The 223,289-nt window shown below is 40.0% G+C and overlaps 6 protein-coding genes and 1 long non-coding RNA gene across 19 annotated transcripts; 5 read left to right on the top strand and 2 right to left on the bottom strand.

Moving 5' to 3' along the window:
• The first annotated feature begins 17,994 nt into the window (after window positions 1–17,994).
• Window positions 17,995–61,028, top strand: TTC39C (tetratricopeptide repeat domain 39C). Of its 4 annotated transcripts, none has more exons than XM_074820641.1 (14): window positions 17,995–18,334; window positions 28,776–28,824; window positions 30,327–30,455; window positions 31,973–32,087; window positions 35,495–35,849; window positions 37,180–37,348; window positions 44,629–44,722; window positions 45,567–45,674; window positions 46,169–46,278; window positions 46,968–47,091; window positions 49,499–49,596; window positions 50,508–50,612; window positions 57,284–57,322; window positions 57,983–61,028. In XM_074820641.1, the coding sequence occupies exons 1-14, from the start codon at window positions 18,189–18,191 to the stop codon at window positions 58,070–58,072; spliced, it is 1,731 nt and encodes a 576-aa protein (XP_074676742.1). In that variant the 5' UTR covers window positions 17,995–18,188; the 3' UTR covers window positions 58,073–61,028. The 4 variants fall into 4 exon arrangements, with proteins under 4 accessions (XP_074676742.1, XP_074676758.1, XP_074676747.1 ...); XM_074820646.1 differs by lacking the exon at window positions 17,995–18,334 and adding an exon at window positions 27,238–27,411; XM_074820652.1 differs by lacking the exons at window positions 17,995–18,334; window positions 28,776–28,824 and adding an exon at window positions 29,477–29,494.
• Window positions 61,029–61,170: 142 nt separating this feature from the next.
• On the top strand, window positions 61,171–72,967 carry CABYR (calcium binding tyrosine phosphorylation regulated). Of its 3 annotated transcripts, none has more exons than XM_074820677.1 (5): window positions 61,171–65,976; window positions 66,064–66,117; window positions 69,444–70,358; window positions 71,429–71,956; window positions 72,379–72,967. In XM_074820677.1, exons 1-5 carry the CDS (start codon window positions 65,829–65,831, stop codon window positions 72,381–72,383), a joined length of 1,650 nt encoding a protein of 549 aa, XP_074676778.1. In that variant the 5' UTR covers window positions 61,171–65,828; the 3' UTR covers window positions 72,384–72,967. The 3 variants fall into 3 exon arrangements, with proteins under 3 accessions (XP_074676778.1, XP_074676768.1, XP_074676785.1); XM_074820667.1 differs by lacking the exon at window positions 72,379–72,967 and having other exon boundaries at window positions 61,171–63,870; window positions 65,795–65,976; window positions 71,429–72,372; XM_074820684.1 differs by lacking the exons at window positions 66,064–66,117; window positions 72,379–72,967 and having other exon boundaries at window positions 65,960–66,007; window positions 71,429–72,372.
• A 675-nt stretch (window positions 72,968–73,642) lies between these two features.
• OSBPL1A (oxysterol binding protein like 1A) lies at window positions 73,643–150,298 on the bottom strand. 4 transcript variants are annotated; one of them, XM_074820618.1, is made up of 30 exons: window positions 150,215–150,298; window positions 149,330–149,507; window positions 144,648–144,770; window positions 139,962–140,047; window positions 137,740–137,814; window positions 136,491–136,602; window positions 135,263–135,348; window positions 131,542–131,686; window positions 130,753–130,820; window positions 130,628–130,672; window positions 129,540–129,613; window positions 129,395–129,458; window positions 128,362–128,463; window positions 126,768–126,893; window positions 125,518–125,599; window positions 122,645–122,751; window positions 101,692–101,854; window positions 94,386–94,542; window positions 89,357–89,432; window positions 87,688–87,822; window positions 87,265–87,362; window positions 86,376–86,558; window positions 85,756–85,863; window positions 85,575–85,664; window positions 85,197–85,323; window positions 81,987–82,103; window positions 81,073–81,196; window positions 78,513–78,603; window positions 77,580–77,603; window positions 73,643–74,830 (listed from the first exon to the last, which is right to left on the bottom strand). In XM_074820618.1, exons 3-30 carry the CDS (start codon window positions 144,766–144,768, stop codon window positions 74,728–74,730), a joined length of 2,889 nt encoding a protein of 962 aa, XP_074676719.1. In that variant the 5' UTR covers window positions 144,769–144,770; window positions 149,330–149,507; window positions 150,215–150,298; the 3' UTR covers window positions 73,643–74,727. The 4 variants fall into 4 exon arrangements, with proteins under 4 accessions (XP_074676719.1, XP_074676725.1, XP_074676729.1 ...); XM_074820624.1 differs by lacking the exon at window positions 149,330–149,507 and having other exon boundaries at window positions 150,215–150,233; XM_074820628.1 differs by lacking the exons at window positions 77,580–77,603; window positions 150,215–150,298 and having other exon boundaries at window positions 149,330–149,830.
• Window positions 150,299–153,472: 3,174 nt separating this feature from the next.
• LOC141921772 (uncharacterized) lies at window positions 153,473–160,004 on the bottom strand. The gene is made up of 2 exons (XR_012622773.1): window positions 159,758–160,004; window positions 153,473–158,593 (listed from the first exon to the last, which is right to left on the bottom strand). It is a non-coding gene; the product is annotated as an uncharacterized LOC141921772 (long non-coding RNA).
• Window positions 160,005–160,102: 98 nt separating this feature from the next.
• Window positions 160,103–179,671, top strand: IMPACT (impact RWD domain protein). Of its 3 annotated transcripts, none has more exons than XM_074820591.1 (11): window positions 160,103–160,214; window positions 160,925–161,053; window positions 161,812–161,864; window positions 162,837–162,899; window positions 166,007–166,092; window positions 167,741–167,869; window positions 168,170–168,267; window positions 172,621–172,694; window positions 174,231–174,321; window positions 177,478–177,612; window positions 179,472–179,671. In XM_074820591.1, exons 1-11 carry the CDS (start codon window positions 160,119–160,121, stop codon window positions 179,541–179,543), a joined length of 1,026 nt encoding a protein of 341 aa, XP_074676692.1. In that variant the 5' UTR covers window positions 160,103–160,118; the 3' UTR covers window positions 179,544–179,671. The 3 variants fall into 3 exon arrangements, with proteins under 3 accessions (XP_074676692.1, XP_074676699.1, XP_074676706.1); XM_074820605.1 differs by having other exon boundaries at window positions 160,145–160,230; XM_074820598.1 differs by lacking the exon at window positions 162,837–162,899.
• Window positions 179,672–179,742: 71 nt separating this feature from the next.
• Window positions 179,743–195,895, top strand: LOC141921641 (histamine H3 receptor-like). 2 transcript variants are annotated; one of them, XM_074820573.1, is made up of 4 exons: window positions 179,743–182,835; window positions 186,980–187,268; window positions 189,846–190,012; window positions 192,375–195,895. In XM_074820573.1, the coding sequence occupies exons 2-4, from the start codon at window positions 186,980–186,982 to the stop codon at window positions 193,167–193,169; spliced, it is 1,251 nt and encodes a 416-aa protein (XP_074676674.1). In that variant the 5' UTR covers window positions 179,743–182,835; the 3' UTR covers window positions 193,170–195,895. The 2 variants fall into 2 exon arrangements, with proteins under 2 accessions (XP_074676674.1, XP_074676667.1); XM_074820566.1 differs by having other exon boundaries at window positions 179,743–184,379.
• A 2,058-nt stretch (window positions 195,896–197,953) lies between these two features.
• LOC141921656 (histamine H3 receptor-like) lies at window positions 197,954–204,439 on the top strand. Of its 2 annotated transcripts, XM_074820582.1 has the most exons (4): window positions 197,954–198,038; window positions 198,604–198,892; window positions 201,638–201,804; window positions 203,552–204,439. In XM_074820582.1, the coding sequence occupies exons 2-4, from the start codon at window positions 198,604–198,606 to the stop codon at window positions 204,335–204,337; spliced, it is 1,242 nt and encodes a 413-aa protein (XP_074676683.1). In that variant the 5' UTR covers window positions 197,954–198,038; the 3' UTR covers window positions 204,338–204,439. The 2 variants fall into 2 exon arrangements, with proteins under 2 accessions (XP_074676683.1, XP_074676685.1); XM_074820584.1 differs by lacking the exon at window positions 197,954–198,038 and having other exon boundaries at window positions 198,585–198,892.
• Window positions 204,440–223,289: the final 18,850 nt, after the last annotated feature.

Below are 223,289 nucleotides of genomic sequence, written 5' to 3'. Positions count from 1 at the left end.
GAATAAAAGTAAATAACTCCCACAGGAGATGCTTTCCCTGTAATTTTTTATTCTCAGGTCATCTTTACTATTTGCTCTTCAAGCCTTTAAGTAATACTAATGTTTTCAATGGTAAAAACCTCTCAACTCCAGTCATCCTTTCTGAGCCTCCATTATTATGTGTTGCTTGCATTCAAGGGTGCAAAGCTTGCATTTTGCTTCATTCACCTTAAAATTAGAAGTAATAAGCAAAGAAATGTGTATGTTAATGTCTGCTGGCAAAATTTTGCTATATGGTTTGTACCTCTTGAAATTCAAGCTTCTGAGGAAAGTTTTGAAAAGTTTAATGAAACAGGATCAAATATAGTGTTCAATACACTGAGAGTGTATGGCTTAAAACCCACACTCTTTAACAGTGTGCTTAGATTGTCATAATGGCTCATTGAATCCCAGATCAATTACATAAGGAGAGCAGAAGATTTCCTCTCTAGACTAAACCACACTGATATTGCTAGCGCCAAATCTCTCTCTTGTCTATATAAGTTACAAGGGCAAAGAGTTCTTTTCCAGTTAATTTGGATTAGATTTAATAGGATTGTGTTATCTGAGGTGGATGACACCAAGGTCTGTGAGTTCCCCTTTGTTATAACTACAGAACACAGCCAGATTAATGGGAGTTGAAAGACAATTAGAAAGCCTAACACTGAGAACTGCAGGCAAATAAAATGAAATAGATCACAGGGCACTGTAGAAGGAAATATACATTCACTGTAGAAAAAAGCATACATATACAAGGAAAACATTTTTCCTTTTCACTGCTTATAAATGATACTGTAACTTAAGTTTCTAATAACAAAAGCTTCCAAGTAAAACTTCTTTCGTGTATGAGCTTGAAGGTCTGTGCTTTTGTTACTGTGGAGCTTTCATGTAAAACACAGCCATCAACCTTTCACTCTGTCAGCAGCAAAATTAATTGGGTGAGTTAACTTTCTCTGGTTTTGTAACCACTTCTTTAGAGTCACCTGTGAGGCATTTCATTTTAGCTCTCCCTTCTGCTAGTAGCTTTGCTTGTTTTGGAGTCCTCTGTGAATTATTTGGGTTTTTTTCTCCCCTCTGCTTCCTTTCTGCCCCTCATAAAATAGCCTGGAAAATGCGGTCTTACTGAAAATGCTATAAATGCATTATGGCTTTATAATGAACTCTTGCCATGCTTTTTGCCTCTTACCATTCTCTTTGTGGTTTCCTCATTTAGAAAAAACTTTTGCATCTTTCTCTAATGATGTAGGGAAATTTAGAGCACAATGGTCCAGTCTTCTGTAAATCTGTCTGTATTTTCTAAAAATACATTAAATGGATGTCCCTGGCAAAAGGAACTACTTTACATTAAAGGGGGTGGTGCCATAATACAATGTTACAGCTTCACTGAAGGCATTAAGACTGCAAGACCATAAACCTCCTTTGTGCAGCTGGCCCAGACATCTCAAAACTGCAAGAGGCTGGACATGGCCAGAGCTTCAGGAAAGCATCATCTGAGTAAAAGAATTGCAAGCAAAATAACCAATGAGCTTTATGTTCTCTCTGTCAATTTTGGGGATCCTCTGTAGGAATAAAACCAAACTATGACCTGTTGTTCATATCATACTCTGTCTCCTGATCTGCAGCTGATAGCATTCAAAATACAAGATTCTTTTTTAAAACACGCTCCTATCATTACTTTGCACCCCAGCCAGTTACTGTGTTTCCTACAGGTTGTTGCAAATGTGAAGCCTATGTGAAATCACAGAATCACAGAATCATCTAGGTTGGAAAAGATCTTGAAGATCATCCAGTCCAACCATTAACCTAGCACTGACAGTTCCCAACTACACCATATCCCTCAGCGCTATGTCAACGTGACTCTTAAACACCTCCAGGGATGGGGACTCCACCACCTCCCTGGGCAGCCCATTCCAATGCCTAACAACCCGTTCTGTAAAGAAATACTTCCTAATATCCAGTCTAAACCTTCCCTGGTGCAACTTGAGGCCATTCCCTCTTGTCCTATCGCTCATTACTTGGTTAAAGAGACTCATCCCCAGCTCTCTGCAACCTCCTTTCAGGTAGCTGTAGAGGGCGATGAGGTCTCCCCTCAGCCTCCTCTTCTCCAGACTAAACAACCCCAGTTCCCTCAGCCGCTCCTCGTACGACATGTGCTCCAGACTCTTCACCAGCTTCATTGCCCTTCTTTGGACACGCTCGAGTAATTCAATGTCCTTTTAGTAGTGAGGGGCCCAAAACTGAACACAGTAATCGAGGTGCGGTCTCACCAGTGCCGAGTACAGGGGTAAGATCACTTCCCTGTCCCTGCTGGCCATGCTATTTCTGATACAAGCCAGGATGCCATTGGCCTTCTTGGCCACCTGGGCACACTGCTGGCTCGTGTTCAGCCGGCTGTCAATCAACACCCCCAGGTCCCTCTCTGACTGGCAGCTCTCCAGCCACTCCTCCCCAAGCCTGTAGCGCTGCTGGGGGTTGTTGTGGCCCAAGTGCAGCACCCGGCATTTGGCCTTATTGAAACTCATCCAGTTGGCCTTAGCCCATCGCTCCAGCCTGTCCAGGTCTCTCTGCAGAGCCTCCCTACCCTCGAGCAGATCAACACTCCCACCCAACTTGGTGTCTGTCATCTGCGAACTTACTGAGGGTGCACTCGATCCCCTCGTCTAGATCATCAATAAAGATGTTAAACAGGAGTGACCCCAAAACCGAGCCCTGGGGGACACCACTCATGACCGGCCACCAACTGGATTTAACTCCATTCACCACCACTCTTTGGGCCCGGCCATCCAGCCAGTTTTTTACCCAGCAGAGCGTGTGCCCATCCAAGCCACGAGCAGCCAGTTTTGCCAGGAGAATGCTGTGGGAAACGGTGTCAAAGGCCTTACTGAAGTCAAGGTAGACAACATCCACAGCCTTTCCCTCATCCAATAAGCAGGTCGCCCTGTCGTAGTAGGAGATCAGGTTTGTGAAGCAGGACCTGCCTTTCATAAACCCATGCTGACTGGGCCTGATCATCTGGTTGTCCCGCACATGTTGTATGATGGTACTCAGGATGAGCTGCTCCATCAGCTTCCCGGGCACTGAAGTCAAGCTGACAGGCCTGTAATTTCCCGGATCATCCTTCTGACCCTTCTTATAGATGGGCATCACATTGGCCAATTTCCAATCTGTCGGGACCTCCCCGGTCAGCCAGGACTGCTGGTAAATGATGGAAAGCAGCTTGGCAAGTACCCCAGCCAGCTCCTTCAGCACCCTCGGGTGTATCCCATCCAGTCCCATAGACTTATGTATGTCTATGTGATGCAGCAGGTCACTGATTATCTCCTCCTGGACTGGGGGGCGGGGGGGGGGGGGGGGGGACGACGGGGCGTCGTTCTCCCAGTCTCTGTCTTCTGGCTGGGGAGGCTGGATTCCCTCGATACAGCTCAATACAAATTCCCTCAATATAAATGTTCCATGAGATGCAGTTTCTTTGTTAAGATGTCACCTGCTCGTTGATAAAGATTGAGCACTGCTACATTATTGCACAGAATAAAAAGACAGATAGTTGGCATCATGATCTTTTGTCTCTGTTCAGTTATATTTAAACTGGGAACAGCAACAGATTTCTCTATTGTGCGGGAGCCTATGTCTAAGATTCCTGTCACAGGAGGACTATGCACTGGTAAGAATGAATAATTACATTCATAGGAATGTCAGTAATTTATAAATCAATATGGAAGAAGACTGTTAGAATTTCAATCCAGAAAGAACTGTTCAGATCTGTTTTTTGAAGCCTGAAAACATAACAAAGGAAATAATTTTAAAGGATACAGAAACAAATGGCTCGTGTGTCCAGCTCTTGGAGACAGAGTTTTAATTAACAATGTGTTAATAACATAATAAGCTGAAATCTATCAGCATGAGATACTACTTAATGGAGGATTTATATTGCTAGGTAATAGCACCTGCCATAAATCTTAATTCTAGATGCTTCTGATTACTTTCTGATCAGAATTACCATCTGGATGCAACAACCTAGAAAGTCAGTAATACACCTGGATACCAATTCCTCTGGCTAAGGCAAGGGTTTCAACTAATAAAATTTACCTGAGAACAAGGTGTCAAATCAGTAATAAAGTTCTAACTTTCCCTTTGCTGTACTCAGTTAAATCAAAGGTAATGACATACCCTTGGGGACAGGAACCTAAATAGTAAAGAAGCTAAAGGCACTCTGGGCAGTTCTCCAAGAAAACATGTAGGCGTGATTCAAAGTTCAGTGGCTTAGTGGAAAGATCTAACCACTGCACAGTACTTTGGCTCACACACCTTATTAAAACATGCAGAAAGTCTTACATACAGTTTATAACAAATGTATTCTAAGATAAGTCAAAGGTTTATAGAGAATTGTTATTGCAGATTAAATCTGTTTGTTATGTAATAAAGAGCAGGACACGGTCTCCAGAAAATCTAAAATAATCCTTTTTATGCAAATATACATAAATGGAAACTTTACACAAATGCAAAGGGTATTTGCATCAGCAATAGGGTTGGAAGCAGGAGACCACGCAGATAAACCATTCTGTTTGGTGTCAGCAGTGAAGGCAGCACTGGGGGGTTGGTCTCAGACCACCATCCGTGAGCCAGCCAGCCTGAACGCCTGAAGAGCCTGCCTGGGCTCAGCGCTTTCCCATGCTGCTCAAAATCAGAAGTAACTGCTGTCATCTCACTATGCCTTTACCAGGCTTAAAGAAAAGAATATCCTTCTGGGAATTTCATTGTCTCTGCATGCAGAAGAGTAGGACCAAATTTTGAACTGATAAGTTGTATTTAGGCAGCTTCTTGAAACTTGATATTGCATGTTAAAGGAAGGAAATGTTCCCACTGCTGAGCCACTTAAGAGGACATGTGATCACCGAATCTATGTATATTGCATTTATCACAAAAGATAAAATGAATCAACATGACGTATATACTCAGAATAAATTTAATTCAAAACAGAAACCCACTAATGATCATCACTGTTATTTAATTAAAATGGAATGAATAGGTTGAATCTTCCAAAGAGACACTAAATGCCATCAAACAGAATGAAGGCCAGGTGCATGATCGTTATAAATCAACATAGCTCTCTTGTTCCTGGATTTGGGCTGATAGGAGAAAAGGATGTAGTTGTGTTTGTGTAGCTTATTGTTTTTAAACGTTGGGAACACAATGTATAGATCTTACGAAAAGCACTTTGCTACAAAGAGTTAAAATGAAGAATGTTTCAATTTACTTTCTGTGAAAAAATACGGTATTTTTTTAGCAGTATAAAAAATGCCTAAAAACCAGATGCAAGCCTAGAGGATGGATAGAAAGAAGACGACTTTCTAGTTGAAGAAGGAAAGATACTTAAGGAAAAGTAAGCCTTAGGGCTGCTCAGAGAGGACTTACCCCTGCCAAGGAAAATGTCTACAGAAGAGAAGCTAGTTCAAAACTGTGATTATTAGCTTTTTGGGACTATTTCAGGGTATGTGGTCACGGCAAGGAGCCCAGTCATTACTCCCTTCCAACGCGAGATTCGGTGCCGTGCTCCTGGGCAGCTCCTGCGCACCTGCATGGCACCCCGGGTGCCCCAACCCCCTGCGGAGCCCGGCCTCTGCCTGCTGCGGGGCTGGGTGCTGCCTGCACCCCTTCCCTGGTATTGCCCTGGGAGGGGAGCTGGGGGGTACAGCTTTTCTCAGGCTTCACCTCCTCTCTGAGCAGATGTTCAACCTATGAACTCACAAACCTCTGTCTGCCACGGGGAGTTCAGGAAAATGGTAGGCCAGGCCAAGCGTATGACAGGAAAGAAAATAGCAAGAAGCTGCCACTCCTGGCCCCTTTTGTTTTGCTCTCTGACCCTTTTCCTTTTGTTTGTTGTACTTAGTATAATGGAATGGAACATCTGGACTCTAGTGACAGCAAACCAAATTTGCATGCATATAGCAGATAATTAGGCACGTGTCTATCTGCAGCTGCAAACAGCAATTAGTCATAAGATAGCTTTCCCCACCCCTTCCTGCCTATTCTTCTGTTCCCCTCAGAGGGCCCTCTCAGGCATGCATCTCTGAGAGGAACCGAGCGCTGCCCTCCTTTTTATTTGTGAAGACAGTTGTACAGCTGAGCGTAAACCCTTCAGTATAGCTTTGACTAGGATGAACTTCCTCGGATATATCAATTTCTAGTAGAAACTGCTTCCTGCATAAGACATGATGCAAGCAGCCCAAATCCAAACTCCTGTGTCTGCATCCCAGCTTAGCCCCAGCTGGGGCTATAAGCAGGTTTCGTTCATAGTTTCTCCTCTCAGATATGAGGAAACTGAGCTCTGGAGAGTCATTTCTGACTGCTGGTGTTTTCTATGGCTGACCTTTGCCTCTCTGCAGTTGCCCAAGGCAAATACTGCCTTCTCTACTCCCTGCAGCTATAGAGAAGTTTATGTTTGCCTTACAGTTTCCATTCCAGGCCTATGAAGGGCATATTATAGAATCTCGTCATGTTACTGTAAATCCAGTCTCAAAAGAACCTTCTAAGACTTAGTTTGAAGTATCAGAAGGCAGGAATTCTTTACTGCAGCGCTGGATGCACGGGGTTCACTCCACCTAACGTGCACACACTAAAACAAAAGTTCATCCTTTATATACCTTAAAGACATGAATATTCATACATTTTCCAATAAATCTCTGCCTTTCCACCTATCTTCTACATTTACATAATGCTGGCATTGCAGAACTACACTACGCATGCGTGGGGGTCTCAGGTGGTCGTCGGTGGTCGTTTGGGGAGTTAGCCCCCTACTCCTTTTTCCCTTTTATGGTCACAAGTCTTTTGAGGACAATTTCTTCTCCTTGGATGTTTCCCTCTGTTGTCCAGCCAAGCTGTTCCTTCTTATGTGCCTTATTTGAGCAATTCTGCCAGGATGTATCTATTCTCCAGGTTAGGATATCTCCTCTGTACACTTTAACCACTCAGGCCTTATTAAATACAAAGTTAAACATTGTTTGGTAAAAGAATTTTTAACATTTATGCCCTTTGAGACTTCCAGGTATACACAATTGGGTACAACATGACCACATAAAGTATAATGGAATGCTTCTCTTATCACTAATTGTTACAGGCCTCAACTTGCAGGCACAACTGCTTGTGGGCATCAGCTAGCAGGCATCAATTATGTCAAGTAAATACATATATCCTATGCCTGTCTTTTCAGTTGTAGAGGGTCCCCTGGCGATGAAGCCACAGGTAGCATTTTGTCACCTAGGATAGGTGTCATCATTTCTCCCATAATAAAGTCAAATTTTCTAGACAGGTAAAACAGAAGTTGCTTAGGGCTGCAACCAAGAGACACAGTTTAGAGTCATCTACAAAGCACAACAAATTTCTAGTTTGGTGAAAACCAAAGACTGCGTTGCATATTCCTAAATTTCAGCCTCTGGCATCCTATCTTTTAATTTATCTGTATGCTAAAATGGAGTGTAGTAATAGGGCTGGCTTCAGCTAGGGCAGGCACAGGTTGGAGAAGAAAGGGCTGGAGTGTGATCAAAGTGACCACTGTGCCTTGAGCAGGGATAAGATTCAATGGAATGGCTTCACAATCTGGACAACAGCGATTATTCCATGTGGCCCTTTGCATTTGCTCATTTATGACCGAACTGCCCGACCAAGGCTTTTGTTGATGTAAGAGTCTCATACCTACATAATCATCTCTGCTGGAGAATTCCTGTGCATGTTTGAAATAATGATCTTAGGTATAATTTGCAACATTTCCATTGGATATCCTTGTGTGTGTTAATAGTATGTAGGCATTCCCAGCTATAACAAATTTACACAAATTGCAGAAAGCATTTGCATCAAGTAGTCATTTGAAAATGTAACTGCAGCTTTCAGAAACTTATTAAGGCCCAGAGACCTGTTTGAAAACAAAAGTTTGCTTTTCATATAGGTAAAATGAAGTCTCCTGTGTTTCAGTAGAGAACAGTAATGTAAGTTTTTTGTGAATGTCCTGTAACAGAAATGCACAAAACAACCCCAGCTGGCACCAACAAGCGCTGTAACACCATCACATGCATCTGCATTTCAGGCATAGCTGTACTTATGGGAGCACATTCCACCACCAAATCCAGACAAAAATGTTAAGGCTTTTACTACTAGGTGAACTCATTATTTTTCATTTGGGACTAACAGAAAGTTAAAAAAATATGTGGACCTACTTGATTTTAAGCAAACAAATGGCTATGCAGACCTGTGTGCATATGAAACTGCCCAGTAGCGCTGGTACTTGCTATATTACACCTGCCTGACTTCAGTAAGATCCATAGCATTCGTGGAGTAGTATTGTTACTCATCTCATACCTTCAGTTGTGTAAAAATTGGCTATCTACCCTAGGCTCTCCTATAATCAGTGGAGGGGGGGGTTAGCTATCCCCAAATAAAACCACACCCGCACACTATCTTAAACATATGTCATAAGAGGACATGGCAGTGGCTAACCTAACTCCAGGTTCCGAGCAAGAAACCCACTGAACTAATTTCCTGAAGATGGATGCAGCACTTGATTACACTTTAGACCTCAGGAATAATTAGACCACCTTACAACCTAGCTATAGAAATACCACTGTGCAGTGTTGTCAGCAGGCCTCAGTGAAGAAAGGAACAAGTCACAGCAAATTATCTCCTGCTTCCAATTACAGGGAAAATTTGTCATTATAAATGCTCTTGTCACTCATCCTTTTCAGTAGTGAGTTACCCAAACATAGTGTGGTTGGCTCCTGGCATCTCCGTATTATGATGCTGTGACTCATCGTGATGATAAGACAGTGCTTGGATCTATGACACTAGACTTGTCAGCACTTCTTCACTTCTTGTTTTTCAGTGTCTTGGTGCTACCACTGAAAGAAATCTCTGTTGAACTCACTGCTTTTGTGATGAGATGGACACATTGGTGAGCTCATATATTCCTTCTTCGTTTCTAACTTACACCAAGGAAACTAACATATATGAACTATTTTTTTTCTGTGCTTTGTATGATTTAAAGCTTGAGCACCTAAGAAGAAAATTTAGGCTGAACCCCAAGTGAAAGGCATATAAAATAAAGAGATGTGAGACAGAATGTGTATTTATGTGTGCTTGTGTACTTACAACCCCTCTAAAAATAGGTAAGTGCAAGGGCTATTAAAATGAAAGGAATGGAAGGAAAAGGAGAGGAATGCTTGCTGGATGAATTGCAGTAGAAAAAAGCATTTGAGGAAAATGCTAATGGATTGAAAAATGGGAAAGCGCAGTGAGAAAATAAAAGATGATTTCTCCTTGTGCTATGTCTGGAAGAGGAACTCCGAAAAAATGGCCTGCAGTAAAAGCATAGCTTTTCTTACTGTATTATCCTGGTTATTGCTGTGTGTAACTCATAATGGCTAAAATTACGCAACTCAATTTAAGATGCTTGCCTGGTGCATAGCTCTCAGCCTCACAAAACACTGTTGGTAGAACAATAAATAGTGAGTCAGTACAGAATAACTCACCCAATATGTGGTTTTCAAAGGCACTGTGCTGTTTAAGGGCAGGAGTGCTTTCAAAATCCAAATACACTTTAAAAGAGAGGAGAATTATTAAGTTTGTTATTCTGCTGTTACTTTAATAAAAATCTTGTTGCATGTTAAGATTTGTAAGTCACTCCTGTGGTTACCATTACATGCACACAGAATCTTGACTTTGCTGCCTCCCTTTATCTGCAATGCAGCGTTTCACTTGCAGAGCTGCCGCTTCCCGTAGTGGGAACTGATTCTGGTAGTCACTGCTTGGAGGAATCTTTAATTCTCAAGAGCGTTTCCCAGTTCACATGCCTTGATTAACAAGTCCCCAGATAGGAACATTTTATAAACCAATTTGGACAGAGCACATATTCCAAATAAATGGTCTTAAGTTTCCAGAAGTAAGCGGAGGAATGGGAAAATCTAATGGTAAGCAAAAAGAGAAATCACTTACTGTATCAGCAGATAGGAACCTCGGTCAACTGCATGCTGATAATTTCATTAAGTACCAGGAGATGACACATACATTCCTGGTTTTGCTTAATTTCATTATGTAACTGCCAACACAAAATCTAGCTGGTCAAGCATCAGCTTCCAGTCTCTTGTCAGATACAGAAAATAATCTCACCAGATGACAATTTTTTAACATTTTTTTTATATTTTTTACGTCCTTTATAGTTTTACACATCAAAAAGTGAAGAATCTTCCATTCATGTAAACTGACAGTCCATTGACATAAATGTTATGACTATAAAACAACAAATTAAGTCAAAGAAGACCAGAATTAAGATTATTTAAGCATGTGGCTCTATTTAGCTGTTGCTTCTAGACAATTCTGTAACCTGAGTGTATATAAATATACATATTGTCTGAATACACCCTAATAGAAGATGGTCCCTTCTCTTTAGGTTTATACAAATAGACACGATGACTTTTCTCACAAATTAAATGGTTCTCTAAATTAAATGGTACAACTAGTTATTTTCTTGAGTGAGCAGCAAAAGTGTTAAGACCAAAGCACAAGTTTCACAGATGAAAAGCTACTATCCAGAAATATAAACTTTGATATCTGGAGTAGCATCTGTCTCTCAAGACATTTTTTAGGCTTTTTTATGTCTTATGATATCTGCTGCAGATCATACTGCTTCTTTTAAAAGCCAGTTGCCATGTCTATGTGTGCAAGCCTCTGAGAGAGTTTTGTGAAAAACAGAGCACTGTGTTCCAGAAGACATGATTAAACACCCCAAACATAAGGAGCTGAAATAATCAGGGACAAAGATATCAGTAGCTAAGTTGGGAACTGTTAATGTTGGGTTGATGGTTGGACTGGATGATCTTCAAGGTCTTTTTCAACCTAGACAATTCTGTGATTCTGTATATGCAAGGGAAGAAGCTCACTGTCTTTGTAGGCATATACACTGCTGACAGAGCTGCTCAAATGAACATACTCTGTGTGGTCTACTCCATTTACAGAAAGTCAAGATGCCTTAGTTTGAGGCAGTCGTAGACTACTGAATGCCTTGATGTAGCATAGCCACCAATGTTAATGCACAAAATTATGGCACATTTCAATCCCATCAATAGATAGGAGAACCAATGCATGGACAATCTAAGTGGCTTGCTGAAAGACACAGGTGAGCCAAGGTTTTCTCATATGTGAGTGACATATAATTATCAGGTGGAGGTGGTGATGGTTTCTTAGACCTTGAAGTGTCACTCCCATCTACAAGCCTATAGCAACAAGAAAACATGACAACAGGACAAACTGCACAAGAATCCACTGTTTGCAGCTCTTACTAATGCCAGGAGAGGGAGAGTCACAGCTCTGCCACGGCTGCTTCATAACCTCCCTCTGCCTCTCAAGCTGAGCTCTCTGCCTTCTGTACCCAACCACCAGCCCACCGGCTCTTTCTTTCATGTGTTCTTCTCCGTTTACCTCAACTACTGCTCATTGCAGTTGTGATTATCCTTCAAAGCAGAGAGTAAAGCTAGGTCACATAGCTTTGCCTAGTCTCCTCTGGATGATCACCTGGACAACCTGGCCACATAAGCTTGTGTTTTGTGTCACAAAACCCTTGTTGTCAGTGGGGTCTGCTGACTTTTTTGCCACTAGATTTTTAAACAAAATATTGCCTGCTCTCAGGCTAGGAAAAAGAAGAGGGGCAAGAAGTGCAGATCTCAAAACTGAAAAACAAACATGACATCTAACATGGCCAAAATAAAACCCCTGTAGCTCAATAGAGGCCATTCCATTTTTGTAGTGAAGGACTGAGGAATAAGCTAGTGAAAAATGTTAAGATGCTAAATATAAAACACATACAATGCCAAAAGTCCCAAATGGAAGGAGAAAAGTACAAATGTTGCTGACAAGTAATCTTTAAATAATCTCATTTCAAATCGCATTATGCATCAAGCTGCTTGACACCTGTGAGAAAATATTTACTGCTAAACTAGTAAAAGAAAAATAAGCCTTAGCAAGATATTATGTTTATTACGTTCCAAACATTTCAAAATACGTCCTACAAGGATTTTTTATTATTTTAAATTACAAGGATTGGGGGGAAGCGCTAACACAAAGGGTGTTTACTGAGGTTGTATGTTTGCCACAGGTTATCTATGGCCTTGCTGACTACTCATTTCTCATCATAAGCTTAAAAGTACAAAGTGCCTCCGTAACTGGGCAAATGATTTGCTGGTGAATGCTATACATATAGTTAGATACATGTGCATGTATATAGAGGAATATATAGAGAAAAATCCCTCACAAATGCATCTGGCCTGTGAAATGGCTTCATGCACAAATGAAAAATGCAGGAAAACTGGACGGACCCTCTAAAGCAGATCAGCAAAAATGATTAGAGGTTTAAAATTTATGGTCTGCTTGTGAAAGGTCAAAGTGTATGGGTTGTTGTTTGTTCTAAAAAGTGAAAGACTAATAGGGCCCCAATCAACATCCCATAATGTAGAAGAAACAAGGGTATTGTGAGGGACAAATAATGTTTATATTTTCCAGTTTGGGCAAGACAGCTTACCTCACTCTCTATACACAAAGCCATTAAGCTCACCTGTTTTAATTTGCTATTACCCCCCTGCTTCCATAACAAAGATGCAATCGTTTTCATTGCTCCCTGGAACAAGAACAAGAGGGAAAAATAATTTGCTGACTCTCCATACTGAAAAGATTTTGAGGACATTTAGACAAAGAGTTGTCTTTTATGATCTAGATGAATTTGTTCTGACTCCCCAGGAAGGACTGGGCTAGAACTGGCAATTTTCTGGCAATCACTTTGGGCTTTACATTTCACGCTCTTCGACAATACAGAGCAGGTATTTCTACAACCAAATGTAGATCTGAACTCTGTAGGAAGTCATTCCTCTGAAAGTAAAACATTTTAAATTGGCTCTTAAAAATTCAAGTAGGATGATTATTTTGTGTGGAAGTTTTTCCAATTAATTTTCATAAAACAGGCCAGCATGTGGCTGCTGCCTGAACATAGCAGCTGTTAGTATTTAATACTTGTGTATTCCTTTGTTTTCTCTGGAACTGTGTGCATATGTTTGGCCATTAGCACATTCTGGCAAAAAAAAAAAAAACAAAAAACAACAACACTAAAAAGCTCTGTCATTTAGCATCCTTTATATAGCAGAAATTATACACCTTCATATGCTTCAGTAAAAATAACTCTGACTGCACACGAATTTATCGTATTATATGACTGATTATATATTGGGTCCAGAGCAACTATAATTCTGGATAAAAATGAACATTAACAATTATAATCAAAATATGCAAAACTGTGAAATTGCTCTTACTTGCTCTGTCTCATCTTTCGCTTTCCTTTTTGAATTTCCAAGAACTTTACCTGCTCTGACCCAGCCATCTCTGTGATTTCACTGTGCGGAAATGCCACAGCGCAGCCCTTGTTACAGAGTAGATGAAAGCAGCCACGAAGGAGTGCTCAAGAGACCAGGATTGAGAGATCAGTCACCTTCCATCTGATATCTCTCCATACATGAAAGGCTTCCTGTGAAAAATAGGCAGGGAAACCAGAAAGCTCATGAGAGGAAGGAGTGGTTGATCTGGACTAAAGTCCACTGCAACAAACAGCAGTTATTCTAATCGTTATTACTGTAACGCTCTTTAATCAGAGGAAAGGGTCAAAAGACTCAATTTCAGTGTCCTTGGAATACTTTGGACGAAGAGGCTCATTGAGCCTGTTTTGTTTTACCAGGATATGTATGCATGCTCCTTGTCTATTGACAGAATGGACAAGTCGTTTCAATAGTCATTTCATGTGTGTCCTTAGGCAGGGTTTAGCCCTTAAAATGACAATGCATATTAATAGGAAAATGTGGAGAGCCAGCTCTGAAGATTAGCTTGGCTTTGTAGTATTGCTTAGTCGCTGCACTGTATGGAAAATGTATGATGATAACAGATGTAGAGCTCACCGCTCATAAATATTTAAGTGTTAAGACACAAAAGGCAAGCACCTTCATTGTTGCAAAACTCAGAGGTACAGCATGAGACACAAAGCCCAAGAACAAGTGGCTTTAGCTACTTAAAAAGTATATTTCCTTAGAAATGTACTTGTGAACTTACTAATATTTTTTTTAACCAAATACAATATATTCAAAAAGGAAAGATACTCACATTTAGGTATTCACTGGCTGTTATTGGCAGTCACTGACATGAATAAGACCCCTCTGACAGCTGGTGTGAAAAAGATGTCTATACCCTGGATTGTAACACCCCTTCATAACCAACAGTGGGATCACACCTGGTATTTAACTAGAACAGCAAATCCTCAAAAGGAATTCAGAATTACAGGAGCAGGTTCTGCAGATTTGTGTCTGAGATTGAAAAAGTGTGGGAGATGTCTTTATGATTTTAACTAGTATTTTCAACACTTTATATACATACAGTCACGCTTTCTGCAACACAGAGGAAAAAAGTTAATTCCACTCTGAAGGATTTTACTTCTCTCTACTTGAATGAGCAGTGACTAACTTAACTGCTGATGATCAAATATTCTAAATCCACTGCTGAAATTTCATCTCCATCTTAAAAAGTATAAATTGTACCAGGCTTACTGAGGTGTTCCAGGACAGAGATAGAGTTTTGGAACAAGATAGGTAAAAAGAAACCCAGCAAAATCAGATTTAGGGCACTGAGACAGAAGCAAGGGGTTAGATTGCCTCATCCAGACACAGTGGAGAAGGGCCTTGGGACAAGTGGGACCTAATTTACAGAGTATGAAAATGATAATAAAGAAAATATGAATATAGGCCTGTTCTTGTTTTTAACTCTTTTCTCTCTGATGCTTTAGATAAATCAGTATGCTTTTCTGTAATATTTTATTCCCTGCTACTTCAGCTTTTGCCATTCTCTGTAATTCATGGAGTTTATAGTAGGGCTAAATTCCAGTTAGACTTACAGAGGAAAAACAGCAATGAAAACCAATTTTTAACTCAGGGACCCGTATTTGAAGGCGATGACTTGCAGGACTTCTCCCTGTCAGAGGCACAAAGACAGGGCAGAAACTTGGAAAGCTTGTTAAAGGGAAGAGCAATTGAGTATTCAAAGGTACAGGCTACCTTGAACTACGACAGCAGTGTCCTGCAAAGGGGCTATAGAGCCACCACAATTCTGTATCTCTTACAGGACGTGAATATTGTAGTCACTTTTGCCTTTTATCTAAACACTTCTGGGAAACCGGAGTAAAAGTCTTGGAAATTTTAGGCCAGTTAATTTATTAAATTCTTGCTCACCATCAGTAACTTTATTGTCCTTGAGTAATTACAAACCAGTCGCCTCTGTTTTCATAAGGGAGGTAACATAGGCCACAGTAACATGGGTTATTCAATACTGCACTGCAGCAAGCTGTGGGGGCAAGGGGAAACCTGGCCACTGACTGGCCCCTCTGCTGAAATTATTGTCTGATGACTGCTTGTCATGCTAGTATGCTAGCAAGAATTAAAGCAAAACAAGAAAGACATTTAGAGTGTTGGTAGACTGGGAAGAAAACACAAGCTTTGATCAGCAAGTACCAGTCCTCCATGTAGTTCTGTTCGCTGTGGTTTCCTCACTGCCCTGGCCATTTTTAGCAGGCTGAAAAAGCGGTACCACATCCTCCGTGTGAATCAAACTAACCCATCACAAGACCTCATCAGCCGTTACAGGGCAGGCGGGGAGACTTACAGCCCTGCTGATTTCAAATCCAGTTCTGCAGGAAAATGTGGTTTCAGTGCAGTTCACAACACCATGGGCACTATAAAACTGCTGCTGCTCAGCTGCTGAAGTCAAACTGCAGATGTCATACTGCTTCACTACTGGTGTTTAAATGCATCACTTCTCTACCTGAACAGTTGAAATGCAGTTTCATTCTGCCAGTTTTTTCTGTAGATTTATAGCTGTATTTTTGGAGAGCTGATTTAGCTATCCACATCTTGAGTTTCAAAATTAATAGCTAGCTACCAGATAGTTATAAAAGCATTTATTACAGAAAATAGATTATCAGTGCCAGACCTAAGCAAGATCTGGAGCAACTGAGTGCTAGGAAGAAGATCTCGGAATTCTAGCTCCTTGTGTGTGGGGCCAAAAAGCTGCAGAAAGCACACAGCCCTGCTACACTGTTATTCAAGCACAGGGGCTAGGAAATAGGAGTCTAGCTTTGGAGAAACGGAGTAGGTTTTCTTCTCCTCAGAAATGGTACTTGGAGGTAGGAGTTAGCCTCCTCTATGCTGAGTTCTCAGGGAATCCATAACAAGATTTATTGCTTCTTGATTGAATCGATTACATATGACTAAGGGAAAGGGTATTATAAACCACTCCACCATGAATCCCTGCCCACAGAATCCTGCATGGGAGATAACCTTACAGAAGTAATTTCTTTCATCTGGAATGCAGTGCCTTGAGCACATCTGAAACAAAGGTGGTGAAACTGCAACCTGCAACTTCCTTTTAGCAAGGCTGCTTGAATTTCTGGAGTCCAAATTTCACAAATAACCTGTAAATACATGGGAGAACTCATCATTCCCCATTCATGCTGTGCTGCCTTCCTAGAAGCCCTTGAAGATTTCTAGGCTGTGTAGATCATGCTGTTTTGGAGACATGCATTGTAACAGAAGGCATGTTCTCTTTAAACACCCCTCTGAGTATCCAGCTCTGCTCAGTAAGACAGAGGGGCTGGCAATCAGCCAAAGGGCCCAATTCACACCTGACAGATTTCAAAAGCCTCCCAGCATTAGACAATCCTCACCTTTCAAAAAGTAGAGATTTTTGGTACAGAGTATCTCCTGAGGCAGCGGTAGTAATTCCTGTAAGACATGTACAGAAATATTGCTACTTGATTCACAGAAAGACAGATGTTTTTCTCGACAGGGAAGAGGTGTTGCTACTAAAAGTAGAGCATGGTCCTATTCATTTGTATGTGAGCAAAGGGGGAGAAAGTCCAATTCTTAAATTTTGATGAGAGCAGCTGTATCACCATCCTAGCTGACAAGAAGCAAGACCAGGCTGTAGGTAATAGCCTTTGTCTTCACCTAAATTTAAGTGCAGCAAAGAAAACCTCTTCCTGCAAAGGAGGGTGAAAGCAATGTGGGTGTATTTTCAGTGTCCAGGTACTTGGCCATTTTGGGTTGGAAAGGATACATTTATGTAAGTATACTTACTCACCCATCCTGCATTTGGTAACATCTGCCACAGTAGCCTGTGTCTGAACCAAACTTGCAAAATACTGATTTTTGCTGTCAGCATCACGGGCAAGTTCACATTGTTGCTAATGGCAGTAGGTGTTCAGAGTTACAGAGTAAATTCTAAGAAACCCGACAGCTTCCCAGACTGGGGAGGTCACAAAGTCACCCTTGTACAAATGAAGAGCTTCAGTCTCTGTGCTAGCGACCTCAGTCACTGACTAAAATCACTTAAAAAAACCCCCCAAAATACCCCTTCCCTGAAAAGGAAAAGCTGCGTTGTCAGAGGAGGACTTCCCTACTCCACATGCAAAGCCCGGCTGCGGCCCCAGCTCCCGCATCCCACGCGTGAAAAGGAGAGGCGTGTGGGGGAAGGAAAACACACAGAGTGGGGAAAAACAACAACTGACGGAGGACAAACCAAACAAGCTCCCCACACAAATTCCCTCCACGCCGGGCATCAGCGCCTGCCTGTCCGCCTCCCGCCGAGGCTTGCCGTGCCTTTCCCGGTGCCAGCGGGACGGCGTTCCCGGGCAGAGGACGCACAAGAGCAGCTTAGAGCTCCTCAGGGAAGCAAACCACCGCCATGTCCCCCCGCAGCACCACCAGAGGAGCCGCCCCGCGGCCCTGACACCCCCAGCTCCTCACCCGGCGGCCCCCGCCGCCCTCCCTCCCCCGCGCATGCGCGGCCCCCTCAGCGCCTGCGCCGCTGCTTTTGGAGGGCTTGCGGGCGCGAGGCGGCTGCCGTGTCGCCGCAGCGCGGGCGGAGCACGGCCCGGCGGCGGGCACCGCGTTCGCGCCTCCCTCCGCGGGCACCCGGCGCCCCCGGCCCCCTCCTCCGGGCACGGCGGGGCAGCACCGAGCCGCCCGGTAAGGGGCGGCGAGTCAATAGGTTAGGTAGGTGAGTGGGTAGGTAGGGGAGAGCCGGCTGGGTCCCGCTGCCTCCTCATCGTCATGGCCGGCTCGGAGCAGCCGCCGCCGCGGCGGGAGGACGGGGAAGCGCCGCTGCCCATCGAGGACGCGGAGCTGGCGCTGGCCGGCATCAACATGCTGCTGAACAACGGCTTCCGCGAGTCCGACCAGCTCTTCAAGAAATACAGGTAGCCCCTCCGCCCGCGGCCTCCGCGCACCTGTCCCCGTTCCCCACCTGCGCGGCCGCGCCGGCCCCGCTCTCCCCTCAGGCGGCTTCCCCAGGGTGGCGGCGTCTGCCCCTCCGCCGCCGGCGGGCCCCTGAGGCGCGCAGAGACAACTCTTCCCCCTCCCCTGACCCCGGGCAGAGGGGCTTGGCGCCGGCTGCCTGGCCCGGCCCGGCTCCTCGGAGCGGGGAGGGCTTGGCGCCGGCGGTTGCCGCCTCGGCCTGCGCTCCGGCGGGGAGGGGACACGCGTGATTTGCCGCCGTGGCCCTGGGTGAGCGGCCGCAGATCCGCTCCGCGGGGTCCCGGCGGGGGCAGCGCTGCGGAAGGTGCCCGAGGGCCCGTTGAAGGGGTGGGGAAGGGCTGGGCGGGGGGCAGCGGGTCCCTCGGTCGCACCGGCTGCGTTTCGCTAACGTGAGTGAGGCATAAACACACACGTGCGCCTGAAGACGTTTCCGGGAGGGGTTCGCCCCGTGTGTGATCCGGTGTCGGTTCCAGCCTACAAAACGGATAGCGACAAAAGGTCTTCGAGTGCTACAGTGATTATCTTCAGGCTGTAAGATTATGTTCATAATCCCCACATACATCATGTCTAGGTTCGTGCGTTAAGTAGTCATCCGGTAGGAACCGCATTAACACAGCTGTGTACGTCAGTTAAAGAAACGATTGCCCGGACCTGTCCTTGCTTTTTGTCCGAGGACTAATGCGTTCCACCCGAGCTTGAGCTGCTGTAATTGTGCATACGTTCTAAATAATTAATATGCACTATACTGCTGTTGTCTGTATGATTAAAAAAGGCTTTGACTTAAAATAGCACTTTGTAGTGATGGTGTACTTATGTACTTAAATTTTATTTCACAAAAAACGTGTGTGGGAAGTGAGACAAATTAAGAAAACTTCCCATAATACCGGCCACAGTCTAATATTAAACAAGTCATTCTGTCTTTAGTATATACTGCTAACTAGACAAGTAAGGTCCTGATTCTGCATTCCTCACCTACATAACATGCAGCTCACCTTCATATGAAGTTGTAGCCTATGAGTTACTTATTTCTTGAGACTGTCGGAGTTGTCAGTTGTTACAGGTACAAGGAGCCTGTTGGTTTTGGTGGTTTGCTGTTGTGTATTTTTTTTTTAAGGTGCCAGTTAAGGAACACTTGATGAGGTTTCCTCTCCTGCACTTCTGGTTGTGTTGTGTCATTGCTTTCTCTCAGTAGTATGAATCTGGCAGTAGTGTAGGAATTCGAAATATGTGATGCTTCTTACATTGTATAGTAATGCTATGGAGTAAAATTAAGATTCCTACTTTCAAAATGCAGTTTAATCTTCCCTTGAAAGGGTGAATGATGATCTCTTCTGCAAATTGTTCTCTTGGTTATCTAGCAGCTTTATTACTAAGAATTTCTTAAATGCAGTAACATAACCTTTTTTTTTTTCCCCAGGTGGGGGCTTTTCTTTGTTTGATTTTTATCAAGAACTGCCGTTAAGTTCAGTGTACTGTTTGATCTTGGCCTTTAAACACTACCTGCAACGAGTAAATAGTTTTTAAATGGCTGTGAAAATCTCCAGCCCTTTCTATCTCATCTCAAAACTCATAGCAGGTTTCTTCTTGTTGTGAACTAGTAGACCTTTATTGAATTGCAGATTAGCTGTATCTTGAAACTTTGCACTGGTTGTAGGAGAGAAGATACAGCAAAGTATCTTCAATTTGCTATAAATTTGGGTTTTGGGGACGCATGCAGTGAGGTTCACTTCTTTTTTCCAACTGTTCTTGGTGTTCTGTACTTGTCTTGGATGCATTTTTCCTACAAGGACTTAAGTAACACTGTTACATGTTTCTCTGTATACAGTCTTAAATGAGTATATTTTTGTTGGTGTATGCTTGAAATTATGAACTAGACCCATCCTAAATGGGACTAGTAAAACAATGAGCAGTTTTTGGGAGCTCTCCATAATTTAATATGGCTGTTTGTAATTTGCAGCACTAGAGCTCAAAGATGTCTGATGAAATGCAGCTTTTTGAACTTGATGTCAGAGTGTGTTGTCTGTGTTTCGAGTGACCTTTCTTACAGAAAGTGATAATTCTAGACTACTTGCCTGTGCAGGTAGCTTAGCTCTGTTTCAGAAGCTTAACAGTTGTCAGATGAATCCTAGAACTGAAGGGAGGAATGGAAATTTTTTTTCTTATGGAAACTGTTTAAGAACCTGCAGGACTATTTGGAAACTTGATTATTCAGCAGAACTTCAGTTACATTAGGCAGATCATTTCAACTAGTTAAAACTGCCTCTTAGGAACTACTGGTTTTGTTTCTGCTTTTTATTACTTTAATTTTTTCTTCATTAGCCACTTGAAGGATCTTGTGAAAAATTAATTGAAAGCAATGCTGCTATCTTTATGAGACAGTAGATAGACTTGATGAGCCTAAGGACAGCTGTCATTCGCAAGCAGGCAGGAACTGTTTCTTTCTTTCCTATTCTGCATTTTTACATCTTCCAGAAAGCTGGCTGATAAGCCCAAAATCAGTTTTTGAAAGCTGATCATAATGCAGTCCTTGAGGAAACCAGGGTAGAAATTGCAGCTGTGTTTCATATGTATAGCCACACCGGTAAAGTCTTGCCTTTGAAGAGTAGCGGTAGTTATGGGCTATAGAACCATTGTTTCTATGTTGGGCATGGGAGAATATGGCATTTAGAGCTCATATATGTGTTTAAACCTGAAGAAGTTGGCTGAACGTGTCTGTTGTGTGTCAGATACAACATGTGATTGTAACTGCATTGACTATCACTGTAAAGCAGTTAATGATTTGTCAGGTGTAGTTTGTGACTTGTTTTGTTTTAAATTAAACTCAAGGGAAGATAACAGGGTTTGAAAAATCATCTGTGAGTAGTATCAACATCTGCATATGCTTTTTTGTGAATTTATTTTTTTTTAAAGAAGTCCAGATCTTCCACCTGCTAGTGGTGACAACATTCTGAACATGAATCAAATACCAATGGATGTAACATTTTCACAAATCTGCAACAGACAGCACCACTGTCTTTTAATGCTTGTAGCTGTGTCAGGTCCCTACAGTGCTAACTCACGTCTGAAACAGTCTTTCTATTCAGCTTGAACAATGCTGACACCATCCCAGTTCTCATGGGTTTAAACTCTGGGTACCTGTGAAAGCTGCGAGACCTGGAGGTTAACCAAGGACACAGGCATTGGAGATGGAGCCCACAGTCAGCTCGTGGAATGGTATTGTTTTGATGGACCACCCTGACACTAGCAAGAAAGCTGGAGTTGGAGTGTTCTTTTTCCTCTTGTAGCTTTGTGGATTCCTAAACATGTAAGAAAACAAGAAGTTGTCAAAAAACCTTTTTTTTTGTCGATTCTTCACTTAAGAGCATTTACAATTCAAATATGGTTTAAAAACTTCCTCCAGCTAAGGGGAGAGAAGACAGTGTCAAATAAAATCAGGAGCTTTTTAGCTGAATTGTAAGATCAGGGATATTATTTTACAAGAAGTCCAACAATCTTCTGTCTCCTACCAGAGAAATGTTTGACTCTTTGCATGAATGACTCTTAACTTCTGAGAAGGCTTGATGAAGTTTTCAACTTGCATCTGAATGAAAAGAGAATGCAACAAGATGGATAAGTAAAATGTATATATAGTCATCTCCAAAGAAGAAAATGAAGATGGCGTAGGTGAAATGTGATTCTAAGACAAAATGTGTAAAGATTTAAAGAATGGGGTCAGTGTAGGAAAACATGCTATACAGCCTGCTAGGGTAAAGCAGAACATAGAGAAGAATGGAAAGTTGGAGCCAATGGGAAAGTGAGAAAAAAGCTTAGTATGGTAAGTTAGTTAGTATGGTTAGTATGAAATACCTGAAATTTTTAAAGTTGTGACATGTATATGTACTGACAGACATACAAACTTCAGTAATAGACCAGAAATTCCATTGTGGGTAGGTATTTGAACCTAATAGTACCATTTTAAAATGGTGTCTGTGGCTCAAAATACTTTTGACCTAAACATAAGTTGAGTCAAGGTGACATTAAGCCAGCGTTGATCAGCAGGTAGATTGTGGCCCGTGTAAGGACAGTCTAATCACTGTTGAAATTCTTGTTTATGGAGCTCAGCAAAGGAACCTTAAGAACAAAAATTAAGTGATTTAGTAGATGGTTTGGTAGCTTCTGTAAAGATAAGGACAGCAGGGTGGGAACTGACGTAAGTCTCTTGGGAGAAGGATGATGGCATCTTGATTGGCAGCGTGAGAATAAGTCATGAGTGCCCTGGTAGCAATTCTGTGTGCTTTTGTTTATTGCAGCGATAGGCAGATGAGCAGCTGCTAGACGGATGTATAGAAAGGAGAGTTATGTATGAGGGAAGTGATTTTTAGCAGCAGTATTCTAAATGTGTAATAAATGCATACTTTCGTGAGGTAAGATTCCATTGCTCAAGGCTAGGCAGAGCATGTTATGCTAATAGTGATGTACATAAAACCAGCATCAGTTTTCCAGTTATATGGATAGATTAGAAAAATTTTAAGTGTTCTAGAGTTTGAATCTTCAAGACCTGGGTACATAGAGATCACCTTGAATGTGACACATAGTTTTGTGGCCTTCGTGACAGAGACAGGTGTTGTTGCCAAAAGAAGTGGTAAAAAGGGTAGAGGGAGGTTATGAGACCTGTTTAGCATATGGAGCAAAATCTAGTGGCTAGAAGTCCAAGGGAAGATGACAGAAAGCTAAACAAAAATCTGAGTTTGTAGATCAGAAGTCAGATTTGATGGAGAAGGCAGAAGAGAGGTGTGATAGTTAAGCAGATCTTATTTTAACACTGAAGAAATGAATTCTGTGAAAGGTACAGATATTGTAAAGACTTCACTCCAGCTAGTGCACCCATTCTTTCATCTGCTATTTGTAGTAAATTGTTTCAGGCTGTTGTAATGGGATGGATATGGTTTTGTTCTAATATACTTCAGGAGCCCAGATATGTTAAGAGGTTATATGATGTCAGTTAAGCTGCTAGAGTTTGTCCTAGAAGGTAATTTTGGTCAGGTTACTTGAATCTACAGTGGTAGTGGAAAAAGATTTTGCAAAAGTCCATAATTCTTGTGGATTAAGAGTGTACAATTGGACAGTTGCTACAAATCAGTTGATATGTTATAACTAGCTTGTCTCTCAGCTTTGTAACTAATTTTCAAAGTAAAGGTGCATTTTAAAATGCTTCTCATAATTCTGAATGTTTTGATATTCTTGTGCATCTAAGCGAAAGAGCCTGGAGTTAGAGCAAAACAATCCCCCGCTAATTTGTGGCAGAACAAAACAAATCAGGTAAAAACTGGATGGGACCGGGCCACAGAATTATTCTCTCTATATTCCTGAATTTCTTTTGGTTGGGTATTTCTAGTGAAAATAGAAGTGTATGCTAAGAGCTCATTTAACAGTTAAAACAAACTTGGGCTGATTATGAAATATAAACTAAACCATATCTGACATTTGCAGTTCTCAGTGTGTCTTAATACTGTAATGCTTTCATGACGCTTAATATTGCCTTAACATGTCGTATATCAGTATTGGATGAGATGTGTACTTGTGTAAAGATCTGTCTTGACATTTGTAGGTTCACAAGTAATTTTTAGAATATGTTCTAGAATAATCTGTGGTGGAACAATGACCAAAGGATTTATATGTTGCAGTAAATTCCTTACCTTTATATATAGGTTATACATTTTTCTGCTTGTTTTCAAATATTCAGTAGCTGCTTCTATATTTATCTGTGAACTTACATGAATTCTTCATTTTCATTATGCTTTACTCTCCCACTTTGGAGGAAAATAATCTGTTTTGTTTCAGTTTGAGCATGGCTGTGAGTATGATGACTAGAATTCTTACTGGACTGTGGTTAAAGTAGCAGTGCTTGGAAAAGTGGGGAGGAAGTGTTGGCGGGTTAATTACATAAAGTTAAACCTGAGCTGGGCTGTAATAGCTTTAGAAGCTGATGTATTTGGAAGTGAAATACTATTGTGGAAATGGCTGTAGAAAAAAGAAAATACTGAGAAGTAATTGATTTTTTTTTTCTTTTGATGTGCTTTGGTTCTGATTTATTTCTTTATGGTAAAATTGGGCTGCGTTATCTCAGCCTTGTTAAACTCCTGAAGGTTACCATCATGTGTGAAAATGGGGCATGGCAAACACCATTCTTATGGAAGTGAATTAACATTTTAAGGATATGCCATGAAATGAGGTGAATTAGGGTTTATTGGGAGAAGCAGTGTCCAGTTTATGTACCTTGAGGAAAGGTCTACTTCAGTGCTCTTAAGCTTATGACTTAAGTTTAGTTACACATACCAACTTTATTGGTACGTACAAACTTTTACTGTGGTATCTTGTAGAAATGGTGTCAATAGCACAGTTTCTTATAATAAAGTTATCTTCTGAGTCCTAGTTTGATAGGTGAGGTGCAAACGCTTTTACAAAGTATGGCTGGAGACTGAATTTTTCTTCATCTTTGAGCTAATTAAGTCTTGAGATTTTTTTCTTTACTTAATGGAGGTTACTGCTTCAAAGTAGTGAGGATAACTTGGGTAGTGCAGTGTCCCAGTGTTCATTTGCATTCAGTTCTGTAACTGTGTCAACATCAATATGGCCATTGGTTTGCTGTTAGTATTTTCTCAAGTGCTGCCTCATTTTTTTTGTATCTTAAAAACTTTTCGGAATCTGTCAAAAGATGTAAAATCATGTCTGATACTGAAGGTCACTTATAAGGAGTTTGAGCTGAGGGTTATTTTCATGGAATTGTGATTTTTCTCTGGAACTTACTATCATTAGTCATGCCTTAGTGTTTGCTGGGACGTACTGTGCCATTGCAAACTTTTCCTAGCTCTCGAGGAAAAGATAACCCTGCGCTGTTGAAGAATTTCAGTCAACATAGAATTTGCAAAGATTGAGCACTAAACGCAGTTGTTTAAAATGGATGTTAAACACTGAAACTACCTTAACAAAAGATCCTCCATAAAGTTGCAACTATATTTTCTACACAGTGACCACACAGGAATGTGGTAGGAGTGTTTGTTGTTTCATTCAGTGATGCCACAAACCCTGTGTGAGAAGCTCCCGCAAAGTTTTCATGTTTTGCTTGCCAGACTCCATGGTCTCAACAGAAGCATCTCCCAGACGTAATATAATATTATGCATCATGTTTTCTTGCTTCAGGGTCCTTATGTGCTGCAGCCCATATGTGCTGTAATGACAACACTTTTTATAGATTAGTTATTTTTGATTTTCAGTCACTCAATCTGCAACATTTTACCTCGTGTATTACAGCTAGTGATAATTTCAGAATAGAGTGATGTGGCTCTTGAGTTTTTTGTTATCTTTGATCATGGGGGATGAATTGTAAACATACTGAGCAGTGAGTGTCAGAGTGCAAGTGGAGAAGCAGTTTTGAAAGATCCATTGAAAAGATAAATATTCAGGGGAAAAAAAACTTCCCAGTTTTACTTGGACAAATATATGTAAAAATACTTGGACAAATTTTCATTGCTTGCAGTAAGTGCTTCGATATCTTTCGTAACCTTGGAAGAGCAGTTGGTTATCAACTGTAACTAGCTGCCTATTTTTAGCATTATATTGAAGTTTATCAAAAAGAAATATAAAGGCTTTCAAACTGTATATTTAAATGTTGATACCTTCACACATATATATGTGCACACTTCAGGTACTTAAAATGCTGAATAGAAAAGAAAACCAAATTTTTAAAAATGTTTGAATAGTGTGCCTGAATTAGCGTATATGTGGAGCTGCTGAAGCAGTATATATATGCGGTTTGTTTCTGAACTGTATTCCTGTTTATTCAGGTTTTAGTGATTTCACTCTCAAACATGGCCATTATTCAAGTTGCTCTACTTGAAAATACTGTTCCCATAGACAGGGAATCAGTTTACCTCAAGCTGATGTATTTTTTTTTTTTTAAAGCTTCAGTAACTATTTCTACAGCAGGAGGATCTTTTTTTATAAATTCATAGAAAATGAAAAGTACTCTAGAACTTAAAATGTTTTCATATGCAACACTTCTACTATTTATTCTATAATTCCACAATATTTGATTTGTATTTATGCTTTGCTGATAAAACTCGCATCTTTCTTGCCAAGTCTTAAGGAATGCCTGGATGCTACTTTCTTCTGAGAGCCAAATGCATATGTTGCTAAGCTTATTTGATTCCCTTATGCATGTTTCAGAGGGGGAAAAAAACCCACTTCAGAATCTTGGTCCTGTTGTGCCAAGCTTTAGTAAGAGTGTCATACTTACCCAATTTACAAGTAAATTTTTTACAGGTGTTCAGATGCTCAAATTTTAGTTTTTGCATTAAAATAATTTCTTTGGATCCATGTGTGGTAGTGAAGCAGCACTTTCAGTGTGAATGGAAACAATATTCAAGAAGTGTGTTCTAAGGCTCTTACTGAGAAGTGCAGATCTAATTAACTATTTCTTATGTCATGTATTGTTATATTCAAAGACTGTTGTGGTTGAGTACTTCTTACTCTGATACAAACAATTTTTCTCTGACAATTTTCTGTTCTGAATGGCCTTCAGTATGAAAGATTGGTTATTTAGAGATGCCTACCTGCTTGCTTCCCCAGAACTGCTTTCTCTCTGTGTATGTAGATCTAAGGAAGCTCAAAAATGAAACATTTAGGTTATTTTTGAGCTTCCTTGAAAATATGATGTAAGTGCAATTTTGTATATAAGGACATAAATGTAAAGATTTCTTGTGCTGATCTGTTCTGCAGTTTTAGATCTGCTGGGTGTTGATAATGCAGTAGGTGTGACCTTGAAATGTATGGTGAAGGTTATGTGCTGTGGAGTGTGGTGATAAGACTGGCTGCTGAATGGGTCCCACACACCTCATGAGTTGAAAAGTGGGATTAGGAGATAAGAATGTGCCCTCTGCAGCGAGAGTTCGTGCTGAAAGTGCCAGCTGCAGCAAGTGTAACTTGTGTAGCTGATTTCTACTGCTCCGTGTAATGCAGCTGTTGGTAGAAAACAGTCCAGGTACTGAATAGCAGAGGCATGTACTGGCAGCTGTTATTGCTGGTCTGCCTGCAAAGGGGGGAAAATACCTAACCTATTTTTCTTTTGAAAAAATAACAAAAAATGTGGCAGGTTATGTTTATCTTATGTTTATATGTATATCCAGAATTGAGCAATGTACATAAAAAGGGAAGGTTTTTCTGTTCTAACTTGCTTTATCTTCCCTGTTTTTCCTTCTTTTTCTTCTTGTTCATGTTCTTGCTTTTAGATATTTATGCTAAATCAAAGTGAGAAAAGGTGGGGGATGAAATATTGATGACTACCTTTTTCCTTTTTTTTTTCTTATTTAAAACAAACTCTTGTGTTATGGGTTTAATTCTGGAAATTTGTATTGTAATAACAATATAATACTTTCTCTATGTTTTTCAAGAGCCTGTCCTATTTTATAACTGCTCTAATCTGATGCTTGCAGAATTAAGTTGGAAACGTATAAGTACTGTACTATACCAATATATATATACACCTGTAGCATAAATATTACTACTCAAATCCTGGAAGTTAGTGTTTTTATATAACCTGGTAGCCCACCACTCAACAGTGTGAATCAGTGGTACTGCTGAGATCCTGAAATTATTATTTTTAACTGCGTTCTATGTGATATTACTGGAACCTCATGGTCTGTGTGACTACAGTAGTCTTGAAGCTTGAAACCTCCCCCATATGTTACCAAGATTTTGCTTGTCTGCATTTTTTGATCTAGCAGTTGATTTCACCCTTTTGGAATACCCCTTCAAACAGAACAGGTGAAGCACCTTAGAACTATTCCACATAGTGTAGTAAGATACGCATTCTGGACTCGAAACCAAGCAGCTATAAAATCATAAGCCTTGTAAGAACTTTGTATTTCCAACAATTTATGTTATGTGGTACATGCATTTTTTAAAAATCTGGGTAGATTAACTTAAATTCATGGCGACAGGGAGAAGTGGGAAGCTCTTAACAGAACCAGTTCACATTTGTCTGCTAGGTCAAAAATTGTAGTGATGGATCAAAAGAGAAGAGTAGAGTTAGCAGATTTTTAGTTTCCTGGAGCTCCAAAATTTTTTTTTGACCAGCACTGAATGTATTTTGATGACAGTGTTATTTTAAAAAGATATTTAATGCTTGAATATTTTTTTAAGATATATTCAGTTTAGTAAAATTGATGAAGCTTTTGGCTTTCCATTTTCATTATATCTTGCAGAATGACACGTTTGTTTGTAACTTGATATAACAAACCCAAGATCTATTTCCAGATGTATAAGTTAAAATCAAGAAATGCAATATTGATCTTTGCGGTAGGAAATATGTGCAACTATAGTAACTACATTTTGTTTTCTTTACAGAAACCATAGCCCATTAATGAGTTTTGGAGCCAGTTTTGTCAGTTTTTTGGTGAGTAGATGAGAGCAGAGTATATATCTCTTGTGGTTAATATTTGTATGTGCATGCGTCTGTTCATAATGGTGCATACTCTTAATTTGTTTCTTTTTATGAGACTTAATTTTTTCAAAGTTTTAGATGAAATGTAGCTAGAAAACAAGTCATTATGTTATATAAAACTTGTTTACTCATGTGGTTTAAATAGAAAGTAAAGGTTCTGTGATTCAGCTTCATAAATTCATGAAATATTTATGTGTTCCATTAAAAGAGCCATAATAAAACCCTCTCTTAAATGAGCAGTAGAGGTATTAATAAAATAATACTCATAAATGCCATTTTCCTGACAGCTTTTGCTATTGAAAATTTCTCCATCCATACTGCCAGGTGAAAGATGTTAATTCAATCCATTCACATTGCTTCCTTTTTGAATATATGAGAAATGAGAATATTGACTGGCTAAAGAGTCATAATGAGCAAGTTAGGTCTGTTAAATACTTGTTTTAATGTATTAAAAATGAGAATATTTGAACTAAAAACTGAGCAGGTATATTAGAAAGTATTTGGATCTTGTTTTTTAGACTGTCCCTGTTCTAACTTTGCTGCTTAATCTTAGATCATACCAGAAATTATCTATGGTAATACTTTTCTAAAGACAGAATTTATTATAATATGCCAGAAATGGGTAAGTTGTAAATGAAATTAGTTTGAATTCTCTCTAGTGTCTGTAGACTATGCAATATGGATAAATATACTGGTTAGGAAGCCTCCTGGGGCATATGCTTGCTCTTAAGTCAGTGGAGAGGAGAAAGGAAAGAGGGAGAATCTCTTGGGCTTGCTTATTTGAATTGATGTGCTGAACCAGTGTAACATCACAGTGCAGCATCAGTGGATCTTGAAAATATCTTGCTTAGCTACTGTTCTAAACATAGCAGCAGCACTTTGTGTGCCTGTGTCATTCAGAGCTTTCATTTAATAAAGCATCAAGAAAAGATGTTACTTGTCCTGAAATTCTTTCTAAATTGGTTCAGCAGTAGTTGGAGTCCGATGCGTTTTTTCTTCTTCCTACATATGTAGGAATTGTGGTTATTCTTTTGAAAAATGCAAAAACTGTTGCTTGTTACTGTCTTTGGAGGCCCGTTATTTGTATAGATGAATTACAAAAGCAGTACCTGCACAGATGCAAATCATGCCTTACGTAACAATAATTGAAAATTAATTTAAATGAATTTTTCTTCTGCTTAATGTAATGTGGCAGTGCATTCAGTTTGACTGTATAGAGCTTTAAGACAATGGGGTTAGGACTTAGTATGTTCTGATTTCACTTGAAATTTTGGTAGAGCACTCTCAAAGATCTAGTTTGATGTTACTGTGTATGTGTACTGATGTGTGTGTGTATAAATACTTTTTTAAAAGTAAGTTTTATTGTCAAATTTTTACAAAAACTTTTACTATCCTGTAGCTTTTGTAGAAACAAAAATATTTGTGTTTTTTATCATTTAAATCTTTTTTGGTAGAATGCCATGATGACATTCGAAGAAGAGAAAATGCAGCTGGCCTGTGATGACTTAAAGGCTACAGAGAAACTTTGTGAAAGTGAAGAAGCTGGAGTTATAGAAACAATCAAGAATAAAATTAAAAAGAATGTAAGAACATTATTTGTAAAATACGGAATTGTGTATTGGATAAGTATTTCTGGAAACTTCCTTTCTGCCCTCTTTGTATTTTTAATAGATAATTTTTGATATGAGGTATTGTCCTGGTTTAGATAGAGTTAATTTTCTTCCTGGTAGCTGGTACAGTGCTGTCTTTTAGATTTAGTGTGAGAATAATGCTGATAACACACTGATGTTATAGTTGTTGCTAAGTAGTGCTTATTCTAAGTTAAGGATTTTTCAGTTTCCTGTGCTCTGCCAGCGAGCAGGTGCACAAGCAGCTAGGAGGAAGCGTGGCCAGGACAGCTGACCTGGACTAGCCAAAGGGCTATTCCGTACCATAGGATGCCGTGTTCAGTCTATAAACTGAGGGGGCTGGCTGGGAGGGGCAGGTCGCTGCTCGGGAATCAGTCGGCGGGTGGTGAGTAATTGCACTGTGCATCACTTGTCTTTTCTTGGGTTGTATTTCTCTCTCTCGGTACGTTACTTTTCATCATTATTATCGTTGTTATTATTTTATTTTCATTATTAAGTTGTTCTTCACTCAGGAGTTTTACTTTTTTTTGATTCTCCTCCCTGTCTCGCTGGGAGGGAGGAGGAGTGAGTGAGCAGCTGTGTGCTGTTTAGTTGCTGGGTTAAATTAACCATGACAAGATGAATAATAAATCTAGAAATCAAGTCAAATATTTTGCTTGGATTTCCTGATTATCATAAAATACTCAGTCAGGCAATTCCTCTTCTAAAGCAGCAGGTTGTGTTGATGTTGGTAATTATTTTTTTAACACCTCAAATTAGTGACCTATTATTTTAGGAAGATTGTACCATGTCTAATTCAAGCTAACTTTAATTCATACATGCTCTAGTAATGTTCAAAAGTTGTGGCACTTAAACTGCATAGTGCTGTGTGCCAGGCATATTCCTAGGGAATTTTCCTTCCTTGATTAGATTTTTCATTCTAAATAATGAAGGAAGAATAAAGCACGCAAATTAAGAACTAGTTAATGTAGTAATATAGAAACATCCACTGAGTGGCCTGCCTAGTGTGATATAGCAGAGCTACAGCAGAAGCAGCCATTTCTCTTCGATATTTAGTTTACTTGGTAAAAAGTATTGAACTTGACATACTTAACTCTCCGCTCTTAAGACACTGTATTTTCCCTGCCACTTGTCGTGTACTGCTTTCTGTGCTCTTTCTATCTAACATCTTAGTTGCATGTCTGCATTTGGTGATAATTAAATGAAATTTAAATGAGTATTTGTAGAATTTTAAGAAAAAATAGTTGATAGTATATATGTAGAATTTCCCTGTTTATTAAGTAGGATTGTGCTTGATGATCCATCAAAGAAATTTTAGCATAGTTCTGCACTTCAAAATGCTGAGCTAATTTAGTAGCAATATTACCACTTGCAGTTAATTTTGGATTATTTAATTTGTCAGATTTAGACTAGCATTCTGTACTATCTTTGTTAACATTTTTGTGTGCTCTGTGTTTGTATATTCCAAACAGGTTGATGGACGAAAATCTACTCTATCCATGATAGACCGTCTACAAAGACAAATAATTGTAGCAGACTGTCAAGTCTACTTGGCTGTGCTCTCATTTGTAAAACAAGAGTTATCAGGTGTGCTGTGGCTTTAATGTTTAGATACATTTTTTGCATGATATCTTTTAAATAAAGCTTGGTCATAAAGTGGCAATATGACTATCAGTAAAGATGATTGTAAGAAAGAGACAGTTCCATTTGAAACATTCCAAGATGGTATGTGCAGAGGTATTGTTCTACCTTTGTCTAGGTAGTTGTATCATAAAATGAGTTGGATTGCTACAGATTACAGCTTTCTGCTTTCTTCATACCAATAATCATATTCAACTGATTCTCCTTAGATAGGTTGGAATACGCTGCATGTTCCCATAGAGGCATTTGAGGAGTTGGTATGAAGATGGGTAGCATCGGTGTGCTTCATGTGGCCTGCAAGATAAAAGAGGGCATAGGTCCAAGCCACTGCGAAAATCCTAATGTCCCATATGCATTATGTTCATGACATCTCACGGAGGTGACAAACTGCCAGTGAAAGTAATTTTAAATGAAGTGTGTTGAAGATGGAACTGCTGAATCAGTTCTTATTGTCTGGTCACCAAAGTGTGTCCTTGCATGCCAGAGAGGTTAATCCTGTTGTGTTGAATACAGACCTCCTCATCTCAGCTGCAAAGCTGTTTCTAATCTTCTCTTCACATTCCTGGATCTCTTGCATAATCTTAAAGCATGTCTTCCTCCGTCAGTTTATAGAAGATGTGGTTAGGGTCATACACAAAGTGATCACGTTCCCAGGTTCTTCCTAGATCTGTGAAGACAAAAAGATGGCAGCCAGACCAGATTGTCAGTGAAAAACCTGCTGATCAGCTGAAAGGAATTGGAGAAATAATGTTTAGATTATTTAAAATACCACAAAGATCTTCGGTCAAAGACACAATGCTTTCTGCCATGGGCAGGACCATGTGCTTGGTTTCTTCCAAGCCATGACATCAAGAATATGTTTAGTTCTAGCTAGCAGAAATGCAGAGGGTATTTCTATCTACTGTGTGTGTAGTGCTACAGAAAGACTTTCTTACTATTTTTGATGCAGTTCTGGATTTTCATTTGTGGGTTGTTTTTTTCCCCCCCCTCTTGAAGCTTTTTTCTTATTTCAGTATATATTCTGCAGCTGCATAAGTGAGTTGGAAGCTGTAGCTGAGGGTGATGTCTGTTCCCTTTCTCTCTTGTCTGCTGCTGAGAGAACTGAAGTGGGTAGCAGAGTACTGCAAAACATGCAGTATATTTGGGTTACTCTGAGTAAAAAATATTCCTGAAATTTTTAGTTAAAATTCCAAGTGGTTAAATGCCACCTCAGTGACTGCTAGTTACTGCCATTGCTGAACTGTTGGATCCGTTATTTCAGGTTTTTTGAGTCTATTATCTTTCTGATTATGTATAAACATCTTTTGTTTTTATCATGTTTCTGTACAGAAATAGCTACCAGATTACTGAAATGAGTGTGACTTATAAAAAAACCATTTTTTCAGAGGCAGACAAACATTTCTGATTAGTGGATGGGTGAAGAATCCTTGTGTTTTTCTTCCTGAACAGATTGACAAGAAGCATATGATGACACACAAGCTGCTTTCTCATATGCCTAACACATTTTAGATTTTCTTTTCCACCCTCATGGGTGTATTACAAATAGTTTCATCATAAAGCAACTTACATTAGCTTCCCACAGCAATATTGGACTACCTTTTCTTGATATTTACCACTGCTGTCATGGATCTGACTACTTTCAGAACGTTGTGCTGGGAAATCAGCTCAGTGATTGGGCTTGATGTAATTTTCACGTTTAAGAAGTCAGAAAAACATTATTTTAATGTGTTAGACTGCTTTCTCTTAGTATATCAAATCTATTAGGGTTATGCTGTGTTAATGACAGCACACTGATGGAAGCAAAGCCTAAAACTACTTTTTTCCACATCATATCCTTTCCATTTGATGCATGCATCAAAACATAGTTAACTATTAGCAGAAACACTATCTGTAGGATGAGTAAAATGTGGGGTTTTCTTATTTGTCTGCTCATTGCTATGCATAGTTGTATGACCACTCATCTTGTGGTGAACCACGTAACTTTTAAAATATTCTGTGCAGCCAAAAAGTGACCTAATTGCTTAAAATTGAAGTAACATTAGTCTTGTAATGCAGCTGAATCATGGCAGGGCTTTACATTTTTTTTATTGTAACACTTTAATATGGAATTCAAGATGGAAGATTTTTTTTAATATTTTATGTTGACAGAACCCTTCTGTCACAACTGAGAATACAAATTTTGCAGTCTTTCTCAGTGTGATTTCTTAAGACTATCAAACTAGTTTCATACAACAAGAATCAAAAAAGAGGTAGTCTAGTCTGTGATGATGCTTTAGAAATGGTTTATTTGTGATTGAAAGGATTTTGTCAAAGATGTCAAAGGCTTATAAAGAGTGGTTTGTATTAATAGCGTTTTCCTTTTCTTTGATACACCCCACCTGTTGTGATCTAATTCTGGCATCAATTATAACACTGATCTCTGCAAACTTGTGTTTAGAACACTGCTGCTATAACCATGCTCTTATTTGCTCTCATTTTTAGTTAACTCCTTTGTCCCTGCAGTTCCTAACTCAGGGCTCTTATCACAGACAAAATGTTGGTGCCTGCTTTATAATTAACATGTACAAGTATATTCTGTGTTTGTTTTCTGTTACCACAAGGATGTGCTATCGCCAAGATGAATGCTTTGTAAATAGACAGGTTGGACATCTTCATCTTTTGGTGTCATGCCTTTCTTTACCCTCCTTTAAAGAGGGTAATGAGGCTGAGAATTCTCTCATTCTGAACTGAGAATTCTCAAGACCAGATTTTTAAGGGAAGTTTAGGTACCCAGCTTGCATCTGAAATTGAGGAAGTTAGGCAACTGTTTTAAAACCATAAAATTCATGCATTTTTTTTCTATGATTTTCCCCTTAATTATAAGGCGCTGTGTTCATATGAGGGGCAGAGAATTGGTGGTGTTAAATCTTTTTATCTAACCCAAAGGAAGGGGTTTTCTTAGTATTTTCCTATCAACTGTCATTCAACGTCATTTGAACTTAAGAGGTGTCATCTCTTTGAGTTTTGCTTCTCTGTTTGCCTGGGAGCCGTTTCATCTCCTCTCTAGTGGAGCTGAATCCAGCATTAAGTTCTTGATTTCTCTTATTTCTTTCTGACAGTTGTTTTGCTACATGGCTGAAGAAAAGTCCTTTTGCGCTGCATGCTGTTTTAAAGTGTCTGGTTGAAAAGCGCTTAAGTTTCTAGTGCCCAGTATGAAAGACCTCTTCGAGAGGACAGTAGTTATGACAAAATCCTTCATACAATAAGTTAATGCAAATAGAGAGCATCCTGGGATTTGTGAAATAACATTTACTACTTGCTATGTTCTGCTTCTGAAATATATCTTTGAAATATTTTTTTCCCTTGATTTTTAGCATACATAAAAGGTGGGTGGATACTCCGAAAAGCCTGGAAAATTTACAATAAGTGCTATACGGACATTAATACACTTCAGGAAATATATCAGAAGAAAACAACTCAGGAATCCTTGACTTCTGATGCTGCAAATGATAATCATATTGCTGCAGAAGGTGTAACGGAGGATTCGCTAAACAGACTGAAAGGTGCTGTTAGCTTTGGATATGGACTTTTTCATCTTTGCATATCCATGGTGCCCCCAAACCTGCTCAAAATCATCAACCTGCTGGGTTTTCCTGGAGACCGCCTACAGGGGCTTTCTTCACTGATGTATGCAAGTGAAAGTAAGGACATGAAGGCCCCTTTAGCTACGTGAGTAGCTATATTGAAATGCTTTGGTAGATAACTTAGTACTAAAAGTAAGTAACTGGAAAAAAGTCAAAACCAAAAAGTCATGTTGTTTCAAAGGAAACAACAGCAGGTAAAATAAACTTGTAGTTTGTTGTTTAACATGCCATGGTTTAGTAAATTCATCACTTTAATAGTGTATAAGATCTCTCTGCTGTTAGTTACTTACATGTATTTGGGGTTTGTGTCAGTATTTTGCTGTATTCTTGAGTACCTGCTATTCTAATGTCTAGTAATTTATATGCCAGCAGAGTAAATAAAAGCATCCCCTGAAGGCTGAGTGAACTTACCTGAGTTATATTCTCTGCTGTGGAGAGCATACTATTTTGTATGAGTCATTGATGTCACTTAGCTGTTTATCCTTACTATTAGCCAAAGATCTCTTCCAGTTTTCTTTTGGTTTTAGCATCTGAGTAAAATGGGATGTTCCTTTATAGTCTTTTTAGAGGATTATTTTTTGTGTACTCCTTTTCCCAAGCCTTCATACTGCATTCAGGTCTATTTATGAGGTGAAAGGTTAGCCAGACCTAATTTAAACTGCCCTCATAAATGAGTTTATTATTCCATTATCTCCAAATTAATGCTTTTATTACTGGACCTACTGCAGGTACCATCAAATGTCACTTTTGAAACATTGACAGCAGAGCTAAAGTCTCTTATGCTTGAGGAGCAGAGTTGGATATCTGATTGATTAAGAAACCTTAAGATTAAATGTTCCTGTAGATTTGTTCTTTCTCCTTTCTGGGGAAGAAAAATGGTATTTTTGCAGGTGTTTCCTCCTTCAGATGGTCCTGGAAATCTTTGTGCTCTACCCTTGTTTCCAGGAGCAATGTAGGTCATGTAGATATCTGCCCTTCTGAACACCGGATGCATTTCTTTGACATTGATTTCAAGTGTGTCTGCTGATGTGTGTTTAGTTCTGTTGTTTGTTTTGTTTGTTTGGGCGGGGGGGGGGGGTTTGCCTCTAATGAGCAATTATCTTTCAAAGTTTTCCTGTGGGTTTTTCTTTTTTTAAAATCTACAGACTTCTGAAGGCTCAACTGCTTTGATGCTGTGAGCTTGATTGTTACTTTACCTTTGGGTACTGTGCACTGAATTGTATGTTCAGGTGCAGTTTAGGAGTACATTGATGTGTGGCAATAGTATTGTGTCTGTTTTAAAGCCAGGTTGTATAAGGAAGGATTCATATCTTTCTTTGTCTTTCAGAATCATTTAAAAATACGCCTGTGTAGAACGTTATCGTTAAATTTCTGTTTACAAGCTGTAATCCTTTTTATTCTTATGTTTCTTTCAGATTAGCTCTGTTGTGGTACCACACAGTTGTTCGTCCCTTTTTTGCCCTTGATGGCAGCGATAACAAGGCAGGATTGAAAGAGGCAAAAGAAATTCTTGCAAAAAAAGAGTCTGCTTATCCAAATTCTTCTCTGTTCATGTTCTTCAAGGGAAGGATACAGCGATTAGAGGTATTGCATGTTTTTCCTTTTGACAGATTTCTCCTCCCCATCCTTTGTTATTTTATGTTTTTCTGATGTGATCGAACTGGGCAAGCTTCAGCAAATTGTGACTAAAGATATAGATACATGGAGTGATAAGAAGATGGGATTAGCTCCTTCCTAGTTTCATATGCTAAACCTGCTCTTCCACTCTTTCTATCTGAATTAATGTCACTTTGAAATTCTTTTTCAGCTACTTGATACGTTTGTAGGAAGCTCAAAGGAAGTGCTTTTGGTCACTCATGAGTTTCTTGTGGTATAAATAGCTATTTCAGTTTTGCTTGTCAAGCTAAAATCTGGGTATTATCTGCTGAGTACATAGCATTTATCTTCCCCTTTTCATTTTATGCAGTGTTCATATACAGCTAATTCTCTCCAATAATTTCCCTCAAATAACTGCTTTGGCTTTTAAGAGGTCAAACCAGGATATTTTCTGTTGCTAAGGGTAGGCTCTGACCCAAGCACAAATGTATTCACTGAAAATGTGTTTGTGAATGCTATTGCAGAGTGTTACTCAAACACTGCAGTAGCCTCATGGTTTTTGGCTGAGTTATTCTTTAAGAATCTGTGATAATACAAAATGGTGGTGAGTACTTTAAACTACTCATCTCCTAGCTGCTGCTTTTATCAGACCAGAATATTTCCAGAGCAATTACATTAGCAAGAAAACTCAACACAAAAGCACAAACCCTGAATGTACAAACCCTTCATCTCAACATGGTAATTACAAGAGCTAATCCAGATCTTGATGGTCGTTCTTTGCTAGGGTTTGCAGTTAACTTTCTCAAATACAGCTTAATATTTTGAGGGAAGTAGCAACAGTAACAGACAGAGGGGCAGGCTTCAGTGGCCTATCAGATTTTGCAGGCATATTCTTGCATGGGATTTGGATGTTGGTTTTTTTGCTGTCTCTCTGAAAGCAACAGTGCATTTGGGGAATTGCACTGTTACAGGCAAGCTGTCAGTGTTTGGGAAGTATTTCTGTTTTCCAAGCAGGAAAGATTTTAATGGTCTTTGGTCAATTTTATGCATATTCCATTCTTATGTTAAAAATCAAATTTGTTAGGAATAGCTACACAATGAATGCAAGTGCAGTTAAAAATGTAAATATGTTGATTGCCAGAGTATGACTTGGCATTGGGAACTCTTCCCCCCCCTCCCCATTTAGCATAATGAGGAATAAAATTCAACTGATTCTTCTGACTTTCAGGGCAAGCTAGAGCAAAAGTGTAAACATAAGTTGTCAGTAAACAGTATGTTTCTATGTGTAAATACAGAGGATAGGTTTGGGATGAGTTGCCAGTTCTGTGTAGTCAGTCCTCTTCTGGAGTACTGTTATGTTTCAAAGGAGAGTTCTTAACATGTTACCTTTAAGTATTTGTGCATTAAACGGTGCAGTATATAGATACCAAAGTTTAGCTCCAAGTGAAATAATTTTTGCCAGAAACAGCGTGGCCATGTTAACCAAGTTAGTTAGCTTAGGCAGGCAGAATACTGTGCATTATGCTATGTAGCCATACCCTTAAGTCAGCAGAAAACTTACTGGTTGCTAACAGGAATTAAAATGTTGCTTTGCTATTCATGTATTTGTTTGCATGAGAGCTCCTCCATTCAGCAGCCTCTTCCCCCTGCCCCTCTGTCATTCCTTTGTTGTAAGTGGTACTGTATCACTGAGGCTTTTCTGTGTCTAAACGTTTTAGTTAAATGTCTAGGGCTCTTCTGTAGGCTCTGTTCAGAATTTACAAGCTTAATTGGCTCAAATGTTGTTGACATAATAATGAAGGCAGATGTGTGACTGGTGGCAGTGGCATGGGGAGCTGCACTGGATTTCTGCACAATACACTTGTGGTTACACGTCTCGAATCTGGGCATTGGTCTTACAGCATCCATTGTACACTCTGAATCAGAAGTGCACATATATTCTTAGATTACAAACTAATATGCTGAGTCGTAATTTCTGCATCATGTCCCAGGACAGGTGAGGAAAGCTCCTGCAAAGCCTGGGAAGTGCTTATATGGCCTTCCTTGAAATTGTTAAAACACAGGTAGGTTTCGGTTCTTTCCGCCAGGCGTGGGAATGTTATTTTCAGATGATTTACTGAAATTGGGAAGTCTGTGCTTCGACCTATATGCACTTAAAAGTATACCTTGAGCTGAAGCTTATATATTTTGTAGTGTATCGTGTATCATCTATCATCTTTTAAAAGTTCTGTGATAAAATTTAAATATATGTAGATGATAGGCAGCTTAGATGTCATCAGAAGACCTTGTGTGTTCTGAAAGTACATATCAGTAATTGTAGGCTTTGTATTAGAGCCTACTAGCACTCAGCCCATCAGATTATTTTTTTTATACCCTTTGATCCCGCATACCTTTCGTGTAACTTTCAGCTGATGGTATATTCAGCTTCTATTCTCAAGTCTGCATACACCTATGTATCTGTATGTGTGTATTTTTTCTTTTCTATGGAGAAAGAAACAGTAAGGAGCATAGTTCAGCCATGAACACCTGGAGGCAGAAGCAGTAATGGAAGACTGGACAGTGAGACACAAATCTGACAAAGGAGAAAATTGCAAAGGCAGACAGTTGAGAAAGGAAGATTTCCTGGTAACAGTGCTATGAAAGACAAGTGAAGAGCATGTGACCTTATAATGTTTTGTGCACTAAAAAGCACGTATGAATATTAGTCAATAAAAGCCTTAACAGACTTAGGTTTTCTAAGAAGTAGCCTTACAGGTACTATAAACATGGACCAAGTTATCTTTCAGATTTTTTCCCAGATTCACATTTTTGAGAAGTCTGAAAGCATTTGGAGACTATTGAAAATAATGAGTTAAGGGAAAGGAGGATGATCTGGGAAAGCTGGAATGAAAGTGCACCATGAAGTTAAAGGTTGCAGTGGTAGGCTGATCAAATCTATCTTGGTTTTTTAAGAGTAGGTTAAGAGACTGTGTATTAAAAGTAGCGTTTTTCCTGACTCTTACATAACTCAGGCTGTTTTTATGGATGTAACTATTGCTGTGCTTGACTCATGATTGTATGGTATGTATTCCAGACTCACAGGTATTTCTTTGTGAATGTCTGACTGTTTCTATCTTTGAAATACTTTGAAACTAAAGCTGATAATGATGTTTCATGTAAGGTTAACCTACTAAAAACAAATGAGAGTAACATTTTTGTACTTGTGCCTAAAGGGTACTTAAAAATGTAATTAGTGTAATAGCTGCAGAAACTCACTGGTCTGAAATCCAGTTTCCGGCTGTGCCCTTGGGCCTTTCTTGTTACTGTGAAAATAAAAATATTGCCATCCATTTGCTAAATACGTATTGTCTAATATTATAATTGTGTTAATGAATACCAATTTACTTTTGAAACTGTGACTTAGACTATTCAAGTGTGATATTGTGGCCAGTAGTGAGATTGACATGGTGGTAGCATGGGAGAGGGCAGAGTAAAAAAGGTGGTGTTCTGAATCTTATGTATTTCTGCTTTTCAGCTTGCAAGTTTGATTTCTTTTTTTTTTCTTTTTTTCCTGATCAACAGCACTTTTTAAAAAATCTCCATCTGCTTTTTTAGGTAGTACAAATCACCCCACTCAGAAATAGTTAAACAGATTGATAGCTTCATGTGCAGAGTGGTAAGGGTATAAAGCAAAAACAAAGTGTGTGACAAAATCGTGAACTAAGCAAGATTGCTTCTCTTTGATTAGGCACAGACTCTGGGTGTGTATATATAAACAACAAGGAATCTTGGGCTGGGACAAAGAACTCCAGTTCTGAGGCTTGATCTGTAGAGTTCAGTTCTAGGTGCACGTTAAGAGTGAAGTACCAAATACTGCAGCTGACAGGCAGAACACCAGTGGTACATTCAGGTGTGCTGCAGGGTGTTTGATGCCCAGTCTGGTGGAAATGTGCAGTGGTATTGTGGGCTTAAATGTAATGCTGACAAGTACTCTTGCTTTTTTGGTTACCTTTGGTAGACATATTGGTATCAGTGGTATCATTCTTAGAGGTGGGAGGGTGTGGCATGGACAGTAGACTGAGGGCAAGAGTAATACTAAGAATTGAGAAGTCTTAAATGCATTTTCTGAAATAAAGTCATAATGATGTCTTAAAGAAATTTTCAGAGCTTGTGTAATGTCAAGGTTTATTTTCAGGAATTGTGCTGGCCTCTCTAGTTACTTGTTCTAGGCTATAAAATACGGAATACTAATTTTACTCTGTTTTGATTTTTGTGTTTAGGGAAAAATGGGTGTGTGTGTGTTAAGGAATAGAAAATACGGGCTTTGAAATTTCCATATAGTGTCCTCCAGTGTAAATGGTCCCCTTTTTAGATGTTGTTTGCTGGTTTCCCCTTAATCATGAGCGTGACTTCTTAAAAGCTTCATAGATTCATAGTGCTGACTGAGAATAGAGAGGTCCTGGAAGAGGGAAAGTGTCCTGACATTTCAGAACAACTCTGTGGGGAAACATGTCAGCTCAGGAAGCCGCCTTGGCTCGGGAAGCTCTGTAGGTGCTTAGTTGGCGGGTTGGGGTGTTTTTGGTTTTAATTTGAAGGTAGGAAATGCACTACTATGGTTCTCACGTTAGCTTCACTAATCCTCTTTATGGTTATGTAGTTCTGTATATTACACATTTTATGGATTAATATTTTTTTGTCTTTGTATTATGTCTGAGAGGCATGAATGATGCCTGTTGAAGGAATTACAAGTGTGTGTGTGTGTGTATATTTTTAAATCTCAAGAATACCAATTTCAAGTGTCAGCCAAGATGTTATCTTGCAGACTCTTGGGACTTTACAATTTTTTGTTTATTCTCTGAAACAGTAAATGGATAGTAATCAATTTTAAGAGTTAACACTAAGAGTAGAAATTCATATTCCAGTATGTTGTCACAATCCCTGGAGATGACTGAAACTTTAATTATTAAGGAATGTCTCTGAAACATATTTACTGAGCTTGATGCTTAGGGAAAACTTATGCAGATGTCAAAACACTTGAGAGATCTAGATAGCTAGAGAAGTGGATTATAGAAGATTGAATATTCAACTAACTGGACTTGTGTATTGCTGTGTGTACTTCATGTGCTGCCCCAGACTGGTGTATGGCGTTGCAGGCAATGATGTAATTGCCACTAGTCATTGTGTGGAATAACATGTCCTACAAATAACTGATTTATATTTTCAAATGTTTGTAAGGTTTTTTAGGTTTTTAGAAAGCAAAGTATCTTCACAGAGGACTAAATATTTTTTTTTTTGCATTTTCCTCAGAAGCATTCAAAACATAGATTTACTGAACTTCTAAACTTCTTAGCGCAAAAATAAAGTTTTAAGCCAACATTATTTTTTCTGTAAGACTGGACTCCTAACACTTACTTTCCAGGAAGTTGTGTTGGGACAATGCAGCATTAGTGGAGTATTGCGTGGTGGAGAGAATGTGTTGCTACAAAAGTAAACAAAGAGTACATTACTCAGGCTCCCTGGTAACTTTGAGGGCAAATGTAACTCACCTGTTTTTCTGTGCAGTGTATTCTTTTGTCATGCCAGCAAGCATCTTAGTCAAATCACCATTCTATTTTCTAAGTGTACAGTGTTTATATTGGTACAGCTGTGGATCCTTTTGCTGGCAGTTGTGCTGTCTTGATGCAATATATATGATTTAAATTGTTCCTTAGCAACTAAAACAGTTTTCCCTGATGAGACAAAGAAAATCTAATAAAATCACTTCAGAGCTCTGTGTGTGTGTGGTCTTTAGATACAACGCTGCAGATTTTTGCAGGAACTTTTGAATTCAATTATGCTTGCATAAGTGACAGGTTTGCTTTTTCAAGGGTTTCTTTCATGTACATGCTTAGCCAGGAGAGTGGCTTAAAGATTCTTCTGGTTTATAAATTATTATACTTTTATGTGAGAATAAATATAGGAACACTATTAAGTGGGTATAGGCCACATTGGCATGTGTAGTGTGTCTGTGTATAATACTAATTAAGGGGGAGGAGTGCAAATCAACATTTGTGATGTGATGATTGTTATGGAGAAGTCCCATCCTAGACTGGGAAAACTAGAAATTAAGGTAGTTAAATTACCATTCTAGTTCTTGCAAAACTGTCAGCCTCTTTTTGCTAAGCTGTTGGTAACTAATCATTTTATCACAATGTTTTTTTATCTCATGCCTTTTTGTCTTCTTACGTGTCATGCAGCATTTACAAATTCTCTATTAACTGTTGCTTAAAGTGATTACTGAGGGATGTGGAAAAAGGTGAAATAGTTCAAAATAAATAAACATTAAAGATTACCTTATTGTGCAGAAAGCTTAAACTTTATTGGCAGATGCTAAAATATATGACTTTTAAAGGTGGAATGACTAATAAGAGTAGAAATGAGATTACTCAAAAGCTTCTTGCACAAAACTAATGAATTTCAAACTTAGTGGCAAATAGAAGGAAGCCACTTGATTTTTAAGGTTGAGAGATGATCTGAACTGGCTGCAAGTTCTCAGTGATAGTTATTATATTATTAAACTCCTATACTGTCCCCCTCCCCCCTTTTTAAACTCTAGTGTTCTACATTTCTTTTTTCGTATGAAGACTTGTAGAGTGCAAATTCCTTACTGTATGTTTTAATTTTTACTGTTGCACGTGGTGGAACAGATTGTTAGTACCTTGCAAGCAAATGCTTTGCATTCTTGTCTAAAGTTTAATTTAAATCTAAATCTGAGTTTCTTCATATTACTGATTCTTACTTCCCTTGTCTCTTATAATTTGGCTTTTGTGTAATGTTTCATATCATGAATACAAAATATATGGAGCAATCTGTTCACTACAAGACCTCTTTAAGATGCTTGTTTATCATTGTAAATAAAGGCTTTGTCATAATTTGCCCATACTTCCATTCAGAAGTGATTCAGGTTGAAAGAGTTGGGGGGCGGGAAGCTGGCCAAAGGAATTGCAGTGTGGAGCTGATGTATTGAATTAGTATTTACCCTTCTTCAAACTGTTAACTCTGTGGTGGATTTTAGCTCATTTAAAATAATCTGGAGTCTGAAATGAATTTTGAGGTTTTCCTCTCAATGGGATGTTGTGCTTCTTTCATCTAATCAAACCAAAGGCTGAAATCTGTAAGACACTTCCATATAGTTATTTTTAAATACCTTTTAACAGAAATCTGAATGTTTTCTTTATCAGAATCAAATTATCCCACAAATTTTAAATTTTGGACATCTGAATTTTTTTTTCTTCTTTCACTTCTATTAGTGTCAAATCAATAGTGCCTTGACCTCATTTCATACCGCTTTGGAACTTGCAACAGACCAAAGGGAGATTCAGCATGTCTGCTTGTATGAAATAGGTGAGTTGGATATGTTTATAGTATAAATAGCTCACTTCTAAGTTTAGACTAACAACTTCAATAAACAAGCTGGATTATTTTTATTAGGATTTAAAAAAAGGTTTTAGAATACTGGCCTTTGTCTTGGATGGATTATGGTAATAATCCTGTCTTCTTGTTTGGACAAGTAGAATTCAACAGTTTACCATAATTTTAAAGTTTTCTGCAAATACAAGGTGATGTGAAATCAGAGAGTAGGCTATAGAATCAAGGTACACTGTTCACCTACTATTTAAAATGAGAAACTAATTAATCTGATTTGTCTGTGGAATCACTACTTCTGTGCCAAAAACTAATCGGTCTAGTGAAGCTTCACAGTTTGCAGGACCTATATTTCATGTTCATTTCCTTCTATCAACATATGCTATGTGTTCTTAGTTTGCATACAAGTCCTTAGAGTGGAGAAGATGTGTTGTTGCTCCAGGCTTTAAATGTGTCTTGTTAAGGGAACTTGTCACAGTGGGGAAGAATAAGGGAGCAAGTAGTAGCTCTGTAAGTTTCAGCATCCTACAAAATACGGTATTTACATTAAAAAAAAAAAAAGCTTTTGGTGTCTGTATAAATTTTTTTGTTGCTCTGAAGTGAGTTCATTGTTTCGTATGAAATCTTACAATTCAACGTTTCCCAGTAAATTTAAACTGGTCTTTAAATGTGTGTCATTGATTTGATTTGGTTTTAACTTTTCTGATTATTGTTATAATTGTTAAGCTAGCTCCAGCTCTCATAACAGACTCTGTTTCAGTAATGTTGACACCAAATTTGAATTACTGTGCTTTCTCTGAAGTTAAATTACTCTTGCTTTTAGGTTGGTGCAGCATGATAGAGATGAATTTCAAAGATGCATTTGAATCCTTTGAAAGGCTTAAAAATGAATCCAGGTGGTCCCAGTGCTACTATGCTTATTTAACAGCAGGTGTGTATATTCAATGTGTCGGATAAGTCATAAATCAGTTTGGAGGGAAACTTACTAGTGCACATAGTGCCTTCCACACTGCCTGCTGCTTATGCAGCTTTATGCCAGACTTGACTTAGATAATTTTGTTTGTTTATATAATGTACACTTGTGTGCAGGCACATGTGTGTGCCCAAGTACTTTCTCTCTCCTTCTGTCTCTCCTTCTAGATGTAGATACAGTTATGATTGTCAGTGGAGTGACAGGTCATATAACAATGTATTGCAAAGACTTAATAAATAAATCCTTAGAGGTTGAGTGATATTAGAAAAAGAAGTACTGTCTGGTTAATGATCACAGAGTTGGGGAGTTGGGATTTGCATGTCTGTCAAATCCCCAGTCTAGATCCTTTCTGGAAGTGAGTGTGTCTTTTTTTCCTGTGACCATATGATATCTAATCTTAATCTTTCCAGTTTCCTATCCCGGTAGTGTTAACGCATTTTTGTTTCTTACAGTGTGTCAAGGAGCCACTGGTGATGTCAATGGTGCTCAGAATGTGTTCAAGGAAGTTCAGAAGCTTTTCAAAAGAAAAAACAATCAGATTGAACAATTTTCAGTGAAAAAGGTTTGGTTTAGCATAGGCTGACTTGTTTCAGTACAGTAATTACACTTCGTAATTTTGTTGGAATCTTTACCAGTATTTAATTTTGGAGGATATATCTGTTTTCTGCTGTGTTGCTTCTGTAGAATTAGTGGGAAGGAATCAGGTGGAAAAACAATAGTGTCATGTATTTTAAGGACCTAGCAAAGGAAATGTGAACTAGCTATTCACTTTACAACTAAAGTAATTATTAAAGATAAAAATACATGATACTGTAGTTGCTTTGGTAATTTTCCTTCTAGCTTTGCTTTTCTTACTCCTTTTTATCTTGTCTTGTTTGTCAAAGCTTTAGTTCTTTTTGAAAGCTAGGAGTTGTATAGAAAGTATCTCCCAACTGATGATCTTGCAGATGTTACCGTTTCAGCATCCAGTCAGTGTCTACTTGGGATTGTGAAATACAATAAAACCCGATCAGGCTACATACAAGGAAGCTTTAATTTTGATCAATATGTAATCCCTTAAATTAATTGAAATATTTTGCTTTTTAGTCTTAAAAGTTTTTAAGTTACCACTGACTTTATTCTCATAAAATTGTTGGATGCTTTCATGAAAGAGTTAGAATTACTGTTTATGATACATTGTTTGTGAATATTATGTTCCCTCTAAAAGGTCAGATGACAGATCTCCCTTTCTTCTTTCTCCTTACTTTGCAGGCAGATAGATTTAGAAAACAAATGCCGACCAAAGAGCTCTGTGTCCTGGCATCCATTGAAGTATTGTACTTATGGAAAGCCCTTCCAAACTGTTCTCTCTCAAACTTACAGCATATGAGCCAAGGTATAATCTGGTTCCTTGACTTGACTTATTTACTTTTTAAAATCAGGTGTATAATTTTCTTCTGTTATGTGGAGTAGCTGATTGTTGTAGCATGAAAATTTAAACCTGTGTCCATGTGTCATAGCAAAACAGTTTGAGTAACAAAAGAATAGTGACCCATTAAGATTCAGTTTAATGCTTCATTTTTACCGTTTTTATAGGTTTTTGGGAAAAGTTTAACTGCCTGCTACATATAGTTGGTTTTTAATCAGTTACATTTGCCCATTGTTTCAAATGAAACAATAGCTTGATAGTTATTGTTCAGAGTCACTAAGCAAAATTTAACTTACTTAAACCTAGCTACAAAATGAAAAAACACAAATAACGAACCAATTCATTTCTGCATGTCAATTTTCATCTAAGAAGGAATATGTAGCTTGTGAGGACATGTATGACGTAAGGGTTCTGTTTATCGTTGGCGCGGGGATCATCTTAGTGGTGAAAGGAGCATTTTATGGTTGCTTCTTTCTTAGTCTGCAGATATCTTTGGATGTCTGTCACACGAAGCTTATGGTAGCAGTGTTTATCATGAAGTTTTCAGTACTCCTTTCTCCATCCGCTAATCAGTCTTGTTTGCGTTCTGCAAACAGTTTCAAGTTACTGCCTGCTCATTTAAAAAAATTGAAAAAAATGTCTGCCAGTGAGATACTTCCTTTTTTCTGTAATTGTGAAATTTGGATTTGTACGTGACTTATGTTAAACTAGAAAACTACCAGTCTTTGAGTTAAGAGTCAGGACTAGTTGTGGGGTTTTGTTCTGGTTTTAATTTAAGATAATTTGTCCATTTAAATTGCGTGATGGCAGTAGGTTACATTCAGATCCCTGGTTTTCTAGTCCCAAAGATAATGGTGAACGCTTTAAAATTAGATTTTCTTATGTAAAATTAGATTTCAGGATTTTTTTTCTGTCATTTGCTTTCAGAACAACCAGCTTTAGAGGTTGTAAAGAGTATGTATTTCTCTCCGGCACACTCAGAAGCAGCATAGATCTTCCATGTATAAACTTCTAGCCAGTGGTTCACATTTTAACGTGAGATAGCAGTATAGATTAAATTTCAGAGATACACCTCTTGCAGGTAGGACACTGACAGATGTGTCTGCATCAGCGATCCCTGGTTGAAGATTTTCAAGTGTTATTGCTATGTCTTATGTGTATCTCAAGAATGATGAAATGATAGGGGATTTATTTTTTATTTTAATTTTCCTCCTCTTCTCTTGAACAATTGGAGTATAATTTGCTGGGGTTAGTTTCCAGGCTTTTCCTCAGGGCAAGAAGTTGACTTAAAAATGAAGAAATTAATTTGTATCTATATGTATCTCTGTAAGTAAAATGCCAAATAACTTGAGACTTGGAATACAAGTGAGAGTTGACAGCCTTTGTGTATTGTGTAATGTCCAAATACTTCATGCAGCCAACTCTTAGTTATTCATAGGTGGCTTATTTGGGTTGTGGCTTAACTGTTGTGACTGCAGAGCTAGTTAAGATCAGGCAGGGTTTATGAGATGAGGTAGAATGTGAAGTTAATGGAGCTCTACTGCTCCAGGCACAGCAGTTCAGCTCCTTTTGAAGGGATTAAAAGCCCTGCAGGCCTCCCTGTGCCCCAGCCTTTCTGGAGGTGATGGTACAGACAAGTGCAAATAGCTCCTCATGGAACTGGCCTTGATTTAACAGAGCTGGCGCTAATAAGCTTGATCACAACGGAGCCTGATTCATCTGGAGATGGTTACATGCATCATGATTCAGTTCTTCCTGGAAACAGAGCTCTACTCAGCTGAGGTACAGGCTGTCCCTGGGTTGTGGACCAGCTAAGGTCTGGCAGATAAGCCTTATCCTCTCATCAGCACTCCGAATTGTGATGCCAAAATATCCTAGTCTGGGTTTTTAAGTCCGGTACAGATTTTTGTGCGTCTGTCACTTGGCTTCAGTTCAAAACAAATTGGCTTTGTCTGACCTGCTTGCCCTGTGCTCCTTGTAACTTGAACTATGTGTTTTTCTGTCAATATCTGGGGCAAACCAGTTTCCCATAATACCAGAAGGAGTTTTTTAACTTTAACCTTTTAGTGGATGTTTCATAGACCAGTAGAGAAATGGATTCTCTTCTAGTGAGAAGAACACACCAACTGCCTTTGACTTCAGCCCATTCATTCCTGTCAAGAATTGTTCTCACGAGTGTCAGGTTGCTTGATGAGGTTCATACAAAATGGATTGTATTTAAAAGAAGCCAAAGTACTTCGATTTATATTAATGTTAGTAGCATCTTTTTCTGATTAAGTTTAATCATCAGTCTAAAAGTCACCATAGACCACAACTCTTGTCTAAGGAAGGATTTCAATCCATCTTATTTGTTTACTGGAATCTTTTCATTAAGCTTGTCAGGATGTTGATGATTCATCAGCTGTTGGCTTGAGGAATTTGCTTCTTGGTGCCATACACAAATGCTTAGGAAATTCTGAAGATGCTGTTCAGGTAAGTTGTTAAATGATAATTTACACCATTAATCCTATTTTATGAGCTATTCTGCTAAACAGTAAATATTGTTGAGTGAGAGTGTTAAGCAAGCCGTTAGTTTTCAGTGCTATTGATCGTTCTGTTTTGTGAATTCCAACAGAGTATGTCAGGTTCTCTTTAAATCTTCTGGTTTAGTATGTCTTTGTTATATTCTGTGTTGTAAAAGTAATTGGCCATGTTGAATGAACATGGCAACTAAAGCAGCTTGTAGGAGCAAGAGTTAAGGAGAAGCTGGGAAGAAGAATGGAAACGTTCTTGCTTTGCTGGAATTACTTTGTCCAACAATGAAAATTCAACTTTAAAAAAAAAACCAGCTTGGAGATTGACCTTTTGAAACTGTAGGTTTGCTGCTTCTCCTCTAGACCTATTAGACACTGAGAGGTTTGATTATTAGCATATACCAAAGAAAAATTTTGCCACTGCTCCAGGCTTTGATCTGTAGGCGCAACTTTTATTTTCCTCCTTGAAATAGAATCCAATTCACATAATCAACAAGGGAGCTGATGCTAGCTCTAAATCTTTTTTCTTTTTTTTTCCTCTCAAGCATACCTTAAATAATCCAGGTACTTCATTTCTGATGTAAAGTTCCTTGTTAGATCTAATATTTTTTCAATAGGAAGTTGGAACACTCCTGAAACAATCAATATATTACTTGGTAAAAATCCAAACAAATAATTTGGCCTTGATACAGTAGTGTTGGTAAAAACATCTGGGTCCTTGCTTAAAAATCTCTACCACTGGAAATTTTTAATGTATTCTCATTTTAGCTTTGGGCTGATTTGGGCTTAAAGTTGAACTTCTAGGGTTTTTAAGTATCAAACAGTCAATTTTAATGAATTACTGCAGTCTTTTTTCTTTAATTTTTATAGTTCTTTCAGCGAGCTGCTAAAGATGAACTGTGCCGTCAGAACAACTTGTACGTCCAGCCATATGCTTGCTATGAACTTGGCTGTCTTCTATTAGACAATCCAGAGGTAATAGCATAACCTATTTTTAAACTCTTAAAATTAGGGTGGGGAGTCAACATACCACTATACAAACAATGAAACAAAGTTTATAGGTGATAATGTGTGTTAAGTTTAAAAAATTTGTTTTATACCTATCGTAAAGAAACTTACTACTTTTTGCAAACCAAGCAATGCAGTGCGATTTAGGTAACATCTTAATTTTTCAATATCAAGAGCTATAAGGACATTCTGAGGATCTTAGTGTATCTGTCAATAACACTGCAATGACTTGTTTTGTTGTTACTGGGTTTTGTCTTTACACAAAAAATAGAGCCTGAGACTCTCTAGGATTCTTCAGGGCAGTTGTTACATTCCTGACCATTAGTGGTGTCTTTCTCTAGCAGTAAAATGAACATCTCTGCAAACCTACAGCAAGCAGTAAAGCAAGAATTTTGAGTGTAGCACCACATTGTTTTGATTATTTTTTAGTACTTCACCCCAAAAAAGCACCAAAAAGACTTCACTTTTCACCTCTCTGATTATGCCATGATGCCCATTTTTTTCGTATGTGGCTTACAGAAACAGTATACTATAAATACTGGGGTATGGAAGTGCTTCTGTCACCCCTTAAGATGCAAAGACCTCTCCCCCCCCTTCGCTTGTCCTAGTGTTCCTGCTGCTGGTGGCAGCAGAGGCCTGGCAAGAATGCCTTGGGTAGACAGGGCTTTGTCTGCAGGTGGTACTTAGTGTGGTGAATGCCTGGAATCCTTTTCTTACATATTTAATTTCCTGTTGGATGCTGTTCAGACTCAAAGATCACCTGTAGTTATCCTCTCCAAATAGAATTTGATGACTTCCTAAAATAGCTCCATGTTTTTGGAATCAAAACTTATATTGGGAACAATATAGGATGTGTCAAAAGTCTTTTTACTTTGATATACTTTTTACCCTGGCACCCATGAAGCAACAGGAGCAAATGGAGGCTCCAAACAAGGCAGACAATCCCTCATCTGCTTGCTACCAGGTAGAAGGAGGGGACCTAAGAGATGGGGGAGGCTGGAATCAGGTCCCTGCTCACGGAGGCAGGAAAATCCTCTCCCGACCTCCCTCACCCTCCATGGTGTCCCTTCACAATAGATCTGGGGCCCTGGAACTTTTGAATGAAGAAGAGGAGGAGGAAGAAAATGAGACAAACAAGGAGGAAGACCAAGGTCCACCAAGGCCAGGTCGTTCTGGACCAGATATTAAAATCAGTTCTAAAAAGAACCCCAGAAGAGTCATTGTAGTGGGTGATTCCATTCTGAGGGGTGTCGAAGGCCCAATATGCAGACCGGACCCGATTCATAGGGAAGTCTGCTGCCTCCCTGGGGCCCGGATCAAGGACCTCACAACAAAACTCCCCGCTCTAGTGAGACCCAAGGACCACTACCCTCTCTTAGTTTTTCAGGTAGGTAGCGACAACATTACAAGGAGAAGTCCTAAAGCAATGAAGAGAGATTTCAGGGCCTTGGGGAAACTGGTTAAGGGGTCAGGGGCACAAATTGTGTTCTCCTCCATCCCTTCAGTTGTGGGGATGGATGAAGAAGAATACAGGAGAACTCAACAGATGAACTTGCGGCTCCAAGACTGGTGTTACCGACAGGGCTTTGGATTTTTCAATCATGGGTTGGTATACAGGATGGCAGACCTTTTGGCATTAGATGGGATGCACCTGTCCCAGAGGGGGAAAAAGATCTTGGGGCAGGAGTTAACTGGGCTCATTGACAGAGCTTTAAACTAGATTTGAAGGGGGAAGGGGGCAAAACACCAGCCCATCTGATGTGCATGTATACCAGTGCACACAGCATGAGTTACAAACAGGAGGAACTTGAAGCCATGATGAAACAGGAAAATTATGATGTTGTGGCTATCACAGAAACATGGTGGGATGTCTCCCATGACTGGAGTGCGCCAATTGATGGCTACAAGCTCTTTAGGAGGGATAGACAAGGAAGGAGAGGTGGTGGGGTGGCACTGTATGTTAAGGACTGTTATGATTGCTTTGCGTACAAGTGTAGTGAAGACAGGGTGGAGTGTCTTTGCGTTAGAATCGGGGGGAAGGCCAACAGGGCAGATGTTGTAGTAGGAGTCTACTATAGGCCACCCACCCAGGACAGAGAGGTGGATGAAATATTCTATAGGCATTTAGGAGAAATCTCACGATCGCTTGCCCTTGTTTTTGTGGGAGACTTTAACTTCCCAGACATCTGCTGGAAATACAACACAGCAGAGCAGGACCAGTCCCGGAGATTCCTGGAATGCGTGGCAGATAACTTCCTGATGCAGCTGGTGAGTGAACTGACCAGAGAAGGTGCCCTGCTGGATCTCCTCTTTGTGAACAGAGAAGGACTGGTGGATGATGTGGCAGTTGGAGGATGACTAGGGCACAGTGATCACAAAATAGTAGAGTTCTCTATTCTTAGAGAGGCCAGGAGAGGGGCAAGAACAACTGACATCCTGACCCCTTCCAGAGGGCTGACTTTGTCTTGTTTGGACACCTGCTTGACAGGATCCCTTGGGAGACGGTCCTGAAGGGTATAGGGGTGCAGGAAGGCTGGGCGCTCTTCAAGAAGGAAGTGTTAATGGCTCAGGAGCAGGCGGTCCCCAGGTGCTGTAAGAGAAGCTGGCGGCAGAGGAGACCATCCTGGCTAAACAGGGAGCTTTGGCTGCAACTCAGGGAGAAAAGGAGAGTTTACAGCTTTTGGAAGAAGGGGCTAGCCACTCACAGTGATTACAAAGAGGCTGTGAGGCTATGCAGGGTGGAAATCAGGAGGTCTAAAGCCCAGCTGGAAATTACTCTGGCTTCAGCAATCAAGGACAACAAGAAGTGTTTCTATAAGTATGTGAGCAGCAAACGAAAGACCAGAGAGAGCCTCCGTCCCCTGCTAGACGCAGGAGGAAATGTGGTAATAAGTGACATGGAAACGGCTGAGGTGCTTAATGCCTTCTTTGCCTCAGTCTTTAATAACAAGACCAGTTGTACTGAGGGAATCCAGCCTCCTCAGCCAGAAGACAGAGACTGGGAGAACGACGCCCCTGCATTCCGGGAGGAGATAGTCAGTGATCTACTGCATCACATAGAGACACACAAGTGTATGGGACCGGATGAGATACACCCGAGGGTGCTGAAGGAGCTGGCTGGGTTACTTGCCAAGCCGCTTTCCATCATTTACCAGCAGTCCTGGCTGACCAGGGGGGTCCCGACAGATTGGAAATTGGCCAATGTGATGCCCATCTATAAGAAGGGTCAGAAGGATGATCCGGGAAATTACAGGCCTGTCAGCTTGACTTCAGTGCCCGGGAAGCTGATGGAGCAGCTCATCCTGAGTACCATCATACAACACATGCGGGACAACCAGATGATCAGGCCCAGTCAGCATGGGTTTATGAAAGGCAGGTCCTGCTTCACAAACCTGATCTCCTACTACGACAGGGCGACCTGCTTATTGGATGAGGGAAAGGCTGTGGATGTTGTCTACCTTGACTTCAGTAAGGCCTTTGACACCGTTTCCCACAGCATTCTCCTGGCAAAACTGGCTGCTCGAGGCTTGGATGGGCACACGCTCTGCTGGGTAAAAAACTGGCTGGATGGCCGGGCCCAAAGAGTTGTGGTGAACAGAGTTAAATCCAGTTGGCGGCCGGTCACGAGTGGTGTCCCCCAGGGCTCGGTTTTGGGGTCACTCCTGTTTAACATCTTTATTGATGATCTAGACGAGGGGATCGAGTGCACCCTCAGTAAGTTTGCAGATGACACCAGGTTGGGTGGGAGTGTTGATCTGCTCGAGGGTAGGGAGGCTCTGCAGAGAGACCTGGACAGGCTGGAGCGATGGGCTAAGGCCAACTGGATGAGTTTCAATAAGGCCAAATGCCGGGTGCTGCACTTGGGCCACAACAACCCCCAGCAGCGCTACAGGCTTGGGGAGGAGTGGCTGGAGAGCTGCCAGTCAGAGAGGGACCTGGGGGTGTTGATTGACAGCCGGCTGAACATGAGCCAGCAGTGTGCCCAGGTGGCCAAGAAGGCCAGTGGCATCCTGGCTTGTATCAGAAATAGTGTGGCCAGCAGGGACAGGGAAGTGATCTTACCCCTGTACTCGGCACTGGTGAGGCCGCACCTCGGTTACTGTGTTCAGTTTTGGGCCCCTCACTACAAAAAGGACATTGAATTACTCGAGCGTGTCCAGAGAAGGGCAACGAAGCTGGTGAAGGGTCTGGAGCACATGTCGTACGAGGAGCGGCTGAGGGAACTGGGGTTGTTTAGTCTGGAGAAGAGGAGGCTGAGGGGAGACCTCATCGCCCTCTACAACTACCTGAAAGGAGGTTGCAGAGAGCTGGGGATGAGTCTCTTTAACCAAGTAATGAGCGATAGGACAAGAGGGAATGGCCTCAAGTTGCACCAGGGAAGGTTTAGACTGGATATTAGGAAGCATTTCTTTACAGAACGGGTTGTTAGGCATTGGAATGGGCTGCCCAGGGAGGTGGTGGAGTCCCCATCCCTGGAGGTGTTTCAGAGTTGTGTTGACATAGCGCTGAGGGATATGGTGTAGTTGGGAACTGCCAGTGGTAGGTCAATAGTTGGACTGGATGATCTTCAAGGTCTTTGTCCAACCTAGACGATTCTGTGATTCCATGATTCTGTGATATTATTGCCATTCTTGGGACAGATATATTCCTAATCTTGCACATCAGTGCGTCTTGGAAACCTAGATGCATACCATTGTACTATTTAATTGCAGGGGATATATAAGTAAAGTGATTTCAGTCATTTCAATTTCTGTAAAGCTTGTATGTGTTGACATTTTAGCTTTCACTCTGCTATGTAGTGAGGTTTCTGTTGTTCAGGATGAAGAGGATAATAATTGACCTGGCTTTCAGACTGTCCAAATGGCTTGGTGGTCAATACATTTGATCATTCAGGTCTTTGCACGTACCCTGCCTCCTAGGGACCCCAGAGTATCTTAAAGTAGGGCAACTTTTGCATCACTCTTGGTACTGTTTCCCTCCTCAGACATGTAACACTGCTCACTATTTGGAGTTTGTGCTGGTTATGTAGTACTTCCTGAATCAGATTGCAAGTTAGGGGAAGCGGTTACAGGGTAATGGCTTGAACTCCCACATCATTGTATGTAGTGTATAAAGTTGTTGGGCTAATAGTATCTCATATTCTTAAGATTCTGTTTTCACTTGGTTATAATCTTGTCAGATTTAATAGTCTGAGCTGAACCTTCCTGTTAAAGAGGGAAGGGAAGGAAAGGAAAATCTTTCAATAAAAATTATTATCACGACAAAGGACAAAACTAGAGAAAATGCTTTTAAAAATAATAGTTCTTTTTTGAAAACCCTACTGCCCTATGACTTAGAACTGGACCTTGATGCCTGGTAGGGATGTCTGAGTACAGTAATGTTCCTGCTGGCTTTTTTTGCATGTTCATATTTAAATTTGATCCTGTCGAGTGCCTTTTAAAAAAAAAAAATGAATGTTTTGAGAATGTGGAAGCACTCCTACCTGCTTTACATGTAGTGTTTGCACACAGTAACCAAACATGCTTCATGCTGGGTGTTTGAGGACTGGACAAGCCTTGGCTTGTAGCTGTACTGAGAAGCTATGGAAGTGCTTAGTATATGAAGGACAAGCAGGAAACTCCCTCTTGTGGCACTCAGACTGTTAGGAGGTAAATGATGTGTGACTTCAGTAAAGTGGGATGGGGAAAAGCAAGAGCTAGAATTAGAGGTGAGCGGATGCTGTTTATAGAAAATTCCATTTACTAGCTGAGGTGTCATGAGAGAGCTCTGTGATGATTAAGAAAGAGAAGAGAATGGGATTTTATAAATCGCACTTACCTGAGAAGTAAAGACCTGAGCAACAGATATAGATATGAATATGCATGTTAGTATAAAAAGCATGCTGTTATTAAATTTACTTTACTTTGAAATTGTTCATAAGTACATGTTTGACTTATCACGTCATCTGAATAATCTTTGTTATTTTAAACTTGGTTCTAATCAAGTTCTTTTAGATTTTAATATGGTTACATCAAGAAGTTTACAGAATTTTTTGTAGATGTTTTAGACACTGAATGTAATTTAACCAATATAAATACATATGTTCTTACTCATATATTTGAATAAGAAAACATTTTTTCTGTCTACTTAGCAGGTAGTTGATTATTTATTTGTAAGGCTTAAAATAAAAATGGACTATAGGATAAGAAATAAAACATGAGCTTTTCAGTAGCAAATATTAATCTGAAAATATGTGTATTTTTCCTTAAGGGTTTGAGATTTCTGAAACTTTCAATGCTTAAATCCCAGTAACTTGTCCTGACTTAAACTTGGTTAAAAAACAAAAATTACTCTATTGATCAATTAGTCATTTATCCGTACCTTCATTTGTTTCCCTGCACATTGTAGCTCACCATCATCATCAGCAACTTGCATTTAAAGCTGTAATTTCTCCTTTTCTGTAGAAGACTAGAAATATGTACTGCATTTCTTGGATGCCTCATTTGTATTTCTAGTTTCCTAATCTGAGAGGTTTTTGTCTGCTTGGTACTTTGTTTTTCAAGAGAGAGACTCCCTTCTGGACTGACCAGGCCATATACTTAAGATATTTTCTGTAACATTTGCAATGTATTTCTAATACAATGTTTGTCTTTTTGTAGACTGTACCGAGAGGCAAAACCTTACTTCTCCAAGCCAAGGTAAAAACTTGGTAAAACACTTTCAAATTTATCTTTCTGAGATGAAGTAATTTGAGAAGTGGTGTTTTGGGGGGTTTGGGGCCAGGAGGGTGTCAGTGTCCCTTACCTATGATCTGTATATTACCTATAATCTACAACATTATCATGTAGATCTACGTTAATGTATATGACACACATTTATGTATGTTATGTAGGTGTGTATTTCTAGGTCAGTCATAGGTCAGAGCCCACGTTAGTGACCTCTTCTGGAGTGCTAGAACCTTGCCAAGTTTTTCAACTAAGATTTGGCTACAGAAAGTTTGAAAATGACAACTCTCCACTCCTTTGTTCCAACTGGTTCCTGCCTTGAGCAGGTTGGGATATTCTAGAGCTGTTGGACTTACAGAAATTCCTAGGTGCTGTTCCAACTACATGGGATCCAAACAGCATGTTGGAAACGGAAGCTTTCTGCTCTCTTCACCAACTTGGAATTTCTGTAATAATTCTGTTACTTTGGGTAATGAGGGGATATTGCAACATGCAGCCTCCAGTTTGTCTCTTTTCTCTGGTCTGTTTTGTAACATGACTTCTTAAGTGTTGGTAGTAAAATTATCTTCATGTCATAAAGTGGAGGAGGCTAATAGTTTTATGCTTTTTTTTTTTTTTCCCTCTTCTCTCCAGGAGGAATTTACTGGCTATGACTTTGAGAACAGATTGCACGTCCGCATACACGCAGCCTTAGCCTCTCTAAGGGAAGTAGTTCCACAGTGACGGACAGGAAGTCTTGTTATCCTTTCCCACAGTTTCTGCACTTTAAGATGAAGCAGAAGAAAAAGCTGTTGGGAAGACCAGCTTTTCTTCTGAAAACCACGTGTGCCAGAGACACTTTCCTAGTATGGTCAGAGTTGGCATGGCTTAGGAAAACATTACAATTTTAACTAAAAGTAAATCAACCAGGAAGAAGGTTAAGTGACCTTGTGTTTTTAACTCTTCGGTTTTTATTTTGTTTAAACCAAGCTGAACACAATTGCTTGTAACTCTGTGGGTGAGCTTAAACAAGCACACGTGATTTACTTCAACAATATTGGCAGGTGTGATTTTTACCTTTTAAAATAGATCTAGATCTAAAATATGCCAAGAGGAGCACTTCTGTCTTGATTAGAATAATACAATAAGAGTAATTGGTGTAAATGTTGAAGTTCGGAACGGTTAGAACACTTTTTTTTTTTTCTTCAAGCACTAGCCAATACACAGGAGGAGGAAAACTGTTCAGCCACAAAAAGAAGATCTTACTAAATTTTAATGACTTATGTCAGTGACTTCATGATGACTAACGTGTGAATTTTAAACTTCACATTCCCTTTCATTCTTCATTCCTCCCCTTCCAACCCACCTCATACTTGTGATATAAATTATGTCAATATTTAGAATCTCTGCTTCTGGTACATTCCAGCCAAACACTTACTTTGTTTGACATGCAGTTCCAGTGTGGGCAGTTCTTATTTCTGCTCTTAATATTCTGAATATTATGCTAAAATACATAGCCAGATACAGTAATTTTATGTATTTTTCATTCATGCTGCTGAATCTTTATAGCAGTGACCTTTAAAGGTATTGAAAAAAACAACCAAACAAGATAAAACCAAAAATCTAACTTTGGTAGTTATACCAATACTACGATACCCTAAGTCTCTATATGGTATTCCAAACCTGTGGTGTTAAGATACTGAAATACCTCAGAGAGCTTAAAACTTTTATCATGACCGTATAATTTTTAGTACTTGGCCATCTGTGTGCTCATCTGTAGCTTTTTACTTTTGTCTTGTACTATGTAGTATCTCCTCATGTCTTATATTCAGTTAATACCTTATTCTAGGAAGGTACATATTTTTTTAAAGAATCTTATGAATGGAAATCTGACCAGAAAGTTAGTAGAATTGTGTTACTTTGCAAAGCTAAGAAAACTGGATATCCTTGGAAATCGTTATCCAAAAGCCTTATCTTTACTTTGGTCAGGTTGCCTTAAACAGTTCCTTAGCTTAAACTTTTTTTTCCCTTACCTTTTTGTAGAGTATGTTGCCAAAGTTTTAGATGTTGCCCACACCTAACCTTCATTGATTTGCTTTTGAGGTTGCATCTAAAGCAAGACTGATATGGAGGAGAAAAGTAATATCGTATTTGGTAGGACAAATGAAACAGTTGAGACACTTTTATTTCTCTCTAGAAATACACAGTTCCTGCAATGAAGGGCATTCCTAGAGCAGTTAAACACTTCTGTTGCAGTCCCTGAAGGAGCGGAGAGGCTCTTAACTCTTAAAGTGGTTTTATTTTTCTATAATCTAGGAGTGTTACAGATAGTATGCTGGGGTTTTTTTTAATTCAGCTTTGACAGTAATATTGAGTCATAAATCAGTGTTCAACCTTATTTGGTCAGTCCAAATAAGTATTGACTAGAAAACGATATATTGTGTATATATAGTGACTACTTAAAATTCAAATAATGTTTTTAAAAATGGGCTTTAACATACTTGAAATCTTATTTTGTCCTATCTGACTTTTAATGTTTTGCAATCGGAGACACAGTCCATTCTGGGTAAATAACTAGAAACAATATGGTTACTGACAAAATTCCTTTTAAATACACTGCTTAAATGCAATGTGAGACTAGGCTGTTCAGAACACAAAAGCACCTGCATGCGATTTGTGTTGGGATATCTAGGGTCTACATACTTGGAGGTAGCCAAGCAAATTGTAGTAAACTTACTAAAAGGCTTGTTGTTCTCATCAGGCAAGGAGTGGGTGTGGAAAGACACTATATATTCATATAACAGTTTAGCTCTGTGCAAATTGCAGCTTTTCTGTGGATTTAGTGATTCATCACTGAAATAGAACTACCTGTTTCTGTATTAATTTTTTTTTCCTCCCCTCATAGGAGAATCTCCTACATTGTAAATGTCAAAATTATTTTTTATGTTAGATTGTGCCTGTGATGAGAAAAATTTCAACGGTATTTTGTGTAAACTGATAAGTTTTTATACTTTGGAACTCGGAGGCATGGTCTAATAGCAATAATGGAATATGCAGCTTGCTAGTTAATATGTTAAGACTATCTTTACTGGGTCAGGTATTTTTGTTGATGTTGATGCAGTTTTTATCTCAGTATGACTCATTTCAAATAACTAGAATTTTTAGATGTCACAAAGTGGCATATTTATTGTGGTGTACTGTAAATGTTGTTAATTTACAGAACTTGCACTTTTCTATTTCTGAGTAAAATTAAAAGAAATGTGGACATGAGTTTTCTTCCCTTGCTCCTCAAATTTGTCTTTTAATTGATGGCCTCCTGAACAAGATGATACCGAGTATTGGCAAAACTTCTGGGATGTCAAGTGACTCTGTAACAAAGTTTTCTAGTCAGCAATTACCTCAGACTTTGTTCTTCCAGTATAATTATAGTCTCCTGGTTTAGAAAGTGAGTTACATGTGTCATGTTGAGATCAACCGTAGAGTGAACAAGGTTTAAGATGCGTTTTTAAGACGTCAAGTTTACTTGTTCTTCATTAAAGAACCACACACAATTGTATTTGTTGTATTCCTACACCTTGGAAAATGTTTCTAATTTACTCTAAAGCAAGCACTTTAATTTCTTCTCTCTGACTTTGAATGCTTGTTTCATATTCTAGTTATGCTTTATTCTTAAATAAAATTCCCCAAATGTCGTATTGAATTGCTTTTCAGTTTGCCACAGTCTGTCTTTCCAACAATTGATCATACTTGTGTTTAAAAATCGCTCTGTAACTGAAGTTTGCACAGACCAAGTGTTAGGGGTTGGTATAGGGCTATACGCAGTGTTAGGAGGGTGCTGATCGAACCTGCCAGGGGAGTGGAAGCAGGGTAGCCTAGGACACTCTAATTCCCTTTCCAGTCATCGTTATGAAGTACTAATGGTGGTAGCAATCACTTTCATGAAAAATGATGCAATCCCAAACAAGTATTTTTAAAGCTGACGTTAAGAAGTAAATTTTTACTTATCTGTCTTCTCAGGCAGTCCGTCAGCCAGTGGCCTCTGCCCAGCACACCCGTCCTTGGCTCAGCAGGGGCTCTGTGGGCAGCCTAGGACACGTGGTAGACTCCGCTCAGATTTCAGAGTAAGAAGTACAGGTATATTGACTCTGATCCTTCATCCTCAAGGAACTGTATGGCAAATTATTTTATATAAATTAGGACTTCAGAAAAAAAGGCAGGGTGGAATTTTTTTCTGCTAGTTACGGTTTGAGCAGAACAATACTGTCTTCTGATGTTTTGAGGTGAGCTAGAAAAAACTGCTTCAGAAACTGCTTTTATCTGGAAAAGCTGATTTACAGAAGATGGGAATATACAGGCACATTCCTGTTCTGGTTTGTTTTGACCAAAGAACAATAAAAATACAGTATATCTATAGAGACACTCTAAGTATGAGAACCTGCTCTTTCTACACCAAGTTATCTGCATATACGTGTATATATATACACACAATACTCTTAATTTCATACAAGAACTTTCATAAATTAGCTGGTGTACGAGATGCACTGGAAAAAAGATTGGGTTCTTTTACAAATCTTCACTTTGTCACAATGTTGCAAATCTGTATTTTCCCTGAACTTCAACACTTGTTCAGTTAAAGAGTTACAAAAGTGTACCAGTGTTAGGTAATGGCAAAAGGTGATATTCCCACTCCCCACACCACCCGTTTCTTCCAAGACAGTAAGAAACTCAAGACAGGCTTTCCAGAGTTAAAAACTGAATTATTTCTATTTTGACCACTTTTTTTATGTATGTTTGGACCCCAAAACTGGGTTCAACATAGGCGACCAGAGTAGGTGCATATTAGAGTTGCATATTGCCTCCCTGCATCTGCTCAGAATCTCTTTGCTTTATTACCCAAGGTTTTCACGACTTATTTAGCCCCTGTGTTACAACCACCAGTGTGTTTTAGCCAGGGGGAGTTCATGGTTGGTTGTGTTACCCGTAATTTCTTCATTGCTGCTTTTTCCAAAATGCTGTTTCTCTTTTGATGTGACTTCTTCCAAGATGGTGTTCTGATCAAGTCATCTGTTAGGACCAGCCACTCCTGCTGAGCTTCGGTGGTGTTCAGGCATTTTTTGGCAAGTTGCGCTTACCTGTAGGAGATGCCCGGAAGGGCTCCCAGGTGAAGAGGTTAAGAGAAAAGAAAAAAAGCTTGTTTGAGCTGAATGTTTGGAAGAGAGGGATTGTCAGACTTCACCAAGCAAACTCATTTATGTAACAATTGCCTCCCAGTCTTTCACTAGATGGGACATAGGCTTCTCCCCACTTGTAGCAAAGGGCCCAATGAAGGAGGTGACAAAAGAGTCAGAGATATGCATAAAAGATACCTTAACACTGGTATTTTGTACCTTTGGTAGGAAGAGCACAAGGGTTTGCATGGAGATCTTTGTACATGAATTCAACCCCCCACTTAGAATTCTACTGAAGTCTCTGGTGGGTAGAAACACAAAGATGGTGCTTGCAAAAAATGCAAGTCCTCTTCAGCCTATTTAGCTGAAGCTTTGAAAGAGATTGCCAGTTAAAAACCACAAAAAACACACCCCATGTGCCCCCAACCAGTGTGATTCATTAACCTGTTGTGAGCTATCTAACGAAGAGTTAATGAATGATGATCCTTCTTTAGTGGAAAAATAAGGTGTATCTGGGACCTTGGTTTGCTGAACTTCTGTCCATCTGTCAAGACTTTAATTGGAAGCTATTACTTCTGCAGGTGGGGCAAAGGATGGTAGGACAAGGTAATTACCTTCAGTTGGGCAAACTGCTGTTAGGCTGGCAGGCTCTTCAGCTTGGGGCCAAAGGGCAACGTGTTTTAGGCGTAGCTGGTACACTTCGTACGATGGATTTACTCTAGATGGCTCCCAGTAACAGCGTTCAAATTCCAGCACAGTGAATTAGTTTCCAGAGATGTTTTTCCTGTAGCTGCCCTTAAGTTTCAGACAGACACACTTTTACGTTAGGGGCTGAAGCCTTTTTTAAGTATTTAAGGAGGTTTATGCTTCTGTTACCTCTGATAATAAATTTTTCTGTGGTTTATGACGTCTGTACTTAAAACATCTTTGAAGCTTTTGCTGTGCAGAACTTTAGAAACCTAGAATTTTGAAACTTTTCAGAAGAAGCAAATTTAGAAGTTATGTTCTGATCCGTATTCACTGAGGATGGTTTCAAAGTAACCACAACTGCCTTTGCACCCAGACACGTTTAACACCTTTCTGAAGTCCTGTTGCTTCCGTATGTTCTCCATACAGAAATCTAGACTTCAGATTACTATCCTGACTCCAGAAATTATAAGTTTTCTAGTTCTCATATATATTCTTGAAGTATATCTTATTCTTTCTGCGGGAAAGCTATTCTTCCTAATTTCATAAGTCATAGCATATTCATATATAACTTTTTTAATATTATGGTCTGTGTTGTCACTCACCAGGACTGATGAGCTATTGTGAAAAGTTTTCTTCATGGGAAATTACTTTCTAAGGAGTCTTTTATGGAAGAAGCATTTTGTGGTGAGTTTACCATTAATATACACTTTCCAGCGACCTAACTTGAAAGTCATATAATATTCTGTTAATTTAGAATGACCTATTATGAATATATTACTCAAAGGAAGCTATTGTAGGTAGTCTAAACGCTTTAGCAGCAGTGACACTTAAGTCTTAAATCTTCAGCGCTGCTGGAATTCCCCTCAGGTTTTTGTGGAGATGCAAATGTCCAGGAATGCAAGAGCAGGTAGGTAGACGATGGTTTGGTGAAGACTGATCTGTAGCATTGTTGGTAGATAAAAGTTTTCATCTCTCAGCAGACTCCTGATCATGGCTTGACTTGATCCTCAGAAACACAGTTAGTGGTACCCTTGAAAATACAGAGCTCTACAGTTACCTTTTTTGGGCTTGTTTTATTGGAACAGAAAATGATCTTGTGTGTCTCCACTGAAAATGTGTACTGGAAAGCAAATGCTATCCCTGGGGCTGTTGAGGTTTGTTTCAGGTTTTGCCCTCACAGTCACAGGTTTCTGCAGTATAAATGGAGCTGTATTAAGGAATAATCTTGTTCCTCTTTGGGAGTGGCTGCCGTGGCTGAGGCAGTTACGGTCCTCAGCCATTTGCTCTGAGCTCCTGCCAGATGTTCACAGAGAACATCGCTTCTCGGGTGCTATATTTTGCCGTCTGTTACATGGGTTTAAATCCCTTGGGTGTTGTATGTCACCTATCTTAAAAAGCCAGGCTGTGAACCGGGGGAGGGGTCTGTGCACCCACCCGCTCTACCACGGCTGGCAGAGGGGTGGGAGGGATGTTGCGGTGTTGGATTGTGTGAAATCATAACCTGAGGCTGAGACCAAAGTTACATTCTTTCTGTGCCGGGAAGAAACGTTTCGGGTTTGACTACCTGCTGCTGCTGGTGAGGAAAATGTTTTTCGGCAAAGACGAAGCACTTCCTCAGAGGGATTCTGCCTGCGCTGTGGGTTCAGCAGGTTACACGCTTGAAGGCAAGTCAGCAGCAGAAAGCAGGAGCGGGTTTCGCAGTAGCGTGGAAAGGGAGAAAAGGCAGCGAATCACCGGGTGTGAGTGTTGCAGGCACTCGTTTCCCCCATGCCCTGTGGCAGGCAGCACCCGTGGGTGCTCAGCCTCACCACCCTTACGCTGCTTGTCCTGAGCAATGGCAGCCACAACACCGTACTTGGGTCTTAAAATATATTATTAAAAGTATTTATAAATAGAGTCATGTCCATTAAATGCACTTGTTCTTGTGCGACAATGGGAATCGAGGTGTTTATTGTGGAAGGAAAGCCCTCACTGATAAGCAGCAGCATCAGCTGGCTGCGGAGTGCTCTGGCTGCTCAAGGGGAAATTTTAATTATGTATTTTGCCTTCCACTCTTTCCCATAATCCTTTTTGACCAACAAACAGTAATGTCGCAGCACTGGAGCTCAGACACCGGTGGCTGTGAACCTCAGCACCACCGCAGATGACGCAAGGGCACTGTGACATCACGGCCTCCTGGCTGGGTGTGGTGGCCCCAGCAGGAGGCCAGGAGCATGAGAGAGCAAGTACTGGAGGGGATGGAGGAGGAGGGGGGAGGAAATGACCTGTAAACTCTTTGCTTGAACATGAATGGCTGTTGTGGCTCATTGCGGGTACTTTAGTAGGCTTTATCTTTAAAAAAGGGAATTCAGGGCATGGGTTTGAATTCACACGTTATGGTTGCCTAGTTGGGTGGCCCCCTGATGTGCCTCCTGCTGCCTAAAGGTGCAGAGGGGGAGTAAAGGATTTGGTCATTGCAAGTGGTAAATACCCCCCCTTTAAGTTAAAGGAGTGTGCAGGAAGGGGTATAGGAGGGTTACTGATGACATGGCAAGGGGTGAGCCATCGGTGTTGGACACATCACACTGGGGTGGGGTAGATGCTCAGCCAAGGCATTCTGTTTGTACAGATGGGAAACCGTAAGCCGACTTGACTGGGTGAAGATGCAGTCTTCAAAGATCAGCCTGATTGTTCCATACGGCCTCCAGACCCTTCTTGAGGGGGTGAGCCGGGCTGTCATAGAAGACAACCCAGACAACATTGCTGAGTTTTTTGCTCTCTATTTCCAAGATCTCGTCACCTTTCAAAAAGGTTTGTTCCTACCAGTGCTTCGTCTGAAGAGGTGAGCTACTTGGGAGTGCTCTCCTACTCCAGCTTAATTTCTATTTCTATTTTCAGGGCATCCAAATCTAGATCTAATAGAACTGGTTGAAAAGTTTGAGCTCATGAGAGGTAAGATTGTTGCTGTTTGTTCTTTTAAGATATTTTGAGACAATGTTCCAACGCAAATGGGTGCAAATAGTTTTCACTTACGGGATGCATCCTGTCCGTATCTAGTCATGTGAAAGAGGCACATAGGCACTGGGCTGTTGAAAAGGCAGGCATGTTCAGAAAGCACTTGCTTCTATTTAATGTGGGAAGAATTAGTCCCCCGGGATGTTGTACTTTCCCCTCGAGTGTAGAGGAGAGCCTGGATGCCTTTGGTTATTTTAATTTTAAGACATTGCAGTGCAATTTATCACCCCTAAGCAGATAGCGACTTTACGCTTACCTATTCTTTGCAAATAGATATTGTATCTCCTTGTTTATAAAAAGATGTTTTAGTTTTCTGGGATGCTGATTCCTTTGGGAAGTGCTGGGAGCTTTCAGCTGCTTCCTGGGTTTGGCTGTAAGGGCTGGAATACATGGTGCCTCCTGAAGGTTATGTGGGAGCACTGATATGGGTGCACTGTCTAGCCCACAGCCTGTTTGTATCTGCCCCACTGGTTTGGGTCTCCATCGTCTGGTTACTGTAAGTGTCAGCAGCTTCCAATATCCCCTTTGTTCAAAAAGGCCACCTAAGTTAGGTTCTAAGTAACCCTGGAACTAGCCAGCACTTTGAGACAGCCTTCATCTATGGATTGAGAGCTATACACTAAGATAATTACAGCAAGGATAGAAGCCCCAGCTATGAATAGAAAGTGCTACTATCTTATTCCTAGCTTATCATCTCCTCTAAAAAAGCTAACCTTCAGCACTTGAAGCAGTTTTCTTCTTGTAAAAATGACTGGTGGATGTTGCATTGCAACTTAAAGTATCACCAAAGGTTGAATTTTGGTGCATTTGCAAATGTTGTGTTAATGATACCACACAGCAATTTTTGCATAATCATAGAATGGTTTGAGTTGGAAAGGACCTTTAAAGATCATCTAGTCTAAGCCCCCTGCCCTGGGCAGGAACATCTTTCACTAGATCAGGTTGTTGAAAGCCCCGTCCAACCTGACCTTGAACACTTCCAGGGAGGTGGCAGCCACAACTTCTCTGGGCAACCTGTTCCCGTGCCTCACCACCCTCATTGTAAAAAAGAAATCCTGATATCTAATCTAAATCTATCCTCTTTCAGTTTAAAACTCTTGCCCTTTGTCCTGTCAGTGCAGGCATTGGTAAAAAGTCTTTATCTTTCTTAAAGCCCCCTTTAAGTATTGAAAGGACACAATAATGTCTCCCTGGAGCCTTCTCTTCATGCTGAACAGCCCCAACTCTCTCAGCCTTTCCTCATAGGAGAGGTGCTCCAGCCCTCTGATCAATTCTGTGGCCTCCTCTGGACCCGCTCGAGTAGGTCCATGTCTTTCCCGTACTGTGGACCCCAGAGCTGGATGCAGTACTCCAGGTGGGGTCTCACAAGAGCAGAGTAGAGGGACAGAATCACCACACTTCATGAGGTTTACATGGGCCCGCTCCTCAAGCCTGTCCAGGTTCCTCTGGATAGCATCAGCTGTACCACTCAGCTTGGTGTCATCCGTAAACTTGCTGAGGGTGCACTCAGTCCAGCTCTGTCGTTGCTGAAGATACTAAACAATATTAGTCCCAGTATGGACCCTTGAGGGGTACCACTCATTGCTGATTTCCACTTGGACATTGAGCCGTTGACTGTAACTCTTTGGATGCAGCCATCCAGCCAATTCCTTATCCAACAATCCATCCATCAAATCCATCTCTCTCCAGTTTAGCTGCCAGAATGTTGTGGGGGACTGTATCGAAGGCCTTACAGAAGTCCAAGTAGATGACATCAGTAACTTCCCTTGTCTGCTGATGCAGTCACTCCATCATAGAAGGCCATTAGATTAGTCAGGCACAATTTGCCCTTGGTGAAGCTGTGCTGGCTGTCTTTAATCACCTCTCTGTCTTCCACATGTTTTGACATATTTTCCAGGAGCATCTGTACCGTGATCTTATGAGGCACAGAGGTGAGACTGAGTGGTCAGTAGTTCCCAGAGTTCTCCTTATTAACTTTTTTAAAAATGGGTGCGATATTCCCTTCTGTCCAGTCACTGGGGACTTTGCTTGACTGCCATGACTTTTCAAGTATGGTGGAGAGCGGCTGCATAATGCAGAAATTTTCTGTCTGAATGCCTGTCAGTGGTTTGCTTATGTGATTGTGAACTGACGCCTGCATGTTCACCGAGCTCCAGTACAGGTCCCCCTCTCTTTCTGTGTGGTCCATCTGCTACTATGTGGTCACATAACTGTGTTATGAAAAGGGATGATCAGAGAGGAATTCCTTAGCAAGCTTGAGCAAGGTTTCCTCTGGAGTCTTCCGCCCACAGGGCCAGCATAGGTTTTGGGACTGGTGGTGCAGCAGCAGGTAGCTCACTGGTTTGCATAGCTGCAAGGGAGCCTTTCTTTTCTGTGGCATTGCGCGATACTGACACTAGATTATAAATTGGGTCTGTGTTGGCTTGGGATGACAGTCAGAATAATGTTTTTTCAGAGAGGATTTAGCTCTGTCATCCTTTGAATTATGTTTCTCTCATAATTTCTGATCTCATCCAGTCATGACTTCAGAAAACAGCTCAGTGCTGAGCAGTGGAGATATATTAGACTCCTCTTCTGCTACTGTGCTGGTTTTACATATTGGCCAACGCTTGCTAATCATGATAGAAACCAGACCTCTTGGCTTGTTGTTTTTTTCCAATGTAGAGGGGTTTTATTAACCATGTGATGGAAGGCTGTTTTGATCCCATGGGTACTTTCTTGTGTTCACCCTTGATAACTAATCTAGGAGCCATTTTTCACTCTGTATCTAAAACTCGTTCATGTCTTACCCTATTCTTCATTTGGATACCTGTCAGTTCAACTAATCAAGATTCTTGAGGAAGCTAAAACGTCACTATCAATGCATCTAAAATAACTTGTATGGATCCAAAGAATTTTGATGTGTTGCAAAGGGGAGCCATGGTCTTCTAACTGCCTTATCTGATGTGCTTAATGTAAAAGGTTTAATTTCTTAACCCATAAGTGTGGGCAGTAGATAAGAATGTAGCCATCACTGCAAGATCAGGAATGCAGTCAAGGCTTCCTGGGTTTTGAAGTGGTACCATTGCTCTCTGAATTTTCTTTCCCCTTATTGATATGCAAGCAGCAAAGCCTCTCCTTACATTACGCCAACTCTGTAACCCAGGAAGTCTCATAAATGTACTTTAGAGCATCTAATTGAGTTGGTGCTGAAATCACTCTTAATTTTATTTAAATGGAAACAGTTCCTCATGTATTGCCATTATGTGCTTTTCACCTTGCAGAAAATAGGAATAAGGGACTGGAAGAGAAGACATCAGAGTACACAGTTACTTTGTTTTCTGGGGAGCCCAGGCGAATGGACAAGTGTACCGACACAGAGGAAGACCAGCTCCTTGAAGAACCTGATGTTCAATATAGCTCCAGAGTAACTCAACACCCATCAACTGCCAGTTCCATTGCAGGAAGCAGTTCCCCTCCTGGATCTGATGGAGCTTCATCCCCTGAGGGACCTGAACTGGTGTACGTCCCTGCTGAGCTTGCTGCCCACGTGCTAGGTAACAGTGATTCTTTATATTCTGTGAGGAATGTGGCAACCAGCGTGCAGACTCTTCACGAAGACTCTCAGACTTCAGAGGATGAATTTACACCAGTAGAAGGTGCTGCTGAAGATGCTTCTGCTGTCCCAGCAGCTGAGGCTTCTGTAGAGGCTGTCAGGTCACAATCAGGAGTGTGGAGTCAGTGCTCCATAGCTGGAGAACTGGGGCCCTCAGACAGCCAAGCTGATGTCTCAACAAATGATGTTAACCAAGCTTTCTCCATCCCCTTGTGGGAAGAACCATCACCATCAGCCCTTTCACCACCACCATCACCTGCTCCTAAAGATCCACTGCAGGCTGTGCCTTCCTGCAAGGAAAGTGAGGTTACCTCAACCACTGAGGCTGTGTCACTGTGGTGGGATGATGAGCTGATTACGGATGCAGAGGTTCCATCTTATGTAGAGCAGTTTCCACAGAAAATAATAATTCCCTTCATAGACCAAACAGCTTATCTGTTAAAGATTGAGCAGCCTTTAAATGCAGTCCAGAGCTCAAGTGATACAATATTATGTCCATCGGCTGATGATTTCGTGTGCCATCTTGAGAGAATGGAATCTACAGCACAAGTGGAATCAGCTGAGCAAGTTTATATCTTGTCAGGTAAGAAAGTTTGGGTCTTTGTGTCATCTTCCTGTTTCAGCTTCAGGCTCTACAGCTTCATCAGTGGTCACTAAATGGAAAAGCACTTATGTCAGTGCAATGCAGGGCAGAGATGACTTCTAAGAAACTACGGTACCGACACTGTCTGCTTGGCCTCAGTGCACAAGTATTAGATCTCCCTGCCACCTGTTCCAAGAGATGGGGCTGGCTCTGGGCAGGACTCCTGCGCTCCTGTGGGCAAATACGCAGATAAGAGTGATGGGAAAGTGCCCACTGATGCCAAATGGTCTTGCTCAAAAACACGCTGTATTTTCTGAATCAGGTGTTGGAGGCCTAAGATGTGCTACATGTGCCCTGTTGCTGAAGAGATGTGACCAGCTGGAGCCCTACTTTTGATTCTCCTCCCCTGAAAGATCTCATATTCCAGCACTGACCTAGGAGGTTTTCCATTTAGGAAAAAAATGGTGGTGGTTGCCTCTGCTGTCTTGAGCTTAGTTTCTGCAGCTGGGCTGAGTGGGCTAAGCACTGGTCATCGGTTTCACAAACAGGGAGAGAGCTCATCTTTCTTGGTGAAGCCCTCACCAGCATCTCTTCCCTGTGGTGACATGCGCCCAGCTCCTCCCTTGCCCAGCTGGAGAAACCCTCCAGGGTGGAGGTCCCCTGCCGAGTCTCCCTGGTACTGCAAATCTGTGCAAGCCCTGTCCCAGGCCCCAGGAGGAGTAGAACAGCTGTGAGGTCTGGGCAGCACATGTTGTAGAGGAGAGCTGAGCTTAGGCAGTTGTTTTAAAAAAAATCTCAAACTTCTAGAGAAGTTTGGCAAATTTCAGTTTCAGAAATAGCAGATAAATGCTTACCCAGAAGAGCCTCTGCTCTGACCATGAACAGTTTTACTTTTTCTAGGCTGCAGGTGTTTGTCAGCCACATACCAAACAGCATTTGCTATCCCAGCTCTCCTCTCTAACACGCTTGCCTTTGCCAAGTGTAGGTGTGTTTGGAGTAGACATAAGGCTTTACAATATGACTGGAATGCAAAACTCCTGATACCAGCACTCTTATTTTTATTTTTGTAGCCATGGCATCGAGTGAAGCGGGACAGCTACAACCACATTCTAATGTGTGGACCCTCTATTGCCTAACTGACTTGAGACAAGGTCAAAAATCACCACCATCCTTTCCTCCTGCTGGAGCTGGTGGTCCTTATTACCAGGCAACCCTCAGTCCTTCCAGGGGGGAAGATCAACAGTGGAGTCAGTTGTCACAAGTATCTGCTCCAATTTATGTGATGCAAGAAGGAAGCAAGAGGGAAAATGCTCCACCTTTCATTTTAGTGGGCTCTAATATTCAGAACACACATGACTGGAAACCTCTTCCTAGCCACACTGTCTTTGCACAGCGAGATGCAGGTGCTAGGCGGAGATTCGTTACAGTCCCAGTTGCCAGGCCAGCTGCTGAGGAAATGGATGTGGCAAGCTGCAATTCTCAGTCTGCAGAGGAAACTGGGGCTAAGCCACGCACAGCCCATGTTCTCTCAGTTGCCATCCCTCTGGATGACGTGATGTCTGCAAAGAAAGGCTCAGCAGCTGGTGATAAGCGCACAGGTATAAATGCTCTTGCAGGACACATCACTGTTACACCAGGCCCCATTCCCAGAGCAGGGTCCTGAAGAAGGAAGCTTGCTTCTTGCACAGGTCTTGCATAGGGAGAGGCTACTAAAAGCTTAATTTAACCCTTTTCAAAATACAATAGGGTTTAAGACCAGTGGTTAAATACTTGTTATAACAACAGACCCAATGCCACCTTCTGCTTGCTCCACTTTGCAATTAGTACTAGTCTTGCTCTGGGTAACCAACTTTTTAATCTCACATTTATACCCACCTTTATGTCTGCAGTCTGAACTTTTAGCATTCGTGTAATGCTCAGAATGTGGCAAAGTACCCTCACCTTAGAGTGCATTTAGGTAGCAATTGAAGTAGTTCTTGCTGCACACTTTCTACTGAGTTAATGTTATTTTTTCAAACAGGTTGAGAAAAGAGGCTGTGTGGACTTCCGAAAAGAGTTCAGGAGAAATGGAATTTACATTGTAATAAATCAAATAATGCAAATGCTTCAAAAAAGCCAACAATTTGAACTGCATTCCCATGCATTCTGTAATTTCCTAAGACAGCACATAATCCTGAATATTAACTTTGTGTGAATTATGACCACTGAGACATCTGCTGCAGCTATTTCACTGAAGATGAAACAGCTTCTTCAGTGTACAAACATGGTGTATGTGTAAGCCCCAGGGATACGAACAGGTGACATACAGAGCCAAAGTTAGGTCAGTGTAACCAGGTGTAGTCTCTGCTGCTGGGGTTATACTCCAGGAAGGAACCGTGTACAAATGCCAGGAGCAAGAGGACAGTCACACTTTCAACTACAGGAAGGAATTATTCTCACACATGGTCGAATTCATTCAAACTACAGCTTTATTGAGGAGGACAGCTGAGGTTATGCTTTAAGGAAGGGGTTAAGAAAAATTACCTTTATTTTGCTTTAGAGGTTTCACAACTACAGGTATGGTCACTTAAATATGCCAGACTCTTGAAGTATGAATAGGTCTAGAAAAATAAATAAATCTGTTCTTAGGAAACAGAAGTTGCTCAAAACAAAAAACGTTGATGTTGTGTAGAGGTTTCCCCCTCTTGGAGCTAGGTGAGCAGGCAGGAACTAAAGGCTTTGTTTTTCCTAGCACTGAGTGTTCAATGCTGTGGGACCTGCTGAAGCACTGACCCAACAGCTAGACTGTTTCTACGCATCTCTGAATCCCACTTGGAGTTGCACAGGAGTTATGACAGACTTCAAGAAACGCTGGCCAGAGTAGAGGCTTGAGGGCAGAGATGAGGCTTTCCAGAGACAGTGCAGGTATTCAATTCCTGCATCTACCAGCCACTGTGAGAACTGGGCCCTCCCATGGAAGGCTGCCAAAGAAAAGGCTCTCCCTCATCTATGCAAATATGTCTCAGGTCACTACCTGGGTAACTGTAGTAGTGCACAGAATAAGAATAGCCATCTCACTGCCTTATTCAGAGTTTCAGTAGTTGCTCTCAAGGTTAGAGCTGCAGCCTCACTGCCTATTCCAGGAGCAAGCTCTCAGTTCCCACCCATCCCCACCCCCATAAGCAGACTGTTCCGCTTTGGGGCAAAGCGGGTCCTGAAGCACAGGGACACGCGTCATGCAAGGTCATTGCAGCAGCTTTGGGAGTAGGGTCAGTGCTGTCAAACACCACTCACTTTAGACTAGATGCAAGAAGTTCTGAAGCCTTTATTTAGTAGCAATTAAATTATTCAATTAACACTAACCTCCAGACAGCAGTTAAAATATTGTACAAAGAGCAGCTTGCCCTCTAGAAGCTCTGTACACAGTTCAATATAAACTTACACTCTAAGATTGAATGCACCCCACTGAAAAGGGGTAAAGCAGCTGTGCACAGGAGGCCTCACTGAGGTGCTATACTACCTTTGAAATGCACAAGACTTCCTCCTCCCAGGCAGTCTGCACAGTGCAGACACGGGTCCTGTCCCCCCTGCCATGTTCCACCGGGTCCTGGACTGATTAGGTTCTTGCCTTTTTGCAGTGGCGCTGGGCACCAGAACTTCTAGTGCATGAAACAGATTCTTTTAAAACCTGTTACTAGTGTGCAGTTCAAATCAAATTTGTAGATATTTAAATGGCTCTTAATTCCTTAAACCGTAAGGTTGGTAGCAAAACAGGAGAGCAAAATTCAAAACACACTGCACAAAACATTGAATAAATACCTCTGAGTAATGTTACCAGCTTTAATAACTGCATTAATGCTCCAGAGACGGGAACACTTCTGGAATATCTGACCAGAGCTCAGGATTCAAGGGAGTTACTTCAGTAAAAGAAAAGTCACTTTATGAAAAATTACATCTTTACAAAAGTGACACACTCTTCTTCATTTAAGAACAGAATATTGCAATTACTGTGTGTGCTTTTAAACATTCCCATGTCACAATAAATAAAACCAGTTTTACTTGTGCCAATGTTATCTATGAAAGAAAGTATTCACAGAACAGCCGAAGGTGTTCTATTCCTCATACACCACAACCTAATATAGGTGTATTCAGCAAACAGGGCAGCTCGAAACCACAGCGTCTTACTTTGTCCACATAGGACCCACCATCAGCCAGAAAAATTATTCCCCTACCTCTGGGACTGCAGATCATGTACCACCAGATTTACTGTGGAGATGCTTAATATTCTGTTTGATAACAGATCAGTTTTTTCAGGAGATAAGTAAAACAAGGAAAAACATTAAAACAGATTAAGACTTATTTGTATCAGTCATAGGCTCCTTATTGCATTTTAATAAATATCAGGCAAGTTAAAGTAGTTTCTGTCCCAGTAGTTGCCAGAATAAAGCCAGTCCTGCGTACCAGTGTAGGGATTGGGGCCTTGGTGGAACCATCTGCAAGGAAACATACAGCATGTTAGTGAAGCTATCAACACACACTTTTATGGAAGTTCAGAACTGCTTTGCTGCATCTTCAGCAGTTTACTGTTCAAAGTAATTATTGTGACTGCAAGAGCCCTCTTGGTTTTAAAGTCGTAAGTGAATTTAAAGTCATCTTCTGTGGCTAGATCTCCCCATTTGCCACACCGCTTAAATGTCTCCTACGTGAAGTTACTGACACTAGTATTTTGTCACATGAAGCAGTTGAGACTATCACATAAAAAAAGGATAGGTAGAGTTTTACTTCAAAGCAGTTGTGAACAATCATTCTGGCATGCATAAGCAGTAACAGTTTTTGCAAGACATGTAAACACCACAAGCACTGCAGTCCTGAAAACAGAAAAACATTATTTCCCAGGATTTAAAATTCTCCCTTTTTAACACTTTGTTTTGCAATGCACTTAACTCAGAACAAGTGTGCCAGCCACCCTCAGTGCAGACAAACGATCACCCACAGGCTGCAGGAAAAGTCCTGGCTTGTTACACCGTAACTGTGTTGCATTACACTGTTGGCACTGGGGGGCTTACCTGAATGGCCAGAAGGCTGACTCCCTCTGCATGAGGATACTTGCAAGCTTTTGCTAAATTGGTTGTTGGTAGGATCACTGAAGTTTAGCCCCATCTTTCTTTCCTTCCCTCTCCCCTCCTACTTAATTTGGAGACACTGTGTATATACACACAGAGATTATATCTGCATGTGTATATAACCTGGGGGGGTGGGCAGTTTCTATCTATAAAACAAGGTGCAGTTACAAGACCATACTACTGGCAAGTATCCCCCAGTGGTGAGAACAACCCTGTCAAATCACCATGGCACAGAAGTTTCTCCTCCTTCCTCCCCTCCCACGCCCATTTCTGGCAATCCTGCCGCCTCTTACTGAACACCACTTTCTGTTTGGGCCCAGTTACGCCACCTCTGCCTCAGCAACATGCACTCCACTGTACCAGACCTCTAGCACTTTAACTTCTTGTATTTTGCCAAGCTGTGTTAGTGGCACAAGCCAGCTTGCTAGAAGCCATTTCTGTGGTTAATAAGCTCCACAGCTTGCTTTCACTGCCTCACTGACCACAAAAGCCAGTTCTTCCTTTATATGCCTCACTGCAGCCAACACACTCACTCAAGTAAATCATGCGTGTGCAAGGCAGCCCGTTTTAACTCTGCTCTTTCCTTCTAGGGTACCATAAGGTTTCAGAACAGAAATGAAAGCACATTTGGATGTGACTTGATGTCTTTAAAAGGCAAAAGCATAAAGGCCACCAGTATTGCAGTGTTACGTTCCAAAGCAGGGCAGCTAAATAGGCAAGTCTTGGTTGGCTCAGAAGACTTGAGATGCATATCAGAAGAAATGCCTTGTACTGTCTTCATGGTGGTAAACTGAACAGTTGAACACTTCAGTGGTTGTCCTGCTGCCCTGGTTAAGTGAACTGAAGTCAACAGCAGTCATTCAACCCCTGCACTGAATGTGGTTCACTACGGCATCACCTGCACACAGGGCGAGTCAGCTATTCCCAAGTAACTGGTGTGTGCTGTGCACAGGCATCTAGTTCACCTCCTAGTTCAGAGGTAACAGCAGCTCACTCGGAGCACAAAGAGTTTGCTGAGAGGCAGGGCTATAAGCAGTCACCTTACCTCTCACATTAAAGAATTCTACCACCCAACACCTCACTAGTGTGTCTTCAACACTTGTACAATGTGCCCCTCCCTCCAGTGACCACCTACTTCAATAGGAAAGGGAATGGTGATGAGAAGAACGTTTGAGAGACACAGGAGACCCAAAGCAGTCAGATAATCCAGTCACGTAAGTGATGGGGGGAGGGGGGGACTGATTTCCATCAAAAGCAACAGACCACTGCTGTGTTTCAGAACTGAACTGGTCAGTCTCTAAAACATTAGGTGTTCAACATGAATCACTTCTTCAGAAACACCAAGACCCCACTTCTAAAGTGGATTCAAAATTTAAAGAAAAAAAAAAATCACTAGGCACTTTGGAGAATTGTCTTACAAGGGAGGAACTCTACTAGACAAAGTAAGAAGTCTGCTTTTCTGTGGCAAGGAAATTGAAGCAGTTTACATCAAAGTTTATTTTACACTGCAGATTAAGACCTACAGTCAAGTTGGGAACAGGTAGAAGTTTCCCTTCACAGCATGTTTTTGTTTTCCATGAAGCACAACACTTTACGTTCATCCTTTGGAGGCAGTCATACTTGGCATTCCTACTAAAGAGATCAGACACTAGGAATTTTCTGCCAAAACTTTAGAAACATCCTGGAAAACTAAAGAGTTCTTGAGGGATATCCCAGGCAAGTGCTGAGCAGGTCTACAGTACGTGCATAACAGCAACTGAAGAACCTGGTGAACGGTGTCTGCACTAATTATACAACCCAAAAAACACTGCTCTGAGTTGCCCCCTGGGACTTCCCCTATTTCCAATACCAAGCTCAGGTGCTTTGAGCTATACCTTAAGCTACTTCTGGCAACTGGAAGAACACAGTATAACTACCCCTTGCTTTGAAAACACTTGGTGAGAGGTAGAACCACGCTGAATTCAGGAAAGGAAGAAGGAGATGCAAGGCTGTCCAGCACTTAACATGTTTACTTGGAAGAATTACAAAGATGTTATTTTCCACCAGTCTCGGGGCAAACCAACCCAAACACTTCAGGAGAGCAGGCACAGGAAAAAGACAAAGGCAGACATGTCCAAACCTGGGACTCTGGAATGATGGGTGACTTCATTTGAAAAAAAGAAAAAAGTGATTTATAGTTACAAAACAGACATTTTAAAGATATTTAATTCACAGTGTCTGGGTGTATTAATAGCTAGTTAATAGGGAAGAGATGAAGCTTGCTTACTTTTAGAGAGTTTAGCCCCACCTTTTTTTTTTTCCTGTGAAGAGACCACCAATTTATTACTACACTTTTAATTAGACCTTATCTGATCAAACTAGATTCATTTGGTCATGTTTTTACAGTTTCTACTTAGCTTGTGCGTAAGAGCTCCCAACTGACCCCTCTCGTCTTATAGTAGAAAAAACCCCAACCACCCCATCCTGTAAGCTAATTTCTCCCTTAGCTCTTCTAACTTCTGTAGTTAGTAACCCTCTCAGAAAGGACACAATGACTTGGATATCTGGGTGATAAAGTAATTTCACCAACTTTGAGAATAACTGTATGCAGCGGGAATACAGTATTACCAGCACACAGCAACTGATCTGAGAAGTCATGGGCAATAAGCTATCAAGTTTACCAGAGGAAGCATCTCCTCCTCTCTTTGGCCAAGTATGCAAATTTGAGGCAATTATAAATTAATCAGCAACAACAGTCCTTACAAGCAGCTATCAGTGGCAAAAATCTTTTTTGTGTCAGAACCAAGAGGTGCTCAGAAAAGACAACACAGTTTGTATTTGGATACGGGTGTTCAAGCAGTGAGACGGAAGGAACTGAAACCAAGCCTGACACTTCTCTCTGGAAGCCTGCAGGGACCGAGTCTGCAAATACAACAGTGGCACCACCAAACCTGATGATGTCGGCTCTTCATGTTGACACAACATGGCACATCACTGGCGTGGACTGGCAGTTAACCTGAATGTTTAAAAGCTTTATATAACTACACACACACACAGAGGCCAGCACACTCACCTCGTCTTCCAGTCTTCCTCTGACTTGGAACGATTTTTGCGGGCAGTCCTTTGTTTTTCTTCTAGCCTCTTCTTTTCTTCACTAGCTAGATCTTGAAGGAATAAAAATAAACAAATAAGAATACAGAAGTCAAAGCGCAATATAAGACACGGACATTACTCCACCTGACCTAGCAAATAAATAAGGGAAGTAGAAGTCGTCCATTTAAAAAGCCTTCTACGTAACACAGAAGAGCTTCTGGTTTAGTCTAAGAGCAAAGCCAGGCCAGCTGTGGCACAAGATCAGCCAATGGAATTCCAGTCTTTAAGACTGCTAAATACATGTTTATCCATGGCTTGAGGACCCTGAAAACGTGTTTATGTGACAGCAAAGATGAGCTAGGGGATGTGGCATACCTAGAATTTATGTCAGTAGGGAAACTGATTAAGATATGCTAGATTTATTTCAGAAGTCTGGCCACCTGCTTCTTAAGGTTTGGGTAAATTGTCACTAGTGCCTAGCTCCTGATCAGCAAGGGTTTGGAATATTCATTTCCAAACCACAAAGAATTGTCTCTGCAGCATCCCTTCATTTTTTTGTTAATGCACTAAGATAGCACTAAGGTCACGGTCCTAAACAAGCAGAACAGTTGTTTTATTTGGCAGAAAGGATGGTTAAAGAAGCAGATTAGGTAGAAGGGTGATCTCTTTCATACCTAAATCTTCAAAAAGCATTTCAGAAACGTCTTTGGAAGAAGTAGCTGAGAGAATAATTTCTGGAAGACTATCACTCACTCACTCTCAGTTACCTTGCCAGCTACTAACACACTGCGTATTACCAGTCTATCTGCTAGACAAACTTTATGCTGTTAGTATAGTTAAGCAATATGATCTGTTGCTAACAGCATAGTTATTTGCACTTCAAGTTTAGACAGACAAATTACTGGGGATGCTCTGAATCAAGTATGTCTATCCTGCTGGCCACAAAAGAATCGTACAGGCAGGAGAGACTGGTTGTGGGAATTCAATGATCCTCTCTCTAAAAGCCTCAAAGAAATGGTTATCAGTTTCAGAGAAAAAAAACCCCACGCACAAGTACAACTGCACTGTATTATGCCTGTGTCACTGTTTTTCATACCTAGATCTCAGACTATTTATCAGAATAGTCCCAGTCATTGCCCTATTACATAGGTGAAACTGAATCAGAGGTTTCATGACTTACCCCAATTACTTAGCAATCCAGAGGAAGCAAGAGCCCCCATGTTTTTAGACCACAAAGCTGGCATCCTGCTTTAATTTCAAAATGCCAAAGAAAAAGGAGCAAAAGAGGGCCAGAAAGGCTGTTTCACACCATATCAAAGTATTTAACACCAAGTCACATGTCAGAAGACCAAAAAAAAGTGTCTTTTGGACACTTTTCACTCTGTGGCATCTACAGTAAACATCTCTGTGAGGTTTCTAAAAAACACACTATATCTACTCACTGAAAGTATCATAATGCATTTCTAATTCACTATTCTAGCACAACAGAAGCATTCAACTCCCAGTGAAGAATAATTTTGCATTAAGTATATTTTTTGGCATTGCAGTTTCACTTAAATAGTTTAGACTGCATTTCTCAGGACTGGCACATCCTTTTGCATCAGGCTGATGGAAACAGAGAACTGAAAAGTTCACAAATACTTTCTTTTGATGGTCAGAGATTGTCTCCTTAGACTAGTTTCCAATTATAGGGCTTGACTAGGAAGCACAGCAGGGGGCCTAAAGCTAAATAAAAAGCACATAGCATTGTGAAGTTTAAGATTCTTGCTTATATGAAAGAACACAAGCAAGAAGGTGGTATGATGGGTTCCTGGCCAGCAACTAACCACCCACAAGCCACCTGTTCACTCCCATTAACCCCAGCGGGTTAAGGGAGAACCAAAGAGCAAAGGCAAAAAAACCTCATGGGTTGAGGTAAAGAAAGTTTAATAAGTGAAGAGAAAGAAAAAAAAGGAGGAAAAAGTGGTGCAAAGGCAATCACTTACTACCTTCCACCAGCAGACCTGTATCCAGCCAGTCTCCAAGCAATGGCTACTTAGTCCCAACACACACAATTTATTGCTGAGCATGATGTTATATGGTATGGAACGTCTCTTTCGTCAGTTTGGGTCAGCTGTCTCCGCTGTGTCCCCTCCCAGCCTCTTGCCAACCCCAGAAACAGAGAAGGCCTCAACACTGTGCAGATATTGCTCAGCAATAGCTAAAACACTGATGTGTTTCCAACACTGCTTTGGTCACCAATCTAAAGCACAGCACCATATATGGGCTGCTATGAAGAAAATTAATTCCGTCCCAACCAGCCCCAGTACAGGTGGGTGACACACCTTTCACTAGAAGCATATACCACAACCTGCAGAAGGCTGTATTAAAGAGTTATTGTCTTGCAGCATGGAGGAATGTATCTTTATGAGTAGCTATTTACTCTAGAAGTTCATCTAACAACTTGTATGTGGAATTTACTTTTTTCCCAGTCCCTCAGTTTTAACAAAAAAAAAAAAAACAAAACCAAAAACCCAAAAATAAAAAACCACTGAAGTTACCTATTTCTCCATTTTCCATGGCTCTGATATCTGGTCGTAGCCGGCAGTCAGTTTTGGGAATGACACTCTCCATTTCTTTGTCCAACTCATTCAAAGCCATAGCAAAGCTAGTAAAATTATACATCTGAAATTCATAGACAAAGATAAAAAGTAACTTTATGATGTGTCTAGCTGCTAGTCTTAATACACAAGAAAGTTGCTGTCTAAAAACAAACATCTAAGTGCTTTTTTATTATTTACCTGCTCAAGATAGAAATACTCATGATACCAGCAAAACTGCACCATGTCAGGCAGAGTGTAGGTGATCCTTGGTGTTTCTATTTAAGCACACCAGCATCCAATTACTCAGTGCACTATTTCTCTCATCTTCTTTTTCCAGTCCTACTGGTACTTCCCCTATCTCTGTAGAGAGATTTCCCCTTCGATTAACCCACTAAGGGCACGTTTTCTTTTTCCAATTCTTTGTCTTTCCCGTTGCACACATACCCCTGTATTCTGGCCACTGGCTCTGCAGCTCCACAGCCCTTCACACACCAACTCATGCTACGCAGGCTTTGCAAGTGTCTCACACAAGTGTCTGTCCTCTAATAAAGCCCTTCAGAAGAGATTTCTCACAAGGTACGTGCCTCAGTGCGGGGAATAGGGTGGAGAGAAGAGGTGGGGAAAGCCCCCATACCACTGGCTACACGAAGCATCCCATTTTACAGAGAAATTCCGGTAACTCTAGAGACATGCCTGTGGCAGGCATCCCCTCTGACCCCACATTATAGCATTACAATTATGTGAAAGTTTATTGCAATAAACAGGCAAATCAAGACTTGTTAATGAAAAAGACAACAGATGGATTTGCTTTGTGTTGAACATACAAAATATTAGGATAGCACACGCTTTCAATAAGTAGAAGCATAGCTGACCTGTGCTGAATTTGGAGGTCTTGGAGTTATCTTCCATAGCAAAATACTCCCAGGAATAACATACACACTCTCAGAATCTGGCAACGGCATTTCATCCGGTTCCTCAGTATTGCCCACCTAAAGGCAGCACACAAAGACAAGAGGAGTTCTTTGGAGTCATAAATCATTTACACCCATTCATTCCAACACGGGAACTCACATAAAATTATTTCCTTGACCAAAAGTAAATAATTTCAGCAACACAGAAACTTTTCTAGATGCTTGTCAAGAAGGGTAACAGCATTAACATAGCATACGTACTTCCAATTCCCTCCCAATGGAAGACTACCAATAGTTTCTTGCATCAACATCTTCGTAGATATAATCTGGATGTTCAAGTGCTAAGAAATCTGTGGTTTCCACCACAGAAATGTCCCCTTTCCTCAGACACAACCATTTCTGTGCATGATATTTAACTCCATTACTGCTTCCTTAAAGTTGAAGAATAGAAGTCACACTCCTCATCCTTCCACATCAAAGAAATGCCAGCACATCATTCAAAAGCTGTCTTCAGTTTGTACACAAAGAAGCCCTATGCTACTGTTCTTTGCTCAGAGGAACCTTCCTTTCCATTGACCACTACACTACTGATGGCAAACTGCAAACATTAATTTAATTACCTTCGATTAGTTAGTTCTTCTGGGAAGGGCATCCTATGAAGGCTGACATATACAGCCTAAGGCAGCTGCAGCCACAACACTCTGAAACCAAGGGTTACTAGGGCAGTAGAGAATAACTGGTGGTCACAGTGTAGATGTGACCTGATCCAGTTCTAAATCATCACCCTTTTTACACACAGCTTTAAAGCAGCTGGGGTCCAATGCTGCTGACATTAATTCTGCTGCACAAGCATATGTTACAATACTGAACTAAAGCCAGCTAGACAATGAATACGGCTCTCCCAAGAAAACTTGGTGTCACTATCACAGCTAAAAACAGCAGCACGTTTCAGAGTCCACTGGCGAGTAAAGCTGAACTTAAAGGCAACTAATGCTTTAAATACTTTGGCTACAGGCCAGCAACTTTAATCCTGCTGCTAATAAGCTTTGCTCTCTGATGGCTGCATCAGATAATATAGACTGATGTTTTAGTGAAAAAAAAAGAAAAAAATCCAGTACCCAAACCGGACTCTATTGTGTTCTGAGATGAGGAAGTATTAAGGATTCTGTTTCACCATGGAGCACTTGGGTACAGTGAGCTTAATAATAAACAGGTTGCAAACTAACCAGAACAACATGCAGACCAGGTTGAGTCCCTCAGCTATTAGGAAAATAAACAGCGCTTTTAGTTGACTACATCTGAACTGTGCTGGCAACCTGTCATTCTGTCCTTTAAAGGATACTAATCAATCTTTCAGAAATCAGGAATTTGAAGCAGAGCAGACCAGAAAGATATCCTTATATCAAAGCACACTTCAATACCAGACTGTCAAACTCCAAACCAGCTTTTATAGAAAGGCTACAATACACACTGCAATTTGTGCCTTGTTGGATACATAACCTTAAAAATGTCATAAGAATTACAAAGAACTAGGTAAAAAGTTGATTTTCATGTGCTCTTGCCACAATGATCCATATTTTATGCTGAGCACTACTCAACCTCTCAGTATATTGCTAGGAGGGCAGTAACAGACTTTCATTCAGAGCAGAATCATCCTGGTCTAATCCCAGGTCTACTATTAACTCTTCTGATGTTGGCAAAATATCACCTTTGCATATATAAAGGCTTGTCTAGCTCCCTGCAGAATTATTTTTCCTTAAGTTTTATTCCTATAAAATCCAGAAGGATTCAGGGGAAAATCTGGGGCAATTTGCAAAAGGACTCGCATCCACACAGGTCCCCTAAAAGGAGACAGAAGCAATCCTTCATTAGTAGCAACGCAGCACAAAGGAATAGCTGGAAAACAACTAAGTAAATCTGAAAATTCTAATTAGGAGAAGATTGAAAGGCCATGTACTTTCATATCTGAATAAAAATCCTTCACCACTACCATGAAGGGACAAACCACATCCAGACATATAAGACTTGGCTCACCTAGATGCTCAAAACCCATAAACAATATCCACTTCTCAAACACAAGGGGGCAGTGGGAATACATACTGAACAAAGACTACCCGATTCATAGCTAGCATTACAAAGCTTTCAGTTTTCTACAGATCTGTTAAACAAGCGTGAAAAGCGTGCTTTTCCAGAGTCAGAGCGACATTGCAGCTTGAGCCTTATGCAATAGGATGCTTCATTTTGAAGTGAAAAGCAAGGAACATCTTAAACATTGTTGGAGAGTGCAAAACGGTAGCTGAACAAAGACACAGAGTATGTTTTCCTTTGCTCCTCCCTAGAGCTCACAGGGTCAGACTTGAAGAGAAGCAGTAATCCCCAGTGCTTTAGCACTCTCCTGATGACAAGCACTGGAACAATCTCTGTTACAGCAACAATCTGAACCTGCACAGGAACAACTGCCTTCAGAGTTCTGTCTCTTTTTTCTTAAGTAGAAAAACTAACAACATCCAAGTCAACAAGAAATCTGGCTTCAGTCACCAAAGGGGAACAGTCCCTGTTTTAAGCTACTATGTGAGTGGTTGTTGTTCATCAAGCTGTATGTTGTCAACATCACCATTCACCTTAAACAAAAAGCATATACTGCTGACCAGAAATCTGGAAGAATTAATGAGTTTTTTTCCCAGAAGAGAAAAATTGCAATTGCGGAGAAAAAAACAAACAAGCATTTCTATGGTTGTGAAAATTTAATAGAAAGCAATACAAAAATTCCTTGTAAAAGCTGGAAAATATGATCTTCTATCAAGAAGAGAAACTAGTCTATTCCGCCTCGAGGAGTCCAAATCCTCCTGTTAGAATATAAATGTTATCATGTATGATCAGAACCACAGTCCAGCTAATGGGGATATGCTACTTCCTCCATGTCACTTGGGAGGAAGAGGTAGGTAATGGACCAGCCAGTATCTAATCACTTCAAGTTTTGGGAAGTTTGAATACAAATCCTTGAGAAAGAAAGCATTTTATCCCTTAATGTTAGTACTCATCCAATCCATTTCGTACCCTACTAGGAAAGGGAGAATAAGTGAAAAGAAATCTTAATGGTCTTAAATGCTACTAAAATATTTAGCTGTCTTAACATGCTTTTGAGATACCACCTCTTTACGTGATTAATACCTGTTTACCACTTTTCTTCTCTTCTGCATTTTTCTTGTCATTTTTTTTGTAAGCTTCGAATGTAGCTGGGTCAACACTGTACAAACACTCAGTCCACTTCCCATACAGTGCACAAAGTTTCTTTTTGCTGTCAGAAAAAGACTAAGTTTACAAAGGAGCTTAAAGAGATTTATTTCATCATTTCAGACAAAAATATTTGAAAGAAGAACTTTTGAGAGCAACTCTTAAAATTGAATTATTGGTCTTGCACAATTCATAACCTTGCTGTTGCAGGTTCATGCCCTTGACAGACTATGTTAGTTAGAGGCATTCAGTTCTACAGCTCCCATCAGAAACATCGGGCACCCATTTGTTTCCTATTAGGAATGAAGCTGTTACCTTTTGTCCTGAATGTAGCCTTCAACTTTGTGTAACTCCTTCCCAAAGAGGCCACAGGGTTTGAAGCTTAGTACACACTTCTCACCTGTTCTAAAGGCAGAACAAAAGGGCACTAATTATTTCCAGATGCTTTTCCTCTTCAAACTTGCAGCAAGTGAAAGCGCTCACACTCTTAACTTACTTATGGTTAGTTATTTCCACATTTCCATACTGCTCAATCCAAAGTTTGCCCACGATAATGTTATGCACACAGCACGTAGGATTTGTCCACGTGTAGGCTTCATTGTGTCTAAGGGAGGGGAATAAATATTAAAATACCGTATCTTTGTACTGGATGTCACTCCTGCAACAAGCCATCACCTATAAATTGCACCAGGTCTTTGAAATGGACACGGCAATAAGGCAGGAAACCCAAGAATTTTATTAACCTATTGCTACTGATTTTATCAATTCTGTAAAACAGCCACTTCTGTGCAGTCACTGTTAGCACTGAATGACATGAGGGAAGCAAACAGGACTCAAGCATGATAGTCTTTGTAGTACTGATGACCAGGCATCTGCAGAACACACAGACACAAGCCCCAAATACTGTTACTATTAGTATGCAGTATATTAGGAAAATTATGGCAGTTCCTTTCATCTTCTCATCCTGTCCCCCCTGCAAAGCTGCAAAGTGATCTGCCATCAAACATCAGGATGTGGGTGTTAGACATGTCCATTCCTAAGCCATGAGACGCTAATGCACACTAATCATCACGGATGTGGCCACTGCGCCTATGCAATTATTGCTTATCAACTTACTCAAGAAGCTCCAAAGTCATTGTGCCTTTTGGTTCTGCTTCCACGCTCTTGCCCCAGAATTTGAGTTTAGGATAAATTGATCCATGAAACACAAAATCATTATTTAAACCTTCAGCATAGAAAGCACTGATTGGTGGATGATGGCTAACTTGCTCTGAGAGAAGTCTAAATCCAAGATCATCTCTGCAAAATAAAGATAACCAAAAACATGTATCTACGTAATAACTGTAGTGAAGTTGCAGCTCTTTTCCCCAGGGTGAGACAGTTGGACTCGTGCATAGTTGCTGTACTTGGTGCAAGAGTTAGTTAAAACAAAAAAAAACACAGATCAACCAATACATAGAACATCCTCATTCTAAATAACTGAGGAGATAATGTAAAAATATAACAAGAACTACCAAATCTGATCAATCAGCATGTTTATTTTTGATAGTGACCTCTTCCTTAATCTTTTGCATAAACATAAGCCAAAACCTTACCCAAGAGAAAAATTTGCCCTAAGTGTAGCTGCACACTAATAGACTAACATGCCTATTTGTATTCTGGACACTCATATAATGAATATTACAATTCTAACACCTCCCCTATGTACCACGCATCTTTTCATTCAGAAGGTTTCAGGGAAAAAAAGAGTCACTTTTGTAAATAAAACTTGCTTTTAAACCTGGCAATTTTCATTTGCCTGCTCCGAGTTGAAAAGTTAAGTAGTTTCCCTTCCCTGGAAGGTGCTGAACACCAACACGCATTGCAAGCGCCTCCACCAGCTGATAGGAAAATGGGTGGAATCTTACAAGCTGAAGAGCAGTCTGCAAGCCACCTGACAAGTCTAACGAAACATCAGTTACACAGAATACTGTCTCTACTCTTCAGTGCATCTTCTGTTCATTACCTGATCAATTCATATGTCTCTCCAAGCAATGGGTTGAATGGCTTCCCTGTACGTTCCCACTGCGAGGCTACAGCAGACACAGCAAATGCAGCAACACACTATTCAAAAGAGTAAGAGTACAGAGTTAATCTCCTGGATTTTAGTCTTTATCAACAGCAGTCATGCTATTACAGAATGATTCTTCTGAACCAGCTTCGCAAAGTTCTGTCTGCAAGGCAGGGGAATAAACAGTTTCCATCAAAAGGCTAAAAAAAGCAAGCCTTAGGAAGAGCAAAACGTTTCCCTAGATAAGCAAAACTGATTAATGAATAAGAGAATCCGACATGTAGCAAATACAGGGAGTTCCTCCTATAATGAAACTATCTATGAAGAAAAAAAATTGCAATGCATTCATCAAGAGCTAGCACAAATTACCCAAAGTACCTGCATTCGCTCAGTTGTACTGGAAAGTGAGCTGGCTTTGTGGATGAGATATGTATGCTCCATGTACTCTGTAAGTCGTTGTAGAAAGCTCAGTGGCTCATTGAATATAACTGGCATTGTGATCTTCGACAACTCCTGATGCACAAATGAAATTTGTGTTAAAAACCAAATGATTAGATACGCTGACCTGCAGTAACCCAAGTGTAATTGGCTTATTACAAAAATAAATGATGCTCTTAGTGCTAATGCAATGTGCTTGACCTGGCTTCACTAATGCTGAAAGGAAAAAACCTTTTACATCCCTTATGAGCTTTATAAGCCTATCTGTGTTGACGTTAAGGCTACTTTTAAAACAAAAAGACGACCAAACATCAAACAAACAAACTTCCTATCAATAAAAGCATTAAGAAGGTGAGATGAAACAATGGAATGAAGTATTAAGGATGCTTTTAAAGACTGAGTTATTTATTTCCCTTAAAATAGATCTAGGCCATCTCACTACTTAAACATCTCTCTTTTGGAGGCAGGTGGGTGGAAGAGGATGAGAAATGACAGGGAAACATGGTGGCACAGGAGTAAAAACAAGGATTCTGTATTTTGAAGAAAAAAGGAATTTTTGTAGCAGGAATAAAAATTTAAAAGAAGTCCTACAGCTTTGACATTGTTTATTCTCTGTCCCACTTTATAAGCATGCCCTCTGAATGCATAACATAGGAATGTTTTAAACTGCCTGCAGTAGCAAATTAAAAGCATATAGAATGACCCCTGGCAATGCATGCAGTGAACAGCACTGTTCTTAACCATAAAAGCAGCATCTGGCAATAACAGCTTTGGCAGACACTTTGGTACAAGCCACTCCAAGTTCCTCCCCCTGCTCCCCGCGCAAACTGCAACTTCTGTGCAGCAATTTCTGCAAAGCAGAATTAAAACCTTTATGGATTTTTTTTATTTCTGCACACACCTTATGCAAGACAGCATTTCAATCTGCTCTTTGTATTTTAAGGTTATAACACTTTTCTGCTAAAGCCACTGTGAGAAGCCTCAGATGCTTCTCAACTCAGAAGACTTGGAGCTGCTTGATACAGGCATTCCCCAGCATTTCCATACCTCATTGCTTTGTGCTGTTTCTAACTACAGCAAGGGGAAGAGAAGAAAACAACAGCGACTAAACACACACACTCCCTTCTGTAGGCTACTGTTACAAGCTGACAGAGGTTTATCAGCCTTAAGTACTTTCAGCCTATTGCAGGATCTAATGGAGAGAAGAACTCTTCTCAATTCACCCTTAGCTGGAAGGAGAGTAGGTGCCAACCAGCTGAACTCTGATCTGGCCACCATCTGGCCACTAACACCATGGTGGGGAAGACTGAGATACTAAGAGGAAGGGAGAAGAGCAAAATTAAAGTAGCTGGTTTTTTAGTTTTGTTTTTTCACAGTCAAAGTGAAAAATTTTTGCTACCACAAAGTACTTTAGGGGTTGGAAAAAAGAGAATGCTTTTACTGAAGGAATATTGCTCTGACCAAGCCTTACCTTCGAGTTGCGAAAGCAACTAAAGCATAAGCATCAAATTTAAGAAAAAAAAAAATCCCTCTCCCCAACAAGTTTTCATTTGGGCCTCAAATGAAACAATCACTTCACATCTTTTATCATAGCCTTCTGATTACCTACCATTCCAATGCATTTTCTTAAGATACTCCAGATACTGAAGTCATTTCTGGAGAACATCGGAGATGGCAAGCTTGTTCTGTGGGAAGGAACAGGGAAGAAAGCAGAAGTAAGAAAAGTTTTCCATTACTAACCATGACTAAGAAACCCAAATATTCATTTTTGAAAGTAACAGTTTTCCAATTTTTAAATTGAAAACCAAGAGGGAATGACAGCACTACTCAAACTGTTTTACCTGCACAGAAACCTGAATTTCTCCAAAACCAGAAACAGAACCATTGCCTTCATTTTGCATAAGAGCACTGGAAGAGAATTTCTACATCAGTTATCAGAACAATGTTTTTACAATGGCACTGCTATGATACTTAGTTGTGTCTTTGTGAGAAAAAATAAGTGCTTTCTGAGTAAGTACATAGGTATGTTTACTCTGCCTGAACAGATTGGAGGGTTTTTTTTTTCTAGTCACCTGTATACTGACAATGAAGGGCCATGACATTTATTGCTTATATTAAAATCAGTCCTCAGGAACAACAGAAAAGACAGCAGCCTGTTCCTCTGGGGGCTGATATATACTGAAGCAACTCCTAAACACACTTTCAAGACCAACATTTAGGCTGTGTAATACAGCCTGTATTCCTCAGCTTTATGAGAAGTCAGGCACAGATTTTATTCAGTTCTCTTACTGCTACTGACCAGCTCAGCTATTAATCCAATTTACCGATAGAAAGGCATAAATATAGGTCAAAGCCTTTTGTCCACCACACTGCTAGAATTTGTGTTTGGATAATGAAGCTATCATCAATGAGAAAAATTCTCAATAAATAAGAACTACCTACAGCTCACTCAAACTGCATGAACTATTTGAGGTTCAAGTTAACTCTGTCTAAATGATTGTGTTGCCCTCCTAACCAAGAAGGTCTTGTCTCCCCTCAAGCAGCTAAAGCAGTATCTTTTTTAGAGAGTGTGAACAGGCTGTAGCTGCCTCCTCCACCTCACTTTTCTGATAAACAGAGACATTGCCAAGAGAAAAAAAGAAAAAAAAATAATCTTGTGAGGCTCCAGTTGGTAGTTTCAGTAGCCCTACTAGCTGTTAACTCCCATAGTTATCTGCTACTGAAACACCTTAAACCAGGGCTGATACTTCAGTTTTCAGAAAGAACAAAACCAAAAAATGCTCCTTTAATATACAAGCCCCATCCAACCAAAAACCTAGTCATATGCCCGAGCTCCTCATGGTACCAAACTATGTTTTGTTAGCAAGTAGTTAACAGCCTAACACTGACTTTTACTCAGCTCCCATGCAGGGGATCAGTGGGTAGGAGGGTTTCTTAATCGACCGACATGGTATCACTCACTCCCTATTCTGATTTTCCACTGATACAAAAATATTTTGTGAAACAGATCATCTGGAATAATACTAAATATAAAATACTTCTGTGGATACTTTGATACAAGTGTCCAGGAGAGGACAGTGACCATTAAGTATTCAGTCTTATCTTCATTTGTAGTGTTTACTTATATTTTCTGTGTATTCTTTAATGAAGGCAGTTAGCAGAGCAGGTATTTGAGTATAAGTAAGCCCTTCTGCATGTAAAACACACTCATGTGTCTCCAGTTTGCTAAAGTATACACAGGGATTGCTTTCCTTACATATTAAAACTTACATTTTCAATAAAGTTGACCTGTCCTTCCATCAATTTGTTTAATTACCTGAAAGTTGGCATTCCGTTTCAGCTATTCATCCATATTTCTCACCTATATCAGCCAAACCTGATATGGGAATCAGTTCTTTTCCCCATATAACACACACATACTGAACAAAGAAAGCAATTATAAGCCACCAAGAAAGATCCCAGGGACAAGTAAGGACATGTGGAAAAATGACAGGCAGCCAAGACTTGAGGCCTACTAACCTTGACACACTCCCTGTGATTAAGGGAAAGGTTTGTGAATGCAAAAATTTCCTTCCAGATGTCAATTTTAGAAACAACTTGGCAAGTTAATTTTAGCTTTAAGTGACAAAAACATCTGCTGGCATTTCTGTGCAGTAGAACAGATAAGAAGTATTTAAGATTGTTCACTTCGACAAAAACACTTGTCCAAAGCATTACCTTTAGTAGATCAACTACTACAGGAGTCTTGTGGGGAAGAGACATATGGTGTGAAAAAGGCATGTTTAGCTTGCTCTTCATGTAACCTGACCGAATAACTTCCTGGCTCTCAAAAAGCTAAACACAAACATGTTTGCATTCTGAAAGGCCCCTAATGGGGAACCAAAGGGAAAGCTGACTACCAAAATTCAGCAATTTGAGGGAAACAGCAGTGACAAGTGGATGTTAAAATGTTTGTAGGTATTACTGAACATTTTTGTGCAGGGTGTTTTGGGATTTGGCTCGGATTTGTTTGAGAATTGGGGGGTTTTTTGGGGTGTGGGGTGGTGGTGGTGTTTGTTGGGTTTGTTTTGGTTTTGTTTTTTTAAAGTTTGGTTCAGATTAAAAAATTCCCTCTTAAAAAGAAGTTATTTGAATGCTTCCAGATTATGTAATGCACTGCTCTCCTATATCTCAAATCCTATCCCAAAAAGTTTTCAAAAATTAACTCCACTCCCAAAACACTATGAACAATCAGTAAGATGAAAACTACATTAAAAAAACCCAAATAAACCAGCAGAATATATGTGGCACAGGCTTCATCTATCTTTATATGTACATCCCACCACTTTAATTCTTTGGAACCAACAGATTTATTCCTACATCTCCAAAACAAAAACACCCCCCTGCCCCATCAAAAACTGACTTTCACCTCTCTGTGCAAAACCCTCACTACTCATAAATGAGAAGCAGGTTAGAGCTCAGGTTTTCTAGATGAAGGTAGGAAATAGTCTGATTTATACTGACTGCTAAACAGTGTTAGGTACTCTCATGTGCAACCCAAATGCAGCTGCAGATCCTCTATTCTTCTGAGGAACTACAGGAAGGTATCAAGATTTTAAGCAAAATAAATTCATCTGGTCTATTCTCCAAGTGAATTGTTTCCACGGGATTAACACAAAGAGAAGTTAAACAAAAAAGTTACAGCAAACCCAAGGGTGTAAGGATGGAATTAAGTGCTGTAAACATTCTAACCCCCTCATTTGCACAGCATCAAGAAGTTAGGGTTCCTGCTCTGAAAAGGACACAGGAGGCATCACAGATGATGCATATTTGACCACATGCCCTCTAACTAGCCCTAAAACCAAACAAGGCACAAACTAGAACCAGCAGCTCCAGGTAGGTAACACAGTTCTGAAGTCATGTCAAACAGATCCCATACCAGGCCAAACAAACATCGCTGCCACCAAGAGTCTCAGAAACAAGGCTAGAAACACCACACAACTCCCATCCCCTGAAAAGGTTCTCTTGGAGGTAAAATTTAAATTGGCTGAGCTCTGGGGAGAAACAGTTTGTATTAATATATTTGTGGACAAATCCCAATGTGTCACTAAGATGCCAGGTAAAAAAACTTAACATTAGATCTCAACCTAGAATGTGCTCTATAGCCATTTAGTCACATAAAATAAGACCATACATTCTTACCTATATGCAAAACAGATGTTTCCACTTTTCTTTAGCAGTAAATTATTAGCCAGCCAATTTATGCACTCATTTTACTCCAACATGCTACAATCTCTTTACTACTAAAAGACACACAACTCAGAAATTACTTATACAGAGGTACTTGTTTATTACTTTTCAGTCCCCTTTTTAAAACCAGCAGATCTTAAATGCTCCTTCAGTCACCTGCTCCCTACAGTTCTGACAGCATAGTGCAGCATTATGGAAACTTGTCAAGTTATTTCTTTTTTATAGTAAACAGAAGATCAACTATTAAAACTCTTCAAGACAATGCATGTCAACATGCATCATCATTTTCATGTTGATCCTGAATTGCCTCCTTTCTCCTCATTGTTTCCAAGGCAATGAATGCAATTCAGATGTCCACCTTCACCTAGTGCTTCCCCCCCACCCTTGAACTTCCTGCTCTAATTAGGAAAGGCACTTGGCCAAGGCCATAAATACCACCTTGCTAACAGCCCAAGAACGCAGAGCAACACGCTTAGTCAGCTGCTTTATGCTACCTTCCCAAACCACCCCGTTACTCCACCCAAGCCCTCATTTGCCTTAGTCTTTGCCTAGTATGGGAGGGATATACATGCAGAGGTTGAACCCTGAAACATCAGGTCTCTGACATTACCACATACTTCAACAGTCACTGCAATTTAACTATTTAAGATACCAAGTAATTAAAGTATGTCTGTTTTACTTCTGTAAAATTAAATATTAATTTCCTGTTTTTACAGAAATCTGGTGTCCCCAGCATCATTCTGCACATCCAACACACTTGCAAAGTAGCCTTTTTGAAACATTCTGAAGTCTGGCTTGATCTTTAGCACAAACATTATATTGCCCTTTCACTGAAACTCAAGAATAGTGGTGTCTATTACATCTCATTAACTCCAGGCCTATTGTCCTCCTTTATCAGCAAGGAAACAAACAAAAATGGATCATCTGACAACACAAAATAAGCACATAAAACATGGATGAGAATTTTAGAATAAGACTCCCTTTGTTCACATTTGAGTTTCTGATGCCAGGCTAGCAATATTTTTCATTCATTCCTGATACCAACAAAAGTATCAAATGACTGGAAATTAAAGAGGCAATAGGAGGCATAGATCATTAAAGATACATGAAGGAATTAAAATCCACATAGATTTCAATAAGATCTATTCAAACACAAGTGTCTCCATTTTTACATAGGACATTATATTTTATTTTTACTTATTCAGATTCGATCATGAAAAAACAAGATGCAAAGGAGCAGATCAGCCTTGGAAAAATATTATTTATAAAATCATAGCACAACCAACTACCTGTCAATCATCCCTAACAAAGTTTTTCAAGTTTTCAGAGTTAGCTTTTCAGAGATTCCTGTGGTCTTTTACTCACCATTAATGCATATTATAATACCTTAAGAACAGGCAACATCCTACCTGTGTTTTTTGATTCCGTTAGACAGAGACTTCCCACTGCCACACACCTTTTCTTCAGACATGCTTGAAGTTATTGTATCTTTTGAATCCATGCTGTCCTCTAACGAGTAAGCTGTTGTTGTCTCAAACCCACTTAATGATTTTTCAGATTCTGAATCTGCAAAAGAGCAGGTGCATGTTAATGAATCTACCGCCTGTGCGAGACTTCAGTCACTAACAGATCTTCCCTCTTTGTACAAAACTGAAACCTAAGTAGGCTACTGTGTCCTGATGACAGCATCCATTTGGTAAGTAACTAGTACTGCCACAGAGCGCTCCAGCTCTGTATCTAGATATAAAGAGATTGTATGATAAGCAAGAACACAGTACATTAAAAATCCTCTATCAAACAGAGCCAAAATCTGTCATTTTTATTAAATTGAAGCTACTACAAATTGCTCAGGACAAGTGACGGTGTCACACGGACATGAGTACTTAACTGTTACCTCAACATTCAAGTATTGACGACTCCTGTACAAGATTTCAGTTTGGTCTAAATTCTTAGACACTCAGTGCTATCCAGCAACCTTCACTTCACAGCTTACTGAACAAGTATCAAAGAACAGAAGGAGGTAAGTCCCAGCAAAGTCTAAACAATAAGCTCACCAATCAGTAAGATAAACTTTGTCCTTTGGAAGGTAGGTTAATAGTACAATCCACATCACAACTAAAACTAAACCCATCAATGACACCATGCTATTTCCAACCAGTGTTCTGGTCAGGTAGTGCCTGACCAGCTCTGGAGAAGAGACAGTCTTGCCCCAAATCAGAAAGTAAAAGTTTCCTGACAAAAGGCTGTATTTTTGTTTCACGTTTTTCTTTCAAACCTGACAAGATTATCAAAGGATTATCCAATTCCAAGTCCCAGAGAGCAAGGGAACAGCTCAAGACAAGTAAAGATGCACCAATTTCTATCCCATTTGGGAAATACTTTAGCAGAAACCAGGTACAACACTGAACGGTAAACAGCTTAACGCAAGCCTCACTGCTTCTGAAAAAAGTGAACCCAAATGGTAGTAGACACCCTTCCTGCTATGAACTTCTTTCAGCATATGCCACTGCTCTTTGCTGCAAATACTCAGAGAAATAATTGCAAGATTAGTCATTCTCTCACACGTTGGTTCTAATTCAAAACTAGTAATGAAAACTTGCTGAAGTAGTAGTCCATCCAAAAGAATATCTCAGTCACAGCTGTACATTGCCAGGTGCTTTCTTGTTTTCTCTTGAAAGACTATGCCAGTAGCCTCTCCTGAACATGTAAATTATATGTTGCTTTGGTGAAGGGGACAGCAACAAGAGGACTCTCTACTACATCCAGATTATAGAAGGGTCACGAACAGAACAAAATCCTGATGAATGGATGGGCTGTGCCGTAATGTCTCCCATCCTCTCTAGAGAGAGTGATATCTAGAAGCATAAAGGAGATCTTTCCTTTCATTAAAAATACCCATCCCTGTCCTCGTCAAGACAGTACTGAAATTAAGCCAGTTGCTAGGGAATGGAAAGAACTGCCAGCTGGTGCTGCGGATATGTTAAAAAAGTGGACTGGCACTCCAGAAAATCTTCTCACAAGTTTCCCCAAATTTGTCAGTCTAGTTCTGAGCCAAATTATGATATAATGTATCAAAGCATTAGTTTGGTGGGTACTATATATAACAAGGAGGATAAGGAGAATCATTTTTACTTGTGGACAACTCTGTTACATAAAATACAAATTTCTCCAGAGATCCTAAGTCCAGGTAGTCAGGAAAACACTGTTCCATACCCAAACACCACAGAGGAAGAGACACTCTAGCACTGTAACACAACTTGGGCCTCAGTATCCTGACCACAAGTTATAAATCCCTTCAAGGTAAGTATTCCACCTCTCCACTGAAAGAGCTGCTGAACTGTGACAAGAGGTATTGTGACAAGAAAAGCATGAAGCAAACCTGGTAACATAAAGCAAAGAGTCTGCCTCCTATAAGGCTCCTTTCTTCTCCCATACCATCAGGACTACCTTGTTTTCAGACAAGAGTCACGACACACAAATTCCCTCAATGTGAGTTTCTGCAACAGACCCAGGACTCCAGAGGCAGAAAAGGAAGAATAGGTAAGCTTCGCCAGAACTGCTGACCACTCTCTGATATGCTTCTCAGTATAACAAGGATTTTAAACAATACACATGGATCAGGTCTCCTAATGCTGGCCTTACAGTGCCAAGAGACAATCATGCTGGACTGAGCTCTGCACCTGCAAGCCTCTCCAGAGCTGTAGACGCTGACCAGTCAGCCCTCTCCAGGACATGTGCCTTACTTAATATGAGAGCATGCTATACAATGAAGAACAGCAGAAGAACAAAACCAGGCCCTGTTAGAAGAAACTGCTCTCTAGAGACATCCTCCCATTTTCTTGAGAAATGGCTCTCATTGAGACATTATGTCTACAACAGCTCCTGCCATCAAAGAGCTCAATCTCCAATACCTAAACCTCAGCTACCTCCTTTGACCCAACGAACTTAGCAAGTCTTGAGAGTTTGTTTAGGTGTCAGAATGAACAAGCCTAGTATTGTATTGTGAGCACAGATCAACAGGCAACTCAAACTGAGCTTTTCCCTGTGTACTTGCAGCTAACTCTTTTCTGAATTAAGATTTGCATACTCCCCCGTCACTGCAAAAAAAGATTTATATTCACAAGTTGCTACAGAGCAGCTGTCAAACAGATGACTAGGAGAAAATGAGGGTTTTTTTCCTATTGAACTTCAGGGGGTGTGAGCTGAGGAGGGGGGAGAAGGAATAAGAGTCCCTGCTCAGAAGCCAAAATTTTTAAGTGATCTTTGAGACAAGACCAGGCTGACTAGGAAGCTCTCCAGCTCATGAAACCTGAAGTGTCAGAGTAACAGTAAAAACACCAGCTACATTTTGCAAGAGTGGGAGAGCAAGGGGAAACAGCAGAAGCAATGACAGAAACTTAACTCAAGGCAAGTTCATCTCCTGTTGCAACAACTGGTAAGTCTTCAGTTCCAGATAGAAAAGTTTGGCCAATGTAGTTGATTATTAAATACCCCTGAAAACAGTAGTGTTTAACCACTGGCAAGGTTGGGTTTGAATTCTGACCAGGTGTTACCCATCCCTGAGATACCTCAATTCATTCTTTTAAGTATATGCAAGGCATAAAGTCCACAAGCAGGGGTGTTCTCACAGAGGTTGTGGGGTATTTTTAGTACACATTCCAAAAAAAAAAAAAAAACCAAAAACAAAACAACCAACCAACCACTTGACAAACGACCCTAAACATAGAAGGAAGGGCAGTAACTTTCTATGCTTTTTGTACGATTTTTACTTTAAGCAAGCTGATAACTGAGACAAGCTAGGAAGTGAACAAAAGCAACAGAACTCTACTACTTCTTGTACCATTTAGGAGCATTACTTATAAACACAGCACCCATTAGTGGTACATAACAGTGGAAGCTGTACTATGACAGGTTAGCTTTAGTATAATCTAAATATTCCTGTAGCTAAATAACTGCTTTTATAGTAAGATTGCATCTATGTAAAACCATCAGTACACCCCTCAACACACACAAAAGCTATGTTTGCAGAAAAAACATTAAAGAGATAAATTAGGACAGTTTAAGCTCTTTCCAAATTGGGTGTGAAATTTGCACATAATCAGGGCATTTCATCTGCAAGGCAAAAATCAAGTACCTTCACTCTTTAATTCTTGACCTGCTTAGCTATTTTTCAGCATTATGGATGAACTCTGCATTTGTATTCTATCTTCATATGCTTCCTGAGGTCTGTATACTTAATCAAAGCTAATAACTTCTCCAGCTCTCTAGAAGATGCCATTGGTCTTACTAAATTTTGCTACTTGTTTAGTGCTTCTTCCCTTCCCTAGTGCCTCCCCCTCTGCCCCACCCTGCTTTAAACATAGAAGAGCTTGACACATGTTAAGCATTCAGTCCTGAAACTGAGAGCTCCAGCACTCCATGTCCTATCAAGTTTAGTTACACATTTCCACCACCCCCATGACAAGAGAGGGTCAGCACACCGGGAACCACTGTTAACCGCCTATTGCTATTAGAGTTCAGACTAGTAACACCCTTAACTTTGCTGCTGTTAACGCTGCCTACCATGCTTTGGTAACACAAATAACTCCCATTTCCTGTAGGTTCTTCCTTTTGTGTTCAGTGTCTCCTGCTCTCCCATTGCAGGGATTCAGGAGTTGCAACAGTCAAAAAGCACTGATATCACTTCAAAATAGAAGAGACTTCAGCCAATATATTACTACTTCAGTAAGCAATTTTACCACATTACAAACATTTTCCTCACCCCAGTGCTGGAAAAGAAAGAGGATATTTCTGTAATCGTGCCCCTAATTTCTACAAACAGAACTACACAACACAGACTTATCAGTGCCCAGTTTAGCCAACGTTAGCAGGTAGGATGGCTCAGTTGGAGCTGATCTGCAAGCCAAACAGATGGTGCTGAGGACTTGGCACTTGAACTAGCTACACGTCTGGTGGTGGTCTCCTCAGATTAGCTCTACTCTCCTACAATGGCCTGAGCGTTCACAATAGCAACTGGGCTGTACCTTCTGATTCAGCTTCATTCAGGAGTCTGGTTCATGCAGTCAGATTGCTCTACAATGTGAATCAGAGCATGGTAAATGGGGACAAGTAGCTGCTGCTGTGAACATATCTTTTCTAATACACTTCTTGTTCAAAAACCTGTTTGAAAAGTCTTGCATTGCTCTGAATTGTCACAGCTAGTGATGCTTTTGTTGAGAGTAAACAAGCAGAACTGTCTAATAGGCAGACAACATTCTTTAAAAAAAAAAACAAAACAAAACAAAAAGCAGCAGTGGCTTCTTCTTTCAACCTGTCAAGTCAAAGCTAACGATTCTTCACCTCAAAGTGCAAGCCTAGTTATGCAATACTCTCACTTCTAAACTCACTCCTACGGTGGATATTTAAAAATTCAGATAACTGTAACTAGAAAAAGATGGTATCCTAATAGAAAAAAAATACTCTTGCAGTAGTGGCATTTTTCCACTGACAGAGATTTTAATTTATCATATCACCCTGTTAAAATACATAGGTGTTTGCTCAATCTCCTATACAACCTAATATGATAATTCATGAATATGTCTATTTATCCAAAGCAAATATAATTTAACTTGGTAAAATACTATCAGATTGCAAATCAGGTTTAGCAAAAGCTTTGAAGACAAAGTCCTAGTAGTTTAGATTTCTCGAGATATAAATTTTTAGCTTCTGACAATTAGGCCTAGTCATTGCTCTCTGTTACGAAAATATTTGTGATCATATCCCCTGTCTCATTAGCCCAAGAAAGAAGACCCACATTCCCAAACTCTGAGCCAGTGTCATATATCCCCAACTCCTCTGTTCTCACTGTATTCTTGTCAGAGACAAGAAGCCTTCTAGCTGAGACTCCACAGACACAGCAGAAAAGCAAGAGGGTTAGAAAGTATTACCAGGATCACAGAGATTAACAAAAAACCACACCCACAAAAAAAATGATTCCTTTTGTGCTTATGGTGACAGTCATGACATGCACCCAGCAGCCAAGAAAATATGTCACATTTCCCTTTCTCTAGTCCAGAAAAAAAACCCATAAAAATATCAGAGTGCCCCTCCCCCAAACATGTGCCTTCAGAGACAGAGAGGACCCTAATGACTGCAAAGCACTTGCATGTGAACAACCTAGAGAAGAGACTCTAAGACAAGTCTGATGAAGTCAACAGACAGTCAAGAAAGTGAGTCTCTCCTGGAAAATTATTTAAATTGCAATCAAGATGAATTATGTGAAGTAACTTCTCCAGAAGGAGAGAGAATTGACATATATGTTTTTTTATATGTGTATATATATATATACACACACACATACTCAACAAGTTTCACAGTTACACAAATCCACTTGATGGGATTCATTTGCAGCTTCAAGTGACACAAACGACACCTTTCCCAGCTAAAGAGGAGAGGCTTCGGACACTTTCATTCAAGAAGACTTAGAGACTAGGTCAGTTATGGGATATATGGCTGTATAGACTAACAGCTCTTTAAAGCCAGGTATTCTCTCATATACAGGAAGCAAGCCTGGCTGGAGAGACTACATTCCATCAGCACCAGATAAATAACTATCCTCTGCTTTGTTGCGACAAGCAACAGAGCCTGAGGCCTCTCAGCAGAATTGTTCTTTTGGTTTGGGTTGAAGAACCTGTTTCTAGTGTTCCTCAATCTCTTCTCTGCCTTGAAGGCTTGATAAATTTGTTACAGTGCCAAGAAGCAAAGACTGCTGTTGATGTACTGTGTTCCTGTGCTAGTGCTATGCTTCAGCATAGACCCCACTTTGCCTGTTTTTATTCTCTGCTTAAGTTGTGCACTGCAGAACACCTATCAGGGAGTCTGGGAACACCGCTCTTCTCATCTCTCAGAAGCATCAGACAGTTCAGCTCGCAGAAAAAGTAACCCCATACTTGCTTGTGAAGTATGCCATCACAACCTAATTACCTACTACAGTTAAGACTACGTTCACCCTCAAGCTCTTCCAGACCCTTCATAGTTGTAGACAGCCATGTGTTGTGGGATCATCCAGTGAGTGCTATGTACAGCCTCTCTATACAAATGCACATTGTAATCATCTTATGCAGTTCAGAGTTTTCCAAAATCACTATGTGCATGTTCTGTCCATGAAAATACGGAAGATACTAAACTGAAGAGCAGACAGGGAAAGAAAAGATATTTCAGAAACCCACACAGGATTTTGATTCCTCTTGTTCTTCCACCTGTGACACTTAATGTATACAAAATGGAAACAGAACAAGCCTTTCTTAACCTCACTGTCTCTCAAAACTAAGGATTTTTATGGACCAATCTTAAGAACAAAAAGAAAAAACATACACCACCATGGAGAAAGCAAGTCAGAAGGCTACCAGATACAGTTACATCTAAAATAGGAACTTTAAGTTTTGCTATTTAAAAAGAGGGCATAGACACTCAAGCAATCAGACCTCTCATGACTGCCCTGTGGTTTTGTAACTTTTTCTCATGCTAAGGTGAAACAATGCAATTCTACAGGTGAACTCGGGCAAATTTTTACAGGCCCGCTCATAAAGCACATGCAGCATTCTCCTAAAATTAGTTCCATGTTAGAAAGGCAGAGATTTCACTTAAAATGAGACTGTTCCTACCCCCTCACTCCCCTCAACGCATTCACCACACACGTGCTGGCTACACACTCACGTTCTGGACATCATTACTTACCTGAAACAGCATCATAGAACTGCTCTTCACTGATGATGCTGAGAGGCGGAGATCCCTTAACCAGAGACTGCTCTAGTTCATGGTGTTCGGTAGCTAGTGTCTCTAATGCTTCTGACAAGATCTTGTTTTTCTCTTGCTCATGCTCCAGTTTCAAATTCCTCACCTATAAGTAGATACATGTATGAATAAAATCTCATCTCTCTGAAGAATGTGTAGCTGGAAGCTATTCAGAAAATAGACTCTAATAAATAAGTAACTGGCAAACAGCTGGAACTGAAACCATGTGGATTAATGAGAATATTACAGTATTTTTGTGATGACAGTAAGGTTGTTACTCAGCATTTTCAGTAGTTGAGAAATCTGACAAATAAGATCTGACAGTTGAAATCACAATTCCACATGTGAATTCAAGCCAGATAACTGTACCTTAAAACTGAGGGGAAATATTTACAACTCTACTTGGATGACCTTAACTATGGAGTTAGTGATCGGTTTCTACATGCACCAAGCTCCTTGTACTAGTCTGCTCTAATTTGGGCCAAGATGCATCATCTAAATTGAATTACAGAGCAAATGTGAATGCCAGCTACAAGTTAACTGCAACTGAACTATGAGCTGAAAACATTTAACCCTGAGGATTACAGGAGGAGGTTAAAAAAGAGATTCCTCTACTAACTGATTTAACATCGATATAAACAGCCCTCCCTCCCCACTCCCAAAACAGTTTATGGAGGAGCCAGAAGCTGACAAAAAAAAAAAAAAAAAAAAAAGAAGTCCAGCCACCAGATGGTGGACTTTTTTTTTTTTTTAAGCCCACACATGCAATTGGCTCCAGAGATGATGATGTTATCCATGTTTTGAGTCCAGGACTAGTAATGGGAGAGCAACATGTCCTTCCTATTTCTTCCTCATTTTTTTTTTTGCTGGTGCTTTCCCACCTCCTCTTTCTGCCAGGGGAGGGGAGACAGTTGTAGCTGAAGGCTCAGGAAGGGCCTCTTCTGCCAGCCCACCATGGCTTCAATGTGCTACTTCTCTTTCAGTCCCTAAACCACTGACTCTCTCCCTTTCTCCCTTCCAGTCCCCAACCTCTGCCTTGTCCTCTAGTTTACTCTCAAAGGTCAGTTTACATCACTAATTCCCCCTCCACTAACAACATGCAAGAATACGACCATTAATCTCTTGGGAACAGTTACAGGGACAACTTACACCCTTTCCTAAGCAACTTATACATATACCAACATTACCTTTTTGAATCTAATTTAAGAACTGCTCATATGGTGTATCTGGTTACATTTTACATTAAAGCTTTACTTTGGAGGCTTCAGCTCCCTCAGTTATAACCACCACTCAAATAGTGGATTCAGTCAGGCACAAATGAAGGGGTGCATATTTAGAGGCTAGAAAGGAGATATTAAAGCAGATTTGCCACTTCCAGAGAAAGAGTTTCCATGATGGTGGTAACATACCCTCTGGAGAAAGACTTATGGAAGAAATTTTCACCCCCTCAGTTGTGCCAAAATACTAAATCAGCTGGTTTAGGTGCCAGGCTCTGAGTGTAAAGGGACAGTCAAATTATAATTAGAAGAGTGTAAAGGGGCAGTCAAATTATAATTAGAAGAGTGTAAAATTGTGTTGCTAACTGAAAGCAACAAAATCAGTAAGTCACTTACTGTCTAACAGTTTTACCCTGAACAAAATGAAGATGGTCTGCACTAGTTACTGTCACTTTCATTTGAAGTTCACCCCGACAGTACCAACAAAGCCAATTACTGCAATGTTTCATACAAATCAGACATGCCACTGCAAAAGATCTGTTCTTAAGCAGTTTCTGCAGGGGTTACATTTTGTATGCTATCAAATAGTTAAGGAACTGCCCATTTAGAGAAACAACATCAGTATTGCACTCTTCTGAGAGAGGGAGGGTGGAGGACTGAAAATAAAGTGGTACTTTTCATTCTTATTAAAAGCAAAGTAAAACCAGTTATTAAAAACGGCATTTGCAAATTTTTTTGCAGTAATGAATTAGGCGCCTTTATTGTCTGATGCTTTGCTTTTATAAATTGAGTGATTTAAATCTTTACCTAAAATTTAAGTTTCAATGTTATTTAACAGCAAATTGAAAGAAAATTGAAATATATCTAACAAAACACAGATGAACCTTTTTTTGCATCCTCTAAAAGCACAGTAGTCTGACTAAACAAGCAACAACAGATACAGGCTTAAGACACCACACCTCCCCCAAAAAAGTCTTTTACTGACTTTAAGGTTCCCCTACCCTATCATAATGTGGAGCTATTCGGAACTGCAGAAGGTGTACTAGAAATAAATTCCCTTTTTGGAAAATAAATAGCCACAGCTTTACAGCAAGGTTCTCTTTTCTGTGTACTTCCAGGCTTCCCAGCTACCAAACACTTACTAGTACAGCAATTACACACTACTACTAGGTAACAAAAAAACCCTTTCCATCTGTTACATAAGCCAGAAGCTAAGGAAAAAAGAAAACATGTTTGTTGCTTGTAACCTTTTAAATGTTCATTCATATCTGGGTGAACTGGTTTTACAGCAACCTTAATTCAATACTTGGGGATTGGAGATGAAAGTCCAATATAGAAATTTGTTAACAGTACTGAGCTTGTTGGTTGGACACACACATTCCGAGAGCCAAGAGGTGGCTCTACAAACCTCTACAGCCTAGTACTCTGTGAAGGGTAAGAATTTACACTAGCAGCTCCCTGAAGGTAGTGGTCTGGAAATACTGTCTCTAACTATACTATTTTCTTAAGCACCAAAACAGTTCTACAGTGTCAATGGGAGGACTGAAAAAAAAGATGGTTCTACTACCATTATTTGACTCATTTCACCTGCAGAAAAGCAATGCTTGCAGAGATAGAGCTAGTACAACCTTTGTGTACTCCACTTAAAAATACAGGTATCGCAGGAGAAATAACCTTGTTTGAAATAAACATACTGTTTTGTTTTCTTTTTAAACACAAAGCAGCTTTAAGTGATACCACCATTTTGTCACCTTGCTTTTTCTTATTGACAAGATACATGGCCTAAAACCTTCTTGCAGTAATTTGTCTGTAAAGGCAGAATGTTTTTTTCCAGAACCACACACTCCATTCTTCCAAGCTTAACAAGGAATATGTAGGCAAATTGGCACTATTTTCAAAGCATAAGTTTATTGAACAACATCATTGACCAATGGAGTGATAGGTTTTCCCAAAATGTAAGTAGTAGACTGCTGTTATGCATAATTTTGCCACACTCTATTTTTCATTCACATTCCTGACTACTCTAGCCATTTCATTCACATTTCTGGTTACTTCATCACCATTTTTGAAGATGACACTTCAGTTTTATCCCTCTTCCCAGTTCTTTCTTCTTCATCCTGTCTTTCTTCAGTGTTCCAACACAAAAACATCTGCAAGATTACAGAAGAAACCTCCAGACTAGTTTTAAAAATGCTTATTAACACAAAATCTTTAGGATCTATGTATAAAGCAGGAAGACAAGCATAAAATGATGAAGAAAACACCTGCTTTCAGAAGCATATGCATTTCAGACTATTAAACGGGATGCAGATAGAACAACATTTCTCAGTGGAATATCATCTGATTTCGTGAAGTTGCATTAGCCAAGTACCACACTATTTTACACAGTGACACAAGTATTTATATAAGGTAGTAAATATCACACCAAAACGATGCAGGTATCAGTGTATACACAGCTCTGGAAATCTAGTCTAAACATACCCAGGAAACTATCAGAAGAGACGTTTTATTGACAGCCTGTGTAAGGCACAGCTTGCGATGCAGCCATGGTTTCTGTACCTTTAGTAGTGGTGCCTGAGCTGAGAAAGAGACAGATGGCAATTCACATTGTATTGGGTTTTGCTCCTCATCCTCCAGCTATGGAACGGCTGTCATCTTTTTGATCCCTGTTGCTGGTCCCCGCAATGCCAGTGCCACTATCAGCATTATAAGCTTTCCACTGAGCTTCACAGGGACAGTGGCGCAGAGCGCTCTACCGAGCCCGGCATGAGGCTAGCTGAGTTCCCAGTGTTCAACTGGTCAGGCTTCCTACTTTCCCCTTGTCAGAAGCTATTCTGCACAAAAGCAATTACAGTTATCAGTACAGTTGGGCTTGTGCTTGCACTATCAGACAATGACAGTTAAGATCAGTCTTGTTTTCATCTCTAAAGAGAATATTATTATAGTGAAACTTCAGATTTGTAATTGTTAATGGAAACTATCTAGCTTTGTCTCAAAGAAGTAAACAATCACTCAATCATTAACCTTACAGCTATAGACACAGCTATAACCTGATACACTGACATAGAACCCCCAAGACTTCAGCATCTAGGTCAGTGCAACAATTTATTTTTTTTTAAAAATACTTCTCCAGCTGAAGAGGTTTGATATCCAAGTTCTGGTAACTGGTTTTGATTCTGGTTTAACTGAATGTGAATCTGCTTCCAACAGCTTCCCATAAATATTTGAGTCCTTCAGGCTGCAAGCACTGAATTGTGAGTTTAAATAGTAGAGTTATTTTAGCAGTCAGACCTCTATTTTTTTTTTTAAAAGGAAAGCAACAAGCTATTTACAGATACTTCTATTGTCTTTCCATGCTATTAGAAATCTTGCTAAGCATAAGAGCATATGGTTTAAAGGTTAACTCCTTCACTGCGTATTACTAACAGAAAGTTCACATGCCTATTCCAAAATATCAAAAAGTTTATCTGTGTGTAACAAACACCAGCCCCATTCATTTCTGTACCCTCAGCTTCCATGAGGTAGGTGGGAGACTAGTAACATGCAGTAAAACACTTTTTCTTTTTTTTTTTTTTTTCTTTTTTAAAGCCTGAAGTCTTGAACTATATTGGCACAGACTGTAACCAAGGCTTCTCTGTCCATCCTGAAGACATCTCAGTACAATACACAAAATACTTGCTTTGTTTGGTGCTGGATGCTTTTAATTTAAATTAATGCCCAACAACAGTGGCACTTTTGTGGGGTAGGAAAGGGTCATACCACTGTACGCCCAGCTAATAAATGATCATCTCAGCAACGTTCCATTGCAGCTGCAAGTAAATCCTAAAAACACCACACAGCAAGCAAGGCATAGAACAAATACAGACACCTCAACAATATGTACGGCTACCTGCCTTTAACATTAGAATAGTAAATTAGAAGACAGCGTACCTTAGCTCTAGGTTCTCCTGGACTGAGAAAGAGAGAAGACAGACTTCACAATACTGCAGTATGATTTAGTTGAATTTTACTTTCAAAAGCACTCAACTTCAGGGTTAGGAATAAAAATGCCCAAAATATGCAGACTTTCGAGTTGTGTAGGAAGGAAGAACCACCTCTTTCACATAGCAACCACCAGGGGATCTGAAGCCAGGCTCTGCCGGAGTGTCAGTACGCCGTGTACCAAGGCTGCTCTGCATTAAGCTGAGTGCAGGAAAGCAGCCTGTGACACTGCCTCACCAATGCCTCCCACTACTGAGAAGTGGGGTTTTGGTTTTCAAAATGAACGGCTTTGTCCAACCGCCACAGAAATTCCATCCTCCTAAAAACGTCACCGCTTATGGGACATTTGCCATGAAGCACGGAAGACACAAGGTGCCAGTTTTCAGCAGCAAGCTAAGGGCTAGTCTAACACCTGCCTGGATATTAACATACAACCAAGGAATTAGAAAAACGCTGCGATAATAGAACTGACAGTTCTGTGGACATCTCCTGACATTAAGAAATGTAATCCTGCTTTCTGTAATGAATTAAATGCCAATCAAACCTGCCACCTGTTTCACACTACATCTGTTTATATGAAACTTAGTTTCCAGGGTCAGCTACTCCAACAGGACATGCTATCCTGAAAGATGTAACCTACAAAGCCGTGTGTTGTAACACATTACACTATGGAAAACTACTCCCAGGAAACACTGGAAATCCAAAACAAGGATTCTTTCCTTTCTTCTGCGATCTTCATACCAAACAAAAGCCCTTACCAAAAAATCTGAGGCTAACTGCAAATCACAACCTCAATGCAAACAGTTTGATATGTACACTGTTTGTCTATTCTAACAGACAAGCTCACATAGTTGCAATTTTGCTGTTAGTACAATACAGTCCCTATTGCTAGCGCCTTCCTGCATAAGCCAGTTCTTTGTGATGACCAGTTTAAACTAGTGCTGAGTAAATCTGTTATTCTTTTACATTTAATGTAGAATGAGAACTACATAGTTTCAAGAAGAGTCAGGTCTGCCTCCATGTCTTGAACAAGATCTGCCTTTTCATTTCATCATGCAAGAAATGTAAAGACTTTTGAGTCTTTACATATGCCCTGAAGCATATCTGTTTAGAAATGGAACAGTTCTATATATTTTGTTAGCTAACTTTGAAGCATGCTACTGCAGCACTCATTCTACAGGATATGCTTCTTTCAAAATGTGCTTTTAGATTTTCTGCTACCTAGAGCAGGACTAAGTTGCTGCTTACGCTGCTACCGAAGTAAAAACTGAAACCAGTTCCTCTCACGTGGAGTTCTTATAGTTTTAACCACACTTGAGCTTCAACAGAAGAAGTTTTCCAGAAGGAAAGTAAATTTTAAAAAAGGCTTGATTTTTACCTCTACACATGGGACTTAACTCCCACTAAGCACACATTAGTATACAATATGAATATGTATAATCCTGCTTTTCTCCTAACCCTCCCCCCCTCCACCCCCAAAAACCAAGAACAGTTTTAGTTTCAGTATGTTTCTTCGCAAGTAGGCCTCAGGTATCTGAGGTACTAGAGAAAGAAATGAGTGCTTTATGAATACTCCTATGACACATCATAAAACTGCAAGTGTGACAGCTCACATTAAAGCAAAAACAAAGTGTTCCCAAACAGTTGCAATCAGTTTCATGAACACATCAGTAGATTCCTAAAGCATGTAAATATTTTATACAAAACTTTTGGAGTTCTTATCTGTTTACATGTAGGCCTTTCCACAGAGTCCCCCTGCTGACTCACCACTCCCCATCACCATCAACCACAAAGAACTTGGGACAAACATCTACTATGTTAACATATGTTAAGGCCTTGTATCATAACTCTTCATTTGTTGGAGTAAACTAGCTCTTGTAAACTTCATCATAGCTTTGGTTCACCCCAGGGTACAGAGGACTGATCCAAAAAAATTGTGCTTTACTTCAACCATTGTTTCTTGCTTAGGTTTTCTCTCTCTGTATGCTATAAGCTTACCATTTACCCAGCTTCAGAGATCTATCAGATCTCTAGTTAAAAAGAGAATAGTTAGCACTTGCCAGTGACTTGAACTACTGCTAGTGCAACTGCTGAAATGCAAAACAAGATGTGATCAGTTAATCAAGGAGGTAAGCTGAGCTCACTGATGATAGGTAAAGGGTTACTTACTGTATCACAAGACAGCATCAGTCTTCATCTCAGAAGCCTGGCCAGCTGACTACAGCTACAGCATCAGAGTACCACATCTTATTGAGATCATCAAATTCAAGAGAAAAAAAACCCTCAGAAGGCTAACATAACATTTAGCTTTCTTTCAGGCTCATACATAGGAAATGTCACACTTGTAAAAAGCTGGAAGACACCCATACACACAAGCAAACCCCATATGCACCAATTTGAAGTCCTGGTTATCTACTCACATCCCAACTCAAAGCCTGCAGAAGAAACCACAGACTTCGTAAAGCAACTCATAAGACTCTGCCTCAATCATTCCCCAGACGAGCACAAGGATTCATTGTTAGTCAACTACGAACGTTCATCTCAAAAGTTCAAGGGGAGGAGTTTAGCAAGGGCTGATTTGGGAAGGCTACATTTCATTCTTCTGAGTACAGAGTTGTAATATTTTCCTATATTTGACTTATTAAAATATTAAAATTCTGCTAATGAAGGAGAGGACCAGATATGATCACAAAACTTAGAAAGAGATAGTGTAACCACTGCTAGAAGCAAGAGCAAAGCTATCGTCCACACAGAAAAAACTCAGATTTTGGCAGGATCATGTCAACACAGGCAAGCATCAAGGCAGTAAGACAACTGTTATTCAAAAGAAGAGCTGGAGATGCTGAGAGCAGTCAGCATCCTTCTCCCAACATACAAGTCTATTATAAAAATTTGTAATTCAAGACTGCCTAGATTACCAGTTTCTGAACTATCCACATGCTAGGGACAAAGAATGTTTGCCTCCTACCTTTCCCTCCTAAGACACTGAAACGTCCTCCTCAACATGGACCTTGCTGCCTTCCTTCCCCTCTTCTGTTTCCACATTTGGCTATGTCAAAGTTTGTTTATTCAGAGGCTGATGAAGCACCGCAGTTTTAACCAGCAGAGAATGTTGCAGTTTGTGCCAAGAACCCATCTAGGAGTGCAAGAACAAACTGCAAAGACTTCATTTCTGATTGCAGATTAGAATGCAGGTTTTGGCTTAAAAACTTGGGTTTAAGCTTTTCTATCAGAGAAACTGCTTTCTTCAAAGTGAACCTGCATTGGTCAAGACTTAACAGAGCTTTTTCTGGTTTGTTTCTAAAGTGGGACTTAATGGCAATTCCAAGTCTTCCTCTCAAAAGTATTTGTTTTTCACATTTTACTTCAACAATTTAACTGTAAACTGATAAATCTCGTGAAGTCTACCTTAGGTTTGAAAGCTGTAGGAGTTGCCAGTTTCCAGAGTGCATTCTGTCCCTACCTGCATTCCAGTATTATAATAATGATTAGTCAAATATCAGGAGTTCAAACAAAAAGCCTTCTGATTTTGTCATTTTCTGTTAAGTATTGTTTCTATTCTGAGCAAAGCTGAAATTAAATATGGCTGCTATTCATGTTTGCCAACAGTTTATGCCAAAACAAGCCGGGACTGAATGACATCAGCAGTGATGTACGTGTTTGGGAAGATTGTTTCAAGTTGCAGAGCTACAAGATTACCAGAAGAAAAAAAAATAAAAAAAAAAAATAAAATCACACCCCAAAGATACTTTGTAGCCCTAGCGAGATTCAGCATCTATTTCCCCAGAGGCATATGCCACAAGTAACCTTACCCAAACTAAGGGTCTCATTCAAGCTGATATATTATACTGATGCCAACAGGACTAGAACAGCATATTACTGCAGGTTTTCAGATCTGGTAGGAACTTTTTTTGCATCTTTTTCCTTTGAGAGACTCTGGACATCTTTGAAGTTTGCTAGTCTCACAAACAGAGAGTCCAGACTTTAAGATGTAAGGGTTCTTAAGAAAGCACACAGGAAACATTTCCTTTTTATTCTAAAGGACTGTTTTGAAAATAGATCTTAAGGCAGTTTTGATCTAACTACTTCCCTTAAGTATTTTTCGGTATACACCACTGATTACTTTGATCAACCCCTTTGTATCCTCTCCCCCACACTTCTTCCCAGTTGGATCACAGCGAATGCGTATATTAATGTTTTATCTTTTGAAGTAACTGTCATGTTTTTGCTATGTTTTTGTTGGCTCGTACTGGCTTACTAGTGCTGCTACACAACTGGACATGTTGTTGACTCAGAGTGAAACCAACTTCCTATTAAAAAATTAACACTTCTGAAGCTGGTTGTCTGTTCTACAAGCTCTGCATTGGGAATCTTGTTAATTATTCATGAAGAATAACTGACAGGTTTTTTAAAAAGCAATTCCAAAACAAACATGCATGCTGTACAGTTGTTCTGCATTTATGAAAAACTCAGGTTTTTATTTCACTTTGGATGGTAACCAAACCAGTTGAAAATTTAAAAAGTTGAACTCCTAAACAGGCCAGAAGTCCATGGTGAGTTTCACAACACAGTGCTGGAATTCTGATCTACAAGCAAAATCCATCTTGGAAAGCATTCTCATTTGCTATAGTCCAGAACAGGCTCTTCTCAGCTTTCCAGTACTGAAGAATCAGACTTCAAAGACAGACACAAATGCAGAAATCCCACTTCTACTTCAGGTTTTAGAACGACTTGCAGCATTAAGAAGTTGATCTCTTCTTAGGGATGAATTTCCTCAGAGAGACTGTTTTGTTCTTACCCCTAAGCAGGCAATGGCCATCAGCTAGGCACTGGGTGGGCTGATAAAACATTTCCTGACATAAGAATATGTGGTACAGCAGTTCACCCGGCAGTTAGAACAAACAGATAACTATGCTTTGGGCTACAGAAATCCAAACGGAAAGTTCACAGCCTCAGATCAAATTAGCAAAAAAATATTTGCATATTGAGAACAAAATGTGCAATACTGCCTCCCAGTTCTTATTTTTGTTAGAAATAATTGCTACAGTCTAAAGCCACTAAAATTATCCCAAAATATGATCCTACTGATATATTACAAGGAAACATTACAGAACACCACCACTGCCATGCAGAACAGCTAGATAATCCAAGTAGTCTCATTCCGTGGAACAGATCTTCTCTGCTTATGAATGATCTCAAACACTTTTGCCCTTTTATCTGGTGGGGTTTTTTTTGTTGTTAGTGTTAGGTTTTTTTTTTCTTTGTTGCAAGAATTCAGTGTGTTACTCATTGCTACTCAGGTCCTTCTTGTGCAAAAAGTAACCAAAGATGAATTGAGTAGGTAAAACAAGCCTGCTTCTCCCCCAGATACATACTTAACACTGTAGCAAAGCTATTTACTGATAAATCTTCTATTACTCCCCAATATGCAATCCAGTAGCATCAGTTCAGAGGCAGAAGCGGCCCCAGCTTAAACTTCTAGTAAACTCTTATGAGCTTCTCCAACAAAAACCACTGGCTGCTAGAATAAAACTAGAAGATAGGTTTGATGAAAGTAAGTCTAAGGAACGCAAGAGTTCTCCCATCCCAAGCTGAAACAGGGTCCGACAGTCTAGAGTGACACATCACTTTTTATATTCAATAAATTCTATGTGGGAGCAAAGACAATAGTAAAAAAACACTGATCATATGTCATCAGCTGGTCTGTGACACATAGTTCCTTGAAATTGTCTAGAACTACTGCACTGGACTGCCTCTTAAGTACTGTGTGGATGTCAAAGGACTGCTCAGGCTAGAGAAGGTTTAGGGTGGATCTCATCAATCTATATAAATACCTGAAGGCAGGGTGCAAATAAGATGGAGCCAGGCTCTTCGCAGTGGTGCCCACTGACAGGACAAGAGGCAACTGGCACAAGCAGAAACACAGGAGATATCCTCTAAACATCAAAACTTTTTTACTGTGAGGGTGACTGAGCACTGGCGCAAGTTGCTCAGAGAGATTATGGAATCTTGAGTACCTTGGAGGTACTCAAAAGCAATCTGGACATGGTCCTGGACAATCAGCTCTAGGTGGTCCTGCCTGAGCAGAGGGACTGGACCACAAGACCTCCAGGGGTCCTTACCAAACACTTCCATTTTGTTATTCTATGAGATTAAAGTTTAGTCCTTGGCTTGAAATGTGGTCAGACTAAACTAGATTTCTGCTATCCATAGGCAGAGATGCAACTGTCTAAGGTTTCAACCTGTTTTAAAGGCTCAGCCAGCTCATTTTCTCAATTTGATTTGTCTGACCTTGCAGCAAAGTGTTTCACTGGAACAACAGACAATCCAATTTGCATGCACAGCACAGAATATTTCCACAATTAATAGTCTTGTTGGCATTTCCAGAAAGGTATAAACTGCTGACATATATGGATTACCACATTACCTAGAGGAGCTACACCATTATTTTTACAATTTAAGATTATTCCTCACCACAGTGATAAAATCCCTGTGTACAACTGTGCCCCATTAGTTCATGTCTAGCAGTTCAAACCCTCCAAGTTCCTGCAGATGCTTTTCTGCTATGGTAGACCTGCACAAGGCCTAGAGGCCGATGCTCTGATCAATTAAACTGAATGTTTCCAGACAAGGTGAGAGTAGTTTTGTTCTCCTTACCCTTTTCTCCTGCCATAGCTCTTGACTCAAAAAAAGGGACCTGCAATAGCAACACTATTAAATTTCAAGTTTAATAGGAAGCTGTATTTCTATTCAAGGGTCAAACAACATACCTGAACAAGCTTATGTTATGGAAGCAGTGCAGCTTTGGCAGAGGAAAAAGTTTATAGTCTGCTTCTGTGACTAAACTGTTCTAAGCTAAGGAGTACCCCTACATTATGATGTACACAGCAGACTTCCTTCAAATAGGCACGCTTTAAAGCCATTCTCAAAGTCTCCTAGTGTACCTATGGATCCAAGAGTTATTGCACTGATGCCCAAGTTTTAACATTAATAATGCAGCAGTGACAAGTATGAGAGGAGGGAAAACATTCCTATTCAAAACCACTGACTGAATCCACATTTACCTGACAAGTGGCTCCACGTAAAGCTATGCAAGCAAAGTAAGCACATCACAGGTGTCACTCCCAAATGCATTCTACAAAGATGAGATATTCAGATGAGGGCTATGCTTACATCAAAGCTGGACATTCTCTTATACTGGACTCTTCAAGATATTCACAACAAATGGATACACTTTATTCATAAGAGGCCCTCTACCTTACCACTCCTGTGCAGCAACATTCAGCTCAGCTCTTCACTATAAACGGAGCATCATTTGTTTTGTGTGTGCTTATCAACTGTCCTTACAGGATGGCATAGGCCTGCACTTCCCATTTGTACATAACACTGAACACATTTATTTTTAAAGATTATTACAGATGCATTTAAAAGGGGGTGATGTTAAGAACAATACAAGCACTCTGGAGAAAGAGATTACTAACATTCCTTGATGACCTGGCCTGGCATGTACCTTTAAGAAAAGCTATAATACCAGTGATTTATTTTCAGTACATAAACACTTTCTAAACACAGCCCATTTACTAATTTTAGTGATAACCTCAGTGACTCAGCAGTCAGCATCATACTAACGCATTTTTCCACTGGACAGCACAACAAGCAGAGATAACACACTTCTGAATATTAAAACCAAAAAAGCTTTTAAAGTCACTGGCTGTCTGGGGGGGAGAGAGAGGGGCCAACAGGTACAGGTTCGGTTCATGAGATTACAAATCAGACAAGAGGTCAAATTCCACAGCAGCTTACCTCTATTATAAAAATAGTATCAACTCTGAGGAGTCATTGAATAAAAAAGTGAAAAAAGCAGTTTTGGTTGAAAAGCCATGATTGTGACCAAGTGAATTATAAAAAAAAAAAAAAAAAGACAACATACCCTCCCACACACACTACTAGTGTCTAAATGGGAGATTATCCATTTTATTCTTCATGGCTAGAAGACCCCTATATTTCATGGAACCAGAAGAGACTAAAATACACCAACTAAAAACACAGCAAAGAACAGCAGAAAACTAAGTTTAGATTCAGTCAACCTCCCTTATTCAAGAAAAGGCTATACAATTGCACATGGACAGCCTACTAGGCCATAAGGCAAGAGATCTAAAATCACTGACATTTAAGGAGGCCAAATAAAACATACCCCAAATCCACCCAACGGCAAATTTAAGATAATTTGACAAAAGTTACGTGACACTTTAAGTGACCTTAAGTTACTTATGCTACTCAGAGACAACCCTTTAAAACAACCTCACCCAAAACATATGGGTAATAAAAAGTTAAATATCGTATCTCCCTCAAAAGCACGTGTTAATATCCAGTACTGGACAGGCTACATGAAATGTGTTTTCCATGTGTAGAATAACAACTTTAGAAATTACTTCTAAGAAACTAGCTTTTATCAGCTTTACAAGGAAAAAAGGCATTGTAAAAACCCTAAGTGTCAAGAAAGAAACGTCGAGAAGGAGAATATATCTCCAGAGAATTAGTAAATGTGAGTGACCACAGTTACCCAGTTCAGCATTCTGATGTTTTATGCAGCTGAGACAAAGCCAGACCACTCAGCCAGACTGCCACTGCAGTCAAGTATCTCACACACTTGCATGCCAAATCCCAGTAAACAAAGTTAACAAGTATGGTGCTATGCACAGAGGTTCAGCCTGAAATCCTGGTTTTGCCGCTTCTTTTTTTCCTGAAATATTACCACTCCTTAGCTCACAATACACTGGCTGTCTGGGAGCTACCAAGTTCTCAAACTCTGCTGTTCATCTGTTCTTCCAAAACACGTCAGATACACTTTAAGACAGAACACTGAAAACAAGCTGATCAGCTTTACATGCCATTATGAAATCACTATGACACTAGAACAATAAAAGTGTGCACCCTTCTCACTCCAGTTTGTTTTCCAAGCATGAAGGAGAGAAAACCAAACAATATCCTCATAGCAGTAAGTAGTGAGAACACAGAAAGAAAATTTACATGTTATGCATTTTTTTGTTCCTATCAGCTTACACAAAGACAAGAACACCATTCTTCAAATACATTCACAGAAAACCAAATTGCTAATTCCTATCTGAGAAGCTTGCTATATCAAATACTATTCCATTGAACTTGATTGCTGCTTGATCTTTCCCCCCTGCAGCCTCAGCTAAGCCCCTTTTCTCCATGTTTTTGCATTAAGAATAAAAACTCCAAACAAGTCATAGACAAGACCTCAGAAGTAAACCTCAGAGTGGGAGCTGCAGGAGCACAGTGAGAAGGGGTCTCGTTTCAAACCAGTATGTTTTTGCACTGTGTTTCCCCAGAGGCCCATGAATGCCTTCCAAGTTGGTTTACACAAGGCTGCTCAACAACAACTGCCAAGAAAAAAATACCTAAAAGACAAGCTTTGAAAAAGCATTAATCCACTCTGGAAAGTGCAAGAACAGGTTAGCAGTGTGCTTTGAGTTGGGCAATACAGTACCAAGTGGAGAATGCCTTCCGACAGGTTGTGTGACCAGCTTTCACATAGGCTCGTAGAACTACTAGTCAGCAACAGTTTCTCTGTCACTATAAATTAGTACGTCACTTTGCCAGCAGATTATATCCAAACATATTACCAGCTGTAAAGAAAAAGGTTAACTTTCAAAGTGCACACTCTTATGGAAAAAAAAGAAAACAAATTGGGACCCTTCTGTACTACAATGACCAGTAGCATTCATCTTTTGTCCTACAGTAACAGCCAGGTGTCCTTCTGTCAGCCAGGACTGTCTACCACTCAGAAGCCTTTCGTATACATCGCTGGACCAAAGATCTTAACAACTGCTGCAAAATTTAAGCATTCTGTCAACACACATGATAACCTTTTATAAAAGAGAAGCAGTAATATTTACTTATCTTTTCCCTGAATGGAGTCCCAGTATTTGTTATTTTAACAAGCTTCCATCTGGGCTGCTGCTTAGTTTCTCTGCCCACTCTGGTGGCCTATTCAGTCTTGGTTTCTCTAGGAAAGCCTCTGAAAAAAGTTACATTTTTAAACTTCCCTATCTCCTAGATACTTTGGACTCACTAAACTGCTTCCTTTACATAATACTGATAAGGATGTTGTCTTCACAGACCTGTAGTTAGCTTTTTATCTGCAAGGCTGCAGTACCATAGCAGGAAAAAAAAATGCTTCCAGAGGAAGAACACTATGTCATCTGCAAACATTTCACTATCAAGTTCCTCCAATTTGAATATTTTCTCTTTAGAGCTTTAAGCACAGATGAAGAGACACATGCATATACAGCACGCAAAAATTAGTACAGCAAGAATCACCAAGGCATAACTAGAACTGCCGATGTTCTAGCAGGAGAAACAACCTGCCAAATGCCTTTCCTGTCGGTACCTTTGTTCTCTTATATGCCATGCCTATACATCATTCCACAACATGTTATATCCCATGCTCTTCTGCATAAGGGAGAAACATCAGTCTTTATCTAGGCACCTGTTTGAGCACAGAGAAGCTTCCAATGAACTTGTCACTGTCGAACAAGATTCAAGCCGCACTAGGTATTTCAAGTACATTTCTACTCATTTGGAGGAGAGGGGAAGAATCAAGACAGTTAGAGGCTCCTACAGCCAATAAAGGTTTTTTTGATGCAGACGCATCTCAAGTCTCTCAACACCAGACACCTTTTGTTGTGCCCAGTGCAATCATCAACTGTCTGAAAACTGCTCTCCTCCCTTCCCTAAGTTTACAGGCTGAACAGCCTTTCAGTTGTTTGGGGCATTGCCTACAGGCCTTGACGCACTGAGGTCTTCCCTTGATTTCCACTACTTTCAGCAAGAGCCACAGAACAGAACGGACAACAGAATCACTCTGTTGTGCGCCAGTGACTGAAAGGAAGAAAAAAAATCTTGAAGGAAAATAGGGCTGTCATCTGTTTGTAAACACAAGTAGAAAAAAAGCAGAGAAACACAGGCACTGGTTTCATGACGTGAGGGGCTAAGGACTCTATGGTTCTAGGTCTAGTACAACAGCCAGCCAAGACATGATTCCCTCCCCAGACTTAACTCAGAAATCATAAAATCAACTTCTTTCGTAGCTTCCCTGATTTTATTTCACTCCCTCGCCCGCTCTTCATTTCTCCCTCCCTCACACCAAAGGCTCCCAAGACCTTATAGAGATTAATGTAGCTGACTATATTGCTAGGTGGCAGAAAAGGACTATTGACAGACTCCAGGACTTTTCTAGACAGATTTGCTCTGGGTGCCCATATCAACAGTTCTCCCTTGACTGCAGTGTGCCATCACTGCTCCCTTCACCTCCACAAGGAAATGGAAAATAAAAAGTCTTATTAAGGAGTCATCTGGACACACACCTTCTTCATTCACAATCCAGTAAGGTAGTAGGTCCAAGCTGTAACAGCCATGCTCATATACGTCTCCCAGACCACAAACCAGACATGTATTAAGAACTATTGGTATCCTGAACAGCATGCATGCGCTCATTCACAAGAACACATACAGACACATCTAACCCTTGGACATTCCACTATGTTTCCAAGAAATATGAAATAAACTAAGGCAGTACACTGAACTTCTAGAGATTAATATTTGCTAGTTGAACTGCGTGCACATTTTTTATTTACAGTACGTCAGTTATACATACAAGAGATAGCATGTTACGCCATGGTAAAGATAACTAAACCCAAGGACTATGACCTGCAGTATTTTGACCTTAAAGTTTCTGTAAAAATGACGAGCTTAATTTGTTATGACAAATTCTACCTAGCTGAGTATACAACTCATTTAAATCAAGAAATGATGAAACCTTTTCCGAATGCCTTCTCTCATCAGCTAAGGTTTTTTCTTCAGCTTGTAAACAAATTCCCTTTTCAAAAAAACCCAAACCAACCAAACTATAAATAATGACACACCCTCAAAAGAACATCAAAGCCACAGATTACTGAAGTCAGTTTACAACTGCTATTTGTTCTAAACACATGCAATACGAGCTCTTAATTTACCGTTAAATATAACCTTTGATGTTAAAAGTGAAACTTAGGAGAGTCAAGTGACTCATCAGCAGGTTTTATCCAGCACTGGTTAATAAAGCAGTAAGCTGGGAAAAAAAAAAAAAAAAGCTGATTTCTTTAAAGAATACCTTTCTTATCAGTTTCATACAGCTTCAGTGCATGCAGCTCAAGTATTGGGAGATGAATTTTAAACTCACCCAGAAAATCTAGCAGAGATAATAGGTGGCAAAGAACCTTAAGTTAAACTTCTCCCACGACTATATAAAAATACCTTAGAATACAAAAATACTGTACTCAAACCGTTTTTGGAATGCGGGTTCTGGTATCTGCTAGATATAGTACAAGGGAAGTCCTGCTTTGAAACAATACTTACTAACCTTGTGCCAAAGTCACTGCAGAAAACGTTTCAAGTTGCACTAGCTCCGACACAAACGCCTCAATAAACGCTCAGATTAAAGCAGTCAAACGATCTCCGTCCTCCCCTCGCACGCTCCGATGGCTCGGCGAGATGTATCTGTGCTCATCTCTGCCTTCTCCGCTTGACACTGAAGGGTTCATCCCAATGTCAAGAAGGGAAAAAACAACCCACCCAAACCCAACCCATCACGCACGCTACATACCGCGGAACCGACTTGGGGCAGGCGGCCGCTCCCAGGCCCCGCCCCGCGCGGCGGGGAAAGCCGCCCCGCCTGGCAGCGGCGGCGGCAGGAGCAGCGGCGGCAGCAGCGCCCGCCGGGCCGGGCCGGGCCGCGCACCGGGCGGCCCCTTCACCCGCCGCCAGGCCGCGGGCTCGGGCGGCCGCCACGGCGGGGCGCGGCGCGCGCTGCCCCGGGTCCCGCCGAGAAGGAGCGGGGCGGGGGATGGAGACGGGGCGGAGGAAGAACCAACCCGGGATAGCGGGGGGGCAGTCGGCTCCCGGCCCGGCTAAAAATGGCCTGAGGGGCCGAGCGCCCCCCCGCCCCCCGCCCCGCCGCCGGCGCAGGGGCTCCTGCCCGCCGCTCTCGGAGCGGGACCCTCCCGCCGGAGCCGCGGGGTACGCGGGTCCCAGGGCCCGCCCCGCGCGGAGCCCCGCCGCAGCGGATTATTTTTGGAAGCTCCCCCGCCCCGCTCCCCTCCGTGGCGTCACAGCAGCCCCCGCCGTGCGGAGCGGCGAGGTCACGCCTTCGCCGGCACGGTGCTGCGGCCCCCCCTCCCCCGTCCTCCCGGAGCCGCCGCGGGCCGCGCCCCCCCCACCCCCCCCGCCCGAACCCGGGCGCGCGCTCTCCCGCCGCCGCCGGTCGAGGCGCGCGCCCAGCCCTGCGCAGCGGCACCGGGGGCGGCGGGGGGGGTGGGGGGAGAAGCAGCGGACAGATGGAGCGTTTGGATACCACGCTCCTGCACCATTTCTAACGCAAGGGGAAGAGTCGAACCTTTATAGCTTTTTTTTTTTTTTTTTTCTTAGTGCTGTATTAGCAGTTTCATTTGCATATTTCACAATTATGCTACGATTTACCCAGCACGGAGATGGGCAATACTGAACAAAGTCTTCTCTAAAAGGCAAAAAAGCGCATTCACTGTGGGTACCCTTCCTGAAGTTAGCAGCCTCTCCTCATGAGTCAAGCAGTGGCTTCTGGTATGCTGACGATTTAAGTTAGAGGGAAAAGAATTCTCCTTAAGGAGGCAAGATAGAAAGGTACCAAGCCTGAGAAAACGTTCCCTCTAGAGAACCAGACTTCACAGGACATGCGCAACACAGTTGAAGGGCACTGTGGAGCCACTCATTCCTCTCTACTCGGAGGAGTCATACCAGGGAGTCCCAGTCAGACAAGCTGCAGTCAAACAGTCCAGCTGACCACAAAAGAGACTCGGAGACAACAGGACAGGCAGGAAAGAAGCTTTTAACTTATTTTGGTAGAATTATCCTTCCTGAAGGTAAGTTAACAGCAGCCAATTATTACCAGAGCAGAGCATTCATGGCAGTTGTTCCCAAACATTTACAACACCTAAGCCCTAACTTCATTATTGAGATCATAATCAGAAGAGAAACAAACACTAAAAAAAGATATTTTTTTAAAGAGTATTTTAGACAAGTTTTTATATTGGAGCTTGATATTTTAGAGTTACGCTTTACTATTCAATACACTTGGAAGGAATACTAAAGCATTTAATTGGGGTCCTATCATGTCCTAATGCAGAACCCAATGTACTGCTTTTGCAATGCCAACATAACTACAGTCTAGAAATCAACACTGAATAACAGAAGAACAGGGCCCTGTCTCACAAAAGACAAACCCACAGCATTTGGTTTTGTTAAGAACAGTAATGGCTCAAGGATCATAACTTTTTGGAAAGGTTCAAGTCTTATGAAGAGATTGCTGCTGTAATTTCCCTTATGAGCTTATGGTGTCTTTAAAAGCCTGCATTATATTCTGGAATTGCAGTAGTTTGAAGTTTAAAAATACCAAGACACAAAACTCTCCAGGATCACATCATCTCTCTGTCATGACCGATTGATTTCACTAGCTATGATGGAAATTCAAGTTCACACCTCAGCCTATCCCTCTGTGCCCAAATCTATGTGCTTCTACATTAAAATAAGGCCTCTGTAACACCTACTGAGACTGTTCAAGTTCAAGTAAGGTGAAATTACAATTTCACCATATGTTTTGCCATACTCCACTCTGGAAAGCTATTTTAGTCTGGCTTCAAGCAAGATGCCAACACAATTAAGGAATACTAACTAACACTACACACCCACTGTTGTAACAATTTCCCCCTCACCCACAAATGGAACTGGCAACTTTAATATTAGATTAAGAAAAAACTCAATGTAAAAAAGCAATGCTTGTTTCACTCTGCTAGAGCTTGACTCAAGTAAGTCTAGAAGACTCGTGACTAGAGACAAAAAGGCTTGGAAAGGAATAAAAAAAAAAATCTTAAACCAAACCTAGACAATAGAGCCAGTGTTTGCAGCTCACTGTTAGATAACTGGAAGACTAACAGCACCAACACAAACCTCATTTTGAAACACAGCTTACTGATGACAAGAGCCTAACTGAGGGAGTGCTGTTACCACAATACAGGAAGACGAGTTTATTCCATGGCACCAGGGTATCTTCAAGAGGGGAGAAAAATACCAGATCTCCCACCCCAGGAATTAGCAAGTTTGACATATATTCCCAAACTGAAGCATTTGCATTATGTTTAACACCACGCAAGATATTTGTCACTGGGAAAGCCAGAAGTTCAACAGATAGCATTCGCACACCCACTAAGCACATGGTCTGAAAACCAAATTCAGAAGCAGTATTGTTCAACACTTCAGTTAGCCAGTACAAAAAGAGATGAACTTTCTCAATATTTTAACCTTCAAATCAAAGCAACTGCTTTATTGAATTCAAGCATTGTTTGAACACTACAAGCAGTAGTTTGTAAGCAAAATCTGTGTCTCTTCTGAACACTCAAATACTAAAATTTTTTGTAGAGGAACTCAGCTACTCTTTCTCTAGAGGCAGGAGTTTTCATCACATTCAGTATGCAAAAGGATAGCTTACCAACAATATGAAGTTTTATGGGTTTGTGTATTTATTTTTTTAACAGGTAAGCAGGGAATAGCAAAATATACTAAGCTATCCAACCCTCTATAGACCCATGCAGCACAGTACATACCCCTTCTTGCTTTGTGAATAGGTTAAGGCAGTCAGCCAGGGCCTCACATGTTTCCTGGGATACTTCAGAGACCACATCAACTTTTTGCAGGAGGGGAGAAGATATTCCTGAAAGCACAAAAGATTAGTAGCATTAGGGGACACTATAAACTACATGATTCTTTTAGTTATTTTTTTTAAGTAATACAGACATAACATTCATATTCTAAAGGAACACTGGTGATCTGTGTGAGGAAAGTGCAAGCAAAAGTAGCACTGAGGGAACTTATGTTCTTTGTTTTGCATCCTTTCCCTAGTACTGATATAAATGGAACATGAATGGATCAAGTTTCTGTTTCAGCATGGCTTAGAAAGCAGAGGTGGTAAGCTATAGCAGCGAGACACTGGAAAGTGACTAGCAACAACCTTGTTTTAACCACTTTCTACACTTAAAAGCCTCAGAGTTGCCAGGTGACAGAATTCAAATACATGGGATACTGCACTGGTTTAATGTAAATTAAAGTGAGAAATGTAGCTTTTCTTGCCTTCTGCCATGGTATTATACAGAAGAGAAAAAGCTTACCACACTGCAGCTGGAGATTTAGGTTTGAAAAAATAGATGGGGAGTTACAAGGACACTGATCAATAAAAGGGGAAGGAGATCTTATTTTAATGGACTCGTTCCTTAGATAAGTTGTACAGCTTGCAGAGCAATGCCATCTCATATCCTGACTTCTGTGACCACTTATAGAAGGGGCTACATGTCTAGAATCAGCAGGAAACCATGATAAATAATTTCTACCAGCTGATTGTGTTAAGTTCATCTGAAGTTTTGTGATGTGCAGCAATTCCTCAGAAGTCAAGCAAACCATTCTCTCAGGAAGCATACTTGTTGCAATTAAAATAAGCATTCATTTAGTGACCACAGACTCCAGGATCAGTTGACACCATTTAGTAACACGGGTGCTTCAAGTTGATGTCACACCAATAAAGATTAGGAGGTCCAGCAGTGGCAGTTCTTGAATTTATTTTGCAACTTATACTGCTTTGTGCAGGACAAGATATCGTGCATAACCACACATTAATTATTGTCTTGGATACCAAAGCTCACTACTCACTGGAATTAGGAATCTCTACTTAACAGCAGCTATCAAGAACAGCTAGTGCCTCTAGAAGGAGAGGCAGCACACAACTTTATTTGCAATGTATGCAAAAATCTCAGTGCATAAATTGAGATAATAAATCTCAATTTAAGATGCATAAATCTCAACGATACCTGGATTTAGAATAGCATGTTGAAACCGTTAGGGAGAGAATTTTAAATATCAGGTCCCAAGATAGCCATTCTTCTATTACTCAAAAGCTTTTAGGAAAAGTTCCACATGGAGGGATTTTCAACTCAGAAATTTGCATTCTTCTGAGTCAGAGGACTTGAATACTTTAAAGAAACCACGTTAACCCAATGTGAGAACTGGGAGAGCTGCAGCAGTTTTCTGTTGAGACCTACAGAGGTTATACATGAACCCAGGAACAGTTCACTGACCCATCAAGTTACAAACATTCATTGGGAGGAAAATAGGAACTTACTACTGCTATCAGCCAAGACTAGCAGTTTCTACAAAAGAGATAGTATCTGGTTTTGCTTTACTAAGGGTTTTGGTTACTCAAGTTGTGTATTTTTTTAAAAAGTGAATGTCCAAGCTGGTTCTTCAGGTCAGCAATATGGGGTCAGAGAAACTGTCCCTACATCTACCAAAGGGAATTTATCCACCTTATACTAATTTTCAAACTGCTTTTTTGTGAAGAATTCTGTTTTACTGTGTTATTAATTTCAAAGGCTTCCCAATAAAACTCATATGTATTATGAAGCTTTACTCTTCTTTGTGAAATAAAAATTCAGTAAAAATTCAGTTAGTGCAAGATAGGTTAACATCACACAGTAACTTACCCCAGTAGCATATGGAGAAAGAGCTGTATTTTAGACTCCTTTTGGGAAGGCACAGGGATGGAAGAGAAAGAACTTTTTTCCTCCAAAACTGCTGTTCTATTACAGACTACGGATCTGTACAGATAAACAACTTGCTCTCTAGTCTGAGCTTCATAAATTTTAGTCACAATATGTAACTAGGACTCAGGTTCAAAGGAGCAAGTTGGATGTTCTTACAGAACTCTTATGTGTCTAGTATGTGAGCAACTTCTGTACATGGTTAAGGCATTAAATGAAACAAGTTCTAATCTCTAACAGCTGGATGCCTGTGCTATTTTTTGGCAGTTACGCTGCAGAAGTCCAGGTACATGTTAAGAACTATTATTTAAAATGAAGCCTGAGAAGTTCAAATCTAGCATAAAACTCAAGGCAGAAGTCTGTGGAATATATCCCATCACACCATGCCTCCAGTTCCCTGTGTAGTTTGTGATCTCACAAACTTCACATCCTCTTTGTCATGCCTCAGCTTTCATAGTGTTTCTACTCACTACAAGACATTTTTTTTTTAAGGAGAAAGCTACAGTAAGACAACTAGTTCTTTGTACCTGTCAGAGGACACTTATGCTCTGCAACAAGCTATCAACTACAGATCTTTTTTAAAACCTTGAAAGTGAACCCCTGTTATATTCCTACAATACTACTCAGTAAGTGTTATATCTAAAGGCAGTTTCACTACATTTACAGCCACTAATAAAATTTCTTTCAATCAACATAGTTGTTTCTCCAAATCTTAAATCTTAGTAATTACTGTATGCTACTTTGAGTCTTTTTCAACGAGGAGCACAGTCCTGTATTTTCAGGCTCCTGAAAATTTAATTTCAGTGAAATTAAAGCATGTGTCGCTTAAAAGAAAAAAACAAAAATCAGTTGCCTGGTAACAAACTGCATTTTAGAAGAGTAAGTTTTACCTTTTGTAGTGTCCAAAGATTTAACCATTGCAAGAAAGTCTGAAATCTCTTTACTGAGTCTTTGTTGGCATGCTTGTGCTTTCTGAAAGACAGCAAGGATAGCTAGTTCAGAAGTGCCTTGTTCTAAAGGAAGTGTATATTTAGTCTCTTAACTATACTGAAATTTTAAAATTTGCACAGAATTAAATCTTAACAAAGATTCCCAGTGACAGAGACTGATACTTTAAAACTGAAAGAAATTAAGTGAAGTACCTTCAAAGACACACAAACAAACAGAAGATTTATGCACATCATATTGCTGACTGGCTTTTAAATTAGCATAGCAGACCAAACCCCAAAACTATGTTGTATGTACGGCTTTTGCATTTTCCCCCCCTTTTTATTAAAAAGTTTGAAAACCCAGGAAGAGCCATTTTTTGTTCTTTGACAAACCTAAGGCCAAAATAAGCAAACGCATAGGTTAACTGATGTACAGCAAGTACAGTGACATACAGGAATCCACCCCAAGATCATATTCCAAGCCTGCATTTGAACTTTGAGACTGTTATCTATTAGATAATACTATCTTCTTCTGTAGGCTGCTGGGAACTGCCAGCACCAGTTATCCTCCCGTCTCTGTTCCACCATGAGCTACTTTGAGTTCTTGTACCAAAAGGTATGGTGCAAGCCACTTAGAGTTCAGTCGCATGAAGATTTTTGTGTTGCAGTGTCAACTTTCCCTTAAAGTAAAAGATTTTAGAAGCATATGTATGGCAAAAAGCAAGAATCACAGGCTGAATGCTAGATTTGCCAAGGAAGACTCATTTTCATCGCAGGTCTGAGCAATCACTGTACAACGCCTCTAATGTGACCTGAGGCGTTAAAGGATCATTTCTAAGCCATTTCATTGCCTGTTTTGTAGAAGTAAAGCTCGCTGAACTTTAGTTTTGTTATCCCTCAGTCTTGCTGTCACCAACTACAGTACACAAGGCTCCCTCTCCTGGCTGGAAGTCTCAAGCAACTTCCTACCTTGCAGTAGTATTGGTAAAACTGAAAACCACAACCCTGTAGCTATAATAAACGTGCCATTTTATGCATACAGTCCGAATAGGAATACATAACAGTAAGCAATGCAAATACAAGAAGCATTAATGCATCCATGGGATGAAAGAATCATTACTTTTGGCCAAAAGTACACTAAAGTATTTCAGCACAAAACAGTACTAAATCTGCAAGGGCCTACATGCATGAGACAAGTACTCAGTACATACTTTCAGTGTATCCTGTAAGTCTGTAACAGATACTGTATCATCTTCCTCATCATCACTGCTCAACTGTTCCTGTGTGCAGTAATGAGTGCTATATGCAGAGTGGTCTTCTATTGCTTCCAGCCAACTCTGAATGGAAAAAAAAGTAGTTAATACACATTTCAAAGGTCATCCCCAGAAGGCAACAACATACAAGCAAAAGAAAAAATTAAATTTTCTATTGATGCGAATAAGATATTGATTATTAAATGAGACACCTTAATAAGTGGAAAATAGATTGCTAAAAATTTTAACTTACTGAATATGAGATACTCTGTGGTCAGAGACTTAATTGATTAAACTTTAACCCACCCTTTAGTCTATCTGAAGTCACATTAAAAAAATTGCATCGATTAAGAAAAGACTGTAGGGAATATATTTTGCATCTTTGGGTTCCTGTTCAGACAGCAAGGTCCCTGTGACAAAGTCTGCTTTCTTATGCATGGCAAACTCTGTACAAAACCTCAAGTGCTATAATAATTAAGAGGCAGATTCTTTTCCTGTTCATCAAATCACAGAGTGGCTGAGGTTGTCAGGGATCTCTGGAGGTCCCCTGCTCCAACCCCCCCGCCCCCCCCTACCCGCTCAAACAAGGCCACCTAGAGGTGGTTGCCCAGGACCATGCCCAGATGGTTTTTGAATATCTCCAAGGATGGAGACTCTACCACCTCTCTGGGCAACCTGTGCCAGTGCTCAGTCACCCTCATATTTTTTCTTACATTCAGAGGGAACCTCCTTTGTTTCAGTTTGTGCCCATTGCCTCTGGTCCTGTCAGTGGGCACCACTGAGAAAAGCCTGGCACCGTCCCTCTTCACACCCTCCCTTCAGATATTTACATATATTGACCAGATCCCCCTGAGCCTTCTCTTCTCCAGGCTGAGCAGTCCCAGCTCTCTCAGCCTTTCCTAGCATTAGAGATACTCTGGTCCCTTTAATCATCTTAGTGTCCCTTTGTTAGGCTCTCTTCAGTATGTTCGCATCTCTCATAGTGGGGACCCCAGAACTGAACACAATACTCTAGCAGCCTTCACCCCTACTTCATCTCTACTTAGTACACCTATAGAAGTACAATAGGAACTACACTATGAATAGCCCTAAAACAAAAAGGTTTTCCTCTTGTTTCAGACCCACCTTTTAAGAAAATATAATTTGTTAGGTCATCTGGGAGAATGGCTAAGAGTAGAACGTACCATTAAATATTCTTTTGTTTGGAATAATCAACTATGAAAGAAAGTGAAATAGAATAAAGTTGCTATAGAAATTTACCACATGGAGAAGTTAAAGGAAAAGAGGAAGTTACACTATGGGTCATAATACAGGCACAGAACTGGAAAACAAGGTGTCACTAATTTTATAGAACAGAATGACAATCTATCCATTTTTGCTATTTAGCCTATAGTCATGCTAAAAGATTCAATATCTGCACATATATTACCAAGTCCTGATGATCAAGATACTGAACCCACGACTAATGCATCCAAGTATGGATAGCAAGTATGTAAATTATTAATTACAGAAGTTACTACATTTTAAAGTCTTTGATAAAGAGTCATATTACCTCTCTAGTTTGAGAAGGAAGGCTATTTTTAGGAATCTTGAAACGATGAACAGTGTCATCAAAACATCTGACAGAAAAGAAGCAACAGTCTGTAGATTTTACCTAAAGCAATGTGGAGAAAACACCAAATTAGTATGATGAATCAGTAAGGCAGGAAATTACTCTTAACTCAGAAGTTTTTGTCTCTGTTTTGATGCAAAACAACTATAGTTTACAAAAAGCTTGGTCAGAACAGTTTTGCAAAGTGTGCTGTCTCGCACCTTAACATGATGAATGAGAATACAGAGGTTCTTTATGTCAAAATATTGTATTTGCATATTTGCAGCACTTGATTCAGCCAAAATCTCAGCAGTAGTGCAAGATCACCAATATTAAAGAATATGTAGATACAGAAAAGTGAGAATCACTTTTCCTATAGTAAGAAAATATATAGCTGTAGTTTAACTTAACTTGTGGTGCCAATCTATAGAACTAGGAGAGGTTAGTTAAAGAAAGTGTACTGAAATTATCTGAAATGCATTTTTCTTAAACACTTTATCTTCCTGTATATTATAAATGACACTTTGCCTGTTCTTCCTCTGTCTCTTCACCCCTTCCAAAAGGGAATACCACAAGCTTAACAGAATTTAAGAAAGTTTTCCAAAAGTCACCTTCAGAATTGATCCAGTTCTCCAACTGAGATCAGCTTAAGTTACACAATCAGTCACAAGTAGCCAGTGACAGCTAAGGAGGAACTAGAGCTTTGCTATTCCGTATCACATGACCCAAACAGTTGTTTTGCACAACCAAAAAGGCATGCTTTTAGGAAGTCTTGTTTGTTTCAATCTTTAAGACTTTGGAAAGAAGTGAAGGAGCTTTATGGCCACTTTACATATAAGGATAATTTGCTGGACAAGAACCAGCATTTCTTGCAACAGCACAAGGTTTCTCCCTGTTTTATAACAATGGCATGCTTACCAACCCAGCTGAAGTTTTCATTGTCTAGGTATGGAACACCAACACATAAAAAAAAAATAGTCATTTCACTTCCTACCGTGCAGACAGCTTGTGTTAGATGCTTGCATCCCTGACGATGATCATTATTCACTGCATCAGCTCTTTGAAAGAAAAAGAGATTTAATGAAGTGAAGATGGGAATTATTTAAATCGCTTTTCAGAAATTTAAACACAGAACTTACTGTCTCCGATACCAGGAAAGGACTCCATGTTCTAGAACTATCCAGTAGAGTTTCCAACCAAAAAATCGTGAGCTCTAAAAAAAGAATTAAAAGAAAACACAACAATAAAGGCCAGACAAGGTTAACAGCTGAAGAGTACATCTGATAGCTTGAAGGCTATTACATACATTAGGAAAACATTTTAGGTTGTATATATCTTGGTGATCACAGCAACCTGAGAGTACTTTACAATTACAGTGCTATTCTCTTTTTTGGAAATACCTAAAGACAAGTTTTGTTGAGCATGCTATTCAGTTGGAACTGAAATACTAAAATGCTGCATTTTTTAATATTACAGGGGTTGTTATCACCACACAATTCTACTTTATAAAATCAAACAAGAAATAAAACACACAGATATCCAACTACAACATTTTACCTTTTCAAAATATAGTACATAGTTCTGGTTTAAAAACAGCTCCTTATATTACAATCATGAGTGAATACATAGGAAAATATACACTGAAGAAAACTTCAAAGATTTCATTAACAAATATAAAAATTAAGCATTTATGAAGAAGATTCAGAAATATTATTTTTTAACAAGGGAAAAAAGATTCACTTGACTATCAGAGCAAAACAAGCTTTAAACAACCATTTGACTGACATCTTCCCTCTAAGTTTTAAGATTTCCAGAACACGGTGAACTTGTGACAAAATATTAGTCACAGATTATTAAAGATATTGTATTAGTCATAGATTATTAAAGACATCTATTCAGGAAAGAAAAGAAAACCCCACACATTTTGCCCGCCACACAGACCAGGAACAAAGCCTTACCACAGTGAAGCTTTGTCACAAAAATTACCAAGAACTGATGAGAGATTTTAGGGACTAATGTTAAGATCAGAGTGCCATGAATCTAGGAACCGCTCCACCACACAGCCCATCTATAATTTATCCAATATACTTGATTAAAGTCAAATCATTTAATAAATGTATTATTGAAAAGTTCCCTCATTCATCAACTCTTACTTAAGTACAGAAAAGGACATATTGACATACTTTGAGATTTTACAAGCTATTTCAGAAAAGGAAATAAGATATACCTTCCATAGTAGACCTTCGAATCGTTTCAGGGGTTTGTTGATAACCTGCATAGAAATTAAAACTCATGTAGGAAAAACTTCAACTAGACAGCCTTGGCATTTTAAATGGATACAAAAGTTCCTACCTTTCCAGTTTTACCTCCCAGTATCAGTTTCATTTCTGCACCTTGTGCTAGATCAAGGGGTGTCTGATCTGTTTAGTAACCAAGACAAGGCATGAGAATTTGATGCAAATAAACCTAGATGTACTTAACTTAAAAAAATCTGACACTCTGTTTACCCATTAAAGTTTGGTCTCACAAACATCTATGTTTACTTTCAACTGGGGAACATTAGCTCCTTGGGGGCAGAAGACTAAAAAGGCTCTAAACTTTAGTGCACTGAACTGTCCTTCGGAGTTCTACTAGCCACAGAGAGGCCTTTGTTCTTTCTTGTTTTTAGCTCTTCATCTATATAAAACAGAACATTCACAAATATCAAGATAGAGGCATCTTTAATCAGATGACAAGTACACAGTTTGCATAACATCTGCATAAAGTTTTCCTGGATTTGCTTTCATTAAAAGCCTTCTTCTGAAGAGTCACTTTGTCTGGGCCACATCTTCAATCTTATCACTTTTTTTGTTACCTGTGCTCAGTGTTTAGCATCAAGAAAACAAAAGCCAGGCACATTTCATGGTTAAGACAGACAGCAGGAAGATTTTCTATAAATGGGAAAGTTTGGAAGAAGTATTTTGCTACAGTTCCTAAGTCTTCTGCAATTTAGTCAGTGTTGGGATTCCTTTATTATGATACAAAGCTTTTAAAGCACTGTAAGGTTTTCCCTGAACATTGAGTGCTATGTCACATAGCTTATAGAAGCTATTAAATGTCTGTCTCCTCTTAACACGTTATGCACTTTAATTTAGTACTCACCATTTTTGTTTCTTATTTTAGGATCTGCTCCATTTTTTAGAAGTTTCAGCGCACAGTGCTTATGGGCACGGTATGCTGCACAGTGCAATGGTGTGTTCCCCATCTGATCTGTACAGTTGATATCAGGTGGTTTGGGCTTGTTCAACTGGAAAAAACAACGTTTTGCTTACTTATCAGTTTTCATCCCTCTCCAGATGCCATGTTCATTCTTTTGAAAGATAGCTGTTCCTAACTAGGATGCTTCAGTGTAGATCTGGCAACAAAGAGGGCGTATAGCAAGTGTTATGAGAAGGGCAAGGACTACAACAAGCAAGCAAAATGTTCAGCTAGAGTAAGAAACTTCTCAGTGTTTTGCTTGCTATACACCTTCCACCTCTACTACACAATATCAAAACATTTATCTTACTCAGTTGCACAGTGCCAGAGAGAGTTGTCCAGCATTGCAGTTCAGTCATTTATATTGCTAGAATGGCCTTGTGATTCTACTGCCAAAATCTACTGTTCTCTGTAGAAGACTCCCAGGCACAGTCTGAAAGTTAGCACAGGCCAGGGCTAAATCCAGAACAAGTTTGTGTGGCCACCCTGTTTCAGAGAGTAAGAACTTTGTACAGAAGGGTGGCAGGCCTGGCAGTCTCAGTGACAGCCATCCTAGGCCATTTAGAAGTTCCCAGTATAGGCAGTCTGCTACACAAACAGTTTTGCTGCATTCTGAAGTCTATTGTGGGAATTTAAAAAGTTACAACTACTATGTAACTGAGGAAAAAACCCCTGAGTTTTACTTGGACGCAACAGAAATGTATTGAGAAACTGACCCCGTCAAAGAGAAGGGTCATTAGGCATGACACTACTAACCACCCTAAAATACCTCTACACTTCTACTCAAATATGTGGCTACTGGATGGGTACATGGGGGTTGGACTAGATGATCTTTAAAGGTCCCTTCCAACCCAAACTATTCTATGGAATATCAACCATTATAGTTAAGCTTCTAAGCCAAAGGGGACTGCCTTAATAGAAAGGCTAAGTTACTGTTAAGCACTCTTAGGAGACTACAGTTAGAAGTATGACAATTTTGAAGAAACTCAGTTTAAGCCTTCTGCATTAGCCATATGCTATCCTAGAGAAATCACTTCATAATAACAGAATTCCTATGGCAGCAATTTAAATTAGCATCATCAGTGACCACCCTAAATGTGCTTCCGAAATAGTCGTATAAACTGCTACAACTGTTATTTACAGTTCAACTGAAAAGAGAACACAAGTCAAAAAGAGACAGCTTGTGGAAGTACAATCTCATTAATACTGAGGTCAAATACCTGAGGATTCCTAGCTTTTAGCTCTGTTTACATCTGCCTTAACGCTGACTCCTGACTTCTTGCCTCCACACCTTTTAAGCCACATGCCTGTGCTTTCAGCAGCTTATATGCTGTTACAAGGCAATATTTTTAAGAAAGTTTCATGCATCAACTCACTGAGCTAAAACGGTCTCCAGTCATTTCAGTAGATGTACAGTATGTTTTTGAGAACTCACAGGAAGAATACACTGGTTTTGCCTTAAGTAGACTAAAAAGCCTGGGTTAAGACTCAGCTACTGAAGATCTAGCTTTTAGTAGCAAAACATACTCTGATCTAGTGAGAATCTTGACAAAAAAGAAGCACAGAAGCCACCACTACCATTTGAATTCAAGAAACTTCAGTAGAAGGAGCAGTTATAAAGTTAAAGTGCATGCAGGAAAAGAAGAAAAAAATGGTCTGAAGTCCAATTAGAAAGTTTAGAGAAACCGCACTATTAAATTCTCTCTTCCAGAAAATTGTGTTACAATATGTCCTTTTTTTTTTTTGGTAAAAATAATCAAAGTAAAGGAGAATTGACAATAAAATAAGTAACTGTCACTCTGATCCAAAAGCAGGGTAGTAGAGAACAAATTCTGGTGTGTTAGGTCTTCACAATAAAAGTAGATGTAAGCAGCTACAGTTTCATGAGCATTAAAAAAAGATACAATAGGAGCAGAAAGGCCTGAAAATCAGTAGGCAAGGTATGAGGAATTCTCAAGATAAAATGCAGTTCAGAAGAGCTACACAAATTCTCCACAGAGGTATTAACCTAAGGGTAGGAAAGTCAAGGAGGTTTACACCATAGAGCTGTAAGTGGAGAAAGTTCTTTGGACTTCCACATGAGTCAGAGACGTTTTAAGATTGTAATTAAATGGTCACAGATCCAAGTACTCACTGAAGGATTCCGAGAAAAACCTGTTATGAGTTGACTTAAAAACTGCCTTGGAGTCAAAAACGTGGTAAGTACTTTGAAAAGTTTTAGAGGTCAATGTATAGCTGTCCTCACATATAATGGAGCTCAATGATACTAAATATTTTTTAAAAATCACTTAGAAAATGTTTACAGGAGAGTTACAGGCACATGCATGGTTACATGCCACATGAGAAAAACCACAGTTCTTTAATGACAGATTTCTATGAGTCACCTTTTTCTAATTTCTTCCACATCAGTTTAAGGCTTAGTCAGCAACAAATGCAGAAAGTATTACAAATTACAAATTACCAGAATCAAAACCAGATCACTTATGCCAGTGTATTAATTACAATTAATACAATCATGACAGTGTATTAATGCACTATTCTTCCACATCTTAAGTGCTGTGTACAGCTCTGTTTCTCTCTCCATTTCAAAGAGGACAGTTCCAAGAAGTACAAATAAGAATTACAAGGATGACCAAAGATTTAAAAACAGTTTCCACACAAGGACGAGTTAGAAACCCAAAAGCTCTTCAGACTATAAGAGATAAATTTAGAGGATGGAAATAACAAATTTTGAATAGGTGTTCACTCTGGCTTCTAGGCAGAAAAGTAAAGAATGTCAAATTTCTCAAAATACAAATCTCACATTTGTGAATTTTCCATTAGAAGTATTCAGACTGCTTTGATGCCTTAAAAGGTATTACTAAAGGTGCTAACTAGGTAGAAAATGTTCCATACTGCAGGTCTTTCCTCCAAGGAAACTCTTCAGGACTCTCAAAAGCTTGAGTTCAAGCATTGAGACCCTGCTTCAAAACCCATCTGGATATGGTACTGGACAACCTGCTCTAGTTGACTCTGCTCTGCAAACAGGAGTTGGACTTGATCATCTCCAGAGGCACCGTCCAGTCCCAATTCTTGTGATTTGCTTCTCCGACAGCCTTACCATGCCATGGTATTGTTCAGCTTGCATTACTATGAGCATACACGCGCACATATGCACAGTTTTCAATTCCTGCTCAGCTTGAAATTGTGTTGTGCAGATGACTGCAGATGACATTAAAAACTACAGAGACTTCAGCTGCTATGGATGCTAACAACAAAAGCTTACTTTCAAGATTTAAAATAGGCCATACTGTGGTGAAAATGTAAGCACCCATGATATTAAGGTATCCACAAAAACAAACAAGCTTACATCAGTAGATCTAGAACCATTACACTCCTATTTACAACTAGCTGAAGAGTATTCAGAAACATGAAAGGAGATGAAAACCACTGTTTTGCAGCCTCCAACATGGAGGCTGGAAAACCCTTGAGGGTTCAACACCTTATCAACACAATACAGTGCACAGTACTAATATTCTGAAGTCACAGCACTCTGAAATGCAAGGGCTAACGTCTGGTGCTGTTACATTAGCATTATGGCTTGAACCACTTGACACAAAAGTATAAGAAGCACTTGAATTCTTACCAAGGCAGTCAGTTTCCCTGTTTCCCCTTCTCTTGCTGCTCCTAAGAGTTCTTCTTCCAGTTTCCTTTCTTGTGTCCTTTCCACTGCTATTTAAAAACCCCAAAATTTAAGGTCAGTGTCAATAAAGTAGCAAGTATACATAAAGTACAGCATTCAAGAAACTATATCAAAAAACATAGAGAAACAAGAGTTTCTAGTATTATTTATTTGGGACAGGTATAAATGGAATATTTATTCAGAAAAGTCTGTGTCAGAGCAAAAATATGTTCGAAACATGTGATATCTGACAAGATGTCTGAGCATGTATAGACAAGCACATATATATGCTGCTGTTATTATTTTGTAAACACTTACGACCCAACCCCACTCCCTACTAAAAGAGAAAACAGGGGAACTACGTGACACTCCCATCAGATTTTCCCTGTGTTCTTTTCAGTTTCTCTTCTACTCTTCCTATCATCCTACAGGAATTTTATTCTTTAACAATCCAGTAGATGAGCAGCAGAAAGGACTGCTAACTGTGCACTTGCATGTAGAATCAGAAGCAAAATCACTTTTCACGTATACAGTCAGTGGTATTGGACACAGAGCTTCAGCATTATTTAGGGGTATCCCATAATAATACCAGGAAGCACCACAGTTCTTGAACTCTCCAAAACTTATTATAAGCAGTGAGCCTATGTAAGTATTTGGGACCACCATCTCCCTCACTTTCAACACCTGTGAGGCAACAGAGGAAATAAGGGGAAGGGTTTTTACTTTTTTTTCCTTTTGAAATAACCTCTAAGACCACAATAGCAAGTCCTAAACTTGATCTAAAACTGGGTCACCTTTGCAAACTGTTCAGAATTTTGATCTTTAATGATTTTGTTGGCACAAAGTCACTTACTATTGAGTTTTTCCTCTTCCAGTGAGCTAAGGCTTTGACTGCCATGTATCATTGAGAGCTGTAGCAAGGATTATCCCAGCAGGAGTGAATAGTTACTTGGAATAATGCTATTGACATTCATGATACTTAACTCTCCAAGTCACTTCCAGACATATTGGGAAAAAAACCCCAACTGTCAGTACTGCAGACAAGAACCAAAAACTATTAACTTTTTTCTTTCTAATGATCAAATTTAAAAAGAAAATTCAACTGAGCTTCTGTAACTTGCAGGAGAAAGTCAGCTTTAAAATGTACAAGTGTTGAGAAAAAAAAAAAAAGGCTATGACCTATTAAAATTACCTTCCAACATATTCCTTATGTCTTTATCATGAGTAACTTCTTTTGCAGTTTCTCCACTCCCATTAACAATAGAAGTATCAGCATTATGCTGCAAGAGTAACATCACCACCTCCTGGAAAACAATTTGAAAAACACTGCTTATCTATCTCTGTTACAGCAAGGCCACAATCGGGCTTTCCAGCTATTGACATCCTGTAATATGAACTGTATAACAGCTTCTCACCACTGCTGACTTATGAAAACAGGAAGGGATGTTTTAGAGAGATTGAAGAGTGGGACTAACTGCAACCTTCTCTCTCACATGACTCAGACTGACAGAACTAACAGGAGATTAGTTAGAGCTGAACAGACTCTCTCTGATTTAAAAGCTGGTATAACTGGTGTGAATGCTGAATTTGACAAATAAAAATAGTATGGTTGGCTCTTCTGATAAGAGACTAAGTAGTAACTTCTTTGAAAGGGCCAAGAGGTTATCCATAGAGGTAGTACTAGTTTGGGAATGATGGTGGCATGTGGGGAACAATCAAACTAGTCTCAAATTACAGGCCTATAAAAAGCTCTTTAGTTATAGTTTTCTATGAAGAAACAGCACTTCCAGACACCAAATGAACCAGTGTGTCCTAATTTACAGTTTTCTTCCCCTCCAGAAGCCACTAAGATTAAAACAATGTGGTTTTTCTCTATGTAAATATGCAGTTGTTAGGAGGAACAACCCCTACTCCTTTTACTGTGTCAAACACTCCAGGCACAAACACAAAAATTAATCTGTTGTACTTTAGTAGCAGATGAGAGATCTTTACACTGGTTTCCACACGGTAATTAGCACCTGCAGCCAGAGGTAGTGCTGCTTCAGCATTTTCTCTGACACACAGCAGAAGCAGAACAGAAGCAACATCAGTTAGTTATACAACTGATGCACAGTGCTACAGTGGAAGACGACTACTATTTCTCCATCTGCAGGCAAAATCTTTGCCCACAAAAAGCAAAAAAAAACATGACAAAGTATACCAAGGAAAACCATGGACCAAGTCTTCTCCCATCTTCAAGAAAAAATATTTGTACCATGTTTTTTTTTTGGACAGTTATACCAGCTAGGCAGTATGCCTAGCACTTTTGAACACACTGTTAACAAAGCAGATAGTAAGCCATTTTTAGACACTGTAAAAAGCATCTTTAAGTGATCTTATTGTTAATATTTCCTTAATAACTCTATGATTGAGGCTTAAAAAAAAAAGCCAACGTACTTTACCTTACGTCCTGTGAAAGCTGCACGATGGAGTGGAGTGTCCCCCATGTCATTCAGCACATTCACATCTGCACCAGCCTAAACAGGAAGACCAAAAGACATCTGAGTGTCCTTCCAAGAAGAACTACATAGCTATTCCCCCTGACTGGGGGGGGAAAGAGGAGGATAGGACACTAATGTAGGCCTCATGGCAAATCAGATCAGAACTGTAGTACAGTCATCCTGGAAACAAAGATAAAATACATATGGAAGCTTCATAACCAACATTCTATAAACCACTTCAAAGAGGAAAAGCCTCATGCATTTTTTCCAGGCATCTCTGTCACTTTCAAGGCATACGGAAAGTAAGTTTAAGGCAGAGGTGGGGGTGTTTTTGGTTTGGTGATTTTTTGTTTGTTGGTTTTGGTTTTTTGTGTTTGGGGAAAAAAACCCCAAACAACTTAATGAAAGAACTGCAGTGGTACTATATAACAGGCATACATATATTATTACAGATGCACACTCAGTAGCACCAGCCTCCTGGTGCTCCTGATTTAGCAAGTGGTGTTCTCTCTAGGCACCTATTGCTGTTCCTCCCCTTGAAATGAAAACTTCCATGTCAGCATTAAGATGATACCATCTGAAATGTAACTTCTCTTCTCCCTTTTCTCTTCTACAATCTTAGTCTTGAATCTCCCTTCCTCTTATCACACACTTTCTTCATCCCATACCTTTTATCTGAAAGGAAGACCACTTACCACACTGCACAGGCACTGTTCCAGGAAACCAAGGAATCCTATCCTTCCCTCTTTAAGCTTTTCTTCTACACTGCTTTACCTAACCTCTCAAAGGGTCAGAAAGAAGGCAGGACATATTTAGCTGCATCACATACATTTAGATCACATAATTTAGCCAGGTCACTGTTGCCTGCCTAAAGTTAACTGATGAACCCAACTCTAGCTCCAAAGTTGTTTCTCTGCACAAAATCTAGGCACAAGTACACAGACACTTACATATGCTTAGCTTTCAGAGGTGCACAGCCTCCTTTATTATTTGAGTCATTCTAAAAAATCCCCTTTCAAGATCCCTATCAGCAAAGAAGAAAGCACAAAGTAACATACACTCTTCCTACTCTGCAAGTGTTGACAAATGCATTAAGTGACAAAACTTTACCTTTTGCTTTAAGTAGCCCTCTTGGATTGAGGACAGCATTATCTACTGAGCAAGTGTGTAGGCTAGAGAAGAACTTCTCAAAGGAATCTCAACTTTGTTTCCTGCTTTAGAGTCATGATTAGGGCTGGTAGCCTTTATTCCGAATGAAATTCAAGTTTAGATTAGCTACATTTGTATTCGAGGCTGTTCAGCATGTTCCTGTCATCTACAGCAAAATCTTTCAAACATGAATAGGGTATAATACAGTTAGGTTTGGTTCAAGACACCCGAGAGCTGATGGTAAAAAAATAAACTCAGAAACAACTGCAAATGCAGTGCAGATGTGACTATGAAGATACAAACAGGTCAGCTTTGACAACAGAGGTTCATAATTTCGAAGTTCATCACACAGTTCATTATTTCAAACATGTTAAAAAAAATAATGAGTCAAACTATGTTAGCCTGTGCCTGGAAAGAAACACATACAGGTTACTTTGCACAGAATTCTGGACGTAATTCTATGCACAGTATACAATTAGGTAACAGATTTTTTTTTTTTTTTTATTTGAAACATTTTAGCCTTTCCTACAACTCAGTAAGTGAAATTCCCTAAAGCATATACTTTGTGTACTACAGGAAGCTAGATCAGGTCCTTGAAGCTCTTACATTACTAGTATCAGATGCTGGCTTACTATATGCAGATAGCCACTAGGCTTGAAAAAGGCTGAAGCTTTCATGAGTGCATACCTATATACTGCACTTTAATTCCTACATTCAGGTGGTTACACAGACAAACATGCATACTCCATGAGAAAGACAATCTGACAAAGACTGTTCAGAGTATCAGCTGTATAATACTGTATAGACTTCTGGTATTATTTAGGGCCCCTGTAAACTGGGATGATCTGAATACCCCAACTATTCCATTCCTTAGTTTTAACAATCAGTTATCTCTGTGTTACGTGCAGATAAAGTGTGGGAGTGGCTCTGCCTCTCTACAAAGCTACCTTCTATCATAAAAACTTGAATAAATACTAACTGCTTCTATCATCACAAAATTTTCTGCCTTACATACAGAGGCACGTAGAACATACCTTCAGCAAACCCTCTACCACAACAGCATGTCCGAAGTAACAAGCAAGGTGAAGAGGTGTCCAACCCATATTAGATTTACTTCTGCCTAAAAGACAAAACAGGTAAATTAAGTTTTGGTCACACAATACAAAGATGATCTTGTCATGTGCTTGCAGGTTGGCACGGATGATCATTCTCCACAGCAACAGAGGAGAAAGCAGGCTGGAAGCATCAATACTATTTACGTCATCTGAATTACTAAATCAGGATGCAGCTTGAGAATATTAAATTCAAATTTACAAAATCTTTCTGGAAGAAGAAAGTCATGTAGTCTGATGGAGAATAAAACTTTTTTTCATGCAATACCTTGTTCTTCAACAGTAGCAAGAAGCTTCAGTTACTTTCATTCACTATGACAATAGCACGTACAAGTATACATTTTTCTTCTTTATCAAAACACTGTTTGGTTATTTTATTTCCTACACACAAATGAGAGGTAGGACAACCCATCTTCCAAACAGAGGATCCAAAACAAAACAGGTGGGATGACCTAATTTTTTTTGTCGTCTTATGCTAGTATTCATTTTTAATAAAGACAGCCTTACTAAGTATCATGATTTGAAATCTTTGTGCACTGTAGACCTCTTGTACCATCTACAGCTCTAAGCCTCTGCAGGAATGATAAGCATAGGCAGAAAGCAGGCACAGAAGTGACCATGCAAAGGAAACTATGATTTATGCTTTAAAGAGCATTTAAAGCATGCCCTGGAGGACTGGCTGTGTGAATGAAATTTAAAAATGGCCCTACAATCACTTTTTTAAAAGCAAGATATTAAACCATCAGCGATTACTAAGTTAACAACTCATGTTACTTTTCAATTGTAACACTCAATCGTATTAAGCAAAGCAGATTTGTGCCTTGTTTTTACTAAGCAACAGACCCACAGCATTCTAAGTGTCACCTAAAAGCTATCATTTTGTATTTGGAAGCAAAATGAAAATGAGGCATTAGAAATTGTACTGCCACCATTAATTTTTCCCCTTTCATGTATCCTCAAGCATTGAGGCTTGGAACATGCACAACACAAGTTTGCCCTGAGGAGACAAGACATTAGTACAAGGAAAAAAGACAACTGCTTGGTCTTGCAAGTTCATCATTCTTTCTGCTCTCATATTACAAACTAACATTAGAATGTGGTTCACAGCTGAAATATTTTCACATTTCTTCCAATTGTTTCCAGCTAACATTTCTGCCCTTTACTGGCAATTTCTTTTGTTATTTAATTCTCTTTCTTCTCAACTCCTTCTGTTGTTCCATCCCCACATTTAATACCTTCTTCTCACCCCAGTTTGGCCTACAACAGAGTTCCTGCCCTATGTGACTGATGGGCAGATGGTACCACAGAAGATAAATACTGTGTGAATCACTAACTCTGAGGCTATGTATGCTGGATAACATACTAAACGGACATCATTCATCCCTCAGTCTAATAGGGAAGAAGGTTCTTTCAAAGAACACAAAAGAGGTCTAAGTTGTACTGAATTCATACAGTTAGCCCAAGACAGTCATTAGTTACAGCATTAACAAGACAGTGCTGCTGCCGAAGAATTTGGTCATGATGAAAAAAAGTCAGGAACCTGTCCAGATTTGTAGTTCTTACTGAATAAAGTGCCACAGGCCCTTGTTCTGCATCCACTCGGAATGTTTGCGTTTCTGATGTTAGCTGACAAGTTACTTCCCAAGCTCTTGAGGTGTTTGTTACTTCTCTTCAAGGTGACCACAGTGTTTGCTCTTTTTTTTATTATTTCAAACCAGGACATCACTACGCTGGGGAGAATGGAAGCATAAGTAGAACTCACACAACAAAAAAAATTCCCCTACCCCTCCCACCCATTTCTTTGCTTCAATGCCAGTTAACTAGTTTAGAGAATGGAGACAAACTATGCCGTCATTTCCTGGTTGTGGTTTGCTAGGCTACAGTGCAGTCATTCAAATGGGTATTTTGCCATAACACGTTACTGACCATTGACCTTATTTTACAGTTTTCTTACCCTGTGAAGTCCTAGATATTCTATTTTCTTGTATTTAAGGAGAATGAGCCAACATAGACAGCCCCAGAAAACATGATCGTTTCAGATGAAACCCAGGTTTAGTGCTGTTTTAATGTGGATACCTTCTTTTAAAACCACTGAACTGAGAAAATCGGAAATGGAAGTTCACATCATTTGGCTGGATTCTCATCAAGCAATTCTTGCTTATCTGCAAGTGTTGACTGGCTAGAATCCAGTCACAACAGAGCAAGTACAAGAAGCCTGGACTTACTTTTTCTTCCTTCACTTTGGCTGAAATTGGGATGTTGTTGTCAGACTGCACACTTGTGAATCCAGACTACAGCCTCAGATAAGCTCACCCTTGGAAAGGCAACAGGTTTTACAAGATGCTGAAGGTAGGTTTTGATACCCAGGCACATAAATGTATTGGACTTATGTCTCCCAAGGCACACTCTGGGGGAAGTTTACACTACCTCCAGTACAGCCTTCCACCTGCTCCAAAAGTACTTTATTCCAAGCCAACTGTCATTGCCACATCAGATGCAAGTCCTGAAGGAACTGCTACACCATTGAAGACATTCCCCATACCCTGACTTTCTAGGGACATCTGATTATCCAGAAGGTAATGACAGAAGGACAAGAGGCTGTAGGGAAGAGAAGGAAGATTGAGGGTTGCAAAAATTCAGTTACAGTCTACAACCTCCATTTTAGTTAATTATCATGTGGTTATGCAATTACTATCTGGTAGTACCTAAAAGATCAGGATTTGCAGCAAGACACAGTGGTTTTGCTAGTGAGGAGGCAGAACGGCAGGGGTAGTTATACTGCAGAGGCTGTTTGGCCTGAATGTCTTAGGCTATTTTCAGTGGAGTACTCTATGGAGCAGAGTCACTGAAACAGTCGGTCTCTGAAGAGTGACTGTGGAAGAATAGAGCTTTAACTCTGAAGTTTCACACAACCAGAACAGTTCCCCCAGAGAACACTTTAGTTACACTTCTGTGTCCTCTAACATTTAGGAGAATCAGAACTTAAAAAGCAGATAATTCACTGTGTAGAGATTCCATATTCAGGATTATTTTGTTTAACCTAAACTATCACCAGCATGTTCCCTCCAGCTTCCCAGACCTCCCATTAGCAAGCATGTATTAGCTGGCTGGCCACGTACTGCTAAACTGGAAGAATAACAGCTAAGCACCATCTTTCCCTTCATTAGCTGAGTCTCTTCTGTGCTGCAGACTTTCACAATACTAACACTTGACTTTGCACAGGAATGCTGACCAGAGAACAATTTGCTTGATATAATACACAACTGCAGATTATGTCATTTCATTATGTTTTGTCTTCAGATTATGTTTAAGAACACATCTGAGAAAGCTCTGAAATCTCTTCTAAGCAGCAACTTCTTTATGGGTACTGTTGCATGAATCTTAACGTACTTCTATTCCAACTGTTTAGGCACTATACACACACTGTCATGAATATTTGCAAAGGACATACTTACGAGGGGGGAGGACTTCAACTTTGTTGATGTCTGTCTAGTTCCCCTTTAAATTATGAACTAGCTGCCTGAAGATGAAGTAGCAAGGGTTTGGGTTTTACAACTTGTTTTTCTGAGGTGAGCACATTAACTATTGGGAAAACACAGACATGGCTGAGTAGTCAAACAAAAGGATGAGTAAACCCATGATTAAGAGTGAGACTTGGGAAAGGGACAGAGCTTGTTCAGATAACAGGCTTCCCTGCTCTTCAGGGCAAGGTGTTCCCTCTGTCATGGCTGAGAGGAAGCACAGTTGCTCTCTCCCACTGCAGGACCATCTTCTCAGTGCTGCCTAACAGTTAAATGCTGAACAAAGAAGTACCAGTCTCTGTAGAAGGAGGGGGATAGACATACACTTTTTTTAAGTAACAAGAAACACATGTAAATACAGAGAAATACTACATGAATAAAGAAATAGGGTGGTCTGCAATTGCTAGCAAGCTTGCAAATCCAGCCCCAGTTTGAAGTTTCAGTGCTCAGCAAGCAAGTTGCTTAGCCATAGCTGTGTTTGCTATGCACATGCAAAACTTTAATGTTGGCCAAAGACCCAGACCCAGATGAATGGCAGTTTTACATTCTTTTCCCAAGTAATCTAGTATACTGCTAATGGTAAAAAGCATAAATTTGTTCTAACCATCCCTGCAAGTGTCAAGAGATGTAGCTGCGCCAACTACACGATAATGAAACGTGATTTTTTTTTTTAATTTTTTTATGCCCACCTAGCAGAGCACAAATAAATGACCTAACCTTCTCTAAAGTCATAATGGAGGCTCTTTACCTCCCTGAACCATCCCCTAGCACCATGGTCCGTTTTGTTTAGTGTTATAAAGCTCCAAAGTTGGCATAAGCATGAGCACAGGCAAAACCTTTGTTTTGTTGATGCTTCTAGCTTCTAGGAATTACTGAGTCTTTCTGTATGTTACAACCACCTGTACTCTGCTTTTATGATCTCTCCTGTATGCGAGTATGGCCTTAAGCCACAGGGTAAAAGCAGCTGTTTAAGTGTTTTTTTATTACTCTACTGAGCACTCCAAAGAAAGCAAGATACTATACATAACAGTTTCACTACATGTGGCTTCAACAGTGAGATTACAAACATTTCAGGAATACTACTAACCTTTACAGTTGATATCAAAGCTTATTTCTCCTCTGTCCATAGTATCCAACAGCTGTTTAACTTCCTCAGCATTTCCATTTCTAGCATCATGGAGAAGCTGCTGCTCTGCTTCAGTACTCATCTCTAATAAAGATATGAAAGAAATGATTTTGCAATCTCTTCATGCTGCTATAAGTTACAGCTTAATATTATGTCACTTTTCTTCCTTATTTAATACTCTAACACTTCTATGAGAAGGATAATTATTTCCTCTGTGGAACACATTTAATGTGCAAGTTGTTTTCAACAGTCCAGCACTCAGTCATGCCACTAAGAGGCATTAAAATTCCTCATGCAAAGCAGTTAAATAACATACCCACATTTTCCTGCTTCTCGGTTTTCTAGGTTCTAAGTGTGGCTTGGAAGTTGGAACTGTATGCCACAAACGAGGCAAGCTTTTCTACAAGTATAACTAGTAGGCATTTAGTTATTCCTCATAAGGTTTTCACCTTTATCCCTTAAGGTTTCCAGAAGCAACGCGGGGAAAAAAAATAAAATTATGTATGTCTATTAGCCCAAGTATTTCTTCAGAATTAACTGAGGCTTATTTTGGCTGCCAACCCTGGGGAACAGAATCTGTGTTCACATGGAGGTCCCAGGTACCCATCAGTGACTGGTACTATCAGCTCTTGAACTCAGATACCCAATACCCTCCAACCTTGACTTGAAGGGGAGTCAGATACTCAAACAACTTCGTAGATTTGACCTTATCTTTAAAAAATACAATAGTACAATATAAAGAAGTTAACATGCAACTATAAAAGATCACTAGCTAATCCTCATCTTACCACTACTCTTGAACTACAAAAAAGGGGTATTTACATCTTTCAAAGAAGGGAGAAAACAAAACCTGTTAGCACAGCTATTTTCACAGCTCTCTACTAGATAGGAAGCCTTAGACCTTTTGGCAAGCGATACTGCTACTTACCAGGTCTCCAGCAGAACACAGTTATTAAGTGATAATTTAACCTTTTTCCACACTGACAGAATCACAATCTGAAGTTGTTTTGCCTTTTTCTTTTAAATGTTATTACAACTATGAGACCCAGATGCACCACATCTCAGCACAGGCAAAAAGTAATTTTAATGTCCTATTTAAATACACTGCTTCTAAGAGGTGTCAAGAAGCAATTTTAAAAGCAGCCTCAAAAGACTGTGCTACAATACACAGTTCATTGCTGCTAAAAATAACAGTAAAAGAAGAGGTTGTCCAAATTTAGTGTTTCCAGTTTAGCATCTTCACCTGACACACTAGGTTTACCAGATCCTGCAGAATCTAGATTTCTGATGTCAGTTAATGATTGTAAATAACATTTCTCACCTCACGTAGTTCGCTTTCCTATACTAGCAGAGGTTTTGATTGGTCCCACAAACTGTTCACTCTGCTGCACAGGACAGGCAGCTTGATCGCACCACACACACTCATAGTTAAAACAGATGCAGGTAGCTTTTCAACTACTTTAAGATGAGAAGCCACTCAGTAAGAAAAGAGATAGTGAGAACACTGGGTAAGCAACAAAATGCCTGTAACAGTGACAGAGCTTGTAATACTCAAGACCGAGACAAGTCCGGAACAGGACAGACACCCAAGGCGCTAACAATAGAGAGTTTTCCCCTACCTTTTGCTCAATCAGCAAAGGGAGAGGGGGAATCTGTTTTCAAAAAATTTGACAGAGAAACTAAGCAAGCCCTTTCTAGCATGTTTCAGGAGAACAGACTGGATCAGTCACCTGCAATCTACCACAGACACAGGATACAGATGCCTTCTCCAGCAGTAGTTACACAATACTCTTGTTTGTGCCCGCTTTTCAGTTCTAGAAAAAAACAAAACAAAACAGTACTAGGCCTTCTAGTAATCCTTCAAGCCCTGAAGGTACCTTCTCCTTTGAACAGGAGTCTATCCACTTGTCTGAGGCAACACAGCAGTTACTGAGACAGGTATAATGTTCCTCAGTGAATCAGTTCTACCAGTGTCTAGAGAAAGATCAAAATCAAGTATGTTAAATGCGTTATTCTGTAATACTTTCTCTGAAGCTGAGTGATACTGTTTCAGGGGGACACAGAATGCAGCACTGTGAACTATACAAACAAAAGCTATGAAGATAGTTAGAGCTCATTTTGCTGGCCTACCCGTCAGGGATGAGGGGGGAAAAAAATAAAGCAAAGCTCATCCTTCATTTTCACCCCCTCCCACACAATATTTCTTTAGCAATCTCTCAAATGTCTGAGATGAAACACACTCCTATCATCACCCTGTATCATTTGTCAACATCCCACATACACAACAGGTATGAACAGCAATGCACTTTCAACACATTAAGAACCTGCAGCTTCCATTTGATATTGATGAGAAGGAAGAAAAGACTGCTTGGGAAGGGAACCAAGAAGCTGATCCAAATGCACAACTCTTGTATGCAGCAAGGCCAGTTATATACATGAGCAGAATCTTAAAACAGCTTAAGCTACGCAGAAAGCTGAATCACTGGATAAAATTACTGGCATGATTTTTCACCCCCCAAATAGTCATTAGGTTAACATCACTGATTTGTTTGTCTTACAGCAAATATTAGCAGTAGAATGACACACACGGTAACATAGCTAAGAAAAGTCTTTCTGCTTCACTGGTTTAGTCCTCAAAGACTTTGTCGTTTAGGCCAAGTCTCCAATTTCAAATACACTTTGTAAGCTGGAAGCATGAAACAATGCAAAAGAATGACTGCCTGGCTATTAGTCATAGTTAGAAGGATCATTCGCATGAAAATGTTCCTACAATTGTGGCTGGAAAGTGAATCTGCATGCAGTTACTCATCAGACAAGTGATCCAGAACCTAAAGTTTTAGCTAACAAGCTAAATGAAGTGCCTAAATGAAGCTGGCAGCAAGGGGGCTCTTAACAAAACTCAGAATAATCTTGAAAATACTGTTTTAAGCAACAGGATTTGCTCTATATTGGAGATGAGCAACCACCAACAGAAGTTTTGAGTGGCAAGTTTAGAGTACGGAAAGAAATCAATACACAGGCACCCAAACGCTATGCACTTACAACTGTACTTTGTACACCTGCACTCCTGTGCAGGCAGGAGCTCATTTGGTCACAAGACTCACCACCAAGAGAGCTCCAAAATCCTCACCCATAAGTTTTGAGGTACTGAGTCACACCATCAGCACTGAGGGAGAAACTTTAGTTTGGATTTATTAGCTATAAGATACTTCCAGCAGGTTAATCTATACGAATTGTGCTGCCTACATGCAAAGCTACTACCCACTCAAAGACAGTGGACATCTGTTCAGTCAGTGGTGCTGCCATCATCACCTTACTCCATTAATCAGCTGATATAGGTTAAACTGTCTTTCACAGCTCATCTTTATGCCTTGTGCTGTTGAAAGGCTTGTATGGTAGTCTCTACAGTCACTGGTATACCATAAGAAAACACAACAAGAATGATATTTAGCGTCTCCTATACAGCTGAGGCTGCAAGGCATTTCTGTTGAACTCATCAGGACTACCGGAGCAGTACTTGACTGCTAACTGAATCTTATCCTTTAAGAAGGTATAAAAAAATAGCATTGAGATGCTCTGCTTTTATCTTCTTCTATGAGACCTACATCAGAGTGATCTTCTCATGCTATTACAGCGTCTGTCTTCACACAGGGGTTGTTTCCAATAGAGTACAGAGCCCAGGTTACCACTCCACCTGCATGCCTAAGGGGAGTTTTGCAGAACACTTAACGATGAAAAGCCACCTAACTACCAATACACAAACTATCAACTGTACCCAACTGTTAGGAGAGAGTCCAAGCAAAAAAAGCTGCTTTTCTCACACAGCAGGCTACAAAGACCTAAAGTGCCATCCCTGACTACAGGGCAGCACTACTGATAAGACCCATTTGCTTTTGATTTCTTCTCCTGCTGAGGCCTCCTGCCATGTACACAGTCCAGAACAGCGACCACAGACACTAACCATAACATGGCTGGTTTTCACTCTGCTGCAGCTTGACAAGCAGCAGAAGCAGTACCGGCACTACCCAATTTAACGTTAAGGCTCTGGGTCAGCATCCACCGACTGCATAGGAAGTTTTCTGTTTGTGACAAATAGCTAAGGCTGGCAAAAAGCACAATGCTGGCTAGCATTTCAAGAGATCTCCCTCTAGCAATGAAAACCAGATTCCTGTAGTAAAGGATGGTACTTGCTCAGGAAAACCTCTTACATGTCCCAGCATGTACACACGCTTGTAAAGGAGGACAAAATGCACCAAACCACACAAACAGACAGAACCTGTCTACAAACCCACACAACGCTCCGTACTGACAGGAGTTGCTCCAAGAAGAGCTGCAGTACTAGAAGCACGAGTGATGCTATCTAAAAGTAGTTACTTTGATCTTCAGTTAAAGGGTTCTAGAAGTTGAACATGCTTGTGTGACACGGTACTTCATGTGAAAGCACCACCCGTGTAAAATCAAGTTACTGTCCGCTCAGCCGCGATTAACACGGATGCAGTAACACAGTACCTGTTCAATAGCACTGCCAATAGCTACTTGAACTAACCCTCGTTCCCAGGCATCTCCTGGCTGTTTTCTGCACGTAGTTTTGTTCTGCTACGTCAAAGACTTTCTTTCAGCCCAGGAGCTCCGAAACAGCTTACCAGAGCGAGTAGGAGCCCTCTCCGGCCTGGCAGGGCAGCCCCGTTCCCAGCACGCCGGAGCTTCAGCGGCACCGCTGCGGTTCTCCGCCCGCGCCTGGAATCGCGCAGTTCGTTTCCGTAGCGGGAACCACTTTTTTAAGGCGACAGGCTCACGCGTCACAGCAGCTGCACTTCTCGCCTAAGGCAAAGGCGCGCTCAGACCCCCGCACCCGGAGCCACCGGCCGCCCGCAACTCCGCCGCGGGGACGGGGCTGCTGCAGGGAGGCGGCGGCGGAGGGAGGGCCACAGCGGGCACTCACGGCGCTTCCCGAAAGCCCGAGCCCCCCCCCGACCCCCAGCTCCCACAGCTGCCTCAGCTCCTCAGCCCCGAGCCCAGCCTCACTTCGGGCCGCCCCCCCGCTCCGAGAGGGGGACGCAGCGACACCCCCAACCCCGAACACGCTCCCGGCGGCTGCGGAGGAGCGGCAGCGCCTGAGGCGCCCAGCGAAGCGGGGTCCCCCCGGGGCGGGGGGGGGGGGCACGCACTCTCCTCAGGCAGCGCCGGCCCCGCAGGCCTCCCCGGCCCGGCCCTCACAGCCCCGCTGCGCCCCTCGCAGCCGGCTCTGGCTAAACTCAGGCAGGCGGGTGGGCGGCGCCGGCTCGGGAGCAGCCCGGGGAGAAGGGACAGCAAGAGACGCAATAACGGCAGCAACAAAGCAAACGCCGCAGCGGGAGGGCGCGTCTCCTGCCGTTCCCGTGTCGCTTCTCCCCTCCGCCCTCCCTCCGCGTCGCGGAAGAAAATACGCCCGCGGCGGGTGGGCTGACCCGCCGCCAGCCTCACCGCGCCGCTCCTCACCGCCCCGCTCCGCGCAGCTCCCCCCGCCCCCCCCGCTGTGCGATACGCACCGGCCCCGCACGTGACCGGCGGCGGCGCCTCGACAGCACGGGCCGCTCCCCCCCCGCCCCGCGCAGAGCGGGCGGCGCGGGCTCCCGGCGGGGCGGGGCTCCGCCCGCCTCGCCACGGCCACGCCCCCCTCGGCCCGGCCCACGGGGCTGGGGGCGGCGGCCGCTTCGGGCTCCCCACCCCTGGGCGGGGTGGGCACCAGTGGGGCCGTGCCGGGGGCTCCCTACAGCCCGCCGGGGCCTGACCGTTTTCTGAGGGAAACGAGGCCACAGCGGGCGCAGCCGGCGGCGGCCGCCCTTCCCAGGAACGCCCCTGCGACCCCGCGGCGGCCCGGCAGATACCGCCCCGTTCCCGCTCGGGTTCGCCTGTCGGCACAGCCCCAGCTCCCCCCTGCCCTGAGCGCACCCCAGCCCGCGCCTCCGCTGAGGGGAGCTACGAAAGGGGGACGGAACAGGCGGCGGGGACGTGGGGACACCGGTAGAGTACGAGGGGGAAAAAAGGGTGACCCTGGAAATCACTTCAGTTTCGTATACAAATGAGGTGCAAGTAAAAGGAAATTGCAAATACATGCATCGCTCCTAATAACAGCATGCCCAAAAGCCCCAAGAGACCCAGAATTTTGGTACTACTGGAGACAAAAAGTGAAGTACTCCCTTGGTTCAGGGCCCTTTGGTCCACGACCTGTTCATCCTCCCCATCTGTTTGTCCTGCCCTTATTCTCCACTACATCTTTCACCTGAAGCCAATGGCCAGTACCTTGTTTTTCTGCCTTTAGCACCTGAGAGGGGTTTTGCATTTTGAAAGCTCTCACTGTGCCTTTGAAATCCTGCAGGGATTTATTAAGAGAGCAGGGAAACTTTGTAGTGTTGAGGCATGACCGAGTCTGTGTCGTATGCAGAAAGAGTGCTGAAAAGGCAGGGCAGGAGCCACAGGTGCCATGAGAAACTATCTCAAAAGATTAGGATGAAACTTCTGTTCTGAAAGTGGGCAAGTTTAAACCTGAGCAATTCTTGTGAAACTCTTGAGACGGAAATAATGAAGCATGCTTCATTTTTCTGTATGGTCTATAGCTACGTGTATTTTTAATGTTTTAGGAATGACGTACTAAAGAAGAAAAGGAACAGTTCCACACCTGCAGAGATAACACAAATTTACCGTGTTTGGACTTTTCCTGCTTTTCATTCTTTTAAATTAGTTTGTCATAGTTATGAGATTTCCTTCCAGGGATGCTTCAGCAATAAGTATATGCCATCTGAGAAGCTTCAGTGAAGGATCACGTTGACTTTCTTTCCTTAGGAGCAGATCTTCAAGTAGCTGTCCTTACTTTCAGAGCACTAGCTGTTTCATGCCCACACTCATATCTTTTCCTATGCTCTTGGCCACAGCTGTCAGTCTGTCTAAGCTTTTTTCCCCTTAGTTCTTCCTCTTGCTTCTGGCTTTGAGCCATCTTTCACAATGCCATAACTGCTCCAAGCAACCTCACAATAAAATCAAGCACCCCTCCCTTTTCCTATTTTGTATTATATTTTACATACACAAATATTATATAAAAATATTTCTATTATTTTCTCATATTTACTATAATTTTTGTAATAAAATGAAAGTATCAGCATCCCCCTACTCTATAACCCATTGCAATACAGCACAGAGTTTATAGCACAGAACTTTACTCTTCAGCCAGTCACTGTACTTCAGTTCCCTGTTCTGCACCAGGCAGTAGGGGCAATGAACTGAGAGGGACAGCCCAGGTTTTTTCTCTGAACCTCACCAAGAAAGGCCTGACAACAAATGACTTAATAAAGATACTGTTTTAAAAAGATGGAATAGAGAAGAGTAATACAGACAGCAAGTGAAATTTATGCCCCTTCAGATGCTGTGAACCCCACATTCCTGCAGCACTGGACTGACGCTGAATGGATTCCTCCCACGGCACGCTGCACAGATTCCATCTGTGGAGGGAAGCTCCTCTTTGGTCATTCGGGGTACTTTAATTTTTTTACAAGAAGACAGCTATTCATAAAGGATGTTCACATGAGAAGTTCTTGCTGCACTTTTAGATAAAGGTAAGGCCACGCAGGTGGTGTAATCACCTGCACCAAGCAGGAGCTGCCTGCAGGCTCCTCTGTGACAAGGAGCTGGTGGAACTTATCCTGCAGGCAAGGGCTTTGCGTGCCACAACACAGGCCTGAAAGCAGGAGAGCACAGACCTGGGTCTGCTCAGGTTTACCGTGCTGTGGATCACTGACTCCTGGATGTACAGTGGTCATCTGGTCAGGATCACTACACTCCCCCTGCTTCCAGCATCTTCAAAGAATGTCTATTTTTCACCGATGTTTTGCCTCTTTGCACATCCTAGAGTAATATCCAGTGTGTTTTGGGCTTTGAAGTGTGGAAATGAGAAAAACAGCATTGCTGATATCAAGGGTTCTTTCTGTTTTGAGCATATCTTTTAGGTTTTTTTCATATTTTTCCTTTTTCAGATAACCTGCTGAAATTAGTGATGCAGAAAGCATGAAACGCTTCCCATGTTAGGGCTGAATGCACTGGCAAACAGCCTTGTACAGAACTCACTGAACTGTTCTGTCAATGATTTTCAAAGTATAGTATATTTGACATCCTCTCATATTCCAGCGTGGGGTGAAGGGGCAACTTGACTGCAGAATTTGAAGCTGTAAGGCCATAGCACTTCCTGAGGAGAAAGTTGTTTAGGGAGGGAGCTTCTCCTGGGTGTAGTGCATAATCAACTAGTTGAATTCATTGCTGCAGGCAACCAAACCCTATGAATACTAGTATTTCAGCTGGAAATTTTTAAATAATACCACTCTTCATTGCTTTACTTGAAAAAAAACCCCACACTATTGTGTTGATGTCATCAGCAGCAGCTACAGAAGCCAAGATGCTGATCATTTCTCATTTTGCAAGGTACGAGAAGACAAGTAGCACCTCCCTATACCCTTTTCTGCCTATGCACAGTTAACCTAGGTTGCTAGTGGTTTATTCAGGGCTGAACTAAGGAAGAAGTTTGGAAAACATTTCAGACTTGGAAAGGGCCAAGAATTACTGGGCATTTATATTGCTACCCCCCATGAAACATCACTATTTTATTTATGATACAACTCGTTATTGCACTGACAGTTTGTTTTCTTCCTCTTCAGGCTAGAGCATACTGGTCAAATTTGAGATATACAATTTAACAAGGGAGTGTACACATGGAAATGATAAATGGAAGTAATAAATGATACATGACAGATTGTACGTATGTTTTCATGCAGTAAAATGTTTAACGACTGAGTGTTCATTAACTGACCAACAGTCATTGGTGAGCAACTAAAAATTTTTTCCTTAGTAGTTTGCATGCAGCCCTGGTGCACTTCTTGAGAAAGTTGCTCCTCAACTCTGGAAAGCAGTGCAGCAAGCACAGGCCCTTGTCATATTTCCGTACTGATTTTACTTACTAGGCTGGCAAAAGACAGGCACAGGAGAATTAATTAATGTGCTGACACTCTCAGCTGTAATTCCTGTGGATCTTCTCCCCCCTGGATTACCAAGAGCAACTTCCAGTGAGTGATGAAAGCAAATTTTCATGTTGTTCTGAACTGCCTGCAGTAGGAATTTTTACAGGTATGAGTCTGTTGCTGGTATTTATTTCATACTTTGCAGGAAATAACCATTTAATGTGGTTAATTTGTAGATGGTGTGAGCCAGATTAACTGCAGATATTAGGAATACGTTTTGCTGCTCAAAGCAGTGCTAAAGCAAGCTCAGGCAGTTTCTGGAGGTATCCTCTAGCAGAAAAATAATCATATAATAGAGAAGAGCTCATTTTAACATGCTCTTTTTACCTGAATGCAGGTATGGCAAGAGGAAATGTGAGAATTCACCGATCCTGTTCTGCCAGGAGGCTCCTAAAACCTGCTAGCAGTTATTACTTTGTAGAAAAGCTTTTGGATTTCTCTAGCTCTACAGAAGACAACTGTACCCTGCTATAGCCAGCATACAACTGGGTAGTGGCTAAAAGAGAAGAAATGTTCTTAACCAGGGTGTGAGTCACCTGTACCAACGCTTCTCCTTAGTCTTACCAGACATGAAGTCTTAGACCAAGATTTAGGCTTGTTTAATGCACTTTTTTGTTCTTGTGATTGAATCGGTTTAGTTTGCTTTTGGTTCCAAAATGATAAATTAGCTGCACGTGGAAAGCTTCTAACTACGAACCATATAGCTAATTTTTGTCAGTTTAGACTGCAATCTATCAAAACACATCCCTGTGAAACTGAAATCAGCTGAACTGCTTTGTGCTTAAATGTATATATGCTCCTTATTGGATGTCCCAGATTGAGATTTATATGGGATGTAGAGTGGAATTGGACCATTAGAGAAAATTTTGTGTTTTGTTGGTAAGTTACTATAGCAAAATGCTCTCATTGAGCTATTATTAAGATAAAGCTACAGTACTGGTAGAGCCCCAGTAGAAGAAAATCCTGCTCTAAAACAGAATACAGAACTGAGGGCATTAATTGGTAGTACATGACATAACATTGTCCTTATTTGTTTTTAATCTTCCTCTTTTGTTATGAAAGAGAAGTTGCAAATACACTATGCTGCTTGAACTCTTGTATGCAAAATCAAGCAGAGTTATTGATATTTTACTCCAATGTCTTAGTTCTTATATATTTCTTAGTTCTATATTTTTCTCTTATTAGTGATTCAATCCTGATTTATCCCTATGTTTACATACTGAGGCCCCATCAAAGTTAATAGTCAAAACCCCATCAGTTCTAGTGAAGTTAAATTTCACGATGTATGCTTTATGTGTGATTCTTAGTCACAAATCAGAATTCTTCACTCATATCAATTGTGGCATTTTAGTCCTAATCGGCATTTACTTTGTGCTGTCAAACTATACGGTCTTCCTAACATCATTTATGTAACACCTTGGTTTATTATGCAAATCTAAAGTTTCTAAGGTTTGGATCATGAAGTTAAAAAAATGACTTGTGGAGATAAAAAAATTTGCAACAAATAAAGCTCACATGAGCTGAAGTTATACACAGGGAGAATGAGCGTTTTCAGCTAGTTCCTTTTTCTTTATGGTAATGTAAAAATGTAGCTATTTATCTCCCCCCTCAGGACAGATTTGGTAGTAGAATGTAAGTAGTATTTCATTACATCAAAAAGCATTTGGTTTTCTTTTTTTAATCTTTTCTTTCAAAATTGTTGATAGCTTTTACATGTGTTGCATTTAAATAATATTCCTATTATTTATGCTTTCTGTGTAAATATTTCTTCCTTAACTCTGTGAATAATATTCGTATCTGGTTTAAGCTTTTTGTGCTCTAGGATTGGATTCTGGTTCAAGAAAGGTAATTACCCAGTGTATTATCTTGCCCTGACAAGACAGAACAAAGAATTTGAATTCCTCATAGTGATTTGGCCACTTCCTGACCTTCAGGGTTTTCTTTCGCTTAATTGATTTGATTTGAGATTTAAATGTTTTTGTTTGCTATCTATAGTTCACAAAGACAGAACTGATGGACCAAAGGTTAGATTTAGTAACCATTTTAAATGTCAAAGTTCATGCACTGCTGTGAAGAGTATCAGCTTGGGAGATGGCTCACCATAAATAACAGTGAGGTTCAGTTATGTACTAAAAGAAGATCCCAAATATTTCAGTAAACTCTACTATGCTCTTATCTCTAGTTTGAAAGCTATGGATATTTATTTCATATCCTGCTTTAATAGAATGTTTATCTCAGACAAAGAAATTAATAGCTGTGCACCATATCAATTCAGCCACTGTTATTAATTTAGTATATATAAATATGTTGGAGATTCATTAACAACATTTATTTCCATTTCAATTTAGTAAGACTTATCACAAATATAACTGACAATGAAAGGAAATTACAGAGTCCTCAGAAATCTGTCAGAGATGTCTACAGTCCATATAGTTTTTGTGATTTATTCTTTGCATATTTTTATCTGGTTCAGTTTCTTCCTGGCCCAATGGTAGGTTGCTAAAGTCCTTCATATCAATGCTTTTATATGGATTATAGACAACAGCAGTCATAAAAAATGTCCATAACAACTTTTAAGTTATTTAATAACAAATAATGTGAATATTCATGTAAACTCATTTGTTCAGCTAAGTCAAACTAGCAACTTAGAAACCACAAGCACTATATAGAGATTGCTATCAGAAGGTTAAAAAATGTCTTGTAGTGTCATAGTTCTTTCTTTAAATTTATAAGGCAATTTAGTATTAGGACAAATAGATGCAGCACCATCTTTTCTAGGTCCTTGTAGATTAAAGCTTTCTGTTTTGTTTCGGTCAGAAGGCAATTGTTTGAAAAAGCCTTTTCTCTCTCTGTCTTAATTATAAGTGGAATATGTGACTTCGCCTGATAAAATGTGCATTTTTGTCATGTTCTGAGACTGGGTATATTCTTTTTATTATTGTTTCAAAAATAATTAAACCAACTCTGTCCATGACACTGAAGACAAAGCCTCACTGATCTTGACCTTTCAAGTTACCAAATATGGAACAACCTTTAGTATTTATAATCTCACAGCTGGAAAAGTATATATTTAGCTATATTGGTACTCAAACAACATCAGGATAGAGCTCTATTTTTTTTTTTCAATTACTATAGATTGGCTAAACTAAGAAAAAAAGAAGGGTTTTTTTCAAACTTCTATCCCTGTAATCTGAATGTGGGATTTAAGATTTTGGGCTCACATAGCATCAATAGTGTTGTTAATTATGTTCTGATATGCATATAAAAATATGTATGTTCTTAAATACTTCCAAATTGCAATTAATTAAAATTTAGGAGCCAAAATAGGAGCATGAATACGAAATATTTTCTTGAATCTAGGTCTAAAGGTGGAACCAAATTTTGCCTTCTTTACCATCTCTGTCATCTTTTTGCCCTCAAGTTAGGGTCGTAGTTTATTAAAATAGTGGCAATGTAATTTCCAGTAGAATGACAAGCCCAAGAATACATTCACATAAGCATACTAGGAATTACTGCTTTCACAGCAATCTATCCCATTGTGCTGCCCCAAGAGAAGATTAACTTTGTCCAAGACTAACCTCTCTTAGACCTTCCGGTGATGACGGCTCAATAAAGTCCTCAGTGCTTAGCTTTGCCTCATAACTATCTGAATCTTCCTTCCTGCAATGTAAGGTAACATGTTGCCTCATCAGCACATAGTGTTGTGCCCACCTTTGCAACAGCTTGTGTGTAAATAAGGATGATTGTCACACCACCACCCCTCTTCACTCAGGATGACTGACTTCACTGTTGACGAATTCTCTGTGGCATATGATTTGAATCTCTCAACCTTCAAAATTAAATCTTTGTACTTCACATCTTTTCTACATCTGACAGGGAGAAAAATGTAGCCTCTGCAGCAATCTGTAGCATATTAAGGATGCCTACCTTTCTCAGACTTCTCTTTAAACTAACAAACTCCTCTCCACAGTCTTTTCAGAATTCAGGCTTTCTAGATTCATGACTGATTTCGTTGCTTTAATCCAGACTCTAGTTATGATACCAAGAACTTAAACAATTTAGTTAATATACCAGTAACGGGCCCCTTTGTATGAGCTCCATACCAACAAGATAAGCAAGCCTACATGCTGAAGAGCAACGCTTCCCCAATTCAGTACGCTTTGTACTGACAAGATAAGCAAGTCTGCATGTGTGGAGGCAGTCTCACAATGTATACGTTAGGTTTCCTGGAAATAGGCAGGCATTTAACATATGCATTAGATTTCCTGGAAATAACCACGTACTTCTCAGGAATTATATAAATACTCATTTTTTTAATGTATGTAATGAGTGCACCTTTGTCTTTTGGTATGCATGTTAGGTGGAGTGATCCTCTGTGCATCCAGCACTACAGGAAAGAGAATGCCTGCTTCTGAATGCTACATTGGTGTTAAGAAGTTTATTCCCCATTTCAGTGACAGTTAGTTCACATCTTTCTTGAAGTGCAGTTCCAAAATTGGACACAGAATTCCAGCTGGGGTTTTAGCAGTCCATACAAAGTAGGGTTACCTCACATGTCTTACATTACCTCAGATGTGTTTGGACATCCCAGCACGATAGCGCTCCCTTAAGCAAAACCACGACACTGTTGGCAAATGCTTAGCATGGGATTCACTCTGAACTCCCAGTATCTGCGGAACTGTGGTGTAACCAGTGGTTCTCTGTCCTGAATATATGTAGTTGGTCATACAGTGGTGGAGTTTGTCTCTATTCTGTTGCATCCTGGTTTTTTGTTGTTTTTTCTTTTTTAGAATGTGCGTCCTGTTTGCCACAATCGTTCTGAACTCTAATCCTGTTCTCCAGAGCAGGTGCAGATTCTTCCAACTTCTGAGAAAGAGGAAAACAAAGTTTGCCTTGCATTCTTCACAACTATGTCAGTATAAAAACACATTTGAAGAAAACGTAGGAACTACAAACTCCAAAAAAGGTGACACCCATACTTTGCGCTCAAGCAAAAAGAGATCTTTACTGATCAGCACTGTCTCTAAAATGGGTACATAAAACTTGTCAGTGTTAAATAAATGATCTGCATTTCTATAACTGTGTGGTGGTTTGACCTTGGCTAAATGCCAGGTACCCAACAAGTCGCTCTATCACTTCCCCTCCCTTCCCCTTTTTTCTCAACAGGGCAAAGAAGGGAAAGAAAATAACCAACCCTTGTGGGTAAAACAAAAGCAGTTTTAATATAAGCAAAGCAAAGCAAAGGTCCGTGTGCAGAAGCAAAAAAAAGAAAACAGATTTATTCTCTACTTCCCATGAACAGCCAATGTCGGGCCTTCTCAGGAAGCAGGGCTCCAATACGTGTAGTGGTTGCCTCGGAGGACCAAGGGTGACCCCACCCCCTTCCTCCTTTCTCCCAGCTTTATACTGAGCAGACGTCATATGGTCTGGAATATCCCTTTGGTCAGTCCGGGTCAGCTGTCCTGGTTGTGTCCCCTCCCAAGATCTTGCCCACCCCGTCCCACTGTGGGGGGGAAAATGTTGGAAAGAGCCTTGGTGCTGTGTAAGCACTACTCAGCAGTAGCCACACCACCAGTGTGCTATCAACACCCTGCCAGCTCCCAACATAAAACACAGCACCATGAGGGCTGCTACAGGGGAAAACCAATTCCGTCTCAGCCAGACCCGGTACAAACTGTAATGAAAACTGGTTGGAACACCTATGATGTTTATTCAATCATTTTTTTAGAAGAAGTAATGTAGTTGTAAGAATGCCAATCACTCATTTTGAGTGACATAAATGCAAGGTGAAAACGACTATCTGTAAAATCATCACTGAAATATAACTACTTATACACTTTATTTTAAAAACAGGATGTAATGAATAAGGCAAAAATACCACTTGACCAGTGTGTAACCTTGATTCAGTGGCAGTGCATGACAGAAGTAGATTTTGTATCAATTTATTAATGCTACACCTTGACATACTTATTTGGGCTACTTACTGTAGGAATATTGTTTCATTTACTTGGGACAGCAATTAAACCTAACCTGGAAACAAGCAGATCACTCATTCGTTCATAAACACAAAGCAATAGTTCAGGGGAGCCCGGCTCTGCCGTGAAGAGTCGGTGAGTCCCTCTGAGCAGCCGTCTCTGCCCTTTCCATCCTCTCGCCAGTTGGGCTCCGGGCCGCATCGGCAACCGCACGGACACACCGACCAAAGAGGAACGGGACGAGCTCCATCGCCATCCCCACACGGACACCGGCCCTCGCCCTGACAGCGACCACGCACCGGCGCCTCACGGAGGAGCACTGCGCATGCGCCCGCCCGGCGGCGGGGCGGGAGTGCTGGCGGAAGGAGGGGCAGGCAGCTTCACCTCCGCTACAGCGCAAACTCCCTCCTCGGCGCATGTGCACACTGCCCTCGCTGGGCAGCTGCCCGCCCTTTCCCTCCCCCCCTCGGGTACCGATGGCGGCGAGCGACACGGGAACGGCCCAGCAACAAGTGAGCGGCGGTGGGGGTGAGGAGGGCTGCGGGGAGCAGCGCCTCTCGTGTCGGGGTGCCGCGGCCCTGCCGGGCCGGGCCGTCCTCGGGGGGGCGGTATGAGCGCCGCGCCGCAGGCGGTGGCTTCTTTAGGTGGCTTCTGGTGAGCGCCCGCCTTGTGAGGAGCTCCGTGCCCGCGGGCCGCGGTGCTGTGCAAGCGGCAGCGCGGTTATCTGTGTGCCGGCACCGGTGGGTGACTGCACGTTCGCACGGAAGACCCGCTTCAGGTGTTTAATTTCTAGGTGGGAGGTGGCTCTCCGGTTTTTATGGGAGTTTGCTGCGTAACTTTATTCACTCTTAATCAGTAAGAGCTCGTACCAAGGCCTTGGGGTCTTTCCCTGCAGGGGGGTGCCCTAACCAGGAGCGGCACAGGTTGGGAGCTGCAGGGATGTGTTGTAGCTGCTCCGCGTCACTTTGCTCAACTTGTCACAACTGAGAATTACGGGATTATCCATAGAAAGGCAGAAGCTGATGTGTGTACAGAAGAATTGAGCAACAGTTACTTATGTGTGAATCGTGACTGGATCCCCAATATTTATGGCCTTCCAGTGCAGTGAATCTTGTCACAGCTGTAAATAAACTGTAGAAGAGAAAGACTGAAAACTGTGATTGGCACACAAGGTTCTGGGCTTTGGGGGGGCTTATTTATTTTTGCATAATGCTTTTTCTAGATGGATGAAATTGAAGCCCTTTCATCCATATATGGTGAAGATTGGTGTGTTGTTGATGAAGATGAAAAAATCTATTGCATTAAGATTAATGACTGTCTGGATCAACCAAAATGGACCCTCTGTCTGCAGGTATAGTGGTGTTAAGGGGTTTGGCACAGAATTTGCAGCCGGACTGATGCAGGGAAAATCTTGTGCCTTTTAAAGAGGATTTGTTATCTACTAAAACGGATTAAGGAACTTTTGGATTGGAATCTCATAGACTTTTTAGTGATTGTTCCTATACACACATCAGTGTACTTCTGATATTTTCAGTAGTTATGTATCCTAATTCCACACCTGACAAAAACTAATTTTGGTGTTTTTCTCCAAAGACTAACTTAAAAAATGTTTTTTACATTGACTTTGTGTAGGACAAATCAGTGAATCTGCTGCAGTTGTTTCTAGGTTTTTGGAAAGTGGGGAGACAAAAATGAAATTTGGATCAACTTAATTGAGTAACTTGCTACTTTATGTTTACAGAACTGAAAACAATAAGTTTACTTAGTGAAACAAACAGTGAAGTATCTACTTATGGAAGTGCAGTGCCACTTAAGTAAGTCCAGTAACCATGTATGCAGCTCCTTTCAAATTTCTACTGCAATTTATTTTGCATGACACTTCATCCACAAAAATGGCATCATGAAATACAGTATGTGTATGCATTACCACTATTGGAATCCTAACTACAGATATTCAGGTTTTCTTGTCATTTTAAAACAAAATAGCCAACTATTTTCTTCATTTGTAATACTGATCGTAGTCCTAGTGCTGGACATCAAAGTCCACCAGTAAAGCTTAGCTAGCTGAGAGGGATAGTCTAGTGAATACTTATCCTGAATTTCTTTCAGGTGATTTTGCCACCAGGATATCCAACTGCAGAGCCGCCTATTTATCAACTAAAGTAAGTGAAATTTTCTTTCAAACATTTGAATTTCTTTTCTGAATTACTGCTGTTAACTAAACTTCAACTTACACTGTAAACAATTGAGATTACTCCTTCAATTAAAGTATACTGGGGATGGGGGATGTTTCCAGCAAGAATATTGTATTTTTTCTCCCAAGTTAGTCTCGTGGAGCTCCCTTTGACAGTTTTCTCTCTTCCCTCAACTCTAATTCTTGAAGCATTATTTTGTGGCAAGGTAACAATTAGACTGTGGAGGAATGCTGCCCATTGCCTGTTGTGTTGGACAGTGACATCTCCTCACTTCCTTGGGTGTTACCCCTCTTGTCTGGATCCTTGTTTCAGATTGTAAGGCACGCTTTCCATCTGAGCACTGACTCTTGTTGGGGTGGAGCCATGGCATGTGCCGTCTTTCTGTTTTCCTTCCCTGCACTCCTGGCATGTAAAAGAGATGGGAATGGAGACGTATAAGCCAGGTCCCTGATTTGGATGATAGAGGGACCCGCACACACAGCATATCTACTGAGTTTTGGTCAGCAGTATTGACAAGGCAACACAAAATAGTGCTGGTAAACTTGAGGCAAAGTTTATAGTTTAACATGAGACCAGGAGGGTACAGGTACAGAACTGAAGGGTCATTCTAAATATAATAGGTACTGTGGTGCTGAAGGAGTTGGAAATGTAAGCTAGTAATACATAAGGTGACTTTGGAGTGACAGTGGCCTACCACGAAAAACAAGTCCAGCTTTCTTACCTGAGGTAAGAAAAGGCAGCCTAAGTTAGGATTCTTGAAGGAGAACTGGGTGATCATGCTTTTACCAAGATGTTTGCAACTGTACTCTTGTTAATTGGTAATGATTGGCAATGTTTTATTTTCAAGGTGTTTATCACATTTATTTTAAAATGAATGTTTGTTGAGATGTTGGAATCAGCGTATGGGCACAATTTTCATTGTATTTCTTTTCATTCTAGTGCCCCTTGGCTTCGAGGACAAGATTATATGGAACTAGCAAATAGCTTGGAAGAAATATATGTGTAAGTTAGAGACTGTGGAATATAGTAAAAGGAGACAATGTATTTTCAGTTTCATGACCTGCTCAGTGTATTCTTTTGAAGTACCTGCATGAACTAGTAGTTGTGAAGTGGTTACTGCAATAGCCATAAAACAGCAAGTTTCCTTTATAAATCTAACAGTTAAAGATGCCGTGTATTTACTAAGCATTTTGCAAGAACAAATTGTGTTAAACTCTGACACTTTTCTTTTATATTGTTTAGACCTGATGTTCTGTAAGGATAGAAGTTTTCATTTTGACTCCTAATAGAGTAGACTCCAATTAGAATCTGTGAGATTGCTCATGAATTGGTGCTATGAAGTATGAGGTTTCTGCATCTATTCTGCATTTGAATGTTAAGCTGCAGGATGTGAAAACATTTGTTTGTGTCTTAGAGCATAAGTGGCCAAACAGTTTTTCTTAAAAGATAGCTAAGGGATAAGTAGGCTTTAAAACAAATTAAACACGTGTAGAATCTATTAACTAGAGTCTGTAACGTAGTGGACTGTTTATTGTCACAGTGTGCAGCTAACAACAGCGCATAACGAATGCATGAGAATAAACAGAACATTTAGAAATACTCAAATTACATGTTTTTGAATTGCTGTGAAATTGGGGTAGTAAATGTAGTAATTTTATGTGGTTTATTTAGCTCTTTCATATCACAAAGGTAACATAAACTAAACGAAATGAAAATATGTCATAAGGAAGCACAGTCATGCCCAAAATACTGAAATCTGAACATCCAGCATAAGAAATATTTTTTTAATGCCGAAAAATAAGGAAGAGAGCACTTAGCTTGCATGAGGGTTTTTATCTAATTACTCAGCTACTTTGATTATCTGAGTTTCTTATCTAATTAAGAAACAGATAATTTAAGCAAGTAAAGTTGAATTTGAAGTGTTAAAAATGCACAAGGATTTCAAGTGAAAAGTTCTATGGGATCATATTAACCACAGTTGTTCAGAGGAGCAAAAAGGACAGAGATTGTCCTTAACTCTGTCCAGAATCAGAAGATTTGCTGGAGCCTTGACCAGAGGTAGAGCTGCTGTAGTTGGTTCTTCAAATGTCCTGAGCATCTGGTGCAAGTTACTATCCGAGGACTGTGAGGAGAAGTAGCATGGTTGTGAAATGCTTTTTTCTTTTTTTTTCTTTTTTAATTTTCTTTTCTGCTGCAGTCTTGTAGGCTATTAAATTGTGCTAGTTGGATCCGTTCTGTCTATATCGGTTGCTGTTCAGAGCCCTCGCTGGTCTCCTCTCATTTTTGTTTGGTCAGCAGGAAATTAATGTGTTCTTTAGGCCACAGATGTAATTTTAGACTGTTTAAAAACCTTCTGGAGTAGTCACTGATGTGCACAGTGTTTGTGAAAGCCTTTTATCTATCCAGTGTCTAAATAGTTGTCAGATAAACAGAGGTACTGTGCATCGTTTACATTGTGTGTTTTACTAGGTTTCTAGTCCCTAGTGATCTAAATTGTGTAGTTCTGCAATCTAAAATGATATGAACTATACTGTCAATCACTTCTTCTCTTCTTAAGGAGGTAGAAAAAGTGGATAATTCTAGATCACAAGCCTGTTTTGGCTTAAAGTTCTTAAAAATGTAGCAAAAGTTTGGTTTTGATTTTAGTTGGGGTTTTTTTTCTTCCCAGATAGTCTTCTGGTAAGACTTTTATCCAATAGAAAGCTTTGTTTCATGACTTAGACACAAGTGCCAAGAAAAATAGCAGCATAGAAAGGTAACCTTTCAGACTAAGTGTAAATTGCTAATAGGCAGAAACTGAAATTGGATTATAGCTTAAGAAATTGCTATTTACTTGTGCAAAACAGAGAAATCTTATTGTCTAATCTCTCTTATTCTATCATTAAAACAAATATAGTTCTTCATGTATTAAAGTAATGCTTCTGTGTGATAAGCAGCATGAAATCAGGGCATTGAATTGTTCTGGAGTCTGTCCAGATTTTGAAGACAGAGCTACAAGTTTATAAATTCCTTATTTTTCCTTGAATATTTTTCTTAAAATATGTATATTTGTTTGAATTTCTGATTGTATTCAGCAGTAGTGCTGTGTACATTAAGCAAAGTAAGAGTTTAAAAATGTGATTTTGTCACCGATATGTACTTACGTGGTGCCCCAGAAGGTGGCAGTAAGAATAAAATTAATGAGAAACCGTAAGTTGCCTGTGGCCCTGAGTCTTTAGTTTTGAGACAAACACGTACAGTTCATAAGCATATTAAAATATAATTGCGAAGATGACTTTTCAGGACACCATTTTAAATGCATTTTGAATTGTTTGGGTCCTGCTGCACATTAAGGCATCATTTCTTAACTCTGAATATGCACATAAGAAATGTGTTCATCCCATCCTCCCCCAGTACCTTCATACACACCTGTGCCCCCTGACTAAGGACTCCTAGACCTAAATCCTTACCTCCCTGTGCTATAGGACTGCTTGTTACCCAAACTCTAGTGTATCAGTCCAATGCTCCAGTGTGTCTACTGCTACTGACGTACTATTACAGTCCACCGAGGTCAGCCTCTGCTGTGTGTGCACTGGCTGCTTGAGGGGGAAGAGAAGTGGGGCTGTTCCAAGGAGGACCCTCTTTCCCAAACATGAAGGGAAAGAGTCCCCTACAGCCACAGGGCAGCTGAAGAAGCTCACCACTGGCAGCACAGTGGTTTTTGTAGAGAAAACTGATCCAGACCAAGCTCTAAGGCTAGGTATCCTAGCTTAGTAGTCTTCTGAAAATATTGAGGACTGTCTAACTTTCTCTTCTCGCAGTTGTGTTCCCTTTCCTTGGTGGTCAGAAAGTTTCTGTCAGTTGCCTGTTTTCTTCCTGCATTGGTGCTTTTAATGTTAAAAAAAATAATTAAAAAAGTAAAGCAAGTCACAAAGGAGTATTTATTGATGCAGATATTATGTGTTTCACCCAGTGAACTACTGATATGACTTTCCACAAGCCTAAGCTCTTTATCTCACTAGATTATAATGGTCTATTTCTGCATGTCTGAAATTTATGTTATTTGGTGTACTTTCCAAGTGAAATCCACAAAAAATGATTCTTCATTCACTGTGAGTTTTAACTTCCAGACAGAACCTTGGTGAAAGTATACTTTATTTATGGGTGGAGAAGATACGAGACGTTCTGATAGAAAAGGCACAGTCTTCAGATCCAGGTACTTCAGAAAATACATGAGTGTCTCGGTTTACTTCTTGTTCAATTGCAAAGTAAGATTTCATTGCAAGTTAAAGCTTTATGCCCGGTTTTGTATTGGATCTAAATAACAGAAAATAGCACTCTCCAGTGTCATGGCTTATTGTTTTACAGTGATAGCTTTTTAAAAAACAGTAGGGGAAAAAAAGAAGTGGAGTTCTCCTCAGTGAACTAGAACAAGGTCCTCAGTTCCCTCAGGAATTAAATTACTTGCATGAAAGCGGAGTACTGCACACAGGTACTTTATGCATCGTCCTCTGTTCTGCAAAGGAATCATTCATATCAGTAATTAATTTCTGGTGTTGAGTGCACTCTTGGAGGATTGGGATTAGCCTCAAGAGAAGATAAAATTCAGTGGAATGTGAAGACAAATGACCCAAGTATTCCATCTTAATTGTATTTCACTATATTGGGATGAGAATCACTAGAGTTGCAGTGCTTCTCTCTTACAGTGATAGAGTTTGTGTAAATTCACAGTAGTTCTTTCAAGAAGTGGTGGGGGTTTTTTTGTGCTAAACTTCTATGAAATGCATGAGTGGCATGCATGCACTTGTGGCAAAAGGAAGTAGAAGTATTTTTCTGTGTCATGGAAGTTAGCTTAGTCCTGTGAGGAATAAGACTGAAGAGGGAAAAAGAATGTATCTTTTCAGTGCTGCTTCATGGTAAGGTCTAGTTTTAGCCTCTCAGTAAACTGTGCCTTTTGTTGCTACATCTCAGACATTTTAAAAGTCATTTTTCATTGACATGATCGAAGGAGTGGATACTGAGAAGTGAAAATTTTACTGACAATATTGGAAGTTTGTTGGGTATTTTGACAGCAACCTTGTGGCTTCTACTTAGTACGTCTAAATGATTTTTCTAGGCCATTTGAACATGCTATATCACCCCTCCACTTTTTTATGGAAGATACTTGTGTTATAAAAACTGCATCATCACCACATCATAGGCCCTCTAAATAGGAAGATAGATTGTGATATATTAACTTGTCTTTATGGTAGATTCCCTCTAAATCCAGTTGCCAGAGCACTAATTGTGTGTGATGTTTCCTCTTCTGCTATTGACTATTATTATTTGTATGTCCTATGCATAAAGGAAAATAGGATTTTGGGAGTCCTGGAGTGCTTGAAACATGGCCAGAGAGATGTTTCAAATATAATGATTTTATAACCTCATGAAGTAGCATTGAACAACAGCTCTACATTTTTCCCCAAATGACCAGTAAATGACTGGAGTTCTTGTGAAATGTCAGATTATTTTGGTCTCTAAATTCAGATTAAATTAATGGCAGCATTGTAAATGTTTAATGGAAATGGTAAACATTATTGTTCTTCTTAGAAATACTGCTAATTAGTACTGAAACAAGATACTATGCAAAGATCTCAGAGCATGAGTGTTGTGTTCTTAATTCTAAGGAAGATTTTAGTTAATACTGGTCTAAGAATTTCTGGATTTTGTTGTAATTAATGTTACTATTCTGCATTTCATAATTTTTAGTGGCAAACTGATTTGAACTGAGAAGCCAGAGATTTTTGAGAAAAAGGATTTGAAATTTTGTCTTACTTGTCTCGCAAAAAACTGTGTAATAAATTCTGCTACTTGTATCTTACTAGAACCAGATATTAAGAAAACCAGTGAAGAAGTTGATGAAGATGATGGAGATGATTTTCTCCTAGACTATCAGCCCATTCAGGAAGACCCAATTAAAATGTTAAATTACATTACATCTGAAAGTCAAGAAGGTAAAAAATACGCCCTTGTTAATTCTGATGAAATAATTTAAAAGAGAGACCCCTTAGGATTCTGGTTTTCTACTCAGTTTTGGAGTAAAATTAATAAAATTAAAATCATAATACAGTCATAGATGAGATGAGATCAGTCATAAGAAAACACCTAACATCTTTTTGGTGGTTCTGTGTCATCTTGTGTACTTCACTTTAACAAATCTCTTTTTTAAAGTTGAGACATTCTTTACTTATGTAGCCATATACATTGTTTCAGTACCCATAAAAGAAAACAAACACTTCCTTGTTTGTGATCAGGAGATGAAGAACTACCATCCATACATCATGGAAACCCAATCACAGACCGAAGGAGTACTTTCCAGGCACATCTGGCTCCTGTGGTGACACCCAGACAAGTTAGTAGAGATCAATTCTATTTTTTTTGTCTGTACTTTGAGCTTGAAAGAATATTACTGAAATACTTGGGATTAGCCAAATATGTCTGTCTTTGCGTCTCTGTGTGCTAATATTGTCTGAGTTGTCGTCAGTTTCTTGCTTTCAGTATCAGCTAAATAGCTCTAAATATCAGCTCTGCAGTGCTTCTTGCTATTCTTTACCATTGCATGCATTAGATTTAAGAGAATAAGAACATCGAAATTTGACTTTTGGATGTTGGCAAGTTTGTTGTAAGGTATTTGGAAGCTACTGAGTCTGCCATGTGTTACTTGGAAAATGAGTTTATAAATGTTTTCCCTCCTTCAGAAAGGAATTCTGTTGAAAAATACACTTGGATAATGCATAAGTAAATCTTTATTGAAACCTAAGTGAGAGGGGTAAGCATGTTTCTAGTGTTGTATTTGCCTACAACTAGAAGAAATGTCTGCAGTAGTTTCTGTCTCTTGCTGGAATCATTGGTGGATGTTGACCTAGACCAAGTGCTAGAAAAGGGCAGATACATTCTGTTTCCCATTATGCTTCCCCTCTTTCAGCAGTTTAACACAAGGTAAAGAAAGTATCCTTGTGTTTAATATTACTGATCTTTTTTTTTTTTTTACCCTTTATGGAATTTGTCCTGTTGCTTCTTGCACCAGAATTAACTTTCAGAACCCACAGCATTGTATGAAAATACACCTTCCTGTGTTTGCTGTGAGTCAGTCACTCATAAATTTGTTTGTTGCACCTCTCCGCCTTCTCTGTGTGGTTGGATTTTATAGACATCTATCATATTTTATAGACCTTAGTTTTCTGTTTCCTGGGCTGAAGGTCCTCAGTCTGCTTTGGTACCTGTAATGTATGCTGTAAACTTTTTGAGATGCAGGCTAGAACTATATACAACATTGAAGATGCAATCACTCCATGGATTTGTAGAGTGGTGTGAAGAATTTTTCTGTTTTCCATGTTCTTTTCCTAGTAATACCTTCCAGTTTACTTTTCTGACGTGTACTGAGCACTGAGCTGGTGTTTTCATAGAAATGCCTGTTATAACCCCAAAATCTTTTTGCAAATGCTAATAACTAGTGTGGAGTCACTTGGTACATCACTTTGCATCTATTAACATCAGTCTCCTTTGATGATCCCTCTTTAGTGGGGAAACTACTGATCTCATCTTTCTTGTCATTAACTGAGAGTTAAACCTTGAGATGATTTTCCTCTTTCCTTTTATCCGATTCTAGCTTTCGTTTTAAGAGTTTTTGGTAAGGGATCTTGTCAGATGCTTTTTGAAATTCCGGGTAAGCTCGATCTACTACACGCTTAGTGACTCTGAAAGAATGTTGACAGATTGACAGGGTTTTGGAGCATATTTCTCTATACAAAAGCTGTAACATTTTAAGCTGTCTGTGGCTTTTTTGGGCTTTCCTTCCTCCTTTTTAGTTTGCCTGGTATGGACATAAGACTTGTTGGTCTTTAGTTCCCTGCATCCTTCCTGGAGTACTTTTGAGATGTTGGTATTGCATCAGTCACCTTCTGCAGAAACAGTTTTAGCTGGTAGGTTAGATACCTTAGCTGTAGTTCAGCAGCTTCATACTCCAATTCCCTTTACATTTTTACATAAATATGATCTGGTTTTGCTGATTTGTTTCTATTTGGTTTTGAGGTACAGCTGTATCTTTAAGTGATACTTTTATATATATTATATTTATCTGCTGGCAGTACAGATCTCTGGTAAGCTTCAGCTTCTTAAGGGTTTGAGGAAAGAAATTATTATTAATTTTATTTTTCCACCTTCAAAAATGTGGTGTGCTTTTCACATCTGTCTTGTCATCTACCTTGTTTTTCTCTGGATGCAACTTGAGCTTTTTTGAACACACTTTCAGCTTTTTTAAGTTGTTCTACTGCTTGCAAAGGGAAAGTAATTTTATTCATTAGGTTAATGCAGAATAACTCAGTGTTTTAAAATACTCAGTATGTTACCATTTTCACTAAAGTAGTACTGCACTTCAGGGCTTTCTTAGCTGCGCTCAGTCCCTTGTGAACTGTGAATCCCTACGAACTGTGTTGCTTTAGAAAAGGAAGAAATTTGAATCATTGGCTTAATGTCCTTTTCTCATTTTAAAGAACTCTTGCTCTTTGATCATGATTTTTGAGTAAGGTTGTTCCTACTTATGAGGAAGCCTGTAGCCACAGACATGGGTTTCCAAAAGGGCAGGTCTGTGTCAAGAAACAGTACTCACTTAAAGCAGGTTAGTGATTTCCCTTTTGCATGCAAAGACATTCTTAATTTCTCTTATGATTTTTTTTTTTTTAAAGACAAGATATACTCAATAAACCTAGGAATTTCCAGTCAAGACTTACTGGTATGTTAGTATAAAGATACAGCAATTCCCCAATTGTCAAATCCATCTTGTTTCACAGAGTCTTGCTGTAGTGTGAGGTGATTGGCCTTCAGACTGCAGGGAAGCTTTACTGTAGTATGAACTAATTTTTCTGAAAGCAAGCCAAAAGAGGTGAGGAATGGGGTAAACACTGCACCTGTAGGGAAAGCTGTCGTCTTTATCAGCTGAAGAGGTTAGTGTTGCCCATAATACTTTATCTGTATACTCTATATGCTGCAATGATATTCATTGATATTTTAAGACAGTACACATATTGCTGTGTAGATTCCTTTTCTTGAGTATTTTTAATAGCGGAACTTAACTTCCAATGTAGATTTAAATAATGATAACCAGAGTAATACCATAGTTACTCATGTAACAGAATATATTACCATAAACCTATGGGGCAAAGACAGTGATAGGCGTATTGCAGGTAGCAGGCTGTGTTTGGTACCACTGCTTTTCCTTGTCTCAATTTGGCTTATTCTGACATTTAAAATGTATGTGGTTCTTGGACTGAACTTTGATTTAGTAAGGTGAGATTAAGAACTGATCTGTTGTTTAAGCACCTTGTGTCTTTTATGAGCAGGTGTCTCACTGATGTGCAGGGAATTACATCCCTTAATTCCCTAAAGCAGGAATAATAGAGAGGGGAACAGGAGGAAAAAAAAAGGCTCAGGAGCTACAACAGGAAAAAGGATAAACTATTGCTTAGCTGTAAGATGTCTGTTTCGGAGGTTCATTGCTGATACAGTCACATAATGAATCTTTAAGGTATGTTTTTAGGAGCCTGGTATCTGACAAATAATGTCAAAGGTGATGATCATTTCATATGCTTTGTGTATTGAGAAGTATTATGAAAGTGTATTAAGTAATATAAGTTGTCTTTCTTCAGTATTCCCCTTTAGAGGGGAAAAAAAAGAAAACAGGTGTCTGAAGCAATGTTCTCCATTAATAGTAGGAGTTTCTTTCATTAAGGTGTCTTATATTTGAGGTGATTTTTGTAAGTTGAATTCCTTCCAGAAGAATTGGAAAGAGCACAGTATAGCTAAGATAGATATTAAATGTATATTGACTACTCCTCAGAAGTGTTTTTCTTTGGAGTGGAAGGCAATTTACTTGCCAAGCATGTTTTCCCAAGCTTTCTCAACTTCAGTAATGTTTTGCTCAAAGTAATATTAATTTTGTATTATGTACTAGAACAATGTCTTGATCAAAGCTTTCCTTTTTGCTAGACCAAATTGAAAAGGGTTGAATGATTGCTAACTTGTTCAATTAGAAACAGAAGATGATATTGATAAATGCTTTGAATTTGGTGTACTTAAGAGCCGAGAGATGGACATGGTGGGAATATCTGTTTTCTGAGAAATACTGACACTTTCAGATCCATAATAGAACATTTTTTTTTATTATTCTTTCTGTGAAATAGAAACTATGAAACTGTGAGGAAAAAGGAAAACTCAAAATGTAGTAGAGCTTTGTAAACACCATGTTTTTGTGAAATAGGTAAAAGCAGCATATAATGGGAAAATGTATGTCATGTTAAATTCCAGCTTAATGTTATAGTTGAAGAAAGTAAGCAGATGTAATTGATACTTAATACCGATTAATAATGTTTTCTAGATCTTACTGTCTTTCTTCTTTAGTAAAGCAATTTCACACTTCTGCATCTTCAGCAATAACATGAATGTACACAATGTACAAATTCAAGGAACAGATGTCTTCAGTATCCCAGAAAAATGATTTGAAAATAGCATGAGAACTTGGAAGCTGAGAAGCTGCTTCTTGAGTTATCACACTGAATATTTAATTTACTTTATGTCAAGGTGTAAAACTGTTTCATTATAGTATTAAGAAGGAGGTGTTTGTTTAGTGGTGATATTGAGATGGTGTGTATGAAATCCCCATTGTAAAAGGAAGCTTATTTCTGTTTTGTTTTTTTTTTTTTTTTTAAAGGTAAAGAGAGTTCTTGAAAAACTATATGAGAATAAGAAAATTGCAAGTGCTACCCACAACATATATGCATACAGGTGAGAGATGTATAGTGATTTATATGGTTTTTTTCAGTGTTCTTTGACAAATCAGTGCAGGACATGAGAGAAATAAAATCTATCAAAAGAAATTCATTGCTATTAAATCTTTATAGAGTAGGTTTCTTATTTGTATGGTAAAGGTTTTAGACTTTATTTTGAATTTGAGGACCAGAAAGTAGAACATGTGGTAGGACATATGTTAAGATAGTAAAGCAACATTAGGGATTATAAAAACCCTAAAAGTGGATTTGAACATGTATTGTTATACTTTGTATAGTATGTGTGAGCATGGAAATGCTACATCATCTTGAACTAAATATGTTTTTACTTGGGTGAAGTAACTTTTTTTTACCCTAACCTTATATTTAGAAACAGCTGCAAATTTTTAGTTGAAGTGACAGTTGAAACAGCAAGCCTGATGCAGACATCTGGCATGTGAAGTTTCAGCTGAAATATGAGACAATTCAGGGAAAATGAGAAAAAGGTAAAAATGAGTTTGACAGGGGTCTGCCTCTGGCAACTTTTGTGAACAAAGCTTATGTGAAATGAATTGGTCTCAGTCCAGATAGTGATGTAGGTTTTCTGAGGACAGTGAAAGGAGCCCCTTTCATTATTGGAGGAACCAGTCATCTGAAAAAGCACGTATAGACACTGATCCATTCATGCATGTCCTGGTGTGATCCTAATGAAACATGAAGTGAGAGCAACTGAAAGCTTACTTTACCAAAAAAATCTACCTAAGTAAAAAGTTTCTGTAAAGAGGGGATTTCTGTTGTTGCAACGGATGATCTGGCTTCTTTCACTCGTACTATCTAAATAGACTTCAAAAAAGCAACAGAAATGTACTTACTGCTTCATATTTGTCATCTAGTACCAGAAGCCTCTTTGTCATTGTGTCATGTGTGTATTAACTAAGTTCGGAAGTTATGAAATAAATTGGTAACAAACAGTAGACCTCTGAGCATTACTTCTGGAAAATTAGACCTGGGTAGTTACCCTTTATATGAAACAATACACACAAGTTTCCTGGAGTGCCCCCTGAGGAAGGAGATGGCGTGGAGAATCTGAAGGCAAATTTCAGTAATAGTTTCATGCTGCTGCTGAAATATAGACCTAAGTATTCATAATATTTTTGTCTGAGTTCTTCCAACTTGTGGGTGTGTACCATAGTTTGAACCTGTATCTGGTAAAGTTGGTTTCAGCTAGGTGTAATTATTAGGCTAAGACTGAAGGATTTTTCTGATTAGGGACTTTACGTTGGTAATGTCTCTGGAGTTAACCTGAATTAGCAAAAGTCTATGTAAAAGCTTCTCAAAACTTGTCCTACTGTACAGATAAATAAATATTTGTGGTTTACCCTAAGCCTCATCCTGTTTTCATGTAAATGTCCTTAGTAGAGAAGTAGAATTGATACACATGCGAATGAAAGATCTCTGAGACTTCACTAATCATGTAAAAATGTTAGTTGATTGACATTTTTTGAATCTGTTTCATGTTCATTTTTAATTTTAATTTTTTTTTTTTCTTTTTAAGAATATACTGTGAAGATAAGCAGACGTTCTTACAGGATTGCGAAGATGATGGGGAGACAGCAGCAGGTGGACGTCTTCTTCATCTAATGCAGGTTATAGAAATTAATCTGACTTCTGGAAGTCTTGAACAGATTTTTAAAAATCACTACAATGTAAATAAACTTGTCGAAGATTATTTTAGTTCTTGCTTTGCCTGTAGCCAGTTCTTGAAGGTGAAAGACAAAACGCAGACTATTGCATGCGTGTAGTAAATTGGGATTTCCAAGTCTTGGATCATAGAAACAAGTAGTGTTTCATAGGTGGTAGTAATAGTTTGAACGGTTTAAAAGATAAATAAGCTTTGATTCCTATGCTTACCATACGTTGTAAGGTATACAGAAAATGAAGACTGGAAGAAACTGATAGACAGAATGTGACAGCTGACCTGTGCACAGCCTTTCATTCAGTTTCCTCGAATATTTGTAATAAAAAGATGTATGTTTGAACTTGCAGAGTAGAGTTTTAATGCAAAAGATAGTGGGAGCGAAGGAGTTGTTTTGATAACTTAATCTGTTTCTTTTTGCTGTTTCCAGTTCTGGGTCCTTAGCCCTCATACTCACATATATTTTAGTTTTCGAGTGTTGAAATAATATTCCTTCAGCAGGGTTGCTACTAAATGTGAATTGAGATTGACAAATTTTGATTCACTGGCATGATGCAAGCCCTGGTAAAACCACAAATAAAATATCATAACTACAGGGGACAGCTGGGTACATCTCAGGCAGTGCCTCAAGATGCTTAGCTATATCAGCACACTAATTACTGTTTTTAATTTTGATTTTTAGATTGATGTGCCCTTCACAACAGGGGTTTTCTTTTCCCATCCTTTGCTTGCTTGCATATTTGGTTGCTTAATGTGTTGTACTCTTGTTCCTGGAGACTGTTTTAAAGCTTTTTTAAAAAAAATTTTATTTCAAAGCTTGCTTTTTTTTTCTGAAAAAAATATAATCGATGGAAATATTTGGACATTTTTAATTTAGAACTTTTTGAAACTTCCTAAGTAACTCAAACCTGATTTGGGATGGAAAACTTAGGTAATATATGCAAATATATATGGTAAATGCAAAAACATTATTGTAATAAAAATAATGTAAAGAAACAACTTTGCAGTTACTGTACCTCAGTTTGTTCTGAGCTTATCAGCTTTTTCTCAGCATGTTAATGTATACTTTTGAAAGCTGTCAAACTTACAGTCTCTAGACATTCCATAAAAATCCAGTTTAGAAAGTGACATGAAGTTTCTACTTTCAAATGTGAATGTGTCTAAATCATATGGATCATCTCTCTATCGGTAGTTACTGCAGATGGTTTTGTTTTGGAAGGGTACTGCTGTAGGGATCAGAGGAGCGCAATTTTCACCTGTAAGAAAAGATAAAACAGTTTATGGGCTGATTTCTAGATGTTCATATGTCTCGTAGTTTTTCTGTTGTGAGCACTTATGACATATGGTATGGGCGTGGAAATTAGTTGGTTTAATACACTTGTTTTTGCTGTACTTACAGTTCTTCTTTTGCAATAGAAATCTTATCTCATTTCAGATAAACCTAGCACATCAGTCAAGATAGCACTTTCCGGTTACAAGAAACTGTATTTTAGATTAACTCTTTTGAACTTAAAATTAGAGTTAAAAAATTTCCCAACTATGTTTGGCATCCTGTTTACTGTGAACAGTTGCTGTACATAGACTTTATGGCCAATGTGTAAATGTATAGTAGAACATGCCTGTCACAAAACCTGCCCCAATCCTTTCTTTTTTTTTAACATCATCCTTTTCATTTTAAAATTCTAATATTGCCATTTTCACAAACAATGATAGAATCTTCTAATAGTATTGTTCAAATTAGTCAAATATATATATTGTTCTCCATAATGGAGACAATGAACAGTTGTTAAAATGCTTTATTGATAGCTAGCTCTTAAGGGATTTTTTTCACCTCCACCCAACCACCCTGATACTTTGCAGATCACAGTGGTTTTGCTCAGCCTTACGCAAATAAAGCTGTGTTTGCTCTGCCTGGCTCCAAGCCAGCTGGGTGCATTAGTGCAGTACTGCGCAGGACTTGAGAGAAAGCTGTTTGTAAGTGAAGACCTTTCAGAGAGGTTTCAGGTACCTTCGTTTGAGGGACAGATTCAGGATCATGGTCGCTAATCATGCAAGAGTAATTTGAGTAAAAATGGTAACTGGTGATTATCACTACACATTTCCATGCAGTAACATATATTTTGACAAGATGTGCGTTTCTCTCTGATACTTAAGTCAGTTGACATTCCCTGTGTTACTAGTGTTTGCTGATGATGTGGAGATCTTGAGGAAAGAATTGCTGTAAGGCAGAATAAATGCTAGTTTTCAAGTCTAGTCAAATCACATTTAGATTTTTTGAAAAGTAAAGCTGTTGAAGGCCTTCCATGTTTCTTGCCTTTAATTGCAGTAAATCATCACTTCTGCTTAACTCTCTACTTGATTTAGTTACTCAGAGTCTTAAAAAAGCTATATAAAGGTCATTTAGCTCCTTTCAGTCCTGATTGTTAATGTAATTATTTCATGTTGTGTGAACTTTATATATGCCTTTTTGAATTCAGAAAGCAACTGCTTGATTGTGAGGGACTAAGACTCAAACTTAGAAAATGCAGAGGTTTTTATGTATTATCCAGGTGCTGTTGCTAAGTCCTGCACATGGCAACAGTACTAGCTTATGGCATTTTTGGTATCCATATGCATAATGCCTGTCCCCTCGCTGTTACTAACCTCATCTACCAACGGTTCCAAAAATGTGGATAGGCAATCGGCATAGTGACAGAGGTTCTCTGGAAATAATTCGTTGTATCGAAGAATAATAAATGTAACTCAGTAATTTTCCCTTTAAGTAATGCCTGAAGCTTCTGACACATGAATGAGCAACTGTAGTGCACATAAGATAGCTTTGTGCCCTTTCTGAGGGATATATGGACTCATTTTATTTCAATCTACCTTTGGGTAGGAGCTTGGAGAGGGAAACTTACCACAGCTGCTGACTTGTCATTATTTGTTACCCTCTGATAACACGTGTGACACAGACCTGACTCTAAGTTCTTCTTAAAAATGCAAGATAGTAGACTTTTTCTATGTTTAAAATCAGTGTCAACAGTAAAACTAGTTCACTTAAAACATAACAACTTTTCTTTCTTTCTTTTTTTATTTAAAACAGATTTTCTTTTTTTATTTAAAACAGATTTTGAATGTCCACAATGTGTTAGTTGTGGTATCTCGCTGGTACGGAGGTATTCTCTTAGGACCAGATCGTTTTAAACATATAAACAATTGTGCAAGAAATGTTCTTGTGGAATACAACTATGTACCTTCAGTGGTAAGTTTCTGCCACTTAGAATGAAAGCATTTGTATGTGAACTTGTGTAAATTGTCACTGTTAGATGAAGCCGGAAGAAAAGTAATTACTACCTGTGTCATCCTCCGGGTGCTTTGATGCACTGAGTATGCGTAGGACCAGTGCAAAGACTCACAAAGAACTTCCAGAGAAGTTAGTGGCCTGGTTTGTAAGTGTGAGGTGGGCAATAGAAGGCTGGCAGCAGTTGAGGACATTGATCCAGAATGCAAATTTGAGGGTTGAGGGAGAATGGGAAGGAGAAATGCCTCTTTCTGTGCTTTCAGAAAACTGGAAACAGCTGCTTCTTGTGCTTACCTGTGCCACCAGTTCTAGTGTGTAGGCAGACTGAGCTTGGCAATCACTGTAACTAGTAGGCATTTAAAAAATTGAAACTTTGTTAGACCCAAAGAAGTTTTCAGAATTATAGATCAGATTTAAAGATCATTAGATTTATCAGATTTTTAAAAAATTAGACTAGAAGAATTCAAACAAGGTAACATTAACTTTTACAGAAAGGATTATGGGAAAATGTTTCAAGGGAGCCTCAATAACTCGGGAGACAAAGTTCCAAATATCTTTAAGTGGCATTTTACTTCCTAAGGGATTTACGGCATTTAATCATCTAATATTCTTGTTTTTCAACATTTCTTTATCCTCAGAACAGCGTATTAATTATGTCAATGTACATTATAGTATGTTATTGCTAACAATAGAAAGTTTAAGACAGTAGGAGATAATTACAAATGGCTACCTGAGAAAGTATCCAACTGTCAGTTTTCCTTTTTATATGAAAGTATCTAAGATTGCTGTGACTGAAAGCTGAGCATTCTTCCTCATTCCTCCCCCTGCACTTCTCAGTTACTTGTTCATTGCATTTTAGAGGTGCTTGTATGTACTTATTGATTTACCTTCTTGAGAGTTTATCAATGTTCTCTTATTTGAAAGTGTTGCTCATAAATTAAAAGGAAACTGAGTATTTACCCTCGCAAGAAGGGTGAAAATACTTCTTCTTTTTTTTCCTATTTTTAACACCTTAAATCAGACTGTATTTCTTTATTGTGTATTAACAAATGTATTTTATTACCAGTGTCCATCAGGAAAATAACAGATGGAACCTATGGTAATTATTACTCTAGTATCATAGATGTAGCTCTTGGAAAAAGTATTCTTTTAGCTAACTCTCTTCAGAATAGCAAAGTTCAAATGTCCTGTTAGGGTCCATTTCCCTCCCATGTGCAAGAGGTAGAAGGGAGTAGATTAAAATGTGCCAGGTTCTGTCAGATGTAGTGGCGGATTCCTTCACCATTTTGGGGAGCGCTTGCAATGAATGCTTACTGAAGAAGAGTCTTGTTTTTCAGAATTGACAGAGTAAACTGTACACGACAAAGTTGATCCAGCAAGACCGGCAAAACTTTGTTTTTCCCAGCGTAGGTTTGTTTCACTTAAGGAAGTGGTTTTAATGTGGTGGTGTACAATATATTTCTTGGTAAGGCCACATCCACACTAGAAGGAGTTCTACATTATAATGTAAAAGTAATCCTATACCGGTAACCTCTTCCTTGAGTGGAAATGGCTTAGATTATTTTTACATTATATGCTTCTGTTGGCATAGCTGTGTCTATAATTTTATCATTGCTGAAGGCAGAAGTTTCTAAATAGCAAGATAAGCAGACAAATTAATGAAACTGAGTGGATAAATCTTATACAACTCAAAACTTTCATAAATCCCAGTGAACTATGCACACTGTTCATATTAAAAATAATTCCTGTGGGTAACCTTGAGAGAATGCTCACGGTATATAAGAATGTTTAAATTTTGAAATAGTTGTTTTTCATTTCAGGAAGAATCATCTAAACAAGCAGGAAAGAACAAAAAGATAAGGAAGGACAACAAGAAGAGAACAGAACACTAATTTATTTTTAAAAACTCTAAAAGATTATTTTGCACATATTTATACAAAGAAAACATGGACATTATTGCCCTATCCAATACAACAGAAATTTTGTATTCAAAAGAGAATTCAGTAAAGCTATAGATATATTTTTGTCTTGTTCTGTGATTTCTTCTGCTGTTCTGAAGTAGAGCTTAGACATACATTTTCTGTATTCTTACACATTTCAGCTCCTTGTTACAACGGCTTTGCATCTAGAACCATTTCCCCATCTCACCCCCTTCCGCTGAATGATGGTTGACTAATTTAAAATGTGGATTACTTATCTTCACTATTTCTGAGTTTGAACTCAAATGCTTGTCTTGGATTAGTCATTGAATTCCCTATTGTGTTGTATTGAGGGTGAGACTGGAGTCATTCATAGACCAGGTTCCTTGCCAAGTTTCAGATTTTCTGTACCTAAAAGGAAAACATGTGGCCCAGTGCTATGTGGCCTTGGAGACCCAGGTCCTGCCTATTCAGTTCTCGGATCATGCTAGATAGGGCCTGCTTGGTGACATAAGAAAGGCTGCACATGGACGATGAACTAAGAAATGTGAAGAAACTACGTCAAAATTTCTTTGAGGATCATTCTGTGACTGGGACTCTAGGAACCTGTTAAAAAGCTGAGGATTAAGTGTTGTATAACTAAAGGAACCAGTGATTTCAACAAAGAATATGGGGATTTTGAAATTGAACTTTACAGCTGGTAGTGAACATTAGTAAACATTCTGAAGTGACTTGCCTTGGTGTGTGTCCTGGTTTAGGCCCAGCTGGCAACTAAGCACCACGCAGCCACTCGCTCATTCCTACTCTGCCCACTGGGAAAGGGAGAAAAATTGGAAAAAAAAAAAATAAATTGGGGGTTGAGATAAGAACAGTTTCATAACTAAAATATAATAATAATAAAATAATAATTGTGATGAAAATGGATATAACAAAAAGAGAGAAATAAAACTGAAGGGGAAAAAAATGAACAAGTGATGTACAATACCATTGCTCACCACCTGCTGATCGATACCCAGACACTTCCTGAGCAGCGACCTGCCCCTCCCATCCAGCCCCCTCAGTTTATAGACTGAACACGATGTCCTATGGTACGGAATAGCCCTTTGGCTAGTCCAGGTCAGCTGTCCTGGCCACGCTTCCTCCTAGCTGCTTGTGCACCTGCTCGCTGGCAGAGCACAGGAAACTGAAAAATCCTTAACTTAGAATAAGCACTACTTAGCAACAACTATAACATCAGTGTGTTATCAAAATTATTCCCACGCTAAATCAAAAACAGTGCTGTACCAGCTACTAGGAGAAAATTAACTCTATCCCAGCCAAAACCAGGACCATGTAGAGTAGGATAAAAACAGGTGTTAATGATATGATCACAAACACTTTAATTGTCTCCTCTTTTATTAATAGCTTCCAGACTTTAATGCATTATAAAAAAATTAACAGGATTTTTTGTCAGTTAATTGTCATATTGCTATTTAGATGAGATTTTTTTTTTTTTTTAACATTCCCTTGATATCTTCCACTTGGGGAGGATGGACTTTAATGATCTGTTGGCTTTTTTCCTTCGTTTTTTTTTTTTTTTCTCAAGTTAATTTCTAAACTTTGTGATCAGTTAATTTCTAGCTGAGTCACAGGTACTTTCTTAGTTCAGGTACACCCTTATGTAGTTTGGTCATATAGTGATGTCAGGCCTGTGCCTATTTTTAATGGCATTTCCCTAGTGGCTCTTACATAGTTAAAAGCTGTATTTGTAAGACTAGCTTATTTGGCCCTTTCGGTATACATTTTTTTGCCAGTATGTTCTTATACGGAACTGTTCATTCTAGTTCTCCAGCATGGGCGCCCCAGAAAACTTTTCCCAAGGCAGACTTCATCTAATCAGAGTAACTACTCCAGAGTTTGATATAGCAACAGAGATATTCCTTAACAGCTTCTGTAACTTGAAAAGTACCACTCAAATACATGATTAAAAAAAAAAAAATGCTGATTCTCTGGCAGACAGGTCCAGCACTGATTTATTGAAACAATTTTATGCAGTTATATTACCTTGTCTGCATAGTGAAGCCACTTGCTGTGTAAATGAAATAGACCATATAGGTCATCCAATCAATGAGCAAAATGAATCCCCTATCCCTTAAAACAGCTGTGAACAGACCATCAAAGTGGAAATATGTTTCTGTTTTCATGCTATTCCTTTCATAGAGAATGTGAAATGCTGGCTAGCTGTCTTGTGGACTCTTTGGTTAGAGAAGTTGCATTCTCTTCCTATTTTTGTTTGTAAGCATTTCCTAAATTTAAAGTTCCTTTATTCTAAGAATGAGTTTTCATGTGGCTTTCTGGAAAAGTTTTGCAATGCAGGATTTTGTCCTTTTCTTTGAGAACGATGCCTCAGCATACCTCATGGCCTAAAGAACCTGTGTTTCTTGCTCTTTGATTATTAGCTATGCTTCAAGAAGGCTGTATCCCATCACTTAATTGAATACAATTGTTTCTGCTTTGTAATTCAGAAAATGTTAGAGCAGCTGTGGTTGTTACATGTCAGGATCAAAAATTTAGCACTGAAACAGCAGATGAAGTCCTTGAGATGTCAAGAGTGTTTTCACACTGGGACTGGTAAGCAAAGCACACAAATAACCTATTCTGTGTGTAGAGCAGAGCAGCAGCAGACATGTGGAATATATTTTTGATTGTTGCATTTTCTCATTGCCTATAATGCATTTGGCTTGTTAACAAGGAAATCAAGAACCTAAATTCTTTATAAACTGGGCTATAAAACATTTTGTTTCTCTTTGTGGAGAACAGAGGTCCCCCAGAATCTGAGAAAGAAAACAAGTCAGCCTACTTTTACAAGCAGCTGGCTTGCTTCAACTCTAACTTCAAAAAAATGTCCGAACAGAATATAAAATGTTAAACTGATGCAGCAGTTTTAACAGTTCTTGTTATCAAATACTGTAAATTTGTTTAAGACAATACAAGCTGTATATATATTCCCTACTTGTTGAAGTTGCAAATGTCATTATCTGGAAAAAAAAAAAAGAAGAAAAGGATTATAGCACTAATTCATACCTAAAGTACAGTTGCCTGTCATAAAAATATGTTTGTGGAGAATCAAACACTAGCAGAAAAAGTTAGATTGTGACTTCTGTTTAGTCTTTTTTTGCCACTCTCTTATCTCTTTCTTTCACTGCTTTTGCTTTTCTCTCCGGTAATCAATCAGGAGTACGACTGAAACCAGATTAGCCGTTACAGGACTGCAGTCTCCTACAAGGTAGTATCAGAATGATTTATTTTTCTTTGTTACTCAAACTTAAGTGACTGGACCAAGATCTTATCAGGATATTTTATTAGCAAAGTACCTTCTGAAGAACTGCCAGGTGCTTTCTCTGTAAAACAGAGACTTCAAATAGAAAAACTTTAATGAATTCAAGACAGTTGAGCAATGGAAAAGAACTCTTGTCAATTTTACAAGCTTCTCTTCAAGAAGTGATGATGAGACAGAATATTTCATCTAAATGTCCTACCACATATCTGGAAATCTTCCATGCTGAAATATGGAAACGTCACTTGTTTTTAAAATCTGCTCTTAACTTTTAAAGTGAAGATAATTGTCACTTTAATTGCAGCATAGCAATTCTGGACTGTTTGTAATTTTTTGATATTGCAAAGTCTGAACACTTGAATAAGCAGGTAATTCAGGGTAGTGCTTTTATTGTTTAGTATGCGTTCTTGTATAACACCTGGAGAAGAAGGAAGGGAAGAGAAAGGTGGAACATTTACTTGTGGATCCTTTTGGTGTATTAATCTGTGCTATGCGTTTATTGTATAGCATGTCTATTTGAATAAAAATTCCATCTTTTTATAGGGTTGTCACTGAACACTTCATATACTGCCCTATCACCAGCAGAAAATCAGCAGTTTACTTCAGGTATTTTTCTAGCTAGACATGTGTTCTAGACTAGTTTAATCATAGTTATAGCCACGCAAATAAATTCTGCTAAAAGCTTATGTAGTGGATCTTATTAAACTTCACTTACACTGCTGATGTTTTAAAAAAAACTTGCTGACTGGTGTAGATTATCTTCTGGATGTGAACAGATTAGTTACATGGCATCATGACTTGTGCAAATTAGGTCTGTGATGTCAGAGGTACATTCACAAGACACGTGAGTGTAGCATCCATGTTTTTAGGTGCCCTGCTGCACACAGGCTTTCCAAGCATGGTGTGGAAGAGTTAGGTATCTCAGATTTTGAGAAACCAAGTTACATCTAAGTTAACTCCAAGAAGAAATGTTGAAGGAGGGAGATGGAAAGGAATTAAGTAGCTGTAAGCTCCTAGAAAGCACCTTAGGATTTAAGCTATTTGGCAAGGTCAGCTGTTTCTCATGAAAAACAGTGAAGCTGCTGAGTGTCCTCTCGAGACTGAAGAGTATAGGGGCAGAGTGCTCAGCTGGGGTGAATCCTGTCTTCAGCTTGATTTTGGAGGCTGTAAAATCTGGCTTCCTGGCTTCCCAAATGAGTTATCTTTACTAATAGACTAAAGGTACTTTAGAGAATGTATCTTTCACTCTCTTCCACTGACATGCTTTATTAATTAATGCAGAATTTTCCTCAGATTTTGAGAAGCTCACTAAGCATTACCTTCCTCTCAGAGTTGAAGAAACTGAAGCAAAAAATAGACTGAAAAGTTACAAGGGGGATCCACTTGGACCAGAAGTGGAGCCCAGAATTTCCAGGTTCCCAGAGGACGCTATGACTGCTGAACGTTATTACACTTAAGCTGATGTCCTAATTCTTGCAGCAATAAATAAAAAGGTCAGAGAAGAGCAAAGAATTCAAAGTGATGCTGTATTTCTTAGCTTAATAGTTTAGATTGTTCTCTGTAAGTTACTTTAACAAGGTATAGCACAGCTGTTATATATATGTGTACTAAAACTATGATAATTTGTTCTAATTCAGTTCCTCAGCACTGAAGATTTTGGGTTAAGATACAATGAGAACATTTCTATTTACACTTTGTAATGGAGCTTGAGAGAGAAGAAAAGGGTCCAATACACTTTTGCAAAGAGCTGCAATGGCACCATTCTAAGGCAGGGTAGTTGCAAATTACACGAGTAACTGAACTGCCACTGTAGCTTTAATTATTTTAGCATAGATTCTCACTGAAGAAAAAAATGCATAAAACTTGAGTAAGGGATTTGCTACTAAGAGGATCCAGTTGCAACTGCAGTTGCTACAAACAGTGGCTTTCAGCCTCATGGCGTGTCTATTTGTGTGTTTTTTACAAAACTATATTCTTTCAGAACACAGTTTCGATCTATGATTTTTCTGCTTTTATAATATTTTTGCAGCCTTTTGGTCCTCATGGGGCTTTTCAGGAGATTATAACAGTTCTTTTCTTCTGAGACTCGTGGCTGTGCATTGATTCGTCATAGATGGCAGTCTGTAGAAAGCCTGCCAGCTCAAGCTGGCATTTCTGCCATTCAGGGCCAAGGTAGGAATCAGAAGTATATCTGAAAGTTTCCAGTAGAAAAGAGTACTTAAGAGCTTGGGTCTTCTTCCCTCTTCTGCAGTTGAAAAGCAAGGAGTGTTCCTGGGGAGGGGAAACCTGTTCCAGGACCCCTTCCTGACTGAGGGCAAGCAGCCCCATGTCTAAAATAAGAAAACCTTATATGTACTTTCCTCTACGATATGTGTCGCTGTGCAGTTTCTGAGCACCCACTGATGAAGGTTTGCAGCAGGTATATTGTGTGTGTGAGAGCTGCCTTAGGTTCAGTGATTTGGCAGTATCCATGGCAATTCTCCTGCTGTTGTCTGGATTTGAATGGAGGGAAGCAATCACAGAAGGACTGTTACCCTCTTTGGAGACCTATAGGAGCCCTGTGATGTCTTTTATTACCAATAAAATGCAGAAGCAGAAATTCTTGGGGTAAGAAGGTGACTGTTTAGAAGAAGAAATGAAAATAAAATGATCGAATGTCACATATTGACACCTTGAGCCACAAATCACTGGAGGCATGGTGAGCACACCAGCACTGTATTTTGCCATGTTCTTACACTCTTCCTTAGGCTACAGGCAGTTGAGACAGACAGAACACAGACTTGCCTGAACCCTTAATTTGATGTCTCATTTGTTCATCACTTTATTTTCTTTTCAACCACATAATATTTTGGACCTCAAAAACTTCATGTAGATCAGCTTCAGTATTGCTAGCAGAAGAAAGGCTAATGGTATTACTTAGTAGTCATTGCCAAAGTGTGTTTTATACATTTTGAGCACTACCTGGAAATAAAACAAAGCTTAAAGCAGTAATGGACATGCATGCTGTGAAGATATTTGTATGGATAATAAAGTTTTGCATTTTTTGTATTGCTGCCATTCAAACATTTAGTAAAAGCACTTGGTAAATGCTAATGAATTTGTTCCCACAACAGAAGCACAGACATGACAGCCAACGTTTTTCAAATTTAAGTATCTAAAATTAGACACCAAAGTGTTTTTAGACCCCATAATAAAAATGATTGAATTTTTACAACTCTGGAATACTCACAGCTCTCTGCAAGAGGCTTCATTACTCATACAAAATATAAGCACTTGTGGAAGACACACGATTTCTCCCATCAATATGGAAAGAAGCCTCGTCCTAGTAAAGTTAATTGCCAATCTCTCATTCACGTTCAGGGAGTATTTCTTTCCTGGATTCTGGGACAGCAGTAGCCAATGCTGTGTCACTGGGGCTGCTCCTAAGAGCTTTGAAACTGGTTTCAGTGGGAGTTTTTCAATTGATCTCTGAGGGTTGGATCATTACTTGTTAACTGCTCTGCTAAGTAATTGTATATATCCTTATTTACAGCATATCAGTTTTCAGCCCTAAGGTCCACAGAAAGAGGAACAATGAAGTTGATGATGCCTTTGGTCAACAAAAAAATATAACACAATAGAGGGACACCACAGACTTACTAGATAAACAAGAATGAAATTAGAAAGTAGTTTTAAATTCTTGTAAGGATAGGTACCCAAGATTAAGAAAAAAATTCCAGAAAAAATTGTTGTCCATAATGCTAGCAAGGAAAACAGTTCTGCAAGGGAGGAAATGAGGGAGGGAGAGAGGAAGGGAGGAAAGCAAGAGAGAATCTCATATCAGCCCTCCTGACCTCCACAGATAAGGATCAGGTTGCATAAAGAAGAACTTGCATTTTAAAATATGAGCTTGGAAAAACTGCATATTGCTTACTGGTAACTCTTCAAGAGATATACATGGTTTTAAAAATCTTAGGAAAACTGTATTTATCTAGCATCAGAACTTTTTAATTTTTTCCTCTCCTGAGTCAATTTTTTTTTAATGTTTATTGGATTTTTGGCTCATCCTGTTTATACTCCTTATGAATCTCAACCTTCTGTATAACTCTGCCAGATGCAACTTTCTTCCCAGACTGAACTGACCTGGATACACAACATGCACAACAGCACTGCCGAAACTCCACATACGGATGGAACGTGTAATGAGACTTTGTCCACGCAGTCACCGAGTTCTGAGTTTTCACTGGGCGTGTTGGTGCTGCTGGCTTTCCTCATGGTGTTGCTAGCGCTGGTCACCATCCTCGGAAACGTCCTGGTGATCCTTGCTTTCATCATGGACAGAAACCTTAGGCATCGGAGTAACTATTTCTTTCTCAATCTTGCTATTTCTGACTTTGCAGTGGGTAAGTCATAACCATGGAGTCATGTACTATTGGTTTCCTAGGAATCTTATGAGAAGCAATGGGGTTTATTTTCTGGTTGGTTTCTTCTAAGAGAAACCCTTTCCCAGCTGTGTGTCTAGTGGGAGGGTAAGGAACGGTGGAAGCAGCGTGAAGTGTTGTAGCAGCCTATTATTTTTCAGAAAGAAATGGATCCTTGGTCAGGTAAACAGGTAATGTTTAATGTTATTGCTTTAGGAAAAAATACTACTGTGCATGAATCTATGTGGAATAACAAATAACGGGTGTTGTTTGTGAGAGTTTTGCCTGAAGTCTAGATAGTCAAATCGAATGCAGCATATATTATCTGGCAGATCTTGCATACATGGTTGATATCTTCTGTTTCAATGTACTCTCACACAATACAGATAGTCACTTGAAGTTTGCGACTAGAGTGATGAATAGTATTTTAAAACATTTTGCTGTACGTGCTCGATCTAGAGTCATATCTTAGGAATATGTGTTTGTATAGGTAAATAAATGTAACAAGTCAGTTTCTAAGAAGTCTGATGTTATGCATATATATTTATACATAGGAAGACATTTTATTTTGAAACTTGTACTGAGAAAAAGTACAATTAAAATGCTAGTGTGATGTGCAGTTGGAGATTGATGTATTGCAATATTCTGTGAAGTGTTGAGTGTCTCTGGTAAAAGTCTTGGTTAAATTACTGAGTATGCGGAAGGATGGTTTTAAAAAAGTGTTTCTATTTCATGAAATCTATATTCTGACTTGTGACATCACAACAAAATCTTTTTAAACTGTTTTTATTCTACTTTTTTTACCTACACATTTAAAAAGGATACTGAAAGAACAGAAGAAACTCTTCTTAAAATTTATTGCCAGTATCAGAAGTTCTGTCAGGGGCATGGCTTCTAATAGTCAGGTCCTCGTCATGTCCAGATCTCCTTGTATAATGTTTTGATCCCTTCCCCCATACGCTTGATATCTTCCAGCTTATAATTGCCTTGTGCTGCAGAACTCTTGCTGACTGCTGTCTGGCTACGGTACACAGGAAAACACAGCAGTGAACAGAAAACCAGTAGACAGAGTGGTGTTCTGTTATCTGGCTCACAATCTAGCACCATATTGAATAAATATCAGCATCTAGCTGAGAAATACGAAGTAAATGATGTCTTCTATCAAAGAAGGAAGTAATGCTGACTTGGCATTACTTCCCTAATTTTTTGTTTTGTGATATTATGTTTACTGAATGTCTAGTTTTTCATTCCAAATTTGGTTAAAAGCTTTGCATACTTTAGAGTCAAACTGGTTTGTATTTCTATAGTTACATAATTTAGAATTAGAGTGTACCTAAATTATCCTTAATTTCTGCTTGATCCTAATTGCTAGAAGCACATACTTTCATGCTTGCAGAGCCCTTTGCTTATTCTTTTAATACATTTAATCTATCTGATTTTGACCTTCAGCAACTTTTGCTTTGCTTTATCTCTGTGCAGAGAAAAAAATCTTGATTCTTAGTAGAGGGAGAATAACAGGTATTGTAAGATTTTTAGGGAAATGGAAACTCTCAAAATACTCTTCAGTACCTGTTACAAGAGTACACACTATTATGAAGTAAATCTAAAGTTGAAACACTACCCTTTTTTCCCCTCTGTGAATGTTAAAACCTATAATACAACCTTTTGCTTGAAAGTGCAAGTGTTGGTTGCTCTGTAGATGCAGTGATTCCACTTCATTGCAACGTTGACGCTGTTCACTACGTTTCTGCATCATAGCAAACTACACTGTTAGGTCTTCAGCCTTGCAAGGCTGCATTGTGACTCTGTGTGTAGTGCGATCACCTAGAAATTCATTAAAAGGAGATCGTATTGGCACTTTCACAACATTTGAATTTAACAGCCTAAATTTAGATAGCCATAGATGCAGGTCACTCATGTATGTTCCCACCACTTGGTGTGTTCCCATAGGTAATACCCTATCAGCTCACCACTGAAAAGTGGTTATGATCAAGAATTATGATGAGAAGAAATGTTAGACTGGGTGTACTTAATTAACTGTGCAATTTTTGATCAGCCTTTTTATCATATAGTTTTAAAGATTAGTCTGAAATTCATATTGTATTTCTGTAAAAGTTACTTCTGGAACTCTCTCGGACACCATATCATGCTTCTAAGAGGACAGAAGCATGGCACTTAGATAATTTATTATAGAAAACAGTAAATTACATTGGGGAGGAAAGATGTTTATTTTAATTTCAGTAGTTAATACAGAATAGTGTTTATTTCAGCAGGTAAAAAAGTCAGCTGCTTCTTCCTGTAGGAGGTGATATAAACAGGAGAAGTAATAATGATACACAATAAACATGATACACCTTTCAGAAAGGTATTAATTATAAGAATGTTACTGGTGCCTAGTTTGTAGTAAACTGTTCATTGGTTGCATGAGAATACAACGCTTTCCACATGGCAATTCCAGTCATTATCGTGCTTTTATCAGATACTGCAGAAATGTTTCTATGCTTTCACAAGCACTGCCTGCAGTGATGACTGACGTGTGCATTTGATTTATTTCCATAGGTGCGTTCTGTATGCCTTTGTACATCCCTTATGCCCTGACAGGAACGTGGCACTTGGGAAGAAGCCTGTGCAAGATCTGGCTAATTATGGACTATCTCCTGTGCACAGCTTCAGTGTTTAGCATCGTCCTTATCAGCTACGACCGTTTCCTGTCAGTTACAAAAGCTGTAAGAAGAACATTTCTAATTATTGCTTTACATATATTGAAATTTCCATAAAACTCAGAGTGTTCACAATTAACACTAGAAGCTAAATAGTCCTTCATTATTTTATGCTTTTTTTTCTGGAGAAACATTGATGCTTCAGTGTTGCATTGGGACTTAGAGATAGGACAATGCCCTGCCTATGATTTTAATATTTACCTCCTGCTGCCTGGATTAGAAAATATTTAATTACACTGCAGAGAATGTGGGAAGGTCAAGGTAGGAAAGGGGCAGCAGGGGTGTGGAGAATTTGGGCTTTGGTCATTAGAAGAATGGTAAAGAAAACTAGGTTGAATCAAGCATGTGCTTAGGCTTGGGATAAATTTTAAAAGTAGAAGAGGGTATGAAGAGAGATGTGGTATGGACTGACTGAAGATCAGATGAGGATCTGCGTTACTGCAGGGGGTGATTGACATGTGCTGCCAACAAGCAGTTGGGTGGAAACTAATCCCTTGAAGCAAAAAAAAGAATGAATCAAAATATGAGGAGAGGTAAGAGGTGTTTCTTGTGTATTATTATTCTTCTGCTTCAGAAGATATCTGAGGAATCCAGTGGTAAATATTATCATTCACCATTTTTAAGCTCTACCTGGTGTTTGGTCCAGATGGAAGACAATCAAGATCCTTCGCTTTTGATGAATCTGCTAGTTCGAGTGACATGGGCTGTGTTAGATTGGGAGGTTCTTGTTTGGGAAGTGCTGATACAATGCCTAATCTCTTTCTCTTCTTCCCCAGTGTTGTGGTTTTAGGGTTGGTTGTTGCTGCTTTTTTTTTAAAGCTCAACAATAAAGTCTAAAAATCCCTGTATTTAAGTAACAATAATACTGAAAAATATTAATGAAGTTGCAGAGCTCAGAGTGTGAGAAATGTAAATTAAAAAGGCTTCTGAAACCCAGTTGAGCTTCATGTTCTTACACACTGTTGATGGTCTTCATTTACATGATCATATTCTGGTTTTCTCCTTTAGGTATTAGGATGGAGTGAGTCCAGCAGTGTGAAACGTAGGGCTGTTATCCAAAGAAAAGATATCATGCTTCCTCATGGACCTGGGATCCACCTCTGCTGCAAACCTAGTTTATGGCCAGGGGCCAGTCATTTCAGACTTAGCTGTTTGTGAAACTATGCTGAGCTTCCTGTTTTCTGCCTACTAAATTGAGATGCTTATGGCCTTGTAAAGGGCTGCAAATTCGTTATTGCAGAACTGGAGCTCTGCTCTGAGCCGGTATGATGCTTTAAGATATAGAAGAGTCTGAATCTTCAGGCTACAGATGTTTAAAACAGAGAATCTAAAATAATGTATGTAACACTGCACTACTGCTCTGTTACTTGCTGGTAAAAGAGGGACAATGCCCCTCATGTCATATGCAGCTGTGAAGATACCTTTCATTAATATTTGTATGCAAGCAGGTGCTATGCTAATGAACAGCATAGGAAGCTGATGAGGAAGGTAGTAGTTCTGGGTCTGAGTAGAGCCTGGGATGACACATATTAAACAGTATAGTGGAAATAAAATTGTCCATCTTCTCATTAATTGATCATCTTGTGCTCTGAAAAATGCAGGGGACCCAGAGCTAGAAGTATGTATTGTACATACTGGCTGGGCTATTACAAGGGCGGTTTTAACTCTCCTATTTCCTAACTTTGGATGACATGATTTTAATTCTTAACATTTTTTTCAAAGATAGATATTTATGCCTAGAGACTAAAATAAATTAATGCAGTCTACGTAGACATAAAAATGTCAAGATTTGAGGTAATGCAATGAGCTGTTTACAAGGTAAAGTGAGTGTTAAAATAGAATGTTTCAATAAAATAAAGGATATTAAAGCATATGTGTGGGATATTTTTTTCTGCTGTGGCAAGAGGAAACAGTATTAAAAATTACATTGTCTAGTGTTTGCAGTCTCACATGGTAACCTGTCTAATACAGAAGGCTTCTACTTTTGCCTGTGCAGGAAGTTCCACAGCTGCTTTCACTCTCCTCTGAGCCTGGGCATTTCATAAATCATAAACTGATGCCTTATTGCTGCCTTACTGTGGTGGTGATGAAAACAAGCCATGTCCTTTCACACCTGGAAGCCAAATGGTAGTTTAGCCATCATAATTTCTGCTCCTCTCCAATCCTAAGTATTAAAATCAATCATAGACCTACAGTAATTGATGGGCAAGACTAACAGAGTTTTTCAGAACCTTACATAAGTGAAGATGTTCTAGGTGTCTGGGAAATTATGGAACAAATATTATATTTGACTTACTGGCTTATGTTTTTTTGAGATAGTTGTTCCAAAATGTTGTCTGAATACATGACATGTCCTTTTCCTTCACAGGTATCTTATAGAGCCCAGCAGGGAATAACATCCAACCCTGTCATCAAGATGGTGGCCATATGGGTCTTTGCCTTCCTCCTCTACTGCCCGGCAATCCTCTTTTGGGAGCACGTGGCCGGACGCAGCGTGGTAGCAGTGGATCAGTGCTATGCCGAGTTCTTCAACAACTGGTACTTCCTCCTGTGCGCATCCACCCTGGAGTTCTTTGTGCCGCTGCTCTCAGTGACCTACTTCAATGTGCACATCTTCCACAACATCCAGAGGCGCCAGCGGCACAGCAGCATGCAGGACTGTGAGCCTCCAAGGAGCAGCAGCCTGTCCTGGAGATTTTGTCTCTTGCCAAGGCCAGGAGTATCTCCTCCTCCATCAGAAGCAGAGGACAGTGTTTCATCATTAACGAGGTCATATAGACCAGCAGTGATAGTTAACTGTCCATCTCCAACACAAACCAGTTCCACAGCTCTCAAAAGGGACTTTTCAACTTCTTTCCATTCAAGGACTGGGTCAAAACTGCAGCAGGACAAGAAAATAGCAAAGTCGCTTGCCATAATTGTATGTGTCTTTGCCATCTGCTGGGCCCCATACACTTTACTAATGATTATTCGTGGGGCCTGCCAAGGAAAGTGCATCCATAATTCCTTGTATGAAATAACCTTTTGGCTTTTGTGGATCAATTCCTCTTTGAACCCATTTCTTTACCCTCTCTGCCATATGAGGTTTCGAATGGCTTTCATGAAAATACTATGCCCCAAAAAGTTTGCAACATTGAGATCACGTAACACACCTTCTATTTAGACAGTTAAAATAAATGACTTACAGATTAGGTTCCTCTCTTATTTAGTGCTATTTTTTCATATGTGTCTTCAACAGAATTAAAGAGAAAACTTTTGTTTACCAATGGCATTGGTTAAGAGTGCAGCAGAGGTATGTATTTGCTCTGATATTGCTAGCTTTCAGGATTTTGTTTTTGGTTTTGCTGGTATGATGCCAGGTTAAACACCATCTAGTGCATTGAAAAGAATAACAAGTTTTGTTGAATGTCCTTCTTGGTTTGTGGGTTTGAGGCACTTTTTTTTTTTTTTTTTTAAATATGTAGATCTGGTACTATGAAAGAACTCTTTTGTAGATATCTCCACAGAGGTTCATTGGAGGGAGATAGCTGTTTGTGTATGTGTTGAGTTAAAATTTATGTCCTATTTGTGAGCCTAAAGCTACCAGTGAAGGAGCAGTTCTGCTACATTTTTTGAAAGGTTGTATAAATACTCATGGGAGCGGTATAATTTAATTTTAAAAACTATTATGAAGACAAGATAGTGTCCTGTAGTCATTATAATTCCCACAGTGAGCAATATGCAAGTGAATGGACTGCCTAATCTGGCATATCTGTCCTTTTCTAATTTTAATATAGTCCATATTGTTAATATACTCCATGTGTTGCAGGACACAGTACATGTAAGTTAGTAATTCTGGATGATTTTCAGCGAATGAAAGTTTCCATGATAATGGAATTTTGAGATAGGTTATCAAAATTGTCACAGGCATAAATGGTTTGTTACTCTTTTCAGCAGTACTGTCTTTTCTCCTGACAGTGCCTGCCTCTGGTCAGGCTTAAATGATATTTAGTGCCAGATTTGCGCACTATTTGATTACCTAAAAGATTGGCCAGGCTTGGGCACATGATCACATTCCTGTTGAATTAGCAGAGCAAGCAATACAAAGTTCATACTGGATTTATGATTTTGGCTGGCTATGCGAGAATAGACAATACCCTCTTGGGTGTAAAGCTTTGCAAGTGCAAAGATATTCCATCAAAATGTCTGGAACAAATTTGAACTGACAGTGTGATTTTTATACCAGATCAGTTCTTTGTGTCCTGTTACTGTGACATTATATGGATTTTCTCTGCCACTGAACCAGTATCAAACTGGATTTTTTCTATCACTGAACAAGGGCCATATTCACAGAGGTCCGAAAGCTGACACAGAGGTGTCTTAAGCAACTGTTAATAAACAAAGCAGTTGAATATGCAGTGCTGAAAGGAGTGGGTAGATGTGTTGGAGAAGGCAATGGAGCTTGATTATAACCCATTCCATGTGCCAAACTTTCTTACCTTGTGTTGGGTGTTGCAACTCACCCAGAAGGCCTTCATGGATGGGTAAGTCACTGGTTATTTTTTTTTTTTTCTCTCCTTATATGTAATCTTCTTTCCTTTTTGTAGATAGAAATGTATAAAATATGGAAAGAGAAATCTTAGGCACAGAGCAATAAAGAGCAATAGCCAATTTAAATAGTATTTTTTATCTAACTTGCAGAAGTGTTGCAAAAGCAGACTTTTGCAAGCACAATTCAAATGCATGTAAACAGCTTAATCATAGCACAAAAGTTGATGGCTTCGAGGAGCTAAAATGCCATTCTGTTCAGAGGTCTGGAACTGGATGCTTCTCTTGTCAGTTTTTGCACTGGTGGAAGATTATCTTTCACCATTCATTCTCCTTATGCTTCCTTGCCTCACATGGATAGCGTTACGGGTTGTGAGCCTGACTGCTAAGAGAGATACAGCTTCAGGAAGTCATTGATTGAGCACAGCTGTTTTCACTGTCATGAACTAAGGCGCTGGAATAGATTTTGTGGGCTTTGTTTTTCCGTGAGGCTTAAAAAAACCCAAACACACACATCTAAAACATTTACAGAATAACAGGTGTACTAAATAAACATCCGTTAAACAGAGAAACTGTAGGTAGGCCCAAAATGGGAAAGTATTTGAGTTGTCTGCTTTTCTGTCCCTATGCTTTTAGTATAAAAATTCAGTTTGCATTTTATGATTAAAGAAGGTGTTGTTTACTTTAGAAAAATTGCCTACAAAATTATTGACTAGGTAAACTGTATCCACATTTTGCAGTACTGCAAAACTAGTTTGTCAGGGAACACACTGTGCAGTAAATTTGAAACCACATAGAGTAGTGAAGCTACTAGAGATCAGTGGTTTTGATGTTCTATATTACACACACAGTGTCCAAACTGTTTTGTCACACCACTCCTGTATATTTAAAGAATTTGTTGTATTTTTGTAATTGTTGGAAATTTTGCTTAGTGCTCCCAGGGTCAGTCAAGCACTTAGTTGCTGTGCTCACAGCATTAAAGCTGTCTTGGTCAAGGTGACATCCTAAGTCTTCTCTCTATCGGACCTTTTGCAGGGTTATGGTAAAATACTTATTCAGCATTTGATCTTGGGCGTACTTTTCACGCACTGACAGAAATGGACTTTGCTTGCCAAAGTGATTTCTAAGCCAAGTCTCTCTATCCACTCACTCATCCATTTCATCATTTCATGTTGAAATTTCTTCTGTAAAAATTCTGAAAATTTCATTGAACTTTCTTCTGTCTTTGCAGATGTCAGTAGGTCTTGTAAATACATGGTGACAGTGAGCATATGACTCTGCGAGGTTCAACTCAAACCACAACAGTGTTTTTCCGACTTGACCCTCTCAGGCCTTAAAAATAAACCCCAAATAAAACATACATATTGGAAGAAATTGTGTTATCTTTTGTTTGTTTGTTTATTTCTGCGATGAATATTTAACCCTAATGATTCTTCTAACATCTGTCTCCTTCATGTTAGGCTATGGTTTTCCTCCACAGGAAGGAAGGAGAGACCACACAGATTTCTCCCTCAGCCCCATGAAAGACTGTGATTAAAACTTCAACATTTGATTTATTACCTAATTTTTAAAAGGAAATGACTACTCTCCCCTTCTCCACTAATCTAGTCGTTTTATCAAAGAAGACAACCAAGTTTCTCAGGCATGATTTACCCTTGGTAAACCCATGCTGACTGTTCCCACCCACCTTTTCCTCCCTTCCAAGGGGACTTGCTCCATTATTTTCCCAGGGACCAAAGAGAGGCTGATCTTTTGTCCTTGTGGCATCATTTGAAGATGGTTGCAACATTTGCTTTTCTTCGGTTGTTGCACTCATCTCCATGACCTTTCAAAGAAGATAGAAAGTGACCCTGCAAGGATGGTAGCTGGTTCTGACAGCAGCCTTCGGTGCAGTGGTTTGGGTCCCATGGACTCCTATGGGTCATATCATCTCAAGTAATCCCTGCCTTATTCTCATCTACTCCTGACAGGTCTCCTCCTTGAACTCATTCACTAAGCATGGAAGAAAGAGAGACCTAGTTAGTGAAAAATGAAGCAAAGAAAGCATTGGGTACCTCAGCTTTATCTGCATCTGCTGTCACTGGATCACTGGCCCCATTCAGCAAAGCGCCTACATTTTTCTTACTCAATATCAATATTTTACTGTTAATGGGGTGGCTGAAGTTCTTCATGTTGTCCTTGATGTCCTTTACAAGCATCAGTTCTAGGTGAGCTTTGTTTTTCCTAACATCATGTTTATGCGGCCAGGCAACACTTCTAAATTCCTCCTTTGTGGCCTGTCCCTGCTTCAAACTCCTCCAGACTGCCTTTTTGCATTGGTTAGCTGGTGTCCTGATACATCTACTTGTTTTCTTGAGAATTGGGATGGGCTTTTCTTGTACATGGAGGCTGCTGTCCTTAGAAGCCTGCAAGTTCCCTGAGTTCCTTTGTACTTCAGAGCTGCCTCCTATGGGATCCCACCTACCATTTCTCTGAATAAACCGCAGTATGCTCACCTGAAGGCCATGGTCTGTACTGCTGCTCTCCTTCTTCACCCCCTTTAGGATCTTGAACTCCACTACCTCATAGTCACTACAGCCAAGGCTGCCATTGATTACACATCCCTAACCAGCTCCTCTTTATCAGTGAACAGCTGATCTAGCTGTGTCACCCCCGTTGGCCCATTCAGTACTTCCATTAGAAAATTCTACCTGACACCCTCCAGGAATCTTGTTGACTGCTTGTACCTCCTGTGTTGCCCTTCCAGAAGATGTTATGAACATTGAAGTTCTACACAAGAAACAGGATCTGTGATCCAGAGGCTTCCTTGATTTGCTTAAAGAAGACTTCATCACCTCCCTTGCCCTGATCAGGATGCCTTGCAATACGCTCACACCACTATGTCACTGATATCACTGACTTTGTGACTGGTGGCTTTGTGACTGCACAGAGAACTCTAGTTCCTCCTGTGTGTTTCCCAGGCTGCATTTGTGCACATGCACCTGAGGCAGGTTTCTGTTTGCTACATTATCATTCCTGAGGTCTCTTCTGTTCCTTTTGCCCTACACCTTTTGCTTTAATTACTCTACAATATATTTCACTTTGTTTCTCAAGACACGATCAGAGCACTGCACCTCTCCTCCCCACATCTTGCCACCCTCTCTTTCCTTGTTTCTTGCTCTAGATCTTCTCAAGCACACAGCATTAGGGCTGCAGTCCAAAAAGCTGGTCACAGGGTGTGCCGTGGTGCTAAGGAGCTGGTGAGCTGCAAGCATGAGTCACAGCCATGGCCTGCCAACTTCTGTGCACTCTTATCAAAATAAATGAAATTGTGATGAGGAAGGAATATGCCTTTCTGCACCTGCAAAGGGATAAGGGTTTGGCACTTTTTGGAGTGGAAACTTACCTGGAATTACTTGAGAAGTGGAGTATTAGATGGGCCACGCTTATAAAGCCCTCCAAAGTCCAGGTATTTCGTTTGCTGTGCCCAGGGCTGGACTTGCTTCTGACAGGATGAGCTGAAAAGGTATTGATGGTACTTCTGCTGTGTATAACTGAATTTTAAATGCTCTGTAACCAACAGCATTAAGAAATATACATCTCTGTTCTTAACTGTAAAATCTAGTTGGTGGTAATAGTAGCAAGTGCAATAGTGCCTACATTTTACTGTAAGAGAAATAGAATTGTAATAATTTAAATCCTGTAGACCACTGGGGAAGTGAAAATGAGATCTGTTTTTAGCTTCAGCAGAATACAATGTGTAAAAATGCTTACACAATGCTAATATGCAAACTGCTTGACTGTGAAAAGAGTTGTTTTCAGACTAACTTTTCTGACCTCAGTAGATAAGGATCAGCGTTCAGGAGAGAAAGATAATTTATTTTAAAGTGTGCACTTGCTGGTGTTAATGAGGTGTCTTTTTAGATTTTGTTTTCAGGCCAATAGATGCATTTAGATCAAGGAATGTTATAGACTTCAGGTCTTGAAGTCTTCTGGTCCATTATTTTGATATTGTGAATTTTTTTGGATGTGTCAGTATTCAGCCCAGCCTGTTAATAGACTTGTCCTAACCTTTTGGATAACTCCGCCAGATGCAACTTTCTTCCCAGACTGAACTGACCTGGATACACAACATGCACAACAGCACTGCCGAAACTCCACATACGGATGGAACGTGTAATGAGACTTTGTCCACTCAGTCACCGAGTTCTGAGTTTTCACTGGGCGTGTTGGTGCTGCTGGCTTTCCTCATGGTGTTGCTAGCGCTGGTCACCATCCTCGGAAACGTCCTGGTGATCCTTGCTTTCATCATGGACAGAAACCTCAGGCATCGGAGTAACTATTTCTTTCTCAATCTTGCTATTTCTGACTTTGCAGTGGGTAAGTCATAACCATGGAGTCATGTACTATTGGTTTCCTAGGAATCTTATGAGAAGCAATGGGGTTTATTTTCTGGTTGGTTTCTTCTAAGAGAACCCTTTCCCAGCTGTGTGTCTAGTGGGAGGGTAAGGAACGGTGGAAGCAACATGAAGTGTTTAGCAGCCTATTATGTCTCAAAATATGTTATAATAAGAAATGCATCTTTTTTTTTTTTTTTATAAATACTTTTAATGTTGCTTCAGGAAAAAGGAGCAACTATTGTATGTGAATACCAATTGAAGGGAAGAGGTTGTTTATGATTTTCCTTTGCTTCTCCTGTAAAGTTATTCATCACACACATCAGAGCATCCTTCCATTTGACAGTGTAACTGTTTTCTTATACAGCTATCTGTGGTACATCCAGGTAAATTAATTACTTCTCTACATAGTACTAGTGGCTTATGAGTGTACTACACCACCACAAAACACTTTACTACTATGACTTTTTACTGGCTTCAACTCCACGCAGGCTATAGAGCAAATGGTTTGTTTGATGCCAGCAACAGCTTGCTGGCATCTCCCATCTGTTTTCCTTATTAGTCCCCTCTTCCCATACTGTTATTGCAGAAGTCCAGGAGAGTTGGCCCCTGGAGGTGCCATGGATCCGGTCCTGATGGGTGATGCCAGGCGAGGAGGTGGGGGGCATGAATGCCTTATGCAGAGCTCCCTCAGGGTTCAGACCATGGAAACAGCCCAGGCAGCAAAGAAAGCCTGACAAAACCATGGTCCTGTGGCAGGTGTTTCAGCAAGCATCTTGACTTGAGGCTAGCAGGGAGGTATTTCTGCACACAAGTGCTTTCTTTTCAGGACAGTCACAGAAAGCAGTATTCACTGAATCACAAGGAGGGAAATAGCACTCATTGACCTACTCCACTTCTGGCAGTACTGTCCCCCCTAACTGCTGTTCCTTTGTCAGTGCTGTGTAGTGAAGTGTATTAGTTTAGCTGTTAAGATTTTCTTTCATTTATGCTATTTATAACCTGTAGTGCCTAATTCTGGGGCAGAAACCAAATGATGTGTGGCTGGAGCCTTTACTTTCCTGCTCCAGACAGACAACCTGCTAGAGCTGCCATTTCATTGCTCAGGTCTCCTGCAAAAGTCTGTTTCTCCTTGTATCTTACAGTTTAGTCAAGAGATTTAAATATCTACCATCTACATCAGTTCTTGTTTGTGGCTGGTGCCTTACAGAGTCTTAAATCAGCCAAGAAGAAATGATTGGTATCAATATTGGCCTATAGACTATGCAAATCTAAGACTTTGTCTCTGAGATCAGTCAGAAAATAGTTTTTTTGAAGATGCTGTGGTATTTTTTTTTAATTTCTTAGAAGTCTTCTATCTTTCCAGGCATGTGACTCATGTCTTTTGCATCCACTAATTAGTAAGTGAGAATAGTTTAAAATATAATGCTTAAAATCTGATTCTTGCATCTGTATTTATACCCATAGCTAAAAGCAGTCACTACTTTTTGACATGGTGCCAAACACTGATCCCATTGAAGTTGATGAGAGCAGTAGCTGTCATCAGCAACTATGAAAAATGAGTATTTTGTACAAAAGAGGTGCTGCTTGTATTTAAGATATATGTTAAAAGAAGCCATCAGTATTGAAAGTGCAGTGCGCATTTCCTTGGATAACAAACAGTCTGTGAGCTCATTGCCCAGAGATTTATTTTCAGTGGGCCACATTAGCCTGGATATGTTCAGTAACTCCCAAGAACTTGACGGACATATTAAGAAAAGAATAATCTGAAGAGGTTAAAGTGGGTCTTGAAGATGCATATAGTCTCCTATTTGGATCTGATAGATCAGCATTTTCAGGAATGTAGCATCAGATATTGCACCATACTTTTGAAAGAATATTAGTGGTAAAATTAAGAAGTTGTTGGCTTAAAAATAAAACATGAACATAACTTTCTTATAAAAGTGCTTCAGTGGAAGGCCTTTTGGACAAAAACCCAAATGTAACAAACCAAAAAATAGTTCTGGAGTTAATCGTGGCTGGAGAACCAGTGTGAGATTAAAAGTCCCCTTAAAAATGGGAGAGGGTTTCATACCTCTGCTGTGTCTGCCCTATTTCTGATAGGTTTCCAGACACCACACAGACTGTCCAATATATTGCCTCTAGCTTACAAATGCTAACCAATCTTACAGTAATAACCAACATTAGCAACATCTGTAGATGTGTCTGGGGGAAAACTCTGACACAGATAAAAGACTAGAGGGTATACAGTGATGAGGTTACATATCAGAGTGCAACCACAGTGTGTATTTGCTGCAGCACTGATTGTATACCTTTAGACACTCCAAGTTGGTCAGACTGCAGTTTTCTTCTTCATCAGATCCTTCTTTGTTGATTTACCTTGAGCTTATTCCCAACAATCAGTATACACAATCATAGAATCATGGAATGGTTTGGGTTCGAAGGTACCTTAAAGACCATCTGGTTCCAACCCCCCTGACACAGGCAGGGACACCTTCCAGTAGACCAGATTGCTCAAAATAAATACACTAAGACCTAATACATAGAAAGTCACCATCAGATTTCACAAGAATGTAAGAATTTCTGTATATAAATTACCTATTCATCTTAATAGATTTTTTTTTTTTTCTTTTTAGCCAAATACCAGAATAGTGTTTCTCTTTGCTTCCAGGAGTACTCTTTGCAATCCATATGAACTGCATGGTGTATCTGTGGTTGCTTTCCATAGGTGTGTTCTGCATGCCTCTCTACATCCCTTACAGCCTGACGGGGAAATGGCACTTGGGAAGAGGTGTCTGCAAGCTCTGGCTAGCTATGGACTATCTCCTGTGCACAGCTTCAGTATTTAACATTGTTCTTATCAGCTATGACCGTTTCCTGTCAGTTACTAAAGCTGTAAGTACCCTGTTTATAGCTTCTCTGATTACGTCGCAAGATCATTAGAGGATTATATTCACCAACTTCTGTCATGTTGGTGAGTATAAGCCCAAATTTAATCGAGATAATAGGCCTCAAAAATGTGCTGGCATGTGGAGACTGTTAGATATTTGCAGCTAGATGTGGTGAATGTTCTGCACTGAGCATGCTCCATCTCAGAGCCAGTCAAACAGGACTTCTCTCACAATTTCTGCCGCAGGTTGCTGTAGTGCTATTGCTTCAGGGAAAGCAGGCTGAGGTGTGAAAAGGGTAAGTAAGGCAGGAGGCTGGTAAAAAAGGGGCAAGGAAAGACGAAATCTGAAGTAAACTGGATTTGGGTTTGGACCTACAATCAGGCATTGGAGGAAAAGGCAGTGGGGCTAGGGCAGTGAAATGAAGGACTCTGGGGAGGATGTCTAGACCTGAGACATGGTCCCAAACGACCTGGAGCAGATTGAGAGCAAGAGCAAACAGGGCAGAGAGTGGGACAAGGGAAGGCTGCAGTGACTGGCTGCGAACATGCGGCAATAAACTCCTCTCGGTACCTGGAGGAGAACCCCAGACTTCAGACACACTCTATGTCTCTGCTTTCTGCAGAGCATCCTACGCATGTTACGTGCGCTTTATGTCTTGGTTCATACTAAGATTGGAGACCAGCATTTCTCACTAGCCATGCTGTTAGCTCAAGTGGCAGGGAAATGTCAGGGAGAGCTAAAGGTTCCAGCTCTTTAGTGATTCATGAGAATGTGAATATCATGTCATATGGTAGAGTTTCAGTTTTATTTTTGTTGATTATAATTAATTTAACTTATTATAATTGCCTTTTTCATTACATTTTATTACTTTATGTTAATTTATTTTAAGGGAAAAATCTGGGCAATCAAACACCAAAACACATAAGAAATATTACACTGGAAAGCCAAAGACTCAGCATTTGCAAAGTGCAAAATTAAGACCACCTGTGCAAGAGTAATTAAGACCTATGGACAAGTGTATGATAGTCTTTAATGACATTAACATACCTTTTTTTTTTTAATTGGATATCTAGATTTTTTTCAATTGGATATCCCAGAATTACACATTCAGCCTCTCATCCTGTGAAAGGGATGGAGCAGGGTGTAAGCTGCAATATATCTGTCTGTTCTGCAACATACAGTGGAAAATATGTACTGGCCCCAGATTGGGGGGAGAAGGAAGAAAAGGGATGATTTTGTCTTTCATCAGCTAAAGGCTGCATTGCAGAGCTGAAATCTATTCCTACCTCCTCATGAAGTGTTCAATAAACAATTTTCTCAAAGGTGGGTGTTAAATACACGTGACACATTTTCTGTTGACCACTGTGACATATATAGTCCTATTTGCTTGTAAAATGTTGTAAAAAACAGTGCAGTTGTCAGTGAATGGGAGTCATGCTCTGAACAACTATAAAATGCTAATTACTCTGGCACTTCAGACCACAGATGTCTCAAACAAGACATACCAAATTGGTACTGATGGATGATCATGTTTTGTTATCCAGACCAGAAGCCTAGCACAGTCGCATTAACTTGGAGAGACACCCCTATGTCAACATCAATAAATTACACATACGTGACTGAGCTTCAGCTGATCAGCATAGCTGCAGCTCTAAATTACCAAGCACTCTACTAAATTACTCTTCTGCTACTTCTGTTGGCTCCAAAACCTGTCTCTACAGGTGAGACCTTTTTCTTTTTTTCCCTTGAAGGTATCTTACAGAGCCCAGCAGGGAATAACATCCAACCCTGTCATCAAGATGGTGGCCATATGGGTCTTTGCCTTCCTCCTCTACTGCCCGGCAATCCTCTTTTGGGAGCACGTGGCCGGACACAGTGTGGTAGCAGCGGATCAGTGCTACGCTGAGTTCTTTAACAACTGGTACTTCCTCCTGTGCGCATCCACCCTGGAGTTCTTTGTGCCGCTGCTCTCAGTGACCTACTTCAATGTGCACATCTTCCACAACATCCAGAGGCGCCAGCGGCATGGCAGCATGCAAGATTGCGAGCCTCCAAGGAGCGGCAGCCTGTCCTGGAGATGTTGCTTCTCACTGAGGCAAGGAGTGTTTTCTCCTCCATTGGAAGCAGAGGACAGTGTTTCTTCCTCCATGAAGCCAAAGAAAGAGTCCTTGGTAACTGAGAGCTCATCTCCATCCAGAGGCAATTCTGTAACCCCAGAAAATGACTTCTCTGTTTCCTTCTGTGCAAGGACCAGGTCAAAACTGCAGCAGGACAAGAAAATAGCGAAATCACTTGCCATAATTGTGTGCGTCTTTGCCATTTGCTGGGCCCCATACACTTTACTGATGATTATTCGTGGGGCCTGCCAAGGCACCTGTGTCCATAACTCCTTGTATGAAATAACCTTTTGGCTTTTGTGGATCAATTCTTCTCTGAATCCATTTCTCTACCCTCTCTGTCATGTTAAATTTCGAATGGCTTTCATGAAAATATTATGTCCCAAAAAGTTTGCAACATTGAGATCAGGCTCTTTTTAGAAAGAAAAAGAAAAAAAAAGGCTCAAGAGGAGCTGGATGAGGGATGTAAGTAGCCACAGTTTGAAATCAGAGTTAGTCTCTTCCAGGAGATTAGTCTAGTTAGAAAGCCTAGATAAGCCTTTTGTGAAATATGTCCTCCTTCAGATAAACGTTCATGCCCAAAGTTTGTGTACTTTTCCCAGCTATTTCAATTGGTCAGTTAAAGGATAGTGCCCTTGTCTGACTAGTAGTCTATCCACATCATCTTCATTCGTGTTGTTGAAGATACTATCTTCCACTGCAGTACAGCTTATATTTCTGTTCATGGGTGCTATTAGTTAAAAATACAATGAAGGTCAGTATTTGCTGTAAGGTCAATAGTATTCTAAAGTTAATATCTTCTCTATTCTATTTCTTTTGAACAGTTCTATTGCATTCAGAAGCATTTTTTTCCTTATCATAAAACATCCATGACTTTTGTTGTCAGGCACATAGGAGGATTACTTCCTTACACTACAGATGTTTGGACATCAGGGGAATACAGGGACTACTTCTAAAAACTCAAGTGAAGGTGGTCTCTGCAGAAGGGCATTAATCTGCATACTTGCTCAGATGCAGCAGTAGAGAATTCAGGTGTGTAAAACCATGTGCATCTCCAGCTATTTTTCAAGAAACAAGTCTTCTACTGCTATAGTTTTGGGACATCATAGAAAAGGGTAGTGTTTGTTCTTACTCCTTGAGAGAGAAAATCTGCTGGTGGTGGTCCAAGGGAGGATGTGTGCAGCAGTCTGAGCAGCTCTAACACCGCCTAGCTCTGGATCCTTTTGTGACTCACAATGAAGCTCCAACCCATACAGTGAAAAATGCTGGTCTTACAAGCCCTGCTCACTTCCAAGTACAACACAATGCACAGGGACCAATTCAACCCTACACTTGAGCAAATACCCATTTGGCTCAGTGTGCCAACAGGCAAGCAATTCAAATAATTGAGAAACAGGCTAAATGTGAATATTATATCTCATTTGACCTCTTCTGTACTTCTTCTATTTCTGTTACAAGCCACTTGGAGGTTACGATAAATGGGTAAACTTCTTATACACTGTGTAAGGCTGTGTTTGGTTTGCTGCACAAGCCAGGAAAATGACTGACCTTGATGACTCCCTATAGTATGTGTGGTGACTTAGCTGAGACAGCATGGAGGTAATCTTTCAATACACAGTTTCCAAACTGTTAAGGGTTATTTAGTTGCACAACTTTGGAATTACCAGGTACTAGATTCCTTACTAAATAAACAGGTGTAACTCTCTAAAATACAAATAGTTTCTTTTCATCACACTGTCAGTAAGTACAAGGCTAGCAAATAAATGAAAGAATAAATACTAAAGAAATTAGAGAGGTAGTAGATGTCTCTTTTATCTTCCAGTTTTATTTAGTGTATATTCATGCAGTATTATTAGTATATTTTACTTAATACTCTTCTGAATGTTCTTCTTCTGAGCTGAACTACCACTTAATCACAGTTATTTGTTTTGCTATACTATATGACAATTTAAACTCATCTACTTACACAAGTTACACATGTATTCAATAATGTAGGAAGTGTTGTCTCTCAAACATGAGCTGAGAACTCTAAGAGTCAGTAGAAACTACTTCAAATACCTGTTTTTTAAATAGAGCTTTGCTGAAGATGTTAATCATGTGATACAACATAAGAACTGAAAATAACATAGTGCAGAGAACACATGAAAGAAATACATAACTTTTTTAAAAAAAAACCTTAAAGAGAAGAATCACAATTTTTATATTTTTAAAGTTTTTTAAATGCTAGGAAACACCAATAGGTAGTCAGCCTTTTGGGAATAAACTTGCCTAAGATTCAGGTGTGAAGTGCTGAGGAAGAAGGGGCATTCTTACACCTACAGGTGGAAATGAGAAAACAAATTCAGTGTCAGGAGAATGATAGCCAGGGACACAGCCCCTATTTGACTGTCTAATCCCTAATAAAAATCTGCATTACAACAAATACAGCAAGGAGATGTACTTCTGTTGACATCGTCTCCAGGTGATTACCTAGCTCAGCCTGATCTTATTCCACTGTCATACTCAGTGGTGAAAAGTTCTTTCCTGCTACAGCCTCTGACCCATTATAATTTCCTTTGATTATTTATTTTTTCTTTCTATTACATTTATTTTTGGACTAACAGGGGGTAAGTATAAACTTACAAAGCCTATGGTGTAACGGAGAGGTTTACAAAAGCAAATTGGCTTTTCTACTTCCTCTCCAGCATTCTCTGAATACACTTCTTGTTTGTTCTTTATGCTAGATGCAATCTCTTTGGTTGATGCCTAAACAGCATCGGGCGTTGTAGCATCTTGGCCAATGAGTTGGGCTTGTAATTGCTTAAAGTCAACAGATATATCCAAAGCAGGTCAGAACACAAAACACAAGTGCCCACTACACCCATCTGTTTTCTTTAAGCACAGTGTGTAACAGTCTTTTACCCTGCAAAGCGCTTGTCATTCTTTTAAAATGCAACTTGTAAAGTCAGTAGTGTTGAACATGTGCAAACAAATCCTTTTGTGTCAGCTTTAAGAGCAAATGGCTCCTTAATGCTTTATAAGACATGCTTTTGATAGTGTTAACAATAGGGAGTTAAAGGTCTCATTCTGGTTGGTTTATCAAAAGGATATCTATGAAATGAAGCCACTGTCATGTGTAGATAAGGACACATACTCTTAAATTTATGACATGTTATATTTTTTTTGTTCTTCCTTTTCCTTGCTCCCATCATTTGCTCGCTTCTCATACCAGCTTGTTCTCTGCCACAACTGGTTGGTACAGGCCAGAACAACAGCTGAGTGCTGGTATCAACAATGACTTATTTTTAAGCAGTCTGAGGCCTTGTGAAGTCTGTGGCAGTGCCCTGTGCAAGGCTCAGGAAAAGCAAATTGAATACAAGATACTTCTCACAAGCCTAGTTCTTCTGAAGGGCAGTGATACACATAACACTGTCTCCATTTATGTTTACTTGATATGTTAGAAGTTACCAGAACAATTACTCTAACTGGACAGTTTCAGTAATACCTCTGGCTTATTTCTGGCACCCTTTGCAACTGTAATGGGAAATAAGTTGGGAATCTAGTTGCTCTTGTCTCTCTCACTTTTTGTGAGCTATCATTAGTAGGATAGAGGAGTAAGAAAGAAGCTGATGGGCAAGAAAAATGGAGTGGTTTAGGTGAGGGGCTAGATTAGTCTCTATTCCTCTGACGTATAAGTTGTTTCCAGCAGAGAAAGACACAGGATCTCTGTACATTGTACTCCTTATCCTTCAGCCAGGCAGAAGAAATATTTGGAACTGTCAAAGGGAGGGTTTAGTCTTGTGGACCATGGGTCCCTGTGGAAGTTGCACAGATAAGCTGCATTACTGACCTAAGTGCTGATGACAGGAAATTCTCCCCGCACCTGCTCTGAACTCATGGTCAGTGCAGGTTCTGCAAGCCAAGGCATGGAGTCTGTGCTGATGAAAGGCATCAGTAAGGGTGCTGGTTAGAGGGAAAAGTGATACCGCTCTCAGATACAAATTTCACTTCTCCCTTGGATTGACAGAACCATATGGGACTTTTCACATATACATTATTTGGTAAGTGGAGTGACCTGACAACTTCTCGTTTTTCTTACACAATAATAATAAAAAAAAATCCTATTTCAAAATACCAGAGTAAAACTTTACTTTGAAGTACAGAATTTACTTGAAAATTGCTATGAAAATGTGTGAAGAAAAAGCTATTATAAACAAAATTCAGATGGGTATCTAAGTGCAAAAGCTAGGGTTGAATAAAAGACAGTGTCACACTTTTTAGGAGGAATCTGTCTGGATTCTGGAGACATGGCTTTTTAGTTTCATTACTGAGCAACAGCATAGTCCTTCATGAAAAATCTTCTTTGGGCTCTAACCAAAAGAACTGATGAAGCACCTCTTGCTGAGCAAATATTAGTCAAGAACAATTGAGTCTTATTTCTATTTGTGTGAGGGCCCTGTGGACATCCAATAGGCCCTAACTGCCATGACCAACCTCACCTGGACCCCCACCCCTGACATCAACCTTGGGCCCTGGAGCACCATTACACTGGGGTGGTCCTGGCCTGAGTTACATGAGTGCCTGTAGGCTGCTCTCAGCTCTGTCTTATGCATTTTTTTGAGGTTTTGACTGGACTTCTGAGATTGGCCTTGGACCCAGCTTGTCACCTCATGTTTGTGTCATGTTGTCCCTCAGCTATACTTGGGGAACTGAAGTCATCCACAGTGGAATAATCTGTGATATCACTTGTGTCTCAGAAAGAAATCACACAAGTGGAGCAAATCCAGTCCTATCAAGGGTTCCCCAGGAGGTTCTCAGCTCTGCCTGCCAAGGGTCTCTTCTTCTTCCCCCAAAACAATTCCAGATCCCACACTTTCCTTTTATTTTTTTTTTTTTTTGTCAGTGTGATCCTAATACTTAATCATTATATCAATCTTCCCTTCAATTGCATCCTTCAATGCTGTTTTTTTTCCTTTCATCCTCACCACATTTCTTGTATTCCTGTAGTACCTGGTTTCCCATTTTGCATCAGGTAGTTCATGTTCCTCCATACTGTTGTAGTGCTTATAGATTTGCTATGGCACATATTTCTGTGTGCCTTGCTCAGCAATTCCCCAGGCATACTGGTAAAGCTTTTTCACTAAACATATCATAGATCGGATTGCTGTTCTCACTTACATTACCATTTCCTTTCTCATTTCCTGTACAGTAAAAACATCTTTCTTTTTAAGAGATCTACACAGAAATTGAATATTCCCTGAGTAAAACCTGTTGCTGTTAACATGTTAGCAATCTAACACAACCATAAATACCTCCTCTTACCTTATACAGACTTTACCATTCATAGCCTACCTGTTATTAGGCTGCTGTAATTTTTGGTAGACACAGGGTTCTTGCATATCATCACTTCAGAACAGGTCTCACCCCTGGTATTTCTAAAATGGCAGTGCTGCCTTATCTCACAAATTCCAAAACCTAACGACATGTGCTCCTAACAAATATCATAGAAGCATGGAATGGTTTGGGTGGGAAGATACCTTAAAGATCATCTATTTCCAACCCCCTGCCATGGGCAGGGACACCTTCCACTAGACCAGGTTGCTCAAAGCCCCGTCCAACCTGTCCTTGAGCACTTCCAGGGAGGGGGCATCTACAGCTTCTCTGGGCAACTTTTTCCAGTGTCTCACCACCCTCACAGTGGAGAATTTCTTCCTTATATCTAATCTAAATCTACCCTCCTTCAGTTTAAAACTGTTACCCCTCATCCTATCACTACACTCCCTGATAAGAGTCCCTCCCTATCTTTCCTGTAGGCCCCCTTTAAGTACTGGAAGGCTGCTGTGAGGTCTCACTAGAGCCTTTTGTCCTCCAGGTAAGGTCTCATGAGAGCAGAGTAGAGGGGGAGAATACCCTCCCTCAACCTGCTGACCACACTTCTCCTGATGCAGCCCAGAATATGGTTGGCTTTCTGGGCTGTGAGCACACACTGCTGGCTCATATTCAGTTTTCCAGCCACTAATACCCCCAAGTCCTTCTCTGCAGGGCTGCTCTCAATCCATTCATCACCCAGCCTGTATTTGTGCTTGGGATTGCCTCGACCCATATGCACTTCACTGGGCCTTGCTGAACTTCATGAGGTTCACACAGGCCCACCTCTCCAGCCTGTCAAGGTCCCTCTGGATGACATCCCTTCCCTCCAGCGTGTCCACTGCACCACAGAGCTTGGTGTCATCAGCAAACTTGATGAGGGTGAACTCAATCCCACTGTCCATGTCTCAAAGATGTTAAACAGCGCTGGTCCCAATACTGACTCTTGAGGAATGTCACTGTCACGGCTCTCCACTTGGACATTGAGCTGTTGACTGTAACTCTTTGAGTGTGACCATCCAGCCAATTCTTACCCACTGGGTGGTGCATCCACCAAATCCATGTCTCTCCAATTTAGAGACAAGAATGTCATGCGGGACAGTGTCAAATGCTTTGCACAAGTCCAGGTAGATGACATCAGTTGCTCACATTCATAGCTGATTCCCTTTGATAGTGTGGAAATTCTAGCACAATATTTTGTAAGGGTTTTGAGAACTTGGATTAAACATGATATAAAATGCAAAATTTTTATTTAAGACAAAGTGTTTAAAAAAAAAAAAATCAACCAGGATCAGAAATGAAGATATTTTAAGCAAAGAAACACAATAGATATATCCAGACCAGAAAAATCCAATTCCTCTTTGATCTTGTTTTCTACCTGCATATGTTTAGTTTAAAAACAATGTTTTGACAGCAGTTAATGAACTGAGTTAGAAATAGCTTTCCTACTGTAAACAGGGTAAAGTGTTGTAGTGTATGGCAAAACTGGAACAGAATCATATAATGAGAGAAGATGAAGGTGAAGTCCAATTTTTTACTGTGCTGAAGGGACTGCTTTCTTGAACAGATGGGAAATGAAAAAAGCAGACTGTGTCTTTCCTTACATCACCAAAACTAGGAATTGCCCTCTAAAGACACTCCCCCTCTAGCCTTTTTTTCAGGATCTGGCTACTACAAGCTGAATGAAACTTTCTTGCCTTTAAGTGCTTGTGCAGTGCTCTGATCTTCACTCGTGTGCATACTTGCTCACTCATTTTCTCTCCTTGCTAAACAACTCTGTCCAAAGTTTTTATCTTGAGTATGCTTTTTTTTTTTTGGCAAGAACTCTCCCTTATCACTCTATCTTTAAAGAAGAACATTCGTTAGACCTATCGGTTGCAACAAGACTCAATATAACCAATAGTGACTCTTCACTGATGTGTTCTGTCTTGAGCTGTGGAAACATTTGAAATCAGCTGCTCCCTTTCCCCCATTTTCTGTAGGACAAGGTACAACGATTTGTGCTTGTCCTTTTCACACTGGTGTCTCTTGGTCATCCTACCTAGGTCTGACAGAGAAAGCAACACAACCTCCCCTTTTATTTCTCACTCCTAGGAAGGAGGGCAGTCACACTGCCCTGTAGGTGCCTTGTAAAAGAGAAGGCCAGCTTTCCCCAAACACCTGCATCGCTAACGAAATGAGAAGCTCCTCCAGAGCATGATTTAGAGGAGAGATCTGATTTAACCCCTTGAGACAGACGTTCAGAGGGCCTCTTCATCCCCAGGTAGGCTTGTGAAGGCAGGCGCTGTGAGCGCATCTGCTGGCTTTCCTTATAGCTTCTCACAGATGCCTCATTCTTAGCATTTTTCCTCTCACTGTTCCAACCAACATGCACCTGCAGATGTCACTAGTGCTACATGGTATTTTTAAACCTTGCAAATCCGTGGGTTTTTCAGAAGGTGCCATTTGTATGTACAATCCTGCATGATGTGACACCAGCACCCTTCCGCTAAAACCACCGCCAGATCTGTTATATTACATCTAATATTTACTCTGCTGCAGAAAAGATTAAGGGAAGGGCTTATTACCTTGGCAAAGAAAGGAAGATTTAGTCATACACATAATCATAAGTCAGTGCAAGGCTTCTTCTTAAGTTGCCCTGCATAGAAATCGTCCTGTACTCTCTGCATTTAAAGCAGAGCCATCTATTGCCCGTGGAAAAGGATTGAGAGCCATACCCAGCTGAGAGCAGGTCCTCAGCATCGGCTTATTGAAAAAGTGTGTCCTCTCCTCTGAAATAAAAGTCTTTGTTCACAGGATTGCTTTAAGGCTATTCTAATTGTGGACTGCTGCTAAAAAAGCTGTCTGGCTCCCCTACCCTTCCTGCTGTTGCTGCTGCTCCTGGCCCCGTGGTCCTGCCCTGCTGCCATCCTGGGTGAGGGCCTTGTGCAAGTGCACAGGAAATTCAATCTAGGAACTGATCCAGGTGAAAAATAACCTTTTTTCTGTTTGGTTGGTTAGTTTTGGGTGAGTACCTTGTCTAGCTTATCACACAAGCACAGAAGTGCTAGCTGCTGGTGTAACAGAAGAGGTGGGACCTCTCCCTTTGTCAGCAGCTTATTTTTGGTTCAGCGTAAAGTAATGATGAAGCTGCAGCTTTGGATATGAGTTCTTGGATATATTTATCAGTCATTTTCTACATATCAGATCTTTAACTTGGCTGTTTTGGTAAACATCCAGTGACTTTAGCAAAGTTGTGCCAAACTAGAATGGAGTAGGACCTTGCCTGATCTGTACAGTGGACAACTTCAAGGGGATCTGCTCAGCTGGGGTTTTGGGGCTGGAGATCTTTCCCAGTGGGACGGATCTTAGTTCTACTACTTTCTCTGGTGTGCTAAGAGTCTTAACAACTTTAGCTCTGTCTCGAGTCCTTTGTAGGGGGGAAGCTGTCTGTGACTGTTAAAATTAGTGGAGTTCCCTGCTGAGACATTTACATTCAACTGATTCTGCCGCTTTTGACAACTGACTGCAAATAGAGTCAGTCCTCAACTATATACAAAGACACTATGTCAGTGCAAATGCCTGTGTTACAGGACATGAGCCAAATTAATTTCTGGAATAATGCCATGGAAGTTAATGGGTGTAGCCTCTGAAGTTTAACTGTTTGCATTATTTGTATTATATTTCAGTAATAATTTCTGGTGTGTGCTGATCAATTGGTTTCCAACCTGTTCTACTACTGTTATTTCAGGTTAACTCATTGCCCGGCTTTTCTGGTATCATAGTGACAAGCACACTGTTTCTTTTCTGTTCTCTGTCACTGGGTTGTTCACACTGGTTAATGTCACAACGTGCTGGCTAATTTTCTCATTATTATACATCAGGTTTCCTTTGCTGTGTTCTGCCTGGTCAGTTGCCTCTTTGCACCAGATCACCAGGCTATGTGTATCCTGATAGAGAGCAAACAGCACTGGCCTCTGACTCACCTTCTTTTCCAGCCTCACACCTAGTGTTGTACCCTTCCTCTCTACCATGTTGGGGGAACTGGAAATAGAGTCCTTTGAGGAGCTGTATGTAAATGCTTGTTTGGTTTTTTTTTTCTTGATAAAGAATGGCAATATTATCTTTTTTAATATTCTTCCCATCTAGCATGCAGGTTTATGTCTTCCTTGCTACTTGAATATATGCATATATGAGACTGAAGAAAGGAGAGTTTAAACCAAAACTGAGGCAAAAAGGTGCTTTAATTGCCTTCAGAGATTCTTGCCATGTCCAGAGCTTAGGGCCTGGTCTCTGTGCATGTTATTTCTTGTGAAGTCACTAGATTTGTTGCACCTTGGTATTGTGGAAGGTCACATCTATGCAGGGAGGAAAAGCAGAAGGTTATTCCAACTTTTGAGCCTTAAAAGAGAGACCTGAACTCCATTGAGGAGCCAGTGTGGAGAGTGAATCACCAAGGTAGTTGACCTGCAAAAACATGTGATGCTGACCTGAGAAGCTGCTTTGTCATTTAAAATATAGAATAAACCCTTGACCAACTTGGAGAGGGCAATGAATTTTCAGCTGGAGCTAAGAAGGTTTCTTCTGGTCCCCTGCTGAGCAGGGCAAGGCTTATTAGGGAAAAACTGATGTCTAATTTGATTGGGCTCACAGGTTGAAATCAGTGGTTTTACTGACACTCATGCTGATGTGACTTCAGGCTTCCAATGACACTGGGAGGTGGGAGGACAATGACATTAAAACTGTAGCTCCATTTGAGGTGTGATTGTGCATTTTGTTCCTGTTCCACTGGGGCGCTGGAGCCAGTACCATTGGTCAGCTACAGGGGAGTTTTGGTACTCCTAATCTGGCAAAAATGTTGTTTACTCTTTTTAACTTTTGACCTGGAATATTGAGCAATAAAATGCATTTTATGTACTAGTGCTCCAATGGATAAAAATACATAATCTCTTTTATGGATGAATAAAATACACATAGACTAACATATGCAGACTGCTGGCATATCCGAATGTAATGTGTTGATTTGCCGTACTTCTGTGTGGACCACACAGATCTTGAAAGGTAGAAAGGGAAAGCCTGAACCAAACTGGGGATATGAGGGGGAGTAGTTAGTTGCCTATTAAAACAGCAAACAGGCAAAAAACCTCTGGTTTTGGTAAAGAACTTGAGCTGGATCTGAATGTCTCTTCTCACATAGCTTCTTAGATGTTAGAAAGGACTCTCTGAAGATCAGCTGAGTCAATTTCCACAGAGAGATCTGGCAGACTTCTTTGGATGTATTTTTCATGAGAAAGGGAACCAGCAGAGCAACAGGTGTGATTCAGTGCTATGCTATATCCAGATCCAGTTCTGGACAGGTTAAATAGGGTCTTTCTTTTTTTATTCCCCCAAATTTGCTGGATTTTTAGCTAAGTGCTTTTTACAAAGGATGTTAGTAACATGGGTGTAATTTATTAGATTGCTGGGGTTAAAAAAATGGTTTCTCTAATTTTTGACATGTCAGCTATGTGAAGAAATATCCAGAGAGGGAAAAGCGTGAGTTGGACTTTTGCACTGCTAATAATATCACAGTTTTATGGTCAGGTCAGGAAGAGGGGACTATCTCACCCACAGCGGAGCAACTTCAAGTCTCTCTGTAGTGATTAGTATTCCTGGGGCAAGTCTGTTTATTTCCTGCACTTGAAGGCACATAGTGTTCATATAGGTCATTGCCTCCTTTCCTTCCTCCCCCGATCCTCCCAAAGCAAAAATCACCAGTGTAAGAGTTCCTGTGGGTGCTTTTTGGTGGACCTTGCTGTTAGGATCTTTTCATCTTGGATTGCCTTTCTTTCTCGCTCCAGGCCATTAACCTTTGTCTTGTCCCCTTTGACTGCTCTGCATAATTCCTGCCTCTCCCTGGCTCTTCCTCGTTTAGATTTATTAATAGAAAGGAAAGCTGCCACCATGGCACCTGAGGGGCTGCTGGTTGAGCCTGCAGTGGGGCAGCAGTCTGCAAAGAGAAGTGCTGCACTTCAGACTGCCCTGGTGGCTCTTGCCATCAGCTGTGCTTTGTCAAGGCACTTAGCATCCAAAGTATCTTTTCTAATAGGCTGAAAGGACTCCACAGCTATGAGGAAAGCCATGCCCTGCCCCAGAGAGAGGAGGGCAGAGATGTGAGGTGTGCAACATGGTACCATGCCCAGGAGGCACCTTTCAAGGGCTGGGTACCCTGTGCATGGGGACGTGGATGGCCCAGGAGGCTCCAATTCTAAATTATCTTCTCATGTAACAACAGACATTCAGGGCAGGTTTGCCTAACTTACGATTTTCCTTGGGCTTGTGAGTTCAAAGCTGGGCAATGTCCTCTGAGTCTTTTGGTTTTTCACTAAATTTCAGGCTTTACAAAAAAAAAACCACCTTTTTTTTGTCTTCAAGCTTTTGTTTAATTCCTTTTCCAATTCATAGCCAAAAGGTGTTTACTCCTCTTTAATACCTCAAATTAAGCTACAAATGCTGTCTCTGGAGGTTTCCAGGCTATAATCTGTTTATTTACTGGTCAAGAATGAGTGTGGTTGAGGTGTTTATTTGAAGAGTGAAGCAAAGAAACGAGGGCCAGCCTGAAGACCTTTGGCTGAGCACACACTTTGACTGGGTTCTTAGGTTGCCCCATCACCCCTGCACTGTTGGGGTGTATGAAAGTGCTGCAGTCCCTTTTATCTGCTGAGCCATGAATTCCCCCTCCATTGCAGTGTTCAGGGTGGCTCCAGTAACAGGAGCTGCTAGTTCTTTAAAGTGTCTTTTCTTTCCTTCTTTTCCTTCTCTCATCCTTAAATGTTCTGGACATCTCTTCAGTGCTGGGGAAAGCAAAATTCTCTCTCCATCTGTGTGGTTTTGTTAAGGGAACAGAAAGAAGAAACAAAGCTACCCTTTATTTACAACAGTGTGATAGGAGGAAATACAGGGTTACTTAACACTGAGTAGGGAAAGTAAAGTTTCTCTGGAAAATGAGGGAAGATTTGAAAAAGAAAGCCGAAGACTAGCTGCAAGCCTATATGTGTTTTGCAATATTGGTGACTATTGTGCAATGGCTGACTAAAACCCCACTGAAGGAAAACAAAATGATAGAGTGCAGTTATTCATACAAGCTGCAAATACTGTGGGATGCATTCCTTAGTCATAAAAAAAAAATCTATGGTATCATTTTATTATTCCTTTTTATAGAGGTCCCCAACCTCATAAATGACAAAGAGGGGTCCCCAAACTTAAGGGATGTCTGCAATACAGAGAATAAACTATCTCTGAAGTTTGAACCCTCACACGAATGCAGACTGCCTTTGTGAAGTCACCTGAGAACCACATTCATTCATGATATTTTTAAAACCTCACAATTTTTTAATAATAGAAAGTTTATACTTTATTTACATACTTAAGTTTAATAAATATTGATCATACTAATGCTTGATATAGTGACACAGGGAGCTTAAGTTCTCTTAAGGTCCTTGGCGAGCTAAGAGTTTAAGGTGATTTAAGGATTTAGATCAGTAGAAAATAACAAATTGTCCTTAAACCTTTAATGCAGCTTAGCCACAGCTTTGTAGGCCATCCCTCAGATATTTTAAAAATTTTAAGGCTTCCTCATGCATCAGAGTTTGCATCAAATCCAGAATGTTTCAAAGCTCACTTGGTTATACATTATGTCCCTCTTGAAGTGATCTATGACACTGAAATGACCATTACCCAAAGTTTAATTTTTTCCCCTCAAACATTCATGAGTTTAGGGATGCTGTAAGCAGTTTTCTTACAGCTTGTTCTTGCAGTGTCACCCTTGTAGGTAGACTGTACCTGGCACTGAATGGGGCCTTCCTGCTCCACATCATTTCAAGCTTCCATGAGAGTGGTCAGCTGGGAGAAGAGGCTGAAGGGGCCAGTAGTACCACTTCATATAATTGCAGAATAATTTTGGTTGGAGGGGACCTATGAAGATCATTTAGCTCAAGAGAGAACACTTTAAATGTATAAACAAGTTTTTGGGTTTTTTTTTTTTTTGGTCATTTCTTTCTGTGTATCAGTTCTTCTGATTCTCTGGGGAAGTGAAAGCACAGAAAATACAGTGCTACAATTCACAATTGTTTCCTATTTAAGAGACTTCTAAAGAAAGACAGATTTTATATGGTGGGAAATATTTCTGAGGTAGTGAAATGGGAATTGCTATGCATGGGATCCCAGTATGATAATTACCTCCCCACCACACCCTGCCTCATCAGAGCGAGATGTGGGCTTTCACAGGTCCGGGGCACTCTGTCAGCAGCCAGCAACACTTCCTGCCACCTCACCTCCTGCCTGCCACTGCTGACAAGTCTTATTTTGTTGACTAGATACATGGTAATGGAGTCGGTGTCTAGTGAAAACTGGACATTAAAGGTGGCAGGTATTAAACTTGGTAGTGGACATAACATGAAAACAACTCTCTTTCTTTCCAGGGCTTTGCCTCCATTTACTACGTCAGTGTTTCCCAAACTTTGTACACCTACAGAGCACTGTGAGCTATCACAATTTCTTTCACAACCTGGTCAGCCTTAATGAAGTTTTGACTGAAAATGCTATGCTGTTACAGTTACAGTGCTACAGATGGGGAAACCAAATCAAAGAGTGGGGGGAGTGCTTGACTCTCGTACAACTGATTAAACTGGAAACATATTTGGGTCTTTGCATCTTCTCTTACTCACATGGAAAGTCCATATTAATGACTAGTAACATCCACCTCATACCTATACCAATAACTGTGTATTGCTGCTGGGCTTTATTTCTATTCCTAATTTTATTAGCTTATTCACGTGATAAATTATTTTTAAGATAATATTAATCGACAGTAAAATACAAGAATTTTTAAATACGAATTATGTGAAGTATTATAATGACCCACTTATACTGGTTCTCAAGTAACCTTGCATTTAATTGCCATTTTGCAAGATTAATAGTAATGCTAGTTTTATGCTGTACTTCTTAACATGATCTAATTTGAATAATTTGATTTGAAAGTTAGTTCAGAGTACGTGTCTTATGTAAAACCATAGCAATGGTCTTTGAAAAGCACTGAGTGGGAACTGAGGAAATAAAGACAACCCCTGAGTGTCTGACAGTTCCCTACTTTCAGGTCACTTTGCTGGCCCATGCTTTCTCACATACCCACTGCTCATCCTCAGATATAATTAGCTTTCTGTCTCACAACTCCTCTTGGAAACGTTTGCCCGAGCTGCAAAGGTTCTGCAGCTCATTTTCCTTCCAGTCTAAATTTACTCTTGACCACTTTGTATGCCTAGGTTCTGTGCCAGTGTTGTCCTTTATTTTAGATAGGTCTCCTTTATCCAGGCTGCTTCTCACAGACTCATCCCCAGTCAGCCATCCCTTGTTAGGCTGAACAGCCAGACATCTCACATCCATTTTCCTAACCTTCCCGCTGACCTCTCTGTGCCTCTTCCAGCTGGAAAATATCTCCCTGAAATGTGGGTGACCAGGATTGTATGCAGTTTTCCATATGGTATCACCTGGGCCTCGTACAAAGACATGAATGCTTCCCTATTTTTACTGGAAATACCTCCCCTGCTGCCCTCATAGTTACCTTTTCAAAAAAAGAAATGGAGTGAGTCTGGCAAGGTCTACCTTTAGTAAACCCATGTTGCATTTTATCCCATATTGCTTTTACCTCTGCATCATTAATTAGACTCCCCACAGAATGCTATTTTAAAGCCTAGCAAGCTATTCAAGTGGCTCTAATAGACCTGTAAATATGGGTCAATTTTTTCACCTTCTTAATTACAGGTCATACCCTTGCTGTTCCCCAGTCCTATGGCACTGTCCACAGCTTGATTGCTTTATCAAAGAGATTTGTTAACAGACTTAAAAAATGATGTGGTAGAGCTTTCCTAACTTAAGGCAGGATATTTTCTCATCCTTCCTATTTGAGCACGCTGCTCACCTTTGTCTTAGGGAAGCCGTACATTTTCTTTGTATTCAATATTCAGTTTGGCTGACTCACCTGCACTTTTGTTCTTTCAAATCAATGATCTAACTTACAAAACATTTTTTCTGTTTTCCATTTAATTTGAGGTGAACCAGTTTGTAACAACTTCGTAAAAGATACTTTCTGTGATCAACTGTCTTGTATAGTGCCTTTAATATGAATCAAACCAAGTCTAGGGTTTGATTGTTGAATGAAGGTTACTGAGGATGAAGATACTTGTTGACGATCCCAGGTAATAGTATTGTCAGACCATACTACTATTAGAAGCATTTGGTTGCTAACCTATATCTAGGTTGTCACAGTTTACCACAATAACATTTTGGACCGCACTTACCCCTCAAACAACCTTAGTGAGATTGTTGGGCATAGTCCAATGTGGTGGTGGAATTTAGTAGCTGATCATTGGAAAATGCCTTTGTCCCTCAACAGTGACTGTTTCTTTTTTTTTGTCCTCAAACTCTTATTTTATATTGGTGCCACTCTTATTTTATATTGGTGTCATCCTTTCTTATTACGGCTTCCTTCTCATATAACTGCCTTATAAAGTCCAGGTTATATTTTAAATTTCATTGTAAAATTCAGTGGTCTCAAGAACAAAACAAAAAAACCTCAACTTTATTAATCTCAGGAATAATATTTCATACTTTAAAATATGCCCTTGCTGTAGATTTTGGAAAAATCAGTGGGGTCAAGTGTATTGTATAAACGATGTTAGAAGTGTTCTCAGTTGTCAAACCAGGCTTCTTTTATTTATGGCTTTGATTAGCTGTTACTCAGTTCGGGGACATAGGGAAAATTTGGGAAGAGTGGAAGACCATAATGAATGGCCAGGAGAACACATTTTTCTAAAACAAAAAAACCACCAACCAGACTATTCTATAAGCAAATGTGCCCAATGGAGATAGTCCAGACAACTGCACCTGGACACCACCTGGATATAATTAAGGTCCCAGAATGGAAGATGTGTTAAACTAGATGCCAGAAAATTTAACACTGTCTCTCCTTTATTCACCTGCTGTAAAGGGATGGCATACTGCTCTGAGCTAGATAGTACAGTAGCATGGACCCACAGGGCTCTGGATACCTCTGAGGAAGATCTCGGTTTTTTGGCTCTGCCAGTGTCTCTCTCTGTATGCATTGGATGTTCACTGCTTCTTGACCCTACAAGGAGCAACCAGACACAAAGGGTATTGCTATGGCTTATGTTGGTTGTGCTAGAAGGAATTCCTTTGGGGGTCTCCCATGCTCATATCCATGGGCCAGGCACAGTCCCTGTGTCTCCTGTTCTCCTTGAAAGTGTTAGTTCTTCTTAAAACAGCACTCACCATGTTGTTTCTTTCTCTTACCCATTACTGTCTGTGTTATTTATTTCTCTATGTGTCATTCAGCACTAAACTTCGGAAACACTCATTTCATGTGCTGCTTTATTACCCTGAAGTGGAGAAAACACAAAGAAGTTTGCAGTTATTTAAATTTGGCCTACTCAGAAACTGACTTGGTTGAAATGAAATGTAATGCTTCACCTGAAAAAAGTGAAGGGGAAAAATTAAGTTCAGCAATGCAGAATGTAACAATCAGGTGGTTAAAAGCTAACACACTGCCTTCATTAAATGTTAAAAATCCCTGTTGAAACAGTATTAGCACAGCAGGGTTGTGAAGAGCCAGAGGTAAATAATGATTCAGAGCAAATAAGACTCAGCAGGAAAAAAACCGGTATGTTTCACCTTATAGTGATCCGAAACTGCCCTCATATACGTTCAAAATTAGGCCTAATTTCATTATTATTATCATTACATGTGACCTTGCTAAGTTTCTATAGTAAGAGTAAATGGAAAAAAAAGCAGTATGAGTGAAGACTTTCTATATATTATTATGTTTTACTAGTTTTGTAGAGGAACTTGGGACAGGAGTCTGTTGCAATAGACAATGTAAAGGGGGACTTGGTCCCTGACTGACTTTCTTGAATGCAATGCTCCAAGGAAGGGACTAAGGGAGAGGCATGCAATGTGCATAACTGGAGGCTGACAGACAATCTGGACTAAGATTTGGCTCTGCTAGGTGCTTTATAATCACAGAATGATCTGATTCTTGCCTGAAAAAGTGTTAACAGCCTTGATACACAATAGAATAAGATAAAATTAATACACAAAGAGCATCTCAGCCATCTGCTCTTCCTCAGCTTTCAGAGATCCTGGAAGAAGTGGGTCTTTAAGAGAGATCTAGGATGGTGGGTCAGACCTATGTTGTCTGTCTGTTGTTGGGTTCAATATTGTTCCTCATTAACAGAATATATGGTAGTAAATAAATATGCAGTGATACATATATAAGAGCAATAACAATGCTAAAATCCCTGCCAGTGTGCAGGGTCTTCTGGTACCTCTCTCTCTCCTTTGGATCTTGAATCCCCCTGACGCTAGGTTTTGACAATTCATCTTTGTTGGGATGGGAACAGCTTGGGGACACAGTGAGTGACCAGAATTGTCGTGGAGAGAGTGTGCTTCAGGAGGAAGGATCAGCCCAGAAGAAGGTGTGAAAAGGAGAGAGGAGAGAGCAGTAGGTTGATTTGCTTCTTGTGTCTCAAAGAGGAAACAAAGCAGGGCCCTTGGGAAGAGGAGGGCAGGCAGAAGGGGTCTGCACTTTGGAAAGCTTGGCCCTGGCGCATCAGAGGACTGTAAGGCAGGAGGTGAACTTGAAATGGGGATCAGCATAAGGAAAAGGGCAGACAGCTACAAAGGTGTCATGAAATCTGTTTGAATAGACCCAAGAAGTAGTGTGTATCTTGGATTTTATCTCAGAGAAAAGCTGTGGTAATCTATGTAAATGACAATGGAGGATTCAGTCGTGTAGAGATGTTTGTGTTTTAAAATAAATTTGAAGTGACTGTATCTTTGGATACAGACATTGTCTACAGGGCAGGAAAGAGGGTGGTGGTGTTAGGATTTTCCCCATCATAGGAAATAAATGCTGAGTGTCCTCACACATAAGATGTCTGTGTAAAAAAGGAAACCTGTCTTCTTTCTTTGTGTAGAAGCATGGCTCTATTCCCAGCCAAACTTTCACGATACAAGCAAAGTTAGAACAAAAGAGTATCAAATCAACTAAAGAAAAAGAACACAGGCACAAATAAGTCTTGAAATATATATATTTGGGCAGAGTATGAATGTTTAAAAGATATTAATATACCCTCTGAGAGATGAGGAAAGGTTCTGCCATCTCCTATTATCTGGCTTAGTAGGCTGAATAAGTGAATAATTCAGAGAGCAAAGTTTCTCCAATGAATGAGTCACCTAGACTCCAAACTATTAGCATGCAGCCAAGGCACATTGAAAAAGGAGAGTTCATCCACACTGGTTTTAGTAACTGCTCCACTCAGTGGGGAAATAAATCAGTTTTTCCTCAGTTAACACAAGATCTGAATAACCATCAATTCCCTCCACAGTATCTGCAGCACAAATGGTATCACAGATGCTTGATTGTGGGTATAAATTAGCATATTATGCCCATAGGGGGAGGCTAGATGATGATGGCTTAGTAGCTGAAGCCTGCTGGCCTCTGGGAAAGTGCAAATGTAATGTCAGATGACTCAGTCCGCCAGGTGAGCAAGAGGGGCTGTGCCTCCGCAAAACAAAAAGGTGAAAAATGAAGACATATTGTAGAGCTGTGTCTGTGGTCACAGATGCAGTGCTACGTGACATCAGCACTTACTGACATTTAGAGGGGAGGAAAAACCCTCCGCACCTTTGAAACTTAAATTAATGAGAAGAAAGGATGGAGAAGTATCTGTTAAAATGGCACTGCATGGGTCGTTCCTCTCACCTACTGGCCCCTCCTGGAGGAAGGGATCTGACAACTACTTGGAAGTCTTATGAGTTAGAAAGAGTAGTAGGAGCTATCTGTGGAAATTCAGACCTCCATCTAGAAGGCAGTATCCATGACTGAAGATCCTGATATAGTTTAAAAGTGAAAGGCAAAACAGATTTGCAGATGTTTGCTGGCTGCAGAGACTTAGGGAGAGGACAGAACTGCTGTAACATTATCTTGATGCCA

Source organism: Strix aluco, chromosome 1 (assembly GCF_031877795.1).
Source record: "Strix aluco isolate bStrAlu1 chromosome 1, bStrAlu1.hap1, whole genome shotgun sequence".
NCBI classification, from domain to species: Eukaryota; Metazoa; Chordata; class Aves; order Strigiformes; family Strigidae; genus Strix; species Strix aluco.
This window is presented reverse-complemented; position numbering and strand designations above follow the sequence as displayed.

Excerpts from the sequence above, each read along its gene's own strand:
- TTC39C (XM_074820641.1), top strand. The coding sequence starts at position 18,189 with ATGGCCGGCTCGGAGCAGCCGCCGCCGCGGCGGGAGGACGGGGAAGCG. Across the intron at positions 45,675-46,168 it reads CTATGCTTATTTAACAGCAG|TGTGTCAAGGAGCCACTGGT; the intron begins GTGTGTATATTC and ends TGTTTCTTACAG. Across the intron at positions 50,613-57,283 it reads TTCTATTAGACAATCCAGAG|ACTGTACCGAGAGGCAAAAC; the intron begins GTAATAGCATAA and ends GTCTTTTTGTAG.
- OSBPL1A (XM_074820618.1), bottom strand. The coding sequence starts at position 144,768 with ATGAGTACTGAAGCAGAGCAGCAGCTTCTCCATGATGCTAGAAATGGA. Across the intron at positions 86,559-87,264 it reads GAGACATATGAATTGATCAG|AGATGATCTTGGATTTAGAC; the intron begins GTAATGAACAGA and ends TTTATTTTGCAG. Across the intron at positions 82,104-85,196 it reads AGAAGAAAAGTGGTAAACAG|GTGGGCAATACTGAGGAACC; the intron begins GTATTAATCACG and ends TGCTGCCTTTAG.
- CABYR (XM_074820667.1), top strand. The coding sequence starts at position 65,829 with ATGCAGTCTTCAAAGATCAGCCTGATTGTTCCATACGGCCTCCAGACC. Across the intron at positions 66,118-69,443 it reads AAAGTTTGAGCTCATGAGAG|AAAATAGGAATAAGGGACTG; the intron begins GTAAGATTGTTG and ends TTCACCTTGCAG. Across the intron at positions 70,359-71,428 it reads GCAAGTTTATATCTTGTCAG|CCATGGCATCGAGTGAAGCG; the intron begins GTAAGAAAGTTT and ends TTATTTTTGTAG.
- IMPACT (XM_074820591.1), top strand. The coding sequence starts at position 160,119 with ATGTGCACACTGCCCTCGCTGGGCAGCTGCCCGCCCTTTCCCTCCCCC. Across the intron at positions 167,870-168,169 it reads TACATCTGAAAGTCAAGAAG|GAGATGAAGAACTACCATCC; the intron begins GTAAAAAATACG and ends GTTTGTGATCAG. Across the intron at positions 174,322-177,477 it reads GTCTTCTTCATCTAATGCAG|ATTTTGAATGTCCACAATGT; the intron begins GTTATAGAAATT and ends TATTTAAAACAG.
- LOC141921656 (XM_074820582.1), top strand. The coding sequence starts at position 198,604 with ATGCAACTTTCTTCCCAGACTGAACTGACCTGGATACACAACATGCAC. Across the intron at positions 198,893-201,637 it reads TATTTCTGACTTTGCAGTGG|GTGTGTTCTGCATGCCTCTC; the intron begins GTAAGTCATAAC and ends TGCTTTCCATAG. Across the intron at positions 201,805-203,551 it reads TCCTGTCAGTTACTAAAGCT|GTATCTTACAGAGCCCAGCA; the intron begins GTAAGTACCCTG and ends TTTCCCTTGAAG.
- LOC141921641 (XM_074820573.1), top strand. The coding sequence starts at position 186,980 with ATGCAACTTTCTTCCCAGACTGAACTGACCTGGATACACAACATGCAC. Across the intron at positions 187,269-189,845 it reads TATTTCTGACTTTGCAGTGG|GTGCGTTCTGTATGCCTTTG; the intron begins GTAAGTCATAAC and ends TTATTTCCATAG. Across the intron at positions 190,013-192,374 it reads TCCTGTCAGTTACAAAAGCT|GTATCTTATAGAGCCCAGCA; the intron begins GTAAGAAGAACA and ends TTTCCTTCACAG.